Source organism: Biomphalaria glabrata, chromosome 8 (genome assembly GCF_947242115.1).
Source record: "Biomphalaria glabrata chromosome 8, xgBioGlab47.1, whole genome shotgun sequence".
NCBI lineage: Eukaryota > Metazoa > Mollusca > Gastropoda > Planorbidae > Biomphalaria > Biomphalaria glabrata.
In genome coordinates, this window is record NC_074718.1 from 14,689,211 (window position 1) to 14,933,120 (window position 243,910).

General features: G+C 36.3%; 4 protein-coding genes across 44 annotated transcripts; all 4 read left to right on the top strand.

Moving 5' to 3' along the window:
* Window positions 1–9,277: 9,277 nt before the first annotated feature.
* Window positions 9,278–103,029, top strand: LOC106054553 (uncharacterized). 23 transcript variants are annotated; one of them, XM_056038612.1, is made up of 5 exons: window positions 9,278–9,403; window positions 30,069–30,113; window positions 45,178–45,222; window positions 101,070–101,126; window positions 101,989–103,029. In XM_056038612.1, exons 4-5 carry the CDS (start codon window positions 101,099–101,101, stop codon window positions 102,909–102,911), a joined length of 951 nt encoding a protein of 316 aa, XP_055894587.1. In that variant the 5' UTR covers window positions 9,278–9,403; window positions 30,069–30,113; window positions 45,178–45,222; window positions 101,070–101,098; the 3' UTR covers window positions 102,912–103,029. The 23 variants fall into 23 exon arrangements, with proteins under 23 accessions (XP_055894587.1, XP_055894575.1, XP_055894565.1 ...); XM_056038604.1 differs by lacking the exons at window positions 101,070–101,126; window positions 101,989–103,029 and adding exons at window positions 51,991–52,126; window positions 73,438–75,178 and having other exon boundaries at window positions 9,281–9,403; XM_056038613.1 differs by lacking the exon at window positions 9,278–9,403 and adding an exon at window positions 9,469–9,737.
* A 9,081-nt stretch (window positions 103,030–112,110) lies between these two features.
* Window positions 112,111–126,085, top strand: LOC106054552 (zinc finger protein 99-like). Of its 13 annotated transcripts, none has more exons than XM_056038675.1 (6): window positions 112,112–112,423; window positions 114,884–115,025; window positions 116,049–116,329; window positions 117,673–117,843; window positions 118,946–119,104; window positions 121,940–126,085. In XM_056038675.1, exons 3-6 carry the CDS (start codon window positions 116,180–116,182, stop codon window positions 123,938–123,940), a joined length of 2,481 nt encoding a protein of 826 aa, XP_055894650.1. In that variant the 5' UTR covers window positions 112,112–112,423; window positions 114,884–115,025; window positions 116,049–116,179; the 3' UTR covers window positions 123,941–126,085. The 13 variants fall into 13 exon arrangements, with proteins under 13 accessions (XP_013065915.2, XP_055894650.1, XP_055894651.1 ...); XM_056038676.1 differs by having other exon boundaries at window positions 114,884–114,925; XM_056038680.1 differs by lacking the exon at window positions 114,884–115,025 and adding an exon at window positions 117,060–117,260.
* An 11,975-nt stretch (window positions 126,086–138,060) lies between these two features.
* LOC106073472 (uncharacterized) lies at window positions 138,061–153,898 on the top strand. 3 transcript variants are annotated; one of them, XM_056039427.1, is made up of 5 exons: window positions 138,061–138,176; window positions 140,189–140,513; window positions 140,746–140,901; window positions 141,851–142,021; window positions 152,987–153,898. In XM_056039427.1, exons 2-5 carry the CDS (start codon window positions 140,373–140,375, stop codon window positions 153,218–153,220), a joined length of 702 nt encoding a protein of 233 aa, XP_055895402.1. In that variant the 5' UTR covers window positions 138,061–138,176; window positions 140,189–140,372; the 3' UTR covers window positions 153,221–153,898. The 3 variants fall into 3 exon arrangements, with proteins under 3 accessions (XP_055895402.1, XP_055895403.1, XP_055895401.1); XM_056039428.1 differs by lacking the exons at window positions 138,061–138,176; window positions 152,987–153,898 and adding exons at window positions 138,214–139,086; window positions 142,824–142,924; XM_056039426.1 differs by lacking the exon at window positions 138,061–138,176 and adding an exon at window positions 138,494–139,086.
* Window positions 153,899–162,595: 8,697 nt separating this feature from the next.
* LOC106073473 (zinc finger protein 678-like) lies at window positions 162,596–231,403 on the top strand. 5 transcript variants are annotated; one of them, XM_056039423.1, is made up of 6 exons: window positions 213,173–213,310; window positions 220,927–221,252; window positions 221,470–221,640; window positions 223,643–223,813; window positions 228,038–228,155; window positions 230,762–231,403. In XM_056039423.1, exons 2-5 carry the CDS (start codon window positions 221,103–221,105, stop codon window positions 228,110–228,112), a joined length of 567 nt encoding a protein of 188 aa, XP_055895398.1. In that variant the 5' UTR covers window positions 213,173–213,310; window positions 220,927–221,102; the 3' UTR covers window positions 228,113–228,155; window positions 230,762–231,403. The 5 variants fall into 5 exon arrangements, with proteins under 5 accessions (XP_055895396.1, XP_055895395.1, XP_055895400.1 ...); XM_056039424.1 differs by having other exon boundaries at window positions 228,041–228,155; XM_056039421.1 differs by lacking the exons at window positions 213,173–213,310; window positions 220,927–221,252; window positions 221,470–221,640; window positions 223,643–223,813; window positions 228,038–228,155 and adding exons at window positions 162,596–162,993; window positions 176,852–177,166; window positions 177,322–177,492; window positions 178,605–178,775.
* Window positions 231,404–243,910: the final 12,507 nt, after the last annotated feature.

Consider the following 243,910-nt stretch of genomic DNA (forward strand, 5'->3'; position numbering starts at 1 on the left):
CCAGCAGACCAAGGGATAGGTGAAAGTGAAGGAGAAGTTCAATGTGAACCTGGCCTAACTGATGTCATATAATGATTATCTTACTGATCTAATGTTCTGTAAAGGGTCAATCACTTATTCAAAGCCACAGGAAAAAAAATGTTTTAAAAATAAGGTAAATAGTCATCTCCCTTACTAAATAGCCTCCCGTGTTTGTTACTGTTAATTTAGATCTAGGTTCACAGTCAGCAATAAACAAACAACAACCATTAGTGTCATGGCGGAGAATGATACTTTATTATATTGAACGCGTGCACCTTTGCGCACCATATCAACATCCCCTTTTCTTTAAAAAAAAATATTAAAAAAAAACATTTCGGGGAGTATCATAAAAAAAAAAATAAAACAAAACAACAACAACATAAACAACTAAACATAACATACATGTATACGCTTCAATCAATATGAAACATATCACATTTAAAAATCAACATTCAATAGTTCATTAAGACACATAGTCATTGAATCTTGTCGGTTTCTTCAACTGATCCCTTGGTCGCAGGGAATGATGAGTTGATGAGTGGCGAATGTGTTGATCATGAGTTCTATTGTCCTGTATGTTGTCATCAGTATCGGGGAATATATCTTTTTCTGTTTCTCTGTTCGGGTTAATATGTACTCAGTTTCTTTGGTACACTGCACCATTGTCACCTCGAATAATGTAAGCTCTCTGATTGACTTGAGACTGGATTCTTCCACGTCTCCATGTAGGGTCATTAGGAGATTGGAAATAGACCATCTGTCCAGTTCTCAGCTGACTTAAATTTCTTGACCTCTTATCATAAGATGTTTTTACACTCATCTGACGTTTTTCTTTCCTTCTCATAATGTTCTCTTGACATGTAGAAATCTTAATGTTACTCCTTTTGTTTGGTATCAGTGTTCGAGTCATCCGACCAAAAAACATCTGAACTGGGCTTAGATTTGTGTCTTGCCTTGGAGTATTTCTAAATTCCAGAAGAGCTTCATAAGCATCTGACTTTGATTCTCTAGATTTCTTCATTATGTTCTTCAAAATTTTAACTGCTGACTCAGCCTTTCCATTGGATTGATGGTGTCCTGGGGAGGATTTCAAATGAGTCAATCCCCATTCCATCATAAATTTGGAAAAATATTCCGATGTGAACTGAGGTCCGCTATCAGATATACAAACTTTGGGCACCCCATATCTTGCAAATAAAACTTTCAGTTTCTTTATAATTGCGTGTGTTGTTGTCAACTGCATGTTTTCTACCTCTATGAAATTTGAATAATAGTCCACTATAGCTAGATATTGTTGGTCACACATTTGGAATAAATCAATTCCAACCTTGTCCCACGGATTAGAACCTATTTCGTGCTGTATTAATTCTTCTCTCTGATTTGCTGGTTTGTTTTTCTGACAAATGTAACATGAGTTGGCTATTTCCTTTATTCGAGTTGATAATCCAGGCCAGAAAACTGTTTCTTTTGCTCTTCTTTTCATTGAGTCTACTCCCAGATGTGCTGCATGGAGTTTTTCTTCTATTTCCTTGCGAAGTGATATTGGTATGATTATTTGTTCTCCTTTCAACAAGAGTCCGTCTTCGTATGTTAACATGTCTCTTAGTGAAAAATATTGTTTGACTTCAGGTAGACTATTATGTTATTCTGGCCATCCATTTAGGATTTACTGAATAAGTGTTTGCATTCTCGATTCTGACTTTCTCCAGCACTGCATCTGGTATTGCCAGTCCGACTGTATTGACACAAACATTAGGGATATCACTCTTTTCCTCTGATGGGTCTCTACTCAAAGTATCAGCTATTAACAAATTTTTGCCTTTGACATATTGAAACTGGATATCGTAACGATAAAGACGCATCATTAGACTTTGTAGCCTTCTCGGAGCAGAACTGAGTGGTTTTTGAAGGATGTTTTCCAGTGGTTTATAATCATTCTGAACTATAACTGTCCTGCCATACGTATACTGGTCAAAACGTTCCAAAGCAACAACCACTGCCAACAATTCTTTTTCAATTTGTGCCCATCTTTTCTGAGTATCAGTTAATGATCTAGAAGCATATGCTATTGGACTTCCATCTTGTAATAACGCTGCTCCCAACCCATTTTGGCTACTATCTGCTTGTAATGTAAGCTCTTTGTTAGGGTCAAAATATATCAGTGTGGCATGAGTCGATATTTTCTGTTTTATCTTGATGAAAGCTCGTGTGCATTGATCAGACCAAACAAATGGTGTGTTCTTTCTGATCAACTCTGTTATGGGCTGTAAATCTGTCGACAAGTCTGGAACAAATCTCGTAAGATATTGAACCATGCCACAGAATCTTCGGACTGATGAAATATCCTTTGGAGCATACAAACTCAAAATCGCAGATACTTTGTTCGGGTCTGGTTTTATTCCTGCTTCTGTAATAATATGACCCAAAAAATTAATCTCAGCTGTTCTAAAAACAGACTTTTCGTGGTTCAGTTTAATCTTCTTTTCTTGACATCTCTTCATCAGCTCTCTTAGGTTAATATCATGATCTCTGAGTGCTTCTTCTTTCGTTCTTCCTCTTCCTACCACTATAATATCATCAACATAATTGAAACAGCCTTTCAGTCCTTCTAGCTCTAGATTTAATCTTCTCTGAAAAATTTCTGAACTCACTCACTTTCAGACCAAATGGTAATCGTTTCCATTTGTATCTACCAAAAGGGGTTATCATTGCTGTCAAATTAGATGACGTTGCGTCTAGTCTGACATGCCAGAAAGCTTCTTGCACATCCAATTTGCTGAATATTTTGGCATCGTTCAAATCTGCTAATATGTCATCTAAAGTACGCTAGGCACGTTTTACCCCATGCAGGGCACTTTTCCTTAATGTATTCGTGAATCTTTCCACAATACCTGCATTTACCTTTCTGAATGTTTGTTCTTGAGGGTGTTGCTACTTTCTCAATGATTGGAGGGTCGGCTTGTATTTGTCTCAACTGTTTGTTGGCGGTCTCGTATGCTCTGCAAATGTTTCTGCACCTTTCCAATGTGAGACTACTATCTTGTAACAATTTCATTTTGAGGCATTCATGTCTAACACCAAGAACTACTTTGTCTTTAATCAAGCTATCTTCCAGGCGTTCAAAACAACACGTTTTTGCTAGTCTTCTCAGATTTGTTATGTACTTTTCAATGTCCTCGCCTTCTTGCTGTTCACGAGTATTGAAAACATAGTGCTCATAAGCTTCATTCGTTTTTCCAATGCAAAAACTTTCAAATTTGTTCACTATTTCTTCCATCTTTCTTTCTTTTCCCTTCTCAATTTCAAGACCTTCATATATGTCCATCGCTTTTGTTCCTATAGTTGTTGGAAAGGTGGCCACTCTGACCTCCTCTGATTCTTCCGACAATTTAGTGGCTAACTCATAGTTTCGCCAGCTCCGGTGAAACTTTTGCCAATTAGCGGCCATGTTACCTTCTACCTCGAGCGGCTCGGGTATAGGAAGTAAATTTCTAGCTGCCTTGAATTGTTGCCTATTTATTATTGCAAACAATAAACCTTTATATACTGATTAATGATTACCTCTGATCAGTAATACACCACTGCCACCATGTTAATTAAGATCTAGGTTCACAGTCAGCAATAAACAAACAACAACCATTAGTGTCATGGCGGAGAATGATACTTTATTATATTGAACGCGTGCACCTTTGCGCACCATATCAACAGTTACTATTAATAGTGAATAGTTGTAAAAAACGCTGTATTTTTATGGAAAAAACTGCTTGCATAGTTGATTTTAAAAATTAAATTTTTCGCTTTCAGAAAAGAAAAAAAGCCGTTGCATCAGAACTTTGAATGCTTTAAAATATCATGCTGTTGGATTTTCACTATCTTTTCTAGTTTACGAGATATAAACGGGACTGACGGACGGACAGACAGTCCACACAAAACTATTAGCGTCTGTTCCCCTTTCGGAGGTCGCTAAAAAGAGATTTGCTTCTGTTTTGTTTTAGAATTATCTTTTCTTTACTTGTTTATCCCAGTCAATTAAGTGAAGACTTCATCGTCTCTTATAGATTACAGACGTTACTTCAAAGAAGAAAATAATTACGTCCTACGCACTTCATGTGTCAAGCCGTTGTACAAGGATGAAATATTGCACCTAAAAAATGCATTTTTATAAAATATGAACAAAGAGATTATGAAAATACATTAAAAAATCAATTGCATGTTTAAATGAATAAAACTTTCTATCTATAATAATCTTTTGGTCGATTTCTGCACTTTGGCGGATCCAGTGGGAAGCGGTAGGGTCAATCGCCCCCCCCCCGGCCCCAAGAAGCTGCTTGAAAGGCGACTTTTGTAGAGAAATTGCACAATTTGTACACAAAATTCTTGACTTATTTTAATAATGTATAGTAATTATTTATAGTTTAACCGTTTGATTGTCTAAGAGCTGAGCCGAAGGCTCTTCGAGCTCTAGATTAAAAAAAAACAACCTGTTAGAGCAACAGTTAAAAAAAAACACCTGTTTGAACAAACGTTCTGTCTGGAAGAGATCCGAGTCAATGCCTATGTAAAGCATTGCTATTTCCGATATATCTGGCACTCCGGCGCATGGGCTAGAAAGCATGGCCGAAGGCCGAGTTTACCAGGAACCTCCGCCACTTTCCTATGTTGTGCCAAGCTAACCGTGCAGGACTCGCCATTATGTAACGGTCCCTTGAGGAACGGCGCATGAATTATCGACAGGGCCGTGGGAGCTCTCTTTCAACCCCGCTCCGTGCAATGGGACCACTCTCGTGTTCCCTTGGACACCCCCACAGGAGTTTTTTTTTGCTATTCATTTAGCCTAACCACTTCCTCTAATGGTCGTTTCCACCCAAGTGCCACGTTGAGGCAGATTAGCGTACTCGGGTATAGTTTAACCAGTTTTATGTGTCGCCTCTTCTCTAGTATGTTGGTCGATTTGAAAGGGGGGGGATGAATCTACTACCCTTTGAATGGGGGGGGGATCCAATTTTTATGAAGGGAACACAGTTTGTGAACAGCTAATTATTGGATTTCAAATCCATCTGCATATCGTGTCGCATCGCAGTATTTATTTTGTGAAATCTGAAATAAGACAGTGGCGTATCTAGGAATTTGCCATCGTTTGGGTGACATCTTTGGGGGACCCTGCATTATGCGTAATATTTAATGTTTAATGTAAAACACCTCAAGTGGGGGCCGTTGGGATTTTCACATTTTCCCCCTCCCTCCCCCCACCCTAGATACGCCTCTGATAGAAGACCTAGCCTTTCACCATACAAATCAACGGCAAGTAGTAAACCCACACACTCGTACACACTCGTACTGTGTTTTGTGAGAATAAAAAAAAAAAAAAAGACATCCAAACAGTGTCGTCAATTAGTCATTGGTACATATAAGATAAAAAAAAGTGTGTGCAAAAAAAAAAAAAGGGGAGACAATAAGCTCTTTAACAATAGTCATTATCATGGGCGTAGCCCCAGGGGGGGGGGGGGCTGAGGTTCAACCCACCCCCCACTCCGGCACCCGAAATGAACCCCCCTTCCGCAGGGCGAATGGAATTTTGTGACTAATTTTTTGCTTTATTTTTGTTTATTTTAGTTGAGATTTTAATGTTAAACCATTAGTTGCCCCATCACAGCCAAGAGTGTTTTGAGTTTAAAATCCTCCTCAACGGAGGTTTTGAGGTTAAAACCCCACTCTTCTAAAAAAAAACAAAAAATAAAGCAAACGACAGTCACCTAATTCCAAGAGTTGGAATGTAATAAAGATAATTAAGTACACACACACTCACACACATACATAATATATATATATATATATATATATATATATATATATATATATATATATATATATATATATATACATACATACATACATATATATTGTTATGACTTTTCCATGCGCACCACCATCCAGGCTAGTGCAGAGATGCGCACTTCTAGTAACCAAACTAGAACAGGATGTTGACATTAAGATACAAACGATTTCCGCCCAAGGAGAGAGCCAATATGGAGATGCTGTGCACAAGGCAGATGCCCCTTTGTGTTCGTCATGTCTCCGTGTAAATAAACGTCTATGTCTCGTTGAGTTACCTCCTTTCAGTTATTACAATATATATATATATATATATATATATCATGGGCGTAGCCAGGGGGGGTTTTGGGGTTCAAACCCCCCCCCCCCGAAATGAAATCCCCCCCCCTAAGGGGGGGGGGGAGACGGACTTTAGTGACTGATTTTTTGCTTTGATTTTCTTTATTTTAGGTAAGATTTTAATACTAAACCATCACTTGCCCCAGCGCAGCCAAAGGGGTTTTGAGTTTAAAACCCCTACCATGGGGTTTTGAGTTTGAAACCCCCTACCACGGGGGGGGGGGGGGAAGACGGACTTTAGTGACATGTTTTTTTGCTTTGATTTTGTTAATTTTAGGTGAGATTTTAATACTAAACCATCACTTGCCCCAGCACAGCTAAAGGGGTTTAGAGTTTAAAACCCCTACCAGGGGGTTTTCAGTTTAAAACCCCTAACAGGGGGGTTTGAGTTTGAAACCCCCCTACCAGGGGTTTTTGCAGTTAAATCCCCCTCTTCTATAAAACAAAACACACACAAAATGCAAACGATAATCCCCAAATTCCAAGTGCACAGTTAAGAAAGATTTTGATTTTAAAACCCCTCCAAAATTTACGATAGACCCCCTCTTCAATATGGAAAAAAAGCAAATTATGCACTCAAAATGTTATGAACGTAGCTAAATGGGTTTTGACTCAGTTTTAAGTTTAAACTCCCCTCCAGTGGAGTTTGAAGCTAAAAAATACATCTTCAATAAAAAAAAAAAAAGCAAATTACACACTCTAAAATCTAAGAGCGTAGCCATATGGGTTTTGAGTTTAAACCCCCCGCCAGCGGGGTTTGAAGTTAAAAAAAACATCATCAATGTAAAAAAAAAAAAAAGCAAATTACGCACTCAAAATGCTATGAGCGTTGCCAAAAGGGGTTTTGAGTTCATATCCCCCTTCACAACGGTTTGATGCTAAAAAATACCTCTTCAATATAAAAAAAAGCAAATTACACACTAAAATTATTTGAGCGTAGCCAAGCGAATTGGTGGTTTTGAGTTTAAACTCCTTTCCTCCAGATGGTTTTGAGTTTAAAATCCCTCTACAGAGCGTTTTGAGGTGGAAAACCTCTATTTCAATATTACTCTAAAGCTAACTACAGTTACCAAATTCTATGATCGTAGCTAAATTGGGGTTTTGAATTTAAAAAAAAACAAACAAAGTCCTGAGATTTTTAGTTTAAAACCTCTAACAGATGATTTTGACGATAAAACTTCCATTTTCGATATAAAATCTAATGCAAACTACAGTCACCCAATTCCAAGAGCGTATCCAATAGAGGTTACATTTCTACCAGTTGCGGGGCTCCGTTAATAAAGTGCAGTGAATAGTCATCTGCCGAAATTGAAAAACACTAAATGTGGCTCAACAAAGATGGCTAAGACAGATTTTAGGAGTTAGTTATTGAGATCGGGTCTAAATCAAGGAAATCCTATGCCGAACTGGGAGTCGACCCCTTAGTAAAATTGTGACAGAGCGTCGCATGAGGTTTGCGGGACATGTTCTCCGACAAAATAAATTACGCATAATAAGAGTTGCGATGACATCCTAGTACAACTTGGCGCCACACATTCATGGAGGTCCTCGGAGCAGGTGGGAAGAGGCTTCAGAAATTACCAGTGACAGATTTTTGTGGAAACAGCTTGACGGCAAATGCGCCGAATGGCGCGGGAGGGTCTTAGTCAGTAAAAATAGCACATACATTTTTGAAATAAGACTTTTTAATAGCAGGAAAATGCACTGCAGATACCTCAGAATATGCATTTTGTTGACATTCTATGCCAGAAATAGTGCTTGGCGGCGGGGCTCCGACCCGCTCTAGGGTGAGCTCCTAGAGCTCCCCCAGAGCCCCTTGCTGGCAATGGAGGGGAGTCAACAATTTTTCCACTAACTCCAGGAAGAACCTATTCTAGGGCACAATAAACGTTTTCCAAAAGAATGAAGGGTCAGAATGTAATAAAGATTATGAACACACACACACATACATATATACAAATATTTTTTTTCGCGAGGGGGGGGGGCGGGAGGGGGGGAGAAAAAATCCCCCCCCCCAAACCCCCCCCGAAAAAAAATCCTTGCTACGCCCATATATATATATATATATATATATCACCGAAAAAAATCCTGGCTACGCCCATGGTTAATATGAACATGCAAGGAAAATTAAACGGATTTTAAGCAAGGTTAACAAAAGAGTCTGCTCAGCTGATGTATGTGTGGTGTTACGCAAAAGTCCTGATCCTCGTGGTAACAGAAACCACAAGCGGTAACAATGTCGTGTGCGTCACTCTATTGCTACTGTTGAATGACATTGCTGTTTTTCTTAGAGATTTGTTATTATTATATTGTAAATATTCATATGTACGTAATAAGAATATCGTTCAGTGTGAACCTGACCTAACCTATGTTATTGACTTATCATCTAATTGATGATTTCGTTAAGGACCAAACTGTCATTGAAGGCCTCTAGGAAGAAGCCTTTCTGTGAAGTTTCCAAGCGAGTGACAGTTATGATATAGTGCATTTCACTTGTATAACACAAAACACTTTAAAATTTTATATAGTTTAGTAATACACATATTTATTATAAAATTATTTTATAACAGAACAAAACACTTTACATAAATGTTTTTTAGCTAGTACGTATATATTTTGTTTCTTCTGTTTTACATTTCTTACTACTAATAGTGAATAGTTGTTAAAAAAAAAAGGTGTATTTAAAAAAAAAACAGTTTGCAGATTTCATTTACAAAATAAAACGTTTCGTTTTCAGAAAAGAAAAAAAAAAGTAGCCGTTGCATCAAAACTTTTCTAAAATAATATGATGTCGGATTTTCAATATCTTTTCTTGTTTTTACGATCTAAATGGGTCGGGCGCACGGATGGAATGACAGAGCACTCAAAACTAAAAGCCGCTATTCACCTTTCGGAAGCCGCTAAAGAAAAAAAAAGAGTCGTTCCATCTATTTTTAGCGCTCAGCTGAAGTTGGTAAATCGGGTTTGCGATGATTTTTTTTCCTTATTTAAACTTGACCGACGGACAAACTGACGTCACTAAACTAATAGCCGCTTTTTCCTTTTTCTTTTTTTTTTTTTTTAAAGCCCGCTAAAAATTGAGAAGGTAACATGGACTAGCGGGCAGTGTGTGGTGACTGTTTTTTTTTTTTTTTTTTCATAGCAGACGATGTGGTCGTTTGTTATTTCAAGAACTGCTGGGCAGCTCTAGGTGCACACTTGATGTCTTAAGGTAGTAACACATTTTTAATTCAGTGAAATCCTTTCTTTAAAGAGTTTGTTCATTTTGATATCATATCTTATAGATTACAGATCTTAATTCAACAAAGAAATTACGTCCTACGCATTTCATGTGTTTCTCTAGTCATGCAAGTTAATTAATGACTTCATCTCTGTTTTTTTTCTGGCTGATTCGTTCAACCCCTTTCCATTCTCTAATGGCACTAGGGAAGAAGGACACTTGTACGAATTTGTTCTAACCTAGATTAGAGATTATACTCATTTTAGTGTCCAGTTTAGAAGTGTTTTCCTTAAGACTTGAATTAGCGTCTGTATTTTATAAGACGGTAAGATTATTATTATTATTATTATTATTGTAAGAAGTGTAGGATAAAAAAAGAAATAAATATGTTAACATAGAGATGATCATCGCTAAAAACTTTGTGTGCGGAAATCTCCGATAACACAAAGTTACTTTTAGTGCTTTTTCAGTATTATAGTCATGATCCATCCTATATTGTCACATTACTGTAACGTACAGGATGATGTTTTATTGTCGATCAGCGAGGACACTAGTCCGTTCAAGATACATATTTTCCAATTCTCTAGCCAAATTTAAATTGATTTCTTTTTATAGAAAAATTACAACCAGAGTTTTCCTAGTATGGCCAACAAGCCAGTCATTCTGTTTCCCATTGATGTACATCAACTGTTAAATTTCTAGGAAAATCGTTAGCCGTTTTCGAAATCCATACCCCACCCAGGTAATACGTGCATTTTTTTTTTTTTGTAGTTGTTTTACATATTACGAGTGTTCCTTCAAAATGGCAGATTATTAAACCCAAGACCAAATCCCCAAGGAATAAGAGCCACCAGGATTCGAACCAGGGACCATTGAGAATAAAAAATTACTAGAGAAATCATTGTTTCTAGGTCAGTTCAATGTGTCTCTTTATGCACAAAAAATAAGAACTATTAATTGAAGTCGTGTTGCAATGCTAGCAAGCGAAACAAGGAAACCGCGGACAGAATGCACGCACACATGTGGTCTGATTACAAAAACAGAATTTCCTGTTGATATGAAGCGCAAAAATTTCACTGGTTCATTAGAATAAATTATTGATTTCCGCCTTGACACTAATTGTAGTTGTTTGCTTATTGTGAAATGTGAAACTAGATATTATTTAACATTGTCAATTATAATATAAAAGCAGTAATTGGTTACAATTTTGTTAATAAATATGAGTTAGTTTGAATGCAGACATATTATAGTAATAGTCTTGAATTCCAATCCTCATTTTTCTACTGTAAATGCATTCCTTACTTCCGGTCTTTTATAAGCATTGTTACGATGGTACAGAACAGAACTACGAAATGCGAATGAAGTTGTGTAGTAGACCTAGATCTAGATCTGTCCACGAAAGAAGCGTGAGTAATGTTGAATCGGCAATCACACTAAGCCAGATAAATATGGGCCAACTCAAGAACACCTGGATGTATTCTGCCTAAACAGGTTCGAAATGAAGCATACTGAAACAGATTTCCGATAAGTCTATGCCAAGCACAAATACACTGTAGTTGTAGGAAAAGTCTTTATTGGTATTATGCTGTCCGTCCGCCTGTCCGTCTATTTTTTTTTTTAAATTTATTTTTTGATATAAACAAACAAAAAAAACAAAAAGCGCTACAGAAATCCAAACTTCTCCGTCGACTGTATCATGCTACTTTTGGTTTTATAAAAGCCAAACCTTTATTTTTTCATATTTATTTTGCAAACTTATTTTCATAAACACCATTTTTAAACCAAGATTAAAACTATTATATAGTAAATTTTATTGTGAAGTGATAAACTGTAACGACACACATAAGAGGCACACACACACAAAGCTATCGAATTAGTCTAATGAATGTATTTGTTTAATTAAAAGAAATTTGACTAGTCCTATGTGTGGGCCTATATGGTTGTAGGTAAAACACCTTTTTTTTTTTTTTACTAACTCCTTTAATTATATATTATAATGATTGTTAAAAAACTTGTGTCATTATGAAGTCAGCAGGAACAATTGGTGCGCTAGAAGCGACTCACAAAGAAAAACAAAAAGTAATAAGTTCAGGAGAAGGAAGGAAAAAAAAAAGGGGGGGGGGGAAATCTAGAGACAAAGAGCATTACCGTGCACACATGTGCCAGGAGGATTGATGTCCTGTCTGACTTGTCAGGCCAACAGGTTTGTCACTCAACGTGTAAGCAATAAGAACTCCCCTTGTTGGTGTTGAAGTGTAAGTCACTAGATCTAGTGTTGTTGTTTTTCTCTTACCATCAAATAGTCTCGCATTTATGTGCATGTGTGTGTGGTAAGGGAGACATCATTAATTTTAAGAAACTAAATGGTGATGTATCTAATTTTAACAATGTTTATTATGCGTATATTGTAAGCATCTTGATCAGTCAGGAAATCATTGGAAAGTCGGGGCACTTCAAGTTACCTTCCGACCACATTCTTCCATTCTTAGCTTCTTATCTTAACATCAATTTCTCGCTTATTTCTCATCGATTTTCAGCTTATTTCTAATCTTTTTCTCATCTCGGTTATTTATAATCAATTTCTCGCTTACTTTTCATGTATGTATTGCTTCTCGTCTATTTCTCGCTTACTTTTCATGTATGTATTGCTTCTCGTCTATTTCTCGCTTACTTTTCATGTATGTATTGCTTCTCGTCTATTTCTCTCTTACTTTTCATGTATGTATTGCTTCTCGTCTATTTCTCGCTTACTTTTCATGTATGTATTGCTTCTCGTCTATTTCTCGCTTACTTTTCATGTATGTATTGCTTCTCGTCTATTTCTCTCTTACTTTTCATGTATGTATTGCTTCTCGTCTATTTCTCGCTTACTTTTCATGTATGTATTGCTTCTCGTCTATTTCTCGCTTACTTTTCATGTATGTATTGCTTCTCGTCTATTTCTCGCTTACTTTTCATGTATGTATTGCTTCTCGTCTATTTCTCGCTTACTTTTCATGTATGTATTGCTTCTCGTCTATTTCTCGCTTACTTTTCATGTATGTATTGCTTCTCGTCTATTTCTCGCTTACTTGTCATCTATTTATTGCTTCTCGTCTATTTCTCTCTTACTTGTCATGTATTTATTGCTTCTCGTCTATTTCTCTCTTACTTGTCATCTATTTATTGCTTCTCGTCTATTTCTCTCTTACTTGTCATGTATTTATTGCTTCTCGTCTATTTCTCGCTTACCTGTCATGTATGTATTGCTTCTCGTCTATTTCTCTCTTACTTGTCATGTATTTATTGCTTCTCGTCTATTTCTCGCTTACTTGTCATGTAAGTATTGCTTCTCGTCTATTTCTCGCTTACTTGTCATCTATTTATTGCTTCTCGTCTATTTCTCGCTTACTTGTCATGTATGTATTGCTTCTCGTCTATTTCTCGCTTACTTGTCATCTATTTATTGCTTCTCGTCTATTTCTCGCTTACTTGTCATCTATTTATTGCTTCTCGTCTATTTCTCTCTTACTTGTCATGTATTTATTGCTTCTCGTCTATTTCTCGCTTACTTGTCATGTAAGTATTGCTTCTCGTCTATTTCTCTCTTACTTGTCATGTATTTATTGCTTCTCGTCTATTTCTCGCTTACCTGTCATGTATTTATTGCTTCTCGTCTATTTCTCGCTTACTTGTCATCTATTTATTGCTTCTCGTCTATTTCTCGCTTACTTGTCATCTATTTATTGCTTCTCGTCTATTTCTCTCTTACTTGTCATGTAAGTATTGCTTCTCGTCTATTTCTCGCTTACTTGTCATCTATTTATTGCTTCTCGTCTATTTCTCTCTTACTTGTCATGTATTTATTGCTTCTCGTCTATTTCTCGCTTACTTGTCATGTAAGTATTGCTTCTCGTCTATTTCTCTCTTACTTGTCATGTATTTATTGCTTCTCGTCTATTTCTCGCTTACCTGTCATGTATGTATTGCTTCTCGTCTATTTCTCTCTTACTTGTCATGTATTTATTGCTTCTCGTCTATTTCTCGCTTACCTGTCATGTATTTATTGCTTCTCGTCTATTTCTCGCTTACTTGTCATCTATTTATTGCTTCTCGTCTATTTCTCTCTTACTTGTCATGTAAGTATTGCTTCTCGTCTATTTCTCGCTTACTTGTTATCTATTTATTGCTTCTCGTCTATTTCTCTCTTACTTGTCATGTATTTATTGCTTCTCGTCTATTTCTCGCTTACTTGTCATGTAAGTATTGCTTCTCGTCTATTTCTCTCTTACTTGTCATGTATTTATTGCTTCTCGTCTATTTCTCGCTTACCTGTCATGTATGTATTGCTTCTCGTCTATTTCTCTCTTACTTGTCATGTATTTATTGCTTCTCGTCTATTTCTCGCTTACTTGTCATGTAAGTATTGCTTCTCGTCTATTTTTCGCTTACTTGTCATCTATTTATTGCTTCTCGTCTATTTCTCGCTTACTTGTCATGTATGTATTGCTTCTCGTCTATTTCTCTCTTACTTGTCATCTATGTATTGCTTCTCGTCTATTTCTCGCTTACTTGTCATCTATGTAATGCTTCTCGTCTATTTCTCGCTTACTTGTCATCTATTTATTGCTTCTCGTCTATTTCTCGCTTACTTGTCATCTATTTATTGCTTCTAGTCTATTTCTCTCTTACTTGTCATGTATGTATTGCTTCTCGTCTATTTCTCGCTTACTTGTCATGTATGTATTGCTTCTCGTCTATTTCTCGCTTACTTGTCATCTATTTATTGCTTCTCGTCTATTTCTCGCTTACTTGTCATCTATTTATTGCTTCTCGTCTATTTCTCGCTTACTTGTCATGTATGTATTGCTTCTCGTCTATTTCTCACTTACTTGTCATGTATGTATTGCTTTCTCTCTTACTTGTCATGTATGTATTGCTTCTCGTCTATTTCTCTCTTACTTGTCATCTATGTATTGCTTCTCGTCTATTTCTCGCTTACTTGTCATGTATGTATTGCTTTCTCTCTTACTTGTCATCTATTTATTGCTTCTCGTCTATTTCTCTCTTACTTGTCATGTATTTATTGCTTCTCGTCTATTTCTCTCTTACTTGTCATGTATGTATTGCTTCTCGTCTATTACTCGCTTACTTGTCATCTATTTATTGCTTCTCGTCTATTTCTCTCTTACTTGTCATGTATGTATTGCTTCTCGTCTATTTCTCTCTTACTTGTCATGTATGTTATGCTTCTCGTCTATTTCTCGCTTACTTGTCATGTATGTATTGCTTCTCGTCTATTACTCGCTTACTTGTCATCTATTTATTGCTTCTCGTCTATTTCTCTCTTACTTGTCATGTATGTATTGCTTCTCGTCTATTTCTCTCTTACTTGTCATCTATTTATTGCTTCTCGTCTATTTCTCTCTTACTTGTCATCTATTTATTGCTTCTCGTCTATTTCTCGCTTACTTGTCATCTATTTATTGCTTCTCGTCTATTTCTCTCTTACTTGTCATGTATGTATTGCTTCTCGTCTATTTCTCGCTTACTTTTCATGTATGTATTGCTTCTCGTCTATTTCTCGCTTACTTTTCATGTATGTATTGCTTCTCGTCTATTTCTCGCTTACTTTTCATGTATGTATTGCTTCTCGTCTATTTCTCTCTTACTTTTCATGTATGTATTGCTTCTCGTCTATTTCTCGCTTACTTTTCATGTATGTATTGCTTCTCGTTTATTTCTCGCTTACTTTTCATGTATGTATTGCTTCTCGTCTATTTCTCGCTTACTTTTCATGTATGTATTGCTTCTCGTCTATTTCTCGCTTACTTTTCATGTATGTATTGCTTCTCGTCTATTTCTCGCTTACTTTTCATGTATGTATTGCTTCTCGTCTATTTCTCGCTTACTTTTCATGTATGTATTGCTTCTCGTCTATTTCTCGCTTACTTGTCATCTATTTATTGCTTCTCGTCTATTTCTCGCTTACTTTTCATGTATGAATTGCTTCTCGTCTATTTCTCGCTTACTTTTCATGTATGTATTGCTTCTCGTCTATTTCTCTCTTACTTGTCATGTATTTATTGCTTCTCGTCTATTGCTCGCTTACTTGTCATGTAAGTATTGCTTCTCGTCTATTTCTCGCTTACTTGTCATCTATTTATTGCTTCTCGTCTATTTCTCTCTTACTTGTCATCTATTTATTGCTTCTCGTCTATTTCTCTCTTACTTGTCATGTATTTATTGCTTCTCGTCTATTTCTCGCTTACCTGTCATGTATGTATTGCTTCTCGTCTATTTCTCTCTTACTTGTCATGTATTTATTGCTTCTCGTCTATTTCTCGCTTACTTGTCATGTAAGTATTGCTTCTCGTCTATTTCTCTCTTACTTGTCATGTATTTATTGCTTCTCGTCTATTTCTCGCTTACCTGTCATGTATTTATTGCTTCTCGTCTATTTATCGCTTACTTGTCATCTATTTATTGCTTCTCGTCTATTTCTCGCTTACTTGTCATCTATCTATTGCTTCTCGTCTATTTCTCTCTTACTTGTCATGTAAGTATTGCTTCTCGTCTATTTCTCGCTTACTTGTCATCTATTTATTGCTTCTCGTCTATTTCTCTCTTACTTGTCATGTATTTATTGCTTCTCGTCTATTTCTCGCTTACTTGTCATGTAAGTATTGCTTCTCGTCTATTTCTCTCTTACTTGTCATGTATTTATTGCTTCTCGTCTATTTCTCGCTTACCTGTCATGTATGTATTGCTTCTCGTCTATTTCTCTCTTACTTGTCATGTATTTATTGCTTCTCGTCTATTTCTCGCTTACCTGTCATGTATTTATTGCTTCTCGTCTATTTCTCGCTTACTTGTCATCTATTTATTGCTTCTCGTCTATTTCTCGCTTACTTGTCATCTATTTATTGCTTCTCGTCTATTTCTCTCTTACTTGTCATGTAAGTATTGCTTCTCGTCTATTTCTCGCTTACTTGTCATCTATTTATTGCTTCTCGTCTATTTCTCTCTTACTTGTCATGTATTTATTGCTTCTCGTCTATTTCTCGCTTACTTGTCATGTAAGTATTGCTTCTCGTCTATTTCTCTCTTACTTGTCATGTATTTATTGCTTCTCGTCTATTTCTCGCTTACTTGTCATCTATTTATTGCTTCTCGTCTATTTCTCGCTTACTTGTCATCTATTTATTGCTTCTCGTCTATTTCTCTCTTACTTGTCATGTATGTATTGCTTCTCGTCTATTTCTCGCTTACTTGTCATCTATGTATTGCTTCTCGTCTATTTCTCGCTTACTTGTCATCTATTTATTGCTTCTCGTCTATTTCTCGCTTACTTGTCATCTATTTATTGCTTCTCGTCTATTTCTCGCTTACTTGTCATGTATGTATTGCTTCTCGTCTATTTCTCTCTTACTTGTCATGTATGTATTGCTTCTCGTCTATTTCTCGCTTACTTGTCATCTATTTATTGCTTCTCGTCTATTTCTCGCTTACTTGTCATCTATTTATTGCTTCTCGTCTATTTCTCTCTTACTTGTCATCTATTTATTGCTTCTCGTCTATTTCTCTCTTACTTGTCATGTATGTATTGCTTCTCGTCTATTTCTCGCTTACTTGTCATGTATGTATTGCTTCTCGTCTATTTCTCGCTTACTTGTCATCTATTTATTGCTTCTCGTCTATTTCTCGCTTACTTGTCATCTATTTATTGCTTCTCGTCTATTTCTCGCTTACTTGTCATGTATGTATTGCTTCTCGTCTATTTCTCACTTACTTGTCATGTATGTATTGCTTTCTCTCTTACTTGTCATGTATGTATTGCTTCTCGTCTATTTCTCTCTTACTTGTCATCCATGTATTGCTTCTCGTCTATTTCTCGCTTACTTGTCATGTATGTATTGCTTTCTCTCTTACTTGTCATCTATTTATTGCTTCTCGTCTATTTCTCTCTTACTTGTCATGTATTTATTGCTTCTCGTCTATTTCTCTCTTACTTGTCATGTATCTATTGCTTCTCGTCTATTTCTCGCTTACTTGTCATGTAAGTATTGCTTCTCGTCTATTTTTCGCTTACTTGTCATCTATTTATTGCTTCTCGTCTATTTCTCGCTTACTTGTCATCTATTTATTGCTTCTCGTCTATTTCTCTCTTACTTGTCATGTATGTATTGCTTCTCGTCTATTTCTCGCTTACTTGTCATCTATGTATTGCTTCTCGTCTATTTCTCGCTTACTTGTCATCTATTTATTGCTTCTCGTCTATTTCTCGCTTACTTGTCATCTATTTATTGCTTCTCGTCTATTTCTCGCTTACTTGTCATGTAAGTATTGCTTCTCGTCTATTTCTCTCTTACTTGTCATGTAAGTATTGCTTCTCGTCTATTTCTCGCTTACTTGTCATCTATTTATTGCTTCTCGTCTATTTCTCGCTTACTTGTCATCTATTTATTGCTTCTCGTCTATTTCTCTCTTACTTGTCATCTATTTATTGCTTCTCGTCTATTTCTCTCTTACTTGTCATGTATGTATTGCTTCTCGTCTATTTCTCGCTTACTTGTCATGTATGTATTGCTTCTCGTCTATTTCTCGCTTACTTGTCATCTATTTATTGCTTCTCGTCTATTTCTCGCTTACTTGTCATCTATTTATTGCTTCTCGTCTATTTCTCGCTTACTTGTCATGTATGTATTGCTTCTCGTCTATTTCTCACTTACTTGTCATGTATGTATTGCTTTCTCTCTTACTTGTCATGTATGTATTGCTTCTCGTCTTTTTCTCTCTTACTTGTCATCTATGTATTGCTTCTCGTCTATTTCTCGCTTACTTGTCATGTATGTATTGCTTTCTCTCTTACTTGTCATCTATTTATTGCTTCTCGTCTATTTCTCTCTTACTTGTCATGTATTTATTGCTTCTCGTCTATTTCTCTCTTACTTGTCATATAAGTATTGCTTCTCGTCTATTTCTCGCTTACTTGTCATGTATGTATTGCTTCTCGTCTATTACTCGCTTACTTGTAATCTATTTATTGCTTCTCGTCTATTACTCGCTTACTTGTCATCTATTTATTGCTTCTCGTCTATTTCTCTCTTACTTGTCATGTATGTATTGCTTCTCGTCTATTTCTCTCTTACTTGTCATGTAAGTATTGCTTCTCGTCTATTTCTCTCTTACTTGTCATCTATTTATTGCTTCTCGTCAATTTCTCGCTTACTTGTCATCTATTTATTGCTTCTCGTCTATTTTTCTCTTACTTGTCATGTATGTATTGCTTCTCGTCTATTTCTCGCTTACTTGTCATGTATGTATTGCTTCTCGTCTATTTCTCGCTTACTTGTCATGTATGTATTGCTTCTCGTCTATTACTCGCTTACCTGTCATGTATTTATTGCTTCTCACATATTTCTCGCTTACCTGTCATGTATGTATTGCTTCTCGTCTATTTCTCTCTTACTTGTCATGTATTTATTGCTTCTCACATATTACTCGCTTCTTATCTATTTCACCTATTAATCTCCCATTTTCCTACTGTTTGTCATCTATTTCCCACCAAGTGTCCACGATTTCTCATTTATTTCTCGCGACTTTCTCTTCTGTTTCTTTCTCTTGCGTATCCCTGGAAGTTGTCCAATAATTGTTTACTTTGCCCTTCCATTGCTGATACTGATCCTGGTGACAGGGTCGTGTCTTGTCATACACTGGAAGGTATTTGGGAATAGCAATAGATGAATCTTTTACGGCTCTTCTTTGATGTCCTTAGTGAAGGCGTTTTAACTTTTCTTTTAGTTTCCAAACAGATTGCGATGCTTCGATCATTGCATCACCTCCCTTGTTTGTTCTCTAAACTACATGCATTTGTCTGGAATGTGTTCTAGGACATGGTCACGTGATCTGCATTACGCATTTTTGACATAGATTGCTACTCACATAATGCCAGAATAAACATTGGCTATACTTTGAGGGAAAAAGAAAAGAAAACTTTTATGGCGAGCATTGTTTATAGTGATTGAAACCTACACATTAATGGCAGGTCGTATCATATGGTATTACTATTGGGCGGAATTCGTTTGTCTGCTTTCTGCTATTTCGCGAACAAAATCTCTATCTACAGTCTGTGAGAAACAATCCAGGAAACACCAGTAGAGTAAGAACTCAAAAGACGCAAAAGGTTGGGCATAAGATGCGCAGAACAAGGGAAACTATTGAAAAACGTGGTCTGGACTGGAACCCACCGGGGAGGGGGGGGTAGAAAGCTCGTGAAACATGGCGGTGATCACTGGCACAAGTAGACAGACTGGAGGAGAGTCCGATGGAGAAGTAACTGTTGTGGTCTTATGCTCCACTGGGAAGCAAAGAGAATACGCCTCAAGTCCTTGTCTGGTATAAACTCACCCGCTACCATGCCTCATCGTGGCGCCCGGGTGGAAACGGTCGTGAGAGGGGACGGCTAGGCCAAAGGGTAGCGAAACAAGGCTCCCGTGGGAGTGCCTAATAGGATGGTAGAGGATGCGAGAGCGTTGTGCGGGGATGCAAAAGAGCTCTCACAGCGATTTGTGAACTTCCAGGTACCGTCCCTCCCACCGTTTCATAAACGGCGCGGTTAGCCTGGTAGATCAAAGGAATATGACGGGGGCCCCGGTCTCTAGTCCGCGAGTCCGGAGTGCCCATGCCACCGGGAGTGAACGCAAAACTAAACTTCGAGTTTAATCCCAAGTCTCACCCCCCGTCAGACAGAACGGTGTATGCGAGGTGTACACCGTTCATTCAGGCCGGTGGAAGGGAGCTCTTGTTTGCTTTTGCTGGACTTAGGGTTCCAAGTGCTTTTGCACAGCTCTACATGATAAATTTCTAAAGGTATAAACTCACCCCCCCCCCATTCCACGGTTTTTGACATTGTCATCTTAAGTTCGATAATAAAAGTCGCCAAAGACCTTTTCTGCAATGAAAGGGGCTGAGTGTTTTAGTTTCACTGCACGTGGTTTAGTGTTGCCTACTGAGCCCCCCCCCCCTACTGAGCCCCCCCCCCCCTACTGAGCCCCTTCAATCTGGACATACTTTTACGGCTTTAAACGTGTTTGAATCGCAGTTTTCTTTGTGTTGTATCCATTTTTAAAAAAATTCGTCTTCAGTGTTTCTAGCGCCAGTATTTGCAGTGCGGCGCCATGATGTTTACACGAGAGATTATGTTAGTTCCCCATGAGTCTGAAATAGTCATTGGTTTGACAATAACTTATCCAAATAGCGTTTTAGAATTATTTGAAAAGCGTGGTGTGAAAATGCGAATTGCCGTCTCCCAACTGTAGCTCAGCGCCGCCAAGCGGCTGACTGCAGCGTTAACTACTAGTACAGGAGTTCTCAACCTGTGGGTCACGACCCCCTTAGGGGTCGATTGACAATTTGCCAGGGGTCGCCTAAGACCATCGAAAATATGGATTGTTTTTGTCTATTCTTCTATTGCTGTGTGGATGGGGGTCGCCGAAGAGTGAGATTGTAAAAAGGGGGTCGCCGAGCTTAATAGGTTGAGAACTGCTGTACTAGTAACTAGTTGGATCACTTTGTCACTTTGTCTTACTCGTTGTTAGATCACTTGGTCACAGGAACAGGTGTGTGGCCCCTTATCCTTCATTGTCACTGTGACGAACCGTTTTAGCTCACTCAAGATATCACTCAGGTCTAAGCATTTAATTAATTTATTTACTCGCTATTAATCATCAATTTTATTAATTTAGCCAATCAAGCGCTAAAAACACAGCCACCACCCCTCCAATCCACCCCCACCCCTTTGGCATCGATGTCACATTTTACTATCCCCACTTTGACACGTGTCACACTAGACTCTTGACAAGAGTACACTCCCTCCATCTATCGTGGCAAACATCCGTTGACCCCCTCCCCCCCCCTTCCGGGAGCGGCTGGTCACTTCAAAGTGCCCATTCAACTCAACGCCTCGGGCAACGCTGTTCGTCTAGCACTAGCCATTATCATAATATAATCTCCCTTGATGTGCCGAGCTCTGATAATCTCCCCTTCATAATCCACCTGACCACCTGGGATGATTTCCTGGACTTTCAACTCGCGCCTTCGCGCAATGTCTATCTCCCGGAAACGCCGTCACGGTCAAGCGAGGATCTCTTTGTCAAAGACGCCAGATAGTCTAGACCACCTTTGCACTTGTCTCCCGCCACTCACCCCCCCCCCCTTTCTATCCATGTGTATATGGACAAACTTCGTCGTCCGATCTCATTCACGCTGGAGAGCCCACAGGGAGCACATCTATCTCTTGCTTGAGCTCTAGACTATTTTCATTCCCTTATTTCACTTTGGATTGGTGGTATGTAACTTAGTAAAGTGCTTGAGAACCATTTTGCTTAGTAATGTATATATGTATATTTGTGCATTTATTACTACATTACTTGTGTATATATTTGTGCATTCTTATCATGGATGATGTAAGTAGATTACTGTATACTTATATTTTATATCATGACCTTTATGGCTAAATGTTCAAGCCATTTGGACTAGAATTTATTACCAATTCTTACCAGATGTATTTAGCTCTTTAACTATCATTAATTTAACTCTGATATATTAGCGCTCAGCACGAGCCTCCAATATGGTATCATTGATTAATTCCTTGGCAGGGAATTATCCAAACATTTATGTAAACATGTCTTAGTACTTAGTATGTATTTACTTATGCTCTATGTTTACTTATGTGAGAGCACGGGCGAGTATCAGACGTTGATCTCCCCTTCCCCTTTCATCTCATTTATCTTAGTGATGTATGTGCTTGCTATTCACCGTGATTGGTGAGCGTCACTTATATTACTTATCACATATCACTTATTACTGTTTGTTATTTCCCTTTATGGGAGTCCCCATTATTATTGTTATCCCCCTTGATGGGACACTATATTCATTTGTTAGTTCCCTTTGATATTTATGAAACTAGATTATAGTTTCTCCACATCAGTCTGAAGATGTCCTTCACGGAAAGGCATCTACCTCCCAGTGTTATCATTATGGCTAAACCGACGTATACACCATATCGTTGCAGCTTTTATCTATAGGCTACACCCGCCCGAAATATTAGCAACCTAAAGCTGATAGCAGATTTGCTGGCACCAGATCTGTAGACATCAGTCTTACTCATCCTTCAAGAGTCCAAGTAACAACGCTAGCCACAGACTCGTCACTGGCTTGACTGATTGGTAGACGCAGCTTAGCTCTGCAACCATACAAGTTGGACTGCAACCGGAGCCTGGATCTACTACGCCAGCCCACTAGCAGACAGCATCAGTACCAGCCACACCCGTCTCACCAGTGCAGCACAGGACCAAAAGCTAAGCAACCAGCCTAATGACACCCAGGCCACTTGGTTCTAATATCTGATGATGATAGTCCTATATATGTAAATACGCTAGATCCCATACTAGCAACTGTACAGCATTTCACCCTTCATTATCTTATTTTGTATAATAAACTGTACATAAGTTTACATCTAAATATAGTATTTGTTGCCTGCATTTTAACGCTGTGCTTGTAGTTTATATGTGCAAGTAAGGATTCTCAAACTATAAAATCCCCTAGACACCCAAAACGGCCAAATATTAATCCGACTTGTCACAATGGCGAGCCTCGTCCGGGATTTACCCAACTAATACTGCAAGCACAGCAGGCAACTCCCCAGTATTTTAACTATCATCATTGTTAGAGCACAAGACTATAGAGTGTCATTCAGAGCTATTTTATTTTTCTAATTTTGTATTGCTGTGATTGTACTTCATTTACAGGTTCTTAAGCACCAAACAAAGGTCAATACCACCTTTCCTGTAACTCTTAAGTAATTGCTTTCAGCAGCTCCATCATCGTCTCCACCTCTTACTCTACCTTCCGCCTTTCCCCTTCATCACCCACCCTCACCATCCTAGCACCCCTCACCACCATGGCCAGTGGCACACGCTCCAAAGCGGACTCTGACATGAAACAAATAATAGCTGAACTCAGAGAACTCGCGGCCTTCTTGTATGACGATGAGGCAAAGCAGAAAGAATTTGTGAGGGCAGAAATTGATAAGGAGATGGAAGAAAGAAGAAAGGAGAAGGAAAGGGAACATGAAATAGCTATGGAAAGAGAGAGAAGGGAAATAGAAGTAGCCATAGCCAAAGAGAAGGAAATACTAGAAATCAGAGATAGCTATAGGCCGCAGAGTTTGGAGCTGAACAACACATCCGCAAGACAAGACCAGGAAGCAGAGGAGAGTAAGACCATGGCTCATGTCCCAACTGGGTACACTGCCCAAACGGACACAGAAGTTACTGCTAAGGATGAAACATTCATGCCTGATACCCCTCCTCTCAACAATACCACATTGTCTACTCAGCCCGACCCTCCTGCTGAGTCTAATAGTCTCTGCGATGCCCCAATTCAGCCAATGCCCTCGAGCAAAACCCCACCTAAAAAAGCACCAATCCAACAACCAGCCACGCACGAAAACTGTAATCGCCCAGCATGTAAGCCTCGTCATAACCAGAACGAAGCCCACCGTGACTGTAACAACAGCACGCGTGGCAACAAACCTAACCAAGCCTACCATGACTGCAACAACAGCATGCGTAGCCGCGAATCTAACCGCAACCGCCAAAAGCAGCAGGCCCCACAGACCATTTCAGTAATGACCTCGGTCCTCAAACCCTCTGTGACTAATCAGCAAACACAGACTGATAGGACAGCGGGCGACCCATACGTCATATCAACACTGACTGTGGCCCCTGAACCCACTTCTCTTGGCCTAACGGAAACGGAAGTCCTACCGTTACTTCCTCAACCTGTCTCATCTCCCCCTGGGATTGAGACCATTCTGGTAAATGGGCGGTACGTCCGATCCTTATTTGACACAGGCTGTGCGGTAAGTTCAGTTATCTGCAAAGCACTGGTTGACCCAGCTGATCTCACAGATAGAACTGTGACGATTCAGTCCATTGACCGTGAGATCCCTCCAAAGGTTCTTCCTATTGCTAGGGTCCACGTAGAGTGCAGGTACGTACATGGTACCATTGAGGCAGTTGTCATGGAATCGCCAGTGTATGACTTCATTCTAGGCTCCAGGTACATACCTCTAGGAGTCGTCAATAAACCATACTTCTCTCTGCCCGTTGGTAGAACGACAAAGCAGAAAGGTGGCAGCAACCAGCCGGTTGGAAGCCCTGGTCGCCACTCTAACAAATCCTTTACTGGCTCCTCAGCCAAGCTCAAGCCGCGCCACCCTGGCACTGACACTGCCGGGAAATCACGAGGTAAGCGTAATAACTACAATCGTGAAGGTCCGTTTAACCCCTGCTCCTCAGCAATCAAACCGCTCATCCCTGGCACTGGCACTGCTAGGAAATCACGAGGTAAGCGAAATACCTACACTCGTGAGAGTCCTTGTAACTCCCGCTCTTCAGCTATCAAACCACTCATCCCTGGCACTGATCCTGCCAGGAAGTCACAGAGGAAAGTGAACTTTCACTCTCGTGAAAGTGGACCTCATCACGGCTCCACCCACACTTTAAGGCCACTCTTCCCTGACATTGACCGTGTCTGGAAAATTAGAGGTAAGCCGATAAATCGCACTCACGAAGAATCGCCTCACTATGGATTTAGAGATAAGCCCCGTCCAACATACGCGCATTGGGCCCTCCGCCATAACGTCCATCCCACTTACTGGTCTGCCCCAAGAAGGAGATGTACCCAATCCTATCCACCCGGCCTATTTCCCCAGGTTTCCAGAATTGCCCCTTCCACGTGGCAATCCGCCTGCGGACAGAACATAGGCGACAGCGGACCCTTAGGACGGACACCCCTCTGGACCTTGGCAACCTCTTAACTACTGGGAAAAATTTCTTAAATGCTGAGACCGACAGTAGACGAAACTTGAGTGATATCAACGTTAGCACTTTATAGATCTTTTAACAAAGACCTATCTTACGCAGGGAGGGTTGTGACGAACCGTTTTAGCTCACTCAAGATATCACTCAGGTCTAAGCATTTAATTAATTTATTTACTCGCTATTAATCATCAATTTTATTAATTTAGCCAATCAAGCGCTAAAAACACAGCCACCACCCCTCCAATCCACCCCCACCCCTTTGGCATCGATGTCACATTTTACTATCCCCACTTTGACACGTGTCACACTAGACTCTTGACAAGAGTACACTCCCTCCATCTATCGTGGCAAACATCCGTTGACCCCCTCCCCCCCCTTCCGGGAGCGGCTGGTCACTTCAAAGTGCCCATTCAACTCAACGCCTCGGGCAACGCTGTTCGTCTAGCACTAGCCATTATCATAATATAATCTCCCTTGATGTGCCGAGCTCTGATAATCTCCCCTTCATAATCCACCTGACCACCTGGGATGATTTCCTGGACTTTCAACTCGCGCCTTCGCGCAATGTCTATCTCCCGGAAACGCCGTCACGGTCAAGCGAGGATCTCTTTGTCAAAGACGCCAGATAGTCTAGACCACCTTTGCACTTGTCTCCCGCCACTCACCCCCCCCCCCTTTCTATCCATGTGTATATGGACAAACTTCGTCGTCCGATCTCATTCACGCTGGAGAGCCCACAGGGAGCACATCTATCTCTTGCTTGAGCTCTAGACTATTTTCATTCCCTTATTTCACTTTGGATTGGTGGTATGTAACTTAGTAAAGTGCTTGAGAACCATTTTGCTTAGTAATGTATATATGTATATTTGTGCATTTATTACTACATTACTTGTGTATATATTTGTGCATTCTTATCATGGATGATGTAAGTAGATTACTGTATACTTATATTTTATATCATGACCTTTATGGCTAAATGTTCAAGCCATTTGGACTAGAATTTATTACCAATTCTTACCAGATGTATTTAGCTCTTTAACTATCATTAATTTAACTCTGATATATTAGCGCTCAGCACGAGCCTCCAATATGGTATCATTGATTAATTCCTTGGCAGGGAATTATCCAAACATTTATGTAAACATGTCTTAGTACTTAGTATGTATTTACTTATGCTCTATGTTTACTTATGTGAGAGCACGGGCGAGTATCAGACGTTGATCTCCCCTTCCCCTTTCATCTCATTTATCTTAGTGATGTATGTGCTTGCTATTCACCGTGATTGGTGAGCGTCACTTATATTACTTATCACATATCACTTATTACTGTTTGTTATTTCCCTTTATGGGAGTCCCCATTATTATTGTTATCCCCCTTGATGGGACACTATATTCATTTGTTAGTTCCCTTTGATATTTATGAAACTAGATTATAGTTTCTCCACATCAGTCTGAAGATGTCCTTCACGGAAAGGCATCTACCTCCCAGTGTTATCATTATGGCTAAACCGACGTATACACCATATCGTTGCAGCTTTTATCTATAGGCTACACCCGCCCGAAATATTAGCAACCTAAAGCTGATAGCAGATTTGCTGGCACCAGATCTGTAGACATCAGTCTTACTCATCCTTCAAGAGTCCAAGTAACAACGCTAGCCACAGACTCGTCACTGGCTTGACTGATTGGTAGACGCAGCTTAGCTCTGCAACCATACAAGTTGGACTGCAACCGGAGCCTGGATCTACTACGCCAGCCCACTAGCAGACAGCATCAGTACCAGCCACACCCGTCTCACCAGTGCAGCACAGGACCAAAAGCTAAGCAACCAGCCTAATGACACCCAGGCCACTTGGTTCTAATATCTGATGATGATAGTCCTATATATGTAAATACGCTAGATCCCATACTAGCAACTGTACAGCATTTCACCCTTCATTATCTTATTTTGTATAATAAACTGTACATAAGTTTACATCTAAATATAGTATTTGTTGCCTGCATTTTAACGCTGTGCTTGTAGTTTATATGTGCAAGTAAGGATTCTCAAACTATAAAATCCCCTAGACACCCAAAACGGCCAAATATTAATCCGACTTGTCACAGTCACTGTAGTTAGCTCTGTGTAGTTTCATAAAGATATTCCGTATTCTTGAGGGGGGAAAAATGAAAATATCAAATTGATTTTATTAATTAACTTTCAGTGTCCTGTTGATTTCATTTTCTTTTTATAATTTGTACAAACAAACACTCGCATTCATGCAGATATCTACTATTTTCGATAAAAATTTAAAAAATTAGTATGAAAAAAGTCAATTGTTGTGCTTTTGAATAATAATATCTATAGACTGAGGCCAATTTGGGGAAATAGCCCGAAATACCGAAAATTGCTTTCTTATAATTTACTAGATTTAGTTTTTCTGTTGTAATGCTTGACAGTCATAATAATAACCATAGTTATTTTAGTAAATTGAAATCTAGCCTTGACTACATGCCAGGGGCGGGGGGGGGGGAAGGGGCGGTCTTATTGTCAAAATCGGCCCTTGCATTACCCTACCATCCGGCCCACAAATTATGATATATGATGTACACCTAGTGTTACCTACCCTCATAACAATGAATGTTTTAAACATGCATCGAAAACTGAACGCAAGCTGCAAACCTGGCCAAGTTAACGTATTGTATTTCTATTTCTAGATTGACTTAGAGGCTTGTTCATACATACGGCTACAAAAAACAAAAACAAAAAACGCCTTTTAAAATTCAATAACAACCATCTGGACAGTTATTACAAGACAGCTGGCTTTGCTCTCACCTACTTCGCTTACAATAGTCCTCGTCCTCTTCATTGTCTGTGTTTCCCCACACGTATAGTCCGCTAGTCATCAGTTCCTTACTTAGTGCTCATATCGACTCAGGGAAGTCAACGTCCAATGGACCTCATTCACCAATCGTAAACAAACAACATTCAGACACGTGATTCTATATATATTCTATACAAATTATGTAATCCTTAGGGGTTGTCACGTGACACGTACGTTGTTTTATCAATATTATGACGTGGCTCAATGTGTTTATTTACGATTGGTGAATGAGGTCCATTCCTTTATTATCCCCAGACACGACTGTGTCCTGACCGAATGTTGATTCAAATCACTTATTTCAAAGGCTGTTGAAGTTGAAGGCCACACACTTATTTAAAAGGAATTCCGCATCTTCGTTGACACGAGTTAGTATTTCTACGTCATTTAGCGTGGCTTACGCTCCAGAAATGGCGTTGGGAATATTCCTGGGTGAATGTTATCATTATAAGATTCATTAAGGTTCTTGAATCGGTTTCACACAAACTGATTTTGTAACCTTGTTTTTTATTATGCTAGTTTTATTCAAGCTTTTATCTAGAACAATACAAATGTACTTTCTCCGTTCCCTTAGTCAGCTATTGTTCTGGGGGGCGTGTTGAAAACTGACTCATTGGGGTCACTGGGGGATCCCCGGGCGTCAAACGTTTTTCAGCATTTCCAAGCGTTAGAAATTCATTCTCCGTGGGTTTAAAATGCAATATTTTTCTAAGAAAGAATATAGTAGGGGAAATAAAAAATGAAATTAAGAAGTAAAGTGTGAGAGTCATTCGAGGCAAATGAGCAGTGTTTTTCAAATGTTTACTGCTAGATAATTTGTATTCTTCGAAGACAATGTTTTAGCATTTGGATTTCTGTATACTGTTCTTTCTGGAAATAGTATTGGAGAGGTAGCAGCCTAGTAGCAGGTTTCCACTCCACCCAGCAAAAAGGGATTTTGGGAAGTGCAGCAAGTCTTAACAGCGAGCCTTGGGGTGAAAGCCTCAACAGCGAGCCTAGGAGTGAAAGCCTCCATTATTACGATATTATGTTGCTAGTGTTACAAAAAGTGTTACACTGTAGTAAAGTCGCCAAGTTCTTTTGTGAAAGGTAAAAGAATACCAGTCACATTTACGGTACTTATTGTTAAGCAAAGTGGACCATTTGGCGAACCTAACGGCCCATTAGGGTAACGGCCCAACCGGTCATTTACCCGGATGGTCGTATAGCCTGTCCGCCCCTGTAACAGGCTAGAAATAGGCCTTAGATCTACGCAGCGTCTTTAAACAAAAATAAGTTGACCCAATACTAGATGGACGTGCTTTATTAGATTGTGATAACACGAAACATCTCCCACTCTCGCTGTGATAGAAAATTTGTAGGGCGTGCAGACGAGAGCATTGCTCTCAAATGGCCTAGAAAAAAAGGTACACTTGTTCTTGTTGAATTAGTTATTTGCCTATTGTAATTTTGTTTTATTAAATTTACCCCTTTCTAACATCATTTCATGCTCTTGTTGTGTCAACTACATTTTCTGATATTTTTATCATGATCTTACAATCCACATTTTTATTAGACTTAATGTACTCGTCGCCGGCTTTGAAAATATTGACGCAGTACAAAACACATATTTAGGCGTCCAAGAAACTGATTTTGCAGAAAATTGACTCCGCTGGGGGAAGAGCTTACAGAGCTTTCCCAAACACACCACAAAGCCCCTAACTGGTCCCCATTGGGACATCCTACCACACGCCAATTTTTACGATGAGCTTAAGGTGTCAAATTATTTTGTTTATCGTAGGGCCCCGTAGCGTGCTCGGTCCTGGGGCGGTTGCCCCACTCGCCACCCCCTTAAGGTTGCTCTGACGACATGCTTTGAGAAATATTTCATGCATCAGATATTTCTTTATGTACTGTTTTCAACATTTTCCACCTTTGTTATTTTCAGATCCGTTTGGATTAAACTATACCTTTAGCCAACGTGATGTCTAAGGTAAGAATTATGTATGTGTTTGTTAAGTTGATTTCATCTCATCTCATCTCATCTTGTGCGGAAGCGTGGTCGAGAGGCCAAGTGCGCTTGAACTTGGATTGGCTACCTAGAAGGGGGCTCGAGGTTCGACAGAGTTGTGTTTACTGAGCGCCTTAAGGCAGCACGGAAAAAATTAAAACCAACTCCTAGATACCCCCTCCCCCCTCTGGACCAAAAGCGCTCTGAGCATGCTATAAGCATGAACGTAGCGCTATATAAAAGCTATAATAATTAAAAAAATAATAATCTCATCTCTGCCTGTGGTCCCTTCTGGGGCAAAGGCCATCAACCAGCTTTCTCCAGGCATCTCGGTTCTGGGCGAGTCTCTCCAACTGTTCCCATGTCTTGTCCATCTGCTTGGCATCTGCTTCCAAATCGCGGCGCCATGTATTCCTGGTTCGTCCACTCTTCCTCTTTCCTTGGGGATTCCAGGTTAGGGCTTGCCTTGTTATGTTGGATGCAGGCTTGCGAAGGGTGTCTCCAGCGTCTCTGAAGGATATCTACTTCAATGGGCTGCTGCTTTGTTCTTTGCCACAGTTTGTCATTCTTGTCTGGCCAGCGGATCATTAGTATCCTCTTCAGGCAGGTGGTGATGGTGGTTCTCCAGGTCTCTGCTCCATATAGAAGTATTGCTTTAACAATGGTGTTAAAGAGCCTGATCTTGGTAATGGTGCTTATTTTCCTAGAAAATGATGGAAGGCTGCTCAAGCTTTACCAATGCGGGTTCTGACATCTGCATCTGTTCCTGAATGGTGGTCTAGTTGATTTACTTTTCTTTAATAGCAAAATTATTTTTAAATTGGTTTATTTTCCTTTAAATTATCAATTATTATTTACAAAACGTTTAGCAAATGTATCTATCTTTATCTTTTGAATTCTCGTATCTCAATATGAGCCAGAGATCGCGACAAATTGACAGATTACACTTAATCCTTTGCAATTTACAATTGTTATGAGCTTTTTATTTTTCATTCATTTGGTTTTATTCAATTATTTCAACAAAATCAACACATTTGTTTTCGAACTAATTGATCAGCTATTGTTATCTATAGTTACATTGTCAGTTGGATCATCCCAGACGCTGCGGCTCTTCAAATTAAATGACATTTTAAAGATTTGTCTAACTAACAAAACAGAACATTAGGCAGAACATTAAAATTCATAGCGACTGAGCGACTGTATATTGTTTAAATATTTATCTATAAATATCCTCCACATTCTATATTCTTTTTCGTGAGATATCACATTGAATTGGAGCAAAATCTATTATTATTTGAACTACAAATTCTGCAGCTTGAGTTCTAGCAATCAAATTACCGTTCTGCTCTTAAGCAGTGGCGTCAATAATGTTCGTGTCATCAGATGCGGTCCGCACCCCATACTACGCCACTGCTCTAATGTCTTCTTATAAACCTATGTCACATTCAAGTTAGACACATCGAGTTCCAGTCATTTTGACTGGTAAATGTGTGTAGGTAAGTACCAGTGGCGGTCTTTATTTGATTGCATGGGTCGGCTATCTCATTGGTTCGGTAGGCCGCAACTTATTTTAATAACTTTCGTACACAATTTGAAACGATGGCACAAGATGTTCTCTTAAGTAACTCTGCGGTGAATATACTAGTAGGACACCAGGACAAAAGGACAGTAAATGTATTCCATTGACTAGGTCTTTATACTTTAAATTCAGCAAGATATATGTGTACAGCAACATTTAAAACTATTATCTGCAATGTGTGGATTATATACAAGTTGGCACGTTTTTGTTCTCGACTGACCGTCTCACCAATGGATAATAAGTTGGAATATAAATCTCTGCATATTTTTTTTTTGTAAGGTCGGTCATGTCAGATGCCAAACAAGGTGTCACAATGTCCTTGATGACTATTGATACTGTCCATCGGTCATCCCAGAACCATGCCTTGTGCATGTTCAATGTTGGAAATGTGTTTGTGCCAATAAAACAATCATTAAGGCTGAAAAGCTCTTCAAAAACTAGAAATATGTCGCTTAGAAGTCCTCCATACAGAGGCGTAGTGAGCTTGCGCCCGGGGCAAGGTACTTTATTGGCGTCTCCACTCTCATTTTCCATGAACATCATATAAAAAATATAGGCTTATAAATAAAATGTATATAATATTAATATAAATAACCTTAGTATGTATTAACTAATTAAAATATTTATAATAATTTTATTTTTTCGCTCTTCTCTGCGTGTAGCGCCGCCCCCCCCCCAGTGTGGGGCCGGGTCTTCGTGCCCCCCTGCCCCCCCTCACTACGCCTCTACCTCCATTAACTGTCTGCCACTTTGTGGATTGAAATGCGTATCGCAAGTATTTAGAAATATGTGGAACTTTTGGGGGTTTTATCTGCTGCGCGAAACCTTTGAGGGCTGAGTCTCTGCAGTGTAGTACTTTGTTGTTGTTTTTTACAGGGTGGAGTTCCTGTATAGACCACTTTTCTGTTACCCTCTCCCTCCCATCTACTTTTCTGTTACCCTCTCCCTCCCATCCACTTTTCTGTTACCCTCTCCCTCCCATCTACTTTTCTGTTACCCTCTCCCTCCCATCCACTTTTCTGTTACCCTCTCCCTCCCATCTACTTTTCTGTTACCCTCTCCCTCCCATCTACTTTTCTGTTACCCTCTCCCTCCCATCTACTTTTCTGTTACCCTCTCCCTCCCATCTACTTTTCTGTTACCCTCTCCCTCCCATCTACTTTTCTGTTACCCTCTCCCTCCCATCTACTTTTCTGTTACCCTCTCCCTCCCATCTACTTTTCTGTTACCCTCTCCCTCCCATCCACTTTTCTGTTACCCTCTCCCTCCCATCTACTTTTCTGTTACCCTCTCCCTCCCATCCACTTTTCTGTTACCCTCTCCCTCCCATCTACTTTTCTGTTACCCTCTCCCTCCCATCCACTTTTCTGTTACCCTCTCCCTCCCATCCACTTTTCTGTTACCCTCTCCCTCCCATCCACTTTTCTGTTACCCTCTCCCTCCCATCCACTTTTCTGTTACCCTCTCCCTCCCATCTACTTTTCTGTTACCCTCTCCCTTCCATCCACTTTTCTGTTACCCTCTCCCTCCCATCCACTTTTCTGTTACCCTCTCCCTTCCATCTACTTTTCTGTTACCCTCTCCCTTCCATCCACTTTTCTGTTACCCTCTCCCTTCCATCCACTTTTCTGTTACCCTCTCCCTTCCATCTACTTTTCTGTTACCCTCTCCCTCCCATCCACTTTTCTGTTACCCTCTCCCTTCCATCCACTTTTCTGTTACCCTCTCCCTCCCATCCACTTTTCTGTTACCCTCTCCCTTAAATCTACTTTTCTGTTACCCTCTCCCTTCCATCCACTTTTCTGTTACCCTCTCCCTCCCATCCACTTTTCTGTTACCCTCTCCCTTCCATCTACTTTTCTGTTACCCTCTCCCTTCCATCTACTTTTCTGTTACCCTCTCCCTCCCATCCACTTTTCTGTTACCCTCTCCCTTAAATCTACTTTTCTGTTACCCTCTCCCTCCCATCCACTTTTCTGTTACCCTCTCCCTTCCATCTACTTTTCTGTTACCCTCTCCCTTCCATCTACTTTTCTGTTACCCTCTCCCTTCCATCCACTTTTCTGTTACCCTCTCCCTCCCATCCACTTTTCTGTTACCCTCTCCCTCCCATCTACTTTTCTGTTACCCTCTCCCTCCCATCCACTTTTCTGTTACTCTCTCCCTCCCATCTATTTTTCTGTTACCCTCTCCCTTCCATCTACTTTTCTGTTACCCTCTCCCTCCCATCTACTTTTCTGTTACCCTCTCCCTCCCATCCACTTTTCTGTTACTCTCTCCCTCCCATCTATTTTTCTGTTACCCTCTCCCTCCCATCCACTTTTCTGTTACCCTCTCCCTTCCATCTACTTTTCTGTTACCCTCTCCCTCCCATCCACTTTTCTGTTACCCTCTCCCTCCCATCTACTTTTCTGTTACCCTCTCCCTTCCATCTACTTTTCTGTTACCCTCTCCCTCCCATCTACTTTTCTGTTACCCTCTCCCTTCCATCTACTTTTCTGTTACCCTCTCCCTCCCATCTACTTTTCTGTTACCCTCTCCCTTCCATCTACTTTTCTGTTACCCTCTCCCTCCCATCTACTTTTCTGTTACCCTCTCCCTCCCATCCCATCGTAGCTGATAAATAAATACTCGCTTCTTTACAATCCATTCTCTTTTAACAAAGCTTTTATAAACTCACTCTGTCTGTTTGACTGTCGGGCCAAAAAGTTTGTACACGTTATTTCTCCCACACCCAATCTCAGATCAAGCTGAAATTTTGCACAATTATTTCATTTACCTGACAAAACAAGAATTGATTTTAAAAAAATAACCAATTAGTTAATTAACTTTTGGTAATTAATCTTTTTGTTTGGTATCGAACAAGCGAATTTTTTTTACTTCACTGATGTGGTGGTATAAGTTGAATTAGTCCACTTTATACTTTGTGGGTCTTCGCTTTAAAGTTTTAAATTAACAATTACCAGGAGCTCCTAGAAATCTCCCGAAATTGCAAAATATACGAAAAAGACCTTCTATTTTCCTAATAACTTCCCTAGCACAGTGGTTAATGTGTTGTTTTAATGTGGCACCCCCACCCTTTTCTCAACTGGTTCAATAATTGATAGGATCATAACGTATTTAGAAAGGCAAAAGCAGGAAATTTAACTAAACAAAAGCTATGATAAAAATATTTATAATCGCTCAGATTTACTATTGTTGGTCTAGATCTATTACAAATTTAATTACATGACTTATCGAAAATAATTGATACAACTAGTAATAAAAGATTTGTTTTGTTTTTTTAAAGTACTTAAAAAATATTTTTTTTATTACAAAGCTTATATTTGACTCACTCTGTCTGTCTGGTAGAAATTTAAACACGCTATTTCTCCCAAACTTATTTTCGGATCAAGTTGAGCCTTGCACAATTTTTCATTGGCATAGACAAGACAAGAATCAATTTAACAAATTAACCAATCAGTCAATTAATTACTGGTAATTATTTTTTTTATACCAACAAGGGAAATTAATCCTTTAGTATTCACAGATACGTTTAAATAATCTATGTATATAATTCTCTTCTTCCCTCAACAGTTTGGACGAGAAGAAGGAAAGGAAAGATCACTCTCTTATTTCTGCGGATGACTAGCAGCGCGCTTGACTGTCGTTTAAATTGATCAAACCCTACTCGCTCCCATCCCCCTTTGTCCTGCGGGAGGTTTGGACTAGGAACTAATCTAAGTAATCTATTATGTTTATATTATGTAAATAGCAGGGCCGGACTTAACCATCGTGGGACCCTATGCGAAACGGATTTCGTGGGGCCAAGAAAGCGGATAATAAGTGAACTTTAAGAATTTGTATTAGAAAATAAATTCGTCTAAACATTTTATTCATTCTTTACTACGTACCTACAGAATTACTTTACGAGCCTTGCGTGTAGCAAAGTCATACAGTATATCATAATAATTCTGTTTCCTACATATATCACGCTCAATAACAAGAATTACCAAATGTTTCAATCTATCTATATTTCCGTATATATTAAGTGTCACGTACACTATATCCATATTTGGCAACAGTCTATTTAGATTGTCGGCAGAAATTGAACTAGCTCGGGGAAAACCAGGCATGCAATGACTTTCACTTTCAAAATGTACATCATTGGTTTCAAAATGTTAATTATTATGTCAAGCTGCAATTATTGGTTGGTCTTGCAGGGTAGAGCTGTTGAACACGTGATTATGCTCTATTTGCCCGGACAAGATCCAAAATCGCATCAGTCTTGTATGGAACATGAAGTAGAGAACATGTACCTTTGTATTAGTACTCAGTTATATTATTTTGTAGATCTGTTATTCTATTCAAGTATATTTAACTATTGTAATTATTTGTAAATAGCTTTTTCAAGTTCTGAATTAAAGTAATTGTTTTTAGACGAAGAGAAGTTTCTTCATTGAATATAGTAACATACTTAGATCGACTAAGCGATTGGCATTTCTAGATGATCCTCTTATCAACTGGCAATATTCTGAATGATCGTATTATCAATTAGATCTAGCTACTTCTATACGATCATCTTGTTAAAAGAAGATTTCAAGATCCTCGGCAATCACGATCATTGATGGTGTGATAGAGCTCAAGCATAATCGTAACATCTAGCATCTATTGATGATTGTGACAGTGGCACTACAAGATTGACTGTGACATCTGGCACTATTGATGAACGTGATATTAAGGACTTTTTCGTGTATTTTGCAATTTCGGGAGATTTCCAGGATCTTCTAGTGAATCGACAGGTGGGCGCGGGAAATCTGTTTTAAGTTATAAAATGGTTTAATTTAATAATTTATACACATTGAATTAGCGCGGTTCCTATGAAAGTGCGGATCCTTTGAAAGTGGGGGCCCACTGCGGTCGCATGGGTTGCAGTGGCCTAAGACCGGCCATGCAAAATAGCGGCGTATGCTACGACGCCGGTCGACTAGTTTAGATATAATTTAGATAATTTAGGGTGTCGTCCCCTTAGAGAATTGAACACGTTATTTCTCCCATTCCCGGAACAGTTGAAACTTTAAACAATTATTTATGGAACTAACAAAACATGAATCAGTTTAAAAATTAACCTATTAGTCAATTAATTATTTTTTTTATATCAAAAAAAGGAAACAATTTCTACATTATTGAGAGATAATATTGTAAGTACGGAGTTTTTTCATATGGATAAGCTTTTTTTTTTAAGGAATTTTTATTTTTGCTAGTTTATGAAAAAAATATATATCCAGGATAGTTTTCCATTGGCTGGTACTCATTTTGAATATGATTGTTAGTTTCTGATGATTATTCGGAATTGATGATTATTAATTAAGGGCCTCGACCTTTTGCAGGACAACTGTAACTAAACTTGAGACACAACTGCGGTCACGGGTTGGGCATCTGTAATCACCAGACATACACAACTGCGGTCACGGCCGTAGCACTTTCCCCCTTTTTTCTTCTTTTTTTGTGTGTCCGCCATCTTTAATCGCCGCTAATTAGTGAGGGGGGAACACTTCCTGAAAGACACAGTTGTCCAAATGGGGTGGGTTTGGGCAAACGACTGTGAGTGAATGAAAAACAGGAACGGATTGTCAACTCGAGGAGGGTCATGCGGACGTTCTCGGAAGTGAATAGTGATAGTAGCGGAAAGTATTTGAAACATCGCCACAATTTCAGCCTCGCCACATTAAACGCCGGAAGTATTCATGTAGGCAGCGTATTGTTGAGCAGAGTGTATGACTGTGCTTCCGTGAGTAGGAACAACAGACAGGGCGTCGCCATAGTTATGCCAATGTTCGCAAACAAAGCTTACAACCATCTTGCAAAGTTTGAGAGCAACAGTTTCGTCGATGACATTTTTCCAGAAATATGCGACTGATAGAAATAAACAGTTACCTGATGCTGGAATTTCGACTACATTGAAAGACCTTTTGACTTTACGAAATATATGTGAAGCGGTGGTCATGGTTAGGAAACGAATGGCAATACGAAGGGTTAGAGAGTGCGTGGTGTAGAGGCTTGTTCTCCACCCCCCCCCCTTTTTTTTCGTCGCGAAAGTTACGTGGGGGAACTCTAGCCAGACTTGCAGAAATAAAGAATTATCTTTTCATTACGTGGGGGAACTCTAGTCCGACTTGCAGAAATAAAAAATTACCTTTCCATTACGTGGGGGAACTCTAGTCCGACTTGCGGAATAAAAGAAAGATCTTTCCACGACTTTTTCCTCGAGGGTTATAGAGTCGGCGTGCTTGCGTGTTGGGCAATATATATATATATATGACATTACAATGGGTATTAGGGCTCTATTAGAAATCCTGGGTCTTTGCTTCCACAACACCCTCAAACAAACGTTTTTTGGGCGTGGTTTTTAAATGCTTCGTTTGGACTTATGTATTTCATTCTAGCACCTGTTCTGATATAAGTCTTCCTAGTTAAAGTTTACGTTCACCTAGCTCAGTTAAGTTCTTTTTCTACCAGGTCACATATCTAGCCAATAGACGACTTCCGTTGCTAATAACAAAGTTGTTTGTTGTTTTTTTTTTGTTTATGTGATCATCTTACAAGCCCATCTGGCAAATGTCTGGTATAAAGGCGTCATTTCTAACATTTTCTGGTCCCTAACTAAGAAAGCTAAAAATAACTCAGGGGCTTTAACTAGGACGCAATTTTAATTTTCCTTCCACTTCTCCATCAAATTCCCTTTGAGTGAGGGCTTAAGCGGTTCAAATCCTCTCTTGCAAAAGCCGTGGACAAAAACCCTGCTGTTTCAATTCTAAATTGTCCATACATTTTGTAGATCAGATTTTAGATCGGGTACGGGCGTAGATCTATATGAAGGCGTAGAAAAGAAGGCCAGGGGTTCAGTTGTAGGTTATGAATTTATTTCAATATTCCCTGTTTGGATTTTTTTTTTTTTTTTTTTTTTTAGATTTATTTTGTGTTATTTTGTGTTATCACAATGGAAGAATTCTGTCCATTATACAAATCAAGTTTGCGCTATACAATTATTCAAAATTCTGAATGGGAAACGTGTCTGCGTTATGAATCTCACTGCTCTATTTTGTGTCTGTTCCAGTTTCTGAAGTTTCTTGAGTTGAGGGGTCCCAAACAGAGGATGCATATTCTATTATTGGCCTAACCAAGGTTAAATAACATTTTAGTTTTATGTTCTTATTTGATTTATAGAAATTTCTTTTAATAAATGCTAATGCTTTGTTTGATTTTTTTTATAGTTTCATCAATATGTGGATTCCATGACAGTTTTTCATTTATTATAACACCTAGGTATTTTGCGTTTTTAGTCTGTGTTACTGGTTTGCCATGAATAAGATAAGTGGAATTAATTTGTTTTAGTTTTTTTGTTACTCTTAACAACTGACATTTTCCTGGGTGGACAGACATGCTCCAATTTGATTCCCATTTCTGTAATTCCTCTAATTCTCTTTGTAAAATATCTGTGGCTTGTGTTGTTTTTATTGTTCTATATATTATGCAATCGTCTGCATTTACTGGAAATGGTCATCGCGTCCTATTTTTAGAAGCACACATAGGAATTTTTCATTTAGATTAACTTTTATAATGTTTAAATGCAGATTATGGAGAGGGAATGTGTCTTTATTATAATGACTTTGTAAGTGCAAATTTTAAAGTAAAAATAAATATTTTAAAATAATAATATTAAATATTTTTCTCATATTTTTAGCTCCGACACCCAATCTCGGAACAAGCTGAAATCTTGCACAATTATTTCTTATATCTGACAACATGAGAATCAATTTAAAAAATGTAACCCATTAGTTAATTAACTTATTGGTAGTTAATGATTTGTTTGGTACCTACTTGAACAAGGAAAGGAAACAATTCTTTTTCTTGTTCGAGTAGATACCAAACAAAATAATTAATTACCAATAGTTAATTAACTAATTTCAGCTTGATCCGAGATTGGGTGTGGGAGAAATAACGTGTACACATTTTTTTTTACCAAACAGACCTACAGAGTGACCTGCAGAGTGACCTACAGAGTGACCTACAGAGTGATAGAAGCTTTGTAAAAAAGAATGTATAGCGTCACGTAATTATTTCAACACTTATGAGGCTCTACCTTTCAATAATCTGATCTTGAGACGTAGCCCCGATCAATAAAACGTGTCATGTTCTTAAAACATAACATAAGCAACAGTTTAGTGTACTATATAAGAGTGTAATGGAACTTTAATCAAACAACAACACTGATAACAACAATCACAAAATGGATTGGTTCTCAAAGTGTCACATCGTGTCGTCCTGCAGGAGTTTAAAATCAAAGTCGTAATCATCTTCATTTCTGAATGGTCCGAAACTTGTAAAAAAGAGGAATGATAATTGAATAAAATTAAAAAAAAACAAGATTACAAAGACAGTTTGTGTGGAAACAAAAACTCAAAATCGGCCCCCGAAGCAGTGGCGTAACTAAGGGGGGTATGGGGGGGAGAATTTTAAAATCCCCCCGCCCCAAATGGGTGTCCGAAATTTATTGTAAATACATAAATTAATATATTTGATTGACAAATAGTGTCAACGGGTGTCTTTTTTTTTCAACATTTATGGATTAAATTTATCACAAAGACTAAACCTAGATCTAGGTCTATCAGTACGTTGACTTTGTTGACATTTAAAAAAAAAATTTTCCCACAGAGATCAAAGATTTTTTTTAAAGTTAGTTTTACATTTTAAACTTTGTTGCCACGAATAAAACTGCATGATATACAGCGAATTCCAGGTATCTTGTTACCTTTACTAATAATAGATCTAAATGTCGAGTATTTTATGGCTACACTAATTAACCTGGAATCAAAATTTACAGAATCGAGTATAACAGATCCAAAAGTTATTCTTAATAATGCTAGAATAGTCTATTATTCGGGTTTGTCATCTATAATTTCAGAATTAAACTTCACACTCGAGTTATAACCCCTCTATTTATCGTTCCTCAATCCAATGGAAACTATTTTTATTTCCATCTAATCCTTTTGCTTTCGCACAAAACATAAACAACAAACAATGATGTAATATCATATAATATTAGCACATCATTCCTTTTGAAGTTATTATCACACCCTTCCTTTTAAAGTTCTTAAAAGTGATATCTACTAGCAGGGCCGCCCTAGCATTTGCGGGGCCCTATGCGAAACGGATCGCGCGGAGCCTAGTCTGGGTAGGGATGAGCATAATGTCAAAATTATTTTTTTTTAAATTAGAAAATACTTTCGTCTTTGCAATACATTTTTATCAAATGAAAGCTCGCAATGCCACTTTTTATTTATAGGCACCCCAAAATTTCAATTTCGTCTATTCTTCAGGAGATTTGAAAATTGAATAAATTCAAAAAAAGTTCAGGACTTTATCGTATATTTTGCCTTTCATGAGATTTCCTGGAGGCCCTGGAAAATCAGGAGGTCACGAAAACCCTGTTATTTTATATACATTATAATGGTTTAATTTAATAATGTGCACTTAGAATTAGCGCGGGGCCTATGAAAGCGCGGGGGCCACTGCCACCGCATAGGCTGCAGTGGCCTAAGGCCGACCCTGTTTACTAGGAACTTTAACAATTCGTCCACTTCTGGTGGTCTTGACTGGCACAACAAGTTCTCTAGACGTTGGTCTATAACTGTCTGTTTCGTTTGTTCCAACAGTTTGCAGTTCGTTGTCTCCATCGGTATCATAGTACCCAGAGATGTCTTCATCGAAACTCTTATTCAAAAAGCGTTGATTTCTTCTGTATGTTTTTCCGTTTGTCTTTATGATGTAAGATCTGGGTGCTGAATGTTTTTTTATGACAACTGCTTTCTGCCATGTTTGACCTAGACGAACTCTCCGACAGTATAATCTTTAGGTAGTCTTGCTTTTGCATTGTATTTCACTTTGCTTTTCATCTGTCGTTCGTTGAGTAATGTCTCTGCATTTTCAGCTACCGATGGTTTCAATAGTTTGGGATCAGTTGGAATGATTCCCTTAGTCTTCTACTCGTTAGCAGTTGTGATGGTGAATACGGCAGTCCACTTATCGGAGTATTTCTATACTCGAGCATAACGAGATATGGATCTTTCCCACTTTTGTATTTTCTGAATCCTTTTTCTTGCGCACAAAACATAAACAACCAAACAATGACGTAATACCATATAATATTAGCACAGAATCTTCTTCATGCAGTGAAAAATTAAGAATTTTTTGCCTATCTTGAATATTGGTCAAAGCTCTTGCGCCCAATTAATATAGTTCAGAAGAAACTACTAAAGTCTGGACTGCATATACGGGAAGCTGCTAAAGAATAAAATAAACAAACACTTTCGCAATTAAAAAAAGTTCACGAAAATGACGTTTACAAGATAACTATTCGTTTTAATTTAGGCCTAACTTATAATGCATACTAATTAGCTTTTTCTCTTTAAAAAACTGCTTGCCTAACTGATTTAAAATTTTTTTCGCTTTCTAAAAAAAAAAAAGTAGCCGTTGCATCAGAACTTTGAATGGTCTAAAATATTGTGATCTCGGATTTTCACTATCTTTTCTAGTTTACGAGATCTAAACGGGATGGACGGACAGACATTTTGCACAAAACTAATAGCGTCTTTTCCCCTTTCGGGGGCCGCTAAAAAAAATCAACAAATGTTAAATAGCTTATGCAATTTGGCAGACGATATTTATGTAGGTCAATGAGTAAGTATGCACTGGATTCTCCCGGTCTCTGATAATAGAGCGAATGTTGCAGAAGGGGATGTTATGTAAATGAGAACCCCTGCACGTGACTAGGAAAGTGATACGGTCTTTTAAATTCTTTATAAAAAAAAAACCACTGACATAAAACAAAGAGCCCCAGATACTCTATGTACGCATGTCTTTTCAGAGTGTCAGCCTACAGGTAAGAGACCACAGGAACTCGTCACAGATTGCTTCTTATCTTATCTTATCTTATCTTATAAAATACAGACGTTAGTTCAGAAAAGAAGATGATTACGTCCTAACTTAAATCCGGGTTTCTCAAACTTGTCTTGACAATGTACGCTCATTTGGAACTTTCAATGTAGTACTTGACTTTGGTTTTGTAGGATAGAATAACTTAAACTAAAAATTATAAATATTTTTGTTTAGTATTTACTAGTATGAAAGTTTAATAAAGTATAAAAATAAAAAAAAACTGCAAAAGAAAAAAAAAAGCTTATAATTGTAATTGTATCAATTAGTTTGGATCAGTCATGCAATAAAATTTCTAATAGATCTAGACTAACATAATAAATCTGTGCGATTCGAAACCTTTTTGGTTTCATGTTTTTAGCAGTCTTGATGCGCTATCCCTTGCATGGGCCACTTGTCAGCCTGTGTTAATGTTGTCTTGATCGCTTTTTTAAAAGGATTTTGTTGAAAAAAAAAGTTGCACGACTTGAATTCGAACTCTTGGGCTCAAGCCTCCTCAAGCCAACACACTAACCACTGTGGCAATGAAGAGCTTATGAAAATAGACCTTAAAGTTATCTACTGTTAGTTTCATTTCTTTAAGCCATGACCTAATTCTCTACACCAAGTATAACACCAGGACTTATTCAACTTATGCCATCCTATCTGTCAAGTACAATTTCCATATCGCATTTTAGTAAAGTGTAATTAATAGTATTAACTATTAGGATTAGCAGTTGTCAGTTTATCATCACTATCAGTAGGCTTTACATCAACACTGCCAGTATATTAACACAGTCATTATATCAATAATAATAGCGTAGGCCCTATCAACACAGTTCATTTAATAACACTGTCAGTAACTGCCTAAGCTGTTTCAACTCTATTTTACACCAGAACGTCAATTATCCGGAACGTCAAATATCTGGACAGCCCTTTTGTTGTTGTTTTGTTTTACCGTACGCTATCTGAGTGATCTGATGTCAGACTTCGTTTATTGCATCGCTTCCTAATCTTGGTAGGCTACTAAGTATAAAGCTTCTCTCCCTTGTATATTTGAAGTTGAGTTTTATCTTTACGTAGGACGCGATACCCCCCACCTATGAATTTTCATTATATTGTTGGGGAAATGGATTTTTAAAATAATATTCTGCATTCAGTTATCTGGACATTTGGACATAACCCGTTCCCGATCAATCTTTATAATTGACGTTCTATTGGATATAAAAATGAACATTTATGCTTCGTTATGTATTACGAAGGTCAGTTATAGCCTGCTTCAGATTACAAGCGTGCTCTTTGTGACACGTAGAATTGTCACGAATTCGACAATGTATCAAGTTATAAACAACAAACTCATATAATACAATTTAAATTCAGTGAACTCCAAAAACAATTAGCAAATATAAAAACGGGCAAACGATATAAGTCTGTTGGTCAATACAAAAAGGGTAACAGTACAATACACATTCAAAACAGTTAAGAACAAAATGTAATACATAAAAGACACAATATAAAAAATGTATTAAAAATGAAACAAATATACCCTGTATTATCCAAATAAAAAAAAAATAAAATGAACAAAATATAATATAATAAAGTATTACACAGTACAATACATACGTAGCCATCTTTTGACCTTTACATCATCTGCCCTATAAACCACAAGGTCTGAAAGGGGAACTTTACTTTACTCTCTACTATGGATATTTTTCAAAATGTGTCTTCTTGATAAAAAAATTATTACAGATTTAGTTCTAGTTTTGGGCTTTCCAATGATGTGTGGAATATTTTATTCTATCATCTAGTGATCTGTTTATGTATTTCAACACTAATCTAATGGTTTATTTCGGATGTTTAATAGTTGAGTCTAGGTTTGTATATTCTTCATTAGATATTTTGTTTTAAATATATAAATCTCCATAAATCCAGACTAGTCTAACGTGATTTTGATAATTAATAATACTCTAGTTTCTTGGTGATTAAAACCCGTTCCTTCGGGTCAAGGGATTTCTTGGTGTAGGACTACATAGACTTCAGTTCAAAACATTCTTCCTGCAGTTATTGGCCAAACTTTAATGTTAGTTTTAGCTCTGTTGAAACACATTTACAAAATCGAATGTCGATGTCTTAGTGTCCACTGTCCCAGGAGCCTTTTAAAGTAAGCCAACAAATGAAATCTAAAAAAAAATTTACTACTGCAAGGCTATAATTGCCAGATTATTACGTTAAAAACAACATAGACTTAATTATTGAACATTAGTATTAGTATTGAAACACAAAATGAAAACACTAAATAATACAAACAAAATATTTTTCACATCATTCGAAAGCTCAAAGCTCAATCTGTAATAACGTTTAAATTTAGATAAACGTCCGCCATAATCACATTTGAAAACTAATGATTTAGTTTATTCTACTAACAGATGCTTAATAATGTATTCATATTCAGGATTACTTTCATTTCTATTGACATTTTTTATGTGATACGTTTGTTTCTTTTCTCATTTCCAGTTTCCTCTGGATTAAACTTTTCAATTGGCTAGCATGAGTTCTAAGGTAATAGCACAAATTTCAATTCTATGCTTTTTCTTATATTTTTTTACCTAGCAAATACTCTTGGGACATAGTGAAATGGTGTTAAATTATTCATAAGATATTTAAGTTTCTGTGAGTTGAATAGTTAATCACTTTATGAAATTTAAACTTCATTACTCACGATGCCATAATTTTCGCACAAGATATGAAGGGATTAAAAAAAAAAAGATGTATATATGGCTCCTTCTTCTGTCTGGAAAAACAATCGATGCGCCCAGATCTTGGACTCATTTCTAGGCCCTTGATAAAGGTGGCACGTGTTTCATGGTTCCTCCCTCGACCTTATGTGTTCCGAACGCTTCGCATTACATTTGGCACCAGCTCAGTCGCCTGAGGAATGTCATAGTTGAAACTCCCAACGCCTAACAGGCTTCACTCCTGATTTTTCCTCAAGTTTGTCTCCTGAAACCTTGGGCAGCGGGGGTTTGAAGTCAGAGTACCCAACCCCCCCTTTCTTACATGAATGGTCTTACTAGGCTGACGAGCTCCATCTGCACGAAGCGCCCGGTTTTGTGGCGCAAGCTATCAGCCTTTATCCCTCCACCTGTTAGTAAGAGCAGTTTCGCCGGGCTTAGTATCTAAGCCACTCAAGCAGGCCAGGTGCTGGACTTAGTTGTCAGAGGTTATTTGAGACGCGTGCCGTTTAGGAGTATTTTATAGACAATGGGAGCCTATCCCAAATAACACCCCTTGGCTAAGACAACCTTTGAAACCAATTTGCGATCACAAGAGAAAAATATTTGAACACACCTCAATGTTGAAAGTTGGTAGATGGGATGAATAATATAGTTATCATTCAAGATAGACAGAAAACAGTGGCGTAGCAAGGAATTTGCCATCATTTGGGGGCCTGGGGGCTGCTTGACCTCTTTGGGGGCCTCTGCATTTTGCGTAATATATAGTGAAAAAAAATTCGAACACTCATTTGGGTGACCAACTCAAGTGGGGGCCCGGTGGGAAATATTCAAATTCTACCCCTCTCCCACCCTAGCTATGCCTTTGACAGAAAAGCTGCTTTTAAATCACGCACACTGTCAGTGGCTGAAGTATTGATCTTACGGATTGATCCAAGACGAAATAGCGTTGGCCATACATCGTGAGCTCATGGGATGCCGGCACATTGTCATGTGACAGTGGCACAGTAGCCCTGTGAAATGAACGCAAAACTGTAACGAAGTCACACAAAAACATTAACATTTTTAGTTGATTAACATATGTGTTATGGTTTGTGTGTGTGTGTGTGTGTGTTTCTATGGTGACGTTGGTAAGAGGTTCTGAATGAAGCAAGATAAGTGGCAATGGTATCACTTGGTCTTAGTTAGGACAGACGACTCCAGAACATGAGATAAAAGGCTGCGTTATTGGAGTGAGTTAGATGTTGTTAAAAAAAATATTATTACTCAAGTCTAGTACATTTATTTGATCTCATACCAACTTGATTTTGTCTACATTATAATACAAGTTATATATATATAGTCTTGTAGTGTTCACTAAAGAAGTTATTCAAGTCATTTCAAGCTTTATTAGTTAAGATATAGTACGCTTACAGCAGTTTAGTTGTCTACCAGCAGTTTGGGGCTACAAGTCAACGAGCGTCAACAGCAACATGTTTTGCCTGTTTTCACATTACAACGATTACAAAAGAAACAAATGACTATTCCAATGATAAGAGTTTTTTGGTTGAAGAGGGTGCTCTAGTTCCTGATTCTTTCCACCATGCTGGAATGATATATCCTACCACTTCTTTGGAAGTCTTGATCATAGCGTTCACCAAATGAGCAGCAGAGTGTTTTCAACATCGAAGTTCAGATGATGGGGATTTTAGAGCCTTTCAATGTGATAGGAAGTGTAGGCTGTTTTAGGGATACGCAAATTGCAAAATGTACACCTTTTGATTCAGTCTGGGGTTAGGGTAAGAACAGTAGCGGTCAGTTTTTAAGTTCAGGTTCGTTTCGTTAATGAGGTTTGGAAACGTTTTCTATCTCTGATTAAAATGCTATTTTATCCCTATCTCACTTTCTCTCTCTCTCTCTCTCTCTCTCTCTCTACCTACCTACCTACCTACCTACCTACCTATCTATCTATCTATCTATCTATCTATCTATCTATCTATCTATCTATCTATCTATATATATATATATATATATCTGTCTATCTATCTATCTATCTATCTATCTATCTATCTATCTATCTATCTATCTATCTATCTATCTATCTATCTATCTATCTATCTATCTATCTACCTACCTACCTACATCTATCTATCTATCTATCTATCTATCTATCTATCTATCTATCTATCTATCTATCTATCTATCTATCTATCTATCTATCTACCTACCTACCTACCTACCTACCTACCTACCTCTATCTATCTATCTATCTATCTATCTATCTATCTATCTATCTATCTATCTATCTATCTATCTATCTATCTATCTGTCTGTCTGTCTGTCTGTCTGTCTATCTATCTATCTATCTATCTATCTATCTATCTATCTATCTATCTATCTATCTATCTATCTGTCTGTCTGTCTGTCTGTCTGTCTGTCAGTCTGTCTATCTATCTATCTATCTATCTATCTATCTATCTACCTACCTACCTACCTACCTACCTACCTCTATCTATCTATCTATCTATCTATCTATCTATCTATCTATCTATCTATCTATCTATCTATCTGTCTGTCTGTCTGTCTGTCTGTCTGTCTGTCTGTCTGTCTATCTATCTATCTATCTATCTATCTATCTATCTATCTATCTATCTATCTATCTATCTATTATCAGTGCTTTTTTTGTGACGGTACGCACTGGCACGCCTACCGGCACCTTTTTCAATGTTGGGAGAAAATTATTACAATCAGTCAGATATTCATGTCTAACAACTATTTTCAATCAGACAGATATTCATGTCTAACAGTCATTTCCAATCAGACAGATACTGTAAAACGATCTTACCAGTTCGACTAGTTGTTTCTCTTGTGACTGCTGTCAAATTACAGTCAGTCAACAGTGACCAGTGATTATACTTGTTTAGTTTTCACAAAAAATACTTCTTCACTGAATGAGTTCCGGAAGTTAAATGTCGGGACGAGCGAAACCTGCCCTTGTGGAGCATCACCAGAGAATGCTGACCATGTCCTTCAAGGGTACATACTAAATCAAGAGACCCGAACAAGACTTTGTACTTTTAATCATTTCACTAGAAGTAGTTTCACCTTTCAGCAAAGGAAAATGACAAAAACTATTTTCTTTTGCTTGCTTGTAGAAATGGGAAACCCTTGTTTGAAAAGATTTAGCATGCATTTACACTTCATATGCAAACAATCAATTGCAATGGAATTGATAAAAAACATGAAATCTTTCTTCCACTCTTCATTAGAAATATTGGTAACAAGGTCTCAATCAATGTCCTACAAGTAACATAACAATTTCGCCCTTTTATATTCTTCTCATTTGCCTTGTCCATGCTAAGGTAGCATTAGATTATTTTGTTTATAAATTGGAACTACCCGTGGTTAATGTCCCTAGTTTTAATAAGCTCGATTGCTAAATGATTATGCCAATAGTAATTATGAAATTTTATGCAGCTTTGTGCAAACTTTCCTGTTTAGAGTTTATGGTTGGGATATTAAAAAAAAAACAACAAAAAAAAACAACTATTTTTCTCAGTGAAAGATTGAGCTCCATTAGTTGTTACACTTGCCATCTTGTTTCAAGCCTACCCAACACTCAGAGATTGTGTTTTGAATTGAGTGTATTGATGTATAGCCAATAGACATTATTTTTAATATTTGCATTTTTATATGTATATACTGTAGGCACACCTGATTTCTGTAGGTATCGGCGGGCCGCATAAAACACTCCGGCGGGCCGCATGTTGCCCGCGGGCTGTAATTTGCCCATCCCTGGTGTAAACTAAAGATATCGGTCTAGACAGTGTGTTTTACTTTTAAGAGTATACTGTTGTTCATTTTATTTTATTTAAAACTATCTTTTAACTATTAAAAATAAATCTTTTTAAATCAGACATTCTTTAATTTGCCTGACGTAAATCTAGTCATTCTATAGAATGTCTAGGCAAATAAGGAAATGAAGAATCATTTCGTACTTTGTCTGAATGTCTATAGTCTATAGAATACCTGCATTTCGCGCTTGCCGGTAACCTAGGTATATATTCAACAGCTTAGCCAACACTACATCTATTTCTGTCAATCCTAACCGTAGATCTTGTGTTTACTGCTACGTAAGCGTCTTGTCCTTCCCACGTTAAATATGCAAGTCTAAGTCTAGTTTACAATTATAAGTGATAAATATGTATTCAGCACATAAACAGGACGTCAGCGGTGTGTCTCTGTGTAATGCCCTAATCTCTTAGGGTAATAAGAGTCAAGTACTTTGACAGCCGACACTCGCTCTGAAAACTGGGAGGTTGGGAGTGCAATATAAATGTGTTTCGCTATTTGACGCCCTCATAAGTTATAGTTTTTTTTTGTTTATGTTTATAGATTGCTTGCTAGTTTATATTCACTTTCATCCCAGACTACACACTAAACACATGCACACAAGCTCACAAACACGTGTTAGAGACATGATTAGTATTGCTAGACATTTAGTTACTATAGAGAAGCACCTTAGTTGACGGACTTTGAACGCGAGATTTAGTGAAGTCGAGGTTTAGCTGGATTCTAGATTATTTATGTTAATATAGTCAGTTGGTGTTACGATTTCAAAGGGATAACTGAATATTACGGACAGACACTCGACTGTGGTCTTTTTTCAGCATTAAACGCCATCCAAGTTTGTATAAAGATTTGGACTTAGTTCTTCTATTTGTTACATGTGTAGGTCTTGTTACATGTGTAGGTCTTGTAACATGTGTAGGTCTTGTTACATGTGTAGGTCTTGTTACATGTGTAGGTCTTGTTTCATGTGTAGGTCTTGTTACATGTGTATGTCTTGTAACATGTGTAGGTCTTGTTACATGTGTAGGTCTTGTTACATGTGTAGGTCTTGTTACATGTGTAGGTCTTGTAACATGTGTAGGTCTTGTTACATGTGTAGGTCTTGTTACATGTGTAGGTCTTGTTACATGTGTAGGTCTTGTTTCATGTGTAGGTCTTGTTACATGTGTATGTCTTGTAACATGTGTAGGTCTTGTTACATGTGTAGGTCTTGTTACATGTGTAGGTCTTGTTACATGTGTAGGTCTTGTAACATGTGTAGGTCTTGTTACATGTGTAGGTCTTGTTACATGTGTATGTCTTGTAACATGTGTAGGTCTTGTTACATGTGTAGGTCTTGTTACATGTGTAGGTCTTGTTACATGTGTAGGTCTTGTTACATGTGTAGGTCTTGTTTCATGTGTAGGTCTTGTTACATGTGTAGGTCTTCAGGTCTCGTTACTTGTTAGTCAAGTGCATCTAATACACCCGTACAAGAAAGCCAGACATCTTCAGGGTAATCTGTCGTATACAAGTCAGACAGCCATCAACAACTACAAGGGCAAGGCCTTTAACACACACGCTATCATCCTGGATAGATTATGTCCTTGTACTTCTATAATTCCGCCATCCTCCATTCCCTATCCGGAACGTCTATCAAGAGAAAGAATTTCTAAATCTCTAGCCAAATTTAAATTATTTTTTTTTATTATACTTTGAAAAATTATAACTGTCAAACCAGAGTTTGTCCCAGTGTAGCCAAACAGCAAAGAATTTTTTTTCTAAAGATGTCAAATTTCTAGGAAAATCGTTAGAGCAGTATTCGTGAACCGCATCCAAACCCAGTGCCCGTGAGTTTGCAAGCTGAATAGAGAAATAGTAAAAAAAAAGTAGATTAAAATCTTATCACTTTTAGATTATGTATCGCATTCTATATTCACACAAATTGTTTTATCTTTAAAATGTATGCTTGGCTGTATGCTTGGCTGTATGCTTAGCTGTATGCTTCTGTTTTGTCAATGTCTTAGTGTGTGTGTTGATATCCCGTTGGTTCGAGTGATATCTCGGAAATAATAAGCCCCCCCCCCTCCTCAGAAGAAATCAAATTGCTGTTGTTAAGTTGTGTTTGCCTATTGGTGTGTTGGTACACGGTCGTTGGGTTGTAGCTCCAGCCAGCTAGTCCAACGTAATCGTCGTAGACGTGCTCATCTCTAAGTGCCGAGCTGAAACAGACTTTTTTTTTTAAACAAGGACGAACGCAACTTTTATAGATAATATCTACAGTTTCTGACGTTAACATAGATGTATGTAGAAAGACAAAGGAAATGGTATCTTGAAAAATGTAATACAACTCCTTCCAAAGATGTACATCTTTCTACCACTCGTCTCCAGCTTGTACTGCTCACCTACACTTTCACTAACCCTAACCCTGTTTATAACCTCAATTTTCATGGACTTACTCGTGATTACATCACAATTTACAACTAGAAAAACAAAGCCTAATAAAAGACACAAAGATAAAGGTATATTTCTTATTCCTTATGTTAGGACACATTTGTACAAGTGCTCCCTTTTCCCTAGTGCCGTTAGAGCATGGAATGGGTTGCCTGAATCAGACAGGATAATCAACGACTTAGCAGAGTTTAAATCAATGATTAACATGCATGACCTGATTGACCCATGAAATGCGTAGGACGTTATCTGCCATATTTTTACTCACGCTTACATCAATAAAACCTCACACACGCTTGAGTATCATGGTGAATGTATTTAGTTGTCACGACAGGTCATGATAGATTTTGGCGAACTCTTTGTTCTTACTCCACGGCAAAACAGCCCGCAATGGAGTAACACCATTTGTAAAGTCACATACATTTAGAGACACTTCAGGACAGCAGACTAAAACGTATTTCCTGAGCCAGGTTAGTAATATGAATTTGAGCCAATATGAATAATGAATCAATGATATGAACCAACTTAATTAATCAAGTAAACAGATCTAAAAAAAGAGACTCTGTCTTAGATAAATTGAATCAAGACTGTTCGTTTCAAAGTTCTGATGTAACGGCTACTTTTTGTTTTGAAATTGAAAACTTTAATTTTTAAAATCAACTATGCAAGCATTTCATAAAAATACACCATTTTTACAACTATTCACTATTAATAGTAAAAAATACGAGAGACTATTTAGTCAGGAAGAAAACTATTTACCCTATTTTAAATACATTTATTCAAAAGGTTTTAGATTTTTTTTGGTCAATCTTTTTTCTACAATTGTATTGGTAAATTACGCAAGTGTTGTCATACTAACTATATTTACAAAATAATGTTTTCTTTTTTTTAAAGAGAAAAAATCTTTGTTTAGTATGCATATAAGTGGAATATAATTTGAAACAACAATTAATAAGTATTACTTCTTAACTACTCTCGTCAACTGAAGGCAATGGCCACAGAAAGAGGATTTTTATTAATTTTTTTTTAGGGAAAAGTTGTCTTATTGTTGAGACTTCAAATGAGAGATTGGCCCTTTACAAAACAATCTATATATATATAATTCTCTTCATGACACAAGAGTTTGGACACGCTAGAAAAAGGAAAGATCTTTCTTTTATAAGTCAGACGAAATAGAGTGACCCTACGAAAAAAAAGAGGAGGAGGGGAGAGCGAGAGAACAAGTAGTATTCACCCGTCACAACATAGCAGACTTAACCGCTGTGACAAAAAAAATGGAAAGATCACTCTTTTTTATTTCTACCCCACGTAGTTTTAGCGGCGAAAAAAAGAGGGGGAGGAGAAGAACAAGTAATCTACTCTGTATTCACCCGTCACTAAATAGCAGGTCGGACTCAACCGTTGTGGGGTCCTATGCGAAACGGATTTCGCGGGGCCAAGTTTGGGTCGGGATACGATACGGATATTAAGTGAAATTTAAGAGTTTGTATTAGAAAATAAATTCGTCTTTGCATGTTATTTATTCTTTACTACATACAGAATTACTTTCGAGCCTTGCGTGAAGCGAAATCATACAGTACATCATAAAAATTTTATTTCCTACATAGATCACGCTCAATAGCAAGAATTACCAAATGTTTCAATCTATCTACGAGAAAATTTGACCTCAAGTAATTCTTCATTAGTTTGTGGCGCGAGAAGCTTCTTTTACTAAATTCCATAATTACGGGTATTGCATAATGCCGTTTTTTTATCGCGCATATGATTGGCGTTTTCCATATTGAAAGACACCCCAAAATGAAAATTTTTGTGCAGGGCCCACTGCGGTCGCATAGGTTGCAGTGGCCTAGGCCGGCCCTGCAAAATAGCGACTTATGTTACGCCGCCGGTCGACTAGTCAGATCAATTACTGTATTGGACCGTTTGGGCACCACGCAAGATCTGTAAACCTTTAGTCGAACTATCAATACAACAGTATCGGCAACACTTTCGACACGTGCATGATTCTTCTTTTTGTATCGACGGGGATAGGGTTGTAGTTGTTGATAGTTTGTAGTTCATAGTTTCTGATATTCTTTCTGTAAATATTGAAACCTGCCTTTTTTACCTGCCTGTGTGGATTACTTCGGGGGCCGAGTTTGAGTTTGTGTTACCACACAAACTATCTTTGTAACCCTGCCTTAATATTTAAATATTTTTTTTTAGCATTCCTCCCTCCCCCACCCCCCGAAAGTGATGGCAGGCAATTTTTTGCTTTAAAATTAAATGAACATTTTGTATGGATGTAGGGAGGATTGAGCATGGTGGTAGCTTGTGGTATTCAACTTCTGATATTCTGGAGAAATGTGTGGAAACACGTTTGCCTACCTGAATTGCGGACCCTGGGGTGGATCTTTAGGGGGCCGTATTTGAGTTTGTATGATAATACAAACTCTGTAAACTTTTTTTTGTCTCAATTTTTTTTTAGACATTGTGTACTGTACACACATCATTGATTTGTCACTAAATTCGGTTTAATCCTATTGCCTTTGTCTGTTAATCCCTCGCTAATATTGAAGTCGATGCAGATTACTTCGTGTGGTGAGTTTTTTTCAAGTCAAGAGGTTGATCTATATTTTAGTGTATTGCATTGTAATGTTAAGGGCTGATGTTGATCGATTAGCTTACAACTTGGTTATGGCGACCTAGATATTATTATTTTTATGATTGTGTATTCAATCATTCTTTTGAATCGGAGATAAGGCCTATTTTTTTTTTGTTTTATATATTTTTTTGGCTTTATTGATTCCAATAATTTACATCCCTCACCAACGTGTTGACGAGCTGACATCCAGCAAGTTGTACAGGTCTGTGCAAGCTCTTTCTTTTTGTTTTTAAAATCTAGATTATACCGGTATACACTTTTTAAAAATTATATGTAGGCCTACATCATCAAAGTAGTCTACTAGTGGGGCTACTAGCCTATATTTTACAAAAGAATCGGCTAAAAAAACTTTTTTTTATTTTTTAAAGAAATTGAAAAGTAAATAATAATGCATATTTGAGTGATGGGGGGGGGGGGGGCGGCGGAGTGGTATAGCGCTTGTTTTTCGAAACGAGAAGGCCTCGGGTTCGAATCACTGTGAAAACTGTGAGAAGATTTTATAGGGATTTTTATGTCACCCACCTGAGTCCCACTCAAATCTAATGGATACCTAAAATTAGTTAGAGAAAAAAAAGGCGGTCGGTCGCTGAGCAGAAGCATATGACCTTTATATGAACAGAAACATATGACCTTTATATGAACAGAAACATATGACCTTTATATGAACAGAAGCATATGACCTTTATATGAACAGAAACATATGACCTCTATATGAACAGAGCATATGACCTTTATATGAACAGAAGCATATGACCTTTATATGAACAGAAGCATATGACCTTTATATGAACAGAAACATATGACCTCTATATGAACAGAGCATATGACCTTTATATGAACAGAAGCATATGACCTTTATATGAACAGAAGCATATGACATTTATATGAACAGAAGCATATGACCTTTATATGAACAGAAGCATATGACCTTTATATGAACAGAAACATATGACCTTTATATGAACAGAAACATATGACCTTTATATCATCTGCCCCATAGATCGCAAGGTCTGAAAGAGAAACTTTCGTTGTTTTTTTTTTAAATAGTTTTAAAGTAATCGTAGAAATGTAACGAATTAACTACAACAAAAAAATAGTTTTAAAGTAATCGTAGAAATGTAACGAATTAACTACAACAAAAAAATAGTTTTAAAGTAATCGTAGAAATGTAACGAATTAACTACAACAAAAAAATAGTTTTAAAGTAATCGTAGAAATGTAACGAATTAACTACAACAAAAAAAAATAGTTTTAAAGTAATCGTAGAAATGTAACGAATTAACTACAACAAAAAAATAGTCAAGATCTTAAATCAAAGTTTATATTTTGAAAATGAAAAAGAAAATAGGCCTAATGATGTAGCTGTCCGATAAACAACAATGGCTGTTCTAGTCATGGTGTAGACTCTTTAAGACTGTCATCACCGTGGTCTAGAGTTCAAGCCCTTCCCGCTTCTATTCCCTTATCGTCTGCAAAATGTAATACTATTTATTTCTAAGGAAAAGTCCGAAAATTATTTAAAAAAAAAAGAAAATTAATGTATTCTTGGTATTAAAGAAAACCAATGCAAGCAATAAGCTTCCACGTAGTAAGTCTAATTTAGTTTAAGTCTAAATAACAAAAATAGGGAAATTTGATGCTACAACTGTTTATACTATAACAACATTCATAAGAAGTACATCTTCATTTTTTTACCACGCCAACCGGAATAATACATTAATTAATATTACACGACCTTCAAGCTTTATTTTCAGGCCCGCCAAATCTGCATACTGTCAATGAAACACACTCCACGCCTGGCGTCATGCTTGGCTGAACTTTTTTTTTCAATTTAATAACCAACTAATTTTATCCTCACCTACAACGCAGATACGAGCTACAAAGGCAACCTTAAAAAGGAAAGATCTGGTGCAAAAAAAGAAACGAATTATTTAATTGGCGTTACGGCGTCATAGCAACACCCTTAGTGCTCCCAAGTCCCATTGTTCAATACGGCTGTGTATCGGTACACTGTTAGGCTGATTATAGAATTGGAACTTATCTACCCACGTGAAACGCAACAGGGAAATGTTTCAAACAAAATCTTATAGAGTTTAGATTACAGACGTTACTTCAAAAAAAAAAAAAAAAAAGAAGATTATTACGTCCTACGCATTTCATGTCTCAATGTGCCTTGTTTGGTGTATGTCTTGTTTGGTGTCTGTCTTGTTTGGTATCTGTCTTGTTTGGTATCCAGTTTAAATGTATATGTCTTTCCATTTTTTACTCCCCCTCCCATAAATATCATATGTATACTAAAAAGTTTGCTTTGTTAACAGCAGTTGTCATCTGCCATATTATAGCTGTGCTCAATCGTTTTGTCGGCCTTGGGGCTTTATACATTTTCAACACATATATCACTGGCCGCATAACTGTAGCAGAAGTTTCGACTGACTGAACATCATGGGAAGCATATGGCCTTGGTTTGGACATCACTGACCCTTATATCTATCTATCTATATCTACCTCTAGGCTCTGCTCCTAGCAAGTGTGCGAAAGATGGCATTAACTCTTCTTCTCTTTTGGTTTTCCAAGTGTTCATTCAACTGGACTTGTAGGATTGTTTCAGATGATATTATGGTGGCGGAGTGGTAAAGCGCTTGGCTTCCGAATCGAAAGGTCCCGGATTTGAATCTCGGTGAAGTCTGGTATTTTTAAAATTTTGGGATTTTAAGGACACCGCTCAGTCCACCCAACTCCAATGGGTACTTGACCTTAGTTGGGAAAAGAAAATGCGGTTGGTCGTTGTGCTGGACACATAATACCCCGCTCATTAACCGCTGACTAAAGAAACAGATGACCTTTACATAATCTGCCCCATAGATCACAAGGTCAGAAAGGCATTAGTTTACCTTTTTGTTTTTAAAGCTGATATTGTCAAAGATCTTTACATCTTATCTACTGACCTTACGCACTGCTGAGTGAACTAGGCTGATTATATTTGCTTATAGACAACTGACTCAACGGCAATTCGAATTCGCACTACGACAATTGGTTCACCTGACACAAGGTTCACCTGACACTAGGTTCACCTGACACTAGGTTCACCTGACAAATGATTCACCTGCAATGGGAGGACTAACAACTGGTTCACCGACACTTGGCATACGAAAAAAATGGTCAGCACGACTAATCACCCAAATCGACAAATCGCTGACCGACAATTGATTCATAGGATAGAGCGTTAGTGCTAATCTCCTGCTCGGGCGTTTGTTTCCCTTGAAAGTTGGACTACCCTGTTCGATGATTTATACATTGAATCTTTTTTTTTTTTTAATTTCTAAATTTATTTGTATGACTAAATTTCTGGGAAATTTCATAACTTGTGAAAAGATTGCGCTCTGCTCAAGTTTTGATTGTTTCTCTTTTCAAGCATATAAGTAGTTTGTGAGTACAACAGATACAATATAAAAAATACTTTTTGTTAAAGACATTTCCTCCCCACCTCCTTTTCCCCTTCACTTCCCCCCCCCCATCCTCAAATATAATTAAATGTTTAAAAAATAAAAAGTTATTAATTTTGATCGATACGTATGTAGGAAATTTTATTTTGTCACAGAACTAAAATTGGTCTTGCAAAACTCTGAAAATAAAAAGTTGTAGGCCTTTTACTCTTCATTGTGTTGTTTTAAAGCAGTTTAAGCAATTCCTTTGAAAGTGAGCTAAAGGTCTAGAGTTGTTTAGACTAACAAAAAGGCTGAGGTTGAAAAAGGCGACGGACTAGGAAACAAATATCTCAGTTCAAAACTTTCATCTCATTTGTTGTTACTAAAAGGTGGCATGTAAATTCTTACACATTTTTTCTTAAAAAATTTATTAAAAACTTATTCCCGAAAATAATTTTAGCATTACATAAAAACTGTGGTCATATTTGACTATCATTTTTAAAAAGTCATGTTTTCTGCAGAAAGGTAGGGGTGGTGGCGGTAGAGTGAAAACAATATTTACGATATTTTATATTCACTTTTAATGATTGCATTTGACATAAGAGAACTAGACGTAAGTAGATATAAGAATGTAACATAGAATACTATATAGCATATGTAACTTATATTAGTGACATTTTTAGTTGTACACATATTGTAAAATTTCTACACTAAAATACGCAATCGCTCCCACCGCCCCCCCCCTTTTCCCATTCGCCAGTGCAGTAGGTAATGTATGTGAAAGGATAATCTCGCCGCCATATGTCCCCTAATACCACAACTATTGATGACGTAACAGATGTTGGGAGCTGGGTTGTTAGGTAATTAAGATTTCAATTTGTGCTCATGGCTTGTTAGATTAGGATCATCTTCGTGCGCATAATGTGTTTGTGCTAATCTTCATTGCGCACGGTAAGTGTTGGCTTATTATGACTTAGTGTCTGTTATGAAATCAATGCCTCCTATGTTTAAGGTGAAATAGCTTCTTCACTTTGTAATTATCACTTGCGCATTCTCTTTGAGGCTATGGTTAGAAGTTGTCCGTTCTGGAAGAGAGTACATTTTCATGTACCATTTCATTTCTAATTCTACCCTGCATCAAGTGGATACAACTAGTGACAGGAAAACGTATATTTGTTTGAGACTTTTCAAAGCATACTGTGTGTTATAACAGTAGATGGTCTTAATTAATGGATTCGTATTGCTTCTGATTATCTGTAGCTCGTTCTTCATGCGTACAAATCATGCATGCGGAAGTATACACATCTCTAATTCATAACACACACACACACACACACTACACACACACTCTAGCTCACTACAGATATCCACTACACACACTCTAGTTCGCAACACTCATCCACTACACACACCTACAGAGATAGTGATGACTGAGGACGTCAGTCCGGAACAAATGTGCGTGTCTACAAATCATCAAGTCATAGGGTCTTACATTCTTGTCCACTTATTACTTTGAAACATTACTCTTAGGTTCTCTCCCCTAATCTAAGAAATCAGATATAGGAGGCTTGAGAAGTATCCAATATAGAATTTCTTTTTTTTTCTTTAAAAAATCGCATATAAAGCGAATTTTAGCGTCTCCCAAAAGAGAAAAAGCCGTTATTAGTTTTGTGCTGTCTGTCTGTCCGTCAGTCACGTTTAAATCTCGAAAACTAAAAAGGGCTATTAAAAATCCGATTTTACCATAATGTCATAACTCTGGTGGTGATACGCGACGATTGACGGAGACTCTTCGATTTGAATTTTGTGTTATGAACATTACCCAGACCATTCACGTGTAATAAAGTCATGTGATTAACAAGAAGGGTTGAGCAATGTTCCGTCAGTTTCTAGAAGGCATTCACGGACCCTATATAACAACGGTTCTCAACCTTTTAGTTTCGCGACACCCTAATACAATTCCTCAATAGGCGCAGTCTTTGTAAGAGCACAACGAATGTCATCTTCTAGTTCTAAATTTAAATTTGATACTTATCCAATTGGAAAACCCTGTTCCGCTAAGATATGTTGTTGGAAATGGAAATGGAAGAAGAACGCGCAAAACAATCGGAGATAGAACGAGATAGCACCTTTTGTAAAATCACTAAATTTAGAAAGCCTTCAGGAGAGAAGACTCAAAAGTAAAGTAGCAATTATACATAAAAAAATTAAACCATAATCTACAAGTACAAAAACAAAATCTAATAAAATACTCAGAAAGACACAAAGATAAAGGCACATTCCTCGTTCCATATGCTAGGACAAATTTGTACAAGTGCTCCTTCCTCCCTAGTGCTATTAGAGCATGGAATGGGTTGCCTGAGATAGCCAGGAAAACTAGTGACTTGGCAGAATTTAAGTCATTGGTTAACATGCACGACGCGTAGGACGTAATCATCTTCTTTTTTTGAAGTAACGTCTGTAAAGATTGTGTAACTGGCATTGGAGATTCATTTTTAGCTGCATCGCTATTTATGTATTACTTGTGTCAGTGTTGAAATCCAGACAGACATGCAATCATACTTGGAGTACCATCTGTGCAGACACCACTATTAGTTTCAAAGAGATATTATATTTCCCCCCCCCAAAAAAAAAAAAAAGAATTAACTTTGTCAATTACAAAACGTGCTGTAGACGTATCAAGAGAAGAACTATAAATAAGTAGTTCAACGTCCGCTATGCTTTCTTTATGTATTTGCGACCTGAGTGAAGTCTGGATTTCATGAGTCCGTCGGCCTTAAAAAAAAAATGAATGTCTTATCGGCAAAGCTCGGATGTTTGTTCGGCTTCAACCATTTGGCAAACTTTATTACAAATGACGCATTGGAAGTTTTCAACTCCTGCTTGAAGTAAAAGCATGCCTCAAAAAATCGTCTTTATATTTTCTTTTTTTAACGTTCTTTTGCTCGATATCTTTGGTCACGTGATGTTTCATAATGAATAAATTACCTTCAATATCTGGGACTATAAAGTGATGGCGTATTGGTGCTTTCAATTCACGACGTGCTTAAATCGTCACCACAGAAATATTGTTTGACCCCACAAGGGAATTAAGCTTTTGATGGACAACAGTTTTAAATATATTTCTTGCAATAATTAAATTGTTATCTGCAACATCTATTTTTGAATGACAGCTATATTAAAAAAAAAAGAAGTAATTACCAATTTAAAAAAATGTCTACGGTCAAACAATACTGTTACACTCACCATCGTCTGGCAATATGTCTGTGCTAAAGGTGTTCTTAACTATACCACCTCCTACTTTGTATTTATATAATGGACGCTTGACTATCGTTTCATAATTCGTTTGATAATGATTTACGAAGTAAAATCTGTTTTACCTACACATATAACATGTAAGTAAAGTAAAGTTCCCTTTCAGACCTTGTGGTCTATAGGGCAGATGATGTAATTCATCTAATTCTGTGGCCTACGGTTTAGAGGGGTGTCATTTGGCCAGCACAACGACCAACTGCCTTTCCTTTCCCCAACTAATGTTAGGTACCCATTAGAGCTGGGCCTCCCATGAAATGTAAATGTATACCATTTATAATACAAATATACGCTAGAAACGACAATGAAAAAAAAAAGTAACACAAAATTTGATGATAAATATTGAAAAAAAAAATTTCCGATAAGCTTAGGCGACCCCCCCCCCCCAAATGGTCATTCGACCCTCAAAGATGTCTCGACGCACTGGATTAGAAACTCTGCTATATAAAGAACGAAGGTGTCTCAGTCTAGACGGCTTGGTTCACTACAGACGGCTTGGTTCACTACAGACTGCTTGGTTCACTACAGACGGCTTGGTTCACTACAGACGGCTTGGTTCACTACAGACGGCTTGGTTCACTACAGACGGCTTGGTTCACTACAGACGGCTTGGTTCACTACAGACGGCTTGGTTCACTACAGACGATTTGGTTCACTACAGACGATTTGGTTCACTACAGACGGCTTGGTTCACTACAGACGATTTGGTTCACTACAGACGGCTTGGTTCACTACAGACGGCTTGGTTCACTACAGACGGCTTGGTTCACTACAGACGGCTTGGTTCACTACAGACGGCTTGGTTCACTACAGACGGCTTGGTTCACTACAGACGGCTTGGTTCACTACAGACGGCTTGGTTCACTACAGACGGCTTGGTTCACTACAGACGGCTTGGTTCACTACAGACGGCTTGGTTCACTACAGACGGCTTGGTTCACTACAGACGGCTTGGTTCACTACAGACGGCTTGGTTCACTACAGACGGCTTGGTTCACTACAGACGGCTTGGTTCACTACAGACGGCTTCATTGTGGCTAGTACGGCACATTACGACTTTTCGTTTCGGAATAGAATCAGGACATCTCGCGGAGTACGAGACTCAAGTCAAGACATCTCGCGGAGTACGAGACTCAAGTCAGGACATCTCGCGGAGTACGAGACTCAAGTCAAGACATCTCGCGGAGTACGAGACTCAAGTCAGGACATCTCGCGGAGTACGAGACTCAAGTCAAGACATCTCGCGGAGTACGAGACTCAAGTCAAGACATCTCGCGGAGTACGAGACTCAAGTCAGGACATCTCGCGGAGTACGAGACTCAAGTCAAGACATCTCGCGGAGTACGAGACTCAAGTCAGGACATCTCGCGGAGTACGAGACTCAAGTCAAGACATCTCGCGGAGTACGAGACTCAAGTCAAGACATCTCGCGGAGTACGAGACTCAAGTCAAGACATCTCGCGGAGTACGAGACTCAAGTCAAGACATCTCGCGGAGTACGAGACTCAAGTCAAGACATCTCGCGGAGTACGAGACTCAAGTCAAGACATCTCGCGGAGTACGAGACTCAAGTCAAGACATCTCGCGGAGTACGAGACTCAAGTCAAGACATCTCGCGGAGTACGAGACTCAAGTCAAGACATCTCGCGGAGTACGAGACTCAAGTCAAGACATCTCGCGGAGTACGAGACTCAAGTCAGGACAATCAAGTCCGGTACAACGAACCCAGTGAAGTGTGAAGTCATTTTGCAATAGTTGAGCCCAGTGCATGTCCGGGACGAAACGATGAGGCCAGTAGAGTTTGATACAGCGGTGCGGTTACCAACGGTCAGTGTTACGTGTTGCCAATCGTACAGCATTGGCTGTGATTTATTAGAGTTTAAAGTGTTGTTATTCTGGAGCCCTGAGTTGCCAAGTTCTCTCAGTTGGTAGTGTCGTGTGGTGCATTGTGCAGAGAGCCTGGAAAGTGAGAGTCGTTACACTATTTGTTAGCATGCTATAAAACGTACAACTGCTTATTTTTGTCTTATGTAAGCAAACTTACATTTTAAATGTAAAAAAATTGTTGATATTTTATGTAGTGTTTTGATACCTGTCCCCCCCCCCCCCAACTACCAACACTCCGGCCAAATTCACCTCGAGGGTTGTATTCGCATGAGTGCAAAAAAAAAAAACCCTCACAAAAGAACAATGTCTCTCCTATTTATTTTTTTCTAGAAAAAAAAATCTTACCTTATAATTTGGAGTTATTATTTATATACCGATGCAATGTATAGGTCCATATGCAAACAGTTGAACACTTGTTGCTAATCATTTAAAAGCTGAAAGTATAGTTTTTCACGGAAAATATTCCTATATCAATGGAACAACGAAACTATTAATTTGTATTGAAAAATTATTAACTTATTAATGAATGCTTCTAATTCAAAACCAGGAATTAAAATCACTTCTTCCTTTTTTTCAATATTTCTCGTGACTCGTTGATTTTAATAATAATAATAAGTGTTGTCTTCGAGTCCGAAAATTAATGAAGAATACGGTAATTCCAGTGGCTGTCGCAGCCCCAGCTACGACCAACATATTTTGCCACCTGTAGCACAGACATAACCATTGTTCGCCGGTGGTTAATTTAGAATTTCTTTTTGCCGTCTACGTCTGTCTTCGGCAGCGGATTCGTTGATCTAATGCACTTTTTATAACAGTTTTAATTGAAAGATGACGGTTCGCGGCTAGCAACATGTAGCCCTAGAAAAACATTATCAGTACTATAGCTATTTAAGTAAGTTAAGGATACATTTTTTTCTACAAAATACTCCAAAGCATCAACGCGACCCTTTCCAGGTTTCCGAAATGTTTCTATTGCTCTATTATTCATAAAGTCCCTTTTATAAGATGACCGTTCGCGGCTAGCCACTGACACAGAGTGTTAGAGACATTCACAGTACAATTGCTAAATTTGAAGAAGTTGAGGATAAATATTTTTCTGCAAATATTTTCCTGTAATTCAAAAGGACCCATTTCAGGTTTCAAAATATCTCTCTTATTTTTTTCACAAAATTCCTTTCTATTTATATATAATTTTTAGCGGCCCCCGTAAGGGAAAAGGCCGCTATTAGGTTTGTGCAAAATGTCCGTCTGTCCGCCTGCCACACTCAGATCTCGAAAACTAGAAGAAAGATGAAAATATTATTTCCCCATGCGATGCGGCTTGAAAAGTTTAGGTGCAACGGCTACTTTTGGTTTTCTTAAAGCAAACCGTTTAATTTATAAAATTAATTATGCAAGCGATTTTTTCATAAAAATACACCAATTCTAAAACAATTACATAAATGTAAGGGAGGTAATGTTACAATATGTTAACAAAGGAAGACAATTTTTCGTGTATTTTTGGCATCACTAAGTCAAATATATTTATAAAATGTACAAGAAATGTTCACAACAAATATAGATATTAGTTAAAGGTGTTTTTTCTGCTTAACTTTGTGCTAAAATTAAAAGAAAACATTTATGTTTGTTTATAAAGGCTAAGAATGCACTTTGTATGTAAATATTAGGCACATTTTTTAAAATGGACTCTTTGTCTAGCGACTTTCGTGCAGTAACGTGACAAGAAGCGGCCAACTATAGTACCAATCAGTTGCCTCAAATTTTTTTTAAAAAAATTCTAATTTTATTTATTTTTTGTTCAGTAAAGGCTTCCGCGCGGTGTGATTCTTGGAAATATATCTAGTTTAGATCTACGTCTGACTGGAAGTAATGCGTAACTCAAACTACTTCAGTAACACAGGTGAAAGGCCGAAACAATCAAAATATGTAGTCGACGCTGATGTTGTTCTACAAATATATTTAATAATCAAGATGGGAATCGTTCGATGTCAGCTATGTCCATAAATCCGTATCTATTCTACTGCTCTACAAGAAGCGTCTTCTTTTTAGCGTCACTTAGAGCGTTCTTCTTTTTTAACCAACTTTACGTCATCGTCGCTAAGTAAAACTTTACCCTATTCCCGAAACAAATAACTAATTCCTAATCATGTCATAACACTGAACAGTAAACCTTGTTTAGTGCCCCCATCAGAATGAAAGACTCTTATTTTTGTGCGTTTTCTCTGTTGGTCGGTCTGACCGTTACGTTTAGATTAAAAAAACACAACACTAAAGGCTATTGAAAATCTGATTTAATGTTCCTTCAGAAATATTGCAATAGTTTTAAGTATCTATAATAGATTGTTGCGGATGTTTTGTAAAAACAAATCAATGCGAACGAATGTTTGTTTGCTTTTCTAACACATATTAAATTTAATTCCCATGCTTAAACGTTGCAAAAACACATGATCATTAATATGTTGTTCCGGTTTTTTATAGTAAATAGCATATAAATGCTAAATAAAAATCTCTATACTGACTTATATTTCATTAACTATAAAGTTGTTCCGATATTGTTTTATACACAATAGGTTATTTATCGATATCAAATTGTTCCGTATTTTCAACTTAAAACAAATTTTTATCAAATGAATTTATTTTTTCAAAAATATCGACAATAGGTTGTTCAGTATTTTAATATAAGAACGTAATTTACTAGAAAAGATTATTGAAAATAACTTTTTACACTTATTTTACAGTTAATTTTCTTGCCGAAACATAACAAAAGTTGTTTAATCGGTAAAGAATGTTCCGGATTTTGTTTTGAAAAAGAAATCGACCTACATTACTTTAATTCTCTTACAAATCGTAGCCATAAATGTTCCAAATTTTATATGAAAACTCAACTAACGCCTAATAGCTGTTTGAAATCCCTCTTCTAGTAAATAAAAAAAAATCTTATTATCATTTACGAAAATTGGTTGTGCCGGATTTTTTATGAAAAATATTTTACTCTATTAATGTAAAATCGCACTTCTCTCTTACACTACATTAAATTTTCTAGCTAAAACGTTAGAAAAAGTAACTATCGTTAATATTATGTTCCGATTTTTAAGGGAAACAACTTCCTAACACCAAAGTATGGTTTGAAAATCTCTCCATTAGGCTATGGTACATCTAATTTTTATACGAGACCATCCCAAAAATTGAATTAACGGTATTTGATTATTCTGGAATTCTTATTTTCTCTCACTATAAATATATAAACATCCGGAACAATCTATCATAGAAACTTAAAACTATTGCGATGTTTCGGAAGGTAAATTAAATTTTAATCAGATTTAATCTTTTTTTTCTATATTAACATGACGGGCAGACAGACTGACAGACAAAACAAAGAAAAAATAATCCTTATATATATACACACATACATATTTAATCTAACTAGCCCATTGTGACGTAATGGATGATTTTTTTTTCCTTTGACGTAATATGTAGTTAATTCTTTAAATGAAATGCTAAAATAACTCGGTGCACGAATATCTATGAACCCTCGAGAGCCTGCTCGTATTGATAAAGATATTTTTAGTCTTACTATGCATTGTGACGTAATGGATTTTTTTCCTTTGACGTCATATGGAGTTAATTCTTTAAATGAAATGCTAAAAGAACTCACTCGGTGCACTAATGTCTATGAACCCTCGACAAGCTGCTGGTATTGATGACATTTTTTAGTCTAACTAGGCCGTGTGACGTAGTGGATTTTCATATGGAATAAATTCTTCAAATCAAATGCTAAAACAACTCGGTATAGTAATATTTATTAAACCTCGTTATCTGACTCGTATTTTAAAAAGACATAATAGCTAGATTTAGATCTAATCTATTTTTTTACACTACATCTAGATTTTTTTTACACTAGAGCTATATTTTTTAAACTAGATCTAGATTTTTTACACTATAGCTAGATTTTTTACACTATAGCTAAATTTTTTAAACTAGATTTAGATTTATATTTTAATCAAAATCATTGTAGATTCTAGATCTAGATTTTCTTGGTCTAGTTTAAAATGCTTGTTGTTTTACATGTTTCGAATGTTCCTTCAGAGTTGAAGTCCAAACCTCCCGCAGGGCGACGGGAGATGGGAGCGGGCAAGGGTTTAAACCTGGGACCATCGATGAATACAAACGACAGTCCAGCGCGTAAACCGCATGAACAGCAGCCATGATTTAGACTAGATCAAAATCTATAATTTCAATTTCTAGACTTAAAGTATATATTTTTATTTCCAAATGTCTAGATCAATATTGCAATGTTATAAAATACTAAAACTAATCTACTATTTTAAATTTGATATTGCATTCAGTCTATTAATATATTATATAGGCTTTTTTTACATAAATTTTATCTAAATTACATCTACATTATTCCAAATTTTTATTTCACATCTAGATCTAGTAGATATATATCCTTTAGAGTGCTAAATCAGAAGTTTAATTTAGGTAGAACTACATCCTCATTCTAGTTCCATTTAAATGAAAATGACAATGGCTCTGTTGGTAACTGTGCTCAGACATCGAGCAGACATTGCCGAAGTACAAGCTCGATGCCTTGTTATTTTCTTTTTTTTCAATTACAAATCAATGCTGAAAGATTATCTAAAATCGCTCGTCTGACATATTGTACATATCCGGTAGATGACATGCCGTAATGTGTAATATATCTCTTTATCAATAATAGGCTATTAGTTTGTTATTAAGTTAACAGCAATGCCTGGTCGTGCGGTTAGCGCGCAGGACTGATTATCTCAACGGTCCCGGTTTAATACCCTGCTCGCTGCCATCCCCCGTCGTCCAGTGGGAGATTTGGATAAGGAAGTAAATTATCTTTAACTTTGAAGGAACATCCAAAACATGCAAAACATTTTACAGAGAAAAAAAATCATTTTTTACAACGCCAAATGAATCTTTGAAACATTATTACTTTTGACAATCAAAACAAAATCACGTCTTGAATATTCTTTGCGAATAGGCGGAATCGACAAGTATCCGACTCCGACGGGGGCCGCCTCTGAGTTTGTGTGACAACACAAACTCTCTTTGTAATCCTGTTTTTTTTCGTACAATCATTTAGTTTTAATTGTACATTGAAGCCATGTCTTTCAGAAAATCAATAACGCTATCTTCAAGCCACAATTTCATGGAGAAACCTATAACCTGGACAAGTATCTCAAAAATGGCTGTAACGATTTCCCTATAAATTTAACAGTATATGTATATCGCTGAGAAAAGAATTACTAGCTCTTTGGTCACACTAGAAAAACTCTAGTTTGAGTGTTATGATTTTTCAAAGTAAAAGAAATTTTAATTTGGCAAGAGAACTAGATAGATGTAGATCCAACATCGCTGTGCAATATTTTTGTATACTAGTTAAGTTAGAGAGTATGATAGGTATGTAGATAAATATATTGTGTATTGTTTTTAGCGACGGTAAAAGAAGTGACCACCGCAATATATAGCTGATATAACTTATATTAGTGACACATTTTATTTTTCCATAAATTGTGAAATTTCTCCACTAAAATACACGATCGCCCCGATCCACCAGTGGCAGTAGGTAATTAATATCTCGCTATCATATGTCCCACAATACCACAAATATTGATATTGAAAGGCGTTTGGGATTTCCCGATAAATTTATTGAATCAAGAGCTTAATAAATTAATGTCCAAGAAAATTTTTTGCATCGTCCCTAAGTCTAGATCTAAAGACCTATCATTGGGCTATTATAAAGTGTAGTAGATCTATACATTCGATTAACAATGAATCATTCTCTGTAGGAGGGGTAAAACATGTCCCATTGTTTTTTAATCTAAAATTTGTTAGTTATTAAGAGAAAAATGATCGTTGTATGAAAGAGTTATTATCGTTTAAAATGTGTATTTTTAATGTTTTTCCTGTTTCAACATCTTCTTGTCATTTGATGAATGTCTTGTGGCAGACAGTAAAATGGAATTGTTTTTATGATCATTAAAAACTGCCATTATAATGATTCTAATCCAACAAAATTATTTTTTTTCTTATCCCTGACCTAGAGTAAATTTTGTATCAGCTTTTACAGAAATTTCACGTTACAGAAGCCAGTTCTTTTTAAATCCGTTTTTAGGTTTACATAATAATTTTCAACATTTCTAATACAAATGCAATATTTAATTTAGGCTGCTGTAAGATTTTACTTACGATGTCTATACGATTCAAAATAATATTATGCCACACACAGACACAAATTTACGATAAACCCCCTCTTAAATATGAAAAAAAAAGTAAATTATGCACTAAAAATGTTATGAGCGTAGCTAAATGGGTTTTGACTCAGTTTTAAGTTTAAACTCCCCTCCAGTGGAGTTTGAAGCTAAAAAATACATCTTCAATAATAATAAAAAAAAAAGCAAATTACGCCATGTGGAGAGATTTTCATACCTTACTTTGGTGTTTGGATTCTGTTTTCCTTAAAAATCGGAACATAATATTAACGATAATTAGATTTTTTAATGTTTTAGGTAGAAAGTTAAATGTACTGTAAGAGAGTAGTGAGTTAAAATATTTTTCATAAAAATCCGTAAAAACATTATTTCCTAAATGAGAAGATTATTTGTTTATTAATTAGAAGAGGGAGTTCAAACACAATTATTTGGCTTTAGTAGATTTTTAAATAAATTCGGAAATTTCTGGCGACGATTTGTAAGAAACAAAATCCGAAACTTTCTTTATCGATTACAAAACTTCTATGTTATGTTTCAGCAAGAAAATTAAATGTCTAAAAAGTAATTTTCAGTAATAAATTCTAGTAAATTACTTTTTTTTTAAAGCCCTGAACAACCTATTGTCGATATTTTAAAAATTTGTTTAAAGATGAAAATACGGAACAATTTGATATTGATAACCAAATTATAGTGACGCATTGTCAAATAATAGAAGTGTAATATTAGTAAATTATGCGATTTCAAACAATGATTAGGCATAATTCATGTTTTATAAAACAATATTCGGAACATTTTTACACTTAATGAAATATAAGTCAGTATAGAGATTTTGATTTAGCATTAATATGCTATTTACATAAAAAACGGAACAACATATTATTGATAATGTGTTTTTGCAACGTTTAAGCATGGAAATTGAATGTAATATAAGTTAGAAGAGCAAACAAACATTTGTTGGCGTTGATTAGTTTTGCACAAAAAAATCAATTTTAGATACTTAAAACTATTGAGATGTTACGGGAGGAACATTAAAGGGTAAATCAGATTTTCAATAGCTTTTAGAGTTCTAGTTTTTTTAATCTAATCGTGACGGACAGACCGACCAACAGACAAAACGCACAAAAATAATCTTCTTTTATTCGGATGGGGGCACTAAACAAAAAATAAATAAAATCTGATTTTTTTAAAAAGTTTAAGGAATTGGTTAAGCACCTGATCATAATGCGACGTTACACTACTGCACGAAAATCGCTGCATAAAAAGTCCATTAAAAAAAATGTGCGTGATATTTACATACAAAGTGCATTATTAGCCTTTATAAACAAACAGAAATGTTTTCTTTTAATTTTAGCAGCTAGTTGACCAGAAAAAACATCTTTAACTATTATTTATATTTGTTGTAAACATTTCCTGTACATTTTAAAAATATATTTGACTTAGTGATACTGAAAATACACAACAATTGTCTATCTTTGTTAGCATATTGTAACATTGCCTCTCTTACATTTACGTAATTGTTTTAGAATTGGTGTATTTTTATGAAAAAATCGCTTGCATAATTCATTTTATAAATTAAACGGTTTGCTTTTAGAAAACCAAAAGTAGCCGTTGCACCTAAACTTTTCAAGCCGCATTTAATGATGAAATAATATTTTTCATATCTCTTGTAGTTTTCGAGATCTGAGTGTGACAGATGGACAGACGGACAGACAGACAGACGGACATTTTGCACAAACCTAATAGCGTTTTTTTTTTCCCTTACGGGGGCCGCTAAAAAGCAAATTACACACTAAAATTATTTGAGCGTAGTAAAGCCAATTGGGGGTTTTGAGTTTAAACTCTCCTCCAGATGGTTTTGAGTTTAAAATCCCCCTACAGAGCGTTTTGATATTTTTCTAAAGCAAACTACAGTTACCAAAGTCTATGATCGTAGCTAAATTGGGTTTTGAATTTAAAAAACAACAACGAAATCCTGATATTTTTTAGTTTAAAACCCCCAACAGATGATTTTGACGATAAAACTTTCGTTTTCGATATAAAATCTTAAGCAAACTACAGTCACCTAATTCCAAGAGCGTATTCTAGAGAGGTTACACATTTCTACCACTGGCGGGGCTTTAATAAAGTGCAGTGAATAGTGATCTGCCAAAATTGAAAAACACTAAATGTGGCTCAACAAAGATGGCTAAGACAGATTTTAGGAGTAAGTTAAAGAGATTGGGTCTAAATCAAGGAAATCCTATGCCGAACTGGGAGTCGACCCCTTAGTAAGATTGTGACAGCGTCGCATGTGGTTAGCGGGACATGTTCTCTGACAAAATAATATATATATATAATATATATAATATTAAGCTTTCTTTGTTTATGTTGTCAATGTCCAAAGATGCTTGTGGGTTGTAGCCAATATGCAAGAACACCCTCAGCACAAATAAAATAAATCCCTTCCCTTCAAAAGTTCTGTATCCATCTTTGTTGTGAGTACACATTATCTTATCATACACTGTCTTGAAATGCCGTGATAAAAGTAGGCCTAACAGTTGTCCAGTTTTAGGTCCTGCTACAATTGCTGCCTTATCAATTTTGATGGACATTTTGACCATCTGACAAATATCATGGCGCTTGTAGAGAAAATCATGTCCTACGAATTTCATGTGTCAATCTAGTCTTGCATTTTAATTAGTGACCATAACTCTGCTAAGTCATTGGCTTTCCTGGCTGATTCAGGCAACCCATTCCATTCCCTAATGCCACTAGGAAAGAACGATTGTACAAATTTGTCCTAGCATATAGAACAAGAAATGTGCCTCTTTCTTTGTTTGTCTTTGAGTATCTTATTATGTTTTGATTTTCTATTTGTAAATTATGATTCAGTGTATGTATTATGTAGGTCACAGCTGGGGCTGCGTAGCCACGGGAAATACTGCATTTCTCATTAATCTTCGGACTCGAAGACAAGCTTTATTATTTATGTATCATTGCTTCTTTACTGAAGTGTCTCTAAATTGAGTGGTTTTACTAATGGTCTTACTCTTATCAACTGTGAATATTCATTTTTAAATCTCACTGCTCTATTTTGCATTTGTTCTAATTTCTTTGTGTTTTCTTGAATTGAGAGGTCCCAAACAGAGGATGCATATTCTAATATTGGTCTAACAAAGTGAAGTGATCGTTATATGAACTTTTGTTACCCGTGCTTGTAATCGTGCTAGTATTTGTAATCGTGTTCGCATTATCGTAGTCTGTGAATCGTGACCAGTCTGTACTGTGTTATTGTGTGTATCAGTCGTGTTTTATTGAAATAAAGCCTTGTTTCTAAGGTTATGAGTTGATTTGTTTGTTTGTTTTGTAAAATGTTTTACATATTTCGGATGTTCCTTCAGAGATGAAGATAGTTTACTTCCTAGTCCAAATCTCCCGCAGGACGACGGGGGATGGGAGTGGGCAGGGTTTGAACCCTCGACCGTCGATAAATCCGAACAGTCCAGCGCGCAAACCGCACGACCAGGCAGCCATCTAGTATATTACCCCCAAGGTTACACAGCATTTTAGTTTTATGTTCCCGTTTAATTTGTAAAAAAAAAAATAAAAAAATCTTTTAATTGATCCTAATACTTTGATTTTTTAAATAAATTTATCAAACCACTTTTATAATCAATGTTGTTCAGATTCATTGCTTTGGACTGAGAAGCAAATTTCGTAAAGGAAAGCACTAAAGTCATTGCTAGAAGCATTCTTTCACAGCATGTGGTCTGAAGACTACTTTTTACTGTTAGAAACAGTCTTATAAGTGTGGAGTTGAGATACTTACAATCGTTCTATAATCTATTATTATGTAGTTCCACCTTTTTTTTTTATTGCACCAATGCCCAGAGAATGGAATTAAGCGCTGGGCATCTAAAAATATGTATACTTCCACTGAGTGCAAGGACTTATTGAGGGTTGAGAAAAGTTGCAACCTTACTGGACTCCAACCTTTCATGGCCTGGCGGGTTATTTTAAGTTTCATTTACTGCACAGGGCCTTAACACTCCAAATTCCGGGACTTATTTATTGTTTTGATTTTTATTTAGCTCACAGGACCCCGAAAATTCCAAAGACAGGGTGTGGTGGGTTTTTCTCATTTAAAAAAAAATTCACTGGGTCCCCAATATTCTATCGTCCAGACCTGAAGGATTATTTTCGTTTACTGCACAGAGCCTCAACAAAGTTCGGGCCTGATGGATCATTTTAATGCTCATTTATATTATACTATTTCTTTTTTTCATTCACAGGTCAGTCTGAGCATGTTTCTAGTTACCATAGCTACCATCGTGTACGTGTTATCGAGGTGTGTGACAACACATAACTACAGCGCAATGATACATCCGAGTGATACTTACGAAGAGAAACACGGTTCTTTGTATGTACGGCAATCGGGTTATTTTCAATCCATCATAAGATCAGAGTTAAATATCACTCGAATCGTCCATTCAGAAGTGTGGCACACGAGAAACGAATTGTTTGTCTATCCGGAAGATGCTCCCACATCAACAGGAGAAACATCCAAGAAGATTAAGCCAATTTTTCTAGTCTATTATTGCAACTCCAACGCCCGTTGTTCTAACTGGGGAGAGAGCCAGGAAGGCTTAACATTTGTCTATTCTCTATCTCGCCTTGTGGATCGCCATTTTAAAATGATTATGCCAAACCCTTGTAACCTCTCCCAGTATTTCACTCCAAACAAAGTTCCATGGGCGCCTCTGAAAGGTGAGTTGACGCCGCCGACAGAGAACAACACGATAGACACGACGACGGATCAAGGTAAGCGTGATTTTATTGCTAACATTCAGGCAGGCGACTTTAACGTGAAATATCGTCACGACACCGTGTACATCAGAGCTAATCGGGATCTTCAGGATACGATATTTGGAGACACGTTTTACGCTAAGCGTATCCAAGACTGGAAAGTGACGATGAACGCCAGAATCAGATTTCATCTGGCGTGGCACGAACTTATGAGACCTTCCACAGAGATGATCAGCAGTCTGAAGCATATCCTCGGAGAGAGCTTCCTCATAAGAAAAGGATTGTTGCCGCCATCGGAAAATCCCCGTCGAGATTCAATGTACGACGTTGCGGACTCGCAACTCGTCTGTGCACACGTCCCCAAGCCTTTGCACACGGAAGAAGAAAATGTTCAAACTGTAGACATTAAGGCCCTTCACAATTTCATGTCGTCGAAAGGCCAGTTAGGCAGCAGCCATTTCTTCATCGCCACCGACGACAGAAATATTTTCGTACAGTCAAAACATTTTTTCCAAAATCATCTAATTGATTACGGGGCTAAGACATTGCACAAGTATTACCTGCAGAACTCAATGAGTGCATGTGATAGGCTGACTGACGTTGTTACTGACCAGATGATACTGTCCTTGTGTGATGTACTTATAGTATCTCACAGTCTAGTTGGTAGGCTGGCATACTTCATGAGCAATATTACACAGTCTGTGTTTTTAATAGACAACGGACACATTAAGTCATTGAACACGTAAACTTTGAATTTAGCTACAAACTTGAACAATTTTAATATCGATATAGTGTTTGAACAATTGCAATATCGATATAGTACTTCAACTATTTCAATATCGAATATTATTTGTAAAACATTCAATATTGTTTTAAGATTTAAACAATTTCAGTACTCATATACCAGTGAACAATGACAATTACATTTCTATTTATTATTTGTTTAAATCCAACAAATAGTTGAGGAATTAAAAACAAACAATGTCTTCCAGAGCATGGTTGTTAGTTATCAGTTATGTGACTTTGGTTATTTGGTTAATGTGTGTGTGTGTTAACAATCCTTATATTTCGTATATTCGAGTCTGTTCAAAATAAAATTAATACACAGATTTCCCGAAGATCTGTGATATTTCATTCTTTAAAAACTGGTCCCCAATTGGATCCGTAACGCTGTCATCCCCTGTCCTAGTCTCTAAAAGAACGACTGAGTCTTTCAAGTAAATCTCTGATGGAACGACTGAGTCTTTCAAGTAAACCCCAAAGTCGAAAGAGCACATTTTGCTGATCAACGCCCAATGGACAGAAAATAGAAATAGAACTTCCACTGAATCAGTCTGAGCCATTGATAGAAATAGAACATCCACTGATTCAGTCTGAGCCATTGATAGAAATAGAACTTCCACTGATTCAGTCTGAGCCATTGATAGAAATAGAACAACCACTGATTCAGTCTGAGCCATTGATAGAAATAGAACTTCCACTGATTCAGTCTGAGCCATTGATAGAAATAGAACTTCCACTGATTCAGTCTGAGCCATTGATAGAAATAGAACTTCCACTGATTTAGTCTGAGCCCCTCTCCTCGTTTAATGTAGGGAGAAAAAGATGTCGTCCATGGAGTACCCCCACACACACACACAAAACCATTGTTTTCGCGAATGTTTAGCTAATGGGAAGTCTCTTTAAGAAATTATGTCTAGAAGTTGTAGAGCCTTTGATTTACTGACATTTTTTAAATTATGTACAACGTGTAAGTCTCTGCACACCAAGAGTTGTGATAACATGGAAGCCAATACGAGGAAAGCGCAAACTGGGACGTCTTCGTATTACTTGGCGACACACCTTCTTGGAGGACCTCAGATCAGTGGACACCAGGTGGGAGGAGGCTTCAGACATTGCCAGTGACAGATCTTTATGGAGACATCTTGCCGCCCAATGCGCCGAACGACGAGGGAGAACCTAAATCTAAGTCAAAGTAAGTCTCTGCCTAGCTTTTTAAGTTTACTTTATATCATGTCTAATTTGTCCTCCTTTTTGTAAGCCTTTGTCTTCCTTTTTATCCTCTTATGGACAAGAGTGTGGTCCTATAACACCCCTTCTGGTGTTTATTAAAGTGTCTGTTATATAACAATTAAATGTACTTCTCTTCACTTGATTTGTAGTACTTCAATTATCGCGGATGTTCACTACAACTAGCGTAGCACAATAGACATTGAAATTCATTGAGTAGCAGACGATATATTTAATACGTGTAAAATAGTTACACTCTGGTAAATACAGCCAGAAGACAACCAAACAATACTTCAATAGTTGCTTGCGAAATTCAATGATACATTTTAATTATTCTTAATAACACCTCAATCAATACAAATAGAACTCCTCAAAACATATGTACTTTCTCAACGAGGACTGAATAGAAATTGCCTTCTGACCATGTGACCAGATCAGAAAGAGGCTTGCCCATGATTCCAAGCGAGCCTTCGCTTTGCACTTGAAATAAGAAAACTAAGTGATCTCAGTGTACACCGATTACCGCATGTCAGAGATTCTCAAGCCATGCTGTGACAGGTCCCCTATGATATATTGACCAGAACTATTAGACTTGATGAAATGAAAGCGGAAGTGACAAGAAGTGATTTGTTGAATTAAAATACAAACTGGTTGGCTAAGATGGCTTTCAAAATTACAGCTTTGTTCAACATTGTCCGAGTAACTAGTACACTATTTACACTTGTGAAATGTTCTTGAGTCTTCTTCTAACCTACTGACATTCAGTTTTGTACGTAATCATCACAAGGAATACTCAACGGCTAACAAAGAAACACAAAATCTCTAACTCCTAATATATTTTTTCAAATGTCTAATTTTACTTTTTTCCTGTAGATTTTCCGCGTTTCATTAGAAATCAACTTTGACAACTTGGGAGTTGGGGAGATTCTAAAACTCATTGACTAAGCCTATAAGTTTCGATTTCTATTTGGACCTGGCCAAGCAGGATGTGGATAGGTCTTGAAGTCTTGCACTAAGCACAATTCGGGTAAAACTTTAAATCCACGGTTCTTCTCCCCCCCCCAAACCAAACTACATGAGAGAAACATTGTTCCCCCTTCCCAGCCCCTGTTTTTCTCATTCCTCTGCAACACGTTTGTGAAATCAATTGTTTTGAGAATGTCATTGGTTTTTTTTTCCTCTCAGAATACGACAGCGTTCCTAATGACCGGATGTAGCTGAGACTTATGGGACTCGGTGCATATAATTCATCATTATGTCCTTCGTGGATATGTCGCTTAGAACTGTGGTTCTCAAACTGTGTTCCGCGGACCCATAAAGGGTCTTCGAGATGATCATTGGGGGTCCACAGAAAGATGAAAATTTTAAACAATTAGAATAACTTCTTCGCTAAAAGCCATTTTATTCCGATCGGATAATTTGAATAATAACCAACTGGCGCCTCACTGCTATTTAATAAGTTTATTACGAACTATTCTATGACTATTGTTGACTCAGCTTGGCACAATAATAAATAACAGTCCTGTGACAGAATTTTATTATGCGCATGAATATCAAATGTACTGATTTGACAAAAAGATCTGCGTCGTTCTTTCAATTCCTTTATCACGCCATTCGAAGAAGAAAGCGAATCTTTATTTTCACGTTTCCAACCGACGACCCTGAGACTCCACGACACAAAGGCATCGCTCTGGTAATTCAAGAGTAAAGTCAAAGTTCCCCTTTAAGACCTTTTGGTCTAGAGGGCAGAAGATGTAAAGGTCATATGTTTCTGTAGCCTACGGTTAACGAGGTTGTCATGTGGCCAGCACAACGACCAAACGCCTTTACTTTTCCCCAACTAATGTCAAGTACCAATTAGAGCTGGGTGGACTCAGAGGCGCTCTAAGGTAACGAAATTAAAAATGCCAGTCTTCACCAGGATTTCAAAATTAAAAATGCCAGTCTTCACCTGGATTTCGAAATTAAAAATACCAGGTTTCACCAGGATTCGAAAGACAAGCGCTTCACCATGCAGCAAAGGCGCCTCCAATTACACAGTACCGCATGTATATTTAATGTGTAACTATTTAGTTATACTGCGGTAATTCATGTTTGTTTTTCTCTCGCCAATCTTACCTTTAAATTATGTACAAATATATGAAGCGTCAGCAAACATCTGAAGAAAAGCAAGAGTGTAATGGGAACTGTGACAATGAACTGAGAAACGATGCCTCGAAACCGCATCATGTAAGACAAAATGACGTCTCCTGAATATCTACTATTCGGTAACAGCCACAGTGTGTCAAATGTTTCAATGCGTTATAGAACGAATGTTCAAAACTAAACTGAAGTGTCATCTTGTAACAAATAATAGTGAACTAAAAGAAAAACCCGCAGATATCATTTCGACAATGCGACATCAGTGAATGTAAAAGCGTATAAACCTTCATGTTTTATTGAATTGCGAATAATAAAGAGCAAAAAAGCAAACACAGTTTTGAAGAGTTTGATTATGCCTGCGGCTTCAGAAATATGCAATTTGGGCAGACGTGTCCATTAAAACCGTACGACTTGTAAAAGGCGCCTTGAACTGAAAAAGTTTGGGAACCTCTGAATTAGAAAGCCGTAACTGAGATGACATGCCCCCCCCCCACCTCCTCTCTTTCTCTCGGAGGACTTGGTAACGTAATAGGTGCATACATGATCTCCGACGTGTGCGGCGCTTCTTTTAACTTTGCCAGGAATAAAAAAGCGGCGCTTTGAAATGATGCGACTGGAGCCCAAGGTTGTCTCGAGCATTGGCCAGATTTAAAAAAATGGGGATGGGGGGTTTTTGTTTCTCCAGTAGTCTTATGGATGTCTTGGGTCTATCCCTGGCAGGACTTTATCAAACATGATTTTAAAGCACTAAATACAGCTTCTAGATTTTTGTCTCTTAAAAATAAATATGTCGGAGTGAAGCCTCTCAAAGCCCACACTATGATGATAATGATTATGACGAAACTGATGATAATGCTTAACCTACTTTACTAGTCTGATTCGATTTTTGTTTTAGTCTTGGAATATAATTAATAACTATTTTTCTTTTATCTAAACTAGGTGTTGATTAGTCAGCAAAAAGCAAACTACATGGAGGAGAACCACACTTTATTCTATTGAACGCGCGCCCCTTTGCGCACCATATCAACATCCCCTTTTCTTAAAAAATAAATAAATAAATATTTCTGGGAGTATCATGAAAAAGTTGGAAAACCATACTTTATTCTATTGAACGCGCGCCCCTTTGCGCACCATATCAACATCCCCTTTTCTTAAAAAATAAATAAATAAATAAATAAATATTTCTGGGAGTATCATGAAAAAGTTGGAAAACCATACTTTATTCTATTGAACGCGCGCCCCTTTGCGCACCATATCAACATCCCCTTTTCTTAAAAAATAAATAAATAAATAAATAAATATTTCTGGGAGTATCATGAAAAAGTTGGAAAACCATACTTTATTCTATTGAACGCGCGCCCCTTTGCGCACCATATCAACATCCCCTTTTCTTAAAAAATAAATAAATAAATAAATAAATATTTCTGGGAGTATCATGAAAAAGTTGGAAAACCATACTTTATTCTATTGAACGCGCGCCCCTTTGCGCACCATATCAACATCCCCTTTTCTTAATAAATAAATAAATAAATAAATAAATATTTCTGGGAGTATCATGAAAAAGGTTGGAAAACCATACTTTATTCTATTGAACGCGCGCCCCTTTGCGCACCATATCAACATCCCCTTTTCTTAAAAAATAAATAAATAAATAAATAAATATTTCTGGGAGTATCATGAAAAAGGTTGGAAAACCATACTTTATTCTATTGAACGCGCGCCCCTTTGCGCACCATATCAACATCCCCTTTTCTTAAAAAATAAATAAATAAATAAATAAATATTTCTGGGAGTATCATGAAAAAGTTGGAAAACCATACTTTATTCTATTGAACGCGCGCCCCTTTGCGCACCATATCAACATCCCCTTTTCTTAAAAAATAAATAAATATATATTTCTGGGAGTATCATGAAAAAGTTGGAAAACCATACTTTATTCTATTGAACGCGCGCCCCTTTGCGCACCATATCAACATCCCCTTTTCTTAAAAAATAAATAAATATATATTTCTGGGAGTATCATGAAAAAGTTGGAAAACCATACTTTATTCTATTGAACGCGCGCCCCTTTGCGCACCATATCAACATCCCCTTTTCTCAAAAAATAAATAAATAAATAAATAAATATTTCTGGGAGTATCATGAAAAAGGTTGGAAAACCATACTTTATTCTATTGAACGCGCGCCCCTTTGCGCACCATATCAACATCCCCTTTTCTTAAAAAATAAATAAATAAATAAATAAATATTTCTGGGAGTATCATGAAAAAGGTTGGAAAACCATACTTTATTCTATTGAACGCGCGCCCCTTTGCGCACCATATCAACATCCCCTTTTCTTAAAAAATAAATAAATAAATAAATAAATATTTCTGGGAGTATCATGAAAAAGTTGGAAAACCATACTTTATTCTATTGAACGCGCGCCCCTTTGCGCACCATATCAACATCCCCTTTTCTTAAAAAATAAATAAATATATATTTCTGGGAGTATCATGAAAAAGTTGGAAAACCATACTTTATTCTATTGAACGCGCGCCCCTTTGCGCACCATATCAACATCCCCTTTTCTTAAAAAATAAATAAATATATATTTCTGGGAGTATCATGAAAAAGTTGGAAAACCATACTTTATTCTATTGAACGCGCGCCCCTTTGCGCACCATATCAACATCCCCTTTTCTTAAAAAATAAATAAATAAATAAATAAATATTTCTGGGAGTATCATGAAAAAGTTGGAAAACCATACTTTATTCTATTGAACGCGCGCCCCTTTGCGCACCATATCAACATCCCCTTTTCTTAAAAAATAAATAAATAAATAAATAAATATTTCTGGGAGTATCATGAAAAAGGTTGGAAAACCATACTTTATTCTATTGAACGCGCGCCCCTTTGCGCACCATATCAACATCCCCTTTTCTTAAAAAATAAATAAATAAATAAATAAATATTTCTGGGAGTATCATGAAAAAGTTGGAAAACCATACTTTATTCTATTGAACGCGCGCCCCTTTGCGCACCATATCAACATCCCCTTTTCTTAAAAAAAAAAAAATAAATAAATAAATATTTCTGGGAGTATCATGAAAAAGTTGGAAAACCATACTTTATTCTATTGAACGCGCGCCCCTTTGCGCACCATATCAACATCCCCTTTTCTTAAAAAATAAATAAATAAATAAATAAATATTTCTGGGAGTATCATGAAAAAGTTGGAAAACCATACTTTATTCTATTGAACGCGCGCCCCTTTGCGCACCATATCAACATCCCCTTTTCTTAAAAAATAAATAAATAAATAAATAAATATTTCTGGGAGTATCATGAAAAAAGTTGGAAAACCATACTTTATTCTATTGAACGCGCGCCTCTTTGCGCACCATATCAACATCCCCTTTTCTTAAAAAATAAATAAATAAATAAATAAATATTTCTGGGAGTATTATGAAAAAGTTGGAAAACCATACTTTATTCTATTGAACGCGCGCCCCTTTGCGCACCATATCAACATCCCCTTTTCTTAAAAAATAAATAAATAAATAAATAAATATTTCTGGGAGTATCATGAAAAAAGTTGGAAAACTTTATTCTATTGAACAAGTTCACATTTGCGCACCATATAACACTAGGTAATTGAATTTTTGAGTGAATTTATTGAGATAGAATTATGTTGTTTGATATGTATATAATATTTGATAGAAGTATTTATATGGATGCCATTTACATCATGGAGTATGTTACTAATATAAAGGTATGCAAATAAAGGTTTAATTAATTTCTTTTTTTAATTATTGCAATATTCAATCGTTAGCGAAAGTGATTTTTGTCATAAAAAAAAAGATGAGATAATGATAACAGAAAGAATATATATATATATGTATCATTTGACAATGGGTGTGTAAAGTCATGTCTGCCAAGTCATTGATTTTAATGGCTGGCTCAGGCTACCCATTCCATGCTCTAATAGCACTAAAGAAGAAGGAGCATTTGTACAAATTTGTCCTAGCATATGGAACGAGAAATGTGTCTTTATCTACGCTCATAGAAATCTCTGGGTAAAAAACTTCCTAGGTGCTATATGGGACGTCGGTCATTTCTGAAGGAGCTTCAGAGTTTGAGCCTATGATTCTAGTTTCAACAAATACAGTTCTTTCAATAAAATTTACGTTATTGCATTGAATCACTTGGAGATACTTTTGTTATATCAACTCTGTCTTTCTGTCAGGTAAAAATTTTGAACACGTTATTTCTCCCACATCCATTCTTGAACCACGTTGAAATTGTACACAGTTATTGCCCCTAACAAATAAGAATGATTTTTAAAATAACCAATAAGTCAATTAATTACTGGTAATTTGTTATTGTGTTTCATAAAAACAAGAGAAATTAATCCCTCAGTATTCAGAGATATGGCCAATCATATGGGGTTTCGTCCGCTTAGATAATTGTACACGTTTTCTATCCCAAAGGCAGCACGGAAAACCAACTCCTAGATACCCATTTATGGATGAAGTTGAAATTTCCACAATTATTTATTGTACCTAACAAAACATGAATCAATTTAAACAATTAACCAATTAGTCAATTAATTATTGGTAATTAATTACTTTGTTTCATATCAAAAAAGGAATATAAATTCTACGTTATTGATAAGCTGTAAATGTGGAGTTTGTCACTTTAGATAGCTTTTTTAAAAATAATTTGCTTATTTTGTTTTGATTTTTATTTCACCAACCTGCATCGCATTGAAGTGAGATTAGATAAGTCACTGTGTGGGCACTTTCTTCAACCCAGTTTCAAGAATCTATTTTTGTATTGTGACACTAAATTCTGGTAATTTAATACCGAATATCGTTTTCATACGTTTTGAGAAATTTCGCCACACATGAGATGTGCGCTTGAGTAGCCTAAGCTGATTGGCTAGCTACCCGAAGGATTCGTGTTCGAATCCGACTCGAGCTGAGCTGTGTTGAGATTCGGCTGATTGTAAATTCAATGCGAAATCGAGTAGTTAATATTGTAAATGATGATAAGATGACGAAACAACTAACAGATACAACTAACAGATACAACTAACAGATACAACTAACAGATACAACTAACATAACACACTAAGTTAAAACTGCCTCGTTGCGAATATAACTATTTATTTCAAAAGGAAGCCACAGTCCAATGTCGATAGAAGTACAAAAAAGTCTGACTTGGGTCTATTTTTCCGTAAATCTGTTTTGTAGCTATTTTCTTTCTAACTTTTGAATTTACCGTTAGGTGACTAAAGGAAATCCCCGATTAGTCCCAACTTCTATGCATCCAACTATTGAGTCATGGCAGCTGTTTGCGGAAAGCACAAAAGCAGCACTGAGACTTGGTCCCAGATAAAATAAAGTAAGTTAAGTTCCCCTTTCAGACCTTGTGGTCTATAGGGCAGATGATGTAAAGGTCATCTGTTTCTGTGGCTCACAGTTAACGAGTGTGTCATGTGACCAGCACAACGACCAACCGCCTTTAACTTTTCCCAACTAATGAGCCAACTTTCCCTCAATAGAGCTGGGCGGACTCAAAGGCGCCCTCAAGATCCCGAAACTAAAAATCCCAGTTTTCACCAGCATTCGAACCCGAGACCCGCTATATTTACAATTAAAATAAACAACCAACTCGAGTTTGAATAGATAAAATCAATCTCCTCTGTTGGTTTTTACTTCAATAATAAGTAAGCAAAGAAATAGACTGGATGTAACTGTATAACCACTAGACGAGACTTGGCCTGGATTTGACTAATTTAAAGCCTGGCATTTCTAATATTGCCAAACTGTATGAGGCACAAGGTTCCTGACTGCTATTGTTCTTTTTATTTTTTAGTATATTCATCAATAATACAACTTATAAAACTTAATTTAGGTCTAATTTTAAACATACAAATAGCAATGTTCAACAATTTCAAAGGGAGCAGCATTGTTGGCGGGAATAAGAAAATTATGACAAAGTAAGTGTCAGTGCGTAGGTTATGGTATTATAGCACCAATGTTTATTAAGTGCACAATTTTTGAACGCACTTTCTTTGTTGCCTTGCTTGTAAGTTTATGGAGTGGTTTTGTTATGCTGGTGTAACGTTTGTTGAGATTCTTCTGTGTTCCCCTGTTTAGGGTGAGTATCTAAGGCATGACTGCATTTCGCAGTTGTTTCGATGCCATAGTATACTAGACCTTTTTAGTTTGTCTTTACTTTTGTCTCTACAGGGAGTTAGTATGGGATTCGAAGTCTATCATACTAGAGTCGAGTCAGCAGTGTGTTTTGTTGTGATTGTGGACATTAATGTGCTACGTAGTGGGACAGCAAGGTGGAGAATGATTATTTCAGTAATATAACAATTATGTTGTAAAACGTGTAACTACAAGGATATTACTTTATCACTTTGTCATCATAAAGTCTATTCATCTCACTAAACATTTATATTGTTAATATCTCGTTGACTGTTTATTGCGAGCACGAAGGTGTCTGTTGAATGTCAGGGGCCCGGGCAAACGAGCTAAGGCTTTAACACAACCCTGACAGTAAGTTATTTTGCATAATTTAAAAAAATAGTTTTAAAATTAACCATATTAGTGAAAGCTCGAGAACCAACAAAAATGTGTATTTAAATTTGGCTTCCCACGTTTCCTTTCTAACGGGGAACATTGTAATGGCGATGGTGGAATTTTTAAAGAGTAAATGTACGAAAAGGTTAAGGATAGTAAAAAAACTAAGTTGAAGACCATTGGTCTAGACACTGATAGTGGTCATTTTCATGATAAACTAAACAATGTCAAGGACGCTAGGCTGGACTTCAAGGTTGCAAACCAGAAAAAGAATTGTCTGTAGTTTTGACAATATCTCGATGTGTGGCTGTTGATCTCTGTATCAAATCTCCTTGATTCCCGATAGTTAGTTGCCAGGGTCGGTCTTAGGCCACTGCAACCTATGCGGCCGCAGTAGGCCCTTCACTTCCATAGGCCCCGCGCGAAATCTAGGTGTAAATCAAACCATTTTAAACTTATTATTAAAGGGCTCCTGGAATTCTACTGAAATTGCAAAATATACCTCAATCCTACTCGCGATTTAAAAGAAAACCGGCAATGTCAGCTTTCATTAAATAAAAATGTAATAATAACGTGAATTTTAATCAAAACAATAAGTTCCAATATTTAATTTACTTTAATAATCACTGGCTAGTTGATAGTAAATGTAAAAAAGCAGATCTAAATGTTTATCGGCATTTTGTTGGAAAACTACAATCTACTGTAGATAGCTCGTAAAGTTAATTTGACAGTGATTTCGTACTTGGTAAAGTACGAATAAAATGCAAAGACAAATCTATTTTCTAATACAAAATCTTAATGTTCACTTATTATCCTTATCCTTACCCAGACTGGGCCCCACGCAATCCGTTTTGCATAATGCCCCGCAATATGTAGGACCGGCCCTGTTAGTTGCCCAATCGTTTTTGAAATACATTGTAAGTGAGAGAGTGAAATTCTAATGCTTCCTCCATATTCAAATTATTATGTGCTACAATAGAAGTTCTCAGAAAATTTGATTTCGCAGTGCTAAAAAGAGCACATATACCTTAAAAAAATAAAAAAATTTGGGAAGCGTGGTTGAGAGGCTAAGTGCGCTTGAACTTGGCTTGGCTTGGCTACCTAGAAGGGAGCTCGAGGTTCGACTTGGGCAGAGTTGTGTTTACTGAGCGCCTGAAGGCAGCACGGAAAATCAACTCCTAGATACCCAATACCCAGGGGTCATGAACGGAGTGAGCCAGCTAAGTCTTCGATGATTCCAATGACACAGTCAGTAGAATAATAAATTAGTAATTTAATGAGATGATTGGATAATACAAGTCAAGATATAAAGTAAGGATACAATGAATTCAATAAACAGCTCACTCTTTCTACAAAGCTTATATCAACTCACTCCGGCTGTCTGGTACAAATTTTGAAGACGTTTTTTCTCCCACTTCCCATTCTCGGATCATGTTGAAATTTTGCACAGCTATTCATTGCTCAACACCAAACTGTGGGAGATGAGTGGACAGACAAATATAGAAGTGCATATTCTTGAGAGGAAGTGGAGATGGATAGGTCACACCCTTAGAAAAGATACCAGCAACAGAGCTAGGCAGGCCTTAGAGTGGAACCCCCAGGGAACAAGACGCAGAGGAAGACCAAAAAGAACATGGCGACGCAATGTACTAGAAGAAGCCGAGAGGACCGGGAAGAGCTGGGAAATCATCAAAAAACTAGCAAGAGACCGTGGAGAGTGGCGTGTGTTTGTCGAGGCCCTATGTTCCATGAGGAACCCAAAGGAATGATGATGATGATGATGATTCATTGCTCCTAACAATACATGAATCTATCAAAAAATTAATCCTTAAATTTAATGATCAGTGCTAATAAATTAATTTGATTGATAAGAAAAAAAATAGAAACAAATCGTACTGTATTGAGATATTTGGTTCTAAATGTGCCGTTCTTTCCCTTCATGTAACGGTGAGCTAGTCGACATTTGTCCTAGGAAATGAAGACTATAAGCATGCTAACCTCTACGTCGATTCCACTGTATTGATGACACGAGCCCGATATGTCATTGGTACATGCCAAGTAATGACTCTCTCCTATTTTAACACGTTATAGTCTGAAAAGGGATGAAATTTTTTAAAATATCTGTTTGAAAAGAGCCACAAAATATTCTAATCAACACGAGTAAATTGCGCGCAGCCGAGGCCTAAAATCATTACTCTTTTATAGGCAATGCAGGGTGAGCAAGAAAATTGTAAAGACCCTGTTTCGACGAAGCTGTTTCTTTAATATAGTTCCATGATTCGAGAACCCCCCAAAAAGTAAATTAAAAGAAATAAAACCGTCTGCACGACAGAATGGCGACTACGTGAACTCTTTAAGTAGCCTTAGTGGGGCATATGGTCTTCAAGTTATCTTCCAATGCGATGGTTTTTAAGTAATCTTCTATCTTCTAATGTGAAGGTCTTCAAGTAATCTTCTATCTTCTAATGTGAAGGTCTTCAAGTAATCTTCCATCTTCTAATGTGAAGGTCTTCAAGTAATCTTCCATCTTCTAATGTGAAGGTCTTCAAGTAATCTCCCATCTTCTAATGTGAAGGTCTTCAAGTAATCTCCCATCTTCTAATGTGATGGTCTTCAAGTAATCTCCCAACTTCTAATTTGAAGGTCTTCAAGTAATCTCCCATCTTCTAATGTGATGGTCTTCTTCCTTCGTCAAATTATGGCCATTCTTTTATTTTTCTTTCTTCTTTCTCACAGTGTAAAGATAGAGAAGATCACCGAGATTTACGTATCTAAGCCTCAATCAACTCACTCGATCTGTCAGTCTGGGTGCTAGTTCTCACACACTCGTTCTCGGATCAAGTGGCTGCCTGGTCGTGCGGTTTGCGCGCTGGACTGTCGTTCGGATTTACCGATGGTCGAGGGTTCAAATCCTGCCCGCTCCCAGCCCCCGTCGTCCTGCGGGAGGTTTGGACTAGGAAGTAAACTATCTTCAACTCTGAAGGAACATCCGAAACATGTCAAACATTTTACAACAAACAAAACAAACAAACAAGTTGAAACTTTACACGCGAATCCTTAAAAAAAACCTTTAGTCAATTAATTATTGGTATTTAATTATTTTGCTTGATATCAAAAAGGGGAAATACATCCTACAGTACTGAGAGATATGGTGGTTATAAATAAGCTTTAATTGTGGGTAATATGGTCTATATTATATATTTTTATTTTGCTTGTTTAACACTCTCATAATAAGAGTTATAATAACGCTTGATACGTATTTGAATACGCATGCGTTAGATTTAGTTCTATTTGAAATAGTTTTTCAGAACTAGAATAACGTGTGTGTGTGTGTGTGTGTGTTTGTTATAGTGTGTCTGTTCCTACTATAGCGCTTGTGTTTAAAATGGTTTTCTTAGCCTTCAAATCATGTTCCCATTATTGGTTTAGAAGCAATCGTTTCTTGTCTTATTTATTAGCTTAACCTCCACTGTTTAAAAAAAAAAGTGTTTCTTTTGATTCGTTGCTTGACACTACACACTCAAGAAAACAATTTTTTGGTCACACTGGAAGTCAACGCAGAAACTTTTTTTTAAATCCGCGAAGCATTCCACGTCTGCGCTGGGGAAACTAATGTTTGGGGCTGTTATTCTTCTTGTTCTCTCTCTCTCTCTTTCTCTCACTCTCGCTCTCTGTGTTGGTTGACAGCTGTGAATATATGTGTAATTAGGGGGGCGGTGCTGTCTATGCCATTGACATGTCTTCACATGCCGTGAGGTATTGTTGTACCTTCAATTAATTACTATGCTTAAAAAAAAATTTGCTTAGAGAGTTCTGGTTGTCGGGGTGGGTGTGAGTGTTGTAAGCATAGACTTATATATACTACTCTGGACATGGAGATTTTTTAACACAACAAAAAATGTCATGAAAATTTTTTTAGAAAGTTGGATCAAGGCGTTGTTTTGTAAAGTAGTTAAAAGAAGTAAAGTTGTGTTGTTTTTTTTCCCACCCTAACCTATGTAACATATAATTTAATTTTTAGATCTAGATCTAGTAATAGAACTTCAAAAATAAGCGTACTCTCGTCTCATAATTATTATTTTGCAATTTTTAGATACATATTCTCGAAAGATCTAGTTAATCAATCTATTTAAATGTACTAAAGATGATTTAAATCAACATGAATTATTTCAGTCTATGATTTTTGAAACATTATCTCAATGGAAACAAACAGGAAATGGCTTTGTTTCATATATTTGCGTGAATATCCGAGAAATGATTTTGCATTATTTCTAAACTTTGAAAACTAAAGATCATTACTTTTCTAAGACAGAAAAGATTGATTGGGGCGACTCCAAAATAAGAGTTTACGTACATAAAAATCTATATATGTATAGGTCTGTGAATCGATCAGTCGCGGATAAGAATTTATTTCCGGTTTCCAGTCTAGTATAATATATAAGTCTATGGTTGTAAGACTAGGGCGTATATTATGGCAGGTATTTAATATACAAATAGCATGGTTGGTCTCGCACAATAGCTTTTATACAAGTATAACAATACGAATTCGTGTTTATGAAGATTTGTCAGCGCCATTCAAAATGAAACATAAACATGACTTTGTTATGTCCCGGAGAATGTCTGTCCCTTTTACAATCACACCATTCATGAACTGTGTTCAACTAAAAGTGTTCGTCTAAAAGTGTTTACCTAATTCAATGAAGTCTTTACTTTGAGCCCGAAGATTTAGGAGGAGTGCAATATGTTACGTTCTTAAACATGTCTTCCAGCCTACGCTCAGCATTGTTAAAGTGATGACTAGAGCAGCTTTAATTCAATACAAACGTTTTATAGTAATACTATATTTATGTCTATGAGTAATACACGCAAGCGTGACATGAGCTCTTCAGAATCAACAACAATAGTTGGGTGATGGATTAGTCTTACAGTCTTGGACTGGTTGTCAGAGGCTACTTGAGACGCAATGCTATGAAAACCTTTTATAGGTAGCCCTATTGCCACTTCCGACAATACCAACCTTACGGAACAATACATAAAATATTATAGACTGGAGTTTAATTAGGCTGCAGGTGTTCCTTCACGATTTCAGTTCAATTATGTTTTCTTTCGTTGTCAGTCAAGGATGTCTAAAGAGTGTGTCACTGTGTTGAGACAAGAAGAGACTAGAAATTATAAATGGCCTCGGTTACGTTGGCAGATAAGACAGGGTCTGTCTTTACGATTAATGAAACGGTACATCCCCATCACTATATCTTTAAACATCGACGCTCTGAATCAGCTGCACTTTGTTGTATTCGCCATTTTAGATTTGGAAATGTTTATGAGTAAACACAGTGAAAAAAAAAAGAAGAAACATGAACTTAACAGTCATTTGTCTGAGGAAATGTTCATGAACAATGATAACGGTTTAATACGCTTGTTCAATTCATCAGAAGTTATTTTAAATTAGTTTTATTAAACATGTGGCGGGCCGGATTGAACCTTTCTGTGGGCCGGAGTTGGCCAGGGGGCCGTAGTTTGCTCATCCTGTTCTAGTCCATCATCCACTGCATGTATGGTTCCTATTCCTAGACAATAAACTAAATTTTACTGCAAATACTGATTATATCAGCAAAAAAGGGCAGCAAAGATTACGATTACGAAAACTGTCCTCGCTTAATGTTAGAGAAAAGGCCTTGGCTATGTTTTATCACGCTCACATCTGCAATATTTTAAGTTTCAATATCACTGCCTGGTATGGCAATCTGAGCACTAAAAATAAAAATAAACTTTATAGAGTCCTAAATGCTGCTGGTAAAATCATTGGCAAAAAACAGTGTGTAAACCTACTTGAACAACCGTTCTGTCTGGAAGAGATCCAAGTCAATGGCTATATAAAGCATTGCTATTTCCGATTATCTAGCACTCCGGGCCATGGACTAGAATGCATGGCCGAAGGCCGTGTACATTGGGAACCTCCACCATTTTCCTATGTTGTACCAAGCTAACCGTGCAGGATTCGCCATTAGTGTAACGGTCCCTTGAGGAACGGCGCATGGATTATCGAAAGGGACGTGGTAGCTTTCTTTCAACTACGCACCGTGCAATGGGAAAGCTCTCGCATTCCATTGGACATCCCCACAGTTTTGTTTTGCTATTCATTTAGCCTAATCACTTCCTCAAGTAAACGTTTCCACCAGGGTGTCACGTTGAGGCAGAATATCGTACCCGGGAGACTACAGACCTGAAAGCTTGCTAGAATTGTGCAGGCCACAAGTTTGGACTCGTTTGAAAAAGTGGGATTAAAATAATTCCCGTTACATGTATTTCGTTCCATGTATTATTTGAGACCAAAAGAAAATCCGCTGCCGAGGACAAAGGCAGGCGGCGAAAAGAGAATCTAAATCGACCACCTGCGGACAATGGTTATGCTTGCCCTGGATGTGGCAAAATCTGTATATCACAGCTGGGGCTGCGCAGCCACAGGAAATACTGCATTCTTCACAAATCTTCGGACTCGAAGACACGCCTTATTATTTGTTTTTATATAAGTATCTCTCTCTATATAATTCTCTTCATGGCTCAAGAGTTTGGACAAGAAGTAAAGGAAAGATCACTCTTTTATTTCTGCAAGTCGGACTAGAGTTACCCTACGAAGAGAAAAGAGGGGGGGGGACAAGTAGTATTCACCCGTCAGGAGATTTGTATGAGTTTTCAAAAGATTTTAATAATTTAATTTCCGGATATTTCCAGGACTTTTTCGTATATTTTGCCATATCAGGAGATTTCCAGGAGCTCGACAGGAGGCCGCGGGAAATCTGTTATAAGTTATAATCGGTCGACTAGTAATTTACTAATTGTAGAAGTGTTCTGGTTAGTAACTACTTTTTTTTTTGTTCAACGTTTAGATCAACTCACTCTGGTAAACGTTTGTAGACGTTATTTATCTGACACCCAACATCGGATCAATTTTACGTAATTGTCCCTATTACCTGAAAACACAAGAACCAATATTAAAAAAGCAATTAGTTAATTAACTATTGGTAATTAATTATTTTGTTTGGTATCTTAAACAAGTGAAAGACACTGTACTTGACTGAGGTGGTGGTATAAGCTGAATTAGTCCCCTTTATTGTGTCGCCGCTCTAAATTGAAACAAACAATATACAGCTATACAATCTTCTCTATTTATAAGTATCTCACTAGCAGAGTGGTTAGCACGTCGACCCGAGGAGGTGTGTGTTATGAGTTCGAATTCAGGCCGTCTCCCCCTCCTTTTTTTTGTAAATGCTTTTAAAAATCAATTACGGTTAAATCCACTCAGATATCCCTTTCTCTCCCCTCCCCCCATTTTCCCAACTGGTCTAGATAAATGATAAGATCATAGTGTAGTGAGAACGCTAAAAACATAAAATAGCGCTAAACAAAAACAATAGGTAAAAATATAATTAATCGCATAGATTTATTCTTGTTGGTCTAAAGTCTAGATCTATTACAAATGTAATTACATGACTGATGTAAACTAATTGATACAAGTTACACTACGAATAAGCTTTTTTTTAAAATATTATTTCAATGTGTTTTTTTTTAAAGTCTGTAGCCTATTATGCGTCTGGCTATGAAAATTGTTTTTATTACATTACTGGCTGTATAATACTTGACACATCTTGCTTGACATATTCTTATGAGTGTCATGATTCGCTATAAAGAATATATAGTTCTAGTAATACCCAAATTGTGGTTCATATTAACCATTATGCATTATAAAAACCAGTTTAACCAGTATATATAATGTTCAAGAACTATTGAAATAATATTTGTTTACTCTATTAACGATAAAAAATAAACATTTACAGAGATATTACCGAAAAAAAAAAGATTTCCTATTAATCTAGTACTGGTATTTTATATAGTTGTTCATGATTTCCACAGTAGCTTCTTGAGAATGTCGTGTCGACCTAACCTTGGGTAGCAATGTTTAAGTCATTGCTACTGTGTCAGGTTAGTGAATGTAGGCTAAAAGGGAGTGAATCAATGACAAAAACGTAATATCCAAATGTATATGTCTAATCTCCCTTGGTTTTCCAATTATACTTTAGAATTTTTAGATTGTTATTAATTCGTCTAGCGAACACTTTGTCGACTGAACACAATTTTATAAACAATTTCGGAAGTGCCTCTATGCTTCTATTTTAACACGCCGAAGAAACACAAACAATTTTAAACACACTGTAGAACACATTTTAACACAATGTAGAACAATTTTATATGTACATGCCATTTGTTTATGTGGCCCACGGTTAACGCGGGTGCCATGTGGCCAGCACAACGACCAAACACCTTTACTTTTCCCCAACTAATGTCAGGTATCCATTAGAGCTGGGTGGACTCAGAGGCGCCTAAGGGTCCCAGTCTTCACCAGAATTCGAACCCGGCACCCCCGGTTCGGAAGCCAAACGCTTTACCGCTTAACCACCTTGCCCCCAGTTAATAAATATTAACGGTAATTAATTGTTATTATTTTTTACGAAAGCTATGAACGTTGCAAAAAGCATTAGTCTCAGCTCTGGAAGAAAAAGTGGTAAAACTCCCCATCAAAGGCTCCAGGTTTTTACCGAAAAACGGTAAGAAACATCTTGCCAAACGAATGAAAATGTCTGGCTATCCCAGCCACCATTAGGTGCACTAAGTGTGTGCGTGAATCTCTCTCCAGAACAGGACTCTACAGTCACATGACAAAGTTTTCAATGAGATGAAGCAAAGTCTTTCTACGACTAAAAGAAGTCAACAAAAAGTAAACACACACACACACACAAACATATATATGAGTGTCTATAGTAGGTATATGTGTGTGCGCGTGTGACGTTGAGCCTAACTGTTATCTTTTTTTTATTTTATAACGAGCCCCCCCCCCCTCTTTTTTTTCTGAGCCTCGCTCTCTGTCACTGCGAAAGTTAAGTGGGATAACTCTAGTCCGACTTGCAGAAATAAAAGAGTTATCTTTCCATGACTTTTTCATCGTGGTGAACCGCATGGTTGAGACACGTAGAGAATTATATATATATATATATTAAATATTCTTTTCATGCTAATCTTTATCTACTTTTTTTACACTAAGATAAAGAGATACACTAAGATAAGAGAATCAGGCTCACTCAGGTAAAACAACAAACATATAACTAATTAATTCATTTTAGCGACCTTCAAAATGGGAAAAGCCGCTCTTAGTTTTGTATGTTCTTTCTGTCCGTCCGTCACGTTCAGGTCCTTAAAACTAGACATGAGAGAGAAAATTCAATGGTATGATTATTTACAGCTTGGAAGTCGCTTTTTGCACACAAAAAAATCACCTTTATTTATTATATTACATGTATGTAGCATTGTTGGCTATTTTAAACAACAGTAAATACCATAAATATAATCTAATATTTACTTATATGAATTGTATACTGTACCACAATACAGTAATAATACACATATAAATATAAATGATTTGTAATTTATCTGTTTTCAGGTCTACTGAATACATTTATATTCTGCGCAGAAGTATAGCCAGTGAAAGAGAGAGGGAGAGAGATAGGAAGAAAGAAAGAGGAAAGAGAGAGAGAGGCGAGAGTATAAAGGGGAAGAGAAAAGAGAGTGAGAGAGTGTGGAGAGAGATGGGAAGAGAATGATAGAAGGGCGATGAACAAAAGGAAAAGAAGAGAGAGAGAGAGATGGGAGGAGAAAAAAAAAAGGAGATTATTCTTACATTCCTCTTATTTTAAAAACGAGAAATTCTTTTACAAAATCCAAAACAAATCTTCTGAGATTGTTCTTTGAAACGAGATCTGTTATAGTTTCGATTTTATGCCTCAAATAAAAGACACATTTAAAACATTCTATTCCCCCGGAGAAATCTATTTCGGCTCAATGGATTGGTTCAATAAATCAATAAAACTGCAATCAATAGAGAACAGAGTTGTGTGTTAATCTGCTGACATTAGTATCCAAAGATCTGATGGAATGAGTCATTACTGAGAGTAGAATAATGTATCAAAGAGTCTATAAAGACAGTAAGTATATAGTTAATTTGTTTTCTAGATCTCTATAATACTATCAGTTTAGCTGTAGAAAGTTGGGTCTCTTAAACTTGATCATTTAACCCAAGACCTGTGCCCTGGGAATGTTGTAAAGAAGTGCTCAACCAAATCTCTCTGTCCGTTTTATTTTAAGAGGCAAGCCGTTGTAACGTTATTGCAAATTACAACACTAGTTGTCTACTGCTAAACTATTTCTTAATGTCCACTAACCATGGGCAATGTATAGCAGTGTAACCCGGCAAAATACTGGGTTTTGTTACAGAGAAAATACTGAGTTTGTTACACAGAAAATATTGGGTTTTGTTACAAGAAAAAAGACCTTCATCTTAACCTCGCCCGTAATCTGTTAACTTTTGGGGGACCACACACAATCTGTCAACCGTTTTGCTCCATTTCTATGTATCTTTTACCAGGATTTATTGATAGAAAACAAATAGATGGATATTTCTACAGATTTGTCTTATTATAGTAATACTAGTCGACCGGCGGCGTAGCATACGCCGCTATTTTGCAGGGCCGGCCTTAGGCCACTGCAGCCTATGCGACCGCAGTGGGCCCACACTTTTATAGGATCCGCACTTTCATAGGACCCGCGCTAATCCAAGGTGTATAAATTATTAAATAAATCATTTTATAGCTTAAAACAGATTTCCCGCGCCCTCCTGTCGATTTACCAAGAGCTCCTGGAAATCTCCCGAAAGTGCAAAAGATACGAAAAAGTCCTTAAAATATACGAATATATAGACGAAAATTGTCATTTTTGGGTGTCATTCAATATGGAGAACGCCAATCCAACGAGCGATAAATAAAAACGGCATAATGCATTAGCCGTAATTGTGTAATCTGGTGAAAGAAGCTTCTCGCGCCTTAAACTAATGAAGAATTACTTGAGGTCAACAATTCTCAAAGATAGATTGAAACATTTGGTAATTCTTGCTATTGAGCGGGATCTATGTATGAAACAGAATTATTATGATATACTGTATGACTTTGCTACACGCAAGGTTTGTAAAGTAATTCTGTACGTAGTTAAGAATGAATAAAATGCATAGACGAATGTATTTTCTTATACAAACTCTTAAATTTCACTTATTATCCGCTTCTCTACCCAACCTTGGCCCCGCGAAATCCGTTTCACATAGGGCTCCACAATGGTTAATTCCAGCCCTGCTATTTAGTGACGGGTGAATATATATAGTAGATTACTTGTTCTTTTTCCATGACTTCTTGGTCACAATGGTTAAGTCCGGCGCTGCTATTTAGTGTTTGTAAAATGTTTGTTTGTAAAATGTTTTACATGTTTCGGATGTTCCTTCAGAGTTGAAGGACAAAAGTGGATGGGAGCGGGCAGGGTTTGATAAATCCAAACGACAGTCCAGCGCGCAAATCGCATGACCAGGCAGCCCATCCGTAGTGACCGGTGAGTAATTGTTCTCCCCCCCCCTCCTCTTGTTTTTTCGTGGGGTGACTATCCGCAGAAATAAGAGAGTGATCTTTCCTTTACTTCTTGTTTTCGCCCAAACTCTTGAGCGACGAAGAGAATTATATATATACTAGTTGACCGGCGGCGTAGCATACGCCGCTATTTTGCAGGGACGGCCATAGGCCACATCAACCTATCCGACAGCAGTGGGACCCACACTTTCATAGGACCCGCACTAATTCTATGTGTAAATTATTAAATTAAACCATTTTATAACTTATAACAGATTTCTCGCGGCCGCCTGATTTTCCAGGAGCTCCTGGAAATCTCCTGAAATAGCAAAATATATGAAAAAGTCATGGAAATCTCCGGAAATTATTAAAAATCTTTTGAAAACTCATACAAATCTCATGAAATATATAGACAAAAATTGTCATTTTGGGGTGTCATTCAATATGGAAAACGCCTATTCTACGGGCGATAAATAAAAACGGCATTATGCATTAGCCGTAATTGTATAATCTGGTGAAAGAAGCTTCTCGCGCCTCAAACTAATGAAGAATTACTTTAGCTCAACAATTCTAGTAGATAGATTGAAATATTCAATAATTGTTGCTATTGAGCGTTATCTATGTAGGAAATAAAATTTTCATGATACACTGTAAGACTTCGCTACAGCAAGGCTCGTAAAGTTCGTGGGATAACTCTATCCGCAGAAATAAAAGAGTGATCTTTCCTTTACTTCTTCCTTTCGTCCAAACTCTTGAGCGAAGAAGAGAATTATATATATAGATTCATAGGACCCGCACTTTCATAGGACCCGCATAATTCAAGGTGTATACATTATTAAATTAAACCATTGTATTATTTAAAAGAGATTTCCAGCGCCCTCCTGTCGATTTACGAGGAGCTCCTGGAAATCTCCTGAAATCGCAAAATATACAAATCCAAAATATACAAAAAAAAATCCATAAAATATACGGAAATATATAGACAAAAATTGTCATTTTGGTGTGTCATTCAATATTGAAAACGCCAATCTTACGCGCGGCATTGTGCATCAGCCGTAATTGTGTCATCTGATGAAAGAAGCTTTTCGCGCCTCAAACTAATGAAGAATTACTTGAGGTCAACAATTCTCAAAGATAGTTTGAAATATTTGGTAATTCTTGCTATTGAGCGGGATATATGTAGGAAACAGAATTTTTATGATATACTCTATGACTTTGCTACACGCAAGGTTTGTAAAGTAATTCTGTACGTAGTTAAGAATGAATAAAATGCATAGACGAATTTACTTTCTAATACAAACTCTTTTAAATTTCACTTATTGTCCGCTACTCTACCCAACCTTGGCCCCGCGAAATCCGTTTTGCATAGGGCCCCACAATGGTTAAATACGGCCCTGCTATTTACATGTATATACATAGTAGATTACTTAATCTCTTTCCATGACCTGTAAGTCACAATGGTTAAGTACCCCCCTGCTATTTACATGTATATACATAGTAGATTACTTAATCTCTTTCCATGACTTGTAAGTCACAATGGTTAAGTACGGACCTGCTATTTACATGTATATACATAGTAGATTACTTAATCTCTTTCCATGACCTGTAAGTCACAATGGTGAAGTACGGACCTGCTATTTACATGTATATACATAGTAGATTACTTAATCTCTTTCCATGACCTGTAAGTCACAATGGTTAAGTACGGACCTGCTATTTACATATATATACATAGTAGATTACTTAATCTCTTTCCATGACCTGTAAGTCACAATGGTTAAGTACGGACCTGCTATTTACATATATATACATAGTAGATTACTTAATCTCTTTCCATGACCTGTAAGTCACAATGGTTAAGTACGGACCTGCTATTTACATATATATACATAGTAGATTACTTAATCTCTTTCCATGACTTCTAAGTCACAATGGTTAAGTTCGGCGCTGCTGTTTTGTGTTTGAAAAATATTTGTTTGTAAAATGTTTGACAATGTTTCAAATGTTCCGTCAGAGTTAAAGATAGTTTACTTTTAAGTCCAAACCTTCCACAGAACAAAGGGGGATGGGAGCGGGCAGGATTTGATAAATTGAAACGACAGTCCAGCGCTCAGTTAGCCAGCCGTAGTGTGAACACTACTCTTCTGTTTTCTCGTGGACTATCCGCAGAAATAAGAGAGTGATCTTTCCTTTACTTCTTGTTTAAACTTTTGAGGAAGAAGAGAATTATATGTATAGATTTTTATTTATCGCAGATACTAAAAGTGTTTTAATGACCCAGTGTCAGGAGTTTATTGTAACATAGGTTGCTAGTAGTTTCAAAAGATTGAACGGGCACGACAAAGTGCAGATGTTTCATTACTTATTCTAACCAGCAAAGTGCGTAATCCGGCATTCTATAGAATACCTGTAAAAACGTCAGGCAAAGTACGAAATTAATTATTAATTTCCTATTTTGCCTAGACATTGCATAGAATGTCTAGGCGTTCTATAGAATGACTACAACTGCTTTAAGCAATGTGTGAAGTGTTGATTTAAATTCGTTTACTAGTAATATAAATTTCTCGCAATAATATTTCTATTCGTCAGTAATCTAAATAATCTAGTCTTGTTCTTCAAAGTGTTGAATTTGTTTAATTACGACTGTCTAATTGTACATGCTTTTTGACAACTTCATTGTACTAGGTAAAAATTGCTTCATTTTGTGTAGCAGGTAAAGTTAAATAAAATGTCAAATAAGTGACCGAGGTAAATACAACTACTAAGAAGGAACACCTTGACTTCATATTGATTGAATAAAAGCTGATAAAACGTTTTGTTGTGATAGTCATGGAAAACACATTGTAAATTGATCCTGTTCAACAAGGATTCAGCGTAATTCTTTTTTCCCCCTATAATATTGACACATATTACGTCATTGACTTTAATGAAATAAAAACGAGTACAAACAGAACATGTGGTAGACGCATCTTTCTTTTACTTTAGCAGCATTTTTTTTTAAAAATTACCCTTTCATTATATAAGTTAAGACAACTGATTGAAGTATTGTTATATTGATTTTATTTTTGTATTTAAGAAGAGACTAATAAAAATATTCTGAAACAAGCAAAGCTTTTAAGAGTTGTATGAAATACTTTGATCCTCTTTTGCTGTACATAGTACTGGTAGCCACACACCTCCTATCTCTAGATTTGTTATTTTAGTTTAGTTAGAGGAAACTTAAACAATTTTATATTTACTAATGTATTTTAAATCATGATTCGTTGATTTGAAGAATTATTTGATCATTTAAAAATTGAAATTGCACTAATCATAGGGTATAAAGACACTCATTTATATTTAATTTATAAATATACCTTTCTAAATAAAACCTTATCTACACATGTTTTGACGCAGAACTAGTCATTGTATAGAATGTTTAAGCAAAATAGAAAAATGAGAATCATTTCGTACTATGCCTAAAAAACGCCAGACATTTCGCACACTGCCGGTAGCACACACTCAAACATACACCCACCTACACCTACGCACACGAACACAATTCATTAATTTGTTTAATAGCAACAAGGGAAACTAATACTTCAGTATTAACATATATGGCTAAATTTGTTGGGTTTAGTCCCCTTAAATAATTGTTAACGCTATTTCTCCCTCACGCATTCTCCGATCAAGTTGATACTTAAAGCTATTATTTATTGTACTTAACAAAACATGAATCAATTTTTAAAAATCATAAGTCAATTAATTATTGGTAATTAATTATTTTGTTTGATATCGAATAAGGAAAATAACGTGTCCATTATTGGTAGATATAGTTTTAAGGACGGAATTCTTCCCCTTTAGATAAACTTTTTTTTTTAAGTAAGAATTTTTTATATTTTGCTCATAGACATAAATAAATATAGACTGGCCGATTAAAGAGTTTTATGAAACGAAAATTTGTGACTTGCAATTTTGTGTACTTTATTATACAGCATTTATGAGCAGTATAAAAGTTAAGTATTCATATCTATTTCAGCCATAACCTATATAAGTATTACAATATGTTCACTAGTGTTTTGTTTAATCTCTAAGAATGAAGATCATGCAATTTTTCATAATTCGGAAATCCGAATACAATAGATATACATGTTTCCAAGTTACATGAAGTTACTTCCTTCGGCCAGTCTATATTTATTTATGTCTATGATTTTGCTTTTTACCAATTGATTTTTTTGGTGCAATTTCATGCTTTTAGCTTTTTCAATACCCTGCACGCTATGATCCTATCTCTTGTCTGGACCAGTTGGAAAGAAGTAGGGGAAGAAAGAAGGGGGTGTCTGGGTTATCGCTTTTGAACTGCATGTATAGTAAAAAAAAATAAAAGGTGATCGACCAGAATTCGAATTCGAGTGCTTAAGCCTCGTCAGCCTCCTCAAGCCTCGTCAGCCTCCTCAAGCCTCGTCAGCCTCCTCAAGCCAGTACACTGACCACAGTGTCAGGCTAAGTGCTTATGAAAATAGGTTTTATGTTTATCTAGTGTTAGTTTCAAACTTTTCTCTCTATAGAAGGGACTAACTCAACTTATACCAGCACATTAGTGAAGTACAATTTCTTACCTTCGTTCGAGATACCGAACAAAATAATTTATTACCCTTTGTTTTGTCAGGTAAAATATATAAATGAGAAAAGTTTAAGCTTCATCCAAGATTGGGTGTGGGAGAAATAACGTGTACAAACTTTTTACCGGACGGAACGGGTTGTTTGAATCAGCCAACAACTCAGCAGAATTGAAGTCGCTGATTTACATGCATGACTAGATTGACATATAAAATGCGTAGGACGTAATTATCTTTTTTTGAAGTAACGTCTGTAATTTATAAGATAAGATAACAAGAATGCCTCAATTTCAGGAGTCAATAAAGAAGAAAGCAACACTCTGATGGCGACCGAAGAAGACTTTGACTTTGGTAAGTCTTTAGGAATTAGTCGAGGACATTTAGACGTTTTAACATTTGTTGACAGAATCAGTTCATACGTTGATAAAAGCTGTACAATGCATTTGCCCCCCCCCTTTATCTCTAGACTAACTTTGCTGTAACGCCTCTTAGGGTCTAGGTTTGAAGAAATTCAATTTACGCACAATCGTGTCACATTATATATTATTATATCCTAAAACATTATTTCTGATTTGGATTCACGTTAACAAAAAGTACCTCTTTCAGACCTATACTTTTAACAATTAAAAACACCAGGATGAGCGCATTGGTTTGAAGAAGTTAGAAATATTTGCACTCAAGTCGTAAGTTTTATTCAGAAATGAAGTCACTTTAAAATTACTTTTGTAGAGCACAACTTTCATGACATGAGCATGCTTAAAGCACTCTAGTCCACTCTCTTTTGAGGACCCCTGGGGCGTTGGAAGTGGCACCTGGAAGAATGTTTACGTGCTGCGCTCATCTAATACAAGTCAGATCGAGTCGGGTTTGAGCTCGAGACTTCTGGATAGATAGTCAAGAAGTGTATACCACTCAGACACACATCCACTAAACTAGATACACCAAGTCCCAGGATCACACACTAAAAAAAAAAAAACAAAATTACATTTTGGGTTGTCCTTGCGGGTCACTTGTACACATACACACAAATTGAGATATTCACAGAAAAGTTATGGAACAACGCGAACTACCTATCACACCTTGTTTTTACATGTTTTATTCAACTTGACCGGGGGGGGGGGGGCAAACGTACACAAGACAAATTGGCTTTCCCTTAACGGTTCTAATAGAGCTTTATATTTAAAAATAAATTTATTATTTATATTCATTCTAGGCACTCATGAGACGTTAGTATTGGAAGTGTGTGATGAAGACGAGTCAGAGTTAGAAGAACCTCTCTGTAACAAATCTCATGGCATGTATATTGATATCAGAGCAATGACAGACGCCGTACTTCCTCAAGAATACAGGCAGCCCGAGCTTCTAAGCCTCATCAAAGCTATGGCCAATCTAACGGTCAAAATTGACGTTAGCTACGTCAGCCGAATGAGGCCAAGAAACTGGCAAGGGAAAGAAAACGCCATTTATCCGGCATACGAGAAAAGAGGAGAGCGCACCAAGACATCTGGAAGTGGCAGGATAGCAGACGTGTATCAAGATGACAATGAAGATATCAGATGTTATTGCTCTGCTTGCGGAAACGGAAAGTCTGCGGACAGAGAATCTTGGATTATCCAGGTCTTCACAGCCACCCACGTTGTCTATGACGCAACTGAAGCCGAGCATTCCGAGTGCCTCGTTTTCTACGACACTCAGGATGGAGGTTATACGAGCTTCAAGCTAGTGAAAAAGCTGTGGGCCAACGAAGCGGGAGATTTGTCCTTGTTGGCCGGCGCCACCTGCGATCGTGGATTGGCTACTCAGCTAGGAATCATGATTAGAGATTTCAATAAACTATGGAAACAGATACGAGAGAACTACGTGAAGGACCATGACGCGAATGATAAAGAGCGATTAGTTGTTGTCGTTTCCCATCCACACGGACAGCCAAAGAAGGTCTCATTCAGCAAGCTAAAACGCCGGGTTCAAAAGCAGATAGACAAAGACAAGGGTTGCTTCTATACATACGAAGCATGCACGTGCTGTGGGAGCAGTGGCGCCCCTGTTTACATTTACGGACAAGATTGGTTTCAGGACGAGATAGTTCACAGTGGGAAAAACTCTCGTGAGAACTATAGCACCACCTGGTGTCCGTAGCAAGTAACATTCGATCTGCAAAGCAATTGACGACTGTCCGACACGGAATCAGGAAAATGTTCCAGTAATTTATACTCTTTTAATAATACTTTAATACTAATAATAGTAATAATAATAATAAAAAAAAGTACCGGTATCTGTATTTTTTGTTTGTTGCTGTAATGTGTCTGTGTGATATGACCAGCCCAGTCTTGCTACTTATTTCGTTAAACAAGAAAAACATTTGTAAAATACTTTTAAAACAATAAAGCTTATTGTAATATACTAAATCAACTCCTAACCTTAGAAACAAGGCTTTATTTCAATAAAACAACACTGATACACACAATAACACAGTACAGACTGGTTACGATTCACATACTACGATAACACAAACACGATTACAAATACTAGCATGACTACAACAGAAGTTCAGTTAACGATTACTCCACTTATATATAGGCCTATATAAATAAACTCCAGAGAATCCTAAACGCTGCTGGTAAAGTCATTGGCAAAAACCAAACCCCATTTGGGCAGCTGTTTGATAAAAATATTCATAAGAAAGCTAAAAAAAAAGTTCTAGAAATAAAAAATCATCCCCTTGAAGGATTTTGTGATTTTACCATCACAAAGCAGATACATGACACCGATAGCAAAGACCACCAGGGACACAAAAACTCTTTTGTTTCCCTGCAATCAAATCACTAAATACAATTTAACGATCTGATGTAAACTTTTCACATGTAAATTATGTAAAGTCTGGTGTGAATGTATTTTTGGGTTTTGTTATCATGTTTTGTTTGGTGTAATGCACAAATTGTAAGACAAATGTCCATATATTGAATCAGTTATTTCTGATGAGTCATGTACAGTGGCGGATCCAGAACTTCGGAGTGGGGGGGGCGATTTTTTTCAAAACCTAACCCTAACCTCCAGTAAACCCTAACCCTAAGCATAAACGCATAACTCTCAAATTTATGCATATATTAGAATGTTTAAAAAAGCAATGTTTCTCAACCTTCGGCGAAAAAAGCAGACAAAAACAGCAATGTTAAGGCCTTTCTCTTGACAGCTAGGGGTAAGGTCCCCCAGTGGGGATCGGGGCGAAGCCCCGACGCCAAAATCGTTTTTTTTGCTTTCTTCACTGCAGAACCGCATTCTCCTGACATCCACAGCTCATTATTTATCCTATTCAATAAAAAGGATCTTTTGAATAATGTTTTACTTGAAAATATTCTAATATAATTTTATAGACCATTACTACCGAATACAACCAATTTGTTCCTTGAAAAAATAAGATACCTCACATATTATTTCGATTAAGGCTTTGAGGATCGCAGTCGAAAAAAATAATTGAAAAAAAACAGCCATGTTGAGGCCTTTCCCTAGATAGCTAAGGGGTCTGAGGCCTTTCTCTTGACAGCTAGGAGGTCTTGGGGAGCGCTGCAAGCTCCCCCATTGAGGATCGGGGCGAAGCCCCGACGCTAAAATCGTTTTCTTGCATTCTTCACTGCAGAAACGTATTTTCCTGACATCTACAGCTTATTATTCATCCTATTAAGATAGGACCTTTTGAATAATGTTTTACTTGAAAAATATTCTAATATGATTTTACATGCTCTTACAACATCGCAAATACAATCGACTTGGAATAACTTTGAGGAACGCCGCCGAAAAAACATCTATTCGAAAAATAATATTTTTAAAAAAAAAAGCTCATTTGTAAGTGATACATTTTGTTCAGTAGGCATGTTTGTAATTTGGTTTGTTACAGAACTATAATTCAAAGCCCTAAAAAAACATTTTGGAAGTGGGAGGAGAAATTAAAATTAATTAATTAATTAAGTGAACCAATTAGATTTTACACTAAATTTTTTTCATTTTTAGTATTCAAGCATAAATTGTGAGTTATGTCCCAAATATTTTTTTTACAACAGAAAAATATCAGTTTGAGTAAAGGTTGAAAAGATGACTAAGAAAATAATATTTGAGTTCAGACCTCATCTCAATTGTTACTCTTATTATGAAAAATTTCGTATGAATTCTAAATTTTCCAAAAAAAAAGTCTTTCTTAAAATAACTAAGATGAATTCGTGTGCAATTACATAAACTCTGTCGCCACATTTGACTTTTCTGTTTTAAAACGTCATCTTTTCATCCGACATTATTTACAAATGGATTAAAACATCAATATATAGCTTATATTATATAGATATTCAACTAATTTTGTACAAAAACTATGATTTCTCCATAAAAATAGGATTGCCCCACCCCATTCAGAGGGCTAAAGTGGGGACGGCAGCAGAAGCAATCGCCCCCCCCCCACCTCACCGAATCGGCTAAGATACCAGAAGTGTAGCAACATAATATAAAAATTATATTGTAATTCAACTAATTTTGTTCACAAACTATGATTTCCCCATAAAAGTAGGACCGCCCCCCCCCACTCAAAGGGTTTAGGTGGGAATGGCAGTAGATGTATTTGCCCCCCCCCCCAACCCAATCGGAAAACAGGGGAACGACATAATATAAAGATCGGTTAAAACACCAATAACACGTTTTAATCATATAGATATTTAATTGATTCTGTTAGCAAGCTGTGATTTCTACAAATTTATTGGACCGCCCCCCCCCCACTCAAAAGTTTATGGGGTGGGGGGGGGGCGGGATCGATGCCATCGCCCCCTCCCGACCCCACCAAATCGGCCAACATACCTGAGGGGGGGGTGAAATAATCTAAAAATCGGTTGAAATATAAATATTTAGCATATATTATTAACATAAGTAATAAATTCGTATACAAATTGTGTGAATTCTATACTAAAATTCGTCCGCACTCCCCCCCCAGAGGGGGGGTGGCCAAGTGGGGGGTGGGCGATCGCCCCTACCGCCCCCCCCCCCCTGGATCCGCCAGTGGTCATGTAATTAAATTTGTAATACACCTAGGCTGCTAAGGAAAGAGAAGCAAACTTTCCAGGACACGCTCACTGCATCTCTGAAAATCTTCAGCATGGACCCGATTGAAGATTGAAGTAAATCAGTGGCGTAGCCTCCATTGCGCTAATGGGCTCAATGAACCCAGGCCCATGGCCAATAGGGGCCCACAGGGCACTTTAAAAAAGTAAAAAAAAAAAAGTGTTGATTGTAAGAATTTGAATAATGTTTCAGATTCTTATCCTGTGCGCTGAAGCGAGCAATTCTTGTATGTATGTGTGTAATCTATAGGCATTGAGTGTAATGACACTATCGAAGTATTATGCCTACTTGTAAGAAAATTGTACCGAGTGTAAAGACACTATTACTTCCAGGAAGTAGTACTAGGCCTACATAGAAATGCCTTTAAACAAGTCATTTGGATCTCTTTGTTTGCTTGTTTTTTTTTTGTTTTTTTTTTAATTTTCATTGATGTGTATTTTTTTTTTTGGATGAGATTCAAGAAGTTTTAATAAAGTTCTAAGTTACTTATTTTAAATATTACTCAAGTGTCTTGTGAATGGGATATAGTTCCATGTGCACATGATTAGTGCACAACTACAAAATACAACCAAGCTACAAGTAGAGCTGCAAATCTGCGACAGGGCTAAATCACTAGAGATCAAGACATAGTTCCTGCGTGAACAGTCGGGCCTCCATAATCAACCTAGACAGCGGCCATTTGAAGCAGGCGCCAGCACACTGGTCGCGTCTTGTGACATTGAGACAGACAGAAAGGAAGATTGAGAAGACGAAGAGAGATGGAAACAGACAGAGAGGGGAGAGACAGAGAGAGACAGAAAAAGAGAAAGGAGATTTATTTACAATTGCAAAAAGAGAGAGAGAGAGAGGCAGAGAAAATAGACAGAAAAGAGAAAGAGAGGAGAGACAGAGACACAGAGAGAGGAGAGAGAGAAAAAAATTGGTTTAACTCTTTCTCTCCGTTATTATTTTTCGACGTTAAAAAGGAATTCTTCATTTTTCTCATCACTATTTCACTAACCTGTTATGATAAAGATTCAATAACTTGATTGTTTGTAATCAGAAAATTTGTATTTGGTATAGCATTAAAGGAAAATGCACGCTTTTAAATATAACACAAAGTCAAGTTTATAAAATTAAACATTAATTTAATTTAATTGGGTCTAATCAACGATAGTATTTTCAGGGTTGACCCACGAAATCTTTCCCATGTTTGGGTATAGCTGTAAGGCAGTAGATGTTTGAATTAAGTTTTCCATCTGCTAGGTGGGTAGCAAGCCAAGGTTAATGAGTCCCTCCTGCCCTAAGCTTACTGGTTAAGCCTCCAGTTACTCGAATTCGCCCCTTCCCCTATCAAAGAAAATAGATCGCTGCAACTTAAAATGTAGCTTTAAATAACTCCGACTCACTACAGTTAAAAATTAGTTTTAACAAATTTGAGTTGATGAATTTTCAAAAATGCAATAGGCCTACATGTTAAGCGGGGGGGGGGGGGGTCTACCGAAAACCAGAAAACATGGCAAAGGGGTCTACGAGACAAAAAAGATTGGAAACCACTGATCTAGTCTCTAGAGCAAAACTGCATTCGAACAAGATACTGGCCCCAAATCACACCCAGGAAAGAGAAATAATGGAGAAGCAAGGGCGTAACCAATGTTTTTTTCGAGGGCGGGTTGTGGTTTAAGTGATTCCTTCCCCCCACCCCCGGTGCTTGTCAGTTAGGGGCATGGGGGAACGCTGTGAGATATCTAAGTGAGGTCCAGGGCTAAGCCCGTCGCCAATCATTATTTCCGGTTTTTAAAACTATTTAAGACTAAAAGAAAAGGCAAATTCTGAGGTATCTACAGTGCATTATCCTACTACTCTTCTATAAAAAAAATTTTTATGTCACAAACCAAATCTGCTATTCAGTTCACTTTATTTATGGAGCCCAGAAAAGGAAAAACTAAATTTTTGCTTTCTATTTTATTGGATGTGGAAGGGAAACCGCAAAACTCCTCATGATACTTAGTAATTGTAACTTTGTTTTTAATTTTGCTGGAAAAAGGGGGGGGGACTTTCAAATCCCCTTTGGCTACCTTCATATTTTGGCAATTGTAGTTTGCTTTCAGATTTTTTATCGAAAAGGGGAGTTTTATCTTCAAAACCATCTGTTAGGGTTTTTTAAAAACTCAAAACCATCTGGAGGTGCTTTTTTTTTTTAACTCAAAACTCCAATTGGTTACACTCATAGAATTTGGCGACTGTATTTTACTTTAGTTTGATATTAAAAAGGGGCGTTTTCACATCAAAACCCGCTTCAGTGGGTTTTAAAGTCAAATCTCTCTGGAAGAAGTGTTTAAACTCAAAACCCCTCTTGGTGACTTGTTTGCTTTAGTTTTATTTTGAAGAGGGGGTTTTAAACGTCAAAAAAAAAACACTCTTGGAGGGGGGTTTTAAACTCAAACTTCCCTTAGCTGTGCTGGTGGCAAGTGATATTTAACATTAAAATATCATCTGTAATTTTAAAAATTAAAGCAAAGAAAAAAAAAGTCACAGAATCCCCCCCCCTCCCTTTTGCGGGGGAGAGATTTCATTTCGGGGCACGAGGGTGTTGAATTTGAGCTGTCTGATCTGGAAACCATGGCACATCAAGTTCATCACAGATATTGTTCTAAACATCTGAACCCTCCAATATCATAATAAGAACGAAGAAGAAGAAGAAGCCTTTAATGTTATAAATATAACTTATTTTATTGACGCGCCTTTGAACTGTATTGTTGCTTAAAGAAATTCTTTTAATACTATCAGATATAGGTTTATGTAATAGTTTTTTAAACGTATTCAACGGCTGGTAAAATCAATAATGGTTTACCTATTGTGTGAGATTTTCCGCATTTGTTCTATAAGTAAAGAGATATTGTAAAACTCTCACAAAAATAATCTTCTCTTTATGTTGTCGAAGAGAGATTTTGTAGGTCTATTCTGAACTTTATGTTTGAGTGTTCAAAAGTTTTTTAAAAATCCTTATATCTTTTTATCAGGGTGGCATCGTCTCAAATAAACCTTCAGTTTAAATTTAAAAAGTCAACGTTGTACAGTCTGTAGAATATTCGTGTTACACAAATAACAAACTAGTGTTTAAGAGGGAAGACATATTAGGAACTTCATTTATTACGTAAACACAAGCGGTGTTGCACTGACGAGCTAGTGTGCAAATGTACATATAATAGGCCTACCAATATGTTACAGTCTACATTTATTTTTGTAAAAGCCACATCTAGACAAATTGAAGCTATTTAAATTAAATACTTTAATTTTTCATTCCAACAGAAGGACAAAAATTTTTAATCGAAATTAAAGTCAGGACCACTAAAGTGAGATTCATTATCGTAGACCCCGTGCACATCTAATAGACACCCAATTCATCTTTTATATTTTCGTAGACCAGTGGTGCGGGCCGCACGGGGCATCAAGTGATGGGGGGCATCAAATTAGGGTTCAAACTTTCTCAGTAAAACTACACATTGTAATTACACAAATAAAAAAACACATTTATTTGTTATGTCAGATATTCTTTTTTAAATTAAATTAAATGCAAACTGTAGACCACCTGAATTTGAAGGCAACTTTTACACTTTTTGAAGCCTTACATGATGTTACTTCATTGTTCAATGCACTGGTTATGGACAAGTTTACAATGGTGTATTTTTTTTATTACTAATCTTTTGTGGACCAGTGGGGGGAAGGGTATCTGGGAGAAAGTTTTCCAACCACTCAGCAGATGAATTCTGAGTCTGGATTCGAACTCAAGCCCCCTTGTAAGGTGGCCAAGCCGTAACCTAGCAGTTTTAGCCTCTCGGCCACATACCACTTGCTTGGATGGAATTTGAAGTTCGTCTGTGACTAGGTAATAATGACAGCAAGGCTCAAGATTTAAATAAGCAAAAGGGAAAAATGTGAAGAGATTATCTGTAGAGACTCTTGGACATCATGTGTTTTCTCTAAAAGCAGAATCTGGCTCTCCGTGGGCATAGCGAACGAGTTGAGGAATTGGCAGTACAAAATCAAAGAAATATCCTGTAGTGAAATTACTATCCAAGTACGATCCATTCCCGAGAGACCCAATACGTAAATGTCCCAACAAAATAAAATAAAATTTCTTGTAATATAAGTGCTCACGTAAAAAATAAAGTATAAGAGGCAAATATTTCTCAATTATTTTCCACAGTACACTTTAACATCTAAAATCTGGATCAAAATTTTATGGTACATTAACATGCAGAGCCTCAAAGACGTATTAAAGCAAAGTAAAGTTTCCCCTTTCAGACCTTGCGATCTATAGGGCAGATGATGTTAAGGTCATCTTTTTTAGCGTCGTTGTTAACGGGACAGAATCAACAAGCTTACTTTTGAAGTACGGAGTACCCCAAGGATCAGTACTGTTCACTATGTATACATATCCACTCAGCGGTGTCATACGGCCAACCGGCATCTTATACCATTTCTTTGCTGATGACTCACAGTTATACGATTCATCAGTACCCTCAGAGGTGTCGTATCTGGCAGAGAAAATCAGTGGTACCGTTGCAAGGGTGAGCGATTGGATGGTTGAAAATAAACTCAAGATGAACGAAAACAAGACAGAAATAATTAAGATTGGCACTAGGAACAATGTCTCAAAAGTTGAAAGCACAGATTCATTCTTTATCACGAACTGCCATGTTCCTTTTGTCCATGTAGTGCGGAATCTTGGAGTTTTCCTCGACTCAACACTATCTTTCGACCCACACATAAGTCAGCTCTGCAAAGGTCTGTATCTGCAGCTGCGCAGATTAGGCCAGATCCGACCATATTTAACAACGGAGTCAACAAAAACGCTAGCTGTGGCATTCATACTCTCCCTCCTTGACTACTGCAACGCCGTGCTAGCAGGTATTCCTGATGACAAAATAGCCACACTTTGTCATCAGTGTATATATAACAATGAGATACCCTTGTACCTTAGCGAACTGATTACTCCATATGTCCCCCAGAGAGCCCTGCGCTCAATGGACTCAACGCTTTTAGTAGTGCCACGTTTCTCCCTCAAAAGCTACGGTCTGCGGGCTTTTTCAGTTCACGGACCAAAGGTTTGGAACTCACTCCCCATTGATCTCAGACAGACAACATGCTTTTAAGAAGAACATTAAGACCTATCTGTTTAAAACTTTTTTAGATTAACTGTCATTCTAACTGTCGTGTTTGTGTTTGTAATGCTATTACAGCGCCTTGAGCCTACATTTTGTTTGTTAACAGCGCTTTATAAATAAAATTATTATTATTATCTTTTTCTTTGGCCAACGGTTAACAAGCAGGTTGTCTTGTGGCCAGCACAACGACCAAACGCCTTTACTTTCCCTAACTAAAGTCAGGTACTTATAAGAGTTGACTGGACCCAGGGGTGCCCTAATTATCCCGAAATTTATAGTCCAAGTCTTCACCGAGATTCGAACCCAGGACTCCACTCAGCCACCGCGCCTCCCTAAAGACGTATTGGCCATAAGAAAAAATTTCCGGGCGAAAAATAGACGAAGATAGATCAACACACAAGAAAGAGCTACTTGTGGAATTACCTTGTGGAATTACCTTTCTTGGACCGTATTGTTCATGAAATAATAACCCCATAAAAACAACGTCATGATAAATATAAATTTTAGTCGCCTTTATTGAACCCTCAGATGGAAATCAATCTCGAGATTCTAACAGAGACATAGACAAAAACAAATTTTGTTTGGCGGCTTCAGGTAATTGTCGCAGTTTTTCCAGAAATTCCAAAAACAAGAATCTATTGAACTTAAGTTTTATTTTTTAAAAATGTCATTGCCCTAATATGGCCATCTTGATTCCCATTTTTTAAATATTATTATTGAGTTAAGTGTGGCTACATGCAAGCAAAGTTTTTCCGAACTTACTTTGATGAAGAAATACTGACAATAATGTTGACGAATTTACAACTCAATAATTTGGCAATTTCGTCTATTGAACAAGATCATGTGGAAAAAAACTTTATTTCGATAAAATTATCGATAGTTTGCCGGCAAGAAAGCACCTGAGATTCACTTTTTTTTTTTTTTTTTTTTTTTTTTTTTTTTTTAATATCGAAATAGCAATGCTTATATTATTAATACAGTTTATTTCGAAATTAGAAACTTTTCGCTGTTTTTAATTTTTTGTTTTGAAGGGCATCATGGGAAACTGCCGCACAGGATATCAAATACCCTAGCTACGCCACTGTCGTAGACCCTTTGGCCGGCGCCTTCGATATCACGGAGGTCACGCTTTGGCCATGGAAGTTTTAGTAGACCCCTGGGTGTCATAATTTATCACTTTGGGAATCACTACTCTTGAGAAAAATCTGACAATTTTTTTAGTTGGCAGCATTTCAACTGACAAAATTAGTTTTGATTAAAACTTCTGACCTTTTTTTTTCATTTTAGGCTAGGACAAAAGGAAATGTGAAAAGTAGATCTAGATATAGATAGATTCTAGATCTAGATTTCTATATATTTCAAGATGCTAATTTTCATGATTATTTTAGTCTTATAGATATCTAGGTAATTTCATCTGGCAACATTTGGCTGCCTAGGAGCTGTTGCTATCATCATTCAGTCATTCAGTCATTGCCATTGCGGTCGTATGTAAATCCGCCATCTAAAACATGATTTTACCCTAGAATCCAAATCTTACATAATAAGAATAAATCTAGATTAAATACAGACAGACGACGTAGGTAGTAATTTAGTCTAGATCTAGATCTTTGGGGGTCAAATGACCATTTGCGAGGGGGTGCTTAAGACCATCAGAAAATTGATAGGGGGGGGGGCTATTTTTCAATGAAATTTTTTTTTCATATAGTCATATAGTTATTTTTTTATGTGTCTCTAACGTGTTATAATAAGCATATTTCATTATTTGTACTATAGTCGATATAAGATCTACATTTTTTTTAATGCCGTAGGATTGGAAAATTACTCAGATTATATTAATAATATTATTATTAAACAAATTATGAAACAATTGTCAAGTATCAATAAAATAAAAAGTGGGAATAACAAAGATAGATCTTATCTTATATAATACAGATGTTACTTTATAAAAGAAGATGATTACATGTTATGCGTCATGCATTCAGTCATGCATATTAACCAGTGATCTAAGAACACGAACATATAGCCAGGGGATATGAATACATTTTAAATGAAAGCATTATCATTGAAAGTATATTATGTGATTTTTATTGGTAGTAGTCTAGTAGTTGCTTCTTTCTTTTTTTTTATAAATGTTATTCGAAAATATTTGTTTGCTGACCACATCTTCGTTGTTGCAGAATAGGCCTACTTTTTCAGCAACTGAAATTACTCTCCATCAAATGCCATTGTGGGATTAAATGATTAAACATTTATACGGAGAAGATTTAAATTTAACACTAGTGTCACTAGCTAAAAAGCGAAAAGAATTTATGTTTGGGGGTCGTTGCCTATAGTTTAATATTAATTTTAATTGTATTTATAAAGGGGTCTTGTAGCTAAAAAGGTTGAGAACCGCTGGTCTAAAGTTTAGTCTCTAGTGTAGTCTCCTCCTCTTCCCACCTCAAGGCTGGGAAGAGGCCATTCCCATTATTTATTCATTTTTCAAATGTCAGTATCATTTTCTACTTTCTTTCTATCTATGTTTGTCATTGTATCACACACACATGTATATAAATATAGATACATACATATATATACCATACATTTCCTCCTTAAAAAATGTCCTAAAGTCTCCCAAAATGTTGTCATGAAAAAAGGCTACTAATCCTGTATATATAGACTCTTAGTCAAGTAGTCTTAGTAAGCTATCAAACACTTCATAGATTTAGGGATTATATTTTTAAAATAATGTTAATCTTCAATTTTCTTTTTTTTATAACAATTTCTTTATACACCAGCTAAAGTTAGGCAGGTTGTTATTGTCATGAGTCGAGACTGTGACTTATTTCGACCTGTTTCTAGAAGCCCAAGTCAAGTCAGAGTTGACCAGAGTAAACAAGTTAATTTTAGTCATCCAATCCGAGAAAGAGGTTAAGGGAAATAAAATAGCATATGTCAGCTTCTAGAAGGTCACAGTTAATAAAATAATTAAGGGAGAAGTTTCTATGATTCTGGAAAGTACGATTGAGAAAAGTATAAATTAGGGGAAAGTTAGTTATTCGGGGTCCTCGCATTGTAATGATCTTTGCTTAGTAAAGGTCTTATGTTAGAATGAGTTTAAATATTTGCGGGCCCATTAGTTGAAGTCATACTAGTTGAAGTTGTTGTTGTATCTTTAAGTTTTTAATTTATGAAGATATTTAAGTCAAGTTTTTTTAATTGAGAAGTTACTTATGTGTAATTTGAAGAAGTTTATTAAAGGAGTTCAAAGAGAACACAGATGTTACTTGAGTGTATTATTAAATTATTCTCATATATATATAATCCCTGGCGTGATGATTCTGTTTGATCTATAATTAATACAAGAAGCATTACCAAGAAAAAATAAACAGAAATCGTCACAGTTATCAGTTTTTCCACACTCATTATTTCCCTTCTCTGCTTATAATTGAAACCACAACCAGGCTATTGGGCAGAACAGTTTTACCTGTAGCCTAACTGGTTGGCCAAAGAAAGCATGACTAAGTGAGTCTGGTCCATTCACTCTGCTGTGTGTTTGTGACTTGATCTAAATTCACGCCCACTAATAGGCCCCTCCACTACAACAGTATTGTTTTCTTTGTGTTGATTGATGACCTTGAATGTGACTGTGTGTTGCACTATCATTTACTTGACACCCGCTCATCAAAAGGAGGACACAAAAAAAAAAGACAAAGTAAATTTAAAAAACTAGATCTAGGATTACACTGTAACACTTCAGCAAATCAAAAGCTGTGGAACTTGATTATATTTAGTAGTGAATTTCTCTGATACAACATATTTTCCAATTCTACATCATTAGTGCAAATGTAGTAGTGGAACTCCTTGCTTTACTTTTTTTTTCAGATTGTATATTGTGAAAAAATTGTCTCTGACTGGAAGGCGAAGGTGTATTATCTTCTTTTGCCCACTGCAAGCTGCTTAACAAAAAGGCCTTTTCAACTTAATTATGATGCTTCAGAATACAAAATAAACAATAGATCTTGATGTATTTTGAGTTACCAGTTTCTTTTGAAAATACTTAAGAAAAATGATCACCGTAATGTCCATTAGTTATTGTGTATAATTATTGCAGGAGATAAGAAGGGATAAACCTGGTTGATGGATAAATCTTCACATGTTAGTTGTTTGGACCATTGGGGCACCACACATGATCTGTTGACCATCTTGCTCCATTCCTTTGTCTTTTGACTTGGCTAGTCTCCTTTAATGACAGGCCCATCCATTCTTTGAAGTTGTTTTCCATCACTTTCTCTGTCTGCCTCTCTTTCTTTTCCCTGGTACTGTTCCCTGACGAAAAGTCTTTGTGAACGAAGAGAGTCTCCTGATACTCATACTGTTTATATTTGTATTTTTTGACAGTGGTCAGCAGGTCATAATGTTGTCCCATTACCTTTATGATCCTTTTTCTAATTTCCTCATTTGTAGTGGAATAAATCAGTCTGACTTTAGTGTCAAGGGGTATCCCTTTGTCTTTCCATATTGTCTTTAGCTTCCCAAGTGCTGGTGGTGAATGAGCATTTCTGGCCACAAGTTCAGGCTTAGTTGTTTGTTTTTTTGCATACCAAATGCTGTGGAATTCTTTATCTAAGTGCATCACCAAGTCAGCTAGCTCTTTTTGTCTCTACCAGATCATCTATTTCATCCTCAAAATACAATTTAGTAATTCTTCTTCCGCCTATGCTTCATAACCTTTAAATTGAAAGTTTTGGTGAAAAAAGCAGCTTTGTCTCATCCAATATGTTTAAAACTAGTCACCAATGTTATTGTTGCAGTATACTGTACCGTGACCTGATTGAAATTACTAATGCTAATAATAAATAATGAAAACCACTGCCTATTAGAATTGGTTTTAAAAAAAAAAGGTGTCTACAATACAAAGTGCATGTTTTTACTTCAATGTTTTTTGCTAACCAGTACACTAGAAAACATATTTAATATGTAACCTTTTTTTTTTTTTGAGTAATATTTTGACAAATAACAAAGATGTAGGCCTACTATTTCCTTTCAGTTGGTTTTCACATGAGCAACTTATAGACTTATAGAATCTTTTGCTGTCTAGTGTTATAAAAATGGTATTCAAGATTTTGAAATAGATCTCAAATTGTGTTTACAAAGACATCTGGAGAACTAATTCACTTAATGTCAATTATGGATGACATGAAACAAAACTTAAATGAACTCAGAACTGTCATTAAAACTGAGAATGTAGAAAAGTCTCTTCCTTCAGAGACACTGGAAAACAGTTTAACTGGTCAAACTTTTGAATTTATTTTAGAAGAGGAGGCACAGGTAAAATATGTGTTTATATAAAGGTTCAGACTAAATTAAACTAGTTGACTAACAGCGTAGCATACGCCACTATTTTGCATGACTTAGGACACTGCAACTTATTCGACCACAGTGGGCCCCACTGTTTCATAGGATCGGCGGTAATTCGAGGTGTAAATTATTAAATTAAACCATTTTATAACTTATAATAGATTTCCCACATCCTCCTGATTTACCAGGAGCTCCTGGAATTCTGAAATTGCATAATATACGAAAAAGTCCACGAAATCTCCAGAAATTATTTTAAATCTTTTGAAAACTCATAAAACTTAGCACAGTTATTCATTGGCATAGACAAGACATGAATCAATAAAAAAATTAACCAATTAGTCAATTCATTACTGGTAATGAATTATTTTGTTTTATATGAACAAGGGAAATTAATCCTTTAGTATTCACAGATACTGCTAAATATGTAGGGTTTTATTCCCCTTAGATAATTAAATGTTATTTTTCTCACACCCATTCTTTAATCAAGTTGAAACTTTAAATATTGTACCTAATAAAACATGAATTAATTTAAAATTTAACTAATTGGTCCATTAAATATTGATAATTAATTATTTTGTTTGTTATTGAATAAAGGAAGTAATTTCTACATTATTTAGAAATATAGTTGTAAGTTGTGGAGTTCTTTCCCGTAGATAAGCTTTGTTTTTTTAAAGGATTTTTTAATGTTTTTTTTTAATAGCTTTTATATAGCACATCTTTCATGTTCCATGAGTGCTATGATCCAATCTCTTTCATGGACCAGTAGAGTAAAGGGGTATCTGGCTGAAGGTTTTCCACACTGCCTTTTTGCTTTTGAGTCTGGTGTTGAACCTCAAGCCCCTTGATAGATATGCAAGCACAAGCGGTTTAAGCCTCTTGGCCGCACATCCCACAGTTTTAAGTATTATTTTTATTTATTTTTTTTTTTATTTAGAAATGATAGAATTGTATGCCCTATATCAGTGTTTCCCAAGTTTTGTTCCGCTGAACCCTAGTGTTCCGCGAGGCCTAAATTGGCATTCCATGAACTACTGGAATAATTAACTAGTAGGCCACCATGTGAATTAACCTCTCTAAAAAATAAGCAAGTGTTCCACTAAATACTCAGAATGTGTGAAGTGTTCCATTAAGGAAAAAGTTTGGGAAACAATACCCTATATTGATATGTTGATGCATTTTTTTATGGGGAATGTCTCCATAATTAGGGAAGAACTTTTTAAGTTAATTTTGTATCACTTTGTCACTTGAAAAACATAGTCTGTATCTAATGAATGACATGATTTTAATATAGAACCCACATTCTATTTATAAAGACATCTAAAGAACTAATTCACCCAGTGTTGGATGCCATTGAACATAACTTCACAAATGATCTCGAAAATGTAATGAAAGTTGAGAAGATAGAATCCTCCTATCATACAGAGACACCAGAAATTACCTCCACTGGTCATACGTTTGAAGAATTTTCAGCAGAGGAGACACTGGTAAGACAATTGTAAATACCGGGTAAATAGAGTTAAGATTTTTAAATTTGTTATTAAATTTTTTGTTAACATCATCATCAAACTCCATTTGAATGAGGGCTTCAGAGGTTTTAATCCTCTCTTGCAAAAGTCCTGTACAGAAGCCCCTGCTGATTTGCTAAGTGCATGTATGTTACCAGGTGAGAATTTATGGATTCCCAGACCTGTCGAGATTGAGATTAGCATGTTTGGGGATGAATATGAGGCATGGTTTCCTCTTCTTCCTTACATCACCATGGGTCAAAGTTTTACCAAAAATGTGCAAAATATTAGCTAATAATGCAGTAGCTCATCCTGCATTATGCTATAATAGCATCTCAGGCCTGTGCTACCTCTATCATGGGAAGGCAAGGTCAAGGTGCCTCATGTGCCCTGAGACTCAGCATTCTTTTTGGGACTTGTCTCATCACTGAAACCACTCTTCCAATTTTTATATTTGGATTGTTGCCAAACATGTTGCAAACTCAATCCTTTACTGTAGGTGGTGTTAGCCCTCCCTGGTGGGCCAAGGAGTCTGCAATGCTGTTGCTAGTCAGTCATATCCTACATGACTCGATACCCAGTGCATTATTTTTTTACATAGAAATATTAACATTGTGTACCCTTTGTAGGTAAGGTTTTTTTTCCTATTGTTGAATAACTACAAATAGAATAACTAAATCTCATGTGGAAATGAATAAGTGTAAATATGAATACATATTTCTTTCAATATAACATTGGATAGAAAAGAACTTCTTACTGTGTTGTATTAAAAAATAACAAAACAAAGTTAAATAAAAATCTGATTAATATAAAATGTGTTACTTGATTTAAATAAATAAATAAATATCTGCACTTTCTTTAAAAACAACAATAATGGAGCTATAGTCATCCAGTTTTTCCCTTTAAAAAAGAGGCACAAAATTTCTCTTCTTGTTCTGTTTGGAAATGTCCCCATATTGGATAAGAACTTGTCTGATTTTTTAGTTAATTTTCTCCTAATTACACTTGAAAAACATAGTCTGTTAATATCTAAAATGAATGTAAAAGATCTTAATATAAAACTCATATTCTATTTTTCAAGTCATCTGAAGAACAAAATCCCTCAATGTTGGATGACATAAAACAAGACTTTACGAATGATCTCAAAAATGCTATCAAAGTAGAGAAGATAAATTCAGAGACTCCAAAAATTATTTCCATTGGTCCAACTATTGGACAGTCATTAGCAGAAGAGACACAGGTGAGAAAAAAATAACATACTGCATTACATTTTTATTTTATTACATTTTGTTACACAAAAATTTGTCTTTTGTAATTATTTGTTCATAAAATAGTAAAGTTCCTCTTTCAGACCTTGTGATGATGTTACGATTATCATTTTTTTTTGGCCAACGGTTAACGAGCAGGGTGTCATGTGGGCAGCACAATGACCAACCGCCTTTACTTTTTCTAACTTAAGTCAGGTACCCATTAGAGTTGGGTGGACTCAGGGGAGCCCTAAAAATCATGAAATTAAAAATTTACCGAAATTCAAATCCAGGAGCCCAGGTTCGGAAGCCAAGCGCCTATTTTGCTATAAGTAAACAGATAGTGTAAGACACCCACAAACCATCATCTTCTCTACATGATGTCGAAGAGATATTTTGTGGGTCTATTCTAGACTTTATCTTTGAATATTCGAAAGTTTTTCTATTTTTTTTTTATCAGGGTGACATTGTCTCAGTTGATCCTCCAGCGTAATTGGTTTCATATCGTCATAAAAAAGGCAATTGGCATGTTTGATAAGGAAGGAATGGACAATTTTAAGTAATCAGCCGCTATACAGCTTACATTTCTTTTTGCTTAACATTACTTACATATAGACAAAATAAAGTTATTTAAAAAATTATTGAAATTAAATACAACAATTTTTCGTTTGAATAGCAAGATAAATTCAAAGGATTAAACTAAGGTACACATTATATATTAGTGTGAAGAATTAAATTAATAGGATGTAAAAATTAAAGTCACGACGTGTATGAAATCTATTATCGTAGACCCCCGTGGACCCCCAATTTGTTTTTTCACTTTCGTAGACCGTCTTCGTAGACCCTTGGGGGTCTATATAGACCACTTTGGTATTCACTGGTCTAGCGTATCAAAGGCTGCGGACAAGTCCAGCATGGAAAGAATTGATATGTGGCCTTTGTCAGAATTGTGAAGTAAGTCATTTAGTACCCTGACCACTGCTGTCTCTGTGCTACGGCACTTCCTATATGCAGATTGAAATTCTTCCAAGAGACAGTACTGTTCAAGATGAGAAAGAATTTGCGCTAACACGATGCGCTCCAGAAGCTTTGACAGGAAGGGAAGATTTGATACCGGGCGATAGTTTTTTAGACATTCCGGGTCAAGACTGGATTTCTTTAATAAGGGCCTGACAAGTGCATGCTTAAATTGCTGTGGTACAATGCCTGAAGTCAGTGAAGAGTTCACAATGTTGGTAATTGTAGGTACAAGCTCATCTAAACATTCAAGGAGCAAGGAGGTTGGAAAGGTCACATGACTTATTTGGCATCTTCAAAATAGTACTTTTGACATAATCTTCAGATACACGCTGAAACTCGCAAAAAGGATTACCAAACATTACAATGAATAACCTGAGATTTACAAAGAAAGTTTGTGTTTTGCACAAATATAGATGTGGTCCTTTAGGGGCCCAGTATTGGTAAGCACTGCAGATAATAAAAAAAAGCAAGTTAAAATATTTTCTACATAAAAATAAGCCCCTCCCCCAGCCACAAATGTTTGACCTCTGCACTATTGCAATGGAAATGCATCCCGTAAACACACATCAACTGCATACTTTTTTGGTCTTCAAATTCCAGAAACTTAAAAAAAAATGCATTTTTGGTTAGTTTGACAATAAAAGTGCTTTTTTTTTTTGTTTAATTCATTGGAACAGCCATTATTCCAATGACATCCCACGATATTTTGTGTGTAATTCAATGGAACAGCCATTATTTCAATGACATTCCATGATATTTGTTCCTTTCCACCCACACACTTTAAGGCTTTGCCTTTGAATTTTAGCCTTTTTTCGTCTAGCCAGCTTTTTGCTTCTGAGATGTAAGATCGTTTGCAGTCTGTGCATAGAAAAAATATTGCATGCTGTTTTTTTTTTTCAGCTGTTCCATATCGCCATTTTGATTATGCTGAATAGTTATGGTGAATTAAATTCAAATAGAGTATGATTAACAGCTTCATAAGGAGTGGAAGTTTGGGTTTTATTCTGTTGAGGTTAAAACTTTAAAGAGTGTATCCAGTTTTTAGTGGGAAGATTGTAGAATGCTATTTGTCTTGGTGGACATTGATATTGTCAGGTTTTTTTTGTCTATTGCTTTATAAAATAGCCTTTGCACATGTATGATGATGTGACCAGAGGGATAATCAAGTTAATTTAAATATCATTGGCTACACAGGGTGTAGAAGGAACTAGTGATACACTGGATAGTAGGTCTGTCTCTGGTCTTCTGTTAGTGAAAGGTTCCGCCGGAGTCAATATCTGAGCCATACGTGAAGGCCAGAAGTTGGACTGTTTGTCACAAACTATTTAAGATACATGCCATTAGAAAGCATTTTATAGGTAGTGGAGGATTATATCCATTACCACTTCCCGCAGTGACAACCTTGCGAAACCTTTAATAATAATAATATTAATAAATCTCTGCATCCTGTGGTATCAAGTCGCTAGTTGATCTAACTATACAACAGTATCTGCAACACTTTTGACATGAGCACATCTCTTTTTGTATCAACAGAGATAGGGTTGTAGATGTTGATAGTTTGTAGTTCATAATTTCTGATATTCTTTCTGAAATATTGAAACCTGCCTTTTTACTTGCCTGACCGAACCACTTGTAGTAATTGTAGAGACAATATAAAGCGCTCTCCTTAAATGTAAATTACTTATTTAATTATTATTTTTAACATAAGACATTTTATTTATATTCTTTTAATTTCTCTAGGAATTAATATCTATGAAAACAATCAGATAAAAACATTGTTAAAGAAAGAAATGTATTTTATCTTTCAGAAAAAAAAGGTAAATCAGAATCAAGAAATGACTTTAAACCAAGATTTGTGTGTTGGAAATACTTCTAAAAAAGTTTTATATGCTGGAAACTTAAAAGAGGTGACACAAGTTTCTTACTACAATGAAACCCACCACCTGGTTTATGCAGAGAAGAAAGCTGGACTATTTCAAATTTTAGAATTTAACAAATTTAAATTGATTCCCTCAGATATAAAGCCACTTAAATGTGAAATTTGTCAAAAAGAATTTACTTATTCTACTGGTCTAAGAAACCATAGGATAACACATTCTGATAATAAGCCATTTAAATGTAAAATTTGTCTGAAAGAATTCAAACGTGCTAGTAACTTAAAATGCCATGAGATAATTCATTCTGGTAAAAAGCCATTTAAATGTAAAGTTTGTCAGAAAGAAATCAGTCAGTATTCTAACTTAAAATACCATGAGATAATTCATTCTGACAAAAAGCCATTTAAATGTAAAATTTGTCAGAAAGAATTCAATCAGTCTTATAGCTTAAAATCCCATGAGATAATACATTCAGATAAAAAGCAATTTCAATGTAAAATTTGTCAGAAAGAATTCAAACGTTCTAGTAGCTTAAAGTGTCATGAGAGGATACATTCTGGTAAAATGCCATTTCAGTGTAAAATTTGTCAGAAAAAATTCAATAATTCTAATCATTTAAAATGCCATGAAATAATACATTCTGATAAAAAGCAATTCAAATGTAAAATTTGTCAGAAAGAATTTAAACAGTCCAAACATTTAAAATACCATGAGAAAATACATTCTGGTAAAATGCCATTTCAGTGTAAAATTTGTCAGAAAGAATTTACTTATTCTTCTAGTTTAAAAGCCCATATGATAATACATTCTGATAAAAAGCCATTTAAATGTACAATTTGTCAGAAAGAATTCAATCAATCTTATAGCTTAAAATCCCATAAGCTATTACATTCTGGTGAAAAGCCATTTAAATGTACAATTTGTCAGAAAGAATTCCATCAGTCTACTTGCTTAAAATCACATGAGCTTTTACATTCTGGTAAGAAACTATTTAAATGTACTATTTGTCAAAAAGAATTCAATAAGTTATATAGCATAAAAATACATTTATCGATTCATTCTGATAAAAGGCCATTTAAATGTAACATTTGTCAGAGAGAATTCAAGCTGTCTTCTAACTTAAAAACCCATGCAGTAATACATTCTGATAAAAAGCCATTTCAATGTACAATTTGTCAGAAAGAATTCAATCGGTCTCATCATTTCAAATCCCATCAGCTATTACATTCTGGTGAAAAGCCTTTTAAATGTACAATTTGTCTGAAAGAATTCCATCAATCTGCTCGCTTAAAATCACATCAGCTTATACATTCTGGTAAGGAAATATTTAAATGTACTATTTGTCAAAAAGAATTTGATCACTCAGTTAGCTTAAAAAGACATTTATTGATTCATTCTAATAAAAAGTCATTTAAATGTAACATTTGTCAGAAAGAATTTAGACATTCTTCTAGCTTAAAAGCCCATGAGCTTATACATTCTGATAAAAAGCCATTTCAATGTAACATTTGTCAGAAAACCTTCACTCACTCATCTAGCTTAAAAACACATCTATTGATTCATTCTGATAAAAATCCATTGAAATGTACAATTTGTGAGAAAGAATTTAAATATTCAACAAGCTTGAAACGCCATGAGGTAATACATTCTGATAAAAAGCCATTTAAATGTAAATTTTGTCACAAAGAATTCAAACATTTTTCAAGCTTTAAGTACCATGAGATGTTTTATTCTTGTAAAACATACAAGTGTGAGATGTGTCAACAAATTTTATTCACAAAATCATATTTAACATACCATCTGGCTCTTCATTGTGGAATAAATATTAAACTTTTTAAATGTCACATGTGTCAGAAAGAATTCTTTACATCCTCAAGTTTTAAAAAACATATGCTTATTCATCTTGATAAAACACAAGTTGCTCAAACATAGTTTTTTAACATTCTGAAATTTGAAGAAACAAAACACTTAGCACAAAAGGTTTTTAAATGTTGAATATTCCAGAGAATTCATGTGTTCCAGCTTCCTCCAGACATATCTGGCAAGTCTCTTCAACTGTCTTCATGTCTTGCCGATCTGTTTTTTATCATAATCCTCTTTCTTTGAGGTTTATAGTTGAAGCCTTTCTAGTGATGTGAGATGCTGGCTTGCTCTATCCATTTCCTGAATCTCAAAAGAATTTTGTTCATATTTCTTTGCTACAATTCCATTAATGTATAGCCTGAGCTTTTGTTTTTGTTGTGGTGAGTATGGTTCTCCTGGTCTCTGCTCCCTAATTTGTATTGGCTTAACATTGTTGTTGAAGAACCTGATCATGGAGGTGGTGCTGAATCTACAAGTGTTATTCCACTGGTGCTCCAGCTTTACCAATATGGAATTTTGCATGCTTGTGTTCCTCCATGGTTCTCCAGGATACTTCCAAGATAAATGAAGCTTTCCACTTCTTCCTGTGCCTCACCTGGGACTGCGATGGGTGTGTCCTTGGATGCCTTTGTCTTGAACATCTTGGTGTTGTTTATGAATTGACCCAGTTGAGCTGATTGGTCCACAATGGTGGATGCCTTTTCATGCAACTGTTGCTGTATGTGAAGAAGCAGGTCATCTGCTAAGTTGAGATCATCTAGCTGTTTTCATTCCACTGGTGGACTTAAGAATTATTTTCATGACCCAGTCTATAGCTAGCAGGAACAAGAAGGGCAAGAAAGTAGTCTTGCCTCAATCCTATTTGAAATTCAAAGGCATTGCCATGTCATGCACTATTCTGCTAGTCATCCCTGCATATGACTTCACATGATTTCTTGATGTTTGTAATTTTTCAGGCACTCCATAGTGCACTGGTGGCCGGCCAACCTAGTGCTTACTTGCCCCAATTTTTGTCACTTCTAATTCAGATGTGCCACACCAATCTTTACCCTCTTTCAGTCTGTAAAAGTATGTGGTGATTTCAATTGATTAGTTCTAAATTAAGTAATATTTGAACACTGTTAGCAGTTTTAAATAAGAAATATCTCATTCAGGCAAGATAACATCAGTTGCTTTAATGAGACTTTTCAACTTTGCTCTACTTTTCACCAAATCTGTAATATCTAGAGTTACATTCATAATTAAACACCACAGACAGATCTTCAAACTGGAATCTGACAGTTGTGACTTCAGTTTTTTTCTTCTACATTTTCATGGATAAAATGCTTGCTTGCATCTGTATGCTGATCAGAAGTGACAAGAAAAACTTAAAGCAAATTTTGTTAGTTCTGCAAAATGTTCACTTAGTAATTATTGCCAAAATTTAAGCATTTCAGATGCATTTGGAGTGAGGAAACGTATCAAATGTCAATTTCAGTTCCATCAGTATTTACTAGAAATCTTTAGAGTATTTCGTTCAGTAAGTGAACATGGATCTATAAATGCAATCATATAGTGTTTTTCTTCAACAAATACCTAAAAGCAATTATTAAAGGCCTCTTGTAATACTTTGATTTTTGAAATACCAGTATATGCTCTACTGACTTTTTTTAAATGTGGAAATTGACTTGTATGTTTTTTTAGAACTTTATAACTTAATTTTTAATCCACTGATCATTTACTAAGCCCTGAAACAATTTGTCCTTGCCTTGCTGTTTTAAGGTTAGGTATCTGAGGAGGTTGTAACATCAACTAAAAATACTACATCAAACATCATCTGCAGCTCATCTTTTTCTTTTACAAATCATTTTAAGTATTTTTCAGTTTCCAAAATTTTCTGATAACTTGTACTCTAGAAAACCTATGCACCTAGTAATGAAGGATGAAATCACCATAGTCTGTATCTAACAGTTCACAATATTCGTATTTCTCTTCTGTTTAATTCTCTTGCTCTAAATTAAACTTCACAACTGGTATATTGGAACTCACTCCCCAACTCCCCATTGATCTCAGACTGACAACAGGCTACACCACTTTTAAGAAGAACTTTAAGACCTATCTGTTTGAAACTTTTTTAGATTAGTTTTTCTGTTGTGTTTGTAATGTTATTACAGCGCCTTGAGCCTACATTTTGTTTGTTAACAGCGCTTTATAAATAAAATTATTATTATTATATTAACATGCTTCAATGTCCAAATTTTTTTCACACTCTTGGTGTATAGTGCAGTGTTATTCCAGAAGAGTAAGACAAAGAATGCTTTATTGATCGTATCAGAAATGTGTTTTATTTCAAGTACTATTTTTTCAATTATAAACAAAAACAACAAAAGACAAAAGTTCTTTGAGCCAAAACACACAGACCACTTCATCATTTTCACAATAAGTTCTTCAAATAAGTTAAAATTATCATCAATTCTCCTTACAAAAATGTCGCCTCCTGTTGCCCCCCCCCCCCCCCCCCTGAAAAATATTGTGTTTTTTGTTTGTTTGTTTATCCATAATACACATACTTAATGAACTACATTCATTGATTGTTAAACAACTATAAAATGTCAATTAAATTTAAAAATTCAGTTGTTACAATTTATCTATAGTTCAGTTTTGCAACAATTTTAATTAAGTAAATTACAGTGTGTTGTTTTTCTTTTCTGGATTTCAAACTTGAAAACTTATCAATCACTAAAAATTAATGTCTTGAAAGATTTTATTTTTGATAAAGTGTTGTCTTTTCCTTTATTGAACGTGTTATGCTTTTGGTAAGAAAAAGTTAAATTAGCCACCACTTTGTCAATAGTTTAAAGGTAAACCTACTCTTATGTATCTTTGACCTTCTAGTACATCTTCACCTGAAAAAAAGATAAAGCAAAGATAGGTTTAAGCTGCACCTCTAAAGGCAATAATTTTAGAATGAAAAAAAAAAATTTCCATTGCACCAAAAATTTAGGCAAGAAGCATTTTCTGAAAAAGAATGACCACATAGATTAAGTGGATGTTATACACATCTATTGGAGTAGCAGTGGTTGAGAGGTAAAGCACTTGGCTTCCGAACCCTTGGTGGTAAGTTCGAATCCTGGTGAAGACTGGGAATTTTAATTTTGGCAACTTTGGTTGCCTCTGAGTCCACCCAGCTCTAATGGGTGCCTGACATTAATTGGGTAAAAGTAAAAGTGGTTGGTCGTTTTGCTGGCCACATGACTACCTTGTTAACCGTAGGTGACAGAAACAGATGACCTTTACATCATCTGCACTAACTGGTGTACTTTTCCTTTTCCACTGGGTTAATTTTCTGCGCAATTTATGGGAAATTGGCACACAACAAAAAGAAACTATCTCCTAAAATATTGAAATCTATATCATTCCACTTATTCATTGTAACATTTCCTACTTCTTGGCTAGAGTTTCTTTTACATTCAACTTCTGAAATTACAATTTACAACATCATCTTCAGAAATCTCAATTGTTGCTTAATTAATGTCCTATTCTACAAAATTTATATAAGCCTAGAGAATCTCACCATTTGTTAAACACTGACTATTTGGTTGGCATCCTGATATTACAATGCTAGCTACTATTTCAATAGATTTGATAAAGACCTTGTAAAAAATCAAAGCAGCGTTTATATACATGCAGCAAAATGCATCTATAAGTAAGGTTTCATATCTGCTTTTAAAGTATGACGTAACGTTTTGGACTATTTGTATAATTTCATTTAAAAATTAAAATGTGTTTAGCCGAAATATTTTTAAAAATATATATAGATCTATTTATCAATTGTGAATAAGATTTAGCCAATGACACTTTTTTTTTGTTTTAATTGTCAGTTATTCCAAAAGTGCTTTTTTTTTACTTGGGTGTCACCCCCCTAACGGGTGTCACCCGGTGCGGACCGCTCCCCCTTAGTGATGTCACTGATAGTTCTATAGCAATTTTGGATGAGGTGGGTGTCAAAGCAGCAAGTAATTTAAATTCCTGATTGAAATAGGCTAATATTATTTATTCTCCGAGCTGATGTGTCTTTTCTTGATTTTTTTTCTCAGGGGCATAGTACGCCACTTGTAATCATACAATGTGCCACTTTTGGTGCATGCACCATGGGTTGGCCACCTCTGCCTTTAGTGTCTTATTGGTCTCTAAAGGTTCTGTCCATGCTTTTCAATGCCTTCTCATAGTCTATGAAACTTACACATTCCATGGACTTTTTAAGAATGATGCTTAGCTTACCATTGCAATCTGATCTGTGTACTGAGTATGATTTTTCCTTTCAAAAGTTAGCTTTTAATGTATATTTTTCATTGAATAGAAGAAAGAATCCTTGAAAAAAAGTAAGTGCAATGCATGGTCAATTGGGGGTGCAGTGGTTGAGTGGTTAAGTGCTTGGCTTCCAAACCTGAGGTCCTGGGTTTGAATCCTGGTGAAGACTGGGATTTTGAATTCCTGGATTTTTTAGGGCGCCCCTGAGTCCACCCAGCTCTAATGGGTACCTGACTTTGGTTGGGGAAAGTAGAGGCGGTTGGTCGTTGTGCTGGCCACATAACACCCTGCTTATTAACCGTTTGCCAAAGAAACAGATGACCTTAACATCATCTGCCCTTTAGATCGCAATGTCTGAAAGGGGAAACTTTACTTTTTTTATGGTCTTAATTGTGCCAATTTGCCAAAAAAAAAATCTTAGGTATCCTTTTGTGTAGAGAGTCGGTTCCTCCACTAAATATGTTGATATTCTTCTAGAGGGGAAAATTATTACATTCTAGTCCAAACTTCCTGCAGGATGTCAAAGAATGAACGTAGGCAGGGATCGAACTTGTGAGTATTGTGGACAACAGCCTACGGTATAAATTGCATACCACATTATTGTACAACTTCTTATTGGTGAAAGCCTGAAATCAGAAAAAATATTATCAGTCCTTAAGCTTAAAATGCCAGTTTATTATTTAATGTTAGACGTAAAAAAAAGTATTTTTCTCATTTGAAATTAAAATACTATCTGATTGTTCTTTGTGGAAGAAAACATTCAAGTGTCACATATTTTTTAAAAGAATTCTTTACATCCAAAAAAAAAAGTAATGTGGTGATTGATGTGTTAAGACTTTAAAATATTTTTCACTTTAGTTTAAAATAGAAGAATGTCTTGAGGTCTCTCTGTTCATGTGACTTTCTTTTAGTGATCAAGTAAATGAAAACATGGGGAAATTAGTTCTGGTAAGACGCCATTCATCTAGGATACCATCATTGATTTGACCCCTTTCTTTCAGCCAAATCACTCTTTTTCTCAAAAATGTTTTATAAATTTTAATCTTGAATAGTGTCCCTTTCTAAACTATCCAGAAGTTTGTTCATTTTTATGTGTGTTTTTACCAGAAACTTTTTTGAAAAAGTGGAGGCTAAAAAATGTGCTTAAGACAATAATTTTATATGAGCTAGATATTTTATATTTTAAGTTTTTGGGAAGATAGGAATATCTTTTATCTAAAAAAATATTTTATTTCAATTAGGATCATAAAGTATTATCTAGATCTAGAATCTAGTTTTAATGAGTCTTTCCACAGTCTTTTAAGTTTTCATTTTTAAATTCCATAATTCAAAATTAAATCAATTTTGGTTTATAATTATAAATTTTTTTTTTTATAAAAAGGGCATGCATTCCCACTTATTTCTATACCAAATATAACATTTTCTGATAACAAACATTGAAGTTTAATCATAACAGGTTAGGGACATAACCATCAGAATGTCGTAAATGATAAAAGAGAGAAAGAGTTAAAAGTGCATAAACAGGTTATGTTTTGCTATTTCTTAAGACATTTTAAAAGTACCGGTACACGTTTTCTAACAAAACTTTCTTAACTTAACCTTGGTACAATTTATAGTTTTTTTTTACTAGATTCTATATAAACTTTCATTTTTCTTTCATAAAATCAAAAGAATTTAAAAAAAAAAAGTTTTCAATCTTTGCTGATATTGTTTTATTGTGAAAAAATGTTTAATTAAAAACAAATAACTTTGCAATTTTTGAAAAGTAATTATCTGATCTTTAGCTTGTGCTTAATAAAATATGTAAATGATCTTTAATGAAGTTCTATGTTTAAAGAATTTTCCATCGTTCTAGTTTTCATTGAAGTCTGTGAAAGAGGTGTTAATGAAATTACATTTATTGACTTTGACTAGCAGGAAATGAGAAGGCTGACACACTCGCCAAGAGTGGGAGAACAAACTCACCAGTAAACTCTGCTCTCTATCCAGAAGAAATGAAGAAATTAATTGTAGATAAAATAAATGAGAAATGGACGAGCTCCCATCCAAATCATAAGAAAGATGATGCTTACTATAAGCTATCCCGACAAGACCAACGTCTAATCTTTCGACTCAGGACCGGACACAACAGAATGCGACAACACATGTTCCGGAAGCTCAAAATTGGAACCAGTGAAATCTGCCCATGTGGAGTATCACCAGAAAATGCCGACCACGTCCTCCAAAACTGCTCTCTCTACCAAGAGGCCCGTATAAGACATTGGCCCCAAATCACCCCAATAGAAAGAAAACTATATGGAGAGCTCCCTGATTTGGAAACCACTGCGCAGTTCATCTCATGTATTGGTCTATCATTATATGAACACTCCAACATAACAATGAGAACGATGAAGAAGAAGAAGACTTTGACTTTTTTTTTTTAATTGGAGATAATACTCTAAAAATACACATATCATTGTTTCAGATTTCCATTTTTCATTTTGTAGTTATGTTGAATATTAGTATTAATTTGTCTGAGGCATTAAAAAAAATCAAAAGTTTAATTTTTCTGATATTGTTCTGCAGTGTATGTCACTTTTACACATTGGAATTCAATAAACTGACCTACATATTTTATTTACATAAATGTTTTTTATGTAATAATTTTTATCCTGATTCTATATCTTGAAAAACTTCAATGCTCTTATTTTCATTATTATTATAGGTTTTATATAGCGCTACTTTCATGCTTATAGCATGCTCAGGGCGCTTTGGTCCAATCTCATTTGTGGACCAGTGGGCGGGGGGGATGAGGGGGTATCTAGGAGTTGGTTTTCCGTGCTGCCTTTAGGCGCTCAGTTCATGCTATCTGTGAAGAAAAATTATTTTTTTTTAAGATATCGCCATAAAATTTGTCATTTTCTTATTATTATCTGAAGTTTTTTTTGTTTTTTTTTTTAAATAGAATTGGGCTAGATTGTTTGAGATAGATTGGGAACAATGTGTAATTTCTAATAGTATTTCAATGTATGAATATAGGTTTGATTTATAATATTATATAAATATCTACATTTAACTAAAAATCTGGACTTCTGGAGATAAAAATGAGCAAGTTAACACACTACTACCATTAATATGTAAGTAAAAAGTAAAGTTCCCCTTTCTGGCTTTGTCATTTATAGTGTAGATGATGTAAAGGTCATCTGTTTCTGTGGCCCACGGTTAACTAGGGTGTCATGTGGCCAGCACAACGACCAACCACCTTTACCCAGTGCTTTTTTTTTTGTAAAAAAATAGGTGCTGGTACTCAGTAGTTGATTGCCTAACTTTTAACTACTAAAAATCTCTATATATAGTTCTCTTCATGGCTTAACAGTTTGGATGAGAACAAGAAGTAAAGGAAAGATCACTCTTTTATTACTGCAAATAGTCACCCCACGAAAAAAAACAAGAGGGGTGAGAACAAGTAGTATTCACCCGTCACTACAGATCTCTGCCTTGTCATGTGGTTTCAAACCCTGCCCGCTCTCATCCCCCTTCGTCCTGGGGGAGGTTTGGACTAGGAAGTAAACTATGTTCAACATGAACATCCGAAACATGTAAAACACTTTAGAAACAAACATTTTACAAACACTAAATAGCAGCGCCGGACTTAACCATTGTGACCAAGAAGTCATGGAAAGAGAACAAGTAATCCACTATGTATATTCACCAGTCACTAAATAGCAGGGCCGGACGTAACCATTGTGGGGCTCTATGCGAAACGGATTTCACGAGGCCATGTTTGGGTAAAGAAGCGGATAATAAGTGAAATTTAAGAGTTTGTATTAGAAAATAAATTCGTCTATGTATTTTATTCATTCTTTACTACGTACAGAGCCTTAAGCGTGTAGCGAAGTCATACAGTATATCAAAATAATTCTGTTTCCTACATAGATCACGCTCAATAGCAAGAATTACCAAATGTTTCAATCTATCTTTGAGAATTGTTGACCTCAAGTAATTCTTAATTAGTTGAGGTGCGAGAAGCTTCTTTCACCAGATTCCACAATTACGCTAATGCATAATGCCGTTTTTATTTATCATGCGCAGGATTGGCGTTTTTCATATTGAATGACACCCCAAAATGACAATATTTGTCTATATATGTCCGTATATTTAAAGGACTTCTTCGTATATTTTGCAATATCGGGAGGTTATCAGGAGCTCCTGGTAAATCGACAGGAGGACGCGGAAATCTGTTTTAAGTTATAAAATGGTTTAATTTAATAATTTATATTAATAATTTATACACCTTGCATTAGCGCAGGTCGCATAGGTTGCAGTGGCCTAATGCGGCCCTGCAAAATAGCGGCGTATGCTACGTCGCCGGTTGACTAGTTAATAATATACGTTAAAATGCAAGAAAAGTAATTTTTTTTTTTATCAAAAAGGTGTACCGTCACAAAAAAAAAAAAAAAAAAAAAGCCCTGCTATTGTCAGGTATCCATTAGAGCTGGGTGACGCCCAAAGATCCCGAAATTAAAAATCTCAGTCTTCACTAGGATTTGAACCCCTGATTCGGAAGCCAATCGCTTTACCGCTCAGCCACCCTGCCTCCCCTTTAAGATGTATAAAGGAGAAATTGTCTTTTTTTAACCCCCTTGTTTTACAGTGCCTCTATTCAGCTTGCTAATTGATCAGGTCAAAAATCAAAAGTAATCTGGGTGTACATGGTTCTTGAAAACGGCTTTAATGATTTTCCTAGAAAATAAAGTTGATGTGTATCTTTGGGAAAAGAATTACTAGTCATTCAGCCACAATGGACTCGAGCAGAGTTGTGTTTACTGAGCGCCTAAAGGTAGCACATAAAAAAACCTTCACCACCGATCCAGAAATGAGATTGGACCATAGCGCTCTGAGCTTGCTATAAAGTAGCAATATATAAAAGCTATTATCATTCTTTTGCATTCTTAGCTGCAGAAATGCATACTCCTGACATCTAAATCTCACTATTCATTCAATTAGGCCTAAAAAGACAGGTCAAACTAAATAAATTAAGTAATGTGGGGGCAAGGGTCGATATGGAAGCACTGGCGGATCCAGAACTTTGGAGTGGTGGGGGGGGGGGCGATTTTTTTCCAAACCCTAACGCCCAGTAAACCCTAACCCTATGCATAAACGTGCGTACAGCACGTTTATATATATATATTCGACATATGAGAATAAAATAACAGTCTTCTCTTGCAAGCTTGGGGGTCTGGGAGAGCTCTGTAAGCTTCTTCAGTGGGGTTCGGGGCGAAGCCCCGACTCCCAAAAGCGTTTTCTTGCATTTTTCTGTGCAGAAACGCATTCTTCTGACATCTACAGCTCATTATTTATTAGTGGTGTTCGGGGCGAGGCCCCGACGCCAAAAGCGTTTTTTTGCATTTTTCACTGCAGAAACGCATTCTTCTGACATCTACAGCTCATTATTTATTAGTGGTGTTCGGGGAGAGGCCCCGACGCCAAAAGCGTTTTTTTGCATTTTTCACTGCAGAAACGCATTCTTCTGACATCTAGAGCTCATTATTTATCAGTGGGGTTCGGGGAGAAGCCCCGACGCCAAAAGCGTTTTTTTGCATTTTTCACTGCAGAAACGCATTCTTCTGACATCTAGAGCTCATTATTTATCAGTGGGGTTCTGGGAGAAGCACCGACGCCAAAAGCGTTTTCTTGCATTTTTCACGGCTGAAACGCATTCTCCTGACATCTACAGCTTATTACTTATTAGTGGTGTTCGGGGCGAAGCCCCGACGCCAAAAGCGTTTTTTTGCATTTTTCACTGCAGAAACGCATTCTTCTGACATCTACAGCTTATTATTCATCAGTGAGGTTCGGGGAGAAGCCTCGACGCTAAAAGCGTTTTCTGGCATTCTTCACTGCAGTAACGCATTCTGCTGACCTACAGCTCATTAGTCATTCTATTATAAAGTGCCTTTTGAATAATGAGAAAAATATTCTAATATGAATTTATAGTCCCTTAATACATTGCAAATACAACTGATTTGTTCTTTGAAAAGATTAGATACCCCACATATTTAGATTAAGGTTTTGAGGATCGCCGCCGAAAAAAAAAAATTCGATTAATAATATTCAATAAAATTCTAGCATAAATTGTGAGTTATAGTCCTAAATTTATTTAACTAGAAAAATATGAGATAGAGTAAAGGTTGGAAAAAGTCGACTAGGAAAAGATTATCTGGCTTTTGAACTCATCTCAACCGTGACTGTTATATTGAAAAATTTCGTTTGAATTATAACTTTTCCAAAGCAAAGTCTTTCTTAAAATAGTTATGATAAATTCATGTTAAATTACACAAACTCTGTCTGGAAAGGGGAAGGGCGGTAAAATGAAAACGATTAATTCTCGCTCCTTTTTTATAATTTCTGCTATTGATTGCATTTTGCATTAAAGAATAGGGGTTGGGCGACTCGATATAAGAATTTACTTTATAGCATATATAAATTATATTAGTGACAGATTTTTTTTTTATTTTGTAATTTCTTACTATAATACAAAAAGAAAAAGTATTGATTTGTCCGATGGGGGGAAGGGGATTGCATGTATCGCACTTCCACCTGTTTATATTATATAGATATTCGACTAATTTTATTCACATACTATGATTTCTCCATAAAAGTAGGACCGCCCCCCCCACTCAAAGGGTTTAGATGGGAAGGGCGGTGGAGGTATTCGCTCTTCCCCTTCCAATCGGCCAACAGGTGAACGAAATTATACAAAGACCGATTAAAATACCAATAATAAGTTTTAATTATATAGATATTTAATTGATTCTGTTAGCAAGCTGTGATTTCTACAAATAAATAAGACCGCCCCCCCCACTCGAAAGTTTATGGTCGGGGGGGGGGGGCGGATTGATGCCATCGCCCCCTCCCGACCCTACCAAATCGGCCAAAATACTAGAAAGGGGGGGGGGCGAAATAATCTAAAAATAGGTTGAAATATAAATAATTAGTATATATTATTAACATAAGTAATAAATTCGCATACAAATTGTGTGAATTCTATACTATAATTCGTCCGGCCCCCGCCCCTACCGCCCCCCCCCTGGATCCGCCAGTGTATGGAAGTGTGACTAACAATTGAGGCCAAGTAGCGTAAGTATACCTTTATTATGCGTACTTATTTATAATATAATATTATATTTCTGTTAAGCTAGACCTCTTAAAGTAGGCTTGTTTAGGTCAGAAAAAGACGCCAACAGAACGATGGCTACACGCTCTTAGGATATTCGATCGTTTTGACGCGCGTAAAATAGACGTCTAATTTTTAAGAACATTTCAAATAATGTTTTTACTTTCGAAAACTTATAATATGAATTTATAGACCCAGCGACATTGCAAACACAACCGATTTGTTCCTTAAAAACAAAAGATACCCCACACATTGATAAAATTGATTTAGTTTAAGGCTTTGAGGGTCGACGCAGAAAAAAAATGTCTTCGCAAAATATAATTATCTACGTAGGCTAATATATGGTGATCAGATATTTGAAGAGCGAAAGCAGTAGGCCTACACATTCCAATTATGGAGCCTTTATATATACGGTACAGACTCAGCTCAGGCGTTGCCAAGCAATTGTGTTTTAAAACAATCTATACGACATTAAATTAGGGGCTATTTGAAAACAAAATGGGATGATGCTCCGGTACTTTCAACCTTTATCGAAGATGTTGCTTTGAAACCTCTTAGCCTACTTCATTAATGCATGAATCTTCCTGTATAGTTTTTCACAAGGTTTTCAAAAGAAATCCAGGACTAGACAGGAAAGAAAACAAAAAGCCAAGAGTTGACTGAAAGCGTACTGACGTCAGTTAGTATAAAGGTAGGACGCCTTTGAGTAGAAACACGCAGGAGCCCACAAAGATCAAGAAGGAATTAAGATCGAAAGATAGTAATTTTGAAACTTTCAATGAAAGGCGATGCGTAAAATCAAATTTTGAAATAAAAACGTGATATTGATTGACTTTTTTTGAAGAAAGCTGGACGTTTACTGTCCCGACCGGACATTTCAAGAAAAGCGTAACAAAAAGCAGGTCTGTCCCGCCTATGTCGGGACATCTGGTCACTTTACGTAATGAAAAAAATATTATAAAATCTCTCCCCTTTTTCTTTCTGCCTTAGGTGGTGGATTTCATTTCTCGGAAGGGGTTTTTTAAACCGACCCCTTCGATATAGAGGTCACGGTTGAACCCTCTCCCCACATGACAATAGTGTGTGTGTGTAATATATATAGTTCGTCCATCGTGGTTCGATGATGACCACTTTGTCATCCAGGGGGCTGAGGGCTTTGCACTGGGGCTTTATGCCTCCTCGTGTGGCTGGTGAGACCTATGTGAGCCCGGAATGTTCGGCTGCACACTGGGCAGGTTATTCCAGCTGTAGCTAGTGTCGTGGGCCTTGCTTTTCTTCTCAGCAACCTGTGCTCCAGTTTCCAGTTTGCTCTGTCATGTACCTCTGTCTTCCAGGTGGCTGGGTCTATGCTGAACGCCTTCAGAGAAGGGTGTATGGAGTATCTAGGAGGGGTAGCACCTCTAGTGGACATGCAATCGTACCCTCTTTTTGAGGGTAGCTTGGCTCACTCTTAGTCCCCACTCGGTAGCCTTCCCAACTCTCACCTGTGGCTCACAGAAGCTGTAATGCGCAGCGGCCACACCCTGGAAACGGCTTTGACCGGCCAGCTAAACCAGGTGTGTGTAAACATATAATGTGGCAGCATCAGGAGAAAACAAAACAAACTATGATTTTTTAAAAGTCAGGGGGAGATAAAGCTGATATACTTGTAACAACATGACATGTTGCGCAGTTGTTGCAGGCTCTACTAGATCTAGTATTCTAGTACTACTATCTATTCGATGAGCTGTGCCTAATATAAGAAGCTACTAGATCTAGTCCTAGAATATACTGCATTGGCAGTTTATACTCTACGTCTACGACTATAGTACTACTAGTAGTAGGCCTAGTTGATACTAGAGTCTAGTTTGTACTACTTAAAACTAGATATCTAGTACTATGAGTAGATCTATAATATAATAAAATAATAGCGTATAAAGATAATATTATAATCCACCCACTACTGGCACTATTGCCAGAAGTGGCAGAACTTAGAGATGAAATAGAAATAGAAGTGAAGTTTGAAGAAGTGGTCTAAGTCTAATACTAATGTCTATACTGAGTAGACTGGTCGGATCTATATAATATATATATGGCTCCTTTTGTCTCGAAAGGCAATGGATGCGCCCAGTAAGTCACTGGTTTTGGTTTAGTCTTTGAGATGGGGCAAAATCTGGTGTGGTTAATCAAGCCAATTCTAGAGCAGCAGACTTTGGCACAGTTCATGCATGTGTATGCATCTGATTTACGGCTAGCGGATCAGGCAGCTTTCTTTTTTTCCTTCTTAATTAAGAATTAATTTCTTTTGCTCTCAGTGAGGGTTGTGCCAGCACACACAGTCTGTCTCCATGCACTCCGGTCTTTGGCTATTTCTTCCCACATACTTTCGTCGATGTCTGTGGCTCTCATATCTCGCTTGCAGACATCTCTATATATGTTAGTCTTGGGCGGCCCTTGGGTCTGACTCCCTCCACAAGCTCAGCATTAAAGATATCTTTCGGGATTCTTACCACTGGCATGTGGGTGACATGTCAGAGCCAGCGTAGTCTTCTTTGTGTCAGGAGCCCATGCATGCTGTTCATATTGGCCAATCTCAAAACTTCCTGATTGGAGACATGGTCCCTCCAAAAGATGCGGATTATGCGTCACAGGCAGGGCAAGTGGAAACTATTCAATCTGTGCTCTTGGTACATGTATGTTGACCAGCTTTCACTGCGATAAAGAAGAGTGCTCACAACACAGGCATTGTAGACTAGGATCTAGTTACATAGAATCTAGATTTAGAAGATCTAGTCTAGTAAGCACTCTAAGAATAGATATATATATTAAACCGCCTGTGTTCAATCCATTAAGTTACCACAATACCACCCACGGCCACAGGTAACATTTGATTTTTTTGTTGTCATTCCCTTCAAATAAAAATCTAGATCTGATCTAGTCTAGATCTAACGACACAGACCTTACTAGAAAACAGCTTTTTTTTCACACTGGGAAACTGAGCTGTCCCCCCCCCCCCCTACACACACACAAAGTTAGGGTGTATTTACCAAAGTTCAGAGGGCTCCTAAAATCTCCTAAAAAATTAAAACTCTCCTAAAATCCTAAAATTCTCCTAAAAATTGCCAGAAGTCTCCTAAATTTTGTCCACTCTCCTAAAAGTTTTAACCAATATTTTTTAAAAATATAATTTTGCTTATTTTTTGAAAAAAAAAAAATTGGGGGAAAAAACAACAGCTTAACTAGGCATTCTGATTGCATGATGTTACGGGCTAGCTGTGACATGTCTACACCGCCTTTCACCCACTTGTGAAGCGCGAACTCGTGATTGAAGATGGCATTGACTCAAGCAAGCATTTCTCTTGGCATTATTTTTTTTTAAATTAAATTAAACATTGCAATCTATCCAGAAGAAATGAAGAAACTAATAGTGGAGAATTAGACAAGCTCTTATCCGAATCACAAGAAAGATGATGTACTGCTATAAGCTATGACCAATGTCTAATCTTTCGCCTAAGAACCTGAACCTCAGAATGTGGCAACATATGTTCTGGAAATCTAAAAATTGGAGTGTCACCAGAGCATGCTTACCATTGTCTTTCAATGCTGCAATCCTTATCAAGAGACACAAACAAGACACTGGCCCCAAAACACCCCTATAAAAAGAAAACTACATGAAGAGCTACCTGATTTGGAAACCACTGTGCAGTTCATTATGTATATTGGTCTAGTCATCTGAATGCTCCAACATCATAATGAGAACGAAGAAAAAGAAGAACCATAACAATATATGGTAACACTGTATTAAATTTTAAAAATGTATTTTAAACTATTTGTCTCTGAATAAAACAAATGACAAATTTGTAATACATATTTTTTAATACACATTCTCAAAACTCTTGTCTTTCTGAGTTAACTAAACAAAATGTGTCTTAAATTTTAGAAATAGAGCATGCATGGAGTAGTTCAGCTATAGCTATCAAAATAAAGGCTCATTTCTTAAAAAATGGTCAGCTATTCACTAAAATTAGAAAATATTCAGTGCTCATTATATAGAAATGATTAGTGTAGATATGAATATGAATGAATACTGTTTATGTTGGCATTTTTTTTTATAGTGGTCAGCAGGTCATAATGTTATCCCATTGCCCTTAAAAATATTTTTTCTAATTTCCTCATTTTTGCTGTCTTTGTGTCTACCTACTATTCTTCTATATATTACCAAGGAACAAATTAGTCTGACTTTAGTGTCAAAGGGCATCACTTTCTTTCCATATTGTCTTTAGCTTCTCAAGTGCTGGTGGTGCATGAGCTATTCTGGCCACAAGTTTATGTTTAGTTTCTTTGGCTGAAATAATAGCTTCAGGATATTTAAAACTTCTGTCATTTCTTTCACTGATGTCCATTTTAAAGCTTTATTTACATTGGTTATAGTGTACATTTATTTGTATACCATACGCTATGGAATTCTTTATCTAAGTGCATCACCAAGTCAGCTAGCTCTTTCTCTGTCCATACTAGACCATCTATTTCTTCCTCAAAATATAATTTAGTAATTCTTCTGTTACCTATAACTTTTAAGATCATTATCCTTTATAGGAAGCAACCTTGTCTCCCTCCAACTATGGTTTTAAATCAGAAATGAATGATACTGTTGAAGCACAATGTGCTATTGGCCTGATTGAAATAACTAATGCTAATAATAGATAAAAAGAACTACTGCTTATTAAGATTTGTTTTAAAAGAAATGTGTAAAAAAAATAGGTCTACAATGTGCATGTTTTTAGTTAAATGTTTTCTGCTAATGTCTACTCCAGAAAACACATTTAGTATGTAATAAATTTTTGAGTAACATTTTGACAAATAAAAAATATGCTCTATTTTCTTTCATTTAGTGTTCACAGGAGCAACTTGTAGAGTTGCATAGACACCTTTTTTTAAAGAGTCTCATCAAGATATTTTATCATGTTATCTTATCAATCTTGGGAAAATCCATGTAAAATGACATTCAAGATTTTGAAATAGATATCAAATTGTGTTTACAAAGACATCTGGAGAATAATTCACTTAATTTCAATTATGGACGACAGGAAGCAAAACTTGAATGAACTCAGAACTGTCATTAAAACTGAGAAGATAGAAAGGTCTCTGCCTTTAGAGACACTGGAAAACAGTTTAACTGGTCACATTTTCAAATTTATTTTAAAGGAAGAAGCAGAGGTAAAATATTTGTTAATATAAGGGTCAAAATTAAAATTATAAGCTTAACGTTTCAGATTTTTCAAAGATATGGATATGATAGAATAGTTGACTTTTTTTTTTATTATGAAACCTTTTGAATGTCTAACTTTTTAATAAACTTTGTATCAATTTTTCACATAAAAAATATTGTCTGTTAATGTCTATAATTACAAAATGATTTAAGTATAGAACCCACATTCTATTTATAAAGACATCTGAAGAACTAATACACCCAATGTTGGATGACATAAAAGAAAACTTCACTAATGATATAAAAAATGCCATGAAAGTTGAGAAGATAGAATCCTCTTTACATTCAGAGACACCAGAAATTACATCCACTGATCATACTGTTGAAGAGAGACAGGTAAGACAATTGTAACACATATGAATAAATATTTTTTTTACGTAATCATCATCAAACATCATGGAGAGATTCAAATGTGCTATATCTTCATTAGGCCTGGGCAGCCTTACCCATGGGGAGGGCTTGTCAGTGCATCTTCTTCCAGACTCAGTAGGGTTTTTTGGGACTTATTTGGATTGTTACCAGACAAAGATGAAGGTGTTAGATCTCCATGTTGGGCCAAGGAGTCTGCAATGATTTTGCAATTCAGTCTTGTAGGTTAGAGGTGATCCTTAAAGGGCCCACTGATATATTAGTATTGGTTGTTAAAAGATAAGTTTTGATATTTTCAGCATAAATAGCATAAGCTATGAACTACAAACTATCAGCATAGTAGAACATAGCATGAATTTCTTCTTGTTGACAAAGAAATGATCAAATAGATGTCCTTCTCTGGTGTATGTCTTCTTTCCTAGGGCTCACTGTGATCTTCTCATGGAAATATTTGTTAAAGGTCAAGGCTGGGGGAATGGAGAAAAAAAACTCCTACAGTAGACATATTAAGAACTTTTGTTCAATTATCAATGGCATAGGAAGGACACACTCATGAAACTAAGTGGGGAGATGGCTAGTAGCATTGACCTCTTCCCTACAATAAAAAAGGGATTAAATGATCAGCTATTTAGTTGACAGGACCATTAGATAGAGGGTCTAAAAAAAAAGGATCCAATTAATCATTTCTTTCCTTTGGAATAAGTATTTATCTTTGATCAAAGGGCTATTGGCTTGACACTTTTGAAGATAAATGGCATATGTATGCATCACAATTACCCTCTGTATCCTAAGCAAAGATAAGTTTCACCACTTCTCAATTTATAATGTGATTTTTTAAGTTACTTTTTTTTTATCACTGTCACTGAAAAAATCTAGTCTGTAAATATCTATAACGAAAGCTCTTTTTTTTTTCAAGTCATATGAAGAACAAAGTCACTCAGTGTTGGATGACATTAAACAAGACTTTACAAATGATCTCAAAAATGCCATAAAAATTGAGAAGACAGAATCCATTTTACATTCAGAGACACCAGAAAATATTTCCACTGGTCATACTTTAGAACAATTTTTAGCAGAAGAGAAACAGGTGAGATATTGTATCATACTGCATTACAATTTTTAAAAAATTTATTTCATTTCTTTTTACACATAAATGTGACTTTTGTAAATAAGTTGATTTTTTTTCCCTTTAGTTGAATATCTACTAATAAAAGATCTTTATTTTAGGGGAAATCTCTTTCGTGTGACATAAGCAAAGTTCATTTGTTTTTTATGTGTAAATAGTGTAACGTTTCCCACTATCCAGGCTCTCTGCAAACTGCTCCACATGACACCACCAAAAAATTTAAAGAAATTGACAACTCGGGGCTCCAAAATAACGTAACGGTTTAATGTTCAATAAATCACAGCCAATACTGTACAAATAGGCAATATGTAACACAGACTGTACAAATATCTCTCTTTTAAGAACCGTACTGCTGTATCTACTCTTGCACAAAGTTTAACTGTTCAGGACAGTCTTCATGCAATGGGTTTGTTGTGTTGCAGCTGAAGATTATAATGCCATCTTGTACTGATAAGGTGTCTAGACTGTACTTGACACTACTCTGCACTGACTAGTCTTAATGCACCACACAGAACCATCCCTGAACCAGATCATCTGTAGTGAACCAGGACTGTACTGAGCTGTTGTACTGAACCGACTTGACTGTGACACCTCCGCTCTTTATATAGGATCCCTAATGGCCTTCTAGAACCGATGGAACATCTCTCAACCATTCTGATTAATCACATGACTGTCAGTCAGTAGAACAAAGTATGAATTTCTACATGTAGACAAAGAAATGATCAAATTGATGTTAACAACCATTGTATGTAATCTTTTCCAGTGCTCATTGTGGTTCTCTTGTAAAGGGAGAGTGAGGAAAAGGAACTAGAACTATGCTGTCTGTTTTGGAGTGTAGCTCCAGATAGCTAACCAAAGGTTTTAGTAAGGGAACACGATAATGGTTCACTGACAAAGTATTCTCCACAGTTGTTTCTGACAAAAAAAAAACTAAACTATCACCATCAGCTGGTTCACAGAAGACAAATGGTTCACATGACAAATGGCTCACTAACAATTTTACCTGGTACCCATTGGTTGAGCCACTTTCTTTTTGTTATTACTGGCTGACCTTGACTTAATTGAGCATTAATTAACTGGTCTGTTAGATTGCTCTATGGATGAGTGTAATATTAAAATTATATATTATATGGTGGGTTATCATGATTAATGTTTTAAACTCTTTACACAATCAGATTTCTCTAGTCAATGCTTTGAATAGTGGATTATGAGCCTGTAAATTTAAAATATCTAATGGTGCTTGTGTTACATCATTGAACTTGTTTTCTTCTATCTGTAATGCTTTAGTTTTTGATTCAAATTTTGTCTGAAAATTTGAGCAGTAGTCTCCACATGGTGCTTTTGTATCTTTAAGTTTTTATTTTTAGAATATTTTTAGATATAAATCCTTTAAAATGCTGTACTTTGATTAATTTAACACCCTCCCCTCCCATTTTTTTCTAATTTTTTTTATGCATCTCCTGATTTAAATGCCAGTAATATACAGTTTAATCACCACACATATTTCTTAGGATCAACAAATGCAGACCTATGTTTAAAAAAAAAATGTGCACCCTCAACCAGCATTATAATATGCCCTCACACCAGCACTACACATTTTCCTGTGAATTATAGAAGCTCTGAGTGGAAAAAACATTTTTAATTTGCTTTTCCCAGCCATATAGACAGTAGAATTTCAAATAATGGAGACACATTGAAAGCTAATTATGGGTCTACCAGGTGGCCAACAAATGAAAATAATCAAAATAGATGTTATAGAAGATGAAACATTTTCCAGCTATCCAGATATCTTTACTGGCTTAAGCTGTATAGAAGAAGTATACACTATCAAAGATAAATTGTGTTGTTCACCAAGCAGGAAAAGTTTCATGCTCAGAGGAATGGAAAATGAGGATGTCAAAGAGAAAGTAGATCATCCCACTGCTTGAGTCAACTCACTACTTATGATAGAAAAGAAAGGAAGTGGTTTAAAGATTTGTCTAGACCTTTAGAAAAATAGACAAAGAAAATATTACTAACAAAGAAATAGCTAGAAGACTTAACTGGCAGTCATGTGTTTACAGTGTTAGATGCCAACTGTGCTTTTTGGCAAATAAAACTAGGCAAAAAATCTACAGATCTCACAACTTTTTAACATACCTTTTGGTAGTTACAATTTCCTGCAACTACTGTTTGGACTTAACTCTTCTGCAGAAGTATTTGCAAAAAGCTTTCGACAATATACAACAGCAAAATGTTGATAGCAGCTAAAACAATAGAAGAGCATGACAAATAAAAATTCTTGATATAGCAAGAAGGAAAGGAATCAAATTGAAGCCATCAAAATATCACCTAAGAGTACAAGAATAAGTTAGAAGTAAAGAAGTACATATCATTACAGATTATTGTATAAAGCCTAATGACTTATATATTGAAGCAATACAATCCATGCCAAATCCCTACAAATAATCATGGTAAATTCCTATCAAAACATTTTAGAAAAAACTGCTCCACCAAGTAATATTAATAAAGGGACTAATTTTAATAAGACAGTGAGCTAATATGGTTGGAACAACATTAGATTTTTTAAAGAATTTGATTACAACTGTCCCTGTTTTAGACTTTTGTGATGTTTCACAGCCAGTTAAGTTGTCTGTAGATGCTTCTTTGCAGGGACTTGGAACAGTATTTATGCAAAATGAAAGGTCATTGGCTTATGCATCTCTTACAGACTGTGAAAATGATATTCTCAATATGGATTCAGGAGTGGCAGATCCACCATAGACATATCCTCTCTACAATTATTGCAGAGAACTTCAGAGAGAGACAGACCCCTTTACATTGTTTTCGTTGACCTGACTTACGCTTTTGACATGGTCAGCAGAAGTGGCCTTTCCTCCCAAACTACTGAAGTTCATTGAGTGTTTTCAAAATGAAAAATTCAATGGAGCCCAATCAACACCTTTTGAAGTTAGCAGTGATGTCAAGCAGGGATGTGTGCTCGCACCTACTCTGTTTGGCATATTCTTCTCCTGCCTACTGCATTATGCTTACAACGAAGATACTTATCAGTGAACTCCTGTATGCTGATGATGCAGCTATTGTGGCTGACTTTGATACTCAGCTTCAGTTCCTGGTTGACAAACTATCTGCTTCTTGCCAAAAGTTCAGCTTAAATATTAGTCAAAGCAAGACTAAGATACTAGTTCAGAACACAAATACTGCACCTCATGTAACCATTAATGGCCAACCACTAGAAATTGTTGATCTTTGCTCCATCATATCCAGCGATGCTCTACTTGATAAAGACATTAACAACAGAATAGCCAAAGCAATTGACTCGCGTCACGGTTGCAGAAAAGGTGTGGGCAACATATTGCTGACTAACAATACTAAATCCTTAGTCTAACAGAGCAGTGTGATGAACACTTTGCTATACGGAAGTGAAACATGGTCAACCTACTCATGGCAGGAAAAAAAGCTGAATGTCTTCCACCTCTGATGCCTAAGGCGGCAATATAAAATAACCAATGATGAAGGGAGACTTCCACAAGACATTGTGTATGGCGATCTTAAAGAAGGCAGGAGAGCTGCTGATTGCCCACTTTTAGGGTATATGGTATATTTAGGATGTATACAAACGCGACATGAAGCTCTTCGAAATTGACACTAGCAGCTGGGAAAAAAGTGGCACTGGATAGATCCACTTGGAGAGTGAGCATAAAGGAAGAGTCCGGGATTGCAGATGCCATACATAATAGTAGTAGAAAGAATGGTGAAAAGGCCACAACACCTGGTGATTACATATGTCCATCCTGTGACCGCAGCTGTGTATCAAGAATTGACCTCTTTAGCCACACAAGATGTATAATGCTACAGATCGTGGTAAGAACTACTTACTATTACCTTTAGTACATTATTGCAGATAAATTTTATCTCAACACTAAAAGTTTCAGGTGTGATAATGCATATTTCACAATTTTCTCCTATTGGAAGTAATTAGTGGAAATGGATCCCAAAAAATTTCTTGACCTCTCTAAAAGCTGGGGTTTTAGGCACATTACGGCTAGCCCCAGATATCCACAATGGCATGGCTGAAAGACAGTGAAATAGCATCTTTAAAAAGCTAGAACGTCTTTTCAAAACCCACTTGCACTTCTGAAATGTTCCATGCCCCAATGGATCTTTACTTGCATGGCTGCTCATTGGCTTTCATCTGAGGACAAATCTTCTGACAACTGAGGGTTATTTCAGACCTCAGATCCCAGACAAATAGAAGTGGAAAATGTTAGGAAAACATGAAAAAGGCATCAAGAAAAATCTAATAAAAAGTCATCACAGAGTCTGCCTGAAAACAGAGTTTGGATGCAAAAGAAACCTGACAATTCATGGGAACCAGCAATGGTCATTTCAGAAGCGGAGACCCCTAGATACTACTGGGTAAAAACACAAGATAGAACAATGTAGTGAAGAAATAGGAGAATGTTAAGAGACATATTTTGCGGGTCAAGGATTATGCCTGACATTTTTAAAATGGACATACCCTATGACAGTCATTACTATACAACTATTGCTATCAATTTGCTGCCAGTGGTCATTCAATATGGCAGGCAAGTTTGGCCACTACTATGTTACCCTAATACAGATATTTAGATACATCTTTTTTATTATTATCTAATGTTGATATGACTAATTTCTCTAGTTGTAAACCAAAACTCCTGGCTTTTACAATATTATATTGTGTGCATTGATAATAATATTGATAATTTCTATTGTGTTTAACCAATACTCAATTAACTAATATATGTTGTTTATAGTGAGACAGAAAAATCATTTGTATAGTTGATTTAATATATGAATGTTTTTAAAGAGGGAGATGTGATAGTAAGATGGTTTGTTTTTGAGAGACTAGTAGTGTATGGTGTGTTATTATGTTTTGACAAACTAGATGACCTTTCTTGTTAGTACTTTGTCACAACACACAAGATGTCACAAAGTGTGTTGTGGTGCCGGGGATTTTATTTGAATTAAAAATAGTTGAATAAATGACGATCTAGGAATCACAATAAAAGATTCTTTGTAAAAACACAACTCTGGAACTTTATTTAAATATAAAACGTAAGTACAGCTTATGTACAATTTACAGATCAACAGATAAATAACATTACAAAGGCTTTAATCAGAGCTCTTAGAAACGTGACTATCTACTAGGAGATTCTTTCATCGACTCCCTTCTTTTTCCCTCGTCAATTCTCTGGCGCTAACTCATTTAAAAAAAATGTCTTTATTTAATTTCAAATCAGCCAATAGATTTGCAACATCATAATTACGTCTTGGGTAAAACCTGAGGCGCTGTTAAGGATTTAGATTTGTGGGGTAATTCCTGAGGCTCAGTCAAGGGTTTATATTTCTATTTACACATAAGCTTTTAAAAGTGAAATATACAAATAAATTTATAATGGCATCTGTGACATATTACCCCCCCCCCTCCATTTAGCATTTGTTTGGTAATAGAAATGCTCATATGTATTAAAATTATTTAAATATACATAAGATACCATACATGAAATTATAGAAAAATGGTTGAGGTAACATATGACTATGCTCTGAAAAATAAAGTCAACTTGAAGATAACAATAAAAACAAAATGTAAATGCAGTGTCAGGTATATGAGAACAAAATTATTGATGACTTGGAACACCTGTTTCACTATTCAAGTGGTTATGAAAATGAGACAATATCAAAAGTTGTACAAAGCATAATAGTTGAATAAATTAAATCTTGAATTGAATGAGTTACTTCTCTTCATGGTGCTTCATGATAAAATTAAAATATGACAATACAAAACTGATATACTACACCTGTGGAAGAAAATATATATACAATTATGTAAAGAATTAAATACATCTGGAAAGTGTGTCAGCGAAGACATTCTCACGTCCAGGAATTGTCTTGACCTCAAATTGGTAGTCTGTGAGTTGTAGACTCCAACGAGTTAAACGACTGTTCGCTAACTTCTTTGAGTTCAGAAATGCTAGTGGTGCATGATCAGTTAGGAGTGTGAAATGAGCACCTAATAGATATCTGGAGAACTTGGCTATGGCCCATACAATGGCTAGACATTCACGTTCGATGGTTGAGTATCTGGTTTCAGCTGTTGACAACTTCCTGCTGATGAAAAATACTGGGTGCAAAGTCTCTTGGCATTTCTGTGAAGTGTCTTGATATTTCTGTATTAGGCATGCACCTATAGCTGAAGATGAAGCATCTGTGGCGAGGTAAAATTGCTTCTCTGGATTCGGAAGTTTGAGAATAGTGTCTCTTGAGAATTCAGCTTTAATGTTCTCAATAGTGGTATGTAACTTTGTAGACCATGGAATCTTCGTTGGCTGTCCTTTCTTAGTGAGTTCAATTAATGGAGCTATGAGTGCTGTGTAACCTGGTATGAAATGTCTGTAGAAATTACACAGACCCAAAATACTTCTCACTTGCTTTTTACAGGTGGGGACTTTGATGTCTGGTATGCATTGAATAATGTTCTCTTGTGGTCTCAGCGAATTGTAGCTGACTTTATAACCCAGGAAGGATATTTCTGACATGGCTAGTTCTACCTTACTAGGCTTTATGGTAAAACCATGTTGTTTCAGTATGCTGAAAACTTCTTGTAGTCCTTTGATATGTTCGTTCCATGTCTTATGGAATATGCAAATGTCATCTATATATGACACTGTGTCAGAGCGATTGCCTAGTATGCTGTGAATGGCTCTATTAAAGGTGCTGCTGGCGTTGACTAGACCAAATGGCATGAAGTTGAAATGGAATAGTCCATAAGCTGTGGTGAATGCCGTAAACTGTTTGCATTCTTGTCTGACTGGTATTTGGTAATAATCTCTGGACAGGTCTATTTTGGTGAAGAACTTTGCCTCTGAAAATTTGGTCATAAGATCTTCAGGATTTGGCATAGGATATGAGTCGAGTTGGGTTATTTTATTCAACTGTCTGAAGTCGACACACATTCTTGGAGTTGTCGTTTGCTTCCGTTTGACAAGAACTATTGGTGCAGCATATGGAGAGTTGGAATGTTCAATGATTCCTTGCTCTAATAGTTGGTTAATTTCTTGTTTAAGAAAGTCTCTGTAGTGTACTGGTAATGGGTAAGGTCTTGCTTTTGTAGGCTTGGAATCAGTAAGTATTATATTATGTTCCGCAATTGACGTTTTGCCTGGAACATCTGTAAATATGTCTGAATTTTCTTTGAGAATGGTAGTCAGTTCTTTCTGCTTTTGCGGTGTCATTGAATTGAGTTTGATGTCTTGCCAAAATTCAGTTTGTTTGGTAGTTGTTTGTGGCATATTAATGTCGTCAAATTCAGACGTGTCATTTTCATCTTCTTCTGGTATGACTGCAAGACATGATATGGCTCTTTCATTTTGTTCTGGGCTTGTGGTACCTTCTTCAAAGTTCAACAATGGACATTCGGGAATTGGAGGTGGACTTATGACCGGTAGGGATGGGCTTGATGTAACTGGGGGTGTCCATGTTGAATGTTCTTGATTGTTGCTGGCTACTGGACTAGTAACTGGTTCTGTTGCATTCTGCATAACTTGAGTAACTGAGGTAGCCATGTGATTATTTTGGCTAACTTGTTCAGGTGCCAAATGTTCTTGTTGTCTGGACATGGATCTTGTCATTACTGCCAAACATTTTTGACCTTGCTCTATGGCATTTGTCCATTCAGTAAGTTCTTGAGGAGTGCATTCTTTAACTCCCTCTGTTTCCAATGATTAGGTCCACTGGTAGATTGGGTGTAACTAATGCTTTTGTTCGACCACTGAAGAATGGTGTAGTAACATAAATGATGGCTTCAGGTAATTTGCTGACAGTTCCGTTGAAGGCAGTGGCTTGGACGTGGTTGCCTGTGAAACGGTTTGCGTGTACGAAGCGTTCATGTACTAATGTGGACGTGCTTCCAGTGTCACGAAGAACTTCCACCTTCTTGTCTCCTACAAAGCCTGGATAAAATTTGAGACCATTGGATTTTGCAATGACTGTCATAGTTGAATGCTCATTGTAATAGCTTCTGTTATATGAGCTTCTGTTTGGCATATATTGTGGTCTGGAGTCCTGTGAATGACTTCTGTAGCGAGTTTTGTTATCTGGTTTATTATTTCCAGGTGCTTTGTTGAGATTGTATTGCTCTCTATTGCTGTATCTTTGAGTTGGTGATGTGGGTCTATCAAAATTTTGATCTTTGGAGACTGCCTGTTTTTTCCAACATTCATGAGTTTGGTGACCCTTTTTATGGCAATATGAACATTCTGTGGTTCTCCTGCGGCATTGAGACGTGAAATGCCCTAGTTTATGACATTTGTTGCATTTGATTTTGTCATCTGACTTATATCTTGCATTTTTGTCTTGAGCAAAGCAGACAAAATTTTCTTCAACAGATGGTTTGACTGACTTGTTTGGATAGGCTGCTTTATATTGTCTGATGATCTTGGTTAATGTCTGGATATCTCTATAATGTAGGATTGAATATCTTCTGAGTGAGCATGGGTAATGTTGTCGATAATAATATGTTGACGAAGAGCTTGGTAACTTTCTTCTATTTTGGCCATGGATACCCATCTATCAAACCACATTGACATATTAGCTACAAAAATTTGAGGATCATCATTTTGCTGTGGCCTTTCATTATAGAATTTCTTTCTATAGTTGGCTGAAGTTGCTCCGTATTGGCGCAGTAGAGCTTCCTTGATATCAGAGTAAGTGCTGCGTTCATTGATGGACAGTTGTGAGCAAATGTTGACAGCTTTGCCAGTCAAGAGGGTGAGGAGTGAGCTCGACCAATGTGCTTCAGGTAGACCAGATGTTGTAGCTATTTCTTCAAATCTTATGAGATACGAGTCCATATTGTCAATGTTTTCGTTGAAAGCCGATATTTTGTTCATTAATCTGTATTTGTCAAACATATTTGAGTGACCTTGAGTTGGAATGCTTTCTTTATTTTCTTTCTTTTGTTTTTCGAATTCCATTTTTTCTTTTTCATGTTGCCTTTGTTTTTCAGCGTCTTGCCTTTGTTTTTCAGCTTCTTGCCTTTGTTTTTCAGCTTCTTGCCTTTGTTTTTCGGCGTCTTGCCTTTGTTTTTCAGCTTCTTGTAATTTTTTTTCTTCTAATTGCATGCGTTTTTCAGATTCTTGCCTTTGTTTTTCAGATTCTGTCTCTTGATATTCTTTCTCTTCTTGTTTCTCTGCCCACTGGTCTGGCTTTGAAATTTGCTTTTCTTTGGCTAATTCTATCAATTCGAAGAGTCGTTGTGTTCTAGAACCGGAAGCCATATTTAATTTTTTTTTTGTTAGTTTCTTGTATTGGAGCAAAATGTTCAATATCTGGATTTTGGCTTTATCTCAGATATAATAATAATATAATGACAAAGTTCTTGAAGCCTCAATTTGCTAATAAATTCTTGACAGTAGACCTGTAGTTACTGGAGTCGTATGATTGATATATAGATCTATTGAGCCGAGTACTTTTTTACTGGTTTAACAGTTGGTTAAATCTGGTCTTCTGTTTACTTTGTGCCAGACAAATGATTATTTACTGGTCTTCTTTATAATGACTATAATGCCAGTTATTTGCTTTACTGGTCTTTTATATTGCCAGTTATTATGTATATTGGTCTTATTCCTTTTGCCAATTACATATAATAATAGATTTCGTGAGTTAGACGTAACTCTAACGAAAATCTTTATAAAAGAATTATCGATAACCAACTGACCTGTTAAACACAGAAATTCTGTCCTCCGTTAAATAAGAATGAAGTTCCTTTGAAGAGTTTAGAAATTGGTCCTAGATCTTGAATAAATCTCGTTAGAAGTTGTTCATAAACTTGTATTAGTCGGAGAGTGCCAGAATGTCACAACACACAAGATGTCACAAAGTGTGTTGTGGTGCCGGGGATTTTATTTGAATTAAAAATAGTTGAATAAATGACGATCTAGGAATCACAATAAAAGATTCTTTGTAAAAACACAACTCTGGAACTTTATTTAAATATAAAACGTAAGTACAGCTTATGTACAATTTACAGATCAACACGTATAAATAACATTACAAAGGCTTTAATCAGAGCTCTTAGAAACGTGACTATCTACTAGGAGATTCTTTCATCGACTCCCTTCTTTTTCCCTCGTCAATTCTCTGGCGCTAACTCATTTAAAAAAAATGTCTTTATTTAATTTCAAATCAGCCAATAGATTTGCAACATCATAATTACGTCTTGGGTAAAACCTGAGGCGCTGTTAAGGATTTAGATTTGTGGGGTAATTCCTGAGGCTCAGTCAAGGGTTTATATTTCTATTTACACATAAGCTTTTAAAAGTGAAATATACAAATAAATTTATAATGGCATCTGTGACATACTTGCTTGTTTGAACAGCTAATATAGGGTATAAGGTGGACTGTGTAGAAAGAGGTCAGTGAACATCAGAGTGCTGAAGAAGATAGCATGTACTCAATAAAATGGAATGTCAATTAATTTAATTGTTTGTAGTTATTAAGTCTTTTCTTAGAGTGTACAAAATATCTAATACAGAATTATTATAATATAAGTAGTTTTATTTATTTTCTTTTATTTTTCTCTAGGAATACAACTCTAGTATCAAATTAAATTAATAATGTATTGATTAGTTTTAGAAAGGTCAGTGAACATCAGAGTGCTGATGGAGACAGCATGTACTCAATGAAATGGAATGTCAAGATAATTAACTTAATTGTTTATAGTTATAAAGTCTTTTCTTAGTGTGTACAAAATATCTGATACAGAATTATTATAATGTAAGAATTTTTTCTTTCTAAAGGAATTAATATGTATGAATACAACTATAGTATCAAATTGAATTAATAATATATTGTTTTAGTTTACAATTTATTTATTTTATCTTGCAGAAAAAAATGGTAAATAAGAATCAAGAATGGACTTTAAACCAAGATATGTATGCTAGAAACACCAAGAAAGATTGGTATGCTCGAAACTTAAATGATGAGGGAGAATTTTCTTATTACAAAAGAACCAACCAGCTGGTTTGTGCAGAGAAAAAATCTGAACAATTTCAAATGGGTACAGAAAAAATCTCAACTTCATTAAAAGTAAAAAAAAAAAAAAATGAATCACTTAAGTAAGAAGCCATTTAATTGTAAAATATGTCAGAAAGAATTCAAACAGTCTTGGCACTTAAAAACCCATGAACTAATTCATTCTGGTGAAAAGCCATTTAAATGTAAAATTTGTCAAAAAGAATTCAATCAGTCCTCCATATTAAAACGCCATGAACTAATACATTCTGATGAAAAGCCATTTAAATGTAAAATTTGTCAAAAAGAATTCAATCAGTCCTCCTACTTAAAATCCCATGAACCAATACATTCTAGTGAAAAGCTTTTTAAATGTAAAATTTGTCAACAAGAATTCACTAAGTACTTATTATTAAAACGCCATAATGTAATACATTCTATTCAAAAATGTAAAATTTGTCAAAAAGAATTCGATCAGCCCTCTGTGTTAAAACGCCATGAACTAATACATTTTTGTAAAAAGCCATTTAAATGTAAAATTTGTCAAGAAGAATACAAATATTCCTACGCCTTAAAATGCCATGAGTTAGTTCATTTTAGGAAAAATCCTATGTAAAATTTGTCAGAAAGAATTTATTGATTCTTCAAGCTTAAAATACCCTGAAATGTTTCATTCTTATAAAACATACAAGTGTGATGTGTGTCAAAAAATTTTATTCACTATATCATATTTAACATACCATCTGGCATGTCATTATGGAATAAATATTAAACTTTTTAAAGTCATATGTGTCAGAAAGAATTCTTTACATCCTCAAGTTTTACAAATTATATGTTATTCACTTTGATAAAACATTAGTTGATATGATTAACCTTAAATAAAGTTTTTTAACATTCTTAAATTTAAAGCAACAATTTAATATACAACTTGCAAAAAAGCTTTTTAATGTTAAATATTTCAGATAATTCAATGTTCCTCAATCTTAAAATTACCATTACCGGTATATGATTATTCTGTGACAGTTAATGATTGCATCTACCACGCCACAACCCTTACCCTTTAAGAGTGGGAGTGGATTTTTTTGCAGAAATCACAGTTTCTGATTAAAAGTAGTTAAATATAATATATGCAACTTGCTGATATTTTAACTCTTTTTGCATAATATGTAAGAGGATTATTAGCAATTGCATCTACCCCTCCCCTAAAATGAAATTTATTGTTTTAAAATGTCATGTTTATAAGCTATTCAACTTTAATATGAAGTAACAATTACTTTAAGCATCTGTCAATTAATATCTTATTTTACATTTTTTATAAGGCTTTCAGCTCATTTCATCATGGCTTTAATTTATGTTTTCAAAATGTTTTCTATTATTATTAAAAATTAGCACTAGCAATGGCTGAGTGTTTATAAGCGCTTAGCTTCCAAACCTGGGGTCCTTATAAATAATAGATAACTGTAATAGACACACTAAAACAACATGAGTCTCAATTAGCACAATGATTTTATTAGTCTCTATTCATCTTCTTTACTCCAGCCACTTGTTATGAATCTGACTTCCTTTTACACACAGTCCTGACACACAGTTGTTCACTCAATCATGTACAATGAAGGTCAACTGGTCATTTCATACACAGGCACACACACTGCACCACCAGCCACTCAAAACACATACACCTACTATCACATCTCCCTCCTTGAGAGCTTTCAGACATATTTAGACTATACAAATGATTTCTCTGTCTCACTATAAACAAATTAGTAAACTGAATACATGTTAAACACAACAGAATGTTCAATTGATAATATTATCAATAGTAACAATATAAATTATTAAATGTGTAGTAAAAAAACAAGAGTTTAGATTTACAAAATAGACATTAATTATATCGAAATATCATAATAATAAAAAGATATACATGTATCTAATTGTCTGCGTTAGGTTGACGTACTGGTGGCCGAAGTTGCCTACCATATCGAGTTATCCCTGGCGGCGGATTGGTAGAGGTAGTCTGTTCCTGTTGCATGTTTGTATCGCTCATGTTCTCTGGTTGTGTAGGTTGACTATTAATGACTGTCTCTGGTGTGTCCATTTTAAAAATATAAGGCATGATCCTTGATTTTGTACATGTGTCTCTTAACATTCTTCTATTTCTTCGGTATGTTATCCCATTCGGTGTTTTACCCAGTAGGATCTCAGGGTCTCCCCTTCTGAGATGACCACTGCTGGTTTCCATAAATTGCCAGGTTTCTTTTGCATCCACACTTTGCTCCCAGGCTGAATGTGTGGTCGCTCGGTGCGTCTCGCTGTTTTGTTATAATATTTTGCTTGATTACTTTTTCTTGTTTTCCAAGCATTTTCTTTTTTGTCTGGGATTTGAGGTCTGAGATAGGCCTCCGTAGTCAGTTGTGATCAAACTCTTTAAATAATCAACAGCCTTCTGATGTTGTTCCAACCATATCCACTCGTTGTCTTGTTTAAGTAACTCCCTTAATGGAGGAGTTATTTCTGACAAGTTTTGTAAGAATTTACCAAGATAATTAATCATACCCAAAAATCTTTCTAGTTCCTTGCGATCTGTAGGGTATGGCATAGATTGTATTGCTTCAATCTTTGAGTCATCAGGCTTTATACCACTATGTGTAATGATATGTCCTACAAACTTGACTTGATGTACTCTACATCTACATTTAGATGGCTTCATTTTGATTCCTTTCCTTCTTGCTATGTCAAGAACTTTCCTAAGTCTATCTTCATGCTCTTCTGTAGTGCTAACTGCTATCAGTATTTCGTCCATGTATGTCTCAACCCCTTGTATAATGTGGAAAGCTTGGTTGAATTGTTTTGCAAATACTTCTGCAGAAGAGTTTAGCCCAAATGGTAGACGAAGGAACTTGTATCTTCCAAAAGGTGTGTTAAAAGTTGTGAGATCTGTACAGTTCTTGTCAATTTTTTAGCATCTAATACCGTGAACACTTGACTGCCCCTCAGTCGGCTAGCTATTTCTTCTATAATAAGTAATTGGTAGTGTTCTCTTTGAATGGCTTTGTTGAGGTCTCTAGGGTCTAGACAAATCATTAATCCGCCTCCTTCCTTTTCAACAATAACAAGTGAGTTGGCCCATGCAGTGGGATGATCTACTTTTTCTATGACACCCTCATCTTCCATTCTTCTCAATTCCTTTTTTAATTCCTCATGTAGTGCCGCTGGGACTTTTCTTACTGCATGTACAACAGGTTTAATGTTGGAGTTGACCTTTATAGTATATTCCTCTTCCATGCAGCCTAAACCAGTAAATACATCTGCGTAGCCTGAGAGTGTATCGTCCTCTATAAAGTCAACTCTTCGGATTAAATTCATTTGTTTTACATCATCTGCACTATAGATTGCAAGGTCTGGAAGGGGAATTTTAAAAATTTGTATATATATATATGTGTGTATGTATACATATGTGTATGTATTTATATGTATAATATATTACACATTCCTTTTTGTCATAAATATCTCCTTTACCTATCCATTAGTCTGTTGGGGCACCATGCAAGATTTGTCAACCGTCTTTCTCCATTTCTGTCTTTTGCATTATAACCTCTTTCAATGTCTTCCCATCACTTTCTCTGCTTCTTCTTTTTCCTGGTGCTGTTCCCTGAATGAAGATCTTTGCGAGCCCTGAAGACCTTGTAATATGGCCATAGATTTTTAGCTTTACGATAGTTAGCAGGTCATTATGGGGTAGAATTGCTGCAGTACTGGTAACCCTGTTTCTAATCTCTTGGTTTGTGATGCGGTCTTTAAATGTGATACCTAGGATCTTTCTGTGGCATCTCAGTTCCATTGCTAGGATCCTCCTCTCTACCTTTGCAGTCAACGTCCAAGACTCACAAGCGTATATATAAACATGTGGCCATGACCAGGAAGCGCATCAGTCTAATGCCTTTGTCCTTCTATTTAATTTTTGTTATCTTTAGATATTTAACTAAAAATCTAACCCCTGGAGATATGGTAATAGTGAGCAAGTTTACACAACCACTGCACATATATTCCTTTTTTTTTTTTGTAAAAAAAATTACAATTTTTAGTTAGGCCTACTTACGCAAAAGCAAAAGAATCGCTCTATAAGATGTGTAGAAATTGTCTCCCTCCCCTTGTTTTACAGTTCCTTTATTCAGCTTTCTAATTCATCTGGTCCCAAAAAGATAGAACCTGGGTGGACAACAGTTCTAACGATTTTCCTAGAAAATAACACTTGATGTCTATATTTGTGAAAAGAATTACTAGCCATGCGGTCACAGTGTGAGTAGTTTGACCGTTATAATTTTTCAAAGTAGAAAAAAAATGGCTACAGGACTAGAAAATCTTGAACAGACCATGTCTTTGTCAAGAACATTTTGTGCACTGTCTTTACTAGAATATTGTATTTATACTTTCAAGTAAAGAACATTTTTTGCACTGTCTTTACTAGAATATTGTATTTATACTTTCAAGTCAAGAACATTTTTTGCAATGTCTTTACTAGAATATTGTATTTATATACTTTCAAGTCAAGAACATTTTGTGCACTGTCTTTACTAGAATATTGTATTTATACTTTCAAGTCAAGAACATTTTGTGCACTGTCTTTACTAGAATATTGTATTTATACTTTCAAGTCAAGAACATTTTGTGCACTGTCTTTACTAGAATATTGTATTTATATACTTTCAAGTCAAGAACATTTTGTGCACTGTCTTTACTAGAATATTGTATTTATACTTTCAAGTCAAGAACATTTTGTGCACTGTCTTTACTAGAATATTGTATTATAATACTTTCGTCAAGAACATTTTGTGCACTGTCTTTACTAGAATATTGTATTTATACTTTCAAGTCAAGAACATTTTGTGCACTGTCTTTACTAGAATATTGTATTTATACTTTCAAGTCAAGAACATTTTGTGCACTGTCTTTACTAGAATATTGTATTATAATACTTTCGTCAAGAACATTTTGTGCACTGTCTTTACTAGAATATTGTATTTATATTTTCAAGTCAAGAACATTTTGTGCACTGTCTTTACTAGAATATTGTATTTATATACTTTCAAGTCATGAACATTTTTTGCACTGTCTTTACTAGAATGTTGTATTTATACTTTCAAGTCAAGAACATTTTGTGCACTGTCTTTACTAGAATATTGTATTTATACTTTTAAGTCTAGAACATTTTGTGCACTGTCTTTACTAGAATATTGTATTTATACTTTCAAGTCAAGAACATTTTGTGCACTGTCTTTACTAGAATATTGTATTTATATACTTTCAAGTCAAGAACATTTTTTGCACTGTCTTTACTAGAATATTGTATTTATACTTTCAAGTCAAGAACATTTTGTGCACTGTCTTTACTAGAATATTGTATTTATACTTTCAAGTCTAGAACATTTTGTGCACTGTCTTTACTAGAATATTGTGAAGTCTAGTAGATGGAGACATGACAATTCGTTCATGCGACTATTTGTTCACCTGACGTATCGATCACCGACAACTTGCTCACAGACAACTTGTTCACCGACATTTGTTTCACTGACAATTCGTTCACCGACCAATTGTTCACAGAGGAATCGTTCACTGGACAGTAGCATATTGTTAATATTATACATTCTATAGTCGCGTACCGGTATTTAATTTGTTAAAAAGATTTGTCGGTGAACAAAATGTCAGTGAACGTGTTGTCGTGGAACAGAACAGAGTTAAGATATGTTTACACAGGTGCCATTTTCCAGAAATATTGCTTTCACCACACACCCACAAGATGGGAATAGTTTTTCTAAAGCCGATTTAAATACCATGTATTTCCTCTCATGCTGGAGGGCTATTTCATCTGGTGGGTGTGGTGCATCATAAAGCATACTGCAATATAAGAAATTATTAAAAAGTCAGTGCTAATAAAGATCTTACAATATTAAAATCAGAATTATTTTATAAATCAAGTACATAAAAATTGTTTATTGATACCTAATATTTAATGATGTATCTATGCTACTCCTCATAGATGGCTCATAGCAATCGGAACTATATTCACAGCTATAGCCTGAATGTAGGGGTGATGATGCCTGGACAGGATATGGAATGTTCATAGCTACATCTGTCTGGGTACCAGTATCTTTCATGACTGTCATACAACATTGTGTATTTAAACAAATATTGAGAGTAAAATTTAAAAACAATTATAATATAAGCAATGAATTTAAATCAAGTCTACAATTCTTTTTGGTGACAAAAGGAAGAAAACTTACATTTACTTCTTTTATGTGATTGTATACACTGCACTTTTATGTGTCCGGTTTCAAATGTGTCTGTATCGATGTACACATGATATACTGATAGTTCCACTGGATCAGCCAAAGTAGCTGCCTCTGAGACACTAGTTAAATCACTCTCAGTTGTCTTAGGTACAAGTACTACAGTTGCATTTTCGTTAATTTGACTTTCCAATCGCTGAAATAAATTTTGATTACGAAGACTTGGGCGTAAAACAAAAAAAACAATTTTGGCAAGGTTCCAACACAAGTTCTAGAAAGACTACAATTTAAAGTTACAGGTTGGGCATATGTAATCACCAGGCGTCGTTGCATTTTCACCATTCTTTCTACAACTATTATGTATGACATCTGCAATCCCGGACTCCTCCTTTATGCTCACTCTCCATGTGGATCTATCCAGTGCCACTATTTTCCCAGCTGCTAGTGTCAATTTCGAAGAGCTTCATGTCGCGTTTGTATAAAGTAAAAGTGGGCGACCAGCGGCTCTCCTGCCTTCTATTAGATCGCCATACAGGATGTCCTGTGGAAGTCGACCTACTGGCATTCTACGAACGTGGCCAAGCCAGCCAAGGCGTCTGCTGCTGATAACAGAGCGGATGTCCTGGCACCCTGCTCTTTGTAGCACTTCCCCATTGGTTATCTTATCTTGCCACCTTATTTTAAAGATCCGCCTTAGGCATCGGAGGTGGAAGACATTCAGCTTTTTTTCCTGCCATGAGTAGGTTGACCATGTTTCACTTCCGTACAGCAAGGTGCTCAACACAGGTCCGGTAGACTAGGGCTTTAGTACTGCTAGTCAGCAATATGTTGTCCCAGACTCTTTTCTGCAACCGTGACATGGTGGCCATTGCCTTGGCTATCCTGTTGTTTATGTAGCTACCGGTACATCTCTAAATATCTAGATTGGACATGCACATGCAGTATCAACAACCTGACAAACTTCTTTAAGACTTATATTTCTTTTTCTAGGTATCTTTATGTATAAGAAAGTTTGTAGCCTATTGGGGTCTGGTTTTATTTTACCACCACCAACAACTTCACAAACTTCTTTAATTAGGTTTATTTTCTTCAATGGTTTGTGTACTTTGTGAAATGGTCTCAGAACTTGAATAATAGTATTGTCAATAAACTGACAATCAATAAGTTCCTTAGTAGTTAAGACATTTTCACTTTCTTCTCTCTTATTTGGTATGTCACTGATGCCATTAACAATATACTGACAATCATTTAGTTCTGAATTGGTTAACAAGATATTTTCAATTTCTTCTCTCTTAATTTCATTTTCACTGACAGCAGCATCTTCAGCTTTGTCTGATTTATCATTATACTCACTAATACTTTTCATGTGATACGTTCTGTTTCCTTCTAGAATGTTACAATTTAGATCAGGATTGTCCATTTCTACCTTATAGGGCCCATCCCCCTGCATGGATAGTATTATTTCAAGTTTTCTTTTCAACTTTTCCCCCTCCCCCTTCCTTATTCTTATATTTGTTTCCTTTCCTCGGCTTCCATTACCTTTATTTCCATTTCTAGGTTATATATAGATCTAGATCTAGTTTTTGTTGGTTTAAAACAAACTCTCTTAGTTCATCACCCTCAATTCCTATCTAGCTATCATGTGGGCTCGTTCTATTATTACCTACAATTAATAAGAGATATAACTGAATACGTTTAAATTAACTTATAAAGGTTAAGTTACCAAGTAACAGTGTTCTAATGACATCTGACAATAGCTTATAAAAAGATCAACACAAAAAAAAATAAATTCGCCCTCAATCTCTATCACTGACAAGGTAATGTACGATTCGACTTGAGATGCCCAATACAACAGACAACAAAATAAAACTCAACTTATCTGTGATGCCAGGGAAGAGCTGACAACTCTTTACACACAACAGTCTCTTTGAGAATGCAGAATCTTCTGGGGTGTCAGGTCACCGTTCATCATCCGTGTAAGCACCTCAGGCATAAAAAATAAATGCAAAACAAAAGTTTGTTTTGCGTTAGGGGTAGAAAATATCACCACACCCCCACCGAACCCCCCCCCCCCCGAAAAAAATCCTGGCTGCGCCCATGGCTCAGGGTGTCACCCCCCCCACACACACACACACTAAAAACATTGCGTGTTGTTTTTGTTTTTTTTGTCTGTTGAGCCATAATACAAATACTTTATATTTAACCACACTAATTGATTGTTAAAATGAGTGTCCATTAAATTGTAAAATTCAGTTGTTACAATTTATTTATTTATAGAATTTGGTAACTGTAGTTTGCTTTAGAATAATATTGAAGATAGAGGTTTTACACCTCAAAACGCTCTGTAGGGGAATTTTAAACTCAAAACCATCTGGAGGGGTTTTAAACTTTAAAAAAAAAAGTCTTCTGTAGGAGAGTAATTTAAACCCCCAATTGGCTTGGCTACGCTCAAATAATTTTAGTGCGTAATTTGCTTTTTTTTTTTTTTACATTGAAGATGTATTCTTTACCTTCAAACGCCGCTGGCGGGGTTAAAAATTCAAAATTCCTTTAACTACACTCATAGAATTTTGAGTGTATAATTTGCTTTGTTTTTAATATTAAAGAGGTATTTTTTACCTTTAAATCCTGCTGAAAAAAGGTAGGGGGGGGGGTTAAACTCAAAACTGAGTCAAAACCCATTTAGCTGCACTCACAACATTTTGAGTGCATAATAAGCTTTTATTTTTTATAATGAAGAGGTATTTTCTAGCTTCAAACCCTACTGAAGGGGGGGGGGGTAAAATCAAAACACCTTCAAAATTTTGAGTGTGTAATTTGCTTTTTTTATATTGAAGAGGGGGTTTATGGTAAATTTTGGAGGTTTTTTTTTAAAATAAAATTCTTCCTTTACTGTTCTTGGAATTTAGGGATTGTTGTTTGCATTTTTGTTGGTTTTGTTTTATAGAAGAGGGGGATTTAACTGCAAAAACCACTGGTAGGGGGGTTTTAAACTCAAACCCCCCTGGTACGGGGTTTTAAACTCAAAAACAATTGGTGTGCTGGAGCACGTGATGGTTTACTATTAAAATCTCACCTAAATAAACAAAATCAAAGCAAAAAATCAGTCACTAGATTCCGACCCCCCCCCGACTACGCCCATGCCCTGAGCTGACCGCACCAGGTGACACCCCCCCTAGTGACGCCACTATTTCAGACTCAATATATTGTAATGAAACTAATACAGATAGAGCTTTTTGAACTGAGTTCAGTGATGGGAATTTTCCGAAAATTTTCTGAATTCCGAAAATTTCGCCTCATTCGATTTTCTAGCAAAAAAATTCAAAATTGTCCTGACATAAAAAAAAAACTGATTGTATCTATGAATTCGTCATCCATTTTTCTTAAAAAGTAGACATGTTTTATTACATTACTACTCAAAGAATGCGAAATAAGATATCTGATTTGTTTGAACACGCTTTCATCTGGTCTTTTAAAAAAAATGTCGCGTTTCCGGTAGCTTAGGCTATTGTCTAGAACTCTAGTCTCTAGATTATCATCTTGGTCTAGATAGATTCTAGATAAGATATCTAGTTTCTTTAATTTGAATACTTTTGGGTAATATAAGCTTTTGTTCTACTTTTAATCTAGATCTAGAGTAACTTACGTTTATCGAACAAGTTTTAGTTAAATTAGTTTATCAAGTTAAGCTCAGTCGCCGACATTTTTTATGTTTGAATTTGTGTATCTCCGTAAAAATTAGACCTAGAAAAAAAACTGATTGTATCTATGAATTCGTCATCCATTTTACTTAAAAAGTAGACATGTTTTATTACATTACTACTCAAAGTTAAACTTATATTTGATGTTAAAGTGGCCGTTTATCAAGTTAAGCTAAGTCGCCGACATTTTTTATGTTTGAATTTGTGTATCTCCGTAAAAATTAGACCTAGAGTAAAGTACGAAGTTCGAGCAGTCCCGATTTGACAAGAGGTTCGAACAGTTTACTTTTTATTGCTATAACTTTTTTATTTGAATGTTTACCAAATTACTACTATATTGCTACTCCGCATGCACCTTTTTTCTTCACTTCCGACACATACTATTTCCTTTTCCTTGTAAAGATTAAGTTCATGGTGAGGTCAAACTCAGGAGGTGTGGAATTATTCTTTTTTACTACCCGGTAGTGAAGGAAATGGGTAATGGGATTAGGGCTATTGTTAAGTCTGATTGCTCATAAGCTTAAAGAGACTGAAGTTGTGGAGGGTGGGAAATGGTGCAATGGATGGTGTTCTTGCGCTGGAGTGAAAAGAAAATGATTTTATAGTGAAAATTAAATATTAAAACATGTTTTTAGATATATTTTCTTTGATCTGCTCGAACCTTCCAACAACCCGATCGAGCTTACTAACTGGGGGAAAATCTGCTCGAGGAAAAGTACGCTTGTCGATACTTACCCTACACCTCTTTGACTTCGTATTTAATTTTAACTAAGCCTAGTGATACATTAAATCCAATCTATTTTTATAGAAAAAAGGACGAGGAGTTCATAGATACAATCAGTTTTTTTCTAGGTCTAATTTTTACGGAGATACACAAATTCAAACATAAAAATGTCTGCGAATTAGCTTAACGTGTTCGATAAACGTAAGTTACTGTAGAAAAAAACTGATTGTATCTATGAATTCAACATCCCTTTTTCTTAAAAAGTAGACATGTTTTATTACATTACTACTCAAAGTTAAACTTATATTTGATGTTAAAGTGGATCAGGTCGATGCTTTCAAAAGCTTAAATTATCGGGTAATAGTTTCGATGCCCAGATACCTTTTTTTACTGACCACCATGTTGTTTTTAATGTTTCTTCTTTTTTCAATAACTTTTTAAAAAGATATTTCTGTTCTTATGCTGTCAACTTATGCATTTTTAAGTGTATTTACTGAAATGAAGGTCTAAAAAAATGTTAATAATAATAATAAATTGAAGTTGTTTCTTCATTTTTTCAATAACTTTTTTAAAGAGTTTTTTTGTTCTTATGCTATCATTTTAAATGAATTTTAATATTAGATCTAATAGCTGCTAGAAAGAAAAACAAAACAGCAACAGAAAAATGTTGGCAAGTAATTCAAGGGAGATGGTCTAGTATTAAGCCTTCAAACCAAAATGGCGTATTTCCAATGACAATATATGGTAATAAGAAATAAAACTTAAAAATTTATATTTTTAAAAACTATTTATCTCTGAGGAAATCAAATTACATATTTGTAATCTGCATTTTTTTCTGCATATTCTTAAAATATAAGAGAAACCTGATTTAGCGTTTCTAGTCTCGTATACTAATACCTATAAAAGTGTTATAATCTTAAAATAAAAATTTATATCATTTTCTTTTTACGCCATGTAAAGACAGACAGATTTTAGTCATTTTCACATGCTCCACATCGAAGGAATCTATCACTGATCAGCTATGCTCAGAAACTGTCGGTGCTAAACCCAGTAACGCATTACCGAGACATTACTGTACCAGTACTTATTAAGGTCTAAGCTATTTTGAGATATAAGGCTATTAATAAATCCAGATATTATTTATTTGGGGGAGAGCCTAATAAGCTTTGGTAGCCAATAGATAATCCCGCCCTCCCCAAGTCATTACAGGACACAACAGTTTACTTGGTTGACCTAAAAACAAAACATATGGTACGCGACCTAAGTAACTAGCCGCCGATCTAGCACGCTCAGTGTATGTAACAGCCCAAAAGTCAGTGCTAGTTATTTTTCGATCCGGGCGGGGGAGGGGGGCTGAAAAGCTATGGTTGCTTGTGAGCTGTGTTACCTATAGATGTAGATAGATCCGCCCTTCCTAAACCACCTGATTGACCAAAAAAAACAACACTGTATTTTAGAGCAGGCTTAGTATTTGTCACACACACACAAACAACATATCTATATATATACTACGTATCTACCATGCCTAGTGTATGTGACCTAATTAGCGGCTTGACCGTAGGTACTCGACTGATGGCTCCTCCCCCTTTCCCCTCAACATTGTTCTTACTACAACTTGAACAATGTTTAGGGACTGTGTTGATGACCTGGTTTACACCTGTGTGTTACGCTATCACTGACTTTTTTTTTTTGTTGTGTGTTAGTCTGGTGGCTGCGTTTAGATTGAGTCTTGAAATTTACGTTGTTACTTTGCACTGAAAAAGTGTGAATGTTGGGAGAGTGGAAGCGCGGTTAAGGGGGTGTAGGCAGAATAAGAGAGTGGTTAAATGTGTTATTGTTATTATTTTGTGTATTTGTAGCTGTTACGTGCGCATCTTAGTGTGAATGTGAAATGGTGCGATTGCGTGTTAAAAGGAAGGAAGAATCAAAATGGAGGAATATGAACAAGAAAGTGTTTTCAGTATTAATAAAGATTAAAGTATTTATAAACTGTGATTTGTCGTTTTCATGTCTAAAGAGTCTCATCCAATATGAAGACGTAACAAGTGGCGCCCAACGCAAAGGTAACCCACGTATCCCTCTATTCACAGGGGATCTCCTGTCAGCAGACAGTAGAGATAGTATATAGTCTAGATCTAGAGACAGGAGAACATTCGATTCGATATTATTAGTAATCAACTATGGCGGACAAGGCTGAGGTAGCAGCGTTGAAGGAAGAGGGAAGGTTGTTGGAGCTTGAAGGGGCAGAACTAAGAAAATACGTACAAGAAAGGTTAATGGAGAGGGAGAGATTAGCGATGGAAAGAGACAAAGAAAAGGAGAGATTAGATAAGGAGGACAAAAGAGAAAGGGAAAAAGAAAAGGAGAGATTAGCGATGGAAAGAGACAAAGAAAAGGAGAGATTAGCGATGGAAAGAGACAAAGAAAAGGAGAGATTAGATAAGGAGGACAAAAGAGAAAGGGAAAAAGAAAAGGAGAGATTAGATAAGGAGGACAAAAGAGAAAGAGAAAAGGATAAGGAGATAGTAGCAATTGAAAGGGAAAAGAAAAATTAATTGGTCGCCATTGAAAGAGAAAGATTAGCATTTGAAAAAGAGACAGCAGAGAAAAAGTTAAAAACAGACCAAGGAAAAGAGAATGATAAAAGAAAGAGTGACTCTACAGGGAATAAACTGGCAAAATATAAAGGTTTGATATTCAACGAAGACAAAATGGACATAGACATTTTTTTGAAGAAGTTCGAGATAGAAATGAGAGAACTGGAGTACCCTGAAGACAAATGGACATTCTTATTGTCGAGATCATTTACAGCGGAGGTGCCTTCAAAAATATGTATGAACCAGGGTAACTACAGCATTGTGAAAGAACAACTACTTAGAACTTTCGGGAAAACAGAAGCTTTCTATCGCCAACAGTTTGTTAATTGTGAGACAGAACCAGAGGATGACCCGCAGACCTTCTTGGACAAAATGAGCAGCCATTTCGATAACTGGATAGAAACCGCTGAGGTAGAAAAAACCTTTGACAGTCTTAAGACATTTCTCATGCTGGACAAAGTGATGTACGAGTGTCAGGAGGAATTAAAAATATTTCTGTTGGAGAGGAAACCGAAATCCATAGAAGACATAGTAAGACTGATAAGGGCTTATAAAGTGGCTCATCCCGAGAAGAAATTATCTAGAGGCAGTGATATAGAAGAAATAGTTGCCTTTAACAGAACATGTGAGACACAGAATAACTCTCACAGAACAAGGGAGACACAGGATAGACAGTATAGAAGTGGTACATATGAAAGACAAAATGATAGCCGCAACGGAAGATATCAAGGAAACAGACAAGGAAAGAAAGGACTGGGAGAAAGGTAGAATAGAGCAAGGCTTATCATTGTCATCTGATACTGGAACATTGGAGATTTTTCAGACATTCGTAGGGAACAAGGCAGCCAAGACCATCAGGGATACTGGGAGCACTATTATTGGAGTGAATAAGAATTTAGTGGAAGACCATGAATATACAGGCGAATCTAGGAAGTGTGTTATGTTTAATGGGAATATTGTACAATTACCGATTGCTAAAGTTAGTATAGACACACCATATGTTAAGGGGACAGTGGAAGCTTGTGTTGTAGATCAGGGTGAGATAGATTTAATTATTGGGAATATCCATGGGGTGAAAATATGTTCAGTAAGGGAGATTGAGAATTGGAAGAAATATTATGGGATAAAGTCTACGCGAGGTAGAAATGGGGATGTGGAAGAAGACATAAGATCTCATACATCAGATGACATGGGTAGCAGAGAGCACGAGAAGAAAGAATTAACAGATAAGGTAGAAAGCAATGCTGTAGGAATGGGTCCAAATCAAAGTAAAGTAAGGCAATCAGTGGTACAGGGAAAGCGATATAAGCCCACATACAGACGTACAAATCCATACATCTTATGCTTTAATTGTGGGAGAAGGGGGCATATTAGAAGACAGTGTCAACAGTTAATTAGAATTAAGGATTCAAGGTACAATAGTGAAGAGGCGTATACAAGAAAAGAGAGGGATATTAGCAGCCTAGAAAACAGTACAGCTAGATCATTAGGTAGCAGAATCACAATGGGACATCATTGCAAAGGAGGGAAGCGGAAAGGATGGCATGTCAATAATGTTAGAATTATATAGATATGATTAGAAAAGGTAGGAATGATGGACATTATTTATTGTTCTAGTCTACAATGAATAAATATATGTGTAATGAATTGAATATTGTTGTTACAATATGCATGGAGCAAGATAGACTTTGTTTGTTAACTATTTGATTACGACTGGAATGATGGTGTTTTGTACAGGCATACAATTATGAGTGGGGAGTTGTATTGATAGAAATATGATTACTTATAGATAAATGTTAACAGAAGTGGTTTCAATTGCTCATAATAACAGTTATTATTGTGATGAATATAATTGTTATTTCATGTTGGGATTGTATTGGTATTAACATGACATTGTGTTTGATTTTGTTTAGTTATTACATTATGGTTTTATATGTTACAGATTTTTTTTAACTTGGAATAGTCTGATAATATATTCAGTGATTTGTATTTTGGACGTTCGATGTGCATCGAACTTGTTAAACAGGGGGGGTGTTACGTGCGCATCTTAGTGTGAATGTGAAATGGTGCGATTGCGTGTTAAAAGGAAGGAAGAATCAAAATGGAGGAATATGAACAAGAAAGTGTTTTCAGTATTAATAAAGATTAAAGTATTTATAAACTGTGATTTGTCGTTTTCATGTCTAAAGAGTCTCATCCAATATGAAGACGTAACAGTAGCTCATTATGAGCTTTATCATACTTAATGGCAAAAATATATATATATATATAATTTTATAGACCCGGCGCCACACGTCTAGATCGAGAAGTACAACTGACTCTATGTATTTGAGGCTGACGTCACATTCTAATAGTCGATCAATTATTGATGATCTCTGGATGCAGTGTCTTGACTGTTTCTCTCCCCCCCCCCTTTTTTTTTTTTTTAACCTGCCCAAGACATTTTTATTTCAAAATACCACATTTGCATTCTATACCTCCCCCTTTGCCCTTTCGTTTTATTAATATCTCTTCACATCAAGCACATGCGCTAGGTATTAGTTTATAACACATAATTCAGAAGTTAATAGAATGGGGCATCTGAAAAAAAAAAAACACAACTGAATACATTCCACTCTATTTCTCCCGCTCTGTGCATAATAATGCTATTACCATCAAGCTATATGTGTCATAAAATCAAGCTTTTAAAATGGGTACAATTAGTGCATATCGATGTAAATCTATTTACTTAAAAAAAAATATAGCACATTTACTGTAAACCACAAATTGTAACATATGATTAATTTATATCTATACTTTGCATTACATTATTTAAAAAAATAACAATTAAAAAATATTTAATTTAAATATTTTGTCTTCTTTGGGTTATATCCCTTTGATGTTTATTTTTAACATTAAAATGGTGTTCGATATTTTACGAAGCTGAGATTGCTTATATAAAAACCGCTATTATCGAACACCCCCTTTTTAAACCTCAATTTTCGTGTTTAGATAACAAAGGACACTTTAAGAAAAATAGTTGCAAATATTTCTCAGCCTAATTAGAAGCGTATTATATAGGTTTTGTTGAGCTGAAGCATCATTGGCATTGAAAAATACCCTTAACCCGAGACTCACTTCACTCTTCCCCAAAAAAGTGAAATTTTTATACCAATATTACCAATGCACTTTGAATATAAGTACAAAAATTATCCTTGGGTGAAAATGAAACTAAATATAACGTAACTATAAAGAAATGGACGATGCACAATAGGAATGGACTAGTTTCGTCATAATCATCTAAATAAAGAAGAATTTTAAAAAATACAATGGGGTGTTCGATAAGTTCCCCTGCAACAGAAGCGATTTTTTCCCCTAGCGTGACCAGCTAGGCTAGGCCCAAAGTAGTGGCCATGGTGTGACGTCAGTTACAAGCCGAGAGTGAAAGCGTGGAGCGTGGGGAAAGTAATATTATGGCTTGTGTCGTTGCGCTAATGTACAAAATAATAAAATTAAGGATGAAATGTCTTAATAATAACATGTTTAATATTTAGAAGACATCTATTTCCTTTGAAGTGGCCGATAAATCTCCAAACCGGCCCACAACTTTTACAGAGACAAAAATCATGACGAAAACTTTTATGCATCAGAAAACCCAACCTACCCCTCTTCACATCAGATCTAATTTTAACTATGCGTAGTGATACATTACAAAATAGCTATTTTTATAGACAAAAGCTGAAAAGGATGACGAATTCATTGACACCATCAGTTTATTCATAGGTTAGACCATTACAGAGTTATGAATTTTGAAACTTAAAAATGGCCGGAGAATGGCTTAGCGTGGCCGACAACCATCCTTTACTCTAGTATTACCATACATATTGTCATTGGAAATACACCATTTTGGACTATCTCCCTTGCCAACGTTTTTCTGTTGCTGTTTTGTCTTTCTTTTTAGCAGCTATTAGATTATTAGATCTAGATCTAATATTAAAATTCCTTTAAAATGATAGCATAAGAACAAAAAACTCTCTTTAAAGAAATTTATTGAAAAAAATAAGAAACAAGTTCATCAATTTATTATTAACATTTTATTTAGACCTTCATTTCAGTAAATACACTTAAAAAATCATAAGTTGACAGCTTAAGAACAAAAAACTCTCTTTAAAAAAAGTTTAATATAGGTAAGGGAGATAAATATGCTTAAAAACAACATGGTGGTCAGTAAAGGTATCAGGGCATCTAAACTATTACCCATTATAATTATAGACTTCACTAGGACTAGTTCAATCAATGAATTCAATGGCTGCTAGCCAGCTTTTGAAAAGTTCAGAAAAATATAATCATAGTATCATTTCATTATTAATGATTATTAGGTAATATCCTATTTCAGCTCATTTATTTACCATTGCTATCACGGCAACAGGCGGCCACTTTTTGCCAGAAGAAATTAGTTACTGATGCAATAATATAATAAAATAATAAAATAAAATTAAGGAATAAGACTTAGAAGTTATATTTTTTGCTGACAACTATAAAATATAATTCTGATAAATAAATATAGATTGGGTTAGGGAGTGTAGACCTATTTTATTTTATCAAAACATAGATCTACATTTTAATATAGCGAGAATCTATAGCATTTCTATACATTTTTATGTGTTTTATAGCTTAAGTTTTTTAATAATAAAATGTTTATAATGACAATAATGTTCTGTCTTTACTGGCAATTGTTAAAAAAACTAAAAAAAATCATCTTATGTTTCTTTTTTTTTCCCAATTTGCTAATACTTAAATTAATAATTTGATTAATACAGGTATTTAAAAATAAAATATTTGTAAAATTTACTTACCGATTATCCACTTAGCCTAGCCTATCGAGGTTAAGGCCGGCTCTCCTCCTTTCTAATTCTGGACTTGGGACCAGACTAATGGTGGAGTTACCGGCTTTTAATTACACGACTACGGTACAACAGTAGAGGAGACAGATGCTAGTTGATGTATCCTCCTTGCTTAGGACTTTGAAAGGGTTTTTTTGAACCGGAAATAGGAGCTATTGGGTTAAATAAGATAAGAAACCCAGTGCCCCTCTCGCCATTGGCCACTGATATTTTCTATGAAAATATTTAGACTCATCTATCTCAATCACAATGGGCTCATCCACGCCACTGATTTGCAAGCCATGATTTTCATTCCATCGCCCACATTCCTCGCGCAAGAAATTGCACCAATCTGTAACGATTGATATAAAACGATATATACAAACGGCATTATGCATTAGCCGTAATTGTGTAATCTGGTGAAAGAAGCTTCTCAAGCCTTAAACTAATGAAGAATTACTTGAGGTCAACAATTCTCAAAGATAGATTGAAATATTTGGTAATTCTTGCTATTGAGCGTGATCTGTGTAGGAAACAGAATTATTATTATTATTCCTTCAGAGTTGATGATAGTTTACTTCCTAGTCCAAACCTCCCCCAGGACGAAGGGGGACGGGGGGGCAGGGTTTGACAGTCCAGCGCACAGCCATCCGTAGCGAGCTGTAAAAACGTGTTCTCCCCCACCCCTCTTGTTTTTTTTCGTGGAATGACTATCCACAGAAATAAGAGAGTTATCTTTCCTTAACTATTTGCTTCTTATCCAAACTCTTGAGGGAAGAAGAGAATTATATGTATAGATGTTCATTTCCCGTCCTTGAGTTACATCCCTTTGATATGCAGTCTGACAAGTGCCAAGAGGTTATCACTGTCATAAGTGCTGGTGGGGAATGAGCAATTCTGGCTATTTCAGGTTTGGTTTCTTTGTCTGAAATGATAACTTCAAGGTATTTAAAACTTCTGTCACTTCTTTTAGTGATGTCCATTTTTAAGGTTTGTTCACATTGGTTATTGTGTACATTTATTTGTATACCATATGCTATGGATTCTTTATCTAAGTGCATCACCCAGTCAGCTAGCTTTTTTAAGTCCCCACTAGACCATGTATTTCATCCTCAAAATAAAATTGAGTAATTATTCTTTCACCTATGCTTCATAACCTCCAAGATCATTCTCCATTATCCTTGTCTTGGTTTTAAACCAGTCCCCAATTTTATTGTTGAAGTCCACTGTGCTAGTGGCCTGATTGCTATTAAGATTTGTTTTCTAAATTGTGTAAAAAAAAATAAATCCATAATATTGTTACGTATTTCTGAATATTCTGGCTAGATGTATTAGTTGGCACACAAATAAAAACACAGCAAAGAACTTGACGACTAAACTTTCAGCTTCATATAACTTTAATGACTATTAACTCTAACAATTCGTTACTGTAACATGTAGCGTAGAAGACTGTACAATATCTGTCAGTTTACAGTTAGCTATACTTCGTTGTAATTCATCTCTTCACTTCGTTGCAATTCGTCTCTTCTCAACTTCCATCGAGCCGTATTCCACAGAACAGACCAACGACACACTTCCCAGTGTCGCTCCAGGTCTCCAAAACTGAACCAAGTCGTAACAGACCAACGACACACTTCCCAGTGTCGCTCCAGGTCTCCCAAAGCTGAACCAAGTCGTACTCAAGTCTACCGAATCAGAGCCGCACGAGTCTTACATCGACTGTATCGACTGTAACGGCTCAAGTCCACTGTAGTTTGCTGTATAGACTTTAACGACAGTAGTCCACTCCAGTTAACTCTACCCTAGTTAACTTGCATCGAGTCGTACACATTTCTCTTCCACAGAGCCGCACACGTCTTACATAGTCTGTATCGACTGTAACGGCTCACTCACGACTCCATACGACTGCATACGACTGACTTTCACATTAACTTTCTGGCTTATATAGAGTCCCTAATCGCTTCTCCAAAGTTGCACAAACACTCCTAGTATTCTCTGGAATAACATGTCAGGAAACGTCACATCCTGTCTTTATTTATACACGTAGATTCCAGAAAACACTCGCTGCAGTGTCATCAAGTCGGGGTCACACGTAGTGACCTTTATCTGTCACTGTTCATTAGTAACTGTCCCCCTACTTAGATCTGTTCGTCCCCTGGAACAACACGTGTGGACACGTCACATCCTGTCTTTGTTTGTACATGTAGATTGCAGGGAACACTAGCTGCTGTGTCATCTCGCCGGGGTCATACGTTGACCTCTACCTATCACTGTTCATTTGTAACACTGCCCCCTTCTTAGATCTGTTCGTCCCGAACAGATTCTACTTCATCACGATACTGATGAAATCCATCGACGATCAAGTAGGAAGCTTTGGTGGTTGCCCCCTTCTCAGAGATGTTCTTTCAATCTGGCAGTTGTCCATCTTCTTTCCATAGAAGAATGGGAGCCAAATCCTCATTTTTCAGCAGTTCCTCACAAATGTTTTCATCAATCTTGGTATGGAAACATCGACCTTCAGATGACGACATTGGGCACTCTTGTCGAGAAATTCATCAGCATTCTAACGAGTTCGTGCTTAACTGGCTGCGTTTTACATTTTCAAGCATCTTTTTACAGAGCTTCTTCAGAGATAACTAGGTTCATCACAGTACAGCAATATTCACATGCTCTTCTTTTAAACAACAGCAACTGACTTGGGTTTGTACGATGTTGGGTTGATCTTCTCGTACAGTTTTGTCACAGATGGTTACTCACTACAGTTCTGACATCTTAAACTACTTCTTTTCTGTCCTTCTTGCTTCTGACGTAATTAGCGTTCTTCTAAAACCTCTGTTATACTTCATCAACCTATTCTCATGAGGAATGTTCTTAGATTATTCATTAGTGGCTTCACACTTTCAACTGATTCGTAAGGCTTTCTTCTTTGGTCTGATGGTTCCGGACAGAATCTTTCTAAAAACATGGGCTGTGGAGTTTCATCAGTGCAGGTGGGGGTCTATCAGTGGGAGAAGTGGTGGGCTTGTTTTCTAACAACATGGGCTATGGAGTTTCATAAATGCAGGTGGGGGTCTATCAGTGGGAGAAGGGGTGGGTTTGTATCTTGATCTTGTTGGAGCCATCCACGTTGCACTCTGCATATGTCGCTTTCTCCGCCTCCTCAATTTGATATTTCTTTGGTTGCGTTGATGTCGTTGTCGTTGTCTTGCTTTCTTGTCGATCAATGCTGATGGCAGCCACTTAGCACATAGGAAGGCATTGCATTTCATAGCTGTAGTCATCAAGACGGTTGATCTAACAAGTTGTTTCAGCATTATTCTTCGATGGGTGCTTTGCGAATGAGCTGCAAGTCCACTTGAAGGCAAGTTGTCAAACACGTCATCACCTTCATCCGAGTCTGGAGGACTCGACTGTGGGGCAGGTTGATAACATTCAACGTGCAAAGGTCCATCAACTTCAGCATCAGTTTCTATTGTAATTCCTTGACTTTGACCAGGACTTCTCGCGCTGATCTTGACAGCTGGACAAGCTTCTGTTAAGTCTAGAGCTTGTTGGTGTATTTCTAAGCATTCACAGTCTTCTTGCATAGCTACGTACGTACAGTTCTTGTCAAACGCATGGGTGCAATAATCCAGCTTCGAGTTCCTCTCGTAGACAATGGCAGATAGACAGAAGTCTTTAAGGCCCACAGCAACAGGCTTGGACGCAGACCCAACGTTGTATTGATCTGTTTGGCTATTTGAGGTACTCATATCAGGTATATCTATAGCTAAAGCTTCGGTCAAACTATAGGTCTCTTCTATTGTTTCTTCAGCGGTCTCATTCTGCTTTTCGTTGAAATAGTAACAGCTATCGTCTCTTTTCATTTCTTGTGGGCCACATTCGTTTGGTTTGCTATCACAGTCACAGACAGCACAACCATCACCAGCATCCCTATCGTAATTGTCTGTATCGCCACATTCTTGGTTGGACAATTGTTCGCTGTTCATTAATGGTATAGCTCTTTCATCTGTCGACTCAATCTGATAATGTTGGGTGTTCAGCAGCTCGTTAATCATGATTCTAGTTTGATCTTTTATTTGTTCTTCTGTCTTGTTGGGCTTGGTAACTATTTGTTCATTCTCATTCATGGCTTTGATCAAATGATTAAATGAAGAAAATCGAGTGTTGATTTCTGATTCTATCTCCTTGATGCTCTCATTCACCGAGTTCATTTTGTATTGCAAAGTTCTCAGGAGCTCAGTCATATTAGGTTTGATTTCAAATTGGCAAGTGTCCGGATTCTCATCTTCCTCCAACAGGGCTTGTCTGAGACGTGCTGTTAGAGTTTCCTTATTTCCGTTAAGCTGTAGACCTCTTTCTCGAAGCTCTTGTCTAAGTTCTTTCATGTCAAGTTCAATAAGAAGTTTGATGGAACACATTCTAGCCAGAAACATCCCACTTCTGACACCAATTGTTACGTATTTCTGAATATTCTGGCTAGATGTATTAGTTGGCACACAAATAAAAACACAGCAAAGAACTTGACGACTAAACTTTCAGCTTCATATAACTTTAATGACTATTAACTCTAACAATTCGTTACTGTAACATGTAGCGTAGAAGACTGTACAATATCTGTCAGTTTACAGTTAGCTATACTTCGTTGTAATTCATCTCTTCACTTCGTTGCAATTCGTCTCTTCTCAACTTCCATCGAGCCGTATTCCACAGAACAGACCAACGACACACTTCCCAGTGTCGCTCCAGGTCTCCAAAACTGAACCAAGTCGTAACAGACCAACGACACACTTCCCAGTGTCGCTCCAGGTCTCCCAAAGCTGAACCAAGTCGTACTCAAGTCTACCGAATCAGAGCCGCACGAGTCTTACATCGACTGTATCGACTGTAACGGCTCAAGTCCACTGTAGTTTGCTGTATAGACTTTAACGACAGTAGTCCACTCCAGTTAACTCTACCCTAGTTAACTTGCATCGAGTCGTACACATTTCTCTTCCACAGAGCCGCACACGTCTTACATAGTCTGTATCGACTGTAACGGCTCACTCACGACTCCATACGACTGCATACGACTGCATACGACTGACTTTCACATTAACTTTCTGGCTTATATAGAGTCCCTAATCGCTTCTCCAAAGTTGCACAAACACTCCTAGTATTCTCTGGAATAACATGTCAGGAAACGTCACATCCTGTCTTTATTTATACACGTAGATTCCAGAAAACACTCGCTGCAGTGTCATCAAGTCGGGGTCACACGTAGTGACCTTTATCTGTCACTGTTCATTAGTAACTGTCCCCCTACTTAGATCTGTTCGTCCCCTGGAACAACACGTGTGGACACGTCACATCCTGTCTTTGTTTGTACATGTAGATTGCAGGGAACACTAGCTGCTGTGTCATCTCGCCGGGGTCATACGTTGACCTGTACCTATCACTGTTCATTTGTAACAATATTTTTACAATGTGTGTTTTTAGTTAAGTGTACACCAGAAAACACATTTAATATGTAATAAATTTTTAAGTAACATTTTAACAAATAAAAAATATGCTCTATTTCCTTTCATTTAGTTTTCACAGGAACAACTTGTAGAGTTGCATAGATACACTGTTTTAAAGAGTCTCATCAATATTTTATCATGATATCTAATCAAAATCTATATAAAATGACATGTAAGATTTTGAAATGGATCTCAAATTGTGTTTACAAAGACATCTGAAGAACTAATTCACTTAATGTCAATTATGGATGACATGAAACAAAACTTAAATGAACTCAGAACTGTCATTAAAACTGAGAAGATAGAAAGGTCTCTGCCTTTAGAGACACTGGAAAACAGTTTAACTGGTCACATTTTCGAATTTATTTTGAAGGAAGAGGCACAGGTAATATAGTTGTTAATGTAAGGGTCAAAATTAAAATTATATAAGCTTAAGGTTTCAGATTTTTTTAAAATATTTGTCACTTAAAAAATATTGTCTGTTAATATCTATAATGAACAACATGATTCAAATATAGAACCCACATTCTATTTATAAAGACATCTGAAGAACTAATACACCCAATGTTGGATGACATAAAAGAAAACTTCACTAATGATCTCGAAAATGTCATAAAAATTGAGAAGATAGAATCCTCTTTACATTCAGAGACACCAGAAATTACCTCCACTGGTCATACTGCTGAAGAAATTTCTGCAGAAGAAAGACAGGTAAGACAAATGTAACACATATGAATACCGTTTTTTTTTATTTTACGTCATTAACATCAAACACCATTGAGAGATTCAAATGCCCTGGACAGAAATCCTGCTGTTTTGCATAGTGCATGTATGTCACCAAACAGGTTGAAAATTTGTGGATTCCCAGTCCTTTTAAGATAGAGAGCAACACGTCTGGGACTGTCAAAAAGAATATGACACACTGTTTCCTCTTCCTCCTTACATGACAGTGGCTATATCTTCATTAGGCCTGGACAGCTTTAACCACTGAGAGGGCTTGTCAGTACATCTGCTTCCAGACTCATTAGGCTTTCTGGGACTTGATTTCTGTTATTTGAATTGTTGCTCTTTGTGGTGGGCCAAGGAGTCTGCAATGATGTTGCCATTCAGTCTTTAGGTTAGAGGTGGTCCTGATAGATAAGTATTGGTTGTTAAAAGATAAGTTTTGATATTTTTAGCATAAATATCAAAAGCTATGAACTACAAACTATCAACATAGTAGAACATAGCATGAATTTCTTCTTGTTGACAAAGAAAATGAACAAATAGATGGCCACATCTGGTGTATGTCTTCTTTCCTAGTGCTCATTGTGATCTTCTCATGGAAATATTTTTTAAAGGTCAAGGCTTGGGGAATGGAGAAAAAAAAATTTCCTACAATAGACGTTTGAAAAACTTTTGTCCCATTATCAATGGCATAGGAAGGACACACTCATGAAACTTAGCCTTTGACATCACCAAACATAAGAAGTGGGGAAATGGTTAGTAGCTTTGACCTCTTCCCTACAATAAAAAAAGGATTAAATGATCAGCTATTTAGTTGACAGGACAATGAGGTAGAGGGTCTAAAAAAAAAAAGCCAATTAATCCTTTCTTTCCTCTGGAATAAGTATTTATCTTTGATCAAAGGGCTATTGGGTTGACTCTTTTGAAGATAAATGGCATATGTATGCATCACAATTACCCTCTGTATCCTAAGCAAAGATAAGCTTCACCACTTCTCAATTTATAATGTGATTTTTTAACCTACTTTTTTTTTATCACTGTCACTGAAAAAATCTAGTCTGTAAATATCTATAACGAAAGCTCTTTTTTTTTTCAAGTCATATGAAGAACAAAGTCACTCAGTGTTGGATGACATTAAACAAGACTATACAAATGATCTAAAAAATGCCATGAAAATTGAAAAGACAGAATCCATTTTACATTCAGAGACACCAGAAAATATTTCCACTGGTCATACTTTAGAACAATTTTTAGCAGAAGAGAAACAGGTGAGATATTGTATCATACTGCATTAAAATTTATTTTTTTTACACAGAAATGTGACTTGTAAATAAGTTGATTGTTTTCCTTTAGTTGAATAACTACAATTAAAAGAATAACTTTTTTTGGGGGGGGGGGGGATATCTCTTTTGTAGGACATAAGCAAAATGAATAGTATCTTTTGTATAAATAGTGAACGTTTCTCACTACCGGTACCCAGGTTCTCTGCAAACTGCTCCACACGACACCATCACCTTAAAGAACTTGACAACTCAAGGCTCAAAAAAAAATGTAAAGGGTTTAATGTCCAATAGATCACAGCCAATACTGTACAAATTGGCAGTACATAGACTGTACAAATATGGCAGTGCATAGACTGCACTGGGTTCAACTGTTTAGGACTGACTTCACACACTGGGCTCGTTATGTTGCACTCAAGATCAAGACGCCCTCTCGTACTAATGAGGTGTCTTGACTGTACTCTGCACTGAACCTTCATAATGCACCACACAGAACCACCCCTAAACCAGGTCATCAGTAGTGAACCTTGACTATACTGAGTCGTCGTACTGAACCGTCTTGACTGTGACACCTCTATTCGTTATATAGGATCCCTAGTGGCCCTCCAGAACCAGACGGAACATCTCTCGACCATTCTGGTTAATCATATGACCACATCCCTTGTGACACTCCTGAGCTCTATTCACAACACAGCTCCTTCTCAAACTGTCTTGACTGGCCGTCATAACACACCACAGTAGACCCCCCATGTAGTGCTTGCCTGGGCTGTCTACACACACTACCTCCCATCCGTGTCACCACCAGGTTTATTAAAATAGGAATTGATATTTCCTTTAATAAAACATTGGATAGAAAGGAACTTTTTTTAATTCACATTCTTATATGTTTGCAAATCTTGGGCGCTGACTGCAGAGCTAGAAAGGGGGATTCTAACAATGGAATTTAGATGCTACAGAAAAATTCTTGGTATCACATACAAAGACAGCATCACAAAGAAAGAGATTAGAGACAGGTTTAGTGCAGTGATTAGATCCCATGATGAGCTGCTAACTACTGTAAAAAAACACATTTAAAATCTCTGGACAAATTACAAGGTCGTCAGTGCTTAGTAAGACCTTCCTTCAGAGAACATTTCCAGGAAAAAGAAGAAAATATTCTATCCAAGGCAAAATACAGAGAGGAATAGAGAAAGACAGTCAACAGATCTTGTGTGATGCTCAATGGTCTAACAGACTAGGAGAAGGTGAAGGTGATATCGAGAAATAACAGAAAAGATGAAAATAAAATCTAACAATCATTAAAATGTTTTATTTGAGATGAAGAAAAATATCTTACCGGTACCTTTTTCCTGGATGTATACAGTCAGTAGAACAAAGCATGAATTTCTACATGTAGACAAAGAAATGATCATATTGATGTTAACAACCATTGTATGTAATCTTTTCCAGTGCTCATTATGGTTCTCTTGTAAAGGGAGAGTGAGGAAAAGGAACTAGAACTATGATGTCTGTGTTGGAGTGTAGCTCCAGATAGCTAATCTAAGGTTTTAGTAAGGGAACATGATAATGGTTCACTGACAAATTATTCACCACAGTTGTTTCTGACAAAAAAAACTCACCATCAGTTGGTTCACAGAAGGCAAATATGATTCACATGACAAAGGGCTCACTCACAATTTTTTCTTGTACTAATTGGTTGATCCACTTTTTTTTTTAAATTACTGGCTAACCTTGACTTAATTGTGCTTTAATTAACTGGTCTGTTAGAGTGCTCTATGGATGAGTGTAATATTAAAATTATATGGTGGGTTATCATGATTAATGTTTTAAACTCTTTACTCAATCAGATTTTTCTAGTCAATGCTTTGAATAGTGGATTATGAGCCTGTAAAATATCTAATGGTGCTTGTATTACATCATTGAACTTGTTTTCTTCTATCTGTAAAGCTTTAGTTATCGATTCAATTTTTACCTGAAAATTTGAGCAGTAGTCTCCACAGGGTGCTTTTGTATCTTTTAGTTTTTATTTTAAGAAAAGACCAGGACACCAAAACATGCATTTATGTTGGTTTGAAGGTTGACCCATCAGTGCATATGTGGATAGCTGCTTTTTTAAAATAACATTCTCTTGTTTCTAGAATTGTTTGTGTTAGATTCCTTTGTTTAAATCTGTTCTAATAATTATTTTTGTGTAGATTTAAATTAGTTTAAAATGCTTAATGGTAAATTTAACAATACTCTCCCCCCCCCCCTCCGCCCTTTCTATTTCTTTTATGCATCCCCTGATTTAAATGCCAGTAATATACAGTTTAAACACCACACATATTTCTTAGGATCATCAAATGCAGACCTATGTTTTAAAAAAAAAAATGTTCACCCTCAACCAGCATTATAAAATGCCCCCACACAGGGGCGGACTGGCTATATGGGCAAATGCCCGGTGGGCCGACCAAATGGGTCGGTTAGGCTGCGAACAAAGAAAAAAAAATTCAATGCAGACAACTTTAAAAAAAAGTGACACCAGCAAAACACAAAGGCCCGAATATGTTTTCTTGTTGTTTTTTTTTTTTTAATTATTATTACAATTAATTTTGTTTGAAATCCAACAAGAATATAATTTTAAGAATTACACTATACACTGTACGTATTATCATTTGCAAAAGGTTAGACCGTACTTTCTGCTATGCACGAGCGGCATGGCCTTCAACACTACTTTGAAGTCTTTGAGACTAGTTTTGGCATAATCATTTTGCTGGTCAGCATGGAACTTTGGTGGCACTCCCATTTTTGTTTTGCTCCTGCCCTCCCCCGTCTTTTGATGGTTCCATTAAAAGTTAAAGAAAAAGTGGGATGATAGAGGTTAAGTTAGAAAACATTGATATAATGCGGCAAAAGGGGAGACAATTAGCTCTTTACCAATACTAAATAGAAGTTAACTTAAACACATACACACAGCCGCGAAATTGAAAACCACCCTAGCTCAATATTTTTATAAAGCTCTACTTTCTGCAAATTGAAAGAAAAGCAAGTTTCTTTTTGTTTATTTGTAATAACATAGATCTAAAAATACTACACTTCAGGCTTACAAAAAAATATTATTTAATTAAAAAATTATTTCTAGATCTAAATCGGTCCTTATGATATTATAATTAATGGCAAACTTATGCTTAGTATGATGTCATTAATGATGAAAATTATTACAATAATTTATATAGCGCTGTCACATTTGATATTTAATAAAAGGAGATTTAGAATCATTTCAAATCAAATCGCGTTTTTATGAATGTACTAGGACGAAGCAAGAGCTTTTCACATTAAGTAAGTACCTCTCTAACCGTTCTGCTTTCTCTTATCTTTTAATGGAATGGGTTGCCTGAGTCAGCCAGGAAAACTAATGATTTAGCATATTTTAATTCACAGATCAACATGCATGACTAGATTGACACATGAAATGCATAAGACGTAACTGTCTTATTTTTTGAAGAAACGTCTGTACTCTATAAGTAATACCAATAAGCTTCAAACTCATTAGACTGCTATTGTATTGTTTATAGTTTTCAGACTACATACATGTATAAATAGAATATATTAAGTAAGCCTACAAATGCATACATCCAGTTTTCGATGCATTATCAAACTTTATATAATTTGAATAGAAATAGGCTTAAACCTATGATAAAACACATGGGCGTAGCCGAGAGGGAAGGAGTTCAAACTATCACTTGCCTCAGATCTCATTATCTGAAAGGAAAACTTCCCTAGTGCAGCCAACTTAAGCAAACTATAGTCACCAAATTTTATGAGGGTAACCAAAAGGGGGTTTTGTGGTTTCCCTCCCCCCTTCCAATACAAAAACTAAAGCATTTTACCATTTTCTATCAGTCGCTAGACTCTAGTGAATAGAAGATTTAGTTTTTGATTTTTTAGCGGAAGAGTAGCAGGCTAATTACGCTGTAGATACCTCAAAATATACAATTTTTAAAGCTTAAAATAACCGAAATAATGCTTGGATCTGGGGCTTTGCCCCGGACCCCACTAGGGGAGCTTACAGCGCTCTGCCAGACTCCCTAACTGTCCCTTGGCGGTGTATACTGTCTTTCCACTAATTAAAGGAAGAGAGTATCCTAGAGTAGAAAAAACGTTTAAAAAAATGAAAGATAAGAATGTAATGAAGATAAATTACATATACCGGTACACACCCTTATATATAATATCGGGTGACCGAGCCTCGCTCCGATGAATATTTTGTTAAGGAAGGATATATACCCGAAGTCATTTTGGGAATATTGTTGTAATTACGAAAATGAATGATCGGGTAAAGACTATCAATCCTTTTTCGTTCTGTCAGTTCTCAATGTAATTGTACATGGCGATTAGAATAGAAAGTCCCCCCACGTCTTAATATTTTACATTGCTTCTTTCACGTAAAACTATTGGGCTATTATAGGCTTGGAAGAAAGTCTTTGAAGTGTTACTTCTAAAATGTTTTTTTCACTGACATTTAATATTGCAGTTAATATATTCATTATGGCTCTGACAAGGTCACTTTACAGAAAACAACTTAGACTTCTTGAGTGCTTTCGCCAAAGATGCTTTTGCTCCATCATGGACATACGGTGGCAGGACCGCACTACAAACAGTGATGTATTTGCCAACGCCAGTATGGACATTATAGAGGGACTTCTTATGGTCCGACAGTTGCACTGGGTAGAGCATGTATCCCGTATGGGAGACGAACGTATGCCAAAGGCATTCTTTTTTTGGTGAGCTAAAAGGTGGTTGACGTAACAGAGGCGCTCCACGGAAACGCTTCAAAGACCAGCTTAGGCGTCAACTTTCCTTGGCTGACATAGAAGAGAGCACCTGGTTGTATGCGGCCTCCGAACGAGACAGCTGGAGGTCACTCACGAAGGCCGCGGGATACACATGTGAGACCAAAAGAAAATTCGCTGCCGAGGACAAACGCAGACGGCGAAGGGAAAATCTAAATCGACCACCTGCAAACAATGGTTGTGCTTGCCCTGGATGTGGCAAAATATGCAGGTCACAGCTGGGGCATATACTGCATTCCTTACTAATCTTCGGACGTGAAGACAAAACTTATTATTATGGCTTTAGTAAGAATCATCAAGTGATGCAAAATCTCTACGTTATAATGTAAAATGAGCACCTAGTAACAAAGTAAAATCGCGCATTATTTCCTAAGAGACATAAAAACATCACGTTAGTATTCTAAAGAAGCACTATTGTGAGGCATCTGTTACTCCAACAACCTTTCAGCTTACTAAAAAAAAAAGATTGCCAAAAATATGTTCGTCACCCATACGGAATAAGTGCCCTGCAAAGCGTGACTGTCGTATTATAAGAAATTCATACCATTTTGCAAGAATATCACTGTTTGTGTTGCTGTCTTTGGTGAAGTCGTTCAAGAAGTCTTAGTTGCTTTCTATAAAGTATTCATGTCTCAGATCCACATAGAGGGGTTGAGAGAATCACTGGTTTTTGTAGACAGGGGAGCGATTTATTTCGCCACACTCTCGCTTGGAGTAGTGTCCAAAAGCACTACTATCCCTGATCACATATCAACCTCTCTTTAAAGCAATGCATCAGTTTATACTATGCTTCCCAGATAATGTGAAGTTATCTACCACTTTAAGGGATGTCTATGCGCGGTGATCTTTGGGCTGAGTAGGTTTTATTGGGTGGCTTCTGGAACATGACTTCTGTTTTACAGAGGTTTATAGGTTAACCAAAAAAAGCAGCAGCATGATGAAAATTCGTTGACCGCGAGCTGGATATAATCAGTGCCAGCCTTAGGCTTATGCTGCCGTAGTGGACCCCAAAGGTTCAAAAGCCCCGCGCTAATTCTAGGTGTAAATTATTAAATTAAACCATTATAATTTATAATAGGGTTCCTGTGGTCTCTTTGTTTTCAAGGAGCTCCTGGAAATCTCCTGAAACTCATAAAAATGTCCTTAAAAAGACAAAATTATCATTTTGGGGTGTCAATCGATATGGTAAACGCCAGTCCTACACGGGATATAAAAAAAACGGCATCGTCAGCTTTCATGTAATAAAAATGTAATACAAATAGGAATTTATTTTCTAATACAAAATCTTTATTTCCACTTATTATCCTTATCCCTACCCTTACTGGTCCTCATGCAATCCATTTCACATAGGGCTCCGCAAATGTTAGGGCCGGCCCTGGTTGTGCAAGTAAGGCATAGATAAGCTGTTTTATGACCATTACCTATGTTTTGGTATGGGACAATAGACTTCGAAGCTTAAACACATTGCAATAATTCACCAGCAAAATAATAACAAAGTAAAAGCTACCAATGGGTGTAAGCAATTAAAGTTAAACAATGTATAAAGCCTTTAAAACACAATAACTTATCATACATAAAGATATTTAATTTCATTATTTTTCTTCCATAGTTTCATAATGGATCAATATACAATAAGATGGTGCGCAAATGTTTAATTACGCCAATTGAATCATTAAAACTTTTTCTTGTTTGCGAAGAAATGTCTTAGTGTACTGCTGTGAGCCTAGTGACGTAAGCGGTGTCAAGTTTTTTCCAATTGACGTCATGTAGAAAATTTCATTCATAAAATATTTTAGCTAAAATTAATTTCTCGATAATGAGCCATTTTTAAACCAATATAACGGTCGACTTCGAGTTTTCCCGATGTGGCCAATGAGTTGAGAATTTTTTCTCACTATTATGCACATTCCGTGAAATTTTAAAGAAAATCGTTAGAGCCGTTTTCAAAATAAAATTTGTATATAAATTAGGGGTGCACCGGAAAGTACTTTTTGATATCCGGCCGGGGCCGGATATGACCGGATAGTAAAATATGATATTCGGCCGGGGTCGGAGCTGGATACCTAAATGTCTTGTTAATAGCTTGTGTTGCTGAACATTTTACGAAACTGTTAAATAACATACCTATATTGGTTGGTTTTATTTTTTTCCCTTTTATATACGTTATTGTTTTAAACTCTGTTACTGATTGATTTATTCAAGCTTAACAGTATTTCTAAAAATCTGTATAGCATGAGTGTATCTGTGTGTATGTACGATGCCACCAACTGTAAAGGATGTGTGTAGGAAGGTCAATGTAAAATATGTTAGTATATATTTAACTAGTTACTAATGTAAATCTCTCGTAAGTAAAGTGCAATCTGCCTTGTATAATAGTCGGATGTATGTCTTCATGAATTTCAGACCAACAACCTGGTCAGATATACCTAGTGAGCCTACACATGTAGTCCTAGTGTAGTGTGTATAGTTGTTTGTGTTAACCATCACGCATTGTTTTTTTCTTGAGCATACGCACGCAATAGAGTTGGGTGTCAGTCAAAAAAGATAACACATTAGATAAATTATACCCGTCCACTAGTTAGAGGTCAAGGGTTGTTTTTTTTTTAGGCTCCAGCATATTGTTTCTTTGTTTGCTAGATCTAACTGCGGTACTATTATTCAATTTTTGTATCCGATTTTAAAATTTACTGTAAGGTTTTTCATTATTTATTAAGTCAAAAGAATTAAACAATGAAATTAGCTTTCTTTCTAAAGGTTTTAATACATGGGCAAAAAAATATACACACGCAAACATGCACATCTTTGTTTTATTTTTTTGTGCAAAGAACATACGCAAGAAACATTAAATGCAAAGAACGTATGTTAGAAACATCTTCCTTAATTATTACTTATTAATTATTTTATAATATAATATAAAGTGTAATATCCTTTGTTAGCACAATGTGTTTTTTTCATTCGGACTTATAAATGGTCAATGTCTATCAATAAATTGGGTGTCAAGGACCAAAGAAATAAAGAGTAGGGGATGTTTAGCTCTCCATTTAAAGATAGCCGTGGTCGTGTCTTCTACAAAACAAAATAATTAGTCTCGTCCCGAGACATGACGTTAAACTGCGCTCCTCTTTCCTTAGCACTTTTGGAGCTCAAAAGTGCCCTACTTCTTTTCTATCATTGTGTCTGCCTCCTCTTTTCCTAAGTCTGCCTTCATTGATCATCACACTGTCTCCTTAACTTCAAATTCTCACTACGTCCTAGACCAGTCCATTTGCCGTGCGACGGGTAACGGGGGATAAAGAGATCCTGGTTTTTGAGTGGTGGCTATCTGAGGATAAACCACAACAACACAATACTTTGGCTCCAAGTTCCCCTAGACCTGAGGCCCAGATGGCCCGCTCTGGGTCAACCGGCTGGTCATGCCGAGCTACCAGCATAGGTCGGAGGGCGGTGGCTGGAGGGTCAATCAGGGAGCTGCTGTATTGGACACATGTCCGATGCAGCAGCTGACTGAGTATAGCACCTGTGTAGCCCTGGCGGGCTCATTCTGGACATCCGAATGGCCCATCCCCTTGTTGGACCCGATGGCGGGTGGGGAGCACAGGTGCCAAACTAACAAGAAAATATATATGGATAAAAAAAAAACCAATAAACTACTTGCCCCAGATTTAAGTCTGGGCAAGAGACGCTGTATTGAGGCTAAAAAGGAGGAGGCCACAAAAAGCTGTGCTACCTGGCCATCATTTTTGGTGGTCAGGTGCACAGAGGAGGGGAAAAGCCTGACAAAGCTGAGCCCTTTTATTATCTATAAGGGACTCAAGTCAGTAGTGGGAGAGCCCAAGAGCGTGTCTAAGCTACACAAGACAATGGAACTTCTTGTAGAAGTAGAAAGCAAGATACACTCTGATGGGCTTTTAAGATGCAGAAGACTCTGTGATCTCCAAGTGGAAGTCATACCACACAAGAGTCTGAACACCAGCAGAGGTGTAATCAGCTCTAGGGACCTACTGGAATGTTCCGAGAAGGAAGTAGTGGAGGGCATTGAAGGAGTCACCCATGCCCGGCACATTACCAGGCGCAGGGATGGTGAGGAGGTCAAAACCGCCACTATTATCCTCACATTCAGAACTAGGACACCGCCAGAGTATGTGAAGGCAGGATACCTACGAGTTCCAGTGAGGCCCTACATACCTAACCCCATGAGGTGCTTCAAGTGCCAGGGTTATGGACACGGCGTGGCAGTCTGCAAGAGGAACACTGTGTGTGCCAGATGTGCTGGAGAGGGTCATGAGGACAAGGGCTGCACAGCCCAGTTCAAATGCCCAAACTGTCACGCTGGCCACTCAGCCTTCTCCAAGGACTGCCCTGTGTGGAAACAGGAGGTTGCCGTGCAGGAGTACAAGGCAAGAAATGGATGTACCTTCAGCCAGGCGAAATCGGCTGTATTGGCCCTACCCAAGGGCCAATTCAGCTTGACAAAGACCTATGCCCAGGCCTTTGCTAAGATAGGAAGATCCATAGCCACACATACGGACACATTGACCCCACCACCCCCTCCTCCTCCTCCAACTCAGAAGAAAACACCGCCAAAGAACACAACTTCGAAGAAAAAGGAAAGCCCTGTTGTCATGCTAAAGAACAGGTTCTCTGTGCTCACTGATGAGAGCATGGAGACAGAGCAGCATGTCAAAACCAACACTCCGGGAGAACCCGGAGACATCATGTCTGACACAGGTTCTCCTCAGAGAACCCAGCCAGACACCCCAACCTCTACTTTATTAGAGGTTGACCAACTCCCTAAGGGGAGAAATCAAAGCGGAGAGGATACCCGAGGTGAGAGAGGAGGAAATAACCTCCGCTCTAACCAGAGGGATCTCCCCTCTCCAGAGAGAAAGACTTCCCCCAAAAGGGGGTTGTCCTCCTCTCCATCCAAACCCAAGAATAAAAATACCAAGGTCACTGGAATAAAGGGAAACCCCTCCGGGGGCCTCCCAAGGCCAAATAGCTCCAAGTAGGTCATCTAGAATAAGCCATGGATTCCAGAATTGTACAGTGGAATTGTAGAGGCCTCAAGGCCAATTATGAGGAAATGCAGCTACTGATGGACTCAGACTCCTGTAGCTGTCTGCTTACAGGAAACATTTCTGAAAGATAGCATCAGCTTCCGAAGCTACAGTGCTTACAGCAAGAATGTTGAGGATGCAGAGAGAGCATCAGGTGGAGTCTGTATCCTTGTGAAGGATAGCATCCCCCATGAGAGGGTAGAACTACAGACCACACTACAGGCCGTAGCAGCTAGGATAACCCTTCACAAGGTTATCACTTGCTGCAGCCTGTATCTACCACCAGGCGCTCCATTAAACCCAACAGACATGGAGGACCTATTGAAACAACTCCCCCAGCCTTATTTAATCCTTGGGGATTTCAATGCCTATAACACCATGTGGGGATCCAACAATACCAACACAAGAGGTCGTATGCTGGAGGATATCTTCCTCCAACATGATTTATGCATACTTAATGATGCATCACCGACCTACTTGCACCCAGTAACTGGATCACTCACATGCATTGACCTCACCGTATGCGTCCCCGGACTCCTGGACGACTTTAAATGGTCAGTTAGCAATGAGCTACGGGGAAGTGATCACTTCCCAATCATCATTACTAACAATCTCCCCTCATTGGGACGACCTCAGCGGTGGAAACTGAATAAGGCCGATTGGGAACAATTCCAAAAAAGATGCTCTGAGGATATCACAGAAAATATCCTCGATGAACAGAACCCAGCTGATAACTTTGCTAGCAAGCTACTAAGTATAGCCAGGAAAGTTGTACCCCTAACCTCTGCAAATCCAAAACGGCCTAGCAAACCATGGTTTGATACAGCTTGCAAAAGTGCTATTGGCGATAGGAAAAAAACGACTGGCTGCATTTATAAAGAATCCTTCCCAGGAAAACCTAAAGCTATTCAGGATAGCTAGAGCAAAGGCTAGACAAACCATACGGTCAGCCAAAAGGAATTCCTTGAGAAGTTTTGTCGGCAGTCTGGATGCCAAAACTTCTGCTAGAGCGGTTTGGAAGGCAGTAAGGCGAATCAAAGGGAAAGAATCAAATGCAATAGGGCATTTGAAAAACCAAGGACGAACTGTCACGTCCCCCAGAGAAATAGCTGACTGCCTTGCATCCTCAATAGCAGAAAAATCATCCACTGCAGACACCCCATTGATTTCAGGTCAGAGAACAATGAAGACTACAATAAACCGTTCTCGCTTGAGGAACTGAGGGAATTGCTGGACAAGTCACATGACACAGCACCTGGAGAAGATGAAATCCATTACCAGTTCCTCAAGCACCTTCCTGAACCCTCATTGGCAGTCCTGCTAAGGGTTTATAACTGTGTGTGGCAAACAGGCGCTTTCCCAAACAGCTGGAGGAAAGCCACAGTTATACCGATAGCTAAACCGAGAAGAGACGGCTCTGACCCAGCTAACTATCGACCAATAGCACTAACAAGCTGCATCTGCAAAACCATGGAAAGAATGATTAACAGTAGGCTGGTCTGGTACCTGGAGAGGAATAAAGTGATCTCCAACTACCAGTGCAGATTCCGGAAGGGACGAACAACAACTGACCACCTGGTAAGGCTGGAAGCTTATATTAGAAATTCATTACTCAGAAGAGAACATCTAGTAGCTGTATTCTTTGATATAGAAAAGGCCTATGACACAACCTGGAAACATGGCATTCTACGTGACCTGGAGCTTATGGGGCTTAAGGGACACCTCCCCTGTTTTGTGGGGGAATTCCTGAAAGATCGAGTGGGCAACTCCGCTTCTGACACTCATGACCAGGAAATGGGTGTACCCCAGGGCAGCATTCTGTCAGTCACCCTGTTTAACATTAAAATAAATAGCATCATAAATATGCTGTCCCCTGGCATAGAGTGCTCTTTGTATGTTGATTACTTTGTCATTTTTACTAATGGGAAAAACATGAACACCTTAGAAAGAAAATTACAGTTATGTTTAAACAAAATTCAGGGTTGGGCAAACGAAAATGGTTTTAAATTTTCAGACTCCAAAACAGTTAGTATGCATTTTTGTAATCTAAGGGGACTCCACCCAGACCCTGAACTATTTATACACTAAAAGAAGATCCCTGTCGTGAAAACTACAAAATTTTTAGGCCTCACCTTAGATTCCAAATTTAATTTTCTCCCCCACATTAAGGAACTTAAGAAGAAATGCCAAAAGTCATTAAACATACTTAGAGTACTCAGCCATACGGACTGGGGAGCTGACAGAGATACCTTGCTGCTGCTTTTTCGGAGTCTAATTTGATCCAAGCTAGGCTACGGATCCATAATATATGGAGCAGCAAGGAAGTCGTACCTAAAAATACTGGAACCAATACAAAATGCTGCCCTGCGTCTCTGTCTCGGCGCATTTCGTACATCACCTATCCCAAGTCTCCATGTGGAGGCTGGAGAACTCCCGATGGATATAAGAATGAAAAAGCTTGCAATGCAGTATATAGTCAAGCTAAAATCCAAACCCACGAACCCTGCTTTCGACTCCATATTTAACCCCACAGAGGTAGAATTATACAATCGAAGGCCTAACGTCATACAGCCGTTGGGCCTTCGAATGAGAGAACCCATCCAAAATTTAACCCCACCCATTGACCAAATCTCTAAAATAGAAACCCCTCAGAATCCTCCTTGACTAATGAATAAACCCAAATTAAATTTATCCCTCCTTAATTTCAAAAAAGAAAATACAGACCAAAGCATACTACAAGTCCACTTTAGGGAACTGCAGGAGAGCTACGGAGATTGTGGCACCATCTACACAGACGGATCCAAAATGGATGGAAAGGTCGCGTGTGCCTGCTCCTTTCGGAACAAAACAATCTCCTGTAGACTCCCTGATGGCTGCTCCATCTTACATCAATATCGCTTGCACTTATGGCCATTAAAGCATCAGAAAGGAGGAAATTTATAATCTGCTCCGACTCCAAATCTGCATTGCTAGCTTTGGGGCAGATGAAGACTGACATCCCATTGGTACAAAAGAGCCTGAAGCTGTTGGACCAAATAACAGCCGACCGTAGAGATGTCACCTTCATCTGGGTCCCCTCCCATGTTGGCATTGAGGGAAACGAAGCCGCAGACAGAGAAGCAAAGAGAGCCCTAAATCATGCAGTGTCAGGAATCCAAATTCCCTGCTCGGACCTGAGACAAAGTATTGCCTCTGCCACCTATCGAGAGTGGCAGAACCGATGGGAGGCTGAGACTCACAGTAAACTCAGGCAGATTGTGGCGGATGTCAGGTGGCGGCCCACATCTAAGGGTCTGACAAGGCGTGGTAGCACGACCATGTCCAGACTTAGGATTGGCCACACCTACATCACGCACTCTTCTGTGCTGAAGAGAGAGGAGCCCCCACTTTGTGAGTACTGTGACTCTCGCCTCACCGTGGAACATATCCTCGTTGATTGCCCCAGATACCAGGATGTCAGGGAGAAATATTTTAGAGCCACTAATTTAAAAACACTATTTGATAATGTCGACCCTGGGAAGGTACTGGGCTTTATATGGAAAGTGGGGCTGTCTACGAAGATCTGATTTATGAATTTGTGAACATGTACTATTAACATTAGATTTTTACCAAATAATTAAATTTTTACTACCTTTACTATTTTAACTGTGAATAGACCTTGATTTTAATGATATGACTGTATAGAATCTGGCCCTTGTTGTTTAGAGAGAGAGCAATCCTTAAGGGACTGCAGGCACGGCATGGCCTAAATTGTGCCGATGTGCCTAAAATCAAATCAATCAAATCAAAATAATTAGTTACTGGCTTACTGGGCTATATAATCTTGCGGTTTGTGTTCTGTGTAGCTAAAGGTCACTCGTTTAGGTGCGTGTGATCTTTAATCCAGCTTACTAATTGAGATTTATGTTCAAATAACTCGGCACACTTGAAAAGGTGTGTCCTCTAGCCCAACCACGTGATTAAGATTTTTCTCCAAATAAGCAAACTCTTTGTCCAGATACCCGTGTAGATGTTTGGCTTGAAGTCCAGCCCCCCCCCCCCTTCCCAATTAAGATTAACTACTAGTTCCCGTGTGTGACCTCTAGAGAGCGCTAACGTCCATCGTATCTGTCTTGGGATCACCTGTCAATCAATGAACTCAATGTGATGGACTAAACAAATAAAAGGGGGAGGGAGTTGTTCATCTGGAAATATACCTAGTTACCTTAGAGGTGTGGCTCTTGTAGCCCAGATCCCTAATAAAGATTAACTACTAAATAAACAAACCCAGTTCCCTCGAAAGGTGTGACCTTTAGAGAGTGTCAATATGCTGACATTAAACCTACGTCCATCGTATTTAACTTGTGGTCACCTTCCTATAAGAAAAACTCAATGTGATGGACTAAACAAACAAAAGAGGTGGGAGTTGTTAATCTCTACCTCTGGAGATATACCCGCACAGCTAGACAGACGTCTGGTCAGCATGACGTAGTCAAGGAATGTAGCATTTTAACATGTTAACTAACCTACTCAAAGGTCAAGACAAATTGAAAAAAGTGTCAGCCATTGCTGCTCTGTATGTAAAGCGCATTTATGATATAAAGTTTAATTTCTATTTATATAAGGTTATTAACACGCCTTGTCTTTATAATAAACTATGTTTGGTGCATATTCATAATGACTCTATTTTTAAGCACATTATTTTGTTTTAGTATAAACATTAATACATTCTACAATAGACATTAATGGAACGAGGGCCACTTTATGAATATTAAATAGGTGTATTTTGTACTATCTGGTTTACTATCCGGTAGTGATATCCGACCGCAGCCGAATAGCACCGGATAGTAAAAAATGCCGGATATTCGGCCGGAGCCGGAGAATTGCTCGCTTAAGAGTACAGGATAAATTGCGGAGGGGGGTTAAAATCACCCACACACCGAAAATATATGACAGCCATTTGTGGGCCGGTTTATATGGTAATGCCTGGGCCGATTTAGATAACCAGTCTGCCCCTGCCCTCACACCTGCACTACAAATTTTCCTGTGAATTTTTGAAGCTCTGAGTGGAAAAAACATTTTTGATTAGCTTCTCCCAGCCATATAGTAGAATTTCAAATAATGGAGACACATTGAAAGCTAATTATGGGTCTACCAGGTGGCCAACAAATGAAAATAATCAAAATAGATGTTATAGCTATCCAGATATCTTTACTGTATAGAAGAAGTACACACTATCAAAGATAAATTGTGTTGTTCACCAAGCAGGAAAAGTTTCATGCTCAGAGGAATGGAAAAATTGGAATGGAAAATGAGGGTGTCAAAGAGAAAGTAGATCATCCCACTGCTTGAGTCAACTCACTACTTATTAAAGAAAAGAAAGGATGTGGTTTAAAGATTTGTCTAGACCTTTAGATAAATAGAAAAAAAGAATATTACTAACTGTGACAAGTCAAAAGCTTGCTGTCAGAGTCACTCAAATTTATCACAGCATTAATTATTATTATTCATTATTTATTTATTTTATTTTAATGATTTCCCCATCCTACCCCCAAATTCTCCACCCGCACCACCTTTTCCTCTCCAGGCTAGTCTTAGTTGACCACATTGGAGATAGCTAGGCCGCGTCTTTCGACTTATCTTCCCTTGACCGGGGCAAAGATACACACAGTCTCTTTGATCTTACCGACCGGATGTCTGACGGGCGCAGTTGAAGTCACCATCCCCCCCCCCCTTTTCCACGTCTCTCTTTGATCTAGGAGACCACGCGGACCAACACGCCCATTGACCTTTCCAAGGTGCGACTCCCACCTCGAGTCTAATTCACCCACGTGTAAAATAATTCTAAGCCTAGGACATTTCCTGTTTCCGCCCGCATTTTCCAGGGCTATTTAAAGTAGACCCAAATGAAATCAGACCCTCTTATTTCTCATTCTCGTTGAACAGTCGAGTCTGGACTATATCATTTATTCTCCATCCTAGAGGAATACCTGGTGGTAAACTTAATCACAAGTTCCATCTTAATTACTTTTGTGCTATTTCCATTGGATATTATCATGTGTATTTTGCTTAGTTCATTTATATTTAATTAGTGCATTGTGTATTTCTCACTGGTGTAAGTAGAAAACATAAACATGTTTTATGTATTTATTTGTGTATTGCATTACCCTATTAATGCTACGTTGCTCAATTGATCGTTGATGCAACCATGTATATATTTGTACATCCATTTTATTTCCTTTATCTCGGCTGATCGCCGTGATGATTTTACTATTGCACTAATACTGCGCTTAGAAAGGAGATATGAGTTATCTCCCCTGTATTGAATTATCTCCCCTGTAGTCATTTCACTCTAACGAGAGTTGCGCCGCTTGAACGGACACCCTCTCCATTCAAGCGCGCTCCATTGTTCTCGACCGATGGTCGTATGTAAACAAACCGTCTTGGTCGCTGACCACCGCCCATTTCACCCCCCCCCCCTCTTTCTCTATCCAACTTGGGTTGTTTATTTGAGATTATTATTCCCCCTTTTATGTACATTTTTATATTGCTACGATCAGCCATCTGTTTTCCAAATCCCATTTGTCTTCATTCCCCATTGTGCTCTAAAGCAATTTTACCAATCTGACGAATGCACCTCAGCCGAGGGCATCGATAAGATGCATGAGAGACATGTCTTAACTTGTCTTTATTTATCCGCAGCCTCCCTCAGGTGTCTGCCTATTTGCTATTTGCTTTTCAGTGTCTTCTCGATATCACTGCCTATTAGCTATCGAGAATCACCTATTGCCTTTGTGCTTAGAGCTATTCAGCACCGCATTTGCCTATTTGCTGTTTAGTGTCCACACGACACAACTCAACTAGTAATCAGATCACTACGCTATTTGCTATTGAGTGTCATCTACTGCCTACGTGGATCTACTCAACTCTACTACTTGGCGCAATCGGCCTTGCCCGCCTATTCGACAGCCCACCTGTCAATTTATTAGGTGCGACGTCCCTATAGACTCAGATCTGTGCGAGATGTCATAGCTACGCCAAACCCTCTGCAACTCACTGGACATATCCTGCTCATTACGCTGCCCACGGCAGATCAGCTCTGCCCGCAGTAACCTTGTGTCCACGGTAGCCGGCCCCCCGCCCTACTGTGCCCACTACAGATATCAGAACTTTGGATTGAGACTCCACAAGGACTGAATCACTGGCGTCCCTCTATCCGCTAGAGCGCCACCTCCAGCTGCAGAACCTCAAGTCAGGACAAGGCCAGCTGCGACATCGACAGGACAACCAGCTAAGTCAGAGGACAAAGTGCAATAGTGATGATTAAATCCATTATTGTTTAGAGATAGATGCAAACCCTCCCCCTTTTTATTCTTACATGTAAATATTTATGTAAATAAATATTCTTCATTTTTAACTTTGTATCTTTCTTTCATTGTTTGTCTCGTTGCGTGCCTGCTCCCGATTTATATGCTGACGGGTTGGTGTGTGATAGCTTTAAAAATAATCATCCCCTAGACATTAAACGCGCCAAACACACGTCACATTTCCCCACCTGTCACACTAACGAAGAAATAGCTAGAAGCATTAAGTGTTTACAGTGTTAGATACCAACTCTGCTTTTTCACAAATAAAACTAGGCAAGAAATGCACTGCTCTCACAACTTTTTGTATAGTTGATTTAATATATGAATGTTTTTAAAGAGGGAGATGTGATAGGAAGTGTGTTTGTTTTTGAGTGACTATTAGTGTATGGTGTGTTACTGTGTATAGACAATGCAGTTGACCTTTCTTGGTAGTACTTGTTTGTTTGAACAGCTAATATAGTGTCTAATGTGGACTGTGTAGAGACAAGTGCTGATAGAGACATGTACTCAATGAAATGGAATGTCAAAATAATTAACTTAATTGTTTATAGTTATTAAGTCTTTTCTTAGAGTGTACAAAATATCAAATACAGAATTATTATAATGTAATATTTTTTTTTTCTTTAGGAATTAATATGTATGAATACAACTGTAGTATCAAATTGAATTAATAATATATTGTTTTAGTTAACAATTTATTTATTTTATCTTGCAGAAAAAAATGATAAATAAGAATCAAGAATGGACTTTAAACCAAGATATGTATGCTAGAAACACCAAGAAAGATTGGTATGCTCCAAACTTAAATGATGAGGGAGAATTTTCTTATTACAAAAGAACCAACCAGCTGATTTACGAAGATGAAAAATTGGAGCAATTTCAATTGGATACAGAAAAAATCTCAACTTCATTTAAAGTAAAAAGAAATAAAATGAATCACTTAAGTAAGAAGCCATTTAAATGTAAAATATGTCAGAAAGAATTCAAGTACCCTTCTAAGTTTAAATGCCATGAACTAATACATTCTGATAAAAAGCCATTTAAATGTCAAATTTGTCAAAAAGAATTCAAACAGCCCTCCATATTAAAATGCCATGAACTAATACATTCTGGTAAAAAGCTATTTAAATGTAAATTTTGTCAAAAAGAATTCAAACAGCCCTCCATATTAATACGCCATGAACTAATACATTCTGGTAAAAAGCCATTTAAATGTCAAATTTGTCAAAAAGAATTTAATCAGTCCTCCATATTAAAACGCCATGAACTAATACATTCTGGTAAAAAGCCATTTAAATGTAAAATTTGTCAAAAAGAATTCAATCAGTCCTCCATATTAAAACGGCATGAACTAATACATTGTAATGAAAAGCCATTTAAATGTCAAATTTGTCAAAAAGAATTTAATTATCCCTCCATATTAATACGCCATGAACTAATACATTCTAATGAAAAGCCATTTAAATGTCAAATTTGTCAAAAAGAATTCAATCAGCCCTCCTTATTAAAATGCCATGAACTAATACATTCTGGTAAAAAGCTATTTAAATGTAAATTTTGTCAAAAAGAATTCAAACAGCCCTCCATATTAATACGCCATGAACTAATACATTCTGGTAAAAAGCCATTTAAATGTCAAATTTGTCAAACAGAATTCAATCAGTCCTCCATATTAAAACGCCATGAACTAATACATTCTGGTAAAAAGCCATTTAAATGTAAAATTTGTCCAAAAAAATTCAATCAGTCCTCCATATTAAAACGGCATGAACTAATACATTCTAATGAAAAGCCATTTAAATGTAAAATTTGTCCGAAAAAATTTACTCAGTTCTCCAACTTAAAATCTCATGAATCAATACATTCTAATGAAAAGCCATTTAAATGTCAAATTTGTCAAAAAGAATTCAATCAGCCCTCCATATTAAAATGCCATGAACTAATACATTCTGGTAAAAAGCTATTTAAATGTAAATTTTGTCAAAAAGAATTCAAACAGCCCTCCATATTAATACGCCATGAACTAATACATTCTGGTAAAAAGCCATTTAAATGTCAAATTTGTCAAAAAGAATTCAATCAGTCCTCCATATTAAAACGCCATGAACTAATACATTCTGGTAAAAAGCCATTTAAATGTAAAATTTGTCAAAAAGAATTCAATCAGTCCTCCATATTAAAACGTCATGAACTAATACATTGTAATGAAAAGCCATTTAAATGTAAAATTTGTCAAAAAGAATTCAATCAGTCCTCCATATTAAAACGTCATGAACTAATACATTGTAATGAAAAGCCATTTAAATGTAAAATTTGTCAAAAAGAATTCACTCATACCTCCTACTTAAAATCCCATGAACTAATACATTCTGGTAAAAAGCCATTTACATGTAAAATTTGTCTGAAAGAATTCACTATGTCCTCCTCCTTAAAACGCCATGAGTTAGTACATTCTAGTAAAAATTCATTTTAATGTAAAATTCGTCAGAAAGAATTTATTAATTCTTGCAGTTTTAAGCACCATGAGATGTTCCATTCTTGTAAAACATACAGAGTGTGACATGTGTCAACAAATTTTATTCACTAAATCATATTTAACATACCATCTAGTTCTTCAGTGTGGAATAAATATTTAACTTTTTTAATGTCACATGTGTTGTGTTAGAAGGAATTTTTAAAATCCTCATGCTTTAAAATTTATATATGTTCATTCATTTTGATATACATTAGTTGATATGATTGATTAACCTTAAATAAAGATTTTTGACATTCGGAATTTTGAAGAAACAATTTATATATATTCTGAGACAGTTAGTACATTCTAGTAAAAATTCATTTTAATGTAAAATTCGTCAGAAAGAATTTATTAATTCTTGCAGTTTTAAGCACCATGAGATGTTCCATTCTTGTAAAACATACAGAGTGTGACATGTGTCAACAAATTTTATTCACTAAATCATATTTAACATACCATCTAGTTCTTCAGTGTGGAATAAATATTTAACTTTTTTAATGTCACATGTGTTGTGTTAGAAGGAATTTTTAAAATCCTCATGCTTTAAAATTTATATATGTTCATTCATTTTGATATACATTAGTTGATATGATTGATTAACCTTAAATAAAGATTTTTGACATTCGGAATTTTGAAGAAACAATTTATATATATTCTGAGACAGTTGATGATTGTATCTACAACCCCACAACCGTTACCCTTTGGGAGTGGGGGCGACTCAAATTTTGCGCAGAAATCACAGTTTCTGATTAAAAGTAGTTAAATATAATATATGCAACTTGTTGATATTTTAACTCTTTTGCATAATACGGTATGTAAGAGGATTATTAGCAATTGCGTCTGACCCTCCCCTAAAATAAATTTTTGTTTTAAAATGTCATGTTTATTAGCTATTCAACTTTAATATGAAGTAACAATTACTTTAAGCATCTGTCAATTAATATCTTATTTTACATTTTTTATAAGGCTTTCAGCTCATTTCATCATGGGTTTAATTTATGTTTTCTATTATCATTAAATATTAGCACTAGCAGTGACTGAGTGTTTATAAGAACTTAGCTTCCAAACTTGGGGTCCTTGGTTCGAATCGCTGTAAAGTAGACTGGAATTTTGAACTTCATGATTTTTAGAGCACACCTGAGTTCACTCTAATGGGTACCTGCCTTAAGTTGGGGAAAGTAATGGAGGACGGTTGATGAGCTGGCCACGACACTCTCGTGTACCAAAGAAATAGATAACCTTAACATCATCTTCCCTATAGATTGCAAGGTCTGGAAGGGGAATTTTAAAAAGTTATATACCGTATGTATGTATATACCAGTACCGGTATATATTTATTTCTACCAGTATTTACTTTTCTTCATTTGTGTAGTTTGTAATTTATCTTATCTTATAGAATACAGACATTACTTCAAGAAAGAAGATGATAATGTCCTATGCATGTTCCTAGGTTAATCTAGTCATACATGTTAAATGACTAAAAATCTGCCAAGTCATTGGTATTCTTGGCTGGCCCAGGCAACCCATCCCATGCTCCAATAGCATTTGTAGATATTTGTTCTAGCATATGGAACTAGGAAAGTGCCTTTATCTTTATGTCTTAAAAAACAAGTAAAGTTTCCCCTATCAGATCTTACGATTTATGGGGCAGATGATGTTAAGGTCATCTGTTTCTATGTCCAATGGTTAACAAGCAGGGTGTTTTGTGGCCATCACAACGACCAACCACCTTTACTTTCCCCAGCTTAAGTCATATGCAGGTACCCACTAGAGTTAGGTGGACTTTATGTCTTTCTGAAAAATGTATGTTTTTTTTAAATTTAAATCTATTTATTGTTTATAATATTTATGAAGTCTAGTAGTTCTATAGGCCTACACTTAGCCAGGAAGGCGAGAAGCTTTTTCCTTTAAAAAAAAACATTTATTAGTTTGACAGAAAATAATCTTCATTCAAATTAGATCATTACACATAAAAACAAGACATGGCTTTCTGTTCGTGTGGACTTTTTTTTATTTGTAGAATTTACGTTTTCCTCTTGTAGGCCTATATCTTCCAATAAAAAGAAAAAACACGTAAAATTAGATATGATAAATCACAGACAGCTGGCAATCAACAGTTCAGCTTCCACTGGCTATATTTAAAAAAAAAAAACGAAACACATTCTTTCAGTTGTGAAAAAAAAAGTTATACCGGTACAAGAAGCATTTTCTACAAAAAAAATGTTGACCACATAAATGAAAATGTTGGTCTACATATCCATTAAATACCTGTTTGGTTCTTAAAGTTGCCTGTACCGTAAGGTACTCAGTGGCGTAGCTACCAATGTTCGGGTGGTGCGGGCCGCACAGGGCACCAAGTGGAGAGGGGCACCAAGATTCCCCCAGTGTGTATTAATTTCCTATTTCCGTGAGCTTTTCAGTAAAAACGACTAATTGTATGGACACGAACAAACATAAACTACTGTATTTTAAACATGAACTAACGATTTATAAACTAGTCATGTCGCTATTTTGTTTCATCTCCTTGACTATTTCTTCCATACAATGTAAGCTATAGAACAGTTTGACTCTAATTTACTAGATTTATTTCGGACACACGGTACATGTTGTCGCCCCTTTTATAGCGCTCATAGGCTGTAAGTACCGCCCTCTCCCTCTTTAAATGTAAAGGGGCCTCGTTTGTTAAGATTTCAGCAGCGTTTGTTGGGCTTGTCCGAAAGGTGCCACAAATGAACCTTAGTGCCCGTGATTGTACTCAGTCGAATGATTCGAGGGCAGTTTTACTAGCATATACTTGAGCTGTACTCAATGTGTGATCTGACTGCCCTTAAGTACAATGTGCGTAGCATGTAAGCTTTGGCACCCCACTTTGTGCTGGCCAGCTTTCTTAGTAACACTAACTTCTCCGAGGCTTTTCTTTCAACTTCCTGGACGTGCTGGAGCATTGACAACTTTCTATCCAGGGTCACCCCTAGATATTTTGGCGTGTTTTCACGTTGGAGTCGCAGCCCACTAAGTTGAAGCTCGAATGGAGCCTTAAGAATGTCGATCCATAGGCTGAACAGGGACCAGGTCGTTTTGGTAATGTTTATCTGAATCTGTCATTTGTCGCAATACGAGGAGATGGTTTGGAGGTCTGCTTGTAATGCCGCCTGTATTTGGTCGGCTTTCTTGCCGGTTGACCAGAGGACAATGGCATCCGCATAAAGCAGTTTCTTTGACCGCAGTGAGGTGCGTTTCTTAAATTTCTTAAGTCTAAAGAAGCATCGAGACAATTTCAAGTCATATCATTGCCAGAGTCCACCGACTATAGGCGAGCTGTTAATGGGTATGAATTAACTGAACAATTAAAAGCAACAAAGCAAGATGAGACGGTTATCATTGAATTCAGAAAAAAAGGATGAGGCCGACATCGTGAAAAGAAGAAAATACTTCAATACCGCAGGTTCTAGAGACTAAAGGACAGCACACAAGCATGTCCTCAAAAATTCATACTGAAGAAGCTGAACCATCAGACAGTGTAAACAATACAGAAAGCAGGATAATAAACTCTAGACTGAACGACATTGGAGATTGGCCTGATGTCATCACAGATAATATTCGCATACACCTTTTCACTCAAGGATCTGAAACAGTTCAGCGTATGGACAGTCAATTCAGAGAGGCGTATAGACATCAAGAATCAGCAAAAGGAAAGGCTAGAAAGCTTTCAAAGGCTTGGTTTTTCCGGCAAATGTCAAACGGCGAGAAAGCTCTTAGAAAGTGGATGTGTTATTCGCAAAAAAAAAAAAATTATTATTTTGCTTCCCCTGCATGCTCTTCTCAACAAGATCAAGTACCAAATCTTCATTTAAATCCAAAGATGGATTCAATGAGTGGTGGAGGTTATCCCCGAAAATAGAAAAACATGAGACCAGCAGAGCTCACATTTAGTCATCGCTTGCTTGGAGGGAACTTGAAGTTTGCCTGAGAGTAGGGAACAATATTGACAACAAGGCCCAAGATTTGATTATACAAGAGACGAAAACCTGGAGAGTTAGTAAAATTACTATCAAAGTACGATCCACTCTTGAGGGAGCATGTGCTTCGAACTAAGCTTTGTTCCATATCGAATATATACATGTCTCCACAAATACAAAATGAATTTATTACAATATTGGGGGATCACGCTAAAAAAACAAATCATACAGCAAGTAAAACAAGCCAAATATTTCTCTATTATTTTTGACAGTACACCTGACATCTCAAAGCTGGATCAAATTTCCCAAATTTTACGGTATGTTGTCATGGAGAATGACAGGGTGCAGGTTCGTGAGTCTTTTATTGACTTCATCGACACAAAGGCTATGATAATGCTGCGGTCATGAAAGGTCATTAAGGTCATGAAAGAATTAACAATATTTGATTAATGAATAGGCCTACATATTATTTTGAAAAAAAAGTAAGGTTTTGCAATGTTATTAATTAGTTGTTTTGTGTTGTTTTTTTTTTTTTTTTTGGGGGGGGCATCAAGATGAGGTACCGCACCAGGCATCATATACTCTAGCTACGCCACTGAAGGTACTCCTCAATGGTTTCAGACAATAAAGCTGAATGGTCATATCCTAGAGCTAGACACGTCTACCAGGGACATGTATGGCGAGATAGAATGTATTGTTCATTTGTTTGTTTTCTTATCTTATATAATACAGACGTTACTTCAAAAAAGAAGATGATTACGTCCTACGCGTCATGCATATTAACCAGTGACTTAAATTCTGCCAAGTCACTGGTTTTCCTGGCTAGCTCAGGCAACTCATTCCATGCTCTAATACAGGGGTCTCAAACTCATATCAGCATGTGGGACACAGTGGAAAGTAGCAATCAGTCAGCGGGCTACACCACGAAAAGAGAATGCTTTTTCATTAAATTTTACAAACAATAGGCTACTGTCACTGCAGTTAAATGCTAAAATAAAGTTTTATATAATTATTAATTACATTTATTGTAGTTTATACATGCACAGGCAGTTTAGTTTACTAAAATAAGTTGACGTTGCCTTTGTCACTAATAAAAAAAAAAGCCAAAACTGTAGTCCCTCCCCCCCCCCCCCCCAAAAAAAAATAAATAAAAAAAATATATAATTACTAGGCCTACTGCAGATGGCTCGTCACTAATGTTTCTGTCCACTCAGCTGAGAGCGTTTGGCAGAGACCAGACCATCGACGTTAGGCCTGAAGTCGCGTGTAGTGGCAAGCCGCAAGGTTGCTCTCAGATGCAGATGCAATCTTGATCGTAATGCTGTTTTGTTGATCTTCATTCTGGAGAAAAACTGTTCGCAAACGTACGTACCCCCAAACATCTCAAGAATTCTAGCAGCTGGAAACTTCTCTCTGGGATGAAACTGGTAGAAATCTGGAACGCCAACATCAGCGTATTTTTGCTTCAGAACAGTGTCACACTGCAGGTCCAGTAGTTCAATCTGGACTTCCACGTGCAAACGGAGTGGCAACAAGGAAAAAATGTGGTTCGAGAGCAGTGAATTGCTGAAAGCGGTGTTCAAAATCTTCAAGTAGTCTGAAGAGGATGTCTACGTAGTCTTTCAGGTGCTGTAGTTCAACCGTTATGCTCTGTAGAAAAGAGAAATGAGCCAGGTTTCCATCTGCCAGCTGAGTGGCCCACAAAGTCCGCTTGCATCTGAATGAATCAAACATCACGGTAATCAGCTGCTTTGTGTCCTGTATTTGTGAATTGATTGCATCGAGATGTTGCGTGATGTCAGTAAGAAAAGAAAGATCCGACAAAAACATTAGGTCACTGAGCTGAGGTATGTCTCTGTCTTTCATTGCCATGAGCAATGCTATTTCCCGTCTCAGCTCAAAAAAATCTCTGCAGCACTTTTCCACGACTCAACCAACTTCCGTATGATACAGCAACTCTTCGTATTCCGTTTCTAAATCAGCTAGACATGACACAAACTGTCTGCGGTTGAGACCCCGTGCACGTATGAAGTTAACCGTCTTCACGACAACATCCATCACGTTCTTCATTTGTAGACTTTTGCCACAGTGTGCTTCTTGGTGCAGAATGCAATGTATGGCTGCAAAAGGTCCCGCCAAGCTGAGCTGATTCCGTTTCTCTACCATTAATCCAACAACACCAACCTTCTCTGAACACATTGCTGGTGCACCATCCGTAGCTACTGCAACAAGTTTTTCCCACTGTAGCCCACACACCTGTCAATACAAGCTTCCAGTTCTTGAAACACGTCGCGTCCAGTCGTCGTTCCTTTCATTGCTAGTAAGTCCAATAGCTCTTCAACAATGTTCAAGTTTTCGTCGACCCCACGAATGAATACGGCACAGTATGCGGTGTCTGTTACACCAGTAGACTCGTCCAGTGCAATGGAATATGCTACAAAGTCTTTTGCAGCGGCACTCAGTTACTGTTGAACATTTGTCGCTGACTCGGTGATCCTGCTTGCAACTGTGTTCGCAGACAAACTTATGCCTTCGAAGGGCTTCTTTTTCTCGGGGCAGATAATTTCACACGCCTGTAGCATACACTCTTTTACAAACTGGCTTTCAGTGAATGGTCGTGATGCCTTTGCTATCATCTTGCTAACAACAAAGCTTGCTTTCACAGAATCTTGACACATGTACCCCATTCCTCCCCATCTCCCTTTCTTTCTCCTGTTTCGCTAGCCGCGTGGCCTGATTTTAGTTTTATATTCTTATTTGATTTATAGAAATTTCTTTTAATAAACCCTAATGCTTTGTTTGATTTTTTTGATAGATTCATCAATATGGGGATTCCATGACAGTTTTTCATTTATTATAACATCTAGGTATTTTGCGTTTTTAGTCTGTGTTACTGGTTTACCATGAATAAGATAAGTGGAATTAATTTGTTTTAGCTTTTTTGTTACTCTTAATTACAGATGGGAAACGAACCCGAACTTTGAAACTGCTCGGTACGAACCGAACGAACCCTCCTTATCTTAACCGAAATAATTTTGCAATTTGTACATCCCTTTTTTAAAAACATATATTTTTGGATTAATAATAAACAAAAATTACTTAAATATTTTATTTAAATTCTAATGTTTCATTATACTTTGAAAACTTGGGAGGGGGGTATTTTGAAAACTTTAAAAAGAAAAAAAAAAGCGGCGCGCTGGATTCCCATGGGTTTTTCCGTACGGCCCCTGGCCTTGAATTTTCGTGGACTGTTTGCAATATTGGTTTTGAGTCAAATAGGCGCCCTCTAGTTAGGTCTAGACTCTAGTTCCTAGTCAGTAGAAAGTCAGATTGTCACTTTTATTTGAAATGGCTGTTAGTTGAGAGTAGAATATTTGTTGCCGTATTCTGAACACCGGTGCATGTAATGATTAGTTTTCTTTGTTTATATATTTCCATGGTATAAATATGAACAGTCTGCATGTGATGTGAACTCAATGTTATGAGTTAGTTGGATGACAGGAAAAGATTATTGGGTGGTTGGAATTAGTTGTTATGTTGGAGAGTTAGCGGTATTTTAAAGTCGAAGATAGCTCCTTTGATGAGTGTTGATTGAGCAAGAGGTTTTGGAGTTACCGGTACGAACAATAGCAAGGATGCATATGAAACATTAAATTAAAAGACAAGCTAGAACCACAGGGGCTTAAAAACAACAATGGAACTCTTCTGACTGAAGAAACAAATGTGCTTGGAAGGTGGACAGAATAATAGGCCTACAAAGATTTGTATCATTTCGAGATAAATCCCAAGTACCAGTAACAATTAATAAAACACATTGGAACAAGAGAACTTTGCCAGGCTCCGATTCTAGATTTACCAAATTACATTACTTTAGGAACAATAGTCAGATTATTTGCAGACGATTGCATAATATATAGAACAATAACAACACAAGACACAGACATTTTACAAAGAGAATTAGATGAATTACAGAAATGGGAATCGAATTGGAGCATGTCTTTCCACCCAGAAAAATGTCAGTTATTAAGAGTAGGCCTAACAAAAAACCTAAAACAGATTATGTTGATATATGATGTACTGTTGTGTGAGAGTTAGTTCCCTTAGCGGATTAGAAAGTGTGTGTTGCTGTTCGTTATCTAATATGGTTGAATAAAGCATGTGTGTGTTTTGTATATCGGCCTTGTCATTTATCTATTTCTACTTGTATAAAAATCAGTGGCGTAACAATGTGCGGGCCGCACAGGGCACCAAAATTACCCCAGTGTGTATTAATTTCCCTGAGCGTTTCAGTGAAAACGACTAATTGTATGGACACGAACAAACATAAACGACTGTATTTTAAACATGAACTAACGATTTATAAGCTAGTCATGTCGCTATTTTGTTTCATCACCTTGACCATTTCTTCAATACAATGTAAACTATAGAACAGTTTGAATCTAATTTACTAGATTTATTTCGGACACACGGTACATGTTGTTACTACACTAATAAATAATCTAATATAAAGAAGAAGATAGGCCAACCTTTTTTACTTCATTGTTTAGTCCATTGGTTTGCAAATATATTTTTTAACTCTAGCTCTAAACAATTGTGTTAGTTTGTTCATTTCTTTATGATTCTTTATAGTTTAATTTTGGAAATAATTCTATTGAAATGTCAATATTTTAAAATAAGCTAACCTTTGTTTTCTACGAGTTTTTTTTTTTAACTAACTAGTTAATTGTAATACTGTAACGTAAACAAAATGATGAACAGTGCTCAAGACTGACTAGTCTGGCTGGCGCCTCAAAACCATTTTAAGATCAGAGGGAGAAATCGGCATATCTGGTTCTGTCCGGTCTGGGTAGACTATAAGGGCCCCATACCCAGATCTATCGGGGTCCCTCATTATCGACCCATCGGTATAGTAGAAAATGGCATCTAATGGGTAGGACTTTAGTGTAGCTGGTGCCAAGTTTTGGAGTATGGCAGGCGTTAATTACCTCTTGGTGGTTCCCTCTTGCCCTATAAGGAACATGCTTATTTGTGGGGCCGGCTTTCTCCTCCAGGGAGGGCAAGTAGCCTACTAATTCTTCTAATAGGAATTCTATCAGTGGAGAGCCCCAGCTGATTTTGACAAATTGGCCGCAATGTGGAGAAACGATCGCATTTTTATGCGGTTCCTCTCTCTCCACTGTTGCACTAAGATTGTGGTGTGTAGCCTAGAGTCGCCCCTTTTGTAGCGCTCGAAGGCCGTAAGTACCGCCCTCTCCTTTCTTAAATGTAAAGGGGCCACGTTTGTTAAGATTTCAGCAGCGTTTGTTGGGCTTGTCCGAAAGGTGCCACAAATGAACCTAAGTGCCTGTGATTGTACTCAATCGAGTGATTCGAGGGCAGTTTTACTAGCATATACTTGAACTGTATAGCTGTACTCAGTTTGTGATCTGACTGCCCCTAAGTACAATATGCCTTAAGAATGTCGATCCCTAGGCTGAACAGGGACCAGGTCGTTTTGGCAACGCTTATCTGAATCTGTCATTTGTCGCAATACGAAGAGATGGTTTTGGAGGTCTGCTTGTAATGACGCCTGTATTTGGTCGGCTTTCTTCCCGGTTGACCAGAGGGCAATGTCATCCTCATAAAGCAGTTTCTTTGACCGCAGTGAGGTGCGTTTCTTAAATTTATTAAGTCTAAAGAAGCATCGAGACAATTTCAAGTCACATCATTGCCAGAGTCCACCGACTATAGGCGAGCTGTTATTGGGTATGAATTAACTGAACAATTAAAAGCAACAAAGCAAGATGAGACGGTTATCATTGAATCAGGAAAAAAATTATGAGGCCGACATCCTGAATGATGAAAAAGAAGAAACTACGTCATACCCCAGGTTATAGAGACTAAAGGACAGCCACACAAGAATGTTTTTAGCACACTCCTCTAACATTCCTACTGAAGAAGCTGAACCATCAGACAGTGTCAACAATACAGAAAGCAGGATAATAAACTCTAGACTGAACGACATTGGAGATTGGCCTGATGTCATCACAGATAATATTCGCATACACCTTGTCACTCAAGGTTCTGAAACAGTTCAACGTACGGACAGTCAATTCAGACAGGTGTATAGACATCAAGAATCAGCAAAAGGAAAGGCTAGAAAGCTTTCAGCGGCTTGTTTTTTCCGGCAAATGTCAAACGGCGAGAAAGTTCTTAGAAAGTGGATGTGTTATTCGTCAAAAAAAAAGAATCCTTATTTTGCTTCCCCTGCATACTCTTCTCAACAAGATCAAGTACCAAATCTTAATTTAAATCCAAAGATGGATTCAATGAGTGGTGGAGGTTATCCCCGAATATAGAAAAACATGAGACCAGCAGAGCTCACATTCAGTCATCGCTTGCTTGGAGGGAACTTGAAGTTCGCCAGAGAGTGGGGAACAGTATTGACAACAAGGCCCAGGATTTGATTATACAAGAGACGAAAACCTGGAGAGTTAGTAAAATTACTATCAAAGCCAAATATTTCTCTATTATTTTTGACAGTACACTTAACATCTCAAAGCAGGATCAAACTTGCTGTCACAGCTTTCCTATTATATTTATAATAATAACTCGATAGAATCTACCTTAGGTCTCGATACGTCTAGGTGTCCCTGGTTCAGTTCTAGTTAACGAAATAAAACAATGAAACCACTAGATCAAACACATAAACTTTAATCAGCTTTACTGCATATGACACACGCTGGTCTCTGTCTAACAACCAACACACTTCCGGTCATTCGCGCAGATTGTAAAAAATAGATTATACATACATACACACATTCATCCGTGATTCATCCAAATTTTACGGTACGCTGTCATGGATAATGACGGGGTGCAGGTTTGTGAGTCTTTTGTTGACTTCATCGACACAAAGGACAAGCATGCTGCTGGAATCGCTGAGATAATTCTAGAGAAACTGCGTTCGGATGGCTTAGACATAATGGACTGCAGGGATCAAGGCTATGATAATGCTGCGGTCATGAAAGGTCAAAACTACGGTGTCCAAAAACGTATTCTAGAAGTCACTATTCATTGCCTTCTCAAACCATTCTCTTAATTTAGCAGGAATTCGAGCTGCTGAAGTCAATTCGGTAACATTTTTTGCTACACTGGACCGTTTACACGCCTTTTTCTCAACTTCAACACACCGCTGGGATATCCTCATCAAATAACCGGAACTAGCCTTAAAAACGTTTAGTTGAGACCCGCTGGAGCGCCAGAGGAGAAGCCGTCAAGATAGTTAGGGATAAATTTTCTAAAATTATAGAAACTCTGGAGACATTAACTAGCAGAGATGAAAATTCATCGACTAGATCTGAAGCAGGTGGATTATTAGTTGATATTCAGTCTTTTGATTTTCTCACCTATCTTGGCTCCTGTATTAACTGAAATTAATGATGCGCAATTCTACCTTCGAAAACAAGGATTGTCTATTCAAGACTGCTCACTCAAACTAAAAACATTAGAGACATTTTTAAGTAGTAATCGAGAGGACATCGCTAAAGCCAGCATTACCTTTGCCGAAAGCGTGTGTTCAGATCTGAGAATCAGTACAGAACCTCAAAAACGTATTGGCCATAAGAAAAAGATGCCTGGTGAGAAAAGTGACTGTACTTGCACACAAAGAAGAGCTACGAAGGGAAATTTATTCTACCTTGGACAGGATTGTTCAAGAAATAATCACCCGATTCGAGCAACTTCATGATGTAGCAGATAGATATGAATTTTTGTTGCCTTCCCAGCTATTAAATCTGCCAGTCTCAGTTGACATTGCATGATTTAAGGTTCACGTCATGATAAGAGTTTAAAAGACACGTGGAATTCCTGATGTAGAATGAATAAAGTTGACTTTGAGTTCAGTCAAGTGGTATACTCTGGACCGGGTGGTCAAGTAATATATTTTGGTCCGGGATGGACAGTAGCGACTTAGAAAAGTCTAGTTGTAATTTTGAGTTAGAAAGAATCTTTTGGGTAGTTGATGCCAGTGGTCTTTTTGAGACTTGTAATTGTATTCCTAGTATTATTCTGGATTATTCTTTACAGTGTTACCCGCTGAGATGCGGACGTGATTTGTAATATACTCTGGAGAGTTTAACGTATTGGATATATTTGATACCGCTGTTATGCGGATAGGATTGTTTATAATTTCTTGACTTGTAGCACTATCAAGGAGTGCAGTATTATTATGTTTTAAAATAAACTTTATATTTGTCTGCTGAAACGGACTTAAGTCAGTTTGTAGTATCTGTGTTTGTCACGTGTCAAGAGTACTCCAGGAAGCAAGAACCCCGCATTCCACGACATTCGCATTCTTCAACATTACACCATTTAACCTTTTACAAAATCCTCAGGTCGAAATCAATCTCGATAGTACTCCTAGCGACATTAATAAAAACGAATTTCTGCTGGAGCGAAAGAGGCTTCAACAGTTTGTCACAGTTTCATCAGAAGCATCCGAACTTCCAAAACAAGGACCTGTTGAGCTCTTGAAATTTATTTTAAAAATATCAGCTAGATGATTCAGTCCCGAATGTCGTCCTCATGATTCGCATATTTTTTACTATTGTGGTAAGCGTCGCTACATGCGAGAGAAGTTTTTCCAAACTTAAACTGATCAAGAATTACTTGCGATCAACGATGACAAATTTACGACTCACTAATTTGGCCATTTTGTCCATTGAACAAGAGCTGGTGGAAAAAATTTCGATAAAATTATTTATGCTTTTGCCAGCAAGAAAGCGCGTAAAATTCACTTGTAGTATGTTTATGTAAAAGTGATTTTTTTGAATTAACAATATTTGATTAATGAATACATATTATTTTGAACAAAAAAGTAAGGTTTCGCAATGTTATTAATTAGTTGTTTTTTTTTTTTTGGGGGGGGGGGAATATACTCTAGCTACGCCGCTGAGCGGACTTGCGTTCAAGACTAGTGTGACTCTCACTGAAAGACTATTGTTATATAAGTATTTCTATGTATTGTGTATATATATATATATTTATTATATAACTATTTAAAATGTATTATTTTCATGCAGAAGAATCTGTTTGAATAGTTATTTATTCTTGACTATCTGAAAGTTGTGTCTTTGGCTTCATGTCTTGACAAGGTGCCTAAATTCCTTTGGTTATTCCAGTTGTATATATGTAGTTTAGTTTTCGATATTTCTTTGAAGACTGGACTTGTCTTCGCAATATCCAGTTAGGGGGAGAGGGGGGATGTCGTGCGCATCTTGTTTGGTATTTTCTTTTGAGCACCATAAGGTTTCGTAAGTTTCTGTTCCTAAGGATGCGCTATATTGGTGTCATTGTTCTCTTGTTTTGCCTTGAGGTGGAGTTCTCTGTGTGGTGTTCTTCTCCCTTATTGGGGACGCAGGCTTGGGACTCTGCTGGAGTCGAGTTGAGTTGTAGGCTTGGTATTTGACTATTGCCCGTGGCGTTGGGATAAGCGTTGTGAGCCCTGATCGACTATGGCACTGAGATTAAGGTGTGCTATAGTTCCTTTGAATGTAATTTGTAATTGCTTTGTAAATGCTATTGATATCTATTCGTAATGTATGCTTCATCATATCATATATTCATTAAATTGTTAAACGTACAATCTTGTTGTTAACTAATGTACATTAACTTACGTTGTCATTAATATCGTTCACGTTGAACAACTATTGGTATTCACTTCATGTTACATTGAAAAACCCTGTATTCAGTTTTGGCCAGCCAGTCACGGCTTCGATGCCGATATTATTTGCTTGGATTTAAACTGTCGAGGTAGGGAACCTGGGAACTCGAGGAAATTATGTCTACCCCGGAGTCAACGAGCTGAAATCCCACACTGACACCCATCAGTAGGCCTAAATATAGTCAAATATTTCTTTCTTCGTACGCACGTCTTTGAAAACGACATATTTCTGCAAACAACATATTTCTTTATAGCCTACATCAGGCTGAGTCAACCTCGTCTGGTAATATTGTATTTTTTAAATTCAAATTATTATGGCTCAAGAAATCCACGAAAAACTGCTCTTTTTGAAAACCTTTACTACTATTAATATTTAATGTTTTGAAGAACTACTTCGTAAAACAACAAATCCCTATAAGAAAAATAATAATAATAGCAACGGATGGTGAGCTTACAAACCTTTATGAACAAAAAGTTTCTAATGTGTTTAGTGATTGTATGCTATACGTATAACTGTTATATAATGGGTTTAAATTTCAATGTATTCGATTCAATTCAAATTTTTAAAAATTAATTCAACTTAAAATGTAGTTTTAAATTACTTACATTTTCACTCCTCGTGTCACTGGCTAACAAATAATTTAAACAAATAGTGTGTAATTTAAAATTGATGAATTATCATTAATTCTTATAACTTAAGCAGGGGGTCTACGGAAAACCAGAAAACATGCCAAAAGGGTCTACGAGACAAAAAAGTTTGGAAACCACTGGCCTGAGAGTCTAGATCTAGAATCTATACTCTGGCTTTATTTTTTGGTCATATACTACAACAACAAGAGGTGACGTGAAAAATACTCCCTAATACTTCATGACGTTTATGCAGCTAAATTTTGATCATACTAAATTACATCAAAATAATATATAGTTCAGTGATACTTGCTCTAATGTATTGTTTTTTAATTTCTGGGATGGAGAGTTACCTCCTCTTAAGTAATTTTCATTACACTGTAATTTACAGCAATAAGAAACCGTAAAAACTAAATTATTATTTTTTTTGGCTTAATATTAATTTGCGATGGTACAGCTTTTGAGGTTTATGAGCCTATTGTCTACGGTAAGACCACAGAAAGAACCGGATCAGGCGTGGGCGGTATTATATCGCCTATCTTAGACTTAGTATATCTAGACTAGACTAGAGAGGTAGAGACTAGAGGCTGAGAGAGGTAGTAGAGGTAGAGTCTAAGTCTAAAGACAAATTGAAAGTAATCTAGACTCTCTATACTCTATATTGATATTCTAATCCAGTGTTTCTCAAACTTTTTTGTCTGGCGGCACAGTAAAAAAACTACAAAAATTTCGCGGCACACCACGAAGAGCAATAGTTGTTTTATAATAAAAAGAAAAAAGATTCTACCTGTTTTTAAGTATTACATTTTAATGTGAAGGGTGTGCCTGTTTTCGAGAGCTAATGCGATCTAATCGAGGCTCCAAAGTCAACAAACAAACTCGCATTTCATCGTCTTTTGTAAGAAGTCTCTCTTTTCTTAGACTTGATTTCAATCAGTACTGTAATCCAAACTGACACAATCATGAAGTTGCAAATGGAAGAATTATTTTGATTGCTTTTAAACTGATCGCAGGATATAACTTGTTGATTGAAATCCAAAACACATCCAGGCTTTTCTCGGCATAACTTGACTTAAGAACTGCATCGTTTTTTAAATAAATGAGCTGCTCTACTTCTTCAGTTGTCGGATTTGTAGCTTCATTGTTTCCAAATAGATAGCTGATCCATCCATACTCATTACTTCCAACTGTTGGGAAGTAATGCTGTAATGCCGACTGCAGGTGTGTCAAAGTGTGCAGAATTTCGGGGGTGATTTCTTTATTTGAAGCGCATTCATTGTAAGTAGGTGAAGGACGCCTTTCGCGATCTTACTTTGCCACAAAGACAATTTTTCACCAAATGACTTTCAGTTTTGAGGATGCAGTGATGATGGTTTCCGTTGGTCATTGAAGACTTAAATTCAATTAATTTAATTTGTCAAATAAATCAGAGAGAAATGTCACCTTAACCCACCAGATCTCGTCATGAATAGAAAATCCGAAGTCTTTTTTTTTCAGCCTCCAAGAATGAAATCAGCTCAGCCTTAAGTTAGACGACACGCTTTAACAGTTTTCCCCTGGAGAGCCAACGAACGTTGGTGTGATACAGGAGACATTTGTAGTCTGAATCCATTGCTTCACAAAGCTTTGAGAAAAGTCGGGAAACAAGCGGTCGAGATTTTATGAAGTTTACAACTTCAATCACTTGATCCAGAACAAACATCAAATCTTTCGGCAAAGAGCTTCTGATTCAGCCTCTGTGTTGTGTGCTTTATTGCGTTTTGCTAATAACTGAGCAACCTTTTAACTTGCAATCAATCCCTTTTCTGGCAGCTTTAGGTAGTTTGTATGTTTCTTAGCTTGTTTATTTTGTTGAGCCCTGATGTTTTCCATGTATTCCTTCAGTTGTGCTTTTACAGCTCGATGTTTTGTTCCCAAGTGTCTCTTCAATTTGCTTGGAACAAGCGCTTCATTCGACAGAGTTGCATTGCAGATCAGACAGAATGGCACTGGAGATTCTTCAGTTCCCGAAGATATGAAACCATATCCGATACAATCTTCTTTGTACCTTCGTTTGGTTCCTTGCTTTTCATTTAACGCTTTCGCAGTCTCATTCTTGCTAACGTATTTCTAGATGGATAACAATGAATAACGCTTATTGATAATTTGTTATTATTAGCATACACCTAACCAATTTACATGAAACACATCGCTTAGTATTATCGTTACCAATTCAAGAACTGCTGTGCGTCTGCTAAGGCGGCCAACATTTTAGTCATTATAATAATGTATATGTAGTGGACAATTACATAACCTGAATAGCTAACACCCCTTTCCGTCACTATGGAGCGATCCACTACTATTACTGGTCGTTTCAAATGGGGATGTCATCGCAACGTAAAATAAACATTTAATAGTAGGCAGACTTGTGTAACGCTGCACGTATGGCGTTCTGAAAACTCCCGCGGCACACCAGCAAATCTTCGGCGGCACACTAGTGTGCCGCGGCACACAGTTTGAGAAACACTGTTCTAATCTATTAGTATTAATTTCATCATCATCTACTCTAGATGATAGTAGATCTAGACCTAAAACCTATAACTATCTTTTTAAAACTGAGTAGTTATACAGTATCTACGACGTAGTGAGTTCGAAATCCGCGTATAAACACCGGAAGTAGTATTCCATTTTTTATATAAAACCTGCATAGGTCCATAAACGTTGGTATTTTGAATTTCATAGTAAAATTACATTTTTATTTTTTTTTTTACAAAATTTGTGTTCAATGTGCTCTAGAATGTTAATATTTTCAAATGGCATGTCCCGATTATTCCAGTGTTGGCTTGTTTTTATTAAAATGAAGATCAAATGACTGCATATTTTTGTTTTTATGTTTGTCAATTGAAATAATCCGTGTTTCATCCTTTTTAAAAGAGGCTCATCTGGGTAATTACTTAAAGATTCGTAATTGATAACTTAGAAGCATATTTTCAATCAGATTTAATTAGAAAAACGTCCTCGAGTGAAGTCCTCTCGATTCACTCAAATATGTGACCAATTATCGATAGTTGACATTTTTCAGCACTGAACACTATATTTTTGGACAAGTTGGCAGAAACAAAATTATCCATGAAAACAAGAGCTTTGCTAAAACATATATACATCCATCACTGTCAGTACGTATTTAAATCCATCTCAATCGGCCCCCTATTTATAACCATCTATGATTTGAATAATTTCTTTTTAAAAGCAATTGATTAATCTAAATATAAAATTAATTATTTTTACATAAGGTAAAATAATTTTCTAATTATTCCAATTCAATACAATATATGATTTAATGTAATCTATACAATTTTAAAAAATTCTTAGTTATCTTTTAAATAAGTTTGTACCACTAGTCATTGGTAATGTTCATAGAATTTAAGCTTTGTTTGCATCATATAATTATCAACTACTCTAGTTAGGTTATTATTATTTCACTATAATTTTTTTTTACTATTATTATTATTATATTTTATTACTATTAATTTTAAGATTTTTTGATTAAAATATTATATAGCTATTATTGTTAAATACAAAAATATAAGAAATTGAATTACATTTTTAAAGGCAATACTATGGTTTGTTTTTCACATTTAGGTGAAACATCAAGGACACTTTACACTGCATTAAAAATTGCTAGATGCACCAGAGTTTCTATTTAACTCTCAGATTAATGCTTTTAGTTGTCCTCTAAATTAATTATCAAACCATGATATCTCTACTGTTAGTAAACTCCACTCAATTTTTAAATCAAACTATACCTCAGTCTACACTGGGCATATTAATGAGTTTCTCATTACAAAGGGATTTATCAGGCCCATTAGTATGTATAAAAAAATGTGCTTCACCACAATACTTGGGCTGAAAAAATCTTAGGTTTTTTTAATTTATTATCATGAAAAGCACCAAATGCTAAAATGGCTATTTTTAGATGGTAAGACAAAAGTCAATGGCAACAACGCTTGCATTATCTTTGCACTAAAAAAGAGATGAGCAAGAGATAAATTTTCTTTTTGTTTACCAAGAAAAAGATGTGGGGAAATTATTATGGATTAATTAATTTAGTGTGGACAGATGAGCAAGAAATGAAATGGCAAATGAAATAAAAGCTGCTTTGAAAGATGTTGGTGTGCCTATTCTTAAAGAAAATATATTGTTTACAACAGCAAATAATCTAAGAATCTGTGAGATTACCCATAGCCTATTAGAATAATTATGGAATTATGGATGATGCTGAGATTATATAATTATTCTTTAATTGTGATACTATTTTACATTTCCTTAAATGTATTTTAATTTTATTTGATTTGATTTGCTGATGTCTAAGTAAATATGCTATTTTATTTCCAAAAAAAAACAACAACAAACATTTGTTGCAATAAAAAAATCTATTTTGATTAATAATCAACCCATAAAATAGAATATCTAGATATTTTTCTTATATAAAATCATGCATTAGGTATTAATATTTAGAATGCATCTATTCTTTTCATAATATTAATTATGTTCTTCATTAACTTGTGTTGCAGATTTGATATAGATTTAAAAATTATTTACTTCATTCTTCAAAAATTACTTAAAATCAAAGCATTACTTTTCAATTTTGTAAATAATATTTTCAGCATAATAATTAATTCATACTTTAAAAGTATAGATACCAGACACTTAAATAAAAAAAAAATTCTCTTTCAAGATTTAAATCTTTCAAAATGAATTTTTAACAAACATAAGTACTTTTCAATTACAAATAGTGTTTTACTATATATTCATTAAGAGTACACTTATATTTCTTTAAATAATAATTATTAATCCTATCAATACATTCAAAATTGATTCAATGTTACATGCAATAAAGAGAAACTCAAAACAAAATTAGAAAAAAATTAGATAAATTGGCAGCACAAACAAAAAAATACTCTTGACCTATTTCCCAGTTTGATTCAACTTCCGGTAGTGAACAGAAATGACATGGATCTAAAAAATCAAGACTTTCCCCCTCTCAAATAAAAATTAATATCTCCCCTTCCACTTGTCATACAGTGATAAATTTAGTATGGTTGGAAATATTTTTTCAAGCCCTATTCAACCATATAGGTTTTATTAGTATATTGTGAGTTTGAATTTTTTATCGAACTACCTATCTACGACTAGGTTACTATTGAGTCTCAGACTAATATTGTAATAATAATAATAAGTCTAATATTATTCAATTCTAGTACTAAGACTTACTAAGACTACTCTAAGTAGTACTGTACTAGAGCACTGGCGGATCCACGGGGGTGGGGGCGGTAGGGATGAAATCACACAATTTCTATACGAATTTATTAGTTATGTCGTTATGTTAATAATATATACTAGTTATTTATATTTCAACCTATTTTTAGATTATTTCGCCCCCCCCCCCCTTTAGTATGTTGGCCGATTCGGTGGGATGGGGAGGTGGCGATAGCATCATTCCCACCCCCGCACCATAAACTTTCAAGTGGGGGGGGGCGGTCCAATTTATTTGTAGAAATCTCATAGCTTGTCAACGGAATCAAATATCTATATAATTAAAACTTGTTATTGATATTTTAACCGATCTTTATATTATGTTGTTCCCCTGTTAGCTGATTGGGGGGGGGGGGGGCGAACATATGTAGCCCTTCCAACCTAAACCCTTTGAGTGGGAGGGGCGGTCCTACTTTTAATTAGAAATCATAGTTTGTGAACAAAATTAGTTGAATTACAATATAATTTTTATATTATGTTGCTGCACTTCTGGTATCTTAGCCGATTCAGTGAGGTGGAGGGGGGGGGGCGATAGCTTCTGCTGCCCTCCCCTCTCTAGCCCTCTGAATGGGGTGGGGCGGTCCTATTTTTATGGAGAAATCATAGTTTTTGAACAAAATTAGTTGAATATCTATATAATATGAACTATATATATTCATGTTTCAATCCATTTGTATATAATGTCAGACACTCGATCTGATCTCAAATTTTATCATAAGTAAATATAAAACGAAAAAGGGTTGTTCCAGGTGGGAGGGGCGATACATGCGATCGCCTTCCACCCATCGGACAAACCAATACTTTTTTCTTTTTGTATTTTAGTTAAGAAATTACAAAATAAAAAAAAAGTGTCACCTAATATAATTTATATATGCTATAAATTGAATACTTTTATTGACTCGCCCCACCCCCTATTCTTTAATGCCTAATGCAATCATTAGCAGTAATTATAAAAAGGAGCGAGGATTAACGTTTTCACTCTACCACCCTCTCCCCTTTCCAGATGAAAAGATGACGTTTTAAAACAGAAAAGTCAAATGTGGCGACAGAGTTTATGGCATTGTATACGACTTTATCTTAGTTATTTTAAGAAAGACTTTGTTTTGGAAAATTTAGAATTCATACGAAATTTCTCATTATAAGAGTAACAATTGAGATGAGGTCTGAACCCAAATTATATTTTCCTAGTCATTTTTCAACCTTTACTCAAACTGATATTTTTCTGTTGTAAAAATAAATTGGGACAATAACTCACAATTTATGCTTGAATACTAAAAATGCAAAAAAAAAATCTAATTGGTTCACTTAATTTCTCCTCCCACTTCCACTTAATAGGATGAATAATGAGATGTAGATGTTAGGAAAATGCGTTTCTGCAGTGAAGAATGCAAGAAAACGATTTTGGCGTGGGGGCTTCGCCTCAATCCCCACTGGGGGAGCAATGATATTTCCATTATAGTCATGACAAGCGTCAACACATTGCAGGTGATACATTCACATACAGAAAAAGATGTTTTTACAAAGCTTGGTATAAGCTAAAAAAAACACAACAAAAAACATACGCATGCGCGTGCACACATACATACATACATATATATACACACATATATGCTTATATATACATACATATATATACATATATATACGTATATATATAAAATATATACGTATATATATACACACATATATACATATATATTTATACGCCTATATATGTGATAATATGCTTATTAGTTGAAACATTGTTATTTTCATAAACTTCAGCTATTTTTTAACGTTATGTATTTCGTATTCCGCTAATTTTTAATACATTATGCACATCGATAACATTAAGAATTATTTTTTGTGTTGGATACATGATGTATTATATTATTATGTTATTAAAAGTTCTGTCATTTTTAAGAAATTCACTGTGATACTATATACAAAATGTTATATTAACGTTTCAAAAATGTGTCTAGATTTATCCTTGACTATCAGATGTGTTATTTGTTTGCTAAACAACTGAAGCCAATTCCATGGACAGGATCTCCCTGTCTAATGCTGCACTTAGCTTCTAACATTTGCAAGAATTCACCATGAGTGAATCAGTCTCACAAGTGCCAAGGAGGTATCACTTTGTCCCAAGTGCTGGTTGTGAATGAGCAATTCTGGCAACAAGTTCAGGTTTAGTTTCTTGGAAATGATAGCTTCAAGGTATTTAAAATCACCATATCAACTAGCTCTTTCTCTGTCCCCACTAGACCATCTATTTTATCCACAAAATATAATTTAGTAATTCTTCTTTCACCTATGCTTCATAATCTTTAAGATCATCCTCCATGGCTGCCTGGTCGGGATGGCTGCCTGGTTGTGCGGTTTGCACGCTGGACTGTCGTTCAGATTTATCGATGGTCCCGGGTTCAAACCCTGCCCGCTCCCATCCCCCGTCGTCCTGCAGGAGGTTTGGACTAGGAAGTAATTATCTTCAACTATGAAGGAACATCCGAAACATGTAAAACATTTTACGAACATTTTATTCTTTCAAAGAAGCAACATAGTCTCCGTTCAACTATGGTTTTGAACCAGTCGCCAATGTTATTGTTGAAGCACACTGTGCTTGTGGCCTGATTGAAATGCTAATAATAAATAACAAAAACTACTGCGTATTAAAATTTGTATTTTTTAAATGTGTAAAAAAAAAAACAATATTTCTACAATGTGTATGTTTTTAGTTTTAATTTACATCAGAAAACACATTTAATATGTAATAGATTTTTAAGTAACATTTTAACAAATAAAAAATATGTTCTATTTCCTTTCATTTAGTTTTCACAGGAGCAACTTGTAGAGTTGCATAGACACCCTTTTTTAAAGTCTCATCAAGATATTTTATTATGATATCTTATCAAAATATTTGGAAAATCCATGTAAAATGACATTCAAGATTTCAAAATAGATCTCAAATTGTGTTTACAAAGACATCTGGAGAACTAATTCACTTAATGTCAATTATGGATGACATGAAACAAAACTTGAATGAACTCAGAACTGTCATTAAAACTGAGAAGATTGAAAGGTCTCTGCCCTTAGAGACACTGGAAAACAGTTTAACTGGTCACATTTTCAAATTTAATTTAGAGGAAGAGGCACAGGTAAAATATTTGTTAATATAAGAGTCAAAATTATTCCCTTAAGGGTTCAGATTTTTTAAAGATATAGATGTGATAGAATAGTTGACATATTTTTTATTGTGGAAACTTTTTGATATCTAACTTTTTAATAAACTTTGTATCAATTTGTCACTTAAAAAATATTATCTGTCAATGAAGAACATGATTTACATATAGTACCAACATTCTAATAATAAAGACATCTGAAGAACTAATACACCCAATGTTGGATGGCATAAAGGAAATCTTCAATAATGATCTCAAAAATGTCATGAAAATTGAGAAGATAGAATCCTCTTTACATTCAGAGACACCAGAAATTACCTCCACTGGTCATACTGCTGAAGAAATTTCTGCAGAAGAAAGACAGGTAAGACAAATGTAACACATATGAATACAGTTTTTTTTTTATTTTACGTCATTAACATCAAACACCATTGAGAGATGGACAGAAATCCTGCTGTTTTGCATAGTGCATGTATGTCACCAAACAGGTTGAAAATTTGTGGATTTCCAGACCTGTCAAGATAGAGAGCAACAAGTCTGGGGGCTGTCAAAAAGAATATGACACACTGTTTCCTCTTCATAGCCTAAATTGTGCAGATGTGCCTAAACTCAAAAACTCATGTATTGTCATTAGGCCTGGGCAGCTTTAATCACGGAGATGGCTTGTCAGTGCATCTGCTTCCAGACTCAGTAGGCTTTTGACACTTGTTCCACACTGAAACCATTTTTCCATTTCTGTTATTTGGATTGTTGCTCTTCATGGTGGGCCAAGGAGTCTGCAATGATGTTGACATTCAGTCTTGTAGGTTAGAGGTGGTCCAAAAGGTGCCCACTGATAGATAAGTATTGGTTGCTAAAGGATAAGTTTTAATATTTTCAGCATAAATATCATAAGCTATGAACTACAAACTATCAATATCATAGAACATAGCATGAATATCTTCTTGTTGACAAAGAAATGATCAAATAGATAGCCACATCTGGTGTATGTCATCTTTCCTAGTGCTCATTGTGATCTTCTCATGGAAATATTTGTTAAAGGTCAAGGCTTGAGGAATGGAGAAAAAAAAACATTACCTACAATAGACATATGAAGAACTTTTGTCCCATTATCAATGGCATAGGAAGGACACACTCATGAACCTTAGCCTTTGACCTCACCACAACATAAGAAGTTGGGAAATGTCGCCTACAATAAAAAGGGGATTAAATGATCAGCTATTTAGTTGACAGGACCATCACACAGAGCTACTGATAAAGAGCCAATTAATCACTTCTTTCCTCTGGAATAAGTATTTATCTTTGATCAAAGGGCTATTGGCTTGACTCTTTTGAAGATAATTGGCAGATGTTAGCATCAAAATTACCCTCTGTATCCTAAGCAAAGATAAGCTTCATCACTTATCAATTTCCCAGGTGATTTTTAGCGGTCCCTGAAAGGGGAAAAGATGCTATTAGTTTTGTGCGAAATGTCTGTCTGTCCGTCCTGTTTAGATCTCGTAAACTACAAAAGATATTGAAAATCCGACATCACAATATTTTAGACCATTCAAAGTTCTGATGAAACGGCTGCTTTTTTTTTTCTGAAAGTGAAAAATCTAATTTTTAAAATCAGTTATGCAAGCAGTTTTTTTTTTTCTGAAAACGAAAAATCTAATTTTTAAAATCTGTTATGCAAGCAGTTTTTTAAAGAGAAAAGCTAATTAGTATGCATTAAAAGTTAGACCTAATTTAAAACAAATAGTAATCTTGTAAACTTCATTTTACTGAACTTTTTTATATTGCAGAAATTTTCTTTTTTTTTTTTTTTTTTTTTGAGGATTCGAATAAGAGATTGAGCGGTAAAATTCTTGAATCCTGGTGAAGACTGGGATTTTCAACTTCGGAATCTTTGGGCGCCTCTGAGTCCACTCAGCTCTAATGGGGTACCTGACATTAGTTGGGAAAAAGTAAAGGCGGTTGGTTGTTGTGCTAGCTACATGACACCCTCGTTAACCGTAAGGCCACAAAAACAGATGAACTTAACATCATCTGCCCTATAGACCACAAGGTCTGTAAGGGGAACTAGTTAGGCCAGGCTCACATCTAACTTTACATTTACTTTCACCTATCCTTTGATCTGCGGGATCGTTGGGGCACTACACAAGATCTGTTAACCTTCTTTCTCCATTCTTACCTCTAATTTGTCTTTGATATAATTTCATTCAGATGTTCTTTCTGAAAATATTGAAGCCTGTCTGGGTAGACCACTTCGGGGGCCGATTTTGAGTTTGTGTTTCCACACAAACTGTCTTTTGTAACCTTGTTTAACTTACTTTTGTCTATAAATATCTATAATGAAAGCACAAAATTCTATTTTTTTCAAGTCATGTGAAGAACAAAGTCACTCAGTGTTGGATGACATTAAACAAGACTTTACAAATGATCTCAAAAATGCCATGAAAATTGAAAAGACAGAATCCATTTTACATTCAGAGACACCAGAAAATATTTCCACTGGTCATACTTTAGAACAATATTTAGCAGAAGAGAAACAGGTGAGATATTGTATCATACTGCATTACAATTTTTTTTAAAATTTTATTTCACTTCCTTTTTTACACAGAAATGTGACTTTTGTAAATAAGTTTTTTTTTTTTTCTTTTAGTTATTTATTATACAAATAAAAGAAGAACTTTATTTTAGGGGATATCTCTTTTGTTTTACATAAGCAAAATTAATAGTTTCTTAAGTGTAAGTAGTGGAACGTTTCTCACTATCCAGGCTCTCTGCTTACTGCTCCACACGACACCACCAACTTAAAGAACTTGACAACTCGGGGCTCCAAAATAACGTAACGGTTTAATGTTCAATAAATCACAGCCAATACTGTACAAATAGGCAATATGTAACACAGACTGTACAAATATCTCTCTGTTAAGAACCGTACTGCTGTATCTACTCTTGCACAAGGTTTAACTGTTCAGGCCAGTCTTCATGCAATGGGTTTGTTGTGTTGCAGCTGAAGATTATAATGCCATCTTGTACTGATAAGGTGTCTTGACTGTACTTGACACTACTCTGCACTGACTAGTCTTAATGCACCACACAGAACCATCCCTGAACCAGATCATCTGTAGTGAACCAGGACTGTACTGAGCTGTTGTACTGAACCGACTTGACTGTGACACCTCCGCTCTTTATATAGGATCCCTAATGGCCTTCTAGAACCAATGGAACATCTCTCAACCATTCTGATTAATCACATGACTGTCAGGGAGGTTTTGCTGTTTGCTCAACTAGGGGTAGATACACTTGCATTGAATTCCCGGATTCTTTCCCCCACCTGACAGTATAAAGCAAGAACCAAAAGATAATAGCATGTAAACTACGAACATCGAAATAAAAGTTATTCAACTGAACATTTAGAATGAGGTATCTAGGAGGGGTAGCACCTCTGGTGGACAGGCAGTCGTACCCTCTTTTTGAGTTTAGCTTGGCTCACTCTTGGTACCCAACTCTCACCTGTGGCTCCCAGAAGCTGTAGCATGCTCAGCGGCCACACCCCGGAAATGGCTTTGACTGGCCGGCTAAACCAGGTAGAGGGTATCTGACATGGCTCTCAGTACACTGAGGTTCTGTCAAACCTAGCATGTGAAGTCTGGACTTGGCGGCCTGTGCGTAACGTCACAAAACTAGACTAATCAGACAGAAAGGCAAGTACCAGCACAGTGCTGTGGAGTACTCAAGAGCAAGACAAGACACACAGAAAGTCTCTGGTCATCCACTGCACCCAAACTTGTCCCTGGACATCTTGACCAAATCTTGCTTCCAGTAAAGGATGGGCTTTAGGGCGAGAGAGTGAGGTCGACGTGTTGCGCGAATCCTCCTCACTTTAATCCAAATTCCAGCGCAAGTCACTAGTGAATAAATACAGTTGGCAACGTGAACAATATTTAATAATACGAAATTGCAAGTTAATAAGATATTTACATATATATCATTATCATTGTGGTTAGCATTCCATTAATACCTATTCAAATAGCAAAAACACACCTTCTACACGCACACTACATCTCGGCGCCCTGCAGAACATAAGCTTCATACACCTCCAACGACAACTGTCACAATAGCTAGCAATACGGCTCCAAGGGCGAAAAGGTGACACTCTTTCCCATGGCCCCAAGCCTAACACCCTGAAATGAAAAGAAAACCTAGATATAGCGATGCCGCTTCAACAAAGAACTTTTTAATAGCTACACCCGACTGAAAGTTCAGCCTACTATAATAAATACTATAATAACCTTAATAAAACTATGTACTTATGTACCCTTACAAAGGGGAAACAGAAACCCAGCCAACAAAAGAAGCTCCCTCTCTCTCTTGCAGGAACTAAGGATGATGTAAACACACACATACACAATATTCTAGACAACAAAGCGCACCTAATATACAACTTCCTATACACTAAAACACCAATATTAAATGCAAAGAAAACTTCAAGCGCGCACGACAATGACCACATTCTTCGTGACGTTCCTGAGCTCTCTTCACAACACAGATCCTTCCCGAACTGACTTGGCTGACCTCCACAACTCGTCATGGTTGACCATGCATCTAGCGCTGGCCTGGGGTGATTTGCATTTGCTGTCTACATACACCACTAACCATTTGTGTCACCACCAGGTTTATTACAATAGGAATTGATATTTCCTATATTGGCATATATCAAGTTCACATTCTTATATGCTTGCGAATTTTGGACTGCAGAGCTTGAGAAGAGGATCCTAGCAATGGAATTTAGATGTTACAGAAAGATCCTAGGTATCACATACAAAGATGGCATCACAAAGAAAGAGATTAGAGATGGGATTAGTACAGCAATTAGATCCCATGATGACACCTGCTAACTACTGTAAAAAAACAAAGTTAAAACCTCTGGAAAAATTACAAGGTCCTCAGAGCTCAATAAGACCTTCCTATAGAGAAAAATCCAAGGCAAAATACAGAGAGGAATGGAGAAAGACAGTCAACAGATCTTGTGTGGTGCCCCAATGGTCTAACAGACTAGAAGGTGAAGGTGATATCAAGAAATGACAGAAAAGATGAAAATAAAATCAAACAATCATTAAAATTTATTATTTGAAATGAAGAAAAATATCTTATCTGTTGCCTGGCTGTAATACAGTCAGTAGAACAAAGCATGAATTTCTACATGTAAACATGGAGATATCAAATTGGTGTCAACAACCAGTGTATGTAACCTTTCCAGTGCTCCTTGTGGTTCCCATGTAAAGGGAGAGTGAGGAAAAGGAACTAGCACTATGATATCTTTGTTGGATTGTAGCTCTAGATAGCTAATCTAAGGTTTTAGTAAGGGAACATGATAATGGTTCACTGACAAATTATTCTCCACAGTTGTTTCTGACAAAAAAAAAACTAAACTATCACCATCAGCTGGTTCACAGAAGACAAATGGTTCACATGACAAATGGCTCACTAACAATTTTACCTGGTACCCACTGGTTGAGCCACTTTTTTTTGTTATTTCTGGATGTCCTTGACTTAATTGAGCATTAATTAACTGGTCTGTTTGATTGCTCTATGGAGGAGTGTAATATTAAAATTATATATTATATGGTGGGTTATCATGATTAATGTTTTAAACTCTTTACTCAATCAGATTTCTCTAGTCAATGCTTTGAATAGTGGATTATGAGCCTGTAAATTTGAAATATCTAATGGTGCTTGTATTACATCATTGAACTTGTTTTCTTCTATCTGTAATGCTTTAGTTTTTTATTCAAATTTTGTCTGAAAATTTGAGCAGTAGTCTCCACAGGGTGCTTTTGTATCTTAAGTTTTTATTTTTAGAAAAGACCAGGACACCAAGACATGCATTTATGGTGGTTTGAAGGCTGACCCATTAGTGCATATGTGGATAGCTGCTTTTTTTTTTTATGACATACTCTTTAGTTGTTTTATATTAGATTCCTTTGTTTAAATCTGGTCTATTGTTGTTTTTGTGTGTGTGTAGATTTAAATCCTTTAAAATTCTGTACTTTGATTAATTTAACAAGACCCCCCACCCCCCTTTTCCCATTTTTTTCTATTTTTTTTTTATGCATCTCCTGATTTAAATGCCAGTTATACACAGTTTAATCACCACACATATTTCTTACGATCATCAAATGCAGACCTATGTTTAAAAAAAATGTGCACCCTCAACCAGCATTATAATATGCCCTCACACCTGCACTACACATTTTCCTGTGAATTATAGAAGCTCTGAGTGGAAAATTTTGTTTTTTGATTTGCTTTTCTCAGCCATATAGTAGAATTTCAAATAATGGAGACACATTGAAAGCTAATTATGGGTCTACCAGGTGGCCAACAAATGAAACTAATCAAAAGAGAAGAGGTTATAGAAGATGAAACAGCTAGAACAATAGAAAAGCACGGCAAAAATAATTCTTGACAGCAAGAAGGAAAGGATTCAAATTGAAGCCATCAAAATGTAGTTTAAAGGTACAAAAAGTAAATTTTATGTACATATCTTTACAGATTGTTGTATAAATCCTAATGACTTATATATTGAAGCAATACAATCCATGAAATAAATACTGCTGCAATACTAGCCACGTAAAGAAATGTCTATTCCAGACACACTTTCAAAAGCATTGCTACCAATAAAATATCCTACAAGTGATGACTGGAATGATCAAATTCATCTCATTTTGAATGGTTTACCCATGTCAGGTGAATATGTGAACATTTTTCAGCAGGCAACTGATGATGCTGCAGCTCTAAGACTTAAAGAAACAAATTATGATAGGCTGGTCAAACAAGAGAGCTGAAATTCCACAAGAAATATGAGGATATTAAGGATTTAAAGAAAAAGTAAGTGAAAGCAATAGTTTGCTTTTTGAAGGAAAAGGGATAATAGTACCAACAGTATTGTAAAAAGAAATGCTTCAAAAGGTTGACTAAGATCATCTTGGGTGCTATAGATGCCTTGGTACAGCCTGGGAGGTTCTGGGCTGAAATGTCAAAACTAATATAGACATGGTATCTAGCTGTGCAGAATGTAACTCCCAGCAAGGTTCACTGTTGCCACATTAGTTTCCTTTACTTCCTTGGGTAAAGATTGGAGCTGATATTTTTGATTATCTTGCTAAGAACAATTACCTGTAGTAAATTATTAGAAATAAATTTTATCCCAATGCTTAAAGTATCAGATGTGATAATGCATATGAAATCACAACTTGCTGGAGATGGTATCCCAATGGAAGTAATTGGTAGCAACAAACCTTCATTTACTTGCAAAGAATTTCTGAAATTCTCTAAAAGCTGGGGGTTTAGACAGATTAAGGCTAGCCCCAGATATCCACATTCTAGTGGCATGGCTGAAAGAGCCATTCAGAATGTGAAACAGCATCTTTAAAATGGTAAAAGTCGGGTCAAAACTAATACAGCCCACTTGCACTTCCTAAATGCTCCATGCCCTGATGGATCTTCACCTGCTCATGGTCTGTCATCTGAGGACAAATCTTCTGACAACTGAGGGCTATTTCAGACCTTAAATCCCAGACAAGAAAGAATTGGAAAATGCTGGGAAAACAAGAAGTCATCAAGAAAAATATTATAATAAAAAGGCAAGACTTGCTTAGTGACCACAGATTTAGCCTGACAATTTATGGGAACCAGCATTGGTCATTTCAGAAGCATTAACCCAAGATCCAACTTCACTAATGATCTCACTAATCCAACAGACATTGAGAACCTAACAGCTCCCTCGGTCCTATATAATCCTTGAAGAATTCAATGCCCATAACACTATGTGGGGATCCATCAATACTGACACAAGAGATTGTATGCTGGAGAATATCTTCTTCCAACATGAATTATGCATACTCAATGAAGCACCACTGACCTACTAGCATCCAGGAACTGGATCTCTCACTTGCATTGACCTCACCATATGCATCCCTAGACTTTAAACTTTAATTTTTAATGACTGTATAAAATTAAGTTTTAATGACTTTACTGTATAAAATTTAGCTCTTGTGATATGAAAGGGGAATAATCATTGAGGGATTATGGTCACGACATGGCCTAAATTTTGCCAATGTACCAAAAAAAAAAATCAACTATCAGAAATATTAAATGTATCATATCTAAAACTCGGGTCAAAATCCTAAAAAGGCTCATTTGCCCTTCCAAAATGCCCCGAAGGATCTTCAGCTACAGGGCTGCTCATAGACTGTCATCTAAGGACAAATTTTCTGACAACTGAAAACAAGAAAAGGGCATCAAGAAAAGTATTATAATAGAACGGTGAGATACACTGAGTGACCACAAATTTAGCCTGACAATTTTTGTGAACCAGCCATGGGCGTAGCCAGGAGGGGGGGGGGTTACTGGGGGGTAATTTTATGTTGATTTTTAGCTTTGATTTAGTTTATTTTAGGTAACATTTTAATGTTCAACCATCACTTGCCCCAGTGCATTACAAGGGATTTTAAGTTCAAATCACACTCCAGGCGGTTTTGAGGTTAACACAAACGACAGTCACCAAATTTTATGAGCAATGCTAAAGGGGATTTTGAGTTTAAAACCCCCTCCAAAATTGTTCTATTCCCCCCCCCCCCTCCCAAACTTCCCTGAAAACAAATCCTGGATTCGCCCATGAAACCAGCTGTAGTCATTTTAGAAGCATTAACCCCAAGATCCTACTGGGTAAAGACACCAGATGGAACAACGCACTGAAGAAGTAGGAGAATGTTAAGAGGCACATTTTATGCCTGATATTTAGTAAATGGACAACCCCAAGACAGTATTACATTACTATACAACCTTTAAAGCCAGAGAAAATGAGCAATACATAAAACATGTAACATAATCAGACTATTGCTGTTGATTTGCTGCCAGTGGTAACTGGATATGGCAGTCAAGTTCGGCCACTACTACCTTAACCTAATACAGATATCTAGATTTTTTTTTTATTATACAATGTTGATATGACTAGTTTCTCTTTAACATGTTTATAGTGAGTCAAGAGAAATCTTTTGTATAGTTCATTTAATATATGAATATTTTTTAAGAGGGAGATGTGATAGAAAGTGTGTTTGTTTTTGAGTGATTAGTTGTGTATGGTGTGTTACTTTGTATTGACAAACTAGATGACCTTTCTTGTTAGTACTTGCTTGTTTGAACAGCTAATATAGTGTCTAAGGTGGACTGTGTAGAAAGAGGTCAGTAAACATCAGAGTGCTAAAGAAGACAGCATGTACTCAATGAAATGAAATGTCAAGCTAATTCATTTATTTGTTAATAGTTATTAAGTCTTTTCTTTCTGTACAAGATATCTAATACAGAATTGTTATTATGTAAGATTTTTTTTTTCTTTAGGAATTAATATGTATGAATAGTGAATACAACTATAGTATCAAATTGAATTAATAATATATTGTTTTAGTTAACAATTTATTTATTTTATCTTGCAGAAAAAAATGGTAAATAAGAATCAAGAATGGATTTTAAACCAAGATATGTATGCTAGAAACACCAAGAAAGATTGGTATGCTCCAAACTTAAAAGATGAGGGAGAATTTTCTTATTACAATAGGACCAACCAGCTGATTTATGAAGATGAAAAATTTGAGCAATTTCAATTGGATACAGAAAAAATCTCAACTTCATTTAAAGTAAAAAAAAATAAGATGATTCCCTCAAGTAAGAAGCCATTAGAATGTAAAATATGTCTGAAAGTATTCAATCAGTCTGCTCACTTGAAATCCCATGATCTAATACATTCTGGTAAAATGTCATTTAAATGTAAAATTTGTCAAAAAGAATTCAATCAGTCTCGGCATTTAAAAAGACATGAGGTAATACATTCTGGTAAAAAGCCATTTAAATGTAAAATTTGTCAAAAAGAATTCAGTCACTTGTCCTCCTTAAAATACCATGATCTAATACATTCTGGTATAAAGCCATTTTAATGTACAATCTGTCAGAAAGAATTCAATAGGTCTCAACATTTAAAATCCCATAAGCTAATACATTCTGGTGAAAAGCCATTTAAATGTAAAATTTGTCTAAAAGAATTCACTCAGTCTGCCAACTTAAAACAACATGAGGTAGTACATTCTAGTAAAAAGCCATTTAAATGTACAATTTGTCAAAAAGAATTTAATCTTTCTTTATGCTTAAAAAGGCATGAGGTAGTACATTCTAGTAAAAAGCCATTTAAGTGTACAATTTGTCAAAAAGAATTTAATCAGTCTTTAAACTTAAAAAGGCATGAAATAGTACATTCTAGTAAAAAGCCATTTAAATGTAAAATTTGTCAAAAAGAATTTACTCGGTCCTGCACCTTAAAACGCCATCATATAATACATTCTGATAAAAAGCCATTTAAATGTAAAATTTGTCAAAAAGAATTCAATCAGTCTCAGCATTTAAAAAGACATGAGGTAATACATTCTGGTAATAAGCCATTTAAATGTACAATTTGTCAGAAGGAATTCATTCAGTCTAATCATTTAAAAACCCATAAGCTAATACATTCTGGTGAAAAGCCATTTAAATGTACAATCTGTCAGAAAGAATTCAATCAGTCTAATCATTTAAAATCCCATACACTAATACATTCTGGTGAAAAGCCATTTAAATGTAAAATTTGTCCAAAAGAATTCACTCAATCCTCTAACTTAAAAAGCCATGAGTTAGTACATTCTAGTAAAAGCCATTTAAATGTAAAATTTGTCAAAAAGAATTCAATCACTCCTCCACTTTGAAATACCATGATTTAATACACCCTGGAAAAAGCAATTTGAATGTAAAATTTGTCACAAAGCATTTAATTGGTCCTCTGCCTTAAAACTCCATAAACTAATACATTCTGGTAAGATAACATTTAAATGTACAATCTGTAAGAAAGAATTCAATTAGTCTCATCATTTAAAATCCCATAAGCTGATACATTCTGGTGAAAAGCCATTTAAATTTTCAATTTGTCAAAAAGAATTTAGTCAGTCCTGCACTTTAAAACAACATGAGGTAATACATTCTAGTAAAACGAAAATTTAAATATACAATATGTCAGAAAGGATTCAATCAGTCTAATCATTTAAAATCCCATAAGCTATTACATTCTGGTAAAAATCCATTTTTATGTAAAATTTGTCAGAAAAAGTTATATATTTTCTTCATGCTTAAAGTACCATGAGATGTTTCATTCTTTTAAAACATAAGTTTGAGATATGTTAAAAAAAATGTTTTCACTAAATCATATTTTACATACCATCTGGTACATCATTGTGGAAGAGGGGCATACTGGGTGTCAAAATCAGCCCTAACATTTCTATGCTATCCGGCCCCCAAAGTACATGTCATTTGATGGGAATCAAATTATACATAAGCCTATCCTTAAATCTTTATGCTAACTTTGATAATGTGATGAAAACTGGGTTTCTGTAACATAATGCATTTCTACTAGTAGGTAGCCTGTATGGTTAGCTATATGAACAATTTACTCAATGATTTTTCAAACTAAATGACACTTGAAATTGTTTTTTTTTATAATGTGAAAAACAAAACATGCTACCTTATGGGCCTATATTAACATAACCATGTACTTGATATTCACATACAAGGCTCATTAAGATCCCCCATCAATGAATTATTCGACTGTGTCCAAATGGATTACTCGTAGAACGTCTTTATTAACAGCCATCAGCATGAGATTTTCTGCCTTATGTCATGATGCTTCTCAGCCTAGTCTATACACATTTTTAATCAGTGACTTTGTTCATAAGCACCTTGTGTACAAGATAGCATAATTACAAGATACACCCTTGTCAATAAATTTTACATCTTTAAAATTCTGTATCTATAACAGCAACTATTGCATCATCTTCATGTTCTCCTCAAATTCGGTTTCACTCTTTGCCATGTTCTCCTGCATATGGAATTAAATGTACAAATCCAACTCTTCATTCTCAATTCTTTTGTTTGGCTACCTCACAAGGTCATGTGCTGCTTTCTTAATAAATCTTGTACGAGTGTCTACACCTTGAAGTTGGCTTCACACACAATGTTATATGCTCTCAGAGCATCACATTCATTTGTTTAAAAGTAATTTAGTATCCTAGTGGAAAACAAAATACTGTCATAATACTGTCAAGGTTGTTTCATAGTTTAGCAAAGTCTCTTTGTATTTCAGTTTAAGTCTGCATCTTTGTTGTCTTGACATTAGTGTTTCTTCATTAGAAAATGTGGCTTGATTTCTAGAAATAAATGACATTGACCTTTGTCCACAGTCTTTATGTTTTCATTTTTAAATTTTATTTATATGAGCATTCAATTGGTATGCATTTCCATTTAATTTTATACCAAATATAACATTTTTTGACAACAAACAAAAAGGGTATTAAAATTTAATCATATAAGGTAAGGGAATACAGTGAGCCGAATGAATAATTCCATTCTAATGTGGAAAATAACAGAGAAATATGCAGGATATGTTTTCATAATACCTAAGACATCTACTAGTACAAATCTTTAGAAGATGAATAAATTTAAACTTGGTACAATTTATAGGTTTTTGCTAGATTCAATGTAAACTTTCATCTTTCTTTAATAAAAACAAAAGAGTTCTATTGTGAAATAATGTTTTAATAAAAAATAGATAACTTGAAAGTTTTGAAAATTGATTATCTGAACTTTAGATTGTTCTTAATAAAAGATGTGCATGATCTTTAAAAGCTCTATGTTCAAACAATTTTCAGAGATTTCATTTTTAGTGGCCCCCAAAAGGGGAAAAGATGCTATTAGTTTTTGTCTGTCATTTAGATCTCATAAACTAGAAAAGATAATGAAAATCTGACATCATAATATTTTCGACCATTCAAAGTTCTAATGCAACGTCTATTTTTCTCTTTTCTGAAAGCGAAAAATCTAATTTTTTAAATCTCTTATAGAAATACACCACTTTTACAACTATTCACTATTAATAGTAACAAACACTGGAGGCTCTTTAGTAGGGTAGATACCCATTACCCATATTTATAAACACATTTTTGCAAATGGTTTTATATTTTGTGTCAAAAAATATTTTTTTTATATTTGTATTGCTAAGTCAAGTAAGTTCTTTCATACTAATTACTACATTTACACAAAAAAATGTTAACTTTTTTTTAGAGAAAAAATCTATTTAGTATGCATACTATTTATAATGGACATAATTTAAAAGAACAATTAATAAGTATTTGTTCAAATTATTGTGTGAATTGCAGACCGGTGCCAGCACAGAAAGGACGTAACTAAATAAATTTGTTTTTTCTTGAGGATTTGAATAAGAGATCAACCCTTTACAAAACAATTAGATCAATTAGATATTCATTATAAAACATCAGTTAGGCCAGGTACAAATCAAACTTCACATTCACTTTTACCTATCCTTTAGTCTGCTGGGGCACTACCCAAGATCTGTCAATCTTCTTTCTCCTTTCTTTCCTGTCATTTGTCTTTGATAGAATTTCATTCTGATGTTCTTTCTGAAAATATTGAAACATGCCTTTTTACCTGCCTTGGTGGACCACTTCGGGGCCGATTTTGAGTTTGTGTTTCTGTTATTTTATTATAACCTTTTTCATTTTGTAGTTATGTTGAATATTTGTATACATTTGTCTAAAGCTCAAAAAAAAAATCAAAGTCTTAATATTTTCTGATATTGTTCTGCTGTGTATGTAATATAGGAAAGAAACATTTTACTGTGTCAAAATTTATTTGTTAGAATGAATGGATGGTCACTTTTACACTTTGAAATTGGATAAACTGCCCTATATCTTGTATATAGAAATAAATGTCAAAGTTTTTTATGTAATAATTATTATTCTGATTATACATCTTGTAAAATTTCAATGCTCTTGTTTTCAATGAAACCTGTGAAGAAAATGTTTTGAAATAACTTTTTTCTTTTCATTGAAGATATCAGCTATAAAAAAACTCAATATCCTTTGAAGTTACAAATTTGTCTTTGTCATATTATTATGTTTAATTTTGTTTTAATTTTTTATATATATAGTTTGAAGAGTTGTATTGGGAACAATCTGTAATGTCTAATAATAGTTCAATTGTATGAATAAATATTTGATTTATAATATTATATAAATATCTATACAAATCTGACTAATGGAGAGAACAAGTTTACACTTGTTTACATGGCACAAATATTCCTTTTTTTTTTTTTACCATTTGTTACGTATTAAAAGCAAAATAATTGCTCTATGAAGATGCATAGACATAGTGTTTTTGTTTTACAGTTCCTCTACTCAGGTTGGTTATTCATCGGGTCAAAAAAAAATGAAAGCAGCTCCAACAATAAATTAAAACAGTTGATTCATATTTTAGGAAAGAGAATTACTAGCCATTTGGCCACATTGGGAAAACTCAAGTTTGACCGTCATAGTTTTTCAACGCTTAAAAAAAAAATTTCCAGTCCTCTAGCCAAATTTCATTATCTTGAACAGGCTAGTCTTTGTGTATTTCTGCCATTAGGCCCTATTCATTAAAGAATTATATAAAATTATATACCAGTACTTTCAAGAACATCGTTCTAGAATATTATTATGCAGTATATAGTCAAGCTAAAATCCAACCCCACGAACCCAGCTTTTGACTCCATATGGAGTATTTTAACCTATCCAGTTGTGTGAAGAACAGTTGGGACACCACACATGATCTATACGACTGTACATCTTTGTCCATTCCTCTATGTTTTTTTTCCATAGAATCTCTTTTAATGACAGGTCAGACCATTCTTTTATATTGTCTCCCCTTCACTTTCTATACACTACTAGATCTTATAATATATAATAGATATAGACTCTGATTAGTAACAAACTGCATTTTTTAGAAGAAAAAAAATTCCATTTCAATAATAAAAGTCCTATACTATTATTATTTTATTTTATTTTGCTAGCTTAATTAGACAGGTCAAAAAAAAGAATATTAAATATCTAGAAAGATCTAGACTAGAACTGGATCTACATGTGTAGGCTTTACAGTCTCTAGTTGCAATAAAAGATCATATCTTCTTTTATCATTAATAGGTATTATATTTAGACTACTAATCTCAGTTCAAAATTCTTAACATCAGTCAAAACCTCTCTATTAATCTCCAATTAACTAAATATCTACAAAATCACCCAAGATTAAATAATAATACATTTTAATTGTTAATATTAAAAATGGATTCGAATGTTGCTATAAACTTAAAATTATTAGATGAGTAAGTTTTATGTAAACTTTATATTTTTAAAAGATATTAAACAATTTATACTAATTAGAAATGCTTAAAATGGCAGTATTTTCCAGAATAAATATAATAATGATAATCTTCTGATCTAATTTTTATATTATCTTTCAAAAAGCAGTTAAAGCTGCATGAACTATTTAAAAAAAAACATTTACTATATTTAAAAAAAAAACGTTATGAAACTCTGAAGTCTAAAAGTTTCAAGCTACATAGAAGGCTATAAGGTTGATCATGGGGAAGGAAAAAAAGGACTTAGCTGAAAGGGTTGAAAGTTAAAATCAAAATGAAATCTTAAATTGTGAAGAACATATGGAAAGTAGCAACTAAAAATGAATCTTTCAATTTTGATCAACATGTCATTGAGTTGCTCTGATGCAAGATTATAAATACAAATATGTCTCTACATCTGTTGGGTAAACTTCTTACAACTTGATAGCTGAGATTGTAATAACATACAACTTTGGAGTGTACTCATATTTTTATATTAAATTTATTTAAATATACTTTGAAAGAGCTACATTTGTTTAATTCAAACTTCATGCTATATTTCAAGTTCATGCAACCCAGTGTTAATTTGCTATTTTCAATTTTGATAGAACATCCAAAGATAATGAAATTGATAATAGATATATGTGAGTGATGTTTCTATGATATAATTCAGTAGCCTGAAGAATTACAGTTTAAATTTTTTTATTCTTATACAGACTTCTTTGTTTAGACAGTGAATGTGTAAAAAAAAAATGTGTTAAGTAGAGTTCAGCTTTATTTAAAAGAAATTCCTGGTCATTCAATTTGCAGAGATACACAAAAAAAAAAGCCTTGTTGAAACCATTTTTCTGCACAATAAGAGAGTTCTGATTTTCAGTTTATCAAATCAGCTTATATATTTTAAGGATTCAAAAGAAATAATACAAGAGCATTGAGCTAAATGGCTTTTTAGATCATTTTGTATAAAAATTTAAGTAAACTACTGGCAATCAAATCATTAAATAAGAACAATCTGGTATAAACTTTGTCACATGTAAATTATGAGTGAGTCTGGTGTGAATGTACACTTTGGTTTCTTATAGTTATAATGTTTTTTGTTTGGTGTAATGCACAAATCGTAAGACAAATTTCCATATGGACAATATAGATTATTATTATTATTATTATAAGTTTAAAATATTCTTACAGAGGTCTATAATATAAATATATGTCATTCAATAGTGTAATTGAAAGAAGTGAAAATTATCTAAAACATGGTATAGAGTTTGTAGTTATTGCTATATTGTCATATTTTTTGTCTCATTAAAGTTCAACTTATTTTAGAGTTTTAGTAAACCATTGCTCCCGCGCCGTTCGGCGCATTGGGCGGCAAGCTGTCTCCATAAAGATCTGTCACTGGCAATGTCTGAAGCCTCCTCCCACCTGGTGTCTACTGTTCTGAGGTCCTCCATGAAGGTGTGTCGTCAAGTAATACGAGGACGTCCCTGTTTGCGCTTTCCTCATTTTGGCTTCCATGTTATCGCAACTCTTGGTGTGCGTAATTCATTTTGACATAGAACATGTCCCGCAAACCTCATGCGATGCTCAGTCACAACCTCACTAAGTGTTCGACTCCCAGTACAGCAAATTATTGAAATAAAATATTAGTTATAGTAATTTATTCTTGTAGATCTATAAATCCACCGCATTTTGATACATATTAGAGGCATGTAGCATTTATAGTTTTTGTGTTACGATTTTTTTGAAAATGCACATTTTTAAATGTTTTTTACCTCCATTTTTAAAATATGCTAAAAATTATAAAATTCAGCATTTGACATAAGTAAATAAATTCAAAACATTTTTTGACAACTTTGAAAACATTGAACGTGTTATCTGTGTGCACATGCATGATTTTACTAAGTTCTACTAAGTTTCATCTCTGGGAGTCTTATAGTAGGCCTATTATCTTTAAATGTCCAAAAAAACACAGGTTTAAAAGACCAAAAAATATATTTAAAAACAAGATTACAAAGACAGTTTGTGTGGAAACACAAACTCAAAATCGGCCCCCGAAGTGGTCCACCCAGGCAGGCTTCAATATTTTCAGAAAGAACATCCAAATGAAATTATATCAAAGACAAATGAGAGATAAGAATGGAGAAAGAAGGTTGACAGATCTTGTGTAGTGCCCCAACGGTACAGCAGATCAAAGAATAGGTGCAAGTGAATGCAAAGTTAGATGTGAACCTGGCCTAACTAGTTCCCCTTTCAGACCTTGTGGTCTATAGGGCAGATGATGTAAAGTTCATCTGTTTTTGTGGCCTTACGGTTAACGAGGGTGTCATGTAGCCAGCACAACAACCAACCGCCTTTACTTTTCCCCAACTAATATCAGGTACCCATTGGAGCTGGGTGGACTCTGAGGCGCCTAAGGATTCCGAAGTTGAAAATCCCAGGATTCGAACCCGGGGCCCCCGGTTCGGAAGCCAAGCGCTTTACCGCTCAGCTACCGCGCCTCTCCTGGCCTAACTGAAGTCTTATAATAGATGTAATTGTTTTGAAAAGGCTCAATCACTTTTTCGAATGCTCAAAAAAAAAAAAAAAAAAATTCCGCAATAAAAAATTTTCACGACTATTACATTTACAAGATTACTATTCGTTTTAATTTAGGTCTAACTTTTAATGCATACTAATTAGCTTTTACTCTTTAAAAACTGCTTGCATAAATGATTTTAAAAATTAGATTTTTTTCGCTTTCAGAAAAAAAAAAAGTAGCCGTTGCATCAGAACTTTGAATGGTCTAAAATATTGTGATGTCTGATTTTCAATATCTTTTCTAGTTTACGAGATCTAAACGGGACAGACGGACAGACATTTCGCACAAAACTAATAGTGTCTTTTCCCCTTTCGGGGGCCACTAAAAGAAAGAGTTTTTAAAAATGTGTAACTTTCTTAATATTTGAGCTATAGGCATAAATTTAGTATCCTTGGTCTGAAAATCCCGAGCTCTATTGAAATAAATAAACAGGACTTTTTTGGAAAAATCGGTTTTGGCCCTAATATTAACATAACCATGTATTTGATATTCACATACAAGACTCATTAAGATCCCCCATCAATGAACTGTTCGACTGTGCCCAAATGGATTACTCGTAGAACGTCTTTATTAACAGCCATCAGCATGAAATTTTCTGCCTGTCATGATGCTTCTCAGCCTAGTCTATACACATTTTTAATCAGTGACTTTGTTCATAAGCACCTTGTGTACAAGATAGCATAATTACAAGATACACCCTTGTCAATAAATTTTACATCTTTAAAATTCTGTATCTATAACAGCAACTATTGCATCATCTTCATGTTCTCCTCAAATTCGGTTTCACTCTTTGCCATGTTCTCCTGCATATGGAATTAAATGTACAAATCCAACTCTTCATTCTCAATTCTTTTGTTTGGCTACCTCACAAGGTCATGTGCTGCTTTCTTAATAAATCTTGTACGAGTGTCTACACCTTGAAGTTGGCTTCACACACAATGTTATATGCTCTCAGAGCATCACATTTATTTGTTTAAAAGTAATTTAGTATCCTTGTGGAAAACAAAATACTGTCATAATACTTTCAAGGTTGTTTCATAGTTTAGCAAAATCTCTTTGTATTTCAGTTTAAGTCTGCATCTTTGTTGTCTTGACATTAGTGTTTCTTGGTTAGAAAATGTGGCTTGAATTTCAGAAATAAATGACATTGAGTTTTGTCCAGTCTTTATGTATTTATTTTCCATAATTCAAAATGAAAATAAATTGTGGTTATATGGTGAAGTATTACCGTAACAGCAGGTGATGGCAAAGTTAATTAGACTGCTGATGGTTGCCTCATAGAAAAGTTTAATTATTGCTTTGTCGATGTTAAATTTTCTGAGCTTTCTAAGATACAATAGCCGTTGATGAATTTTGGTGTAAAGGATTTTGACAATGTTCACTCCATTTCAGTTTGTTGTTTATGGTTGTACCTTAGTAGATTTATATTCTTGCACTTGCTCTACGGTTAGTTTTCTGAACATTTAAAGTTATCTATACAACATTTTACGATGGGAGTGTTAGCTGATTGGCTCTGAGGTGCAGTTTGGAGATAAGTTACCAAAAAGACTAGGCGCCTCTACTTTAGCTGGTCTAAGGGTACTTACGCACAGAGGTGGTCTCTTTCCACTAAAAGGAATCTGTAGATTCTCGTGTAGGCTTATGAAATCCAAACCTAGAATAACATCTGAACACAATCCATCTAAGAGTGACAGTTTAATATTTTCATATGTTTCATCTTTGAGTTGAATGGTAGCATAGATATGGCCTTAGTAACTCGAGACAAGTGAGTAGAAGCCATAAATATTCTGTCCACGGAGGTTTTTATCGTCCACTTGTGACTCCTGGCAACTCGAGCTGACACGTAACTCTCACAGCTTCCAGTGTCTATCAAGGCTTTAAGTGGCACCCCATTGAGAAGAATCAAGGAGGTTGATTTTCCTAGTCCTAAAGAGTGCAACGTAGCGAGGGCAAATGCTGTAGATTTTCTTGATTTGCAAGATCTCTGGAAATGTCCCTTCTTGCCACACTGATTACATGTGGCTTCACGTGCGGGGCACTCATTACGAGGATGTCTTCCTCTGCCACAGAAGTAACACTTGATAGATACAGCGCTTACCTCTTGTTTTGTTAGAGTCAAATTAATCGAGGCTCGTAGGTCAGGCAACTGGGGAGTGACAGGATCAGCAGGGTGTTCTCTTACAGCATTTGTAGTAGCCCCACTAGTGGTTTCTGACTGTGACTCGTACGACAATGAATGTTGATAGGCGTGTTCAAGTACTCTGGCTTCCTCAAATGCATCCTTTAACTTTAAATCTGTTTTCTCTAGGAGACGTTTTCTAATGCTGTTGGAGGCAATCCCTGTGATGAATGCATCGCGTATGGACTCGTCACGATGTTGCTCAGCTGTCACGGCTTTGAAATTGCTCAGCTGTCACGGCTTTGAAATTGCAGTCCTTGGATAGACTGCGGAGTTTTTGAAGAAAGGCGTCAACGCTTTGACCCTGTTCTTGTCTGCACGTGGCTAACTTGTGCCTTGCGAAGACCTCGTTATTGGGCTGCACATAGATGTTGTTTAGTGACTGGATCGCTTCCTCATATGTTTCCTTGTCACTAATCATCTGGTACACCGATGGCGAAATGTAGTTAATTAGTAGTTTCTTGTTGTCTACATTTTCTATAGTAACTACAGACAGAAAGTTTTTAAATGTTTCGTAGGCCTACCAGTGCAGCCACTTTTCTTGTGCTTGAGGTGAGGTAGGTTCCACATCGAACCTTTCAGGCCGAAGTAGTCTATCCATGTTTAGATAGATTCAGTGAAATAAATTGTTGTCTTAACAACACAGACTACGAAATATGGTCAGTACACAGGTTAACAAATGTAGACAAACACTAAGGGGCGACAATCCGAATAAGCAAATTCACGACAGTATACAATAATCGCTTTTGTAAATCTTCATTCAAATTAGATCATTAGGGGGCCTACATACCGATACGCTTAAAACATTGCCTTCTGGTCGTGTTGACTTTTAATTTATGCTCTTCGTAAATTGATTTATACTGAGCAGATTGAACAATATATGTAAGAAAGTCAAAAGGATGCGCACTTGAACAAAGACTATTGTAACACTAAGAGAGCAACTCTAAGGAATTACTTTTTCAACCCTAAACAATGGCGTCACTAGTGTAGGTGTAATCCAGTGCAGTGAGCTCGTGGTTTGAACACCCCCCTTTTTTTATTCCACCACCACCACCTCGCATCAAAAGAATTCCCGCTGTTCAGTTATTTGATTGTATCCTAAAACACTGCGCTAAAGGTCTACCTTAACCGATGGTTACATAGTTTCGTTGTTTATAACAATTCGTCAATAGTTAAGAAGTCTTATTACAATTTTAAAACTGGAAACAATCAATATGTTTTCCATATTAGATCGGAATCTTCTTTTTTTATGTTTGCGAATGAAACACAGCAACATTTCTTAGTAGGCCTATACATTAAGGTTAAAGTTTAAAAAAAAATCATTGCAAAAATATGTAGAAACTTAAAAGCGAACAAGAAATAATAAAAAGCTGCAACAAATTTTAAGTTTCCTTTTCTGAATTTCCCATCTTCCAAAGTATATATACCTCTAACTTAGTCAAATCCGATAAATTTTACGAATTTTCAGATACCAGGATGTCAGGGAGAATTTATTAGAACACACACCTTGAAAACACTATTCGACAATGTCGACACTGGGAAGGTACTGGGCTTTGTCCGGGAGGTGGGATTGTCTACGAAGATCTGATTTTTGAACTGTGAACATATAATATTTACATAAGATTTTTACCAAATTATTAAATTTTTACTACCTTTACTATTTTAACTGTGAATAGACCTTGTTTTTAATGATTTAACTGTATAGAATTTAGCCCCTGGTATGTAAAGGGAGAGTGATCCTTAAAGAATTACGGGCACGACATGGCCTAAATTGTGCCGATGTGCCTAAACTCAAACTCAGATACCAGTACTGTAGTTGTGCCAGTCCCATTTTCCGTCATAGACAATTTTTAGTTACACATTTTGAAAAGCTTCTTTCAGATGCCACAGATACGCAGATAAGAAACAGCTGACGGCTTAACGAAATGTTGGAAGAAATTCTTTTAAGTTTAAACGTGAATAATGAATTGTCAGAAATCAAGCACTGTCTAGGTTGAAGTTTCCACGAGATCAATTGTTGCTGCTGGTAGAGATGTCTTCTCAATCTTGGTATTTCTGTTCCAATGTCGCCCTTCGGTAAATCATCAAACACACGACTAATTCTGAAAAGAACAGCCACGATACTTTTCGGTTGCTAATATTCGACTTTTTGGTTGCACTTCTACCTCTGTGTTTTCTTCCAGTTTAGATTTATTGATGGTCCCGTACGGGACAGTGTTCAAACCCTGCCCTATCGTTCTATGGGAGGTTTGGACTAGGACGTAAATTATCTTCAACTCTGAATAAGGAACATCCGAAACATGTTAAATATTTTACGTTACGCCACTGCCATCTAGCCAACCAATATACCGTCCAACCATCACCATCCATCCAACCAACCACAGCCAAAATATTAACCAACCATGCAACCAACCACAGCCAAAATATAAACTACCCCCCAACCAGCTAACCATTATCAACCATCAATCTATTCAGCTAATCAACAACCAACCAACCACAACTACCCAACCATCTATCCAACCAACCACAACCAACTTATCAACCAACCATTTAACCACCCATCCATATATCCAAACAACAACAAC

Coding starts and splice junctions, on each gene's coding strand:
- LOC106073473 (XM_056039420.1), top strand. CDS start 177,017: ATGTCAATTATGGATGACATGAAACAAAACTTAAATGAACTCAGAACT. Junction 177,167..177,321: donor TTTTGAAGGAAGAGGCACAG/GTAATATAGTTG, acceptor CTATTTATAAAG/ACATCTGAAGAACTAATACA. Junction 177,493..178,604: donor TTTCTGCAGAAGAAAGACAG/GTAAGACAAATG, acceptor TTTTTTTTCAAG/TCATATGAAGAACAAAGTCA.
- LOC106054552 (XM_056038675.1), top strand. CDS start 116,180: ATGTCAATTATGGATGACATGAAACAAAACTTAAATGAACTCAGAACT. Junction 116,330..117,672: donor TTTTAGAAGAGGAGGCACAG/GTAAAATATGTG, acceptor CTATTTATAAAG/ACATCTAAAGAACTAATTCA. Junction 119,105..121,939: donor CATTAGCAGAAGAGACACAG/GTGAGAAAAAAA, acceptor TTTATCTTTCAG/AAAAAAAAGGTAAATCAGAA.
- LOC106073472 (XM_056039427.1), top strand. CDS start 140,373: ATGGACGACAGGAAGCAAAACTTGAATGAACTCAGAACTGTCATTAAA. Junction 140,514..140,745: donor TTTTAAAGGAAGAAGCAGAG/GTAAAATATTTG, acceptor CTATTTATAAAG/ACATCTGAAGAACTAATACA. Junction 140,902..141,850: donor ATACTGTTGAAGAGAGACAG/GTAAGACAATTG, acceptor TTTTTTTTCAAG/TCATATGAAGAACAAAGTCA.